Below are 288,358 nucleotides of genomic sequence, written 5' to 3' on the forward strand. Positions count from 1 at the left end.
TAATACAAGAGAACTGTTCAGTCAGACAGATATATGTTGTGAAACGAAATAGTTACAATTTCAAACATTTTCAAGTACTTTAGCCTAAATTCCAGCACTTTTCAAACCTGAAACACACTGAAACACAAAGCAACATTAAAATTGGTCAGGTAAATGTTCATTCCCCTGTTTTGAGGGGTGTTTCTACCACATATCGTTTCGGACAAAACACCTATCGTTTCGGCCCGCACGGACGTAGTTTGGGGGGGGACACTTTTTCAAAAACCGGTTTTGGTCCCCCCCAGTTTTTACAGTTAAAACCAAATATTTAAATAGCGACGAAGTCATGTCCCCCCACTTTTTAACGGTTAAAAAACAAATATCTAAATAGCGACGAATCTAGCACTAGGACCATGCAGAAAACGACCGCTCCGAGCTCCGCTCCGGTAACAACACCCCCCCCGCGCTCAACAATTTTCGTTCGCCACCCAGCAACACCTCCCCCCCCCGCTCAACGATTTTCGTTTTTGTGACCGTTTGTGTGTCCCCCACTTATGAAATCAAAATTATGTCCATGTTTCAAAGAACACTTGGGTCGCGCGAGGCACTATAGTCACTCGCGAAAGTAGACTATAGGGGAGATGCGGAAAGGCGTCGCTATTTCTACCCGAGAAATACTGAGATGAGGAGAGACGAGCCTTTCCCGAGATCCACCCTGGGCCAGCCACCTTCTGCCTAACCAGATATGATGAAGGATCAACCCACTGCCCTGACTAACCAGTGTGGATGAAGGATAAACCCACTGCCCTGGACCCTCTCACCACCACAAATTCTCCCCTGCTATGGCTGTATCTTCACAGCCCTGGACTACTATTACTGAATATCAAGAAGTCTAGGACTCCTAAAAACAAGAATTACATAGGGAACATGTATATAAATACACACAAAGATGAGAACTATTCATTATTCCCATCACTTCTTTGTTTACGTATCTCTAATCACTGTTGTCATGGTGACCGGCGTCGGCCAGAGGAGGTTGGGTTCCCCCCTGAGTCTTGGTTCCTCTCAAGGTTTCTTCCTCATGCTCTTAGGGAGTTTTTCCTTGCCACTGTCACCCTTGGCTTGATCACTGGGGGCTTGGACTCAAACACTTGTAAAGCTGCTTTGTAACAACAACTGCTGTAAAAAGGGCTATATAAATAAATTTTTTTAAATTAATTTTGTATTGATTCCAGGGGCAATACCAATAAACCATCAATCGATAAAACTGTCGATCGAACCTCTGTTCATGTTTTTTCCCTTGTGAGTTGTTTTCTGTTTCCATACCCTCGTTCAGCCCCTCGTCTCTTATCATTTTCTAACTGCACAGATGGGTAAAAAGCGGAGGACAAATTTCATTTGCGGTGAAAAATCACAATTGACAAAATATGGCACATTCACATTTCTTGTTTACTTTGTGTGTATTTAAACGCCTTTTCACATTCGTGTTTTGGCGGTCTATGTTTTATTAGCACTGTGATGGCCCCTCTTCTGTTTTTTCCCTACTACCATGTTAGTTGTTCTTTGTGTCAGAGTTCTATGTCTTTCTAGTAGTTTCTTTCGTCAGTTTTGCATTGTGGTATGTTTTTTCTATTTGCTGTCTGGTTTGGTTAGTGTTGTTTCTCAAGTCAGTGTTATTGTTGTGTGTTAAAGCAATGGTATTTTGCTGGTTCCTGTCGTATTGCCATGTGTTAAAGTATTGCTGGTTTATTTTCAACTAGCTGGTAGCTAGTTGGGAGTTTATGTATTATTTGCCATAAGAGAGCAGCATGCCCTGAACATGTCTTCTACGGACTCCTCATTTTTTGAGTTGTGACTGTTTTTGTGCTTTGAGCGCCTTGTGGCATTTTCTCAGTGCTTGTAATTCTCTTTGTTTGCTGGTGAGCTGTACTGCTTGTTTTGTTATGGACATTAAAAATGTGACAGCTCCCATCTCACCTCCTGCTGTTTCCATCGTGTCACAGTTATTGATGTGCTAGTCTGCTTTTCTAATCCCTCCTGTCTTCTAGATATTCCATGACTCCTGACTTTTGCTCGTGCTAGCGAGTGTGTCTATTATATTCCTCTCAAATTCAAGTACTGTTATTGATGTGTAGCATAGTCTGTAGATTTCACTCCCCTAGTTTCCTAGTTATTCTAATACTCTGTATCCTGTATCGTGTTGCATGTGAGCGTGTCAGTTATGGGATCAGTAAGCTTTCTTGAGATGTATACATTAAAAGGAGAATTTTAGTCAAATTGGTATTTAACTGATAGCCAGTTTGTGAGTTGACCTAAATCAACTGACTAGACTACAGTACACCCTAATAAAATAAGGTATATACTGCCACCCTGTGGTTCAGCACGAAATAACCCATAGGATCCTTGTTAACAAAATAGCTTCAGCCTGTCCTGCCTACACACTGTAAAATGTCTAGTTAAAATAGATACATTCAATGGCAATATTGTTCACTCAGATAAAAAAAGAAATCCTCATGTTAAAAGATGAAGGCAGAAAATGTATCAAACACACCTGTAGCCTGTCATACTGTAACGAGTGAGCCGTAATACCTAATATTAACACTTTACAGGTGTCCAAGCCCCCAGCGAACAGGCCAAGGGTAACAGTAGCAAGCAAAAACTTCCTAAGAGCATGAGGAGGAACCCTGAGAGGAACCTAGAAAAGGAAAAACTTCCTAAGAGCATGAGGAGGAACCCTGAGAGGAGCCGAGACTCAGGGAGGAACCATCCTCTTCTGGCCGGCGCCAATCACCAGATCTTTTAATAAAAAACATATTTTAATGAAGAAAATGAGCTGCACAGTCAATTTGATCCTCTAAGAAAACTTTTTGAATGTCCATGCTGCATACTCAGACAATAATGTTTGCCTGCAAACCCACTGGTGCAGTGAGTGTGTCTGAGTCCTCACTTAAAACCTTACTTCAGTTTCAGCTCTCCTGAAGTTAGCCTGCATGCTATTAGATACAGAGTTGGGTTCAACTAGCCATGCCTAATGCATTGATCTGTATGTGTTAACTAGGTATTGCCGAGTTCCCCATTTAGTACATGCAGCACACGGTATGCTAATTTCTTTTATACACATTTCCAGTTTCACATGTTATAATAATATTGTATTACATGTCACATATGTATATTATAGTCATGTTCATAAATGCATCAATGAGGGGTGTCATGGTGAACCAGTCCCATAGGTCAAGGGAGACACCCACCCACACACATACCCTCTCAATTATCCATTTATTCCTCTCTCTTCTCCCCATAAACCCACAGGTCCAGTCCACCTGCTGCTGTTATGACAGCACTACTGGAGCTGCTCTCCTGCCTCCTAGTGGTCAGAGACTGAACCTACATGTACAGCGCCTAGATGTTCAAACACTATCTGCACCTTGTGCTGTTTTTAAGCGCCTGCTGTGCCTTTTCTCTTTGTACCCATTTTTTACTGTGGTACGTAAAGATGTGCCACTGGCCCCATGTATCCTGCGCCCTCCTACAGTGGTTACAAGGAGGTTTTAGGTATTGTGACAGCATACCAAACCTGTGGTAATTTTTTTAATGAGCTGACGTGTCTTTTGCAATGTAGTACATGTTTCTTTATCTCCCAGGCAAAAGCAAGACTATCACAGGTGGGATAAAAGAAACATATAGCATCACTAATTACTATAATAAAAGACTGGCTTCAAAGAACTGAGTTTATGAATTCTCAGTCAATTAAATACATTTTTATATTATACAGCTTATTTAGGCTACTATTAAACCAAGAGTTAACTTCAATACATAGTTCTATTAATTTGTAGAAATGCATTTTCGGGCAGCATAAAGAATTAAACCTAGAGGAAACTATTTCTGATTTAGATCTAAGAAAAACAAAATATGTACTACAACATAAATATATATGTACCATTTTACGAGTATGTCAATTCATGTAACATCCCTCTTTCCCCATCCATCAGTATCAGTCTAACAACCAATAAAAATTCGCTATAGGCAGAACGGATGTTGGTGAGGATGAGACGGGATAAAGGAAAACACGGATTGTGCAGGGAAGGATTTGGCAGTGGGCGTGATAAAAATTCTGGAGCTTCAGCGACACCTTTGCTTACAAGAACCCGAACGAAATCACGGACATTCTGATCAGAGGACGACAAGAGGAGATCTCTCTCTTTTAACCTACGATTTTTCCTCATTTTTCCGCTTAGCTACAGCCAAAAGTACAGTCAATTAACTGATGTAGATCCACCTGTCAGAACTGGGGAAATTTTACGGTAATTTAAAATATGTTGCTTTAGAATAAACAGTGCAGTTCGACTTTTTAACGCCTTTCATAAATTTTCCTCTTGGAAAACAATAAATACACTTGAACCTTTTTGGGAACTCGACGACTGCAGTAAGGTGCAGCTTGAAGAATTTACGTCGTAGGATAAAATCTTCAGTGCCGTTCATTCAGCAGTTTTTCGATGGGGGAGTAGCACAGTGATACAACATCGTTTGAAATATCTGTCAAGTCCCTGCATAAATTGTAATTTAATTTGCCCTTCCTGTCGTCTAAATTTATTTTCACTATGAATTACCTGCGACGTCGACTATCGGACAGCAATTTTATGTCCAACTTGCCAAATGGCTACATGACTGACCTACAACGCCCAGATCCGCCGCAACAAAGCCCTGCCCCAGCAGTCTCGCCCGGATCTCAGGAGAGGCGGCAGCCGCCCAGTCAGTCTACCGGAGCTACCGGCTTCTTCTCCTCCATCTCCAACGCTGTCAAACAAACCACGGCTGCGGCCGCAGCCACGTTTAACGAGGCAACCGAGAGAGCGGGCGCAACAAACCTAAAAATCGTGCTAGTCATTGATGATCAACAGACAGACTGGTAAGATACATATTAAAACATTCATACCCTTGCCCTTCTTATATATTCTGATTTAACTTATAGATTTATTTTTGAGTGCTTTTTGAATCGTGTATGTGTGTAATGTACATGCATCTATTATGAAACGTCTACAGCCCCGACTACTCCATTCAATAGACAGCACATGGAAAAATACATTACAAATCCAAAAGATGCGTCCATACATTTATGATGCATTCATTAGAGCAGATGGAACACTGTTCAGGCCTAACTCGCATTACGGTCGACCCACTGCTAATGGAGATGCTAGTGTAGTAAAGATAAAAAGAATGTCCTGTACCTTCTGAATTGCTGCAGTGGCTTTTGAGTCACAAAATGGGCATTCGACATTATAAACTAAAAAATAAACGGAAAGACTTATATTGGTCCTCTTATAGACAAAACTGAACCAACCCCTTAATATAAGGCTGGATGTGCATGTTAATTAAATCAGATTGGTTTCTTAAGGCAGGAATTGATTTGGGAGACACGAGTTTCTGCAGCACAGAGTACTGAACATTTTTAATACACGACCATCCAGCTTTAAGGAGAGTGGGCGTGTCAAATGGTGGGTGTGTCAAAAGGTGGGCGTGTCAACAGGAGAGGATGGAAAAGTGTGGAACCGGCTACATAACCTCCTTCGTGTTTTTAAACGGTTAGCTGTAAGTAGAAAGTTGCTTTACCATATGATTAAATACAGGTTTAATTATGAAAAAAATATGAAATAAAATAAATAAACAATACATGTGAAAACTAGCTATATCAAATCAAGATGGAGCTTAAACAACTGACTATAATGGTTGTTTCTGCACCAGTATGTACAAAAACGTGAAAAAATGAAGTTGTTAAGGAATAATTTGTTAGGAAAATGTGGGCAGCAGAGATTGTCCATTTTAAACACTGCTAACAGGCCGCCCAATGGAGGATGGGTTCCCTTTTGAGTCTTGGTCCTCCCGAGGTTTCTTCCTAATCCCCACCATCATAGGGAGTTTTTCCTTGCCACTGTCGCCTTTGGCTTGCTTATGGGATCTGAACCCATAAGATTGTAGAGCTGTTTTGTGACAACATGTGTTGTAAAAAGCGCTATATAAATAAATTTGAATTTGAATTCAAATTCGTGGACAAAGTACACGAACCACCTACTTGAGTAAAAGTACAAATACCCAAGGTAAAACATTACTCCAGTACAAGTTGAAGTCCTCCCTTTAGACTTCTACTTGAGTAAAAGTACAAAAGTATTGGCCTTCAAATGTACTTAAGTATTGAAAGTAACGTCCCATCAGTTAAGCTGATGTTTTAATATCTGGTAATCTCTATACCATGACTTTTGCATAATCAACTAATTGATGTGGACAGGCTCGACTCTTTATACACAAACATTTTAATATTATTAATTCTATGATGATAGTGTTAGTTTTTTTGTTTATTAAAATGATAATAAGCAGAAAACTCAGAAGGCAGAAGAAAGATTTATTTGCAATTGCAAATCCAGATATCAATCTCCTTCTATTTGATGAATAAAATAAACATTACCTGTATTTTACTGCACCATCCAAATAGGATACAGAATAATTTAGTTATTGCAGAATACTATAGATAGTTTTAGCATATGCAAAAGCACAAACTTTAAGACAAAATATCAACTGCAGCTACCTGCTAACTGTTTTAGCACGACTGCTTCAGTTTCACCAAACGGAGTCAATCGTGTGTGCTCTCGAGAACTTATCTTAGTTTAATCATGGCAAGTGAGGTGTTAATCTTTTCAGCTTTGAATGAGTTATTGGCTAGAACAGCTATCAATCACTTCAAAGGTGTAATCTTGTCACTTTTGAGGTTACTTGATAGGCCCCCGTCCCTTACTACTTTACACTTGCCAGGCAGAGGTGTGAAAAAGCTGTCATTTAAAACCACCCCCCCCTCCAGACCAATAAAAACAACGGAATTCAAAAGTAAAGAAATGTAGCTTTGCAATTTGTTGGGATATTTTCTCCGGACCCAGATAGGCCCCAACACTGCCCTGATGAACTGATTGATTTTGACTGAGTGACCCAAGCAAAGTCTTAACACCAAAAGTTCTATTCAGATAAATTTATATAGAATAAAAGCGAGTACAAAATAGCCAAAGTATACGTGGTACAAACTCTCCAGTGCACTGGTGCTAGTTGCCTAGAACTCTACCTAACCCAAGTGGATCTCAGCAGCATCCAAGCAAAAAGCCTGCCGTTCTGGGCGATGTCCTCCCTTTCATGCTCTTTCTCCCTAAGTTTCAATCAATTCAAATAAAAAAAATCAAAATCGATAACTCCCCCACCTTTGCTGCTCTTCCTCGAAACCCCACCTGCTCCTCTGTAGTTGTCTGCCTGCTTATCTAAAAACTGCTTGCCTTTCATTTTGCACTGAATGGGCTCATTCTGTTCTTCTCAAGGCCACTGTGGCCTCTTCCCTTCTGCTCTTCCACAGTCTTCCAAGAAAACATTAAGTTTCGTTTCGCCTTTAAGTTCCCTTTTCCTACAAATTCGATAATGGAGTATTTCAAATGACGCTGCAATGTCGCTGATAGGTTGAGCGTCGTTCTCAGCAATAGAGAGGATTACGCTTTTTATAAGATGTTGTGAGCAAGCAAATAAAGGTATTTATTAACATTCCATACGCTGTTTGAAAGTGTGATACGGATGCTTTGATAGTAAGTGAATTTTAGGTGACAAAACATGGTCATTTTACTTCGTAGACTTTTTAAAAGGGCAATTTAAAGGGCGAGTCAAGTTGCATGTGAAAACCACATGTTGTAAACACGGTGTGTTCAGAACGGTATTTGCGTGCAGATGACAATCAGTATGCAGTTATACTAGTGCTAAAAAATCAGTGTGATGTGTTTGCGTTTTGAGAATTTTCGGCAATATTAGTTATTTTTTGTAGATAAACTTTTTGTGGTTTATGCTTTGCGATGGGACCACTAGAGGGCACTTCTGCACAAAAAGTTTTTAAGCAATGCTACTCTAAGAATAGTAAACACAAACAAGCACCTTCTACGCCAGTCAATGGCTCTTGACACCTAGCAATTTGCAATGGGCAAGACACCACTAGATCGGTTCCAAGCCCTCAAAGGCATATACTGGATGGCTGACCTATGTCACTCTCCATGTAGAGAGGACATTTATTATATTTGTCCATCCCACCTCCAACACATCGCATTAGGCCTGCTCTGGTTATGCTCCCACAATCCACATATTACCTGGTCCCAAAACAGCATTGTTGAGTGGGCCCCCTCATGCCTTCGAAACAGCTATATCCTTCCTATCCACCATTGTAGAGTGCCTAGAAATCTACAAACCTATTCCCATACCAAGACCTCACTGAGGTGTTTAGCCCCACCAAAGCTGCTCAGCTTCCTCCTCATCATGACTGGCACTGCACCATCAACCTAAGTGAGGGAGTGGTTCCACCTCAGTATAGAGTATATCCACTCTCCCAAGAAGAGAAGCAGGTAATGGAGCAATACAACAAGGATGCCCCTGCTTAGGGTTACATCTCCTTCCATTTCACTTGCCTCAGCTACATGACTTTAGGGTTTTAATTACCTTCTTGTGAAGTACCGCTATCCTCTTCCCTTGGTGCCATCTTCTGTGCTATGCAATGAGGTGACCTACAGTATTGGTTTGGTGAGAAGCACCCATGCATCATCGGCCTTCCCCATATCCACCCTTCATTTCAACCCTGGTGGCCTGGCCCCTTATCTCTCTGAGATATAATCTCCTCCTCTGGACCTGGGGGATGGCCCCATGAAAAGGGTGCATACACTGCTGGACTCATGACAGAGAGGTAGGCAGCTACAGTACTTGATGGACTGAGAGGGATATAACCCAGTGGAATCGAGCTAGGTGCCGTCTTCCCAGATTCCACCATGAGCACCCAGACAAGCTTACTTCTTGTTGGCCTGGGAGGCCCGTTCCAGGAGGCTGGCATGGGGGGGGGGGGGGGGGGGGGGGGGGGCTGTGTCACTTTGATGAAGCTTATTTACTTTCAGGTTTGGATTGCTGCTTGAATACTACATTTAGTTGAGCTGGCTATTTATTTTTTCACTAACTTTATTGTTTTGCTTGAGGATGAGGACACTAAAGACTCTTTCTATACTTTTTCTATACATCTCACGTCCACTTTATCACAATTACCTTTTATACTGGATTTTAAAATATGGACTGTAAAATATGTATTGAAATACCAGAGATGTATAGTAACAAAGTACTTCGCTACTGTACTTAAATACTAAAATGCTGTATCTGTACTTTACTGGAGTATTATTTTTTCTTCCACTTTTACTTCACTACATATTTTCCATTAGTTTAGTACTTTTACTCCGATACATTTTTTACGTGCTGTATAGTTACTCGTTACAATTATAAACATGTTAGCTGGCGCTGTCACCGGGTCAAGCGATCAGGCTGTCTTATGAGAAAACTGCGCATGCTCCGGTCACATCTCGTTTACTCTGCTGCTGCCTTCACTCAGCACTGGTGCAAATGACTGGTGACTGGCGCAAGGCTCCGCCCATGAGCGTTGGCCCCGCGCGCGGTCACGTAAGACCAGAAGAATATGTGTATTATATAATCTTGTTGACGTTTTAATGTACATATATTGGCACCATCCACACCTTCAAAATCGAGACCACCCTTGGCCCTACCTACAGTAGACACAATGTTTGCATTTGCCGGAAGGAAAGAAAATTCCTATACAATGTAGTGCCTACTCCTAAAGAGTCTGAACTATTGGCCTTCAAAAATTCACCTTCGAATTTGAAGAAACACATCAATATAAGTTACAAATATAACTCACAGAAGACACACCTGCTTGAGCTGTCAGTAAGCACTAGTTAGGTTAGATATCTTAGCTAACTAACCTAATTATGTTCATGACGTGCTGCAGTATTCACTTAACATTACCTGGCAAAGAAAAAGGCGTTGTCACGCCGAGTTGTGTTTTTAGCAACAGTAATCCGATCTTTTCATGCTCGGGCAGTAAACGCAGGGCAGTAAATGCTAGGCTCACCCTTGGAACCCGATGGTTGGATTTTACGTCCAAAATACACCTAGTTCTCAGCTAAATTAAGAATAACTTGTACTTCTGCATCTAACCAACGACGTAGCGGGACACAGGTTATGTGTTTTTTGTTTACGAAGTGTTAAGCCCAGTTTTTAAGTTGCTACTTGTGTTTACATACAGAACACTTGTATTTGTGGTCTTTGACATCTTTGATTTGTAAGTGATATATAAAAACAATTGATAATCAAACTTTGACTGCTTTTTAAAATTAATACAAAACACAATACTTGTACTTTTTACTTTCAGTACTTGAGTAATACATTTTTGAATAAACTACTTGCAATACTTAAGTACAAAAAATGCTGAATACTTCTGTACTTCCACTTAATTCAAGCTTTTAAAGAACACTTCAACTTCTACTAAAGTCACTTTTTTGATAGAGTTGTGACGTTGGGACAGATGCAGCAGAGGCTGAGGGTGATTGGCTTTATTTTCCATAGTAAAACTGAAAAACTCAGGCTACATGGCAGAATACACACGAATGGAAAATGGCAAGGAAAGCAGTAGAATAAACTGAAAAGAGAGCGAATGCAAAAGGTACGACACAGGTCTAGTTCTCCCACGGAGCAAGGCTGGGCAGCACGGTGAATGCGCAGCACTGAACGGCGCGACCTGTGGGAATAAATACACCCCAGCTGATTAGTGTCACCTGTCAGTATTCTGGTGATCAGGAAGGTGGGAGTGACTGTGACAGAGAGGGTGTGCTCTGTGTGGTTGTGGGCATGCGTGTGACTGAGGGAGTGTGTGTAGGCGCCCTCTGGTGGCCTCCCGGCCGACCTACCGTGACAGAGAGTACTTGTACCTTTACTCAAGTATGGGTCTCTAATACTTTATACATGTCTGTGAAATACACATCATATCATAAAGTCACACCAATAATCACAGGGATATTTCACAGCACATGGCTCCTCAGAACATTTTTAATCCAGTTATAAAAAAAAGCCATATTTGTGATTTGCCATGTCAATTGTGATTTTCACCCCAATCAAAATTTGTTCTCCACATTTACCCATCTGTGCAGTTAGAACACACCACACACACACACACACACACACACACACACACACACACACACACACACCAGTGATTACTAGGGGACTGTGGTGCACAAGTGCCCAGAGTGGTGAGCAGCCCTAGCTAGGGGAGCATTTGGGGTTAAGTGCCTTGATCAAGGGCACCTCAGTCATGGCCTCAGGCCTGGGAATTGAATGCACAACCCTCCGGTCACAAGAGCGGTTCTGTAACAAACAGACGTGCGTCTCATCCTAGTTTGACCTACAGAGCATTATGCGTTTCTGCTTCCTTAGAGGAACAAAAGGCTGTTGCTCATGCAATTTTACCATAACCATTTGGTCTTTTTTTTTTTATTGTTTAAAAAATTTTAAGTCAAGGGTCACCAACGTGGTGCACCATGTCGCCCGCGAGGACATCATGAGTCGTCCGCGGGCCTGTTTTAAAAATAGCTCACTATAGCGCTGCATCGTTTATGTTTTTGCTAGCGGTCTTCCCACTTGGCAATTGACACTCGCCATGGGGCTGACTATTTGGTGTGTGCTTGGGGAACATGTTTACATGTTGGATTTGAACAGATTTTTAAAATATAAATGTTATTACCTCACTATTCTCATGGTATGGTCCCTGACCCATGTGAGGTCTATTCTTGAAGATGTTTGTTTATGTGTGTGTGGCTGTTAATGTTTGGATGTTTGTCTTGTCTCCATAGTCATCTCACCTGTTCCTTGTTTAATTGCCCGTTATGTTCTCGTGTAGTAAGCTACATTCTGTGTTGTCCGGATTCCTGCAAAAATACCTCACGAATGTCACAACTATTATGCATACATATTTTCAATTAATTCATACATCAATGGTCAATCCACACAATATAAAATCTTGTGAGCTTTGAGCAGATTAATGTATAGTTGTAATCAAAATTATTCAACCCCCACTGCAGTAATGTTTTATCAAGTTTGACATAAATTTTTTTTTCAAAATCAGATCAAATAAGTACTTGTATAATAAACAAAAGCAACTTAAATTAATAAAAAGTTATTAAAGTAATTTTCTAGTTGTAACGTGGGGATTGAGTCAGCCTAAGGTTACTTATTACACTCTTTATTGTCCATACTCAAAACAAGGATGCAAGAAAGAAGTACGTGCTGCAATACAGCTCACACGCCGATACGGTCCAAACGATAAGGTGAAAGGGCGTACAGGTCCCAGTACACAGGTAGGTGAGAGGGCGTACAGTACACAGGTAGGTGAGAGGGTAGGTGAGAGGGCATACAGGTCCTAGTTCACAGGTAGGTGAGAGGGTAGGTGAGAGGGCGTACAGGTCCCAGTACACTGGTAGGTGAGGGGGCGTACAGGTCCCAGTACACAGGTAGGTGAGAGGGCGTACAGGTCCCAGTACACAAGTAGGTTAGAGGGCGGTCCTCCCCACCTAATGAAGGAATGTGCAGCACTGGACAGAGCAACCTGTGAGCTTAAAATATGCACAACATAACAGGACACAGGTGCTAGTAGTGAGGTGATGGGGACCTTGGGCGTGGTTTGGTTCCCGGGGGGCGTGTGTGTGTGTGTGTGTGTGTGTGTGGGTGTGTAAGTGGGTGCACGCGCCCTCTGGTGGTGGCCCGGCCTCCCCACTGTGACACTAGTATTCACCATATTTCGCCACGCCCACTTTCAAGTGTGTGTTTCTTCCACCTTTGTGTTAGAACTTCCGGTCAGCTATTTTTGCATTAGTGTACACTACTACATTTTAATGATTTTTTTCATAAAATAGGCATTCTTGTCTTCTTAAAATTACAAAATGAATGCAAGGAAAAGATGTGGCCACTGATTATAAAATAGTTACTTATCTGATAGCCTCACAAGCACCCGACGCGTTTGCTTCATCGGAGCTTCATAACCGAGCCATTTCTCGGGATACGGATGATCTGGTGTTGGTTTCCCCTCCACAAAATGATAAGAGCAGACGTATGGACGTTTGGGTGGATGTTTTAAATTTAGCGCCTTCAGCCTTAGACGCAGGTTCTCTTCTTTGGAAGGCGGTGGATACAAGTTATAAGGTGCCCCACAACACTCAGATCTTTTCGAGCTGTGTTCGTAACACTGTTGGTCAAGCCAAGTTTTCCTCTTCTTCCAATTATTGTGACACCCTCTAACTCAGGGGTCTCCAACACGTCGCTCGCGAGCTACCAGTAGCTCGCCACCCCTTTCCGAGTAGCTCGCCAAAGGGCCAATGAATTACATATAAATTTGTAAACCTAATTGGTCCCATCGAGAAATCTACTTAAATTTATGTCCAATCAAAATTCACAGTTGTCCCTCCCCTTCTAACACTAAATGATTATTCGCCAATTATACAACAGTTAGTTCACAATCCGACTGGTTGAGAAGTGTTCTAACCCTGCAGATATGTGTGATAACAGCACGGTATCACTCCGCGGACGCGTTGTCAAGTAACGGCATGTACATATATTCACGATAACACACTCCCTCTCGTGTTCTATTGCTCAATTAGCTGTCAATCAAAAAGTTAGGCTGCCGTCAATATTGAATAATCCAGGGGTCACCCACGTCATGAGTCGCCCGCGGGCTTGTTTTAAAAATAGCTCACTATATTGCCATGCACCAAAGCGCTGCATCGTTTATGTTTTTGCTACTATTATAGATTGTCCGCGGTTGCTAGCGGTCTTCCCGCTTAGCAACTGACACTCGCACACGCAACTTTCGTTCGCCAAACCCCCTACCCCCACCCCCCCCACCCCGGTAGCCCTCCGCAATAACTGGTATCCAAGAAGTAGCTCCCAGTTCCAAAAAGGTTGGAGACCCCTGCTCTAACTGAACATATTATGCTAGTCATTTTGTGTTTGTTGTCGTTTTGCTTGTAATCGGTATCAGCGTATCCGTAGCACCGGAAGTTCTAACACAAAGTCAACCAAGATGTCCCAGCCCATCGTTGTCATGGAAAATAGCGTGAATACCAACAAAAATGTATTTTATTGTGACTGGAAGTGGGTGTGCCACCACTGTTACAATGTTTTTTCTATGTTAAAACCAAAAAAAAATTCTAAACTTGTATCTGAAACAAATGTAGTTCAACACACATTAATTTACTTGTTTAACTATATATAATTCTTGCAAAGTATGTCTTAGAATATAATAAGCAAATTGTGTACCAGGGTTGCCAACTTTTGGCGTTCGCTTGGAGTGAGATTTTAACCTGGAGCCGGTGGCGAGTGTATTTTGTTGAGCGGGGGGGGGGGGTGGGGAACGTAAAATGGACACAGATTCAGTGTTATATCGCCGGTGGATGGCGCCAGAGCTGGCGAACTAGTAACGTATTGAATCATATATGTGGATCTGAGGTAAATAAACTGGATATTTTTTTTCGGCGTGAGATATCGGAAGTGTGGCGTGAGAGCGTGTGAAAACGGTCAAATGCGTGTGTCTCACGCTCAGTGCGTGAGAGTTTGCAACCCTGGTGTACATATATAGCAATTTCTATATATGTAAAGTTGGGATGATTGATTTGAAACAGAAATGCTCTACTTCTTTTCTATATTTTCTTTTCAATTTATCTCAAACATTGCTTATCAAATGAGACCTGTAATTATTCCAAACTTTATTTGTTTATTTTGTTTGAATATGCTATAGGTCCAACAACAATGGATAGCTTTTAATTACTGTTTAAACAATGACTGAGCAAAAAGATTCATAATCAGGAGTACCTCTGCTCTTTGTTCCCCATTAGGGCAAAGATCTTTAAAGGCAAGAAGGTTCATGGTGAATTTGACATCAAAGTGGAACAGGTGAGATATGGTTCCATTTCAGTTATGTGAATACATTTCAAAAACATGGTTTTGTATCTGAATTATCAGGACACTTGTCATCAGTTTACTGTGATTATTTTGCCAAACAATCAGTTATACATGAATATACCATGAATAAAAGTTCTTCTCCATTGCAGGTGAACATTAATCACATCAGAGTGACATCTTAGACAATTTAATAAAGAAGAATAAGGAAGATGTCTTAGATAATAGACAATTTTTCATTGTTTCTTTTCTTGTGTATTCTTACGGTAAAGCTTAAAGTGTTCTATTACATGATGAACTAGAAACCACTGTAGCATGCTAATCACATACACTGGGACATTGTCATCTTTCAACATTTTCATTTCAACAGTATTATTTTGTATATGCAGTGCAGATTGTTACAGTAAATAATACTGAGCAGCACATTACAAAAATGCCTGACAAGGGCTTTAATTCCACAATTCTAAGAAGTTAATTCAGTTTTTCATAATGAGATTTCATGTTGGCTAAACATCAATGGATGTAGTTATAATTACTTTGATCATATGCATTCAACATCCTGATCATATGCATTAATCTTATTAGTTACTGGTGTGGCTTTTTTTCAAGGCTGACTTCTCTGAGATCAATCTGGTAGCTCATGCCACTGGCAGCTACAGTGTGGACATTGAAGCTATACGTGGTGGCAGCAAGATCACAAAGTTAGTCATATCTGTTTGTAAAGCTGTTATCAAATTCAACTGAAGAATTTCAATGAACAAAACTAAGCCAAAAAATATTTTCAAAGGGCATATTTGTTTTACATATATTCATATATAAGCTTTACAGATAAACTTATTGAATTACTTAGTTTAAGAGTGTATAAAACAACAAAAACATATTTTGCTACATTATACAATAATGTGTTTTTCTTATATGCTTTACTACAAATTTGCACCATTAACACTGAGGCTTAGGTTTGTGAAGTTACATGTTAAGAAAAGACAAGATGTGGGCTTAGTATTAAGTAGTTACAGCTCACATTTGCTTTGTTGTACAGATGTTTCAAGCCAGATTTTGTACTGGTGCGGCAGCATGCTTTCAGTATGGCCAAGAATGGAGACCACAGGAACATCGTGATTGGTCTTCAGTATGCTGGCATCCCCAGTGTCAACTCTCTGCACTCTGTCTACAACTTTTGTGACAAGCCATGGGTGGTAAGTACAATATCAAGTTGTTTATTAGAGATCATTTGTTATTGAATTGTATTGCTCCTGTTTATTAAATTATATTGTTAGGAACAATTTGTTAACTATTTTAATTGTTTTTATAAAATACTTTGGATTTATCTAAAGTAGGAATATGTTTATTTTACGTGTGTGTGTGTGTGTTTTAGTTTGCTCAGATGTCCAGATTATACAAGCAAATGGGACCAGAGGAATTCCCACTGATTGAGCAGGTTTACTACCCAAACCACAGGGAAATGGTGAGCATGGTACCATCTGTCTCTGCCTCTTAGGACTCCCACCCTCACTGCCCAAGAGACATAGGCATGTTTGCAGGATCCAACACAACAGCCATCATTCATCGCCAGCAGCTCACCATTATGCATGAATGTGCAATCCTTACACAAGAAATCCAAATAAACATGCCTAACAAATACAAATATGTCATAAATCAGTGGCTCATTTGAAACCCATGTGCACTGTGCCGTTACAATCCGTCAATGTACTCTTCAATTAAAGTATGAATTTTTAAAATAAGAAACGCTTTCCTTGCAACAGCCTACCTATATCATTGATCTATCATTTCCAAAATCTCATGCAAGAAGATCACAAAACAAACAAAAAAATACATATACACAAGGACTGGAATGTATTAAACATATCTGTTACGGGCAGGGTGAGCAACTAAAAAGGAAGTGATCACGCTAAGTCTCAGGGAAAAAGGATGGTTTAATTGAAAGTGCGCAAACCAAAAACCCATGAAATAGTTCCAGATTAAGGAAATATTAACCAGCAGTCAACTGGTACAAAGACAAGACATATATAGACGAACAAACGACCCTCAGGTGAGACGGATCACGGGTCCCGCCCATCTGAGGGATGAACATCACATGACCAAAACAGGACAGCTGCCGCTGTAAACGGGGGCAACCGGCAGGGGGCCCCCCCAAAACGTGACCATAGCAGGATGTTGTCTTCAGCCTTGTAATGCCTAGGGTTATAGACCAGTTGTAGGTTCTAAGAGTAGTTATGTTTTTAAAGGTTTTAATTAAAGAAATTAGGTTTGCAAGAAATAGACCAAATAGAAACACAAATAAATGTAAATAAATTTTTACATTTGAATTCTCCTAATTTTTATACCTATTTATTGAATTTTATCTCCAATAATTATTTTCACTTATCTATATTTTCCAATTATTAGTTTAATTGTTATTTTAAGGGACTGTGTTATTTTAGTTTATTAAATAATTTTTTACTTATTAATCCCTAATTATTAATTTTGCCAATAGTCAATATACTATGTAACGTTGAGGGAGGCAGACACGACGAGGCGATTGCGTTGTGACACACACATACGTTTATTAACACACACACTTTCTGCACACACCACCAAGGGGTCCTCAGTGCCTTCCTCTAGGTCTGCCAAGCCCTCCACGCAGCTTGGAAGAACACTCACTCTCTCCTCTCTTCCTCATCTTCTCGAGCATGCACAGGGGAAGGTGCATGATGGCGTTTGCCCTTCTTCTTCCACTTCTTTGCACCAGAGACGTATCCTGGCATTTGGTGGCTCGTCTTTCTGTAACATTGAGGGGGCAGGCACAATGAGGCGAGTGCGTTGTGACACACACACTTTCTGTTAGCGTGAACACCACACATTAACTCACATAGTACACAGAATGTAACCTATAGCTTCAAAGACGAGCACAGGACGCTGCACATTAAATAGACGAACTACATAAACCCGAGTGATCATGAGACGAGCCACAGATGAGACAGATGAACACGCTCACATACAACCACACCCACAGAAAGGAAGGGTTCGGAGCTGTTTCGTGACATGCTAATTGTTGGTTAATGCAATTGTTCTATATTGGCTGTGTTTAAAGCACTTTAGATTTCTAATGTTAACAAATATTCTTGTTATATTTAAATGTAGAATACTATAATAGCTCAATCTCATCTTTGTGAATCACCCAAAATAAGTAAAAGAGAATGTACAAAAATATTACAAATCACATATGCAGCTTTCACTACACTTTACAACTCTCAATGCTTTGACACTAGCGCAAAACATTAACATGGCAGTCCTCCATGTAGGAAAAGAGAAAATTTTCTGTCCAGTGTTCGTACTGGTTCCGCCATACAGCATCTCCACAAATCAAAGTCCTTCCTATTATAGTGATCTGATCTCAGAACAGTTCTTACTCAAAGACTACACTGCACTCGCTGTTGATTCATTCGGTCAAGATTCTTTGAGAACTCATAGGTAGCTCGCCATCTTGGCCCTCATGTAGTGATGAATGTCCGTGTGTGTAGATAAGAAAGGGGGTAAACAAAAAACCTGACCTGTTTTAAAGTGTCATGTTATAAAGATCTCAAATTTACATATGGTCAATTAATTATAAACAAAACATTACGATTCAGATGTACAATCCACAAATGGCATTGTGCATATTTTTTTCACTTTTAAAATGGCAGCTCCATTACACAAAATATATCAAAATATATAAATTAAACCACATCCAAAATTAACTAATATGTTTGCAAATGACAAAATAAACTTCAATATATTTGTTTTAACTAAAGTAAAGCAACCTAATATGTTATTAGCCTGCACTTCTATGTGTACCTCAATACGCTCGCTATGAATTTATAGCTGTCTGATTTTATCGTTTGAAAAGTTTTTAAAACTTACCAATCTTTCTCATTCAGCTTTACAATCTGTCCTAAGGGAGTGAGTCTTTGCCCCAAGTCAATCTATAGAGTCTCACCTATGGTCATGAGCTCTTTGTAGTGACCGAAAGAACGAGAAATGAGTTTTCGGCTGAAATTAGTTTTCTACGCAGGGTGTCTAGGCTCAGCGTTAGAGATAAGGTGAGTAGTACAGTCATCCGGGAGAGGCTCGGTGTAGAGTCGCTGGTCCTCCACGTAGAGATGAGCCAGTTGAGGTGGTTCGGTCCAGATGCATGTCCAACTGGGAGGAGACCCGGGGAAGACCCAGGACATTATAGGAGATTATATTTCTTGGCTGTCCTGTGAATGTCTCAGTATCCCCCCAGAAGAGCTAGAAGAGGTGGCTGGGGAGAGGGAAACCTGGACCTCTTTGATTAGGCTACTGCCCCCACGACCCAGACTGGATAAGTGGATGAGAATGGATGGATGGATGAGCTTTAATTCAAGTGCCTTTATTTGGTGGGAAAAAATCACACATTAAGAAATAAATCTTTTGAATGAAATCAAGTGTGCTACAATTATTTGCACCCCTGGTGTTACTACTTTGTACAACCTCCTTTTGCCAACAAGACAGCACCTAATCTTCTCCTATAACCCTTCTCAAGATGGGAGAATACAGAAAGAGAGATATTTGATCATTCCTCTTACACAACCTCTCTAAATCATCCAGAGTCCTGGGTCTTCTCCTGTGCTCTCTCCTCTTCAGCTCAATCCACAGGGTTTCTATTGGGTTGAGGTTTGCAAACTGAGATGGCCATGAGAGGAGCTTGATTTTGTGCTTTGTGAACTATTTTTGAGTAGATTTGGCCACATGTTTAGGGTCATTATCTTGCTGAAAGACCCAGAGATGACCCATCTTCAACTTTCGGGCAGAGGCCACCAGATTCTGATTAAAAATGTCCTGATATTTCAAAGAGATCATGATCCCATGTGTCCTTACAAGGTTTCTGGGTCCTTTGGAGGAGAAACAGGCCCACAGCATAACCAATCCTCCCCCATACTTAAAAGTGGTGTTTTTCTGCATACTCATTCTTGGTGTTACACCAGTCCCACAAAAAATCCCAGTTAAAATCCCAGTACTGCATGGCAAACTCCACCCATTTGAGTATAACTCAGGAAAGCCTTTCTCTGTTCATGCCTCTCAAACAGCCTGTTTCCAAGAAATTGTTAAAAGTGCTGTTGGGATTTTTTTCTCCTGACCCAGATGGGTCCCAACACTGCCCCGATGAACCGATTGGTTTTGACTGAGTGACCCAAGCAAAGTTGCCAGGTCTCCTTACATCTGTCTAAGTATGTCATCGGGTCCTCATCTTCTTTATGTTTGACACCGGACAAAGCTGCCGTATCAAACGTGTCCTGATTCTGCGATCTCAGATGTCCCCACTAAACACCTCTTATTCTACCAAACGGGGTCTCATCGGCCATATGCCATGTCCCAGCCGCCTGTTCGGCTGTAGACAGCATATTCAAAACTCCCATAGCTTTAAACAACGTCCTTATATCTCCCAAACACAACATATCCCCAGCCATGTACTGTTCAAATTTAGACAGGAAATACTGAACGCCTTTCTTGGGATTGGGTAATTTATCTATCATAGTGTGCAAATCTCTGTGTGTCCACGGTGCGTATGTGTGTGCCTGGCTACTCTCTGGTACTGCTATCAGAGGATAATGACCACCAGTGGTCAACCTACCCTTAGCTTTGGACCGCGTAACCATACCATGCCTGTCATACTGTGCGGGCTCCCTCACCCATTGCTCCGAGTTAGACAGGGTTCGATATTCGTCATCCACGTTTTTTGCTCGTCTGTTCGCGGTACCCTTGTCACTCTCTATTTCCCATTCTAAATTTTCCCCCATCACGATCAATTTATCTCTGCAGTCAGACTCACCTCTATTCTCCCTCTCATCTCTTACAACATGCTTTTCTTGCTGACTTTCTCGCTCCTTCCTCAACTTAGCTTCTTCTTGCCTTATGGCTTTCTCCACATCACAGACCGCTCTCTCAGCTCCAACGTCTGTTCTAGCAGTGTGGGGCCACTCAGACCCATACTCTCAGCCAATCCTGTAAAACTGCTTTGTGACGTGTTGTGAAAAGCGCAATATAAATAAATTTGACTTTGACATTTGCCGTTCAATTCTATGCAATGCATTATTCAACTCTGTTTCTCGAGTTCCCTCGCACACGCATTCTTCAAGTCTCGCCAGTCTTCCCATCATTTCATCCATAGCCACATCTTTAACAACTTCCATTATCACTTGTCTTCCCTCTTCACATTCGTGCTCTCTCAATGATTCTGGACGCTCAGAAGCCGTGCCCATATCAGCGTCGCCCAAATCACTCACTTCTTCCACAGACAAAGGCGCCATCAGCGCTGCACTCAGATGGCGAGGAGCACTGGGATTGCACGTGTTTGAATGTTCTTACATATGACAGATACGTTTCTGCTTTTTCCAGTTGGTTTTTACGCTTCTGTTTTGTCAAAACTCCACTAGTTTCTAATTTTCTTTTCTCTTTATTGATTTGTGTAACCCAGTGCTTCTCTATGTTCCAAATCCACCTTATGCATGCCGCGATCGTCCGGGTCTGGCCACAACCTTTCGGATCGCATTTTCTCAAAACATCTTTTGACATCCACCACCAACCCTTAATATTATCCATGATTCAATTTCAATTTCAAACTACTTATAATTTATCCTTTATTAAAATTTGGGTTTGATTATTATATTGTCGACAGTTATTTCCGCAGATGCAAGTGCTTCTATATACCAACACACAAACAAAACACACGGGCGCGTCCTCTACAGTTCCCAGAACAGTATGCAACCTACCCCAAGAAAAGCAACAACGGGCGTATCCTCCAAAGTTCCCTGAACAACGGGCTACCTACCCCCATTATACTAAATTACTGCAGTTACAGGGCGTCCTCCTATCGACTTTATGAGTTGTAGGGCAATCCTCCTGTCTATATATCGAGTTTGTAACACGTATACAATTTTAATACTAAATTTACAGAGAGTATTTCGCCTCGGTCATTCAGTGACTGAACTTTAATTTAGCTTATGATATAGTAACATCAGCCAATAGGAGAGAATGGCTCCTTACCTTTTCATAGACCGCGCGGTTTTAATTCAGTCACCTCACGGACGAATTGACCTCCTCTTTCATCCTAATTATAGAATTTAACTCCAGTCAAAAACCATCCTCTGCTACCGATTTTTCTCCTGACCCAGATGGGCCCCAACACTGCCCTGATGAACCGATTGGTTTTGACTGAGTGACCCAAGCAAAGTCTTGACACCAAAAGTTCTTTTAGATCAATTTATATGAAATATAAATGAGTACAAAATAGCCAAAGTATACGTGGTACAAACTCTCCAGTGCACTGGTGCTAGTTGCCTAGAACTCTACCTAACCCAAGTGGATCTCAGCAGCGTCCAAGCAAAAAAAGCCCCGTGCTGGGCGATGTCCTCCCTTTCATACCCTTTCTCTCTAGGTTTCGGTAACTCCCCCACCCTCGCTGCTCTCCATCGAAACCCACCTGCTCCTCTCTAATTGTCTGCCTGCTTATCTAAAAACTGATTGCCTTCCATCTTGCACTGAGAGAGCTCATCCTGTTCTTCTCAAGGCCACTGTGTCCTCTTCCCTTCTGCTCTTCCACAGTCTTTCAGGCATCTTGTTTATTTCTCCCACATCCTACACTGCAAGTTGCTGCTTCTGTGTGCACTATGATACCAACTTTATGATAACACTTTATTGTCTCTAAGGGCGTACTCACACTAGGCACGGTTTGCTCGTTCCGTGCTGGGGCCCGGTTATCCCCCCTCCCCACTCCCCCTCTGGCCTGCACTACACTCGCTTCAGCAACCCGGCCCGAGCACGCTTACGTCATCACAACGCTGCTTTATTTGGAAAAAAAGCGCGCTCGCACAACACTATGGAGTTCACGATTCTCTTTTTATTGTATTTTTGGAGTCGTTTTGGGAGTGTAGAAACACGGTGCAAGCACAGATTTATCGATAATTTAACACAACGATTGTCTGCTAATCGCTTTGCCGCTATGACTGTTTAACGTGAGCATCGCATCACTGACGTCATGTTTGAGTTCCAGCGAAATGAACCAATCACACGAGGCACCAAGCGGGCCCGGGCACGGATAGCGCTCACACTAGAAGCGAACCGTGCCCGAGTCCACATGAATCGTGCCCTGGCCCACCTCTTCAAGCGGGCCCGAGCACAGTTAACTGATCCGGGCCCGGGCACGGTTGGAGCGCTCACACTAGCCAAACGAACCGTGCTTCGGCAGGCAACCGTGCCCGGCCCGGATCACAGAGCCTAGTGTGAGTACGCCCTAAGAGACTCCTACATGCTAAGCAGTTAATTAATAATAAAATGCTAGTAAAACATTAGGTTTTGCTTCATCTTTAAGTTTCTGTTTTTTCCTACAGTGCCAATAATTGTGGAACAGGTTATTTCATGGGAAATATTTATTTCTTAGTCAGAAGTCTTTTTTTCACTTGAGTTGAAGGTTGCCTTTTGTCTATATTTTTTCTACATTTGGGTGCCAATAATTATGGAGGGTGCTGTATATGTATGTGTAAGTATGTTTTCCCAATATATAGCTATTAAATTGTTACTGTATGCATGTCTTGTGGTCACAGTTAACAAGCACTTGCTTCCCTGTTGTGGTGAAGATGGGCCATGCTCACTCTGGCATGGGAAAGGTAAGAATCTAGCCTTTGTTTCCTTATTTGTTTCCTATGACACTTGTAGACAAATTCTTATTATAATAATAATTATTATTACTATTAGCAGTAGTAGAGACTTGTGACAGTACTGGCTAGATGGCTGTTAAATTGTATTTTCATCTCAAAATGTTTGTGTCATAGGTCAAAGTGGAAAACCAATATGATTTCCAAGATATTGCCAGCGTGGTGGCCTTGACTAAGACTTATGCTACTTCTGAGCCTTTCATTGATGCCAAGTATGATGTTCGTATCCAGAAAATCGGTGACAATTACAAAGCTTACATGTAAGTAACTATATAATATTATATGTGTAAAGTGCTTTATTTAATACTTTATTTATTAAAATATTTATTTAAATCAAAACTTGTTTATAACAATTACAAATGTTTCTACGCAAATATAATAATTATAATAGGAATACAATGCCATCAGTTTTACTCATACATGGCATAATATGACATGGAGAAAAGGAAAAATAAAATGAAAAGGAAAAATATTACTGACGCTGCCGAGTGAGCCAGACATAAACAAAGGCAGAGTGCACAATACAACTGTGAATAGTGTAGAGTGCACAATACAACTGTAAATAGTGAAGAGTGCACAATACAACTGTAAATAGTGCAGAGTGCACAATACAACTGTGAATAGTGCAGAGTGCACAATACAACTGTAAATAGTGAAGAGTGCACAATACAACTGTGAATAGTGAAGAGTGCACAATACAACTGTGAATAGTGAAGAGTGCACAATACAACTGTAAATAGTGCAGAGTGCACAATACAACTGTGAATAGTGCAGAGTGCACAATACAACTGTAAATAGTGCAGAGTGCACAATACAACTGTGAATAGTGAAGAGTGCACAATACAACTGTGAATAGTGCAGAGTGCACAATACAACTGTGAATAGTGAAGAGTGCACAATACAACTGTGAATAGTGCAGAGTGCACAGTACAACTGTAAATAGTGCAGAGTGCACAATACAACTGTGAATAGTGCAGAGTGCACAGAACAACTGTGAATAGTGCAGAGTGCACAATACAACTGTGAATAGTGCAGAGTGCACAATACAACTGTAAATAGTGCAGGCTACAGCACTTTAGCTCTTTAGACATTTAACATACAAGCAGTACACGTTTTCAAAACAACAACTGACAAACAATGACGGTGAGACACACACACACACACACACACACACACACACACACACACACACACACACACACACACGGAAGACAAGAAGCAACACCTGCAGTACATTACCAAAAGACGAGAGACGCAGATAACTAACACACACCACATGGGACATATGCAAAAGTACATAAATGGACATTTAAACTCCTAAACTCCTATCAAAGTAGTGGCATCCTCCACTTCTAATGATGTATGTACATAAGGTAGCCTATGAGCTGCATGATGTATGTATGTATGTATGTGTGTAAGTACAGTATGTAAGTGTGTGTGTGTGTGTGTATGTCTATGAGCTGCACGATGTAAGTGCAGGAATGAACATGGCAGCAACTCGATGCATGTGAACATGGACAAGACAATCTACTGCAATTTAAACCGGGTGTGAGGTGTAGCCCCGCCCTCTACCCCTGTGTGAGGTGTAGCCCCACCCTCTACCCCTGTGTGAGGTGTAGCCCCGCCCTCTACCCCTGTGTTGTGGGATGAACAGCACATGGAGCATGAAAACAAGGACATGACTGACAGGTGGGGGTGGGACGTAACACCTGGACAGTGTGCCAGCCACCTGTAGCTGCCAAAGCAGATGTCCGCTGCTTATCTCATTCTTTCAATGAGATGCATTGCAGCTATCCAAATGATTAATGTGATGTGATGTGTGCAGCACTAGTCCAAGGTAGTTAGTAGGCAAAATATAACAAACAATGTAAAAAAATAAAAATCTAAAACACAAGACAAGCTGACAGCCTACTGTCATACTGGTCACATTTGTAGGGAGAGGAAACAGGAGAGAGGAGGAAGCACCATTTGACAGGGATGGATTAGTTCAGATAAATGACATTGTCAAGTTGCACCATAACAGCTCCATATTGAGATTGGAGATGCTGGTGGTGCTAACCCAGGATCTGTCTGTGAGCAGCTGGAGCATCAACACAACTTACTATCTGCATAGGTTGGCAAAGTGAAGTGGAGTCGTGGGATAGATTAGATGGTTTAACATAAGTTGGGTCAAAATGAAAGCTAAGGTAATTCACAGGAATACAGGAATGACTTGGGTAAGAAAATACAAGACAATCAGAGAAACCAGGTGTAAGGTCAAGAGGTATTAATACAAAGGTAAATCAGAAGAATCAAGACAAGCTATGATGTACAGCAGTACAGGGTGGAGAATGATAAATATATCTTCAACAACTGGAAGAAAACAAAGAGAGAGATTCAACATAACTGAGCTGAAGGGGATTAGAGACATAGACTGAGCAAGCATGTGAAATTTACCAAAACAAGAGTAGGAGCTTCATCTGCTTTTCCACATCTCAGAATGACTGTTCTGCTCAAACTACATGAGCTTTCTCTACCTGAAGCTACATGACCTAGAGGAGAGACTGTTGCCAAAATCCCTGATGCTTAGAGAAATAGCCTAGACATTTAAGCACAATGCCCTCCTGTTTTCAGTGTTTAATCGCTTTTGGACTTGCATCAAGTAAGCATTTGTAAAGGAAATAGTAAGAAAGAAGTCATTTCTGCACCCAGGACCCAAAATGTTTCATCTAGCATCAATTTGTAAGTGTTACAGTCCTTAGTTTTATATGGCTCGAACGTCCAACATAAAAGGACGCAACATAAGTAAACCAAGACACAACGACAGTAGTTCTGCGTTAGTCCAACATTGTTATATTTTAAATTCACTCCAATCCCCATATAAGCAACTTGGGAGTACAACATTTGGATGGGCTTGTGCCCAAATAATAAACAAAACAATCTAGTCGTCCCACTAACTTCCCTAATAAGAAAGAAACAAAATAAACACAACTTCCCTAACTCCCTATACTCTCACAAAAACAGGAGAAAGGAAGATTCAAATAGGCACCCACACCAACAAAATACAAACTAAATAACAACGAAATAAGTAAATGAAGACTCATACAAACTCTGACCCAACTAGTTAAGACTAACAGCTCGTCGCATGTGCACACCACATGTATCAATATTAGTAGCCACTCGTAAGGAGCAATTAAACACCCATTTATCTCTAAGCGCCAAAACATTTAATAACTACTCCAATCGGATTTACCCGAAAATCTACTAACACAGATACAGCTCAAAACCCTACTGGGCAGCAGCTTGGAAAAGAGGACCACCATAACAGGAGCAGGAACTCTTTAAAAAGGGCATCTAATTTTGGAGGTAACCAATCTCGTCACCAAATCGGCACATGTCCTCCATCTCGTCTTCTTACACTGCCCTCTAGTGGACAGCCTGTAAACTGCTAGCACAAAAACAAAATGTCCAGGCACGTAAGTGAGTAACAAACATTTGTGATAGTGAGCTAGCCAGCTAATAAAATATGTTTGATTGAACAGGAGGACGTCTATCTCTGGAAACTGGAAGACAAACACAGGATCTGCCATGCTGGAACAGGTGGCCATGTCTGAAAGGTGAGACTCCCCTGCTAAAAGGCTGATCTCTCAAAACACTATATTTCATATTTCTAAAATGTTATATATATGTATATATTATATAATGTTTATATATATATATATATATATATATATATATATATATTGAATTGAGTTGAACAACTGGGAATGTTTTGATTTGGCATATTGGAACTATGTAGAGCTTTGATGTGCATTGTAATCTCATCTTCTAAGAAGTGCACACTATCTGGTTTGATGCATTCTTTACAAAGGGACCATATGTATTGGTTTTTTATGCCTATAGGTATCGTAAGTGGGTAGACTGGTGCTCTGATGTTTTTGGAGGCCTGGATATATGTGCTGTTGAAGCATTACATGGCAAAGATGGGAGAGATCACATCATTGAAGTAAGAGGCTGCACACAAGAAAACATATGTCTTTAGAAAGAGAGACAGTGTGTGTTGTATCTGTAAACATATGTCTTTAGAAAGAGAGACAGTGTGTGTTGTATCTGTAAACATATGTCTTTAGAAAGAGAGACAGTATGTGTTGTATCTGTAAACATTTTTCTAAGTTCTTGTATGTGCATGGTTGTGTGCCAGGTGGTGGGATGTTCTATGCCTTTGATTGGAGATCAACAGGAAGAGGATCGAACTCTGATTGCTGACCTGGTTGTGTCAAAAATTAACCAGACTGTCCCAAAAACTTCAGTTGCCTCTCCAGTCCCCTCTCAGGTTATAAGAGAATCACACATAATCCTTTTGCAACCTTCATTCTTGTAATGTTCGAACTGGGTGGGCGGGGTGCAAGTGCAGGAGCTTGATGGTTTTATTTGAGAAACTAAACAAACAACCAAACACAATACGAAAAACCAGGCATAGGGAAAACGTACACAAATACACTGAACAAACAGGAACTCAAACAAGAGTTCCATCACTGGGATGTATATGTATAACTGGCTTCAGTGGTTCATTGTTTTTCAGTGAACAAATGTATGTTTTGAATGTTAACCATTGTCTTGTCTCTCAGATTGTACTTAGTCTTTTAACACATCTGATACTTAGGCCCAGGTGTACTGGACTGCATGATTTTGCACACTCAGTTTGAACTTTGGAGGTAATGCAGTGGAGTAGCTTGTACGAATGAAGACTATAAGTGATGATTATAAGTTTTGTTTTGGAATTATGTGTTAAATCAGTCTTAGTTAGAATTTTCAGTGAATCCTCAGTCAGGTTATTAGTTTTTTTATATATTGCAGTTTAAAGAGAACATTCCCACTCTTAGTAATGTTTTCTAATAGCTAATAACTGATATGATCCCTTTCTCTCTCTTTGTTGTGCCTGTATCTGTGAGTTTTAGGCTTCAGCACAAAAAGCTGTTTCACCTCAAGCCAGCTCTCAATTCAAAGTTCCACAAGCCCACCAGCGTGTCCCTCCACAAGGTCAATAATTAGAATTATGCAGAGGTTGGACTAGAGTGCTGTGAATTGGCATTTTTAGCAATGAGTGGTGTCTCTGTAAGACAAAAACTACCCATAACTGTACATAAACAATGTGTTCTCATATGCATATGTCATAAAGTAGATGGTGAATATATGTTTAATCTTTTTTAATAAGATTATGTCAATTTTGTCAGGATGGATTTTGCCAGTTCGTATCAGTAAAGGTTCTCACTAATGTTCTTAGGTGGGCCACAGCTGGCAGCTGCTGGTTCCTCTGACCACCAAGGACCTCTTTCTCAGCAGCGTCCGTCTCCTCAGGGACAACCACCTTGCCAGTCCCAGACTGCATCCAGTCCTAATTCACAGAATTCTCCAGCCCAGCAGACCAAACAGCCCAACCCTGTCCAGCAACGACTACCAGGCCAGGGGCCTCCTGGCCAGCAGAAGGTCCCCACATCCCAAGGCTCTTCACTGCGTAGCTCTGGTGGTTCTCCTCAGAATCCCCAACAAGGACCCATTCAACAGCAGCAGTTGCAACAAAGGCCACAACCAGGTGGTCAGGGCCCCAAACCTGCAGGAAGTCAACCCCAGCAGAGGCCTCCACAGCCAAAGCAAGGCCAGCCAATGAGGCAGCCCACCCAGGGAGGCCCTCAGCAAGGCCAGCCAATGAGGCAGCCCACCCAGGGAGGCCCTCAGCAAGGCCAGCAGCAAAGAGGGATGCAGCAATGTAGTTCCAGACCCCCTACCACCCAGCAGCCACGACCACAAGGGGGACAGGGTGGACCTGGGGGGGCGCGGCCACCAGTGCAGCAAAAACCACAACCTCCACAAAAGCCCAGTCCTGATCACCCAGCCCTGAGCGGGTCCCCACAGCTCAAGTAAGAGTGCCTGTCTGTAGCTCTGCTCTGGGCCAACATTTAAATGCATGAATGCCATCTGAAGATGATGCTGAACACAGCCACCATATATTAAAAACATGGTAGAAGAATGCAGAGTAGTAACTTCATGGGAATATGCCAACAGCCTGCATGCGAAAATGTTTTTAGTCATGCACCAGATTTTTTTTAAGGAAGAGAATGCATTTATTTCTAAAATGCAACATTGCACTTTACACATTTCACTCTTATAGTTCTATATTTCACTCTCTTATAGTCGCTTATACTTCTAAAGTGAGCATCATTTAATATTCACCATTATTCCTCAATGAACCCCCTGAGAATTAAAACAAATGCAAACCACAGAAGCATTATCATTTTTGGTAGCTTTATTTAGATGGATTTGAAAAATAGGTATTTCCACTTGGGACAATGATTGAGGAATACTCTCAGTGAATAAATGATGACTAACAAAAACCATGCATGCTGTTACAATGGGATTTCATTACCCATAATGCAAACAATACACCACTGTACAATCATCTCCATGGGTTTGCTGCATGACTTTAATAGCCTCTTCCTTTCCTTTATTACCATTCTTCCTCTCTCTTTAGCAAATCCCAGTCTCTTACAAATACATTCAACATTCCAGAAACACCAGTGGCTCCACGCTCAACTCTTAGTCAGGATGAGGTGAAGGCTGAGACCATCCGCAACCTGAGAAAATCCTTCGCAAGCCTCTTCTCAGTGGAGTAGAGTCAACATAGATGTACACCGCCTCAACACGCAGTCACTCCCAGAACAGGCTGTGGAACAGAAAGACAATTATAAAGATGTTTAGGTTGGTATGTACAGTCATATATTTACACCTCATTTGCTTAAATACATCTGCACACTTGCATCAGAAGGTCCTCACATAAATGAGGATCTGAGACACATAGCTACATTCAGTACACACAAAGGACCAATGATATCACTGTCATGTATTTTTTGCATGGATCAGTCAGAAGTCCATATGCACTGTAACATTTTAGTACAAGTTGCTGTCTGTTAAAATTAAGCATTACAACATCCTATACAGAGAAACTTTGCAACAAGTTAAAATAATAATACACATCACCTGTGTCTCCCAGATTCCTTTGCAGTTTATCTTCTGACTATACAAACACAGGAACACAGCAATATCATTGATTATTCTGACATCATTTAAATGCTTTATAGTTTTAAAAGTACTCTATGCTGCCATATCATATTTTTGGCAAACTTAAAAGCTGAATTTCAGATCATGTTAAAAACTATACATCTCCAAGTACTTTAAGTACAGTAGGGGCATCATCTAATAGAAATACTATGTTAATGTGACCAAAAGATTCAGTGCTGAAAAAAAATGTTTGACACTTTCTATGTATGAGCAGTTTGGGTTCTCTGGTAAGCCATTGTAGCAATGTTAAACTAAATGCAGTGTTTAAGGTGTGTGGACAGGCTTTTGTCAAGTGTCAAACTAACTCTGCCGCTGTAAACACTACTAATGTTTTTGAAACTGCATGTTGAAGAAGATGTAGTCTCACACAGCAGCCCTTCCTGTCCTTGCGTTTGTACCCGTTAGTCTGCATAGATAAAGTAGGTGTAGTTAAGTGTTTAATTTTTGTGACCAAACTGTAGCTGCCTTCTCTTGTCCCTTGTCCTGAAATAAACAAATAGTAAAACATCAATTTAATCCCTAAAATGTGGTGAACATGCCTTAGAAAGACAAACTCACTCTTATTCAAACGCATACATCTCAGGGATGTCCTAGAGAGAAACACAATAATAAAGTGTCTATGATCTGGTCTTCCAATCCAATAGTTCAGATATCACTGACTGATGGCCTTGATGGAATTAAAGAGTACACGTCTACATATTTGGAGGTCATGAAGAACATTAATGCTTTGTCTAATTTCTTGCAACTACGTTTGTATGTAAACACTGTAATACTTGAGAAAACGTATGGTTTAAAGCTCAGGATGGTTGAAGCATCTACAATGTATGTCTCAACAGAACATTGCACAGTGTTACACAAACTTAACATATGTCATTCTGAGTGCCTGGACCTGTGTTTGAGATTAGACAGTGTCTTAAGTGCTCGTCTATCTTATGGGGCCATGGTCAAAGGATGCAACAGCCAAGGAACGCCACCATTCTTGTAATGTATGTTTTTACAGATTGAAACAACACCCTGCAAAATAAACTACAAGAGGATGTACTATCTATCCTGTCACTTTAACAGCATTACTCAATTTTCTCAGATAGCTCCCTTGATTCTGCAACTGAAACTCATGTGGTAGGCCAAGGCCACGTCTTCCGTAAGTGGACAGTGAACACCCCAGTGAGGTCACATCCCAGAACACACCCAGTCCCTTCTCTGCTTCCACCAGCCTGTTGTGTATCCATGATGATTCATTGTGCCAGTGGTGCATTAATTGCTTGTAAATGTTGTACCGTAATCTGTCATAACCAAATATGTGTTGTACAGATTGTGACAAATAATGCAAATGAGTTTTCTTTTTTTAATGTGTTTGTCAGGTTCTTGTTGAAGTCTGGTTAGAAAGACTTAGGTATGTGAAATCACTTTCCCTCTTTTAGTTTTGACAGCACTTTGTTTTTTAATGATTTGCATCACTCAAATTTTAGGCTCTTTTGCAGTTTGAATTATGTTCATGTAAATATGAAACTGAATTATTTGGATATTACATCAGTGTTTTAGATCAAATTCTAATAATATAGGTCTGTGTCCTATAAACAAAGATAAGTGAGCAAGTTTAAAGATGGCTTGGAAGGGCATATACTGATGCATTGTGTTCATCAGAATCACGTGATCAACTTGTGCCTCGTTATTTGTATAATATTTTAATGCTTGTGATCCAAAACATTTATGTGTCTTGATATTTGTTTGTCCATCAGCTAATAGAATTATTCATTTTAAAGTGCATATAACATATGGTGTTGTCTGTTATTAAAGTATATTTATTCAGAGTTGTTAAATTTTATGGGATGGTTTATGCTGTATTGACTGGAATTTCTGTGAAATATATTGTCTACTGATGCCTGCCAGTTAAAGTAAGATATATATGAAACAATTTAATAAAGAGATAAAGAGATTCTACTGAATCTATTTAAAATGGCAAATATAAACATTGTCTGCTAGGCCCACTCATGCAACTTTGATGTTATCAATGTAGCTTAATAAATGTGTGAAATGACTATGCTAACAAAGTGTGCAAATGTTCAATAAAGCAATTAAGCAATCAAGTGCTGAATTTACTTTGGTTGTGTACAAGGAAAAAAATAGAGTGTTTGGGCATCATACTGCAGTCTAGGGTGACAGCTTTAGTTTAAAAAGTTGTGGATTCCATGCATGTGCCATTAGCATCTTGAGTGCTGCTGATAAATCAACATGAGAAGCAAAGAAAGGTAATTCCTAGTAAAGGTCATTCCTAGTAAAGGTCATTCCTAGTAAAGGTAATTCCTAGTAAAGCAAACTGACAAGATGCAAACTATATCAATATGCTAGATATACACAATATTGCCAAAACTATTCGCTCACACATCCAAATTATTGGAATCAGGTGTTCCAATCACTTCCATGGCCATGGGTGTATAACATTGTATAAAAGCACCTAGGCATGCATACTGTTTTTACAAACATTTGTGAAAGAATGGGTCGCTCTCACGAGCTCAGTGAATTCCAGCATGGAACTGTGATAGGATGCCACCTGTGCAACAAATCCAGTCGTGAAATTTCCTTGCTCCTAAATATTCAACAGTCAGCTTTCAGCTGTATTATACGAAGAAGGAAGTGTTTGGGAACGACAGCAACTCAGTCACGAAGTGATAGACAGCTTAAACGGAGCGGGGTCAGCAGATGCTGAAGTGCATAGTGTGAAGAGGTCGCCAACTTTCTGCAGAGTCAATCACTACAGACATCCAAACTTCAACTGAACTGTGCAGAGAGCTTCAGAGAATGGGTTTCCATGGTCGAGCAGCTGCATCCAAGCCATACATCACAGTGCAATGCACAGCGTCAGATACAGTGGTGTAAAGCACGTTGCCACTGGACTCTAGAGCAGTGGAGGCGTGTTCTCTGGTGTGACGTATCGCATTTCTCCAACTGGCAATCTGATGGACAAGTCTGGGTTTGGCAGTTGCTATGAGAATGATACTTGTCTGACTGTATTGCGCCAAGTGTAAATTTTGGAGGAGGGGGTATTATGGTGTGGGGTTGTTTTTCAGGAGCTGGGATGGGCCCTTAGTTCCAGTGAAAGTAACTTGTGAATGCTTCAGCATTCCAAGACATTTTGGACAATTCCATGCTCCCAACTTTGCGGGAACAGTTTGGAGCTGGCCCCTCCATCTTTCAACATGCCTCTGATTATGAACTCTTTTACCAAAAATGAAACATACTCTGTCAGTACCATGAGTAGAGAACATAAAAAAAAAAAAAAAAATTATAACATTTACTTGCCTGTATCTCACCTTAAACCAGGCATTAGGTTACTTTGTGTTTCCTCCTGGTGCTGGTCCCAAGCCCAGATAGATGGTGAGGGTTGTGTCAGGAAGGGCATCCGGCATAAAACTTGTGCCAAAAGGAGCTACATTGTGTCTTTATGGATATGGAGGCATATGATAGGGTGCATATGATAGGGCTGCCACAAATGATGATTTTCATAGCTGACTAATCACCAATTGTAACGTATTGAACAGGCAGAGAGGGATCCAAATGCGGAAGAACGCCGCTTTTATTGAAATGAGACGCTGGTACAAAAACAGGCAGGTGAATCACGAGTACTAGGATCAGTAGTAACAGCGTTTTCTTAGCGTGGTCAGAACGGTCCAGGGTCATACCGGGGGAGCAGAAGTCAGGAGGTACAGAGGGACTAGGCAGGAGGCAAGGTCGGGGACGCAAGCGAGGGTCAGAACACAGGAGAGCAGAGAGGTAATAGAAAGGCTTGGTATGCGGCATGAGTCGGCAATACTTCGCGACTGAGATGTGCTGGTGAAGTGCTTAAGTAAGACTGAAGGGGGCGTGGTAATGAGGGGCAGGTGAGGCTGATTAAGGAAGATCAGGTGGCATTCCTGACACCAATTAATTTTTATGATTAGTCGACTAATCGGATCATATGTTAATTGAATATAAAACATACAGCTTATCGCACTAGAATGCAGCTGCTATTATATAACCATCATTAGATTTCAGCTATATGCTAACTAAAAATTTTAACAATTTATATCATAGTTCATTAAACCTTTAATGAAATATGCAGCTTGTTGCAACAAACAATTATTAAAATAAGGATAAGGCACCAGCTTAAACACAAAAATAAATACATTAAATTAGGTAGGTACCTGAAACTAAGGAATTATTCACAAAAATAAAAGTTTTGGTCTCACTGACGTTACAGAAAACACATGAATGCGTGCTAAGGCTAATGAAACAAATCACCATCGCTAATGTTAACTCTTACAGCTATCAAGATGAGTAAGTACTAAGTTAATGCTCTGTTTATGCGAATTTTAGCAGCTAACTAGCAATTTAGATAACCAAGATGACAGTCCCTCTTCATCAGTGTCACAATCAGCCTCAATATGCTTCAGGTGCTCGTACATCGTGGTTGTGCTGCCGTGGAAGGCAAGTTCTGCCTTGCAGATATTGTATTGTATGCGTTTCTCTTTCATTTTCTTAAAGTGATCCCACACTTTGAGTTCTGTAACCAGGTAGCCACGATACCAGAGCCTGTTTAACGTCCTGGGATGTCATTTCCACTACTGCGCATGTGTGTCAAGGACAGAAAGGATGATGCAGCAGTGGAAACTGCCGCAGCAGTTTGGGGAGAAAAACAAAGAAAAAAAGTAAAAAAAAACGAAACAAAAAAACCCCATGACGCATCGACTATTAAATTATTCGTTGACTATTTTAATAGTTGACACAATCGTGACTAGTCGACTAATCATGGCAGCCTTAGTGCCAAGAGAGGAGCTGTGAGACTGTATGAGGAAGTCAGGTGTGGCTGAAAGGTATGTGAGGGTGGTACAGGACAGGTATGAGGATAGTGAGACAGTGGTGAGGTGTGCAGTTGGAGTCAAAGTCAAATTTATTTATATAGCCCTTTTCACAACACATGTTACAAAGCAGCTTTACAATCGTATGGGTCCAGATCCCTAATGAGCAAGCCAAAGGTGACAGTAGCAAGGAAAAACTCCCTATGATGGTGGGGATTAGGAAGAAACCTCGGGAGGACCAAGACTCAAAGGGCAACCCATCCTCCATTGGGTGGCCCATTAGCACAAGTCCGTTGTGTGCAGAATGGTTCTACAGTTAGTTAAGGTCCTTGTTCCCCGGTCAAGTAGTCACAGTCCCTTCGGTGTAGATGGTGAGCCTCAGGTACGAGCTAGCATCAGCACGTCCTCTTGCGGAAATGGCACATCCAACCCCCAGGTGCTTGTACGTGCTTGCATGCAATCGTCTTGGGTAGAACCATGTAAAAAGATATAAAATACAGACTGAGTGTGTGGACATCAATTTAATCCATCATTGAATTAAAAGTACATACCTTACATGCCAGTGATTAGCATGTGGCTCTGGCAGGCTAATCTATAGCAGCATAACTAAAGGGTGGGGTTTGGAAGTGACCACAGTCATAAGGGCTCACTGAGACATTGCTTTCCAGTCAAGTCATTGTCACAACTGAGTGATGCCATGACACAGCTGGATGACAGCATCAACATCTCAGATTACCAGAAATCTCAACGTCTGGGGGCCCCTGAGCCCCACACCTTACAAGGGGAATATTAACTGAAGTCTAACTAAAGTCTAGATTGAAAGATTGGAACTGTGTCAGAATCTCGGCTTTGAACTGGAAGGCTAATCCATAATTGAGGGGCTTTAAAGGAGAAAGCTGTAGTCTTACATATTTTTGGAACTAGGAGAAGTCCAGCATTTTAGGAGCGCAAAAGGCGAGATGGGTTGTAGTAAGCAATGAGTTCACTCAGATATTGTGGGGCAAGATCATTTAACACCTTATAGGTTAACAGAAGAATTTTTAATTAAGTTAGATATTTAATCGGAAGCCAGTGTAATGCCGCGAGAGTGGGACCAATATGATCACATTTTCTAGCCTTAGTCAGGACTCTAGCTGCAGCATTTTGAACAATTTGTAGCTTCTTTATGGACTGTTTAGAGCAGGAGTGGCCAACTGCATGCGGCTCCCCAGCCAGTCCGCGGGCTCACCTGCACTATCGGGGCGGCACACTGCTACATTTTCGTGGTGCACGGTTTGTTTACAAGCCTAGCGAGCCACTAATACTTTAAAAACGCCCCCCCCCGCTCAACAAATTACACTCGCCACCTCCCCCCCCGCTCAACAATCTACACTCGCCCATTGTTACGACTCGTGTTCTTGCAGAATCCCCTGTAATATCCCATCATGCCTAAGAATCGCCGCAGTTCTCAGCGGGTAGTAAGACGAGGAAAGTCCAGAATCGCTTTTACTTTCTGAACAAGTGGACACACATGACCTTGGCTGACTTGCAGTCCTAAGTAAGTGACAGTTGCCCGTGCAACTGCGGGTCAGCGGCACTTGCCAGTACCCCTTCAGCAAGTCCAGCTTGGTTACAAAACGAGGCAAGGGGAAAGAATTGGTCACCGTTACTGCATTCAAACGCCTGTAATCCGTGCATAATCTAAAACTGCCGTCAGGCTTCGGAACCAGAAAACACCGAGAACTCCATGGGTTTTTGCTAGGGATAGCTAATCCGTGCTCAAGTAAATATGATACCTCATTTCGAAGAATTTCTCTTTTCTGGGCGTTCACCCTGTATGGATGTTGCTTGAGTGGGATCTCCCGCGTCACCTTGATCTCATGCGCTAGTTCTGCAGTACGTGTAGGCACATCACCAAAGACGGAAGGAAACTCCTTAATTACCGCGATTAATTCGGCTCTCTGTCCTTCTGTAAGAACATGCAACATAGACGGTTTACTCTGCTCCAGAGCTTGCAACAGCCGCGAATTAACAAGACGCTCAACCATATTGGTTGTCGATGTGTCTGTGTACAGTAACAACTCTTCGTGATCCCCTTCAACCGTAGCCACCACGGCTACCTCCTTCACCACCTCGGGTGTTCTGGGGATCACAACTGGTTCCGCTACCGCAACGTGAAACGGTTTAAGCATATTGACGTGACAAACGCGAAATCGCCATTTTCTATCGGGCATATCTATTAAATAGTCTGTTTTGCTCAACCGCTTCTTTATCCGATAGGGACCCATAAAACGGGAGGACAAGCTCGCCCCTTTAACAGGTAGTAACACTAGCACTTACATTCCTGCTGTAAATTCTCGCGACACAGCTTTCATGTCATACCGGGACTTCATTGCCACTTGCGACTTAACATGTCCGCTGCAAACGTACAGGCTTTATGCCACCTCTCACGGAACGTGCTGGCATAATCCAACACATTAATCAGTGCACTCGGCGTTGTCGATAACAAAGCATCACACAATAGTTTCAAGGGACCCCTAACGACGTGTCCGAACACCAATTGTGCCGGACTAAACCGTAATGACTCTTGTACTGCTTCTCTAGACGCGAAAAGCACGAACGGTACACCCTCATCCCAGTCCGCTATTCAGACAGTATGCTTTTAGCATGGTTTTCAGTGACTGGTGGAATCGCTCCAAAGCTCCCTGTGATTGAGGATGGTAAGGGCTGGATGTCCTATGCTGGACACCCAGATCCCGAATCACTTTCTGAAAAACTCTAGACATGAAGTCCCTTGATCAGTCTGTATAACCCGCGGAAGACCGAACGTGGTAAAAAACTTTGTGAAGGCTTTAAGCACAGTCACAGCTGTTATTCGTCTCAAGGGAATCGCTTCCGGGAATCGAGTTGTCATACACATCATCGTTAACAGATATTGATTGCCGGCCTTTGTTTTAGGCAAAGTACAAAAATATTGTATCGAAAGGCTCCCCCACAACAGGAATGGGGCGTAGAGGAGCAGGGGGAATCACCTGGTTCGGTTTTCCCACCTTCTGGTATGTTTCGCAACTAGAGCAATACTCCTTCACATCAGTTTTCAAACCAGACCAAAAGAAATTCTGAAGGACCCGACAATAAGTCTTCCGAATGCCCATATGACCGGATCAAGGAACATCGTGCGCTATCTGTAATACTAAACGCAGAAAAACCAGCGGAACAACAATCTGTACTATAGTCTCGTAATCAGTTCCCTGGGCCGTGCACTTACGCATTAACATGCCATCTTCCAGAAAATATTGAACGCCTCTTCGTCCCAACATTGAACACACTCGAACCGCGTCATAACACACTTGCTAACTTTTATCGGTTTTCTGTGCCTCAATCAGCTGTTCTCTTGTCACGTGTCACTCACCTGAAAATCCCATAGCCATATCAGTCAACTGTTTGGTTTTCGAAACATCCCCAATGTCCAGGTGCGCCATAAAAGAGTCCCCAAGAGCGATATCCCCCTCTTGTTGTTTCTTCCGCTCCTGTGACCGCGTAACGACACAAGCAGCAAACACGTCAGGGTGACTGACGGCGAGATCATCTTATTGGCAGAGACTGACTACATTGCCACCAGCCACGTCATTCCCAAGCATAACATCCACTCCTTTGAGAGGCAACTCCGATCGAACACCAACCTTAATTCTGCCTATAACCAAACCTGACCGTAAATACACACAATACAACAGTATCTGGACATACGACAAATCCAAGCCCTGACAAAGGGCATAAGATCCAGTAAATGTCTGGTCAGACAAAGGCAAAACACTTTCCCGTACCAATGACAAGGATGCTCCCGTATCATGCAAAATTACGACCTCGTTTGCAGATTGGTCTCCCTCTCCTACCGATAACGTGCCTGAAGACAAAAATGGTTTGTATCAGCCCCCACTCTGAGGTGCGTCTTCGGAGGTTGACAACACTCCCACAGATTTAACGTGTAATTTCTCTTGACGCTCATGTTTCCGCCTCAAAACCGGACAATCAGCCACCACATGGCCCTGTTTGTGACAATAATAACATTCAACATGAGCGGCAGGGCCTGCACTATTCCCCCGTTTATGCGGATCTGGTTTGGGCCTCTGCTCCACAGGTACAGGTCTCATGGTGGACCGAGGCACAAACAGAGGCCGATGTGTCAGTACAAACTCATTCGCCAACACAGCAGCATGATTTACGGTAGTGGCTTTACACTCATTTAAATGCACCACCACCGGTGCAGGAAGACAATCTTTAAACTCTTCCAACAACACGAGTTCGCGTAACGAATCTAAACTGCTCATGTGGCTGGCCACCAACCATTTCGCAAACAACTGAGCTTTCTTCCTAGCGAACTCCACATAAGTCTGGGAGTCCGATTTCCTACAAGACCTAAATCGTTGTCGATACGCCTCAGGGACTAGTTCGTAAGCTCGCAGAATGGCCATCTTAACCACATCGTAATCCATACTTTCCTGTAAGGATAAGGCGGAATACACTTCTTGAGCCTTCCCAACCAGCTTACTTTGCAACAAGAGCGTCCACAAACCCTTCGGCCAGCTAAGTTATGTAGCTATTCTTTCGAACAGAGAAAAATAGGTATCAACTTCTGCCTCATGAAACGATGGCACCAACGCACTGTTTTGTTACCTGAAAATCCGAAGTGTCTTGAGACGCAGAAACAGGCGGCTCTTGTCTCTGCTGAGCGCGTTCTTGTCACTCCATCTCTAATCGCGCCACCCTTACACGCACATGCGCATCCTCTCGAGAACCTGTTCCCGTGTACGGAAAAGCCGGGTCAAACCGTGGTAGCGTGGCTTTGCTACCCTGAGCCTCGTTACTCTCCAGTTTTTCCTCGCTTTTCACCAGAACCGGAGGTCCCGCCCCCCGTGACGCGCAAGCACTCCCTCTGTGGTGAGAAGAGGGAGTTCTTGTAATGATACGTGCAGCTGAATTCTGAACCAGCTGAAGTTTGTGAAGTGATTTATGTGGTAGACCAAAAAGAAGGGAATTACAGTAATTTATGCGGGATGTAACAAGGCTGTGGACCAGAATAGCAGTAGTGTGGGAGGAAAGAGAAGGCCTTAAACGATTGATATTTCTAAGGTGAAAGTAAGCAGATCTGGTAATATTGTTGATGTGTGACTGAAGTGATAAGGTACTATCCAGGATGACACCCAAACTCTTTATCTGAGCAGAGGGAAAGACAGAACAATTATCAATGGTGAGAGAAAAACTGTTAGCTTTGGATAGATTGGATTTAGTGCCAACAAGTAAAACCTCAGTTTTATCACCATTTAATTTGAGGAAGTTGAGAGAGAGCCATGTTTATATTTCAGCTAAACAATCTGTAAGGAAGGGCAGAGGAAGATTGGAAGTAGGCTTACTTGAGAGATAGAGCTGTCCCAGCTGGCACACGACCGACCTTCAACGTTGAAATGTGGTTGAAATATAGTTGAAATAGTGTCTGTTGTTGTTTCAACGTTGAAACAACGTTGGATCAACATTTAATGTTAAATGGTTGCGCAAACGTTGAACTATTAATGGTGAATCAACATAATATCTTCAACCTGCCTTTGTATTACCATTTCAAGTTCAAAAAACACAATACAATAAAAAAGTACAAACAAATCTTTGGCATTGGCTGAGGGTTTTGAAAGAGGTATTAATTATTATTATTATTATTATTATTATTAATATTAATAATAATATAATTTTTATTTGTTTATTAATTCGTCCAAAAACGTCATCAAAAACAGGCATGTATTAACCAAGAAGACAACATCAGGCAATGAAACAGTTTGAAATGTTTTGAGGCAGAAACAAAACTTCGCAATGACAAATCAACAAGTTTAAAAATAGAGTAGGGCAGGGCAGTCGTGGCCTGGTGGCTAGGGAACTGGTCTTGTGACCAGAGGGTCGTGGGTTCGATTCCCAGACTTGAGGCCATGACTGAGGTACCTGATTGTGTGGTGGTTCTCCGAGAAGAAATTTACAGAGAGAAAAAAAAATTTAATTGTAAAAATATAGTTGTTTTTTTCCTCTCTCCCATTTTGAGCATCATGAACGTGAGTTGTGTGGCTTATTCAAGGTTGAATGTATGATGTTGAAACAATGTTGGCATATCAACGTTGATTCACCTTTCAAAATCGACACAAAATCCAACGTTGATTTAACCATCACCTTCGACGTTGATTCAACGTTGAAATGCCTGCTGGGGTGTGTCATCCGCGTAACAGTGAAAGTTGATATGATATTTACGGAAGATGTTACCAAGGGGGAGAAGATAGATTATGAAAAGAAGGGGGCCTAGGACAGAACCCTGAGGCACACCAGAAATTACAGGAGAAGGTTGAGAAGTGAAGGTTTTGAGCTGAATAAACTGTGTGCAGTTTGACAGATATTATTTGAACCATTGTAACGGTGTGTCAGTTATGCCGATGGAAGACAGTCTATGAAGAAGAGTGGAGTGACAGACAGTATCGAAAGCAGCGCTCAGATCTAAAAGAATAAGAATAGAAATTGACCGGAATCAGCTGTGCAGAGGAGATCATTGGTGACTTTAACAAGTGCTGTTTCTGTGCTGTGAGAGGAATGGAAACCAGACAGAAATTTTTCATAAAGATCATTGTGTGACAGATATGAGTGAAGCTGAGCTGTTACAACTTTCTCAAGTAATTTTGAAATGGATGGGAGATTGGAGATAGGGCATAGGTTATTAAAATCGGTAGGATCAGCACCACGCTTTTTAAAAATTGGGTTAATAGCTGTAGTTTTCAAAGCCGCTGGTACAGTCCCAGTTGTGAGAGAAGAGTGAATGATTGCAGTAATAAGAGGAAGCAGGGAAGGAAGACAGGATTTTACCAGTTTAGTGGGAAGAGGCTCCAGTGAGCAGGTAGATGGCTTAGCCTTACTAATAAGATCATAGAGTTCTGAGGTAGGAGGAAGAGAGAAAGATGAAAAGGATGTAGAAGAAAGTAAGGAAAAATTAAAATAATTAGGGATAGTCAATGTAGTAGATGGAGATTCGAAAGACTTGTAAATCTTCTTAATTTTCTCATTGAAAAATGACATAAGAGAATTGCAGAAAAAAGTAGAACAGAGATACGATGGAAGAGAGTCCGGAGCTTGCACAGTTTTTTTTATAAAATGCATCTAGTGTCATTCAAATTATCTAGTGTCTCCATTCATAGAAATAATTAATCCAGTATAGAAGTCTGATTTAGCCTGTGATAGTGAGTCCTTATAGTGAAGCATATGGTCCTTATACATGTCCTTATGAACGGATAAACCAGTTTTGTGAAACAATTGCTCATATTGTCGTCCCTTGGTTTTCAAGAGACGAAGCTCAGGTGTAAACCATGGGGCTGAGCGTGAGAAGTGAACCATACGCGTTTTAAACGGGGCGAGAGATTCCAGAATGGCCTGAAGACCAGTGTTATATGATGACATTAGTTCATCAGGGAACATTTGTTGTTGGAAATCCAAGTGGTAGATTATACTGGAGGACAGAGAGACAGAATCAATATCCTTAATATTACGGAAGGTGATGAGACGGGGAAGCTTCGTGATGAAGAGAGACAAATTGACATTAAAGGAGATGAGAGAGTGGTCAGATATAGCTAGCTCTTCAACCGAATGGTCAAAAGGAGTGACACCAGAGCAGCAAACGAGGTCAAGAATGTGACCTTTACAGTGTGTGGGAACGTCAATAAATTGTTCCTGTTGCTCCCCAGACATGATATAAAGTCTTTGGTGAGGGGATTGTTAGTGCTGTCCATATGAATATTAAAATCGCCCATAACTATAATAGCAGGTGAGAGAGTGATCAGATGAGTTAGCAGCGCAGCGAATTCCTGAAGAAAGTCTTTGTTACCTTTAGGAGGACGGTAGATGTTCACAATGATGGTAGGTGTGGAACCAGCAAGTTGACAGACCAGGGACTCAAAGGAGGCGAAGACAGGCGCAGACACCGGAGAGATTTTTCGGTCCTCCTGGTGAAATATCGCAAAACCTCCTCCTCGGCCAGAGTCATGTGGTTTACAGATGTAAACATATCCAGCAGGAGCGGATTCATTAAGTTGCGTAAAGTCATTTTGTTGTTGCCATGTCTCAGTTAGACAGAGAATGCCATACTTACGGTCAACAAGGAGATCCTGGATAAGAAGTCATTTGCTCAATAACGAGCGAATGTTAAGCAGACCGATGTTTATGGTACTGTCCGCTCCAGCATAGATGCTAGCCAACCGGTCTGGGCACACTAGCACACTGTGGTCAACTACCCGACTCGGTCCACGGCGGGTTCGACGAGCAGTAGTTCCGATGGATCGCAGTGGAGCAGTTTTGTCCTCATATAGAGACCGGCGGGACCCTCGATGGATATATTTTCGACGGGGGATATAAATCAAATCTGCGTTGGAAAGCAGAGGCGCCGGTAGTGAGAGCAATGGAACAAACTGAGAGAATCGTAGCCGAACCAGTTCCGCAGCAGAATAGTGGATAATACCCATCACAGGTTGGTAAATTCTTGAACAGAATATCCAAAAAAGGACGAGCCAGAGCTGTAGACTGTATAGTTTCATGATGTCAGAATATGAATTCTGTTCCAATCCACATTTAATATATGTTGCCGAATTAAGCAATCGATATGTCTAACTCCACCAAATACAATAAAACTAACTAAAAGTGAAACTTTAAAAACTATTAGACTAGTAAACATTCAATTAATAAAAGTAACCGCCGGGCAGCGGCAGATAAACACGCCAGCGTTCACCGTTCACCCGAACACCCTTCACTCAGGTTCATCAAACTCATGAGTTAATTAAGCTATTAACTGAATCAGAGGAAGGACAAACAAACTGAAGTTAAACTGAAACAGAAAACTGACCATTTAAACCAATGTTAACCAACCCAACAGCTACGATGATTAACGTAAATGAAAATGGAGGAAAATGCCTTATAGAAGAAACTATTATCTGGAACATACTGGTGTGTCTTATATCTATGATAAAATTAGATTAGACTAGGTCTGAAATGTAAGCTAAGAACGGGCTAAAATGTATGTATTGCGCTTGGTCAGAGATGTTAGTCCTATAGTGAGCATAAATGATAATAGCAGCAATAACCAGACTGGCATCAAAGCGGCATGATGAATAAAGGCGTCTTACTCAGGGCGAGATTCTTCCAGGTTCGGATGGCTGTCCACTGCTGCCGGTAGAAATTTTGAAGTCCAAAATGAACCCATGCTTACTTTCCAAGGTTGTACCAAGCACTCACAGTGACCCAGCTGTTCTGTGAAGTTGAGTGACAATGTATGAGTGGGTCCGTTCTGGACCGCTGTACACTTGGTTGAGTAATCCAGGCCTTCGTGGACTTATACAGGTGTGTCTTTATGAATGGAGAAATTGGCACCATGATCTAGTGGTAGTGGACAAGTACAGGGACAGGGAGACAGAGAGGTAGAGAGAGTGACAGGAGGAGTAGGAGAGAAATTCTAACTGAGGAGCAGACACACAGATAAGGGAGTGAACTGAATGTCATGGTGTTCTGACTGAGGGTCACAGACTGTAAATCACAAATTCCCTTAAAGATATGTGTGAAGAGGAGGACTTGCACGAGCACCTTAAGGACTCTGAAGAACCAGATACTTCAAGAATCCCTATCCTCTTATGATTCACCTCAGAAGAAACCACCAATGGCGCCATTTCCAACCAAATTTTGATTGAGGTGAAAATCACAATTGACAAATATGGCACATAACAATAACAATAATATCCCAGGCCAAGCTCCACCTCACCCAAGTCTTCCTGCTACAATAAAAGTCTCACAAGCATGAGGAAAAATAATAGGATTGTAGCATATCTACACAAACCATAAGAGTGATGAACATCCCTGATATGAATATGTGTCTTGGCAAGTGTTGGTTTGTGTTGGTTGTTGGTTAATTGGTTGGTTAAAAGTGTAAGATTTAAAGAGCAATGTGTCCATTGTGGTTGATGAACCCTACAACTCTAAAGAAAAAGCTGTTTGCACATCTGGTTGTGCTGTTTTGATGGCCAAAAAAATTGCATGTTCAGCAGAAAGTTGTTACTGCTTTAGCTGCTCCACATCCTTTCTGCAGACTCATCATACTGGTGTCATATAGGCCTGTAGTGATTAAATCAGTAATGTTTGCTTTTTGGGGGGCTGGAATAATGGTAGTTGTTTTGAAGCATGTGGGAACAGTGCTACAATTCCAGTAATGTGTTGAAGATGCAGTGTTTTAGGGTGGATTAAGAAAGATTAAGTTACAGAGGATGACTAGCAGTGAAAGGCAGAAGACGTTTTTGCATTGAAATCTGCAGTAGAACTCATTCATGTCATTTGTGAGCTGGCAGTTGTTCAGGTGAAGGTTTTTTCTGAGTTTAAGATGAGTTTTTCTCATATTATATTTGTCTCTCTGAAAGGTGAAATTGATGCTCTGGTTATTAAACCAGACAGCTGGCTTTTTTCTGGTGGTTGGGGCAAGTGCTTCTGTGTATGACCTGCTTTCACTTTGTTCCAGTCAATAAATGACTCCCTTAGAATGTAGTATCAGTTAAATTTAGCATACAGTACATTATTAACATTGCAGTTTATTACTGTTGTTCAAATTCAGAGTACAATGCAGACATAAAACAAAGAATTGGCCACTGAAAAGTTTGATATTATACAGTTATTTGAAATTGATTGCTCATATGGAATCACCTAGGATCTTAATGACATTTTACATACAATTAGATGATTAATTGAACTAATCCACTTTAAATTAAATGATTATTTTAATTACATCATGACAGTACAATGTTGATCTTCTAAAAGTATTTGGCTTTTTCTAATGCCACAGAATTACCATGGAGACTACTCATAACTTTGAATTTGAGCTAGCCATAATATAACATAGCTAATCCATGTATCCTTGAGTATCTTGAAAGGCACCATATAAACTGAACATTCATTCATTCATTTGTGTATTCAATGATTTAATGACATAAGAATGCTCTCAGTTGTCTGAACAGCAGGCTTGCTGTTCTCACAGATCTTCAACAAAAGCCCCACACAATGGTGTTTTCCACAAGTTCCTGCAGCTGTGTTGTCTTGAAGAGTGTGTGACTGATAGGAATGGCACGAGAATCAATGTTGTATATGTTTATGATACACTAGTTACCAGTGAGGTTTGACAATGTCTGCTTCAAGAGCAGTGTAAAACAAAGAGACAATACAGCAAAAAAAGAGCTAAATCAGCTACAGTTTACTCAGTGCTATATGACTCTATGTTGAAAAAAACACACAATGCTAAATGGCTTGTGGAAAGTAAAAAAGGTCAAATATATATGTGCACTGAAGAAACAATAAACATGCTCAGACTTAAGAAATGCCTGACAATTAGTTTGTGTAAATTTGTCTTCCAAAATCTACATTCTGCTTTGACCTCAACGCTTTTCTGTTGATTAAGTATCAATGAGTATCAATGCTTCCATAGAGTGGAAATTACAGTGGAATGTCTTAGGAGTTTGGTTTGTGGCTAGAGGAGTTCCCCCTTTCCCGGATTGAGGTCCCAGAGCCCGGCCTGCCGGAGGACACACAGATGGAGAGCTTCAGCTCCTCCTTGGATAGCAAGGTGGAAGTTGAAGAGGTGCAGCTGAACTCCATGTCCTTCCCATTATTGGGCTTGTGTTTGTCCCTGTAACTGTGTCTGTCCCTGTCTTTGTGCTGTGTCTGTGTCCCCCTGTCCTCCCAGAGAGAGTGGTCTAGGGTGGTTTTGTGAGCAGTCCCTCTCCAGGACCATGTGCTCCTGGACTTACTCCGCTTGCTACAGTTTTCAACTCTTGCTCCACCCCTAGGTGCACACACTCAATCAATCAATCAAAGTTTATTTGTATAGCGCTTTTAAGAACTCAAGTAGTCGCAAAGCAGCTTTACAGGATTTACAAGGTTAACAATACTATGGGTCCAGAACCCTAATGAGCAAGCCAAGGGCGACAGTGGCGAGGAAAAACTCCCTATGATGGTGGGGAATAGGAAGAAACCTCGGGAGAACCAAGACTCAAAAGGGAACCCATCCTCCATTGGGCGGCCCGTTAACACACAAATACACAAGTCACACACAATTCACACAATCAGACTAGGTAAAAGGTAGAATTGAAAGTTCTGGGTTTTGATATTGTCACTGTTAATGTCTGTTGATGAACGGTCTGTTGATGTTAATGTCTTTCATTCCGTGACGGAACAGTGATGCTGGTATTGTAGGCTCCGACTGCAGTGTTACTCCCCAGGTGAACCCCGGTATCAGCACATCCACCAGCAGCCAGACCATCCCCCAGGTGCCTGCAGGTGCCTGTTTTCAATCGTCTTGGGTAGAGGCATGCAAGAAGATAGACAATACAGACTGAGTGGACATGAATTTAAACCACCATTGATTTAAATGTACATAGCTCACGTGCCAGTGATGAGCATGTGGCTCCGGCAGACTAATCTATAGCAGCATAACTAAAGGGAGGGATTCAGAGGTGACCACAGTCATGAGGGTCACTGAGACATTGCTTTCCAGTCAAGCCATAGTCACAAATAGAGTGATGCCAAGACACAGCTGGAGGACAGCATCAACATCTCAGATCACCAGAAATCTCAACGTCTGGGGGCCCCCGAGCCCCTACACCTTACAAGGGGAATGTTAGCTGAAGGCTTGATTAAAAAGGTGAGTCTTAAGTCTAGATTTAAAGATTGGAACTGTGTCAGAGTCTCGGATTGGAGCTGGAAGGCTATTCCATAATTGAGGGGCTTTAAAAAAGAAAGCTCTGCCTCCGGCTGTAGTTTTACTAATTTTTGGAACTAGGAGAAATCCAGCATTTTGGGAGCGCAAAGGGCGAGATGGGTTGTAGTAATCAATGAGTTCACTCAGATATTGTGGGGCAAGACCATTTAACGCCTTATAGGTTAACAGGAGAACTTTAAATTCAATGCGATATTTACTTGGCAGCCAGTGTAGTGCGGCGAGAGTGGGATTAATATGATCGAATTTCCTAGCCTTGGTTAGGACTCTAGCTGTGGCATTTTGTACAAGTTGTAGCTTCTTTATGGACTGTTTAGAGCATCCAATTAGAAGACTATTACAGTAGTCCAATCTCGACGAGACAAAAGCATGAACTAGCTTCTCTGCATCAGCTAATGAAAGTAAGTGTCTCAGCTTGGCAATATTACGTAAATGGAAAAAGGCAGCCTTAGTGACATTGCATACATGTGTGTCAAATGAAAGATCAGAATCAATAGTGACACCTAAACTTTTTGCAGTAGATTTTGGTGTTACTGAAAAACCATCTAGGGTAAGGGGAATATCAGCCCAATTGCTTCTAACAGCTTTAGGCCCAAGAATCAGTACCTCAGTCTTGTCAGAATTTAGTTTAAGAAAATTAGACGCCATCCAGTTTTTAATATCCTGGACGCAGTTCTCAATCTTGAGAGTTGTGGTGGTATCATCTGGATTAGAAGATATATACAACTGAGTATCATCTATGCTAACGCACTACTCTAACCTAAATAAACATTCACTGGGCATCCTACCTCACCCCTTCTTATATACATTTTTCTCTTTTGGATAAATCAAAAAATAATTTTGAAATGGAAATGACATAGGCCACAGTACTGCTATGAATCGCCTTAGTCCTTTACTCAGTGTGCAGACATTTTTAACGGTTTTTTGTTTTAAATATCCAACAAAGAAAATAAAGATAATTTTATTGTCTCATCTGTCTATTGGATTGTTTATTGTAGTAAATTAGTTTGGTCAGATATTTTAGTGCTTGTTTGTAGCTATGATAATTCTGCTAACTGCATATACATCTATTAACTTTGACAATGTTTATTCCATGTTTCCTTTTGGATGTTTGAAAATGCAACAGTTAGGATGATTAGAGTTTTATCGCTGATCAGTTTCTCTCTAAATATAGCTATATATACAAAGGAAAATTACTGTCCCTGCTGCTGTTCTGTATAGGCTCAAAGATCATCAGTAAGATTCAAGATGAATAGTGGGGAAACATGCCATGCAGGAATTTGAGCAAGAATCTGAGTATACAAAACCCTACTGCCCACATTTGCCAAACATAAAAATAAACCGATTATGCAACACTGCAAACCAGAATCTCCACTGCTCTTGGCGATAAGATCTCTTGCTGCATGTCTGACTATTGATGTATCTAATTGATGTAACCATTGATTATCTAACAGTTCTATATACAGTTGTGATCAAATTTATTCAACCCCCAATGCTGCGAAGGGTTTTATGGAATTCAGTGCACATTTGTAATTGTGTTCATAATGAAATCTTACAAGGACTTGTTAAAGAACTAAATGCAACTAAGATAGCATCAATTTTTTTTGTCATAAAGTATTAAATGGCCTTTTTGTGATTTCTTCATTGACACAATTATTCAACCCCTTTACGACTACCACTCCTAAGAACAGAGGTTCATTCCAGTGTTTTCCATCAGGTATTGAAAACATCTGTGGATGTCAACGAGCAGCAATCAAGCATGATAAGCACCAATTAGGCAGATTTAAAAGGACTGTGATACTCAGCTCCTTCTAGACATCTACTGGTGTGTTTCCAAGCATGGTGAAGGCAAGAGAATGGTCCCAGAAGACAAGAGAAGAGGTTATTGCTCTTCACAAGAATGGCAATGGATATAAAAAGATTGCGAAGTTGTTAAATATTCCAAGAGACACTATCGGAAGTATCATTCGCAAGTTCAAGTTAAAGGGCACAGTGGAAACGTTACCTGGTCGTGGCAGAAAGAAGATCCTGACCGCGACTGCTGTGCGCTACCTGAAGCGTAATGTGGAGAAAAATCCCCGCGTGACTGCTAAGGAACTGAAAAAAGACCTGTCAGATGTGGGCACTGAAGTTTCAGCTCAGACAATAAGGCGCGCACTGCATAACGAAGACCTCCATGCCAGAACGCCCAGACGCACCCCCTTGCTGACTCCAAAGAACAAGAAAAGTCGACTGCAGTATGCCAAAAGTCATGTGGACAAGCCACAAAGGTTTTGGAACAGTGTACTGTGGTCAGATGAAACTAAATTAGAACTGTTTGGGACAATGGACCAGCGCTATGTTTGGAGAAGGAAGAACCAGGCTTATGAACAAAAGAACACCTTGCCTACTGTGAAGCATGGCGGGGGGTCAATTATGCTTTGGGGCTGTTTTGCTTCTAATGGTACAGGAAAGCTTCAACGTGTGCAGGGTACCATGAATTCCCTTCAGTACCAGGAGATCTTGGAGGAAAATGTGATGGAGTCAGTCACAAACCTGCGGCTTGGGAGACGTTGGACCTTCCAACAGGACAATGATCCGAAGCACACATCCAAGTCCACTAGAGCATGGTTGAACATGAAAGGCTGGAACATTCTAGAGTGGCCATCGCAATCACCAGACTTAAATCCAATTGAGAACCTCTGGTGGGACCTAAAGAAGGCAGTTGCAGTGCGCAAGCCTAAGAATGTGACTGAACTGGAGGCTTTTGCCCATGAAGAATGGGCTAAGATACCCATAGGTCGCTGCAAGACACTTGTGTCAAGCTATGCTTCACGCTTGAAAGCTGTCATAACTGGAAAAGGATGTTGTACTAAGTACTAAAAAATAATGTCACTAGGGGGTTGAATAAAACTGATAATGATGTGAGCACAGTAAAGACATTTGTGGTTATTCCATCATAAATATTATGTTATGTTTGTCTAATTTATAAGTGCCTCTTTGATATAATTGTAAATAAGATGACTGAAATGATCAAAATCAATGTCAAACTGGCCAAAACACTTTATTTCAGTGGGGGTTGAATAAATTTGATCACAACTGTATACATGTATATATCCAGAGAACAACTATTTACGAATGCCCTTCAGAGGACTGCTCCCAGCAAGGGCTTTACTTCAGTTCAACACCCTTTTAAATGAAAAGGTAATTGTGGTCAAGATACAGGGAAATAAAATTATAAATGTTCCTTTTGTAGTATGTTTAACACATATAGCGCTTCCAGTGTGTGAATATATGTGTAGTACATCTTTCTTTTTCATACCATTATGTGCACTTTAAACATTTTTTAGACAAGTCACCTGATGGAAACTTAGCAGTATCAGCAGGCTGGTTCCCCTGTCTTCTCATTACATTGTACTCTTTTACTGAGGGAACAGCAAGCTGTCCAGGAGCAAAATGATGACACAGGCTGTTTTAAGGACGATATATATCCATCCACCAGAAATGAATGGATCATCCTGTGTATCTGCTTCATTACCTACCCAGCTCAAAAAGAAGTGACCCCAACAGACCCACTCGCTTAATCAGTGGCCTCACTGGTCGTGTAAAACATGGAAACCCCACATTAATCACAAACACTTGAATAGGAATAGAGTCAAATTATTCTGCTCATATACTGACAAAAGCCTTAAATAAAAGTAAGCTTAAGTATAAGCATAAATAGCTTTCTGGACTTCATTTGTGCACAATCTTGTGCACATTTGGCTTGTCCACATAAAATGTATATTTCTGTTGATTTATAGGACATTCAACAAAAAAAAATATATGTACATAAATCAAGTTTGTACAAATATGTAACACATGATAAAAAAAACAATGTTGTGTGTACCAGAGCAAAGCTCAATTATTACCGCTTAAAAATGTAATTGTTAAATATCTGTTAAACAAATGTTTAATATATTGCAGAAATATATGCATAACCTTCAGTACGTGGGTATTGAGGTGCATCAGTAGGTGGATATAGAGGTACATCAGTAGGTGTTAACTGGAGTGATCTTTCTGAATGAAGCTTCAGATCTACAATGAGGAGATTTGGAGCCACTACACTGATACAATTCCTCCCTGCTCAGACACCTGGATAGGTACTACTGCTGCATAGGTAACTCTTTGTTCCAATGGTCTTCAGATACAGCTACATCATTCATGTCAAAGCTGTACCTAAGCAGAACTTGGTGACTCTCTGGTAATGTGTGTTCTTCGCTCTCGTCTGGTGCCATGTGGGAATGGCTCTTGTCATGCTGCGTCATATCAGACCCATATGGGAGCAGCAGATGGCAGGTAGGCTCCGCCGAAGAGGAGCTAGCTGTGTTGCCATGCCAATAACAGCGATGGGTTTCATTAGTGCAGAAAAAGAGGACCAGAATAGAATAAAACATTATGAAATCAGATTAGATATACTGCTGTATTCTCATACCTATACATTTAATAATTTCAGTCATTATATTGTAGTTGGCTGATAAGCAAAAATCTGTATGTTCAATCAAGTATAGTGCCAAATCTATATAGGTATAGTGCCAAATCTATATAGGTATAGTGCCAAATCTATATAGGTATAGTGCCAAATCTGACTTTCAAAGAAAGCTCTTGCTATGTTCCCACTCTGCAGGTAAACTGTAGTCAGATAATAAGGCTAACAGCTATTATGGCCTTCAGGTGCTTTGCATACTGTCTGTGGTGCCACATTTACATTTACGGCATTTAGCAGAGGCTCTTATCCAGAGCCACTTACAAAAGTGCTATAAGTGCCAAATGCTTTGACTCACATCGCAGCCCTGAGCGTTGCTAAATTATCTCACTTGTGCTTTTTTATTGACACAGTCACATATTTGTATTGACAAACACTATCATCATAGCAGATTCAGTAACTAATTCTGGTCTAAGTCTGTCAGACAGAAGTTTTAAAAGGGTGACAAACATGTCATGTATAAAACATACAAAACAACACTGGTACTGTTACTCTGTAACTAACTGTGACTAAAAAAAATGCACCTTAACTAACCATTTAAATCTGGAAGTCAAAGCTGTGATCATGAGTAAAATTCTGTTCATAACAAAATTATCTACTTTTATACATTTTCAGCAAATGCATTTCATGGATCATGTCAGTGATTTAAACAGTTTTATTTTTTAAATAAAAATCATTAGACAATTAGAGACAAGAATATGGAGGTCAGGGACGAAAACAGCGAAGACGAGTTGAAATAACACATTTAAAATATAGCCGCAAGCGGCAATTGGCGGGTTCACACACCAATAGGCATTTTGGCCTCAATAGGCAAAAGGAAGCCCAAAAGGTCCTTTAGACCTAAAAGTGAAAAGAAGCTGTTTGGGTTTGGCCAGTGTGTGCTCTACAGATAGAGTGTGATGACATCTGCGTGTGTCAGAAAGGGAGACACAAAAATAGCACATCTGGCTAGGGCTGCATCTATGTGAACAGTAAAGGAAGGCCTGCACTTGTCTATACATGATTGGGCCTGTATATTACTGACAGAGAGAGATTGAGGGAGCCAGAGACTATGTTTTGTTATTTCACTCCTTGTACACCTAGCACGCCTAACATGACTGCCCGTGTATTCAATGTATGAATGTAGTCTGCAAAGCCTGGCATTACATGACTGACATGACTGGCATGACTGACATAACTGGCATGACTGTAATGATTTGATGATTTGACTGACATGACTGATAGGACTGATGACTGGACTGAAATGATTGGCATGACATGACTTACATGACTGGCAGAACATGACTTACATGACTGGCATCACTGACATGACTGATATAACTGACATGACTGGACTGGCATGTCTGATATGACTGACATCACTGGTATGACTGACATATACTATACATATACTATAGATATGCATACAAACTATACATACATTTAGGTAGAAGTGTGTGTGTGTGTGTGTGTGTGTGTGTGTGTGGTAGTATATGTATTCAAACTATGACAACATATACTAATACATACATACATAAGTATACATAGAAACTATACATACATATAGGTATAAAGGTGTGTGTGTCTGTGTGTTTGTGTGAGAGAGAGACAAAAAAGAAGCCAAATGTCAGTTTGTATGAGCATGTGTTAGTCACTGGGATATGGGTGGGTATGGCTAGGGAAGTGTCATTGTGAATGCTATAGGAAGGCCTGCTTGCGCCTGTATGTGTGTGTGCCTGGTTAATAGACACAGAGAGACCTAGGTAGCCAGAGCAATGTTTACTTAGGGCACAGAGATGGGAGGGGGAATGTGGGTGAGAGTGTGAGAGAGACTGAGTGTGTGAGTTTCAGCCTGCGTGCGTGTGAGAAGGAGAAGGTGACAGAGGGACTTTACATGCATTTTTATGCATTGTATATAATACTGCACTGTAGAGCCATACGATAACCGATTTAGATGAAACTTGACAAATTTGTTCAGGATGGGATTCTGAATGGGCTTGTGCATTTTGGTCAGAATTGGATAAAATATGAAAGAGCTTCAAGAATATGAATATTATATGTATCGATGCTGTCCGTTAAAAAAATATTTAGCAGGTATAAGTGTCCTAAAATCCAAAATCTTTGGATTGTTTTTTGATTTCACACTCTGTAGAGTATTATAAGACTTTGCTTGACATGATAGTATGAAAATCCTAGGAGGAGTATGAAAAGTGATGATTTCAAACTATTAATAACTGTAAATAAACTGTGCATTTTTTAATAGGACATGTAATGGGAAAGTTGTTCGCACTACTGCAAGGAATCAAAAGAGTCTAATTGCATGTTCCCAAGTGGAATTATGTAGGGGATATACTTGCTTTATTTGCAATAGCGCCCCCCAGTGGCCAATCGACACCCGGCTGGATTATGTCATAGAGGGTGTGCACTTGTCCACACCCAAGAGGTTTCGTGCAGATCGACCAATGGTAAGCCTGTCAAACGCGTGCCGATCACTGATTGGCCGATTACGTCAGCCATTTTGGAAGTATGGCATGTCTGCTTTAGGACCTGGTTCCCAGAGGCCCATAGATGATGTCTGCCAAGTTTCATGTGGATCGGCCAATCTGAGTGCATGGGGCAAATTTTTGCATGTTATAGCGCCCCCTAGCAGGTGAGGTATGGCAACCTCTGCGAGCTGCCCCAGACCCTCAGAGGGAAGCTGTCTGTGAAGTGTCATCTCATTGCATGCAAGTTTTCTGCAGTTAGAGCTTCATATGCGCAAAATTTACTATTGAGTTTACACCCTCTCATTTGATTGGCTTATACTGACTAGGTAGTGATGAAATTAGCATTTTTGCTGGATAGATTTTAAAGTTCAGACTCTTCTGAACGTTTTGATACCACATATGTGCATGTATGTGAAAAATCCAGGGACAAGTTTGGGCTCAAAGATGTGTGCGATTTTGCACATTATGCAAATTAACTCGAAATCTAAGTGGGCGGAGCTAAAGGGTCCTTGAGGCTTTTTTGTTTGGTTTGAGCCAAGGAATCCATCAGAAGTGGAATTTCGTTTCTATGACCTACGGTGTAGGAGATATGGACCAAAACACAAAATGCTGCGCTATAGCGCCACCATCAGGCCAATGTGGGTCATTGTCTGGGTTTCCCTCATTGCACCTCTGGTGCACCTGTCTGCCAAGTTTGGTGTTTCTGGGCCTTACGGTCTAGGCTGCAGTATGCGTTTTACAGCCTGAAAAATAATAATAATAAGAAAAACTCGAGCAATTACAATAGGGTTCCCACACTATGTGTGTGAACCCTAAAAATCACCAGGACGCCGCACCTTTGTGAATAAAATCTCCTGCGACACTAACGAATGTTCCAGTATTGTGGCATCGCAGATGTTCAGTCAGCGTGTGACACAAGGAGTGTGTCTCTCTTACACTCACACACGCGTGCGCGCGCAACACACTCACTCTCTCACAAACGCGCACACACACATAAAACCACGGCGCATTTATACCTCGTCGCACTCTTGAACAGCAGACAGTAAACGCACACTTTTCTTACCTCGGGCCTTCAAAACTCGAGGGCGAATAATAATACTTAACGAGTCTAATGCTACGCACCCTTATCCACCTTAACGCTATGGAAACTACATAACCGAAATAACGTAAACGCGTGCTTGAGGAGTTAAACCAGAAGACCACTTACATACTGAGAAAATGCTGCATGCCATGACATTATGGGTAAACACGGTAAGTCTAGCATTCGCATTACGGTTGCAGGCAGGAATCGTCATATTCGAATGAATGTTGCAGTGAAATAACGACCGACCTCGATTAGCTGTAATGATGTCATCTTTCTGGAAGGCGTAAGGCTTATTTACGAGTGATGCTGCACAGTGCGGGGGACGAAAATGTAACGAGAACAAAGTGTGCTTTTCTTTTTCAATTTTCTATAACGTTTTTTTTATATGTGTCGAGCTAGATATTCTGTAAAAAAATCTGCAGTGGTAAATTAAAAGAGGAATTTGTAATCTAAATAAATATGAACCGATCTAAAGGTTCTACACTGGCACTTGCTGTATTACAATTTGAACTGTGCTTTCCAAACTATGTAGTATGCGTAACGTAGACGTGTCAAGGGTTTCTGTGTAATTGTGTGCAGTATCCAGGCGACAGAGCAAGTGGTATGTCGTGGCTGTTGGGATAAGAATTCCCAAAACACGTTAACACAGGGAAAACTGTTAAAATAGAGTTATATAAATTCCAAGGAGCAACTGCAGTTTAGCGTGTATATGTACAACTACGGTTTTGACAAATGGGGCCCAGTTTAAGGTATTGCTACTAGTGACTAGAACGTTTTCTTAACACCTTAATTATTATTCAGTTGCAAGGTATTGCATGGTTAGATTATAAATTACACTTAAGAAGAAATACAGATACATTGGCATTGTGAGTTAAGAAGAAATACAGATACATTGGCATTGTGAGTTTTTAAAAGAGCAAATATCCATCATATACAGATTTCAGTTTAAAAACCAATGCAATTCACATTATTCATACCAGTGCTTTCACAAGCTTGAACTACCAGGCTTGAACTTTCCCAAATTATAAAGATAATGGACTTTAAAAACAATCACATTTTTAATGCAAAGTTTTGGCTCTATCCCTTGTTTTCAAGTGTCTCCTTGACCCTTGTGTCTCCTTGCAGGGTTGCCAACTCTCACGCATTGAGCGTGAGACACACGCATTTGACCGTCTTCACACGCTCTCACGCCACACATCCGATTTCTCACGCCGAAAAAAAAACTAATTTATTTACCTCTGATCCACATCTATGCATGGACGTAATTTTGATTTCAAAAGTGGGGGGGACATGGATTCGTCGCTATTTAAATATTTGGTTTTAACCGTAAAAACTGGGGGGGACTAACACTTAATTTGTGTCCATTTTACATCCCCCCGGTAACAACTTGCGTGGGGAATCAACAATAATGTTGTAACATTAGCTACCAGCTTACATTAGCATTAGCACAACATTAAATAATGATAATACAATATTTATTGAAATTTTATATCTTTATTAACAGGACTGTTGCCTTCAATGCTTATGCAGTGATTTGCAAAGCATTTTGAGAAATTTCTCATTGTAGTCCATTTGGAGTGTGGCTCTGAAAACCCTGTTTAGAAGATATGTAGCCCTACAATTTCACCCTAGAGCTCTAGAGTATCTCTGGGCATAATCATGCAATATGTGCAAGGGATAGGGCTAAGTGGTGGGGCAATTGGTGAAATGGATTAGACCCAAGAAATAGTTTATCTTCTCATAATAAAATCTTATAGATTCGAAATATTCTTGGCTTTGAAGTCATATTTGAAATAGACTAAGCTTCAAATGTAGAACATCGGAATTTGTCCGCGGTCCAAAGTTGTTGGGGTGGGGGGTCCGTATCCAGTTAATCAGGTCCGTTTTTGGTCCGTATCCAGTTAATCAGGAATGAGATTGGGTCCAGACAGGACTGCGTTCGGGTCCGGACCGCGGTCCGCCAGTTGAGTACCCCTGGTCTACATGTTCATCACTTGTCCATTTCTGATTATTACACTGCTGACCTGATAGTATTCAACCATTCAGGCACAGCAGCACTGCTGGTATGTGTTAATATCTTTGCTAAGTTGAGAATGTCTAGAAATTTCCAGCTAACATGGTCTTGCGTTTGAATGCTGACCAATGATGAAGGGCTAGTCTCAGCCTGGGACCCACATTTTCAGTTCAGCACCCAACAAATGCCTTTTTCATACTTCTCTATGATGTCAGGGCTGGATCAGATCCCCTTCTCTGCTTTCACTGTCGGTACGTTATGTTGCAAGGTGTCTCGCCACCTTCCCTTCTCTTTGTCTCCGTCACGCCCAGCTCCGCCCTCCTTCCCAGTCCTGTGTCGTCTGCCCTAGCCCCGCCCTGTTCCCTTGATTTCCCTTCGGTTTGTCACACCCCTGCCCAAATGTTTTCACCTGCGTCTCGTTTTCTCCTCCCTGTTCTGAGTATATATTCCCTTCAGTTTTACTCCCGTGTCGGTCCTTGTGTTTCCATGTGTTTCTTTCGCCCTGTGCTGGTTCCTCGTTCGGTTGTCTGCATACCTCGTTCGGTTGTTCCCTCTCTGGTTAGAGTTTTACGCCTGCATGTGTTTAGTCCATGTTCTGTCGTTGCTCCGTACTGCTATAGCGTCTTTAATGGTTCTGGTTGTTGTGTTTTATTTCTTGTGCTTGTTGGTTGTATGTTTGTTCAGTTATACTGCCCTGTATTACTTGTGTTTTGTGCCCGAGTGTCTCAGCCCCTTTTGATCACATAGTACGTCACATAGCCCCTTTTGATCACATAGTACCTCTTTCTATTGTGTTCACGTCATCTTTAGTATTGTCATAGTATGGTTATATTTAGTCTCGGTAGGTTTTAGTTAGTTAGTTTTCTGTCTAGTCTTTTGCTTGTTCTCCCCTGTCCTCTCACCTTCTTACTTATTGGCTTTTATTTATCTAGTGTTTTTTTTCCTTTGCTCAATAAATACCTCGAATACTTGCGTTTGCGTCACACCCGCCCCGTGATTCGTTAAAGTCTCTCTCTTGTTACCCTACTACTTATTCGAGTCCCTGTCTCCTGCGCCGTTCCCTGGCCCATCTCAAGCTTTCCTCCACCTGTTATATTTCCTATCCATTATACTTTTTTTATATTATACTTTTGTTTATTGCGGCGTTTGCCTGCTGCCAGTTACTTCCCCTGGTGTCCTTTGTTCAGTTTTCACGCATTGAGTTTTCCAAGTTTTTTGAGTTACCTTTATTATTTTCTCCTGTCTCTCTATGGTTGAGCTTTGCTCATCACATGTTGAGTTTTTCGGCGTTGTTTTGTTAGCTTTTCTCCCATGTTCTTATGGTCGAGTATTTCTTTGCACATTGTATATTCCGCATTATTTTGTGTTAGTGTTGTTACCTGTGTGTGCTCTCTCGCTGATGAGTAACACTGCCATATATTCTGTCAGTTCGAGCCGGCACTTGGGTCCACCTCTCTGTTTTTACATGCGGTGTCACCGCGTTACATATGATCGCCTTTTTCAACTCTATTGTTGAAACTCTTCTGCTTTTCTGCTATGTCTTTCTTGGGACCCATGTTTTTTGTCTAAAACAGTACAAAAACCAACAAAGATACAGCAAAAGCTTGGAGCACAGTATCAAAATGGTTAAAAACCCATTGAACAATAACGCCAACTAGCAGCATGTGTGTCACAATGACAGCTTCGGACCCCTCCTTGTGGGCGTGTCATTACGTTGTCTGCGTGTAGTTATGTCCATGTTTGTAGTTCCGTGGGTGTGGGTCGTTTGTGAGTGTGTTCGTTAGTCTCCCCTGTGCCTTGTCTCGTGATCACGGGGAATGTTATTCACCTATTTAATGTGCGTTCACGCAGTGTCTTGTGTTCGTCTTTGTCTGAAGATCATGTCTGTAAGTGTTACATGTGGAGTGTTTGGGCTATATGCGCCACACTTTATTCGTTGTTGAGCACAAATAAAGCATTGTATGTTGAGTTACCCGCAGTGTTGCGAATAACGCCGTTAAAAATAACGGCGTTAGGTAACGTCGTCATTTTGTCAGTAATGGGATAATATATTTAGTTACTTTTCCTGTCGTTACAACGCCGTTGACGTTACTGGTCATTAAAAGTGGTGCGTTACTATATATTGAGTAATCCGAGCGGACCGCTGCCCAGACTAGTGAGGAGTAACAGATCTCGATAGGTCACAGTTTAACTTAACAAGTCAGTAAGCGATTGGCTAAGGCAGTGTTATGATAGCCAATCAGAGCCAGTGTTTTTACACGCGCGCCGAAGCACGCGAGTGACACAACACAAACGGAGAAGAGGCCGAAATGGTGTCGGGTGCAAGCCGAAGAAAATTTAGCATTTTCAAAGCGATATAAACATTATTTAAGAAAATACTTGAAGTTCCTGAATGTCTACCTGACTGGGTATTTGATTTATTTAATTAAGAATAGAGGTTTTATTGTTAAGTTTACTTCTGTTGTAAACAAACCAGTTGTCTCAGGTTGAGAGAATTTAATTTAATTTCATAGATGTAAATGCACTTTATACCTATAGTGTAACTGTTTACTTTTGCTTTTTTTTTTTTTACAAAGATTTGGGATTTTAAAGGATTTTATCTTGCACTGGTCTGTGGATGTGCAATAAATATCAAAAGTTAAACAATTTTCTGATCTACTCATTTCAACTGACTGTGAAAACTGCTTTTTAAAAAAAAACTTAATTAATTGGCATATAACCTTTTTTTAATTGTAACGCAAATAGTTACTTTCCCTGGTAACGAGTTACTTTTATTATAGAGTAATTCAGTTACTAACTCAGTTACTTTTTTGAACAAGTAGTGAGTAACTATAACTAATTACTTTTTTAAAGTAACGTTCCCAACACTGGTTACCCGCTTGTCGTGCCCGCCTCCTCCCTCCGTAACAATGTGACCGAAGCATGAACTGTATTTTGTTTACAAAAGTCACATGAGTCGGGTCGGATTCTGAAGTTTTGTTTGAGCTCAGAGTCAAAATTTTCTCCGAATATGTCGAGTACTGAGGTGGTCAAGTTCCGGGGCTCTACTGTAATTGTAAGTGTAAGCTTTCCAGAGCCACAGGATATTTCAGATATAGGTGCTTCAAGAGCTCCCCATAATGGAAGAAAGCTGCATTGTGAGGGCAGCAGGTATAGCAGCATGTCCTTGTTTGGCTGAGCCATGGGCTCTTTGAGGAACTAATAATCATATTACTGAGGTACAATGGGGCCAAATCATTTAATGCAATTAAAAAACAATAAAATATTCTTAAAATAAGTTCTGAATCACACTGTTAATTAGTGTATCTATGGGCAGGTGTAATATGAGCAGACCAGAGATTAAGCTATAAGCTCTGTAATAAATGCATGGATGTGTTTTTCCATGTCAGCTAAAGTGCATGGTGAACTTGGGTGCTATATTGCTGTTTTGCAGATGTTATATGACTCTAGAAGCTAAGCTTACAGTCATGTAATGTAAAGTTATGCCCAGGTTTTGGGATACTGTTGAGCCTTTTATTCTTATTTATATGCAGTATAAATTTCACATGGATCATAAATCCACAGAGTGGAAATGCATTAACCCACTAACAGTCTGCCCAAGGAACATCCCATCAGACTCAAAAACCTACAAGAGAGCCAACTTTTGTCATCCCACAGAGATATACACTACCTAGACAATTTTGTGTTTTCCCTGAAATCTCATACTTTTATGTATCAAATGAGTTGCAAAATGAATAGAAATATAGTCCAGACATTGACAAGGTAGAAATAATGTTTTTTTTTTTATTTGAAATAATTTTCTACTTTAAACTTTGCTTTCGTCAAATAATGCTCCCTTGGCAGCAATTACAGCATTGCAGACCTTTGGCATTCTAACTGTTAATTTGCTGAGGTAATCTGGAGAAATTTCACCCCATGCTTCCAGAAGCCGCTCCCACAAGTTTGATTGGGTGAATGGGCACTTTTTTCGTACCATACGGTCAAGCTGCTCCCACAACAGCTCAATGGGGTTGAGATCTGGTGACTGCGCTGGCCACTCCATTACCGACCGATAAAACAACAGCTGCCTGCTTCTTCTCTAAATAGTTTGTGCATAATTTGGAGGTGTGCTTTGGGTCATTGTCCTGTTGCAGGATGAAATTGGCTCCAATCAAGTGCTGTCCACAGGGTATGGCATGGTGTTGCAAAATGGAGTGATAGCCTTCCTTATTCAAAATCTCTTTTACCTTGTCTCACTTTACCAATTCTCCTTCTACTCTGGTTAGAGCCTGTCTGTGCTCTCCTCTGAAGGTAGTACGCACCATTGAAGGAAATCTTCAGTTTCTTGGCAATGTCTCGCATGGAATAGACTTCATTTCTCAGAACAAGAATAGACTGTCGAGTTTCAATTGAAAGTTGTTTTTGTCTGGCCATTTTGTGAGTTTAATCGAACCAACAATTGTAATGCTCCAGATTCTCAACTAGCTCAAAGGAAGGTCAGTTTTATAGCTTCTCTAATCAGCAAAACTGTTTTCAGCTGAGCTAACCTACTTGCACAAGGGTTTTCAAGGGTTTTCTAAATATCCAATAGCCTCCTTACAGAGTTAGCAAACACAATGTACCATTAGAACACTGGAGTGATGGTTGTTGAAAATGGGTCTCCATACATCTATGTAGATATTGCATTAAAAACCAGATGTTTACAGCTAGAATAGTCATTTACCACATTTATAATGTAGAGTGTATTTTTGATGCATTTAATGTTAGCTAAATTGAAAAAAACTGCTTTTCTTTCAAAAATAAGAACATTTCTAAGTGACCCCAAACTTTTGAACGGTAGTGTATTCACTGATGTATAAAAACTACAGAATTCAAAAGTGTAAAACAAGCAGATGTACCTTTGTGGTAGGGGTGGGCGATATGGGAAAAAATAGTATCACGATTTTTTTCATAAAATCACGATTTCAATTTTTTATCACGATCTTGCATCCAAAAAAAAAAACAAAAAAAATTGGGGCTACAAAGCTTTCTTTTTAAACAGATTTAAATGAATGATATTGCAATTTTCCATGTGCAAACATTGTAAACAGAAAATGTAAACAACACACGTGACACTTCTTTATACTCCTAGCTGTCACTCCGGTTTCCCTGTTCCTCGTGTCTGTTGTTCCCTGCTCCTTGAGCCCGCCTTGTTGTGTGTTTCTATGGTTTCCCCACGTCTGCCACGCCCATGTCATTATTGTCTTCACCTGTTTCCATAGTTGCCAGGTTTGCGGTTTCACGCCAAATTGGGCTTGTTTGAAAATCCAGCCGCGGGTAAAAATTCTGGGGTCGCGGGGTGCGGTTCTTTGGGCTACTTTTGAGTTGGGCCACCACGGGGATTACAAGTCAACACAAAGAATTGATCGCGATATAATACTTAATTTGTCTCCATTTTAAACACCCCCCACCCCCCGTCAACTACTTTGGGCTTTGGGCCAGTTTAGGCTGCTGAAGGGCGGGTTTTACACTGAGTTTTGCGGGTTATTTTTGTAGGACCTGGCAACCCTGCCTGTTTCTAGTCTAGTTCAATGTATTTATAGTCCCTGTGTCTCCCATGTCGGTATCGGTTATTTTGTGCTACTTACCTGTTTCTCTTGCCTCGTTCGTGTTCTAGTGGATTTAACTGTTTCTGTTTCGTCTTTGTCGTAAGTACGTTCAGCCTAGTCTATGTTTCCCCTGCCTTGTTTTGTTCTTTGTGCCACCATGCCCGTTTATATTTCATGTTCGGACTGCCTACCTGTTATGACCCCTGCCTGGTATTACGACTCTGTCCATTCAATAAATCTCGCTCTTCTCAGCGTTTGTGTCCGCCTCCTTGCTTTGCGTAACGAAGTAGTTACAATTTCAACCATTTTCAAGTACTTTAGCCTAAATTCCAGCACTTTTCAAACCTGAAACACAAAGCAACTTTAAACTTCGTCAAGTAAATGTTCCTTCCCGTTTTTGAGGGATGTTTCTTTATACTACCACATATCGTTCGCGCGAGGTGTGGTGGAGTCGCGCGCTATGGTCACTTGTGAGACTGCTGCCTGCATTGTTTCACTTTCGGCATATTACTTGGGATTTCTATGTTTATGTTTCTATGTCTCAAGTGATTGAATAAATTTGTTGTACTGGCATCGGACGTTTTCACGTGTTCTTTGCACACTTTATATATCGCTGTAGTTTGGTCTTGGTTAGTGGAAGAAAATCTGAATCAATTTCAGATTACAGAGGTGGATTTCCTCTTCTTTACCAGCTCCTCAGTTTGGCTTTCAGTCGTCGTTGTCCACGCAGTTTTTAGTTTTTACAAACACAACATGGAGGCGTGGAAGACGCACAGTTCACTGTGATTGGTCAGTCATACGCCCTACGTCTGACGCATTGGTGGGAACCAGCATAAAAAAGTCATTGCGCTGATTGGCAAAGGCGATCTATACGATTTCTCTAATTTGGTAGATCGCCTGCGATTCTCCACTCGTTATCGCCATTCACGATTTTATATCGTCATATCGTGCACCCCTACTTTGTGGTTTTGCTGGCTCAGATGAAACCAGGTGTCTCCTTTTCCCTTGAGCCGAACAATGTGACTGGTTCTCTCCATCACCTGGACTCTCCACAACCCGGTCCACCTGGGCTCCGTCCACTTCCTCTTGATGACCCTCAACAAGACGCACTCGGATAGCCATAGGGCCTTGGTCACTCCTCACGTTTCCTGTCTCTCCACCTGTTCAGAGAAAGCTGAAACGACACTTTGTAACTCATTCAAATATGCTTTGTGTGGTAGTTGTGATGACCTCTGTTGTGGACCTGGGAAGCCTTGACTTGTCTGTAATTCAAAAGGGTGTAAAACCAGTCGTTGTGTTAATGGAGCTCCGGATGTGCATTAGCGCAATTAGTAGCGCATCTACCCAGTCCAATTTGGTCTGTTCACAGATCTTTACCAATTCGCCCTTGAGATTCAAGTTAATCCTTTCTACCTTTCCCTATGATTGAGGATGATCTACCATTCCAATACATGTTTCACTCCCAGCATGAGTTCCACCTCCTACAAGTATTTTGCCTTAAAATGTGTGCCGTTGTCTGATCTTACCTTCCTTGATAATCCATGATGTGGTATGTACTGATTAATCAACCATTTTACTACGGACACACTATCCTCCTTCCTAGTTGGCCAAGCCTCCGGATTGTCACCAAATCTTGGAGTCAAGTTAGTCAGGGCCACATAGAGATTAGGTACGGGTACTGTGGGTGTTACAAACACTTCATCGATGACTCTCAGATTATGAGCCATTCGGTACTTGCCCGTCCCTTTCTTTTCAACTGGAAAATGTGTATTCCACCATGACTTGTATTGTTTTAACACTCCTACACTGTACAATCCCTCAATGGTGCTCCTGATTCCTAGCTCGGCTTCAGGTTTTGTGGTATTGTGCCACCCAAATGGGATATTCTGTTCTAACTGTGAACTCAACAGGTTGGCACTAGACTCTACACAGCCTACACTGTTGGGCCCTCCTGACCCCAACAAATCTGGCACCCTCTCCAGCATGACAGCAGCATTCGGGTGGTCTGATGTCTCGGGTGGTCTCATGTGTTCTGGAGGTGTCCCTATGGTCTAACCTACACTTGTCTGCTGTGTTGCATAGGGTGGCATAAGTTTTAGAGCTCTCTGAGAACAAGACTCCTGGCAGCTGACATTCTCTGGCTCAATGATCCATTTCTCCACAAACAAAGCAACCCCATTGCCCTCCGTATCCTCCACCTGTCTGCCGTGGATCCCAGCTACCTCTGCCTTGCCCCACGACCCCCACATCCACTTCTGCTTCTGCCCCTATATCCGTACCCCCATGTGTTGTCAGTTCAACCCGGCAATTGAGGGTCTTCACTGGTTGGCTGATGAACTGGGACCTGAGGAGGTGCTGCTAGCATGGCTTTGGCGGCTCTCGTTTTCTCATTAGTGCTACTTCTAACTTGGGACAGTTGGGTATCGAGCAACTGTTTCTGCAGCTCTTCTAAACTTTCCTTTTTGCTTGTGAACTTCTCTTGTTCACAGGTCAGATGATTGATCAAATGCCTGTTCCAGGTAGTGGAGTCCACCACTTGCATGTCTGGGTTGTTTTTCATGGCAGCCTGTACACACTCATCGATCCCCTCTAGGACGGCCTTACGGTACCACTCCTGATGCACCCCCTGTCTGCCTGGATGGTGACCTGTTTGTCTTACCCAGTGCTTAATTTGTAAATCAAACGATGCCGGAACGCAAACAGCGGCATGAGACAAGGGGTCACTGAGGCCAACAATGTCACCGGATGGCACACAAAACGCAACGCTTAGACGCACAAATGTCAAAATAGCAAGCCAATTCATATATATAAATTACTTTAAAATGACTTACGTGTGTTTTATAAGTGTTTTAAGTGCAGAAGTGCATTTAAGTGCATTTTCAAGTACTTTAGCCTAAATTCCAGCAATTTACAAATCTGAAACACAAAGCAACATAAAAATTTGTCATGTAAATGTTCCTTCCCCTGTTTTTGAGGGGTGTTTCTTTATACTACTAACTAGCACACTAAATAATGTGATGCGGCAAGTATAAACGCCTCCTCTATTCGCGGAGGTTCGTGCGATGTGTGCGGATTCGCGCGCTATGGTCACTCGCGAAAGTATAACTAGCTTTATAGGGGAGACGCCTAAAGGCATTGCTAAAAAGGAGAGCTCTTATGTGATTTAGGAAGCCTGAATGTAGATCTTGTGTTTAAAAAAATGTATTTTATAGAATTATTTGTTCAATTAATTGGTTCAACGCAGACAGATTTCTTCATAACTTATAATTAGTAGGCTTGAAAGTTACCGGATCGAGGCAGACAGTTCCCGGAATGCACCCTTCAAAATGAAAGAGTTCCCGGATCCTGTTCCGGCAGGATTAAATTAAGCCCTGGTCTTACCCAATCCTCAATTTATTTGGACATGTAATCTCTGAGACTTTGGGTAGCATCCCACTTCAATTTGGGAATGGCGGCTCCATCATGTTCTATGTCCCTCAAGTCAGCCGCTATCGAACACCTGTCCAGCGGTTAGTTCATCTAGTTTGAAACTACCTTCGAAAACAAGTGGTAGTTTGTCCGTCAGGGCCTGTAAGTCTCCCAAAGAGAATGGCTTGTATCTCCTTTCCCCGTCTCTCCCTATTGCTAAAAGCGGCATGCTAAATTAATCTCCTCTGCAGTTGTCCTCCATTTTCCGCCTATGACTGCGCAGGGTCATCCCATCCATTACCACTTTGGGGGGCTGCTTCTATTTGTGTGCTGTTTCTCTGTTTGTTCTATTATGTTAATACTCTGTTCAGCCTTTCTTCCTCCTGGCGAGACTCTCTGTGCTCAGCCTCACTCACTTTGCTGGACCCCAGTTCTCCTTCTACCATAAACGTGACTTTACCTGTACCATATACGTGACTTTTGCCCTTGCCTTCCGAATTCCCTGTGAGATTCCCAAACGCAGTAGCACACTTCTTTTTACCTTTCTGCTTCTTAGTTGTGGACTCTATAGTAGTCCACTGCTCCCATGGCTGCTCTATCTTCAAATGGTTGATACTCAGCTGCTGCTTTACCCATTTTCAGCTGCCTATATTTCTTTTTTCCCTTCCACTTTCTAGTTCTGGGTGGCGAATGTGTCAGGGCTGGGTCCAGGACCATCCCTCCTGTCGCCACTAGGGGGAACCCATGAGCAAATACTCGTGGTAGTGTCAGGGCTGGGTCCAGAACCATCCCTCCTGTCGCCACTGGAGGGAAACCACGAGCTAATACTCGTGGGAGACGCAATCAGTGGTGAGGACCTGCAGCTGTGCCTTCCCCTATTTAATGGGCATGGTTGCAGTGCCTCACTGCTGAGTTGTTTGTTGCCTCTCGCTCTTGCAGCCAGCCTTATTCCTGAGCAGTTGTCTCTCTCTCTCTCTCTCTCTCTCTCTCTCTCTCTCTCTCTCTCTCTCTCTCTCTCTCTCTCTCTCTCTCTCTCTCTCTCTCCTGCGCCCTTACTGGCCTTTCTCAAGTTTTCCCCAAGCTGTTTTTTCTCTATTTTTTAGTTTTTGTTCTTTTGTTTTCAGCCAGCTCCCTTCCCTGGCTTACATTTATTTTGTTCGTTTGTGCTCCCTTTTTTATCACGACACGTTGAGTGGTTTTCCTCCATGTGCTTTTGTTTTCATTCCAGTCAGTTTCTCTGGCTTGTATTTTCTTTGTTCGTTCCCTTGTTACAGAGTTTTGTCTCCACCGTTTTTGTTGTTTTCACTTACCTGCTCTTACGTCAAGGGGGTTTTGTATTCTTTTCTGTTTTCGTTTTCTGAGTTATACTCAGTTTTCCTTTTCCGCGTTTCCCGCTTAGTGGCGGAGGTCTGTTTGTCGTGTTTTCTTTTGGGTTTTTGCCCCTGGGTTCATCTTGTACAAAAACCCCGCGAGTCCCCTGTTCCCTGAGACATCTTATATCGATATAGTCTATGTCACGTTAGTAACACGTGTTATGGGTTGCGTCCGAAACCACGTACTTCCATACGGAAGTCAGTGTTGTGCCAGCTTTCAGTTCATACATGCTCAAAGTGAACAGTTCAAGTTCAAAGTTCACAATTTTAATTCTCAACTAGTTCAGTTCATTTTACTTTTTTTGTGGGATATTCAAATAAATTCTTTTTTCACACTATTGTAACGATTTGGCTGTTGTGCAATCAAGGGGCGTACACAAATGCTAAGTAGAGTACAATCTCATTAGATTTTATTTTATGTCTTACATAGGGCTGTCGCGGTGAAAGAATTTCCCCTGCGGTTATTTATGGTGGCTCAACACCGCGATATGCGGTATGACGCGATATGCGTCATTTGTCGTCTAAAATCTTAATTTTAGAGCTATATAATTGTTTTATTGTTTTTATTGTAAATGGGTTCTTATTGTTTTTAAATTGCAAAGAAGACACAGTTTTAAGAGCAGTTAAATATGTGTTTATTGTCAAATAGAGAACACAGAAGTCAAATGAGATGCAGTAAGAACCCATGCTCTTTCGCTTTTGTAACCCACTACTGAGTATGTACACGTCAATGGTAGGCCAGGTTCAATAATATTAAAATAATACTAAAGAATAAGAGACACTAGGCTCTGGAGAGAGAGTGGAAAACAGTGCAATTAAAAGACACCACACGAGGGTATAAGTTTTTTTCCTTTCTTTAGTAATTATTTGAAAAGTTGGAAACATTTACAATTACCCAAATAAAAAATTGGACCCCTTTTTTAAAGAAAATTAACTGAAAATGAATTGTCCTTCAAAAATTGGGAAATAGTCCTTTAAATTCTCCAAATGGACAAAAGAGAGTTCCTTTCAGTTGTTGTAAAAAAAAAAAGAAAATAGTTCTTCTCAAATGGTTCAGTTGGTAAGTGTCGATTCAAGTCAATAAGTCAGTCAGTCAGTAATGTGACACAAGCAGGCCACAATCCTACCAGATATGCCATATGCAATGACAGAACCAGATCACGCTCGAATGGGTTGGTGGCTCGCCATCTATCGTAGTCCACAAATCCTCAGCGGAATCCAAATCCAGCTCAAAACTTGACCTGTGTAACCATACCCTTAGTTAAGCTACACATACAGGACAATGTTAAATTCTGATCAAATATCAACAGTTTAAACTTAAAATAGTTGTACAACATTAATATAAATCTTCTCAAAAGAAAAGCTATGCAACTGCATACACTTCGTTCATACTGAAAAGCATTGCATACTATTCAGTTAAATGACCATTTATCAAGTAAACAGGACGAATACTATAAAATAAACAACATTGTACACTGAAATCGCGGTAACCTTGCGATTATGCATAAACATTACAGAGTACAATGGTTATCGTGAGGACACGTTTAGCCTTCTCACGTTACACGTGCTAGGTGCGTGATCACAGCATGTGAAACAGTCAACTCATTCCTAGCTTTAAACTTAATCATTTCAACTAAAATATACCCTTCCACATTTAACACAACAAGTATTAACAAACAAAATACAATTCTTAGGTTTCACTGAAGTATTTAACAATGATAAACAAAATATGACTTGGATTACAACAGTAACGAAAAATAAACGAGCTGCCTTACCGAGACAATTCAACGAAGAAATACTTGACGAACGAAACTTCTGGTCTTCAAAACAGACAGCGTTTACAAAGCTGTTAGCCCAGTACTCCAAAAATGAACCCAAACGTCACAGTAACTTAAAAACACTCTTTAAATCTCTTCTAACTCCGAGGAAAAATTGAGTCTCCAACTCTCCAGCTCTCGCCAACGGCTCGATGGGAACCCGAAAGCCAGCGAAACAGCATGCCAAAACAAAAGCACCAATCGCAACTGCACTGCCACGAGCACCGCCACACCAAACACATGCAATTTTGTTCAACAATAACAACACATCATTCATGAATTGTTTAATCAGAATTATCACTATTTATTATCCCATTTTACTATTTATGCTTTTTATCTATTATTATTACTTTTATCTATTATTACTATTTATTGTACCTTTTTATTATGCATTTGTCAACTGGGTTACACTTTCTTAAAAGTGTAGGGTAAATATTTTAAACGAGATTTTAAACACAAAAAGAGAATTTAATAAATAAATCAATAAAACGAAATCTTTCCTTAACCAGAAGAATAACGTCTCAGCTTAAACCTGAGTTGTCATGTCCCTGTTGCGCGCTAAGAAAACCAACATATTCACCTTATGTGGTTTCAGTGAGGAGCGGAAAGGGCTAACAATATTCCCGGCAGTACTAAAAACTCGCTCTGATGGTATGCTTGTTGCACAAATGCACATGTACTTGCGGGCGAGTTTGGAGAGCAGAGGAAATCTAGCCTCATTGACGCGCCACCAGGCGAGTGGATCTGCGTGGATTTGACTTGAACCCGAAATGCTCCCAAACCGGCGAAGTCGCGTTTTGTTTTTTGACCAGAGCATCTGCCGTAGTTTCCATCTTTGAAAAAAGGAGACGGATTGTTGATCAGCCGCACCGGATGATAACAGGGGGTTGATGGGAAAATGACTTTAACTCTTGCACAGGCACTTTCCCCTCGCATGGGAAAAAACACAAATATTGCGGTTGTTGCGGTTAATTCCCGTATGTTGCGATTTTCTCGTCAATAGCGCGGTATTGCTATACTGCGGTTATCGCGACAGCCCTAGTCTTACATTTGCAGACGACACGCAAGTGAACCGCGAATGACGTGGCATGATGAATAGAGAACTAACACTTAATACACTAAAAGGCAGCGGAAATGACAAGGGCACAGAACTAGACCAAACACAAGAGTACAACTAATTGTTACATACACTGACATGAACAAACACACAGGAAGCAAGTAACGACCATACACAAACATGAAGTCTAACAGAACATACATGTATTGCCAGGCACGATACCACGTTGGAGAACACAGAGACCAAACATGAATTGAAAACCTAAAACACTACGAATCTGAAAATGGAACAGAGACTTTAACCATACACAAACACGAAGCTAATCAAAACCACGAATCACAGATAAGGCGTGAATATCGTGCACATCCAACTAGGAGCTAAAGAAACGACAATGATCCCTGAAGGTATAGTCTGGACATAGGCTATATATACACACACACACACTTGTAAAACTAAGATGAGCTAACATGGAACAGCTGAAACAGAGGGGCGTGGCAAGAACAAGTAAAACATAAAAACGATGAGAGACTAGAAGGGGGCGGAGCCAGACGTGACAACTACCGTTCATGACACATAATGTGAACTAATTCACGTTCAAGTTCTTTATTAAAAATGTGTTGCGTTCAGTTCAACGTTCACGAAAAAATGAGCGTGTTCAATGAACGCAATCTTTTGAACTTGTTCACACACAACACTGTGAATAGTGGATTTACTTGAGTTTCTTTTTTAACAACTTCCGCCCTGCCCCACCTCACTTCCTCGCACAATTCACCCCCTCCCCCCGACACACACACACACACACACAGCATGGAGACGGATAAAGACACGAAAGTTGCTAATGAAGAAGTACTGGTTAGTAAAACAAAAAACAATGTCTCAATTATTTGGAGATGGTTCAGGTTCAGAGTGTCAGAGTTGCAGTGGGAACATTGTAACCTGCTACAGGGCATCCTTGAAGCCTGACACTGTTGACAGGCTAATTTTCCTTGCACAAAATCTATAAGTAGTGTGGTTGAAATTCTGAAACCCTTAAATGGTAAGCACAATAAAAGTCAGAAGCAGTTGGGTAAGATAATAAAGTACAATGATTTATTTAACAAAGTATGGATTAATTAAGCAAGTATGGATTAGTTCCAGAGACCCCTGTTACAAACGCACTAGGCGTCAACTATAGTAGTTGGCCAGGCCTGTTGTTCTCATTATACCTTTAGTGTTATTTGAGATTTGTGCAAAAAATGTGCACTTTATTGGTTTCATTCATTCTGTTTACATGTTTTATTATAAATAATAATATAATAATAATAAATAAAAGTTCTTGTGTGACATTTGGGACGTAGATTTGACTTATTACTGCCTCTTTGTTATTACCTTTTTGGGAAGAAAAAATATTGAGATATATATCATATATATTGCCATTCAGCTAAAAAAATATCGAGATATAATTTTTGCTCCACATCGCCCAGAAAAATTCCCAGACTGCTTATAAATTTATCTCTTGGGAGAATACAAAGTTTTACATAATATAACATCGGCAATATTCTCCCCTTTAATTTAAGCCATATTTTATAAAAATCGGATAAGAAATAAGGGCGCTAGGACTGTTTTTGTGACAGATGGATGCACATCCCACATAGGAACTACACTGCATTGCTGACATGACTCAACGCATAGTAATGGCTCCGAGGGCGACGCATTGCTAGCTATAGCGGCAACAGGCGATGTCCAATTCAGTAATATAGATCAAATGGTCCAGCCTACCGTGACAATGCGTCAACATTAGTCTAGATCAGTGGTTCTCAAACTTTTTTCTATCATTCCCCACCTCAGAAGAAGGGGAAATTCCATGCCCCACCTGTCCCATATCACCCAAACAAAATGGGGTGGCGAACATAATTTATTGACGGAGGGGTAGCGATCGTGATTTGTTGACAGGGGGGACGGTGGGTGGAGAATGTAATTTGTTGACCGGGGGGGGGGGTACAAATTCATTAAAGGGCCGAATCTAGCCCTGGTTCATACTGTTCCGCAGACATTTTAAACATCTGGGGCTTATGCAAAACGAACAGGCATTAAAACGACACCTGCGCCCCACCTGCAATACCCATGCCCCACACTTTGAGAAACGCTGGTCTAGATGAACATAGGTTCTGTCAGTGTTTTTAAATGCAGACAAAAAAACATTTATGGCTTATATTACACCATTTTTATTTAGTTTGTATTTATATGTTTACTTTAAGCTATTGTAATTTCTTCACCACCATTACAATTGTGGAATATAAAGTACTATATAAATAAAAATATATCTTTTTTCATTATTATTACTGAACGCTCCTTTAAAGCGAGTGGGAAGCAGCAGAGCTGTTTCTCAGTCCTAAAGTTGGATGTGCTATTATAATTATAAATCATGGGAAACAGTAAAATGAGTTATAATATTCCTCATCAGCACCACCATGTTTGAACTTTTTAAGTAAGTCTTTAAGAAGCTGTTTAATTGCTGCATAGCCTGTTATAGCATGTTATAGCCTGGGATGATACAATGAAAAGTCTGTTCAAGCCAGTTTTTTTCTGGTTTCATTTTCTCCAGCTATGCAAACTGTACATTACAGTAACACCTTATAAAATAGGGTTTACATTTTTATTATTTAATGTTGTAGGCCTAAATGGACCAAATGTACTTAACATATGTTTGCATTTTTAGGTGGTATGATCTGAAGAATAAGAGTGGAAGAGTACTCTTAAAATGACACGGACTGATCCTCCTGACATAATTGTATCAACCCTGTATCAAGACATCACAATTGGCCCTAACTGCGGCCCTACAAAGTATTCTGTGTCCACTAAAGAATGTGATTCACAAATGGTTGGAACACTGAATCAAAACTTTGAAATCACCAATAAAAGACACTGTCGTAGCTTTGACTTCATCGAGTTACTGGACGACCCAAATACCTGTTCGTCCATGGATCATCCTTACACAACTGATCAGCAGACCGTGAATAAAGATGTAATGTGGAATGGCATTGGACAGCCAGGGCATCTTCGTTTTTCTTCCCCTGATCTATTCAATACAAGACTATCTCAGCAAATGACCAACACAGACAAAACCAGTGAGACAATAAGGACTACTGTTCAAGGCAAAACAAAAAGTGTCCCCAAAGTTAGAGCCACCCTTACCCCAGTACCCATTACTGTCTCACAGCTCTCAACAAATAGGGGGATATCTCCAGTGGATCCCCAGAAAAGACTTGATAGGTTACCCCAAACTCGAGAGACATCTTTTAATACAAATCGGGCTTTGGTTAATGAGGTGCACCCTATCAAACTGCAACCTCATACGCCACTGTATGTCTCAGATTTTGAGGGGAAAAATCAAGACAAAGCAACCAACACTCCTCATGTTAGATGTCGAGTGGATATCAAACCAGATGCTTCTGTTCTCCAACACACTACAAGAAAGATGCGGACTGCCAGTGGTGATGCTTCCTGGCAGCACAACTCCACTTCAAGCTTCAGGAGCCTGTCTGTGCCACGTCAAACATCCTCCAGGACATCCACTCCCAGTGAGTTCAACCTAAACTATAGACAAGCATACCAGCTTCCAAACTATATACCCAGCAGTTACTATCATCCTTCAGATATCTCCTTAAGTGGAGCTTCTCTCAGAGATGCAAGGGAGTACAGAACTCTTTCAAATCCAAACATTCCAACCAAATTTTTCTTTACAGAAGATCCCTGCAGATATCCAGGCCAACCAAGCAGAACATACTATCAAGATGACCAGTACAGTATTAACAGTGGTAACAGCCAAAACCCTTCCATTAGTGGTCAGCATGTGTATGATCCAAGATCTCGCTGGGTTCATACAATGCCTACACGCACATACTATACTGATCCTCAACAGGAATCCTTAGATGGATACTACAATAGACCATACCCACAATGTGAGCCAGAACCATATTTTATGCCTTCACAAGCACGTACATATTGTGGAGAAGGTGCAAGATCATATGGCTTCCCATCAGACCCTTCAAAAATTTTCTACACACAGACTTGTCGTTCCCCCACAGAACAAACCATTCCAATGAGAGCATACAACACAGAGGGACGAAAGCCACCAAGAATATCTCAAGCGTTTTCAGATGACTGGCACAGATCAAGCATAGCCACATACTCCAGCCAGTACCCATCCTTACAGGCAACTCCTCAAAGAGTCCCAACATTGATCCCTTGGTATCCTAATGAATTCACTGAACCTACACGATTAGGAGGAGATGTCAGAAACTTCTCAAAGTCCTGGGACAACATTCTAATCCCACAAACAGAGAAAGAACACGCTGTTTCACGAGGTAGAAGTTATGAGAACCTTTATCATCAGCGTGGAGGAGCTTTTCATGATAATAGACAAAAACCAGTAATTATTAACCTGTCAAGTTCACCAAGACGTTATGCTGCCTTATCTTTATCTGAAAACTCTCTGGATAAGTATGCAAGTGATGGAAAAATGGGTGTGGGACAGCATTGGTTTGTAACCCCAGAAATCACTATTACTGATAATGACATCCGTGCAGGTAACAGGAGAAATAAAGATGCAAGCTCAGTCACTTGGGATGTGGAAAATGGTAGGCGGGTTCAAAATGAGAACGCACATAATCTAGCAGGACCATCTGATCCACAAGAGAGGAAACTAAATAATTCTACCTTGAAACAGAGCCTTGAGCAACTAGATGAACTGTTAGCAGACCTGGTAATTGATTACATACCTCAAAACAGCAGGCAGTCCAATGAGGACTTGATAGACCAGCTCAAACAGTTAATTAATGATGATGAAATGAAGGGAGAACAAATTTTAGATCAAGAGGATTCTGGACTTTTAAACACTCAGACAGATTCCTCAAAGACAAGCCCAGATACCATTAAGGATCCAGATAGTGGTTGTGAGGGTTTTAATAGGACTGCTGAAGGTATGTCTTTGAACAACACTCCAAATGACGATGATGCTATGGTGTGTTCCAACAGCAGATGCCATCATAGGGAATCTCTGTTTAATGCCAGTTTGTACTTCAAATCCTGCCATAGTTGTCACACTTACTATTGCTCCAGAAACTGCAGATGGGAGGACTGGGACACCCACAAAAAGACCTGCATGAATAGTCGGATCAGTAGTGTTTGCAGGCATGTCTTAAAAAACTGCAGAGAGAACTCTGAAGTTCATAAAGCTTTCTCACGCATTGCTAAAGTGGGATTCCTGTCCCGAGGGAGAGGGGTGCTATTCATAGGGTTCCCAAACCCTGGTTCTGCAGATAATTTTCTCCAAGTTGGTCTTGAGAGTCTTCTGATGTCTCCGATATATCTGTCACTCAGAGAGTTGGACAACTTCAAAGATAACCTTGGAGAATACTGTAAGGAACTCCAGGATGCAGGCAAGCAGTATGATCCCAGTGAATGTTTCCTTCTGAATGTGTCTATAGCAATTGGCGAGCTAATGTCCAAGAGACCTTCACCTAAATTACAAGCACCAACAGTGCGCAAATATGCCAAGATATCACTGGCCTCCTCAAGCCCAGATAAAATGGTACTGAAGAAAGAAAGTGACATGGAGACGCTGATTCTTACCCCACCTCCTGGAACATCTGACATTAATAAAGAGGGACAGGAGGGTAGGAAAGCACGCGAGGTCTGTTTTATTAACATCCAAAAAGAACTCAGAACAAGGGGGGTTTTCCTTCGCCACGAGTTTCCACAAATATACAACCAGCTTTGTGAGTTTGTAGAGAACAACAAGAGGTTTACGCCAACAACAATTTATCCCATAGACAAGAGAACAGGGAAACAGTTCATGTGTATGATTATGGCAGCTTCTGAGCCAAGGACATTAGACTGGATTGGGGCACCACACCTGCTTGATGACATTATATAGGTCACACAGGTCTGTCCTGCCTCTGCAGTTGTATAGGTCTTCTATGAAGCATACTTTGCGTAAATCTATGTAATAGGAATATTTGTAGATATGTATTTTATTACAGTTATTAGTAGGGCTTTTGGTGTTTGCTGTTCTGCAACAACATTATGCTTACTAAAAAATGCTTCTGGGAGGAAATTTATGCAGATACTCTACAGCAGATATAGGAGCCCAGGTTTTGGTTGTTAGATGATTATTTTGGTGATTTGTTTAATAAATTACAGTAATTAAATATAATTTTGGCAAACTTTTTCAAATTAACAGTCTATAAATTTTAATAAATCTTAATAAAATTAATATGTACTTGCATGTATTATGCATGCAAAAAATATGTACAAACTTTGCAGAAAACAGTAAATTCAAAAGCAGAGCAATATTATATATATATATATATATATATATATATATATATATATATATATATATATATATATATGCTTTTTCATCTGGGATTGTAATTAAGATTTCAGTTTAGTTACTATGGAACACCTTACATTTAAATGTACAAGAAGCAGGCTACAGTGACAAATCTAATTATCTTTAAACTGAAAATGGAATAGATATTGTGCCACACCTCCAAGGCAGAAGAAAAGTTGCATGTAGTTTCAAGTAACATTAATTACCTAGCTTACTAGAAATGCAGTGATATGCTTCAAACATACTAACGATACAGCTACACTTTGTAGACAGCCTAAAATGGTAGTGCAGTGTTCTTTTAAGGTGAAGGTTGTTAACATTCATGGACAATTTTAAACAGGTGTAGGATAAAATCAATTATGTTTACAGTAAAAATTATTTTGATTTTGCTACAAATTTCTCCCACATCATAATGGAAAGGGTAGCAGGTATAGCATGTCATTTTTTAATTGTCACAATTGCTTTAAGATGTGGCACTGAATCTACTCCATATTGATTACCATATCATGTATGAGCATGCTAGTTATGTTGTCTTTATGGAGTACTACATGGCTGAGTCAAGTTAGAATGTTAAACACTAAACTGATAACTCCAACGCTACAGTAATGTGGTTAATATTTTAACTTTTGACAGTGTTACAAGAAACACAAAAGATTATTGTCAATTGTCAATTATTATGTCAATTATTACACACTACTGATAAGTTAACTTGTTATATGTATAAGTTAAATCAGAAATAAGTTAAAGCACAAGTTATATCTTTATTCCATTTCATAGACTATATTTAGGTGCATTTCACATTTCTGCTCTTGTCCACTTTTAAGGATGATAGTGTTGAAAAATGTTATCTTATTTAAAAATATTGTTTTTTATCCTAAATGAGAAATTATATAACTAATATATTTGAAACTGAATATTTTATTAAAGTTTATATAATTTTTGCGTGTGGTGATTTAACACATGAATACGTATGCAATGCTAATGCACATAAAGTCTTATGAGGTATACAGTACGTTTGAGGGAAATTATTGTTGTAATACAGTTTATTTACAAAAGCTACCATGCACTAAAAATCATGCATCATTTATTAAAATATACCTGCACATTAAATTCCATAAACTCAAATTTGCTGATAAAAATTTGTGCCTGTTATTTTCTTGTTCATTATTTATTTATACCTTTATTTATTTATGCTTGTTGCAAAAGTTACATATGTTAAATGTAGCTTTGTTTATGCACTATGGTCAGTATATTAAAGTCTTGAGCTGTTAATGAATTTCATTAAATAATAAATATAAAACACCTATATTCATTCTTCCCTTTGTTTCTGAACTGTTTTCTCTAAGGGATTCTCTATGTAACCCACTTAAATTTAGCATTTGTGCCAAAAGCTAATATAAAGCTTAAATCAGTGAAAACTGCTTCAGTATGCTTAGACTACATATTTGGTTATTTAAACATATTTTAATTCTAACCTAATTATCTACTCACCAATTTTTTCAGCTGAAGTGCTGTATGCAAATGTACTCATGTTGTTTATACCATCAACATGATCTGCATTGGTTAACCTGGTTTTGTAACAGCTTTTCCTTTGATATGCTAGAGGGACATAAAAGGGAGGACTGTGGGTGTGGGGTATAAAGGGAGAGGGTTGTGGGTGTGGGGTGTAAAGGGAGAGGGTTGCAGGTGTGGGGTGTAAAGGGAGAGGGTTGCGGGTGTGGGGTGTAAAGAGAGAGGGTTGCGGGTGTGGGGTGTAAAGGGAGAGGGTTGCGGGTGTGGGGTGTAAAGGGAGAGGGTTGCGGGTGTGGGGTGTAAAGGGAGAGGGTTGGGGGTGTGGGGTGTAAAGGGAGAGGGTTGCGGGTGTGGGGTGTAAAGGGAGAGGGTTGCGGGTGTGGGGTGTAAAGGGAGAGGGTTGCGGGTGTGGGGTGTAAAGGGAGAGGGATGCGGGTGTGGGGTGTAAAAGGAACAGGATCCCAACCCCCCCACCCCCCGCTGTTTGTGTTCCGGCAATGTTTGATTTACAAATTAAGCCCTGACTGTCAGGCAACCTGCACCGGTCTGTAATTCTGTTTCCATTACGTATTATCCAGTGTTACTTTAATTCAGAGTAGTTGTTATATTGTTTTATATCTTGTTGGTTGTTGAAAAAAATCTAGTTATTTGCATCCATTGGTTATAGCTATACTGGGCCAGATGAGCTCATTTTTTGTATCAGTTAAAAGGTAAATCAATCCTAACCCAAAGTATCCAATCTGCTGCACATGTTTATGATTAACCACTGACAAAGCAGGCTATTGTTTATAACAAGGAACTTCATAAAGTTGGTTTGCTATATTCTTTAACTGAGAAGTGAGTTCTATTAGTTTCTTACCAACTATAATTTGGAGTCAGATACTTTATTAAGTTTTTATGCATGTTAATCCTTCTTCTGCACCCGTTTTGTCCTTGATTGTAGGCAAGCAGGGAGGGTAGTTAAATATCATAACTAAAACCCCTGCAAAGGCATGTTTTTCCTGCATTGGTGCATGGAGGTTCTGTACCAGCAGGAATTTCAAAACAGAAGACAAAATCATGCAAAATCATGATGGAAATGAACGTGGATTCAGCACCTGTGTGTGTATGTGTATGCACTGTGTGTTTGGGCACACATGATTTAAAATGTATGAAATATTTTAAATAAACTATGGCACACACATATATGTTTTCCCTGAAATCTCATACTTTTATGTATCAAATGAGTTGCAAAATGAATAGAAATATAGGCCAGACATTGACAAGGTAGAAATAATGTTTTTTTTAATTTGAAATAATTTTCTACTTTAAACTTTGCTTTCGTCAAAGAATGCTCCCTTAGCAGCAATTACAGCATTGCAGACCTTTGGCATTCTAACTGTTAATTTGCTGAGGTAATCTGGAGAAATTTCACCCCATGCTTCCAGAAGCCGCTCCCACAAGTTTGCTTGGGTTAATGGGCACTTTTTTCGTACCATACGGTCAAGCTGCTCCCACAACAGCTCAATGGGGTTGAGATCTGGTGACTGCGCTGGCCACTCCATTACCGATAAAACACCAGCTGCCTGCTTCTTCTCTAAATAGTTTGTGCATAATTTGGAGGTGTGCTTTGGGTCATTGTCCTGTTGCAGGATGAAATTGGCTCCAATCAAACGCTGGCCACAGGGTATGGCATGGTGTTGCAAAATGGAGTGATAGCCTTCCTTATTCAAAATCCCTTTTACCTTGTACAAATCTCACACTTTACCAGCACCAAAGCAACCCCAGACCATCACATTACCTCCACCATGTTTGACAGATGGTGTCAGGCACTCTTCCAGCATCTTTTCAGTTGTTCTGCGTCTCACAAATGTTTGTCTGTGTGACCCCAAACTTTTGAACGGTAGTGTATATATATATATATATATATATATATATATATATATATATATATATATATATATACATTTCATTGTATTATTAGTATATTTATTATAAATAATATATAAAATACATACATTTATACATTAAATATATAAATATATACTGTATAAATATTTTGGGGGGAAGAATTATATATATAGGCCATAAATTTTAGCTATTTATATTTGTCTTAGAAGCAAATTTAAGCATAAACCATTAGCTAAAAATGCCTTTGATATTATGAAGTACATATATTGAGTCAGCTGTGTCCAAACCTTTGTAGTTTGTAGTGTATATATGCAAACGCAATCCCTCATTCCATCTCAAACACCCATGTATTGAGATCACACAAATCTGTCTGTACTTTTGAATTTATTATTTAAGCCTGCAGGTCCCTGTCTTTCCTGCTACACACTGCTACACCAGCAGCACTAAGAAGTCATTCCCTGCACGCTGCCTTTCTTAAGGTCAACTCTGCGCATCATTTATGCCTAACGGCTCCACTGCGCTCTTCTACCTCGCTGGCTGCCATGACAACTTTGTTGGTCTTCATGGAAAATAAAGACATTGAACAAAACTGCTCGCTTTCTGTGCCCTCGGTGACGAGGTCACAGATTATACCAATTAGTTTGATATAGCCAGGTGAAAGAGTCTATTTTCTGATGAGGCTATATTTACTTCATGACGTGGCGTTAGTGTTGAACATAAAACATCTGTAAAAAGATTGCCAAGTCCTTATCAGAGGCATTATGTATTCTGTGTGTATTGTGTATCAGAGGTCCAGTTGAACCTATACAAATTTATGTAAAATTTATTTAATGGAATATTATTTTTAAATGTTTGGAATAAACTTATTTTATTCATGAAAAGAATCTAATCTTATTTGAGTAATATTAAACCTACAGAATGTGTGAATACTGTCATGTTCCCCACAGCAACCCCTCTTGTTTTGATTTTATTTCCTATTCTTTGTGTGCTTTTATTTTGAAATACAATTTTATGTCTTCCTTCACACCCTTGTATCTTGTGTATTGGTTTCAACTGTCTTTAAATGCTCGTTTTTCCTGAGTATTTAAACCCTGGCTGAATCCAAAATGCCGTACTTAAGCAGTAGACACTAGATTTCAATGCAGTAAGTTCTGCTTAAGCGTTAAAGCAGTGTGTGCAGCAGTGTGCACTAGTCAATTTTCATAACCTCGACTACGTCCGCCATTTTACCTGTGACATGTGATATGACACATGACATCACACCACCACAGTAAAAGACCGCTATTCATTAAAAACGCCATTACACATTTTTATTCCTGTTTTATATTTTCACACCATTTACCTCATTTGGCCATGGATTTAGAATCAGCATCAAGACGTTGTCGAGGACAACAGTTACAATTAACCTCAATTTAGCCTTAATAATCCAAAAACTATATATTTATATTTAGAAGGGTTAGAATATTTCACTAGCATTACTGACAATGTGAGGTGAATCCACCAACGAACTTTGTTATATCAGCATGACAATTAGACAATCATAGAAAGCAAAAGTGTCTAAAGTTGACATAAGTGTTTCAGATATCACTATCATAGTTTTTATTTATATTTTGTGTTTAAACAGTGTGTCCGGGGGGTCTAAAAAGTATTAAAAGTTGATAAATCAATAATGGAAAAGTAGCTAATGTACAAGTTAGAGTGCTTAACATCTTAACTTTCTCTGAATTTGTGTCGATATTATGTAGTTGATACCATTTTATACAATATTGGCACTGTGGGTCTTGATTTCAAGTGGAAGATTTTACTGGGTTTTTTTTTAATCCTCTATCACGTTCTGTGGTGGCTACTTAATATGATCTGGGCCCGTATTTATAAAACGTCTTAGAATTACTCCTAAGAATGCAGCTACGAATTGACTTATGTCTAAAATAATTCTTAGTTAAAAGCTGAGACTAAAAGTTAGTTATCAAGCCTCTCAGTCTCACTTTAAGCGAAGTTGGCTGTGCCGCAAAGCTGATCCTGGACGACCGTTTCAAAACCCCCTGCAAGAACCAATCACTGGATCGGATTTCATGTTCAATAATATTTCCTGAGAAATGTCAAGATAAAATTCAGAAAATGTTGAAATACCTTCACATTTAACCTAATAATGTTGCAGTCATAATTCTTGTGAAATAACAGCGTATTTACATAGTTAATAAATAATCTTAATTAAAAAAATATTTCATATCTACCTTTAACTCCTATGTGATACGCACTGGTATGTATAATTTTCGCTTCCTTCTTTTGTTATTCATATATTTTCTCAGATTTATTTTGGATACTGCATTCTAACCGAATCACGCGGAGGACCACCGGGCAAGCTTCTTAGCGCATTTTGTGAGGTGGTCCAGCGTGAAATTCTAAAACATATCTCAAAGACAAAGTTTTTATCATTTATTTAGATTTGCACACAAAGACTGTGATGCTAATTGTCACTTCAAAATTATTGCATCCGTCAGTAATAAAGAAGCTGCTTGTGCTCCCGACCCTGCTGGCTTGAGCGCAGATTCTCCATCTGCCCCTCCCTCTCTGACAGCGCTTCCAAACACCTCCAGTCATGAATGGCCGGAGGAAGAGCATTATTGTGCATTATTGTGCGTCTGATTGACGTCTGGCAGAGGACTCACTCCCAAATGACATACAATAACTGACAAGGCAGAAGTCAAAGCTTAAAATTAAAGTATTAAAATCGCAGCATGAATATTACACTCTTGCACGAAAAAAATGAAAGGAAGAACAAAATAAAATTAAGTCCATGCTTATCTTAATGCCTAATTATTGTGTATATTTATACATAACATTGAAATGTGTACCTAAATGAAGGTTCGCACGCGTCTGTCTTCTCAGTGCCATCTCAGCCCCCTGGTGGCAACTCTTAACAACTTAAGAGTCCTCTGGAGCAGTCTTAACTTTTCGGGAGAGTAAGAGTGATTCTTATACTTGAGAGTTTTGATAACTGGCACTTACACTTAACTCTGTGAGTAGGAGCAAATCTAAGAATTTTTCAACATTTAATTCCAAAATTCCACTCTAAGAAGTTTGATAAATACGGGCCCTGAACACTTGTTAATTGGGCATTTTCTCCTGTACATCACTGGATCCTAGCATACGGCAGTAAGCAGTGCTTAATTTGTAAATCAAACGATGCCGGAACGCAAACCGCGGCATGAGACACGGGTCACTGAGGCCAACAATGTCAACGGATCGCACACAAAACGCAACGCTTAGGCGCACAAATGTTAAAATAACAATCCAATTCGTTTATATAAATTACTTTTAAATGATTTACGTGTGTTTTATAAGTGTTTTAAGTGCAGAATCGTTTCTTATCTTATTAGTTGTTTAGTAGCTATATAGCTTGGGCAGTGCACACATAGACATCAGGTGGTGCTAAAGCACCACCAACTCTGCCCTTTATCAACGAAAGTGCCCTTTTGAAACCTCGTTTTTTTTTTTTTTTTTTTTAATTATCATTTTACTGAGGTCGGTTTGAAATGATCTTTTGAAAACCTGAGCGATTAAAAACAATGCCCTGAAATGCGCCACCACCTCGCACACACCCGACCTCTCTCTTTAACACCAGATGCGCTGCAGCAGCAGTTCAGTTCAGCGTGTGGAAGGAAGCGTTTTCAGCACAGCACACACGGTCACTGATAGACTTCTTCCCCCGTCCCCACCAGCCAGGTCACATACACATCAAGTCAAATCGTACCGTTTGCCCTCTAAGCCCAACGTGAAATCATTTTCTTGTGTTGTAAAATGTCTCATACAGCACTAAACTACTAAGCATTTTTAGCCGACTGGTCACCTGTTAAACTAGTCGCACTAGCCCAAATCAATGATAGATAGTGAGGACGACCACATACAAATAATTAAGGTAGAGTTTGCAAATCTATGTGTTAAGCTGAACGTCTTCTGTTGTATAGGTTTTGTTAGGCAACATAAATTACATTCATTTGTGAAAGAAGAAACGGGAAGTTCCCCATTACCTGTGAAAAATGTCCATCTGCATTCATGTAATGACAACACTCAGTAGCCTATAACTCCTTCTCCTACTTTACGGTCTTTTACTGTCTTAATTGTAGGCCTATATTGATTTACTAATTGCAAAATATATGCAACAAGGCCTGCAGACAGTGGAGGGTAAACAGAAGTTACCTGAAGGACATGACTGTATATTGGATATTAATTATATCAGTTGGATGCGTGACTTTTTCTCCATTGAAAACTCACGTTTAGAGAATGTGACAAATAAAAGTCAAATTTCATTCAACATGTGCTTGTAATTTTTTTTTATAATGAAGTGTTCCACGTGCACTAAAAAGTGCCCTTCACCCCCAACACCCCCCCCCCCCCCCCCCCCCCGAGCACTTGCCCCCCCAAAATGTCTGTGCACGCCACTGAGCTTGGGACTCAACCACACTCGCACCTGCCCCAATAACATCTCCACTGCCGCTGCCTTCATTTGCTTCAAGTCTCGGAGTACCATCAGATGCTTTTTTTTTGTAAAAAAGGAAAGCAAGTTTGACTGTCTTTTCGACATATTGATCGCTGTTATTTTGACAAATTGGCGCCTTTGTCTGATATCTACGTAACACAAAATATTTCCCATCAACGATTTCTATTTTTTATTGTAAAATGTAATAAATAATTTTTTTTTTTTTATTAATGACCCACATAAACTGTAAAACTGATTTGCAATTGTTGTTTTATTATATTTTTGTGTATAATAATAAAAATGCCAATGGCATTTAATAAAAATGCCCATGACTTTGGACTAGAAGGGAGAGCTCTTATGTGATTTAGTATGCCTGAATGTGGATCTTGTGTTTTAAAAATGTATTTTATAGAATTATTTGTTCAATTAATTGGTTCAACGCAGACAGATTTCTTCTACTTCTTCTTTCAGATTTCTTATAATTAGTAGGCTTGAAAGTTACCGGGTCGAGGCAGACAGTTCCCGCACACTTTCAAAATGAACGAGTTCCCGGATCCTGTTTTGGCAGGATCCGGCTCAAATTAAGCCCTGGCAATAAGTTATATTAAAGTCAAGCGGAAAATAGCCGTCTTATCACTTTGCGTATAGTCCTATAAAATAATTATCACAAAGGTGAAAAGCACTTTCAGCCTGGTCATGTTAAGCAGTATAGGCTGAGAGCAGGTCACTTTGTAGAATTTGATAAAGCAAATTTAGAAAAAGCTGTGTATCTGTGTGTCTTTTTCTTAGAAAAAGAAGCGTCATGTGACGCCAAGCGAGCTTCCAATTGGCTGGTGACGAAATGTTGCTGAGACAAATTGCTCAGGCAAGCACACACGGTGGCTCTGTTCGAAATAGCCTACTACATACTACTGGCGTACTGATCGAGCCCCAAATCAGTATGTCGTATGCAGTATGTGACCAAAATGAAAATTTCCAGTACGCGAAACATACCCGGATGACCTACTACTTCCGCAAAATATTCCAGTACGCGAACAGAGCTATCTTTGTGGTGTAATGCATCCCATCATGCAACGCTATGTTCACGTGACTCCGTAGTATGCTTTGCTTTTGTCGTATACTGGAAACTGTACTGCATACTACTACGAGGACCAGTATGCAGTATCCAGTATGTAGTAGGCTATTTCGAACAGAGCCCCTGAGATTTCAGGCACGCTGTAACGCTTTGTGGTGTGGATATCAGTCTCCATTCCAATCCGGATAGAAGGGAGCTTTGCAACCGAGTTCAGGGGATGAGTCGTGGAGCACAGGGAGGAGGCCGGAAACAAACGCGGCAGTCGGGTAGACGGTGTGAAGCCTGGTTTATTTGACACAGTCTGAGCTCCAGCTCTACGGGACCATCCATACATGAATAAAGACCGTTACAAGCTCTCTTGCGTTACTCACAATGAAAAACAACATGATCAAGCAGGGCCAAGTAGTCTCTCGATGAGTCGCACCAAGGGAAAACTAAAACTAACTCTCTCTGCGCGCTGCGTACTGACGCAGACGCACTTGCTGTTCCTTAAAGAGACAGTGTACAGTTCTGACTGTTACAACGCGTGCCTGAAAATATCAAACACGTTAGATAAATGTCTCAGGCACGAGAGGCAGAAAATATTGTCTCAAGCATGCGCACACAGGGGACTGAGGCTGCTTGGCCGGGGAACAGGAGCATTGTTGCTGTGGAACCACCCTGCGACCAATGGAGGATGGGTTCTGTTTTGAGTCTTGATCAAACCCTTGATCCTCCCTTCCTAATCCCCACCCTATAGGGAGTTTTTCCTCGCCGATGTCACCTTTGGCTTGCTCCTCTGGACCCATATGATTGTAAAGCTGTGACAACGTGTGTTGTGAAAAGCGCTATATAAATAAATTTTACGTTGACGTCTTTGTAGAAGCATACTACCAGGAAACAAAACAGATTAAAAGTGTGGACAGCAAAATTTAACATCCGTGTGTGCATATATGAAAATAGCACACGTCTGTTATTAGCATGTGGCTCCAGCAGGTTTACAGCAACATAACTAATGGGAGGACACCTGAGGACTCACTGTGGCTTGAGTGGAAAGCAGTGTCATTGTCAACTACAGTGATCACAGCTCGTCTGGATGATTTAAGCGAGAGGCCGATACGCAGTCACCCAAAAGGCAGCAAAGGCAGGCGGCGTTTCTGGACAACGGAGGCCACAGTCACGCAGCACTGGCCACACTAAGTGCCACGATTATGTGGCAGCTGCCACAAGGTGCCATTTCTGGGTGGCACAGTGGTCACTTTCGTGCTGCTTACGTGCTATTTACACGCCAAACAGGGACCGCAGTCTTACAGGAAATTTAGCAGAAAGACGCGCTTGCCAATGACCTCTGATATGTTTTGTGATTTGCCAGATGCAGTTCGATTAGCTCTGCGTTTGTTTGCTCATCTTAAGTATCCCGGATGCATTCCTGACCCGAATTTCAACCTGAACCTGTATTTCAACCTCAACCTGAATTTTGACCCGAACCTGAATTTCGTCCTGAACCTGAATTTTACCTTGAATTATTGCATACCTGAATGAACTTTACAGACTGTTTTTTCAAGTAGTAATGAGGTAATAATCAGGTTCAGGTTCTGGTGACACTAAAAAAGCTCCATAACACACTGCTACATCTTCGTGGTTCGCGGTTTGTTTACAAGCCTAGAGAGCCGCTAACACTTTTAAAACTAACGTAGTGGAAAACGTGAGACTAGCGGCATGAAGAATCTGTGCTATTGTGATTGTGCTTTAAGTCTGGTTGGTGAGACACAGTCTTCTGTCACACGTTTTGGAATAAACCACATACGAGGTGCAGCAAAGGCACCGCAGACGACCAGTGTTGCGAATAACGCCGTTAAAAATAACGGCGTTAGGTAACGGCGTCATTTTGTCAGTAACGGGATAATATAATTAATTACTTTTCCTATCGTTACAACACCGTTGACGTTACTGGTCATTAAAAGTTACTATATATTGATATACTAACAGTAATGCGAGTGGACCACTGCCCAGGCTAGTGAGGAGTAACAGATCTCGATAGGTCACAGTTCTCGGTGTAACACCTGTTTAACTTAACAAGTCAGTAAGCGATTGGCTAAGGCAGCGTTATGGTAGCCAATCAGAGCCAGTGTTGTTACACGTGTGCCGAAGCACACCAGTGACACGATACAAACGGAGAAGAGGCAGAAATGGCAAGTCAGGAGCAAGCCGAAGAAAAATGTGCGTTTTCAAGGTGGCAATATAAACATTATTTAAGAAAATACTTTTTTTTTTTTTTTTTGGCCCACCTCCACCCCCCCATCTTTGGAGGACAACTTTGTTTTTATGTACAGATTAAATGGCAATTATAACAATTCTGTATAATATATAGTATAGTGATAACAATATATAATATAGTGATAACAATATGCAAAGTGATATTGGGGTTAGGTGGACCAAGAAAAGAGGGGGAGAGAAAGAATAAAAAGGGAAAAGACAAAGAGGCAGGAAAAGAAAGAAGAAGAGAAAAAATAAAAAAATTAATAATAATAATAAAAAATAAAAATAATAATGATAATAATAAAATAAAACACGCAACCAGCTCAAATGACCACTGCAAAGAAGAACAGAAAGTAAACCAAATTCATATAGTACAAATGAGTGTGATGTATGGGTGTGTGTGAGTGTGTGTGTTTATGTGCAACCTAAAAGTGCAACATAGGATAGATGTATGGAATGTACTTACCAGCCAGGGTGGATAGCTGCGACAACATTCCCCCAGAGGCCAGAGGCGGGCAGAAAAAGACCCGGGAATCCCACCCGCCCACGGCCCCCCAAGGAGCGGTGGAGTACCAGAGCCGCACTTCCCAGAAACCCTCACATGCCCGCCCCCACAGGCGGGAGAGAGAGACCCCGGACAGCGCCCCACCAGTCAAGGAGCGCAGATCCGGGGGAACCAGAGGGAACAGAGCCCCCCCCCCCCCCCCCCCCCAGGATGCCCCCCCCCACAGGCGGGAGAGAGAGACCCCGGACAGCGCCCCACCAGTCAAGGAGCGCAGATCCGGGGGAACCAGAGGGAACAGAGCCCCCCCCCCCCCCCCCCCCCAGGATGCCCCCCCGTCATGGGCCAGCGGCAAAGCCACGGCGCCACTTGCCCGGAATGCCACCCACCACCCGGCAGGGCCCACCTCCCGCCGAGGAGCACCCGGCCGCCCCGAACCACAACCGCCCAGGAGAGCGGGCCAACCGCCCCCCCCCGCCGGGGAGCCAAGCCGGACCCCGGAACCCCAAGGCGCCCCCCTTCTGGAGTGGTGCAGTGATCTCAGGGGAGCATCCGGGAGTGAACCGGGCAAAATAGAAAATACTTTAAGTTCTTGAATGTCTACCAGACTGGGTATTTGATTTATTTAATTAAGAATAGAGGTTTTATTGTTAAGTCAGGGCTCTCAAGTCTCACGCATTGAGCGTGTGACACACGCATTTGACCGTCTTCACACGCTCACACGCCACACTTCCGATTTCACACGGCGAGAAAAAAAAATCTAGTTTATTTACCTCCGATCCATATCTATGTCCACTGGCGATCGATCGCGATATTACAAACCCCCCCCCCCAACAACTTACGTTCGCCCCCCCGCTCAACGTTCGCCACCCCCCCCCGTCAACAACTCTCACACTCTGACATGAATCCAAAACTTGAGAGCCCTGTTAAGTTTACTTAAGTTGTCTCAGGTTGAGAGAATTTAATTTGATAGATGTAAATGCACTTTATATAGTGTAACTTTACTTTTGCTTTTTTTTAACAACAATTTGGGATTTTAAATTATTTTATCCTGCATTGGTCTGTGGATGTGCAATAAATATCAAAAGTTAAACACCTTTCTGATCTACTCATTTCAACTGACTATGAAAACTGCTTTTTCAAAAATCCTTATTCATTGGCATATAACCATTTTTAACTGTAATACAAATAGTTACTTTCCCTGGTAACAAGTTACTTTAATTATAGAATAATTCAGTTACTAACTCAGTTACTTTTTTGAACAAGTAGTGAGTAACTATAACTAATTACTTTTTTAAAGTAACGTTCCCAACACATGAGTGCTTATGCTCCTCAGGTAGGTGTGGAGGAGAAAAGAATTCTGGAGAGAGTTAGATGAAGTTGTTTTGCAGGTTCCTAAAGAAGAGAGAGTGGTTATTGGAGCAGATTTAAATGGACATGTTGGTGGAGGGAACAGTGGTGATGAGGAGGTGTTGGGTAGATATGGTGTTAATGAAAGGAATACGGAAGGACAAATGGTGGTAGATTTTGCTAAAAGGATAAAGATGGCTGTAGTTAACACTTACTTTAAGATAAAGGAAGAGCACAGGGTAACATAAGAGTGGTGGAAGATGCACACAGGTCGACTATATCCTCTGTAGGAGACGAAACCTGAAAGAGGTTAGTGATTGCAAGGTGTTACCCAGGGAGAGTGTAGCTAAACAGCATAGGATGGTGATATGTAGGATGGTTTTGGAGGTGAAGAAGAGGAAGAGAGTGAGAGTGGAACCTAAGATCAGGTGGTGGAAGTTAAAGGATGAGGACTGTGGTGTAAAATTCAGGGATGAGGTGAGGCAGGTACTGGGTAATGGTGGTGGTGTTCTGGATACATGGGATGAGACTTCAAATGCAGTGAGGGATGTGGCTAGGAAGGTACTTGACCTCAGGACAGAGGAAGATAGACAAGGAGTCGTGGTGGTGGAATGAGGAAGTTCAGGAAAGTTTGAGAGGAAAGCGGTTAGCTAAAAAGAATTGGGATTTTCAGCGAGATGAAGAAAGTAGACAGAGGTACAAGGAGATGTGTCGTAAGGCAGAGAGAGCAGTGGCAGAAGCTAAAGAGAAGGCATATAGCAAGCTGTATGAGAAGTTGGACACTAAGGAAGGGGAAAATGATATGTACAGATTGGCCAGACAGAGAAACCGTGATGGGCAGGATGTGCAGCAGGTTAGGATGATAAAGGATAAAGATGGAAATGTGTTGTCTGGTGAGGAGAGTGTCTTGGAAAGGTGGAAGGAGTATTTTGAGGAACTGTTGAATCAAGAGAATGAAAGGGAAAGAAGGTTAGAAGAGGTAGAGGTTGTGAATCAGGAAGTGCATCAGGTGAGCAAGGAGGAAGTAAGGGCTGCAATTCAGAGAATGAAGTGTGGTAAGGCAGTTGGACCAGATGATATTCCCGTGGAGGTATGGAAATATTTGGGAGAGACAGCAGTGGAGTTTTTGATTGGGTTATTTAACAGAATCTTGGAAGGTCAGAAGATGCCTGAGGAGTGGAGACGAAGCATAATGGTGCCAATTTTCAAGAATAAGGGCGATGTTCAGAGCTGTAGTAATTACAGGGGAATAAAGTTGATCAGTCACAGCCTGAAGATCTGGGAAAGAGTAGTGGAAGCTAGGCTTAGAGGAGAGGTAGAGATCTGTGAGTAGCAGTATTGTTTCATGCCAGCTAAGTGCACCACAGATACTATGTTTGCTTTGAAAGTGTTAATGGAGAAGTATAGGGAAGGACAGAAGGAGTTACATTGTGTGTTTGTTGACTTAGAGAAAGCTTATGATAGAGTACCGAGACAGGAGCTGTGGTATTGTATGAGGAAGTCAGGAGTAGCAGAAAAGTATGTGAGGGTGGTACAGGATATGTATGAGAACAGTGTGACAGTAGTGAGATGTGCGGTAGGAATGACAGACGGGTTTAAAGTGGGGGTACGACTACATCAGGGATCAGCCCTGAGTCCCTTCCTGTTCACAATTGTCATGGACAGACTGATGGACGAGGTTAGGCAGGAGTCCCCTTGGACTATGATGTTTGCTGATGACATTGTGATCTGTAGTGAGAGTAGGGAGCAGGTGGAGGTGAGCTTGGAAAGTGAGCAGGAGTAAAACAGAGTACACGTGTGTGAATGAGAGGGCAGACGGTGGACAGGTCCAGTTACAAGGAGTTGATTTGGTGAAGGTTGACGAGTTTACCTACTTAGGGTCGAGGATACAGAGTAATGGAGGAAGTGAAAGGGAGGTAAAGAAGAGAGTGCAGGCAGGGTGCTGTGGATGGCATAAAGCAGGGATGGGCAACTGGCGGCCCACGGTCCGCACACGGCCCTCATGCTCACTCAGTGCGGCCCGCAAATAGATCAATAATAATCTAATAATTAAAAGAAGAAAAAAACCAATATAGCAGGACTTTTTTGTTCTTGTCACGTAGGGCTACGCCCCCTCTCTTATTCTTCTTATATTCTCTTGTTCTTATTGAGAATAATTTGTAGTGTCTTTCATATCCAATTATTTGAAGTGCGTGGTCATGTGGCCCTTCAATGATAGTGCTGAAAAAATGTTGGCCCTCTTTATCATGGAAGTTGCCCATCCCTGGCATAAAGTGTCTGGGTGATCTGTGATAGAAGGGTGTTGGCTAGAATGAAAGGAAAGATCTATAGGACAGTAGTGAGACCTGCTATGTTGTCTGGACTGGAAACAGTGGCACTGACAAAGAGACAGGTGAGGGAGATGGAGGTGTCTGAGATGAAGATGTTGAGATTCTCATTTGGAGCGATGAGGAAGGATAGGATCAGAAATGAGTTTATTAGAGGATCAGCATATGTAGCATGTTTTGGAGATAAAGTTAGAGAAGCAAGATTGAGATGGTTTGGACATGTACAGAGGAGGGAGGAGAGGTATATTGGTAGGAGGGTCTTGAGGATGGAACTTCCAGGCAAGAGGAGGAGAGGTAGACCTATGAGGAGGTTTATGGATGCAGTGGTAGAGGATATGAGAGTGGCTGGAGTGTCAGTGGAGGACACTCAGGACAGGGCCAGATGGAGGAGTTTGATCCGCTGTGGCGACCCCTAAACGGGAATAGCCGAAAGAAGAAGAAGAAGTTTTGTTTTGGATGCTTACACTATTTTATATTCCACCCAGAAATTAAGATATTACACATAACACAAACTATCAGGGTTAAAAATATTAGCCCCCCACATCATAATAGTCAATTGTGTATCCTTTTTGCTGGGTTCCTGTTTGTTGTCTTGTTTACAACATGTCTCTCACACTTCATTGGACGAATCCTTGTCCATTCTTCTTTGGCAAATCTCTCAAGTTCCTCTAGATTTGATGATTGTCTGGCATGGACATTTTTCTTTAGGTCACACCACAGATTTTCTATTGGATTTAAGTCAGGGTTTTGTGCAGGCCATTCAATGATTCACTTTGGTCATCTGGAGATAGTTCTTCACCAAGAGGGATGTGTATTTAAGATCATCGTCATGTTGGAAAATGAAGTGACGTCTCAGACTCAGTTTTACAACTGACTGCTTAAAATTCTCTTTCAAAGTAGCCACATAAATATTTTTCTTTATTCATGATTCCATCCACCTTGACAAGATTTCCAGTTCCAAATGCACTGAAGCATCCACAGCATAATACTCCCACCACCATGCTTCTTTGGGTTGAATGCCTGTCCTTTTTTTCTCCAAACGTAAGCAGTGTCCCTGTGGCCAAAGAGCTCTAGTTTAGTCTCATCAGACCATCAGACACGCTTCTAGTATGAATAATCTTTCTCGAGGTCGTCCCGAGCATACTTAAGTCTGGCTTGAAGGTGCCTCTTCCTCATAAGTGGAGTATTTCTTGGTCTGCACCCTCGCAGGTCATTCCTGTGCAGAGCTCTAGTGATGGTCTTCTTAGAGACTATGATTCCTGATGTGGCCAAGTCATTTGCCAGTGCCTTTCTCGTTCTATCTCTGCCAGGCTTGTTCTGCACTGTGTTGCTATCTTCAAATCTCTGAATGATGCCTCTCACTCAGGTTCTTGACACTTGGAAACACTTAGATATCTTTGTTTATCCCTCTCCTGTAATTCTTTTTCTCAAGTCCAAGTTGATTTCCTTTCTTTTTGACATGTTGCTTCCTCAACTGCCAGCTCCATAATGAGGTTTTTATACCATGTTTTAACTTAAATTAGTTAATTAACTTAATTGAGTGCAATCATCTGTTTCCCCTGATCACCTTTATGCACATCACCTGTGAAGGTAAAGCACATCACCTGTGAAGGTAAAGCACATCACTGCACAAAAGTGGCTTGTGTGATGACTTAATAAATGGTCATTTCTTAAAGGGGGCTAATAATGATGTCCCAGGTCATTTTAGCTTATTCTTACATAATAATGTTTTGGTGCACAAATATGAATATTTTGGTCCTGTTCAGAAATGCTCTGTTAGAACTGCCTTGCTCTGCTAAAAAGGATCTTTCCAGAATCTTGAGGAAACTTCATAGAGGGGCAAATAATATTATTCTCAACTGCAGCAGAGCTTGTAGTGGGCGTGCACGCATGCATGAGCAACCTTGCCATGCCGTGGCCCACCTCCTCCAACCATGCCAAAGTCCTGAAGCATATCACGCCTTCTTATGTTTATATCGAAGTTTGTGTTTATGTTTTTTAATGTGCTGTTAGCTTAGTTTGAGTTCACTCTGGTATTTTCGTCAAACGCGCATGTGTGTGAGATGAAAACACCGCTTACCAGTCAGAACAAGATCATTTCAAAAAACAATTTGTGTCAAGTTTGCTCTCAAAATGGCAGGGAAAAATGCACAGCAAAACAAAAATATGAAGATGAACAGGGGACATTTTTAACAGAGTAGGCAGCCCTAGCCCGGCACCCGGGGAGCAGTTGGGGTTACGTGCCTTTCTCAAGGGCACCTCAGTCATGGCCTCAGGCCTGGGAATCGAACACATTACCCTCTGGTCACAAGACCAGTTCCCTAACCACCAGATCATGACTGCCCCCACTGTTTCTGTGTGACATTTACAATAAATCTGAGCAAAGGTCTGTGTGTGTGTGTGTGAGAGAGAGAGAGAGAGAGAGAGAGAGAGAGAGAGAGAGAGAGAGAGAGAGAGAGAGAGAGAGAGAGAGAGAGAGAGAGGGGGAGGGAGAGAGAGCGTGCCCATGTGTATGATGTGGCTCTTAGCTGTAACATAGTAAAAAAAGTGGCTCTTGGTCTCTGGCAGGTTGCCCACCTCTGCTCTAGCTTCTTATTTTCCAGTCCACCTTCTACCTTGTAAAATCTACCACTACAGCCTTTTTTATTGTTTTTCTATCACTACAATGTCCAGTTGGTTAGGCATTACCAGTTTATCAGATTGCATCTGGAAGTCCCACAGCATCTTTACTTGGTTGTTTTCCACCACCTTTAGGGGAGTGTCTCACTTTGTGTGGTTGATTTCAGTCTTTATCTTGTATTTAAAGCTTGTTTCTGTGCTGCTATGATTAGTGCCTCTGTACTGTCTTTCAGTCCAGCCTTTTCCAGCCAGTGGTAGTTCTGAGGTTCTCTCTAAGCACCATGTCACTTTGGGCAATCTTCCTGGTGTACACAAGTCCTCAACCCACAGCCTTATACTTTGTGTACAGCTTCAGAGTGCTGAATTTAGGATGACACCCTCTGTGCCTTCTGAGGAGATTCTCCCTTTTCTTGATGTTGGTGTCTTCAACCTCCTCCTTTGGCAAGGTACTTGTAGCTTTCCTCAACATCTACTATGCTGCCAGAAGGTAGTTCAGTCCCCTCTGTTCTGGCTGCCTTTCTTCTCCTAGCTTTATGTCATCCATGTAGAGGAGGTGGCTAATGGTTGCTCCATTCTGTAGTCAGCATCTGTAGACACTCTTGGTGATGATCTCACTAAGGGGGATCAGGCGTTTGCAGAACAGCATTGGGGACCAATGGAGGTTCTAGACCATCTGAAATGGACGAGGGGGTGCGGACTGGGACCAATAGTTTTGTTAGAGGGGTCGATTACTTTACTTACCTATGGTGCTGGCATTTAAGAAGCAAAAGTAAACGTTCAATATTAATCAACATTTTATAGAGTTTTCTCTTAGAAAAAGATTAATAACTGATCACCATTCAATGCTTTTACTTTTGTGTTATTTGCCTTACAATGTAATCAACTATCAAGGCACGTGTGATCCACAGCCCCCTAGTATTCACTAGTGTGTGTGTGTGTGTTCTGACTGCACAGATGGGTTAAAAGCGGAGGACAAATTTCGATTGGGGTGTAAAAATCACAATTGACAAAATATGGCACATTTCATTTCATTTCATTATAATAATGAATCAATTATCAATATTATTATTCTTGCAAACTACTACTTCTTGCTTGTTTATGCCACACAGACTGTGCATGAATTGTAAATCCCCCCTCTTTGTAAGTCATCTTCTTACAATTGCAGAATCCAGCTGCTGAGTCCAATACTGGTACTGAGTCCAGTACTGGTACTGAGTTTTTGGGGAGGACTGATGTGTCTGCATCAGAATTGCACAGAGTCTGAATTTTTAAATATTTAAGCCAAGGAAGGAAAGTGTACCGGTTTATTATTTTTAAAAAGTGTGTTATATCACCATTTATCTTCATTTTCATTTCTTCATCAAGGATGTTATGACAGGGGCACTGCACCCCCCCCCCCCCCCCCCACCCCCCACCACCACAGGTGGGAACAAAGCTTCTCCTTGGTAAATCTCATTCTTGATGGTGACTTGTGCTATTGGCTTGTAATCAATCCTGGCAGTGCACAGGTCTTACCCACAGTGATGTCTTTCATGTTGAGAGGTTATTGCTGTTAGTTAGATGGAACTGGCCATGTCAGGACTTTCTCTTCATACTTGAGACCCTTTATTGAACATCTGATCGGGTGATGGTTTCTGGATCTTGTTCAGGGAGGTTGCTGTGGTCTGTTCACAGGTTCAGTAACTACTGGGCATTTGTGTTCTGTGATGCATCCAAAACAAATGTCATCAAATAAGATGGCATGTTTTACTAAATTCTTAACAATTACATTGCGATGGTAATGGCCATACGTTGAACGTTGGCAGTATGTGTTTTATGTGACATGAGCGCCACTTGCCGGTTAATACAAATACTTTTTAGTGAACCGAGACACAGCGCTCTCATTCTCATTATTTGTTTTATTGTAACATGAGTGTAAATTAAATGGTCATAATTCAGCACAAATCGCTTAGATACTTGAAACGTGCGTGATTTTTCTTCATGAACTCCAGGAGCCAGTCAGTCAGGATCTATTTATGGAGCGGATACAATAGGGCGAAGACACTGGCGATGGAAGAGCTTCTTCAAGTTTGCTAGCGGTTCATTTCTCTTCGTAGGTCTGTAAACAGGTCTGGTGACATCTTGGAGCACGGAACAGGGGTTGTACCTTCTCATACATCCACAACGAGCACGACCCAGCCGACCACACACCACACACCGGCCCGTTTCTGGTAAGTGAATATTGCGGCGCTAGTTTTGTGTGCGGGTCTGGTGGTCCCTCACCCCGATATCTGTCCAGCGCTATTTGGCACATTTGCAGTCCGGTCTAGTGAGCAGTGTAAACATGGAGGGGTTAGCTAGCTAGCTATGTAGGTATGTTAATAACGTATAGGTTTATTTTCTTATGTGTTCCCTATTTGTTCGTTAAAGTACATTTAGATTCGTTATCTGGTACGAGCCGTCTGGCTAAATTAGCAATAGAGCTACCACAAACAGCTAGCTAACCTTCGATGTGTCTGTAACAGTCAGCCAGCTTGTTAACTCTAGTCGTTATTTGATTCCTAACACGAACATTGATGTGAGTTGTTGGTGGTTCTGACCGTGTAGTCGTTATAGTTTAATAATTATAGTTTTATAATAGTTTGATGGTTTAATCGCGCCCTAAACGAGGCGAGGCCGCGTCAGTGGCTAACGTTAGCCCTCTTCACTTCCGCACACACCTCGTCAGCTGCAGCTCGCTGGGCCTTTATTGTGCAGACCAGCCTTTATTAGTTTAGTATTTATTATCATTAGTTTATTAGTCTCTATCCACACACGCACTGATCACAATTATCGATCAACTAGAAGTTGAAACGGTGGATGTCAAGCGGCTCCCAGTTAACTGACCAGCTAGTCACCCAGCTAGCATGTTAGCGTTGAGCTTACGCCTCATTAGCGTTTATGTTCACAACAGCTTCAACACTTTTGTTTAGTACCTGTATTAGGTATAGTCTCCTGTACTAGCTTAGTACATGTACTAGGTTTACTCTCCTGTACTAGGTTAGTAATATAATTCGCCAAACTCGCTTTGCATTGAAAGTGGATGGAGAGGATGGGGCTAGTTAGCCAATTGCATTCTTTTATTTTTGCTTCTGGATCACATTGTTAAAGCGTCTGTCAAATATGTTTGTGTACGTGTACATGTTTAACAAAACTAACTACATGTGTAGATAATTGCCATTGTAAGCTATATTAGAAATACTGCAAATAAGCCTAATATAATTACGGTTACTGTTGGGTATGTGATCTAATCTAGGTTATTTAAACAGGAAGTGATGCGTCGCATTGAATTGACATCCAAAATATATCTAACGTTATAGATATATTATATATCTAACGTTGAGTCACAACAGGCTAACCGTAATACGTTTTTACAAGCCAGAAAATATAAGTACGGAATTGTTCGGTAAGATGGTTGATTTGTAGCCTCAGTGTGCGGAAGGACCAGATTTAGTATCTGAAGGACAGCAGGAGTGTGCAGAAACGTTCACGTCTTATGCTCACAATGACCGCCAAATCTTAGAGCCCCCCCCGTGTTTGTTTCTCCATTTTGTATTTATAGTCTTTTGTCATTTCCCACTCTTCTCATGCCTCCTGGTCTGATGTTTTAGAGACCACTAGTAATAGGCCATGATTTTGTATCACATGAGCAGAGACCAGTAGATGGATGGATGAGGATGGAAAGGTGAAGTAGACTTGGCTTCTGTCAGTCAGGAGAAGGGAAGTGTCATGGCGTGATGTGGCTGTGGTTTATGCATAGATGATCTTTCACATACACATGGGTGGAGGGGCAGTCTGCTTGTGTGATTTTTGTTATTGGTCTTTACTAGGGTGTCACGATTCTCTAAATCCTTGATTCGATTGTATATCCAATTTTAGGGTCACAATTCGATTCTCGATTTACAGCAGAGAGGCCTATGCCAGTTTTAGATTAGTCTGTGGTCAGTCATGGGTTTGATTAATCAAATTTACAATACCTTATTTCAAAAGGTGGGTTTGATATGTGATGCAAAGTGTTACAAGTGATTTGTAATACACCACATTAGGCACTAATGGTCAAAAAAAAATTAATTAAGATAAATGTAACAATCTTGTTCTCAGTGGAAAACAACAAAAACAATAATAATAACACAAATGAGGTCACAGAGGGTACCTGCTATCTTGTGGTTTTTTTGGTAGCAGCAATGTGCAACATAAAATAAATAAAAAAAATACAGGAACAGTCATGTACAAAATAATAGAACAAATAGAGCCTTAAATTAAACTCGATCCTACAAAATTTCTTTAAAAATGATTTCTTTAGTGTCTTCATACATGAAGGGTAACACTTTAGTTGTAAGATGCGACCTTATACTTTCGCGAGTGACCGTAGCGGCAGAGGCATTTATACTTGGCATGTCACATTCTTTGCAGTGGTCTCGGAAACGATATGTGGTAGTATAAAGAATAATAACCCCTCAATAACGGGAATGAGCATTTACCTGACCAATTTTAATGTTGCATTGTGTTCCAGGTTTGAAAAATGCTGGAATTTAGGCTAAAGTACTTGAAAATTCTTTAAATTGTAACTACTTCATTTCACAACAAATAGCTGTCTGACTGAACAGTTCTCTTGTATTACGTTAACAAATACGAGCCTCTTGTAATTCCAGGACGAAACATGAGAGAACGTGAAGATGTTAAGATTGGCCGTTTTGAAAATAAACAACCATTAAATAATGTGATGAAAAAGTGAATTATTTTGAATCATTACGAGTATATGTATAAATATTTAACTTAATTTTAACGTGGTAAACTTAGGTTTAACGTGATGGGAATTATTGGAATGGACCTTGAAAGTGACGTAGAAGTGCTTTAATTTCACCTTGTAAAGGTGTTTGAGCCCAGCAAACATGACTTGGTTCATTGCCCTGAAGTGCGGCGTGTGAAGTTACAAAATTCGAGAGGTGCATGGACCCTCGCGCCGCTCGCCATGCGTCAAGTATACACGAGGCTTTACTTTGCGTATTGTGGGTGCTTGCGTAGCTTAGAGGGAGGGATCGTCGATCCTCTTTTTGACTTCGAGGCTTGAGATTGTGACATAATTTCAAATTAATTTAAATATCAAAATCATGACACCCCTATTCATGACACCCCTAGTCTTTACTGATAGTATAACAGATTAGGTGAGAAGGAAAGATGTTCAAATAGATGTGTGGTAAATTCTATACTGTAGGAATAGTTTGCAACTTTCCTAAACAAGAAAACACAAATAATAGTGAAACAATTGTACACCACAGTACACCATGCTCTTATCACTAGACTGCCACTTCTGTGTACCAGTTAGCCTCTCTGTATTCACAGTAGTAGGGTGGATTTAACATTTTAGTTTTTTTGGAAAGTATTGACGTTCCAAAAGAGACTGAAGAACTGTAGTTGTAAAACTCAAATTTGTTGAAATGCTTGATCCTAGTAATGGTTCCCAAAATTCCTTATTAGTTGTGCACCAAAGCCTTGTAATTTGTTTTCCTTTCTTGAGTCATAATTGCTTAAATTGAAAATGCTAATATATTTTTTTAAAGGGGCACCTATATACATTTCTGAGCAGTCATGTGCCTTGATGTGGTTATTTTTTAACTTTTTCTGTAACAGACAGATTTTCTTTGCAAATTCTACTATATTTCAATGGTTATTGACTAAGCAACAATAGTTTGGCTAATAAATGAAACCCACAGAAATCAGTTTCTTTACAACGCTGGTTTTGATATGAATATACATTCATGAGAGATCATTTTTAATAATTCCTTGATTTTAATTTATTGCGCTGTAGCTGCTGAAGCTATTTAAGATCTATTTTTTGGATGTTTTGTGCATATTTCTAAAAGTACAGTACAGGACTGGGAGATTGTCAGCATGCCTCTTATCATTCTGACACATCTCTGGCAAAGCTTCATTTTAGTCTTTGAACTAGTACATAGTCAGTCTTGGATCTGACTATAACTGGACTATAAATTTTAGACATCCTGTGACACCTTTTTTCATCCAATAAAACCTGCAATAAAAAGTGACAGTGTTATATTACTGACAGTGTTACAGCTGCAGAATTTTCTCTTAAACTTACTTTTGATTAACTTAAGTTTTTCCTCCCTTAGCACAAATGCAGTTATTTGTCATACACTAAGTGCCTAAAGTGTTCAGGAAAAAATGTCAGGGTAACTTTTAACTTCAAACATTAAAAACATGTCAACAGAAAAAAGGTGTCAAACCTTTCCGTTCAAACCTCAACAAAAAACTAGTCTCTTGCTCTCAGCATAAATTAGGCCTATGTGGTACTCTATATGCACATTTTAAAATGGTGTAGTGCCTCTGAATATTAGAAAAGTATTTTGATGAGCCAAAGATTACACAAACTGTCATCAGTAGACTGATGACTATATTTTATATTGTACTAAACATTACAGTTTGATAACAGCATTGTTTACACTTGGATAGCATGTTATAGTGTGATAAAATGTTAGACATTAGGTAAAATCTGTTAAATATACAGTCATGGCCAAAAGTTTTAAGAATGACACAAATATTATATTTTCACATGATCTGCTGCCCTCTGGTTTTTATGCGTGTTTGTCAGATGTTTTTATCACATACAGAAATATAATTGCAATCATATTATGAGTAACAAAAGCTTTTATTGACAGTTAGAATGAGTTAATGCAGCAAGTCAATATTTGCAGTGTTGACCCTACTTTTTCAGGACCTCTGCAATTCTCCGTGGCATGTTCTCAATCAACTTCTGGACCAAATCCTGACTGATAGCAGTCCATTCTTGCACAATAAATGCTTGCATTTTGTCAGAATGTGTAGGTTTTTGTTTTTCCACCCATCTCTTGATGATTGACCCCAAGTTCTCAATGGGATTAAGATCTGGGGAGTTTCCAGGCCATGGACCCAAAATCTCTGTTTTGTTCCCTGAGCCATTTAGTTATCACCTTTGCTTTATGGCAAGGTGCTCCATCATGCTGGAAAAGGCATTGTTGATCACCAAACTTCTCCCAACCATCCAAAAGCAGTTGCTCTCTGAGGACATTCTGGTACCATTCTTTATTCATGGCTGTTTCTTTAGGCAAGACTGTGAGAGAGCCGATTCCCTTGGCTGAGAAGCAACCCCACACATGAATGGTTTCAGGATGCTTTACAGTTGGCATGAGACAAGACTGGTGGTAGCGCTCACCTTGTCTTCTCCGAACAAGCTGTTTTCCAGATGTCCCAAACAATCGGAAAATGACTTTACCCCAGTCCTCAGCAGTCCACTCCCTGTACCTTTTGCAGAATATCAGTCTGCCCCTGATGTTTTTTCTGGAGAGAAGTGGCTTCTTTGCTGCCCTCCTTGAGACCAGGCCTTGCTCCAAGAGTCTCCGCGAATTGTTCAGTCAGACAGATATTTGTTGTGAAACGAAGTAGTTACAATTTCAAGCCTTTTCAAATACTTTGGCCTAAATTCCAGCACTTTTCAAACCTGAAACACAAAGCAACAAAGCAACAAAGCAACGGCAAGATTAAACGCTTCCGCCGTTCGCGGAGGTTAACGAGGTGTGCGGAATCGCTCACTCGTGAAAGTATAAACCTAGATTGAATCTATTGTTGAAAACCTGCAAAATATTTGGAATTATTTTGGATTCATTACACAGTAAAAAACAAAACAAATTAACGTGCTGCTGTTCAGAGAGACACTACATTTCTGTATTTTAATCTTAATTTATTGTGGTTCACATCGATATCGGGATATCCAACAATGTTATCGCACATCGCAATTCTAGTCCATATCGTGCACCCCTAGTTTAAATTATTTAATATCTGATACACTGAGCCTGGGTCAGTGTCTGATCAACAACTGTTGTAAACGTCCGTTTTACTGCCAAGTTGGAATATAACCAGATACTGCAGAAAGAGAGGATTTATTTCTGACATGATCCTCACAATAGAGATTTCTATTTTAAAGCTTTCACACAGAGTCTGGTTTTAACATATGAAAAACAGGCACGTCAGAATTAGAAAATGAACGCATGTAAATTAATGGCGTCTTTCACATCCAGTAAAAGCAAGGACCTTAAAAAGCTAGAATTATACTTTCACTAGTGAACGTAGCGCGCGACTCCACACACCTCGCGCAAACCTAAAGTACTTGAAAATGCTTGAAACTGTAACTACTTCGTTTCACAAAAAATAAAAGATTGGGCATTTTGAAAATAAACCACCATTAAATAATGTGATAAAGCGAATTATTTCGAATCATTTATAGTATATGTATAAATATTTAACTTAATTAAGTTTAACGTGCTGGGAAATATTGAAATGGACCTTGAAAGTGACGTACAAGTGCTTTAATTCCACCTTATAAAGGTGTATAAACCCTACAATCACGATTTTGTTCATTGCGCTGAGGCGCGGCACGTGCAAAGTTACAAAATTCGAGAGCTGCACGACCTCGCGAATCACCAGCGCGTGAGCCTCTCGCGCACGGGCGTAGCCACCGCGATGACGTCATTTTCGCCGCTGATTTTAGTTTAGCCTTTTTTTTTTTTGTTAAAAAATTGTTAAGTCTGATGCACTTTCTGCCATTCTCACCGCTGTGTGCTGAGTAGCTGAACCGGAGCGGAGTTCTGTGCATTTTAATACCGTGGTATACCGTGAAACTGGTTACCACTGCAACCCTAGTGTAAATACTACTATCGGGACAGTGGTGACTTATTATACAGAGTTATTGCAGTAGGCAAGAATGATTTCTTGTATCTGTCTTTACTACAGCGGAGCTGTAGGAGCCTTTTACTGAAAACACTCCTCTGTTTGTCCAGTAGAGTGTGTAACGGGTGTGTTGTGTTGTCCATTATGTTGAGCAGTTTCTGTAGCATCCTTCTCTCTACAGCCATCTCTAGGGGCTCCAGAGTGGTGCCGAGGACAGAGCCAGCCTTCTTTAGTAGTTTGTTAATTTTCCTTAGGTCCCTGGCTCTGATTCCACTTCCCCAGCAGATGGCTGCAAATTAAAAAAATAAATTGCACTTTCCACAACAGACTTGTAGAATATGTGTAACATCTTGCTGCATACATTAAAGGACCGGCGCTTCCTCAGAAAATAGTTTACTATGTCCTTTTTTGTACACAGCTTCAGTGTGACATCTCCAGTCCAGTCTGTTGTCCAGGTGAACACCCAAGTACTTATAGGTCTCTACCACCTCCACCTCTTCTCCTGAAATGTATAGAGGGTCCTGTGCAGAGTTGGTCCTTCTGAAATCCACTACCATCTCTTTTGTCTTTGTGACATTCAGAAGGAGATGGTTTCTTCCACACCATTCCACAAATCCATCTACCAGTCCTCTCTGTACTCAGCCTCCTGTCCACCGCTGACACACCCCATTATCACAGAGTCATCTGAAAATTTCTGTAGATGACAGAGCTCGGTGTTGTATCGAAAATCTGAGGTATACAGGGTGAACAGAAAAGGTGAAAGTACAGACCCCTGTGGTGCTCCTGTACTGCTGACTACTCGCTCAGACTCACATCCTTTTAGCCTTACAAACTGGTCTGTTTGTCAGAAAATCAGTTATCCAGGAGGTTATAGAAGTGTCAACCTGCATATGATGGAGCTTCTCCTTCAGCATAGAAGGCTGGATTGTATTGAATGCACATCCGTACAGTGTTTTCAGATTTATCCAAGTGGGAGTGAGCTCGCTGTAGCAGGTAAATGATGGCATCATCTACGCCAATCTCAGGGCAGTAGGCGAATTGTAGTGGGTCCAGAGAGGTGTTCACCAGAGGTCTCAGGTAGGGCTGAACGATTTTGGAAAATAATCTAATTGCAATTTTTTATCTATAAATCGCGATTTTTTTCCCCATTGTTCCACTTCAGGAAACTCTGTTTCGGCATTTTTTATACAGCTCAGATACAGGGTTTGGGGGGGGTTGTAAACAGAGGTGGTCTTTGCATAGAGGCGTTGCTAGGCAATTGCCTTGGGCCCCACCCACTGTAGGGCCCCCTTGTCTAGCTAAAGCCAGGTTCACACTACACGACTTTTCTGTCATCAGGTTTTTGTGCCGTTCGCACTACACGACTGGTTGTGCTGTAATCGCAAGTCTTTCAGTGGTTGTGGCTTTCACACTACATGACTGATCGATGACGTGGGCTCACGAATTAAACGACTGGGGAATCGCCGACTCATCTGGCTGCCGTCCAAAAACACGAGAACACGAAAATGAAACACTCGCGAGAACCAGCAACACCACGAAGAAAATAAAAACAACGTACATGTACTCCACATTTTCGTTATTATTTTTTTTACCGTTTAACCACTCCATAGTCCCAAATTGCCAGAATTATTTCATCTCTCCGTTGCAGTGAACATAGATATAGTCAATCGCACTATTTCTCCAGTGCTGTCACAATAACTTAAACACAGTCTTGTAGTAAAGTATGAAGCTAGACGCTGCTGTTGACTCAGTCGCCGACTGGGCTAGATATGAAACATGCTAGGTATTAAACATGCTAGATATCTGCCGGTCGTCTGCGATGAGTTGGCAGCCACTCAGCGACGGCTCGGCGAGCGTCTTTCAGCAGTTCACACTACACGACTGAGCGAGCGCCGAATGATCCTCGATTTGTGTCCGACCACAGTTTCTGTCTGCGATCTACAAAAACAGTCGGCGACTGAAAAACCAGCCTAAAATCTTGTAGTGTGAACCTGAACTTATTTCTCGCATATTAATGTTGATGGGCCCCCTAGCTAAATTCGCCTTGAGCCTCCAAATTGCTAAGTCCGCCACTGGGTGTAAAATGGACTAAATTTAAGTATTATTATTATATCGTGATCGATCGATCGCCTGTGGTTGGCGCCAGAGCGAACTACTAATTTTTTAGTCTAAGACGCTCAATGCGTGAGAGTTGGCAGCCCTGCAGGTATAGCAACTTGGCTAAAATATGTGCGTGAGGGCGTTTGGTAGCGCATATCCAGTGTGTTTAACAAAGCCATGAAGCCGGGCTTGTTCACTATATTAACGGGCATCATGTCTTTCACTATGAACTCCGTTACTGCCCGAGTTATTTCAGCGTGCCGCTTCGAATTACATCCATAAGGAGTTACACTTTCAAACGGTTCGGTCAGTGAACCCTGTCTGCTGGACCGCGGTCAAGCTATCCGCGCTTTCGCGATTCATCCGTGCTTTAAATCTTATTGCGCCTATATGCGTGATTTTACGGTATTTCGCTGCTCACCGCATACTAAAGCTGTATAAGCGCAGAGAAACACTTTGGCGTATTTGAAGATGCAGCACTGGTCGTTGGCATTTTAGCCTTACAAATATCATATGAGGCTTTGTGGTGTTTTTTTAATGCTGAAGGTTTGTAGTGTTACCTCGCGTCGTAGCAACAGTAGCAAGGCATGTTTTGCAGGGTACCTGACGTTGAGCAGCATCTTTTTAAAAGCCAAAGTAATTTCACACAACTTATGTGCTGCCCCTCTTTGGTATTAGACTTTCAGTTGTGTCAGCTTCTGAAAGCCATTGTGCAACAAGTCAAAGTGCGCTGTGTTAACTTCACTTCTCCACCTCCCTGCCTCCTGCTCGGGTTTGCTCCGTTCGTCCTCGGCTCGGCTCGCTCCCAAGTCACGTGACCAGTTTAAATCGCAGCCTGTGCGATTAGACAATCGCGTTTTTAAAAATCGCGAAATTTTCGCAAATGCAATTAACCGTTCAGCCCTAGCCTGAGGTGAGCTAAGATCAGCCTCTCCAGAACCTTCATGATGTGTGAGGTTAGGGCAACTGGTCTGTCATTAAGAACAGATGGCGAACTTTTCTTAGGTACCGGAACAAGGCATGATGTTTTCCACAGCTTTGGAACCCTTTCCTGGTTTAGGCTGAGGTTAGAGGTGCTTTACAACCCCACAGAGTTGGTCCGCACAGGTCTTCAGGACCTTGGGGCTGATTCCGTCAGGTCCTGCTGCCTTGTTCTGATGCATATGCACTATTTACTGTAATTCATACTATTTTATTATTTATAACATTGCTTTATTGTTAGAATTTATATTTGTAATATATACTTTTTAAAATTTTTTAATATATATTTATACATTTTGGGATTTTTTTCATGTAAAAAGTTTTCCATTAATATCTTATAAAAACCTGTGAAAGAGTGAAGCCACAAAAGCTGAAGTGGCGAGGGATGACTGTATATACACACACACACACACACACACACACACACACACACACACACACGAGGAATCACTGTACTTCATGTGTTGTTGTACTGGCCTGATGTACATCAGCGTGCAGTGCAGTGGCCATTTTGAGCTGATTTTTAAACTATTTGTACTAATACACTTTAACACTAGTTATCTAAAGGTGTACATATAGCAAAATGATAATTCAGGATTCAAACTGAAGTAGACAGTTGGGCCAACATAATGATTCACCTCCAGGCTTATATTTCTGTAATTTTGGCTCCATGAGAGCCTCTAATACAGCAAAATCAAAACCATTTTTTGTTTTACTTTTTTTGAGATTTAAAGTGTGTAAATGTACACTGGTGATGTAAAATCCGTCATGCTCAGATTTTTCTGATTTAACAGGGTGTTGTTTGACAAAAGAAATAATATTGAGCATGTACATGGAAGTAGGCTTGTCCCTATCCGATATTTGGATCGGATCGGCCGCCGATATTTGCAAAATATTCGCAATTTGTATCGGTATCAGATCTGCAGGCACAAGAAAATGGCGATCCAGACTTCCGATCCAGTTTTTTTTTTTTTGAACGTCTGATTTGGGTCTTCCAGCGCAGCCATTTAGATATTCCATTCCAGTTTTTGCTGTTTTCGCCAGTGAGAGTAAAATCTGGTCCGCATTTTCCAGCACACCTTCAACACACGAGCATAGCGTCTCCCCAATTTAGCTCATTGGCATCTCCTAACCATTAAGACGGCCATGTAAATTTGAAGTCATCGGTAAAAATGTCAGTTGTGTGGGATTATTTTACCTTAAAGGATGACAAACACGACGAGGTAGAGTGCGACATATGCCCCAGTAAAGTCGAGCATGGTCGTAAATCTGTATGAACTTTTAATACAACCAATCTAATCAAGCATTTAGCGAAATACCACCATAAACAACATGAAGAGCTTCTAAAGAAAACCGAAGACTTCAATTCCATATTGAAATGCTCGTCTTTGTGAAAAAGAATCTCCCCATCATGCTCTGACTGCTGGCAGGGCAAACAGTTGGAATTGAAGGGAGTGTGTAGATGGGGATTAAGCAACAAAGTGCGGAGGAGCTTGGGGAGTATAAGGCATTTTGCTTTTAAATGGTTTACGATATTTGCACAGATTTTTTTTCTTAAGCTTTGGTTTACTCTTGTTCAATAGCACTGATGAGTACAGCACTCAAGAGTACTGATGCTGTTAATAGACTATTTTCTACTCAGGTTGTATGTTTTGCTTTTTAAATACAATTTACAATATTATTTGCACTTATGGCTTTTTAAGCCTTGGTTTGCTGATGCCATTTCTGTTTGTTATTTATCATATTGTCTATTTTGAGTTTATTAATTGCTAAAGAAATAGGTCAGTTTCTCCTTACCAACCATTGTGTATTATTCAAACACACCTAATTCAGCTGGCTACTTGTTATCAAGAGTAAAACGCTTTTCAACATGAGTTTGACAACAAAGTAAGTTGGCTAAATAACTTTAAACTTTAATACATGCTCGGATAGGCCGGTATTGGTATCGGCCGATATCTGTATCGGTTCGGAAGTGCAAATAAATATCGGTATCGGATCGGAAGTTCAAAAAGCTGGATCGGGACATCCCTACATGGAAGTACTGAAGAGCTCCACAGTTTTGTCCACTTGGTGTCCAAGGCCTCTCCAAAGTGCCACACCCTTATCCAAACGTGCCACACCCTTATCCAAACGTGCCACACCCTTATCCAAACGTGCCGCACCCTTATCCAAACGTGCCGCACCCTTATCCAAACGTGCCACACCCTTATCCAAGATGTTGGCCACTGTACATCAAGAGCATGCAACTTTTTTTACTAAAACAAAATAACATCTCACAAAGTTCATTACCTATAGCTTCATTATTAATTGGCCAAAAGATGATAGTTTCCAAGAGGCTAGCTAAGCTAACCATGCCAAGAGGCCAAACGATGCTGAGGAAAATACTACAGTACATACTGTATGTACTACAATACATAATACTGCTTATTCTAATATTTGGTATGCATTTTCTTATTCACAACTGTTTATACATACTCACAAATGCAACTGTGTCCTTCGTAGCTCTTCTTAGCCATTCTTATCCAACTTCCGGTTTATCGTTCTACCCAAACAACTTGACAATCTCCAGCTAAAGTAAACCTTTTCTTTTTCTATGATGTCCAAAAGTATATGTAGGGGTGGGTATCACCACTGATTTCCCGTTTCGATTCATAAGGTCCTGATTCAATTCGATTAGATTAGATCCGATTCAATATCAATTCTTGTAGGGACATTTCAGTTACAATAAAAAGTGTAGTTTGAATGTGAAATGTTGTAATGATACAAGGAACACTCAAACTTTATTAAAATGTATTAAGATATTAGTGTTTATACTGTGAACAACAGTTACATTCTTTTTTAATATCAATTAATGCACACTCTTCCACATAGCTCCTTTACCAGAAAAGGCATTGAAAGCGGTTTTGAACAACCTTTTAAAGTGCAAATAAAGTTTATTTTATTTTTTTTATTATTATTATTTTTTTTACATGTAACAAAAGCATTTATGAACATAGTTCTGAATATTGTAAGATTTATTCATGACTGCTTTCTGACATCTTGGAGATTGTCAAATTTTTCTGCAAGAAAAGGAGCTGATCAACATGTTGGAGTGAGACAGCTCCTTTGTGCAGTAACAGTATTGCCAGCTGTTGAGAGAACTTCACAGCTTTATACTTGACACGTCACGACCGGCGTGAGGGTCCGCACACCGAAAACGACGTAATCGCGGTGGCTCCGTGCGCTTCACAAGGTCGTGCACGTCTCGAATTTTGTAACTTCGCGCGCGCCCCGCTTCAGCGCAATGAACAAAATCATATTTGCAGGGTTCATACACCTTTATAAGGTGGAATTAAAGCACCTGTACGTCATTTTAAAGGTCCGTTTCAATATTTCCCAGCACCTTAAACTTAATAAAGTTACATATTTATACATATACTCGAAATAATTCGCTAACTTAAAAGGTGGAATTCAAGCACTTTGGTTATTTTTTTGGCACGGGGAGAACTTGTAGATAGTTTAATCACAAATGCCTTCTCTAGTGGAGTTTGTTTGGGTTCTGGCGTTTTTTTAATATCAGGATGGTGTCGCGTTAAATGATTTCTCAGATTTGTGGTATTCCCACAATATTTCACCTCCATGTTGCACAGTTTACACACGGCTGTGCTTTTATCCAACTCTTCCCTACCATCATGGTTTCTGAATCCAAAATGTAACCACACATCTGCCTTCAGGTTCTTGGGCATTTTTACTCTTACTGCAGCCATGCTTAACTGATCACCCCAGAGTATCGCGAGATAAAACGCGATACGTTAAAACGGTATGCATATGCGGAGAAAATTGGCTGATTCTAAAGATCGATCTCAGGTTTCATAAATCGATATCGAATCATTCAAATTTGAATCGAAAGATCGATTTTTTTTTAAACACACCCCTAAGTATATGCAATCGAAATATTCAGTAACAAAATAATCTACGACTCAGTTACGACTCAGATCTCAGTTTCGCCAAACTGAGTCAATTGTGTGTGCTCTGAGCTTATATTAGTTTAGCTTAGCTTACCTTAGGTTAGCATGGCTTGTTTCACTTCCGATATTCAAGATGATGTTGGGTAAAATGGCACTGCAATGTTGTCGAGAATTGTTTGTTGCTTGCAGCAAAGGAGAGGGTTACATGTTTTTATAAAGATGTTGTGTGCAAGCAAATAAAGGTATTTACCAACATTCCATATGCTGTTTGAAAGTGTGATATGGATGCTTTGATAGTAAGTGAATTTTAGGTGACAAAACATGGTCATCTTACTTCGTAGACTTTTTAAAAGGGCAATTTAAAGGGCGAGTCAAGTTGCATGTGAAAACCACATGTTGTAAACACAGTGTGTTCAGAATGGGATTTCTCACAAATAATTGCGTGTAGATGGCTGAAAATCGGTATGCAGGAAGGTATACTAGTTCTAAAAAATACAATCGGTGTGATTGCATTTTAAGAGTTTTCGGCAATATTGGTTATTTTTTGTGGATAAACTTTTTGTGGATTTTGCCCGGCGACGGGACCACTAGGCTTTTCAGAGCAAGATGTATCAAATGATTGGAAAGTCCTTGGTATGTCATCATTACAAATAATTAGCGTGTCATGGTACAGCCCCTGACCCCTCTCTCCAGGCATGTCTATAGGTTTGTATCTGTGTATTCTCACGAGTGTGTGTCATGGAGTGTGTTTGTCTGTGTCGTTTGTTATTCGTCACACTTGTCTCGTCTTGTTATCATTGTGTTGTACTTTGTGTCTTGTTGTCATCAGTGTATTTAAGTGTATATGTTTTCTACATTCTCCCAAGGTGGTCCAGTTTGTGGAGGAGGACCGGAGTCAAGTCCATTTTATTTAGATAGTGCTTTTTACAAATGCTGTCACAAAAAACAGCTTTACAAACGCTCCTCTCTCTATGATGACATCTGATCTCCTAAGTCCAGAGGCCACTCCTCAAAAATTAAGGACGCCAGAAGCCAAAGGGTGAAAGGCTGTCCACCCCACCCGGAAAAAGGGAAGGACTCTGCTTCTGAGGAGGAGGAGGAGGAATAATAGCCCGTGCCTGATTGGGGGCCCTGTAGAGCCAAGGCTAAGGCCCCAAGGGCAAAGGCCCTTTTTTTTTTTTACTTAAAAAAACGTTTTTTTGTCTCTTAGGTAGTTCTGGGCAAAAATGTTGATACATTTTTTTTTTGTGTTGATCAATCTCAGTAATTGGTCTAATGTGCTATACAATTCTGTAACACACAGCTCCTTCTAAAATGCATAGATCCTTCTACAAAAGCTAGAATTAATACAAACATACACAAAGTGCAAATTATTCAAATCCACAATACAGTGGACATAAAAAGTCTACATACCCACTAGGGGTGGCACGGATCACAAAATTCACGGTTCGGTGTGTATCACGGTTTGAGGTCTACGGTTTACGGTTTTGTACGGTTCTTGTTTTTTTTTCCTTTTTTTTTTATCTTAGCCCCATAATACACGCCGTTACACCAGTGGAATAGTCGCTGAAAAGATTTTACTACCATAGCACTACACTTCTATGACATTACACAGTGCTGCCTTTAGCAAAGCATTACATAATAATACATAATAATAATAATAATGCACAAACCTGGCCGGTCATATTGGAAGTGTTTCCACTAGCGTACGCAATGCGGGTTTTGCAATGCTTGCATATTGTAACAGTTCGATCCACGTTTTTATTGCCATTATCATCGTATGTGACGGGGAATCCGAAATGATCCCACACACCTGATTTAAACAACGCTGGGGCATCCTTCATCTCTGGCCTAGGCAGCCTGCCTTCTCCACTCCCACTTGCCACGTTTGTCCACGCCACCACAAACCTTCGCTTTCGCTTCTTTGGCACGAATGAGAACCACGTGGTGACATACGGGCATTTGGCTATAATGCGAATTTCGAACGTCTGGAGAAAAAAAAAAACGTGGATCCTATACGGTTTACACACGCCCCGCGCCGTGACAAGCGAACCGTACGGTTCGGTTCGTTCACAAAAACCGTGCCATGCCTAATACCCACTAGGCGTGGGTATCGCCACTGATTTCCCAGTTCGATTCCGATTCACAAGATCCCGATTCAATTTGATTTTCGATTCGATCCGATTCAATATCGATTCTTGTAGGGAAATTTCAGTTAAAATAAAAAGTAGTTTGAATGTGAAATGTAATGATACAAGGAACACTCACTTTATTAAAATCTATTAAGATATTAGTGTTTATACTGTGATATTAGTGTTTTTATATCAATTAATGCACACACTTCCACATAGCTCCTTTACTAGAAAAGGCATTGAAAGCAATTTTGAACAGCCCTTTAAAGTGCAAATTAAGTTTTTTTTTTTTTTTTTTTTTTTTTTACATGTAACACAAACATTTATGAACATAATTCTGAATATTGTAAACATTAAGGTCCAAAAACTAAGATTTATTCATGACTGCTTTCTGACATTTTGGAGATTTGTCAACATTTTCTGCAAGAAAATGAGCAGATCAACATGTTGAGGAGTGAGAAAGCTCCTTTGTGCAGTAACAAAATTGCCAGCTGTTGAGAAAACTTCACAGCTTTATACTTGACGCATCGCGACCGGCGTGAAGGTCCGAGCGCCGAAAACGACGCAATCGCGGTGGCTCTGCCCGTGCGCTGTCGCTTTGCGAGCTCGTGCACCTCTCGAATTTTGAAACTTTGTCATGTTTGCAGGGTTCATACACCTAAACAAGGTGGAATTAAAGCAAGTCATGCGAGATAAAACGGGAGATGTTAAAATGATACGCATATGCGGGGAAAATTTGCTAATTCTAAAGATCGATCTCGGGTTTAATAAATCGATATCGAATCATTTATTGAAGACTGCATTTTTCATAGTTGCAAATTCTGACATAAATACAGCAGAACCCTGGAACTCAACGCTAATTAATTCTGAAAGGAGCGTCAAGAAGTGATGCAGTCGAGTTTTGAATCAATTTTCCCCATAAGAAATAACTGAAAATGGATTAATCCATTCTCAACCATCAAGTTGTATTCCAATGCTAAGTCCGTCACACAAATGCCTTTTTCATATTTCTTTATGATTTTTTCCATTTTCTTCTTCTGCTTTTCTGCTGTGTCTTTCTTGGGACCCATGCTTTTTGTCTAAAGCAGTACAAAACCACAAAAAACAACAAAAATACAGCAAAAGCTTGGAGCACAGCCTCAAAATGGTTTAAAACCCTTTAAACAACAACGGCAACTAGCGGCATGTGACTGAAGCACGAACTGTATTTTGTCACAAGTCTGGTCGGATTCCGAAGTTTTGTTTGAGCTCCAAGAGGAAATTTTGCGTCGAACTCTGAATATGTCGTGTACCGAGGCAGTCGAGTTCTGGGTTCTGCTGTATTGCGAAGTCATTTAGGATAGTTAGACTGCATCGAAGTTGATGCTTTTTTCAGTTTTAGAGACATCACGGTGTCCATAGTAAATGAAACTTTGTAAATAAAGTAATATACAAAACTAAATTATACTAACAGAGTAAAAAGTGAGAATAAAATTAAGTTTGAGGGGGCTACCGAACACACGTCTACTGCATGTCACGTCAGAACCGGACACCGGCCAACTTAAATTTTGATGGCTCCCTAATAACTAGTTTGCAGGATCAAGCCTCTTTACAGCAAGCAGAGACCTCTCCAATTCTCTCATGTTTGAGCTTATGTAGTCATGTTGTGACTTTTGCTATCTTTGAACCCTCTGCCTTTTCTCATCCTTGTCATTTTTTAAATAAACTGAATTATCGCCATAGTTCCTTTCTTTTGACAATCCATGGCCATGGCAAATAGTCTTTCCAGCTAGTATTTTTGTTGGCTGTGTCTTGGTTACTATTTCATCACACTCTTTCTTCCACTCATTCATCCTCATTAGCTGCATTCTCCAACTCCTGTACCATTAACATGTTTAATATAATATACCTATAACAATGACAAAATTATGTGGTGCCAGATGTTTTTTCCAGAATAATTAATGGTAACTCATTAAATTTCCTCAGAACAGTAGCAAAAAACATTTCAGTTGAATGAACATACTGATGTCTTAAAAATGCTTCCTTAAATGTTGGTTTAAAAAGCATGTCTAGCAGTCTTTCAGTATTGACTGCTATAAATAAAATCAATAAATGAAATGTTTTTGCTTTCAGTTTACCTGTATGAAGATATTGGTTTTGACTTTCTTAAAGCAAATTAAACACCAGAAGTGTCTTTACTATAGTCCTTAACCTTCCTCTCCATAACCAATGGTTAATGTACAGAGTCACAAGTTTTTTCTGTCGCCAAGGAATGTAGGGATACTTAGCAAACACCATTACATTAAATTAAACAAATTTAATGTTTTTTTTAACTAGGGTTGTCCCGATCCGATATTTGGATCGGATCGGCCGCTGATATTGGCAAAAAATGCATATCGGTATCGGATCGGCAGGCACGAGAAAGTGCCGATCCAGACTCCCGATCCAGTTTTTTTTAAGTCCGATTCGGGTTTTCCAGCGCACCCATTTAGATAATCCATTCCAGTTTTTGCTGTGGTTTTGCCAGTGAGAGTAAAATCCGATCTGCATTTTCCAGCACACCTTCAGCACACGAGCATAGCGTCTGCCCCAATTTAGCTCCGTGGCATCTCGGACCGCCGTGTAAATTTGAAGTTATCAGTAAAAATGTCAGTTGTGTGGGATTATTTTACCTTAAAGGATGACAAAGACGAAGAGGTAGAGTGCAACATATGCCACAGTAAAGTCAAGCATGGTGGTAAAGCTGTAAGAACTTTTAATACCACCAATCTAATCAAGCATTTAGCAAAATACCACCATAAACAACACAACATTTACATTTACGGCATTTAGCAGACGCTCTTATCCAGAGCGACTTACAAAAGTGCTAAGTGTTTAGTCAGAATATGCATCTCTATCTAGTATAAACAGGTTTAAGTCCAAACTACACGAGCTCAAGCACTGCCATAAACAGTTGCCAGTGCTGATACCTAGAAAGAAGACAACAAAATATAAGATTAGACATAGAGCACTACCTAGCAAGACTGATACCTACAAGACTACATTAGCAAATGTTCCCAGAGATAAAGTGCAATTACGATTTATACCAATGCTTCAGTAGATTAGTGCTTATAAGTGCTTTACAAAGAGATGGGTGACATGACGAGTTTCTAAAGAAAACCGAAGACAAAAAGAAAGGTCCTACACAACTAACACTGGCAGAAACGTTTGAATTGAAGGGAGTGTATAGATGGGGATGGAGCAGCAAAGTGTGGAGTAGAAGGCATTTTGCTTTTAATTAGTTTACGATATGTGCACGGATTTTTTTTTTAAGCTTTGGTTTACACTTGTTCAAGAGCACTGATGGATGTTAATGTTAATAGACTATTTGTTAATAGACTATTTTCCACTCAGGTTGTGTGTTTTGCTTTTTTAATATAATTTACAATATTATTTGCACTTGTGGCTTTTTTGGTTTACTGATGCTATTTCTGTTTGTTATTTAATATTTTGTCTATTTTGAGTTTATTAATTGCTAAATAAACAGGTCAGTTTCTCCTTACCAACCATTGTGTATTATTCAAACACACCTAATTCAGCTGGCTACTTGTTATCAAGAGTAAAACGCTTTTCAACATGAGTTTGACAACAAAGTAAGTTGGCTAAATAACTTTAAACTTTAATACATGCTCGGATAGGCCGGTATCGGTATCGGCCGATATCCGTATCGGATCGGAAGTGCAAATAAATATCGGTATCGGATCGGAAGTTCAAAAATTCTTCTCTGGCCGATGCCGGTCACCATAACAACACATCCTAAACATCTTGATGGTTGGTAATAGTTGTCATAGAATATGCCATATTTTTGTCAATTGTGATTTTTCACCGCAATCGAAATGTCCTCTGCTTTTTACCCATCTGTGCAGTTAGAACACGTACACACACACACTAGTGATTATTAGGGGGCTGTGGATCACACGTGCCCAGAGCGGTAGGCAGCCCTAGCCCGGCGTCCGGGGAGCAGTTGTGGTTAGGTGCCTTGCTCAAGGGCACCTCAGTCATGGCCTCAGGTCTGGGAATCGAACCCACGACCCTCCGGTCACAAGACCAATTCCCTACCACCAGGCCATGACTGCCCCTGAAGAAGGGGAGAGGTCCAGGGCAGTGGGTTGATCCTTCATCACAGCTGGTTAGCAGGAGGTGGCTGGCCCAGAGTGGATCTCGGGAAAGTCTTGTCTCTCCTCGTCTCAGTATTTCTTGGGTAGGTGGGCAGCCATATGGAAAAAGAAAAGAGGGAAAATTAGCTCTGTATGGGATCATCTGTGGGACAGAGGAAATGTAAACATACAGCCAAGCTAAAAAGGCAGAATCAGAAGGTAACATAGACTTGGGAGCATTCTGAGACATTGGCATCCATCCACTACACCGTCAACAAACTTGAGTGACCACGTGCAGTGACAGGATGACTGCGCACAGTGACCCAGTTTATCTCAAAGCTTAATTAAAAAAGGCAATTTAAGGGGCCCGAAGAAAAATATATGTTAAAGTAAATGATAACTGTTATTATAAAATGTTCACACTTTTTAAAAGTTATTCAAACTTCAATGACAGATAAAATTTGCAGCATGTCTTTCACCCTAACCTTATATTTAGGGGTAGGCAAGCTTGTTGTCACTGCCCCACCAGCCTCCAAACTGACGCTGTTGCGTTGTGCATTGGCTTTTAGAAAACTACTTAAATGTTAAATTGAATATACCCCATTGAACACCTTGATCAAGTAATTTCTCTCTGGCCTTGTTCAGTTTCAATTGGATGATCACAGTTTAACTACAAAAGTAACTAGTTTTACATTTCTAGATCTGCAAGGTGCCTATAAATTGTTTGAATTTAGACAATTTTGTTTAACATGTATTATACCAGTGCTCTAGGGCTCAGTGCTCTAGTTCTTTGAATGAAGTGCCAGATTATTTCAGCAGAACCTGAAAATTGAGGAGCATGTGCCGATAATCCAGTGTTTTAGTTTGGATTACACCTTTTTCAGTTCAGCTGTGCAAGGCCATACAAACACAAAATGGCTTTTCTCAGGCTCTTGTCTGTGTTACCTGCTGTGGACCTGTGATATATGCTTCAGGTTTCTACTGGGGGAAGTGAAAAGGGGAAATTCCTCTAGTTCCTAATTTCTAGAAAGTGAGCCTTTCTCTGGGTGGCTAAAAAAGGTACTCCCAAGTTTCAGAAAGTCAAATAAGAAGGTTGTTATAAAATGCCTACTGCTCAGGGCCAGCATTCAGTCATAAGTGTGCAAATATTTGATGAGTTGAAGCTTTTATACTTAGTTTTTAACAAATATTTTTATTATGAAATGCCAGGGCATTAGTTATGGTTTGGTAAATATGAAGGCGTTATCATATGATCAGTATGTTAGGTTTTCTCTCCCATGCCTTAGTATTGTTGGGTCAAAAATACAAAGTACAAAGGTGAATGTTAAAATAAATATCTACTTTTGAAGGATACATAGAGATATTGAAACTGTTGTGAAGTACACAAGGTTTCCTGAGGAAAAAAATGTTGTGGATATATGTCCTTCATCAGATGATTCAAGCACTTTCTTGCACAGCTGATGATGGACCTCTGTCCTAAACTTTGTGTACTTCACTATCATTTTTAATCTCTATGCATCTTACTAAAGTACACTGTGTGTGTACACACCAGAAAATGTATACAATTTTCAGAACAAAATCACTTGTGTAGGCAAAATAATTTACTGTGACCTGCCTTGGGACTAAACAGATCTTGAACCCTTTGAGAAGACTGTCCTGATGTTTTCCGTAGTCATCTTCTGGTATATTACACCAGAAGTCTGTCAGCACAATACCATTGGCTTTGCAGGGTTCTGCTTGGTCTGCAAAGATATTCAGGTAAGTGTTACATGTGAGTAACATTTACGTGAAATGTGATGTCAGACCAAGCTTCCCTTTTTCTAGTGTTCCATGGTCCTGTTCTGATGTTCACATGCTCATCATAGACTTTCAAGAAGCTGTGATGAAGTGTTTTCTGATTCTATTCTATTGTGAATTTTTGCTGCAGTAGCTCGCTAGCCTTTTTTCCCCCACACACATTGAGCATCTGTTTCGGCTGATTCCCTTGACCTTCCTTAGACCAGCTTTAGTTGGTACTTGGCTTGCACAATATGAAGAAAATGTGTGATACTGTTGTTCAACTCAACAAGGATGTGACTTGCAGTAAATGAACAAACATTTAACTATACAATCCCTCTGTCTTTGTGTTAACAGGTATACTGCAATCATCACTGAATAAACTGGAAAGAAATAAATGATTACAAACACTTTTGTTGAGCAAACTGAACGTAAATACCCAACCAATTAAAAATAATATTACCTTTATTAATACAACATATCAATAAAACTTTAGCTAAGTTTTAGTATTCCTGTCTGTAAAATATTTTCTTCTGAACTCAGTCATGGGTGTAGAACCTGCAGGATAAAAAAGAGGAAGAGAGAGAGAGAGACACTGGCAAACCATACTTCCTGGCCATGGTCTTTCACTAGACATAGCCAAATGAAAACATGACCATAGTATTAAAAACATGTCCATACTACTGTTGTCATAATCGCGTGTACTATGTGCAACCTATTACCTACATAACTTCTGCATCATTTAACCACCAAATGCCAGTTAGTTAGAAAATGAAAATGACGTGTTGGTCTGCTTTTTCTCACAATATCCACTTTTTCATTGAATGACCGTCTTGAAAATGGTGTTAGCAATTCGCCAACAATATCCTGCGATTCCATTCTTTCCGCTTGGAAAAGCTCTCAAGGCACCAACCATGCAGATCTGACGCACAAGGACCAGCGAGAATACCCTGAGACCATTGGAGCATCCCCCCACCATTCTAATTCTAAATATGATTGGTTGATTAAACTTCCAATCCATAATAAAAGCTCTCTTAATGTAAAAGGCAAGGGTATGCGACAGATAAACAGAAGTTCCTGGGAGAGGTCCTTTCTCTGTTTTATCTAGAAACACCGGTGTGAAATATTCTGATTGGTTGATTTTTGATTTCAACACTTTTTTTCCCCAGCACAAGCATGAAAAGTGGATTTGAAAGCCGATTTAGATTTAATATACAAATTATTGGTGAAGTGTTATTAACATATATTACATATAATAGATAAAGCATCTTTTTCAAGATCAATGGACCTTCAGAGAAGGTCTTGAAGGCCCCGATGGTTCACCATTGGAGAGATATGCATGTTGTACATCATGTACTGCTCTATTTGGAAATTGATACTCACCAAGGTCCAAATTGCACTTGTGAACAAAATACTTTATTACTTCTCGAGACAGCCGGTGCCCTGTAGTTATTGTGTGGCCTGTGCTGTTAATTTTTGTAGTGGCAATTGCTACCAGACACAGATGGGTATCTTGGCCAGCTGAAGTGATCTGTTAAAAAATATTAAAGTTTAAAGGTTTCACGGTATACCACGGCATTAAAATGCACGGTTATCATACCGTGTGCGTTTGCTTATTACCGGTAAAAGGCAAGCCAGCGGAGAAACTCACCCACGCATGCACAACTCCGCTCCGGTTCATCTACTCAGCACACAGTGGTGAGAATGGCAGAAAGTGCATCAGACTTATTATTTTTTTTTTAAGGCTAAACTAAAATCAGTGGCTCTGCCCGTGCGCGAGGGCTTCGCGCGCTGTCGATTCGCAAGGTCATTCACCTCTCGAATTTCGTAACTTCGCACGCGCCGCGCCTCAGCGCAATGAACAAAATCATGTTTGCAGGGTTCATACACCTATACAAGGTGGAATTCAAGCACTTATACGTCCATTGCAATATTTCCCAGCACGTTAAACTTAATTAAGTTAAATATTTATACATGTACTCGAAATGATTCGAAATAATTCGCTTTTTTATCACATTATTTAATGGTTGTTTAATTTTCAAAACGCCCAATCCTAACGTCTTCATGTTCTCTCATGTTTCGTCCTGGAATTACAAGAGGCTTGTATTTGTTAACGTAATACAAGAGAACTGTTCAGTCAGACAGCTATTTGTTGTGAAATGAAGTAGTTACAATTTCAAGCATTTTCAAGTACTTTAGCCTAAATTCCAGCACTTTTCAAACCTGAAACACAATGCAACATTAAAATTGGTCAGGTAAATGTTCCTTCCCCTGTTTTTGAGGGGTGTTTCTTTATACTACCACATATCGTTTCGGACAACACTGCAAAGAACATGACGCGGCAAGTATAAACGCTTCCGCCGCTCGCGCGAGGTGTGCGGAGTCGCGCGCTACGGTCACTCGTGAAATTATAAACCTAGCTTTTTAAGGTCCTTGCTTTCACTGGATGTGAAAGACACCATTAATTTACATGCGTTCATTTTCAAATTCTGACGTGCCTGTTTTTCATATATTAAAACCAGACTCTGTGTGAAAGCCTTAAAATAGAAATCTCTATTGTGAGGATCATGTCAGAAATAAATCCTCTCTTTCTGCAGTATCTGGTTATATTCCAACTTGGCAGTAAAACGGACATTTACAACAGTTTTTGATCAGACACTGACCCAGGCTCAGTTTATCAGATATTAAATAATTTAAACTTTAATAATTGTACTGAAATCCATGATTTAGGTTTCTCTAATTTTGCAGTATTTATATAAACAGGTATACAGCTTTTTTTTTTAAGGAGACATTTTGTATACAATAGTTCCAGGTTTCTACAATAAATAGTTCATTGAACAAAAAAAATAAATTTTTGTTCTTTAAGGGTCAGTGTATCTTTTAATAATATATGTAACAAACCGTGATACCGCGGTATTTTCTGAGACTGTTATCATACCGTGAAAATCTCATACCGTTGCAACCCTATCTAGAACAGATGTTGATGACGCAGCAGCTTGTGCGTTTGCTTATACATGTACACCAACCATTATGAAGCATGAGTATTCATGTGGTGCACATCTAATACAGGGTCCCCAGGTTCAGTGAACATCTAATACAGGGTCTCCAGTTTTACTGAACATCTAATACAGGGTCTCCAGGTTCAGTGAACATCTAATTCAGGGTCTTCAGTAGGGCTGCCACAGAGGATTATTTTTATAGTCGACAGTTGGGGTAAGGTGCCTTGCTCAAGGGCACCACAGTCACGGCCTCAGTCCTGGGAATCGAACCCACGACCCTCTGGTCAGAAGACCAGTTCCCTAATCACAGGCACCTGTGTTTCTGTGCAAAAGTCATTATTTTATCATGTAATTGATTCATGATAAATTAACTATCTATTAGTAAATGTTTACTTTGTAGGTTTGTGTGTGAATGTACCATATAGAATAATACAGTATAGATGAATGGATACGTTTTAATCATACTTGACCTTTAAAAGAAATGTTTGTCTTCTGGTTTTGTCACTGAAAATTCACTTACTATCAAAGCATCAGTATCACACTTTCAAATAGTGTATGGAATGTTGGTAAATATTTTAATTTTTTGCTTGTCATCTTATGCAAACATACTTTCATTTGCTTTGTTGAAAACGGCAAACAATTGTCGAGCCATCAGCGACCACACAGCATAGTTGTACTTGATGGTGGGGCCTTTCAAGTAACTTTAAAAGAGACTGAAAACATGAACACTTCGTTTGCCTAATGTGTGAGGGAGGACAAATTCAAGTACTCTCAGAACACTTATTGATGATGTCATCACTCAAAAAAACATGGCTTCCATCAGCCAATTAGTTCCCATCAGCCGTTTCACGTTTGATATGATTTATTAAGATGTTTGTGGTGTGGGTTTGTTTCCACATTTAATCTGTCATTTTTGGTAGAAATGTTAATATACTGTCTGTGTCAACATTTTTGAACAGCTGACGCAATGACAGATTAGAGTTTAGTGTCTCAAGACAATCTTGCTAGCTACTTTTATGAACAACTTGTAACAATGATTATATCCATGTAGGAAAACCTATGTGGCCAGATTCTTATTGTTTGCTTAGTTTAGTAGTAGTCTGGCTCAAGGGTATCTTGAATTCTGACCTATGTGAACAGATGCAAAGCACTTTGTAAGTTGTTATCGATAAGAGTGTCTGCTAAATGTAAATGCTTCTGTTCAGTCTTGGTAATGACATTTGTCAATGTTTATGCTAACAAGTTAGCTAACTACATAATGTTAGCAAAACCTAAAAAGTTCAATTGTTATTTATGCATAACAAATTATCATAAACTACTGCTGTACTAAGGGTTACTATTGACTCCTGGACAAGAAGTTTCTTGTACAATTTTCATGCACATGCAGTGGACAAAATGTATGTGAAAGATGTATTCTTTCTTTTGGTGATGTTTATATTACTGGCCCATTCCAAATCAGACATAGCAGAGACATGACTACTACACAGACAGTAATCTGTGTCTTTTGGGGCTGTGTGTTTTTTGTTATGTTTGTTTTTATAGACCAAATAATAAAATTATTGATTGCAGTGTACAGTTAAAATGCACAAAAACTATAATAATTTTAATAATTCAACCCCACCCGTTTTTGAATCACTAGGTCAGAGCCTTTTTCGAAGACGATAGATATCTTCACAAAGGAAATTTAAATTGGATTATTACTCATATTGGATGTTGTTTGGATACTTTATCTAGTTATTAAAGTTTTAGAATAAGCATATGAAGCAGGTAAGCATTGCTTGATTTCTTTATACCTAGTTGGAATGCATCATCGGGGATGCATTCCATCAGTATAGCCTAATATCCAGAACAGTTTAAAAAAACAACTGGTTTAAGGCATAGGAACTCAGTAGTTTAGGTGTTAAATGAGTAATGGAGGCTTATCAGATATAATTGACCTGCTAATTGATGCAACACTAGATGCTGATTATGACAGCCAGATATATATAACCATACATTAAGTATACATAAAATATTAAGTTGTTTACCTGTATGCTTTTTCTTTCATCCTTTGATGAAATAAGATGAACACCCAGACAGTGCTTTAAGTATTTCATTGCTTGAGTTCCCATGTGTATCCCTAGTACAAACCTGAAATTAATTTTGAGATTAAAATACCTTTTCCAGTTTGTTTGCAACTTAGAGTTGATAAGTGTAGATAATTGTATAGCAAGTCCATGAAACATGGATTATATTTACTACTATTTTATAAACACAGGGTAAAGCTATTTTGTGTTTTGATCTAAGTGTCCAAACAGCTGTTGGGCAAATATTGGCATATTTAATTTGTGCTAAATTGAGGGAAAATAAGGTAACAAAGGATTTATGCATTTGCTGACTTATTTTGCAGTGAGGGCAATCATTTAGCAATGTGATGGCATCACTGACTAATTGATATGGCAGAAACTGTTTTGTTATCCTCAGTTTATTCCAATTGGCAAAGACCCAATCAGAAATCTGACCAAAAGTTGAAACATTAACAGGTTGCAGTATTTTTTCCAAATAAATTATTTCATTTAATCTCTCAGATTGTCCATTTCTGAGACCTCCATGTTATATTTTTCCTGTTTCCTGAATACACACAAAATAGACTACTGTATACTCTCATGTGAAATGGTTTTGGCCTGTCTGCTACATCCATTTTTATTAGCAATGACATTCTAGTATGATGAAAATATTAAATGTTTTCTCTTTCATCTTCTCTAGCAGTGCAACTCCCTCCCCTCCTGTGACTAAGCTGAAAGATGGTGAAGCCAGACATACACACTCTGGCCCACCACCTGAAGCAGGAGAGGTTGTATGTGGCTTCAGAGAAACAGCTTATCCAGCGGCTTAATGGTGAGGTGCTGAAGACAGCGGAGAGGCTGTATCGTGCTGCCTGGATTGCTAAACAGCAGAGGATTAACCTAGACCGTTTAATCCTAACCAGGTAACTCTAACTTAGCAAACTTGAAAATGCAATAATACCACAAATATTTGTGCTCCTGATTCTGTAACTTGATGAATTTGAGTGTTTTTACCACATTCAATACCTTATTGTAAGCAAAAAAAATGGCAGTCAGTGTCTCATAGAAAACATGCTCATAAGAGGTGAACTTAACCTAATTTTATTGTAGACAAAGAAAATGATGGCATTCAGTGCCTCATAGAAAATGTGCTTTACAGTACAGTACTCAAAATGTTTACTTTTACCTTTTACCACTTGTAAATGGTAATCTAAATTATAATATCAAATTTTAAATGAACTTGAAGTGTTTTTGGGGACATATTTATTTATTCATGTATTTATTGTGAATTTTCTTTTCAATCTTGTCTTGGCTCCTCTATGGCACCCATCATTCAAGTTTAGCATGTTACCACTTTCCTTTCTTTTGCAAATAAACTTCCCCCATTACTCCCCCCCCCCCCATGTATTACACGGTGTATTGCAGTCTATACATTATAAAGCATTCTTTGTCATTGTTTAAATTATTTGCAGACACTAAAATTCCACTTCTGTGGTTTTTCATAATACTTTGTTGATGTAATAACTAATTGCTGCAGGCCTTCCGTGATTTGAATTCTGTATTTCCTTCAGTGCGGAGGCCTCCCCGGCTGAGTGCTGCCAGCATGCTAAGGTGTTGGAGGACACGCAGTTTGTGGATGGCTATAAGACATTGGGTTTTCAGGAAAGTGTCTATGGGGAGTTCCTTGGGCGACTAAGGGAGAATCCACGCCTGGTGGCCTCCTGTCTGGTTGCTGGGGAGAAGCTTAACCAGGAACATACACAAGGAGTAATTTACACTGTTTTCACCTCACTCTATGGCAATTGTATCATGCAAGAAGATGAGAGTTACCTACTACAGGTTTGTACAGAGAGACCCTCATGTGGAAAATCCCACACTACTCTGATTTACATAGTGTTGATTGTGTTATATGGTTATTTGTTAGCATAATTGTCATTTCTTTTTTCCTAGGTCTTACGTTATCTAGTTGAATTTGAGCTTAAGGAGAGTGAGAACCCTCGCCGTCTGCTTCGCCGGGGCACGTGTGCATTTAGCATTCTTTTCAAACTCTTCTCGGAGGGCCTCTACTCTGCCAAGCTCTTTCTTACTGCCACCTTACATGAGCCCATTATGCAGCTCCTGGTGGAGGATGAAGACCACCTGGAGACTGACCCAGCCAAACTGATCGAGCGTTTTACACCAACCCAACAGGAACGCCTCTTTGGAGAAAAGGGTTCTGATTCTTATCGCCGGAAAGTGCAGGCAGCTGTGGAAGCCAATGAGGCCAAACTAGTAGCCCTGGTGAACTCCTTTATTGGCTACCTGAAACAGAATACTTACTGCTTCCCTCAGAGCCTGCGCTGGATTGTATCTCAGATGTATAAGACCCTGGCTCGGGTGGAGGGCCTGGAGGCAGGAGAGGTGAAGACCATGTGCACAGACCTGCTGCTCACCTGTTTTATCTGTCCAGCCATTGTCAACCCAGAACAATATGGAATAATTTCAGATGCTCCCATCAATGAAGTAGCTCGCTTCAATCTCATGCAGGTAAGGTCTGGCATGCTAATATATCACACACACACTTGTTTTCTACTGTCTTGGAGAATTTTTTCGTTCTCTTTGCACTTTTTCTCTGATAACTCCATGTAACAATTTTCAAAAAAAATTTTGTTCCCAGTTGTTAAGTGTGTTTTCCTGATTGTACCCTAAATGAATAGAAAATGTTATTATTCCCTGTAAACTTTGCTTTTGTGGTCAGCACAATGATATTTTGAAATTGATCTATTTTTAAGGATATTCGCCATATTTCAAGATACTTAAGAAGCTTCTGGAATTGTGAGAACTATCAAGAAGTTTCTAGAACTGTCCAGAATTATCTAGGACTTTCTGGGACAGTACAGAATTGCAGGTAGCTGTATAACTACAGTTATATAGGGTCACTATAGCCCTTCCTGAGAGACATGATCTAATTTATTGGGATTGCATAGTATGTGGGCAACAGCCATCACAGACAAGGGGAATTGACCTAGATAGACAGGTGTGAATTGATTCTCTATTCAGATTCTGATAACGACAGTATTCACACTTCACCCCACACCCATTACAGGAGGAGCTTAGGAAGGACCATTACTTTCAAATGTATATATTAGGGATGCAAATTATCGATTAATTCATTAATCGTTAGTTGATTGATCTTATCGATCGACTTTCGATTAATCGATAAGTGGCGTTTTTCACCTGAATTTCAGTGTTTCAATAGGGCCTTTAAAAATATCAGCTAAATAGTTAAAACACCTTGTTCAAAAAGTATATATTATATTATGATAATTATATTGTATTATATGATATATTGCTCAAGTAATTATGCATTAGGACATTTTTATGGTATAACAAAATACATTCTTTCATTTAAAAAAGGAATAAATTAAGGACTGGCTCCGTTCTTGCATTTGAAACATTAGACATTTTTAAAAAATGTTAAAAAAAAGAAGAAATTAAATAGAGAGCCAAACAGAATATTATTGAGCCTATGCTTGGACAATGTATCTAGCGTTGTAGTGAACACACGCTGTAACGCGACCAGAGAGTGCCCAAGTCTCCACAACATCATTGAGCTTGTCAGTTAAATTGTCAGCGGTGTGTCTGTCCGACATGTTCGTCGTAATCAGCACTGCAGATTTTAGCTGCCAGTTCTCGTCAGTGTAGTGGCACGTCACGGTAATGTAACTTTCTGTTGTTAGAGCCGTCCAACAATCTGTTGTAAGGGCTACAGCAGTAGCAGCAGCTAGTTTTGTTTTTAGCTCACTCTTCTTTTTTTTCGTAGCGAGCTTCAAAAACGCGCCTTCCCAGTGTAGCTGTGATTTTAGGTTGACCAGGTGCACTGGTGCCATGCAGGACAGCTGCATGCACAGTGTTCAAATGATAATTGAGTGAGCTAGTGGAACTGTTGTACTTCAATACCGCATTACACAGAGAACATTTGACTTATTTGCCTAAATTAACAATGTTGAAATGGTCCCACACCGCACGTCTTTTCGCCCGCTTCATTTTGTTTTCCACTCTGGTCTTTCGGACACGTGTTCACCTCTCGTTCTTACGCTCTGTTCAAGTTACTACAGGAGCGCTCTGTAATGATTAATCGTGATTAATACATTTTGATCGACTAACCTCTTGATCGACAATTAATCGAAAGTCGATTAATCATTTGCATCCCTAGTATATATTGTGTTACTCTGCTACTGCGTGATCAGTCTTGCTCTGCTGAATCCTCAGTACACTCTTGTACTTTGATACTGCATGGAATAAAGATTGACCATTTTTATTGAGTTTGGAGTAGGGTTGCAGCGGTAACCGGTTTCACGGTATACCACGGTATTAAAATGCACGGTTATCATACCGTGTGCATTTGCTTATTACCGGTAAAAAGCAAGCCAGCGGAGAAACTGACCCGCGAATGCGCAACTCCACTCCGGTTCAGCTACTCAGCACAGCGGTGAGAATGGCAGAAAGTGTATCAGACTTAACAAATTTTTTAACAAAAAAAAAAAGCTAAACTAATGTCAGCGGCGAAAATAACGTAATCGCGGTGGCTCCGCCCGTGCGCGAGGGTCTCACGCGCTGTCGATTAGCGAGGTCGTGCACCTCTCGAATTTTGTAACTTTGCGTGCGCCGCGCCTCAGCGCAATGAACAAAGTCATATTTGCAGGGTTCATACACCTTTATAAGGTGGAATTAAAGCACCTGTACGTCATTTTAAAGGTCCGTTTCAATATTTCCCAGCACCTTAAACTTAATAAAGTTACATATTTATACATATACTCGAAATAATTCGCTTTTTCATCACATTATTTAATGGTTGTTTATTTTCAAAACGCCCAATCTTAACGTCTTCACGTTCTCTCCACGTTTCGTCCTGGAATTACAAGAGGCTCGTATTTGTTAACGTAATACAAAAGAACTGTGCGGAGTCGCGCGCTACTAGTGAAAGTATAATTCTAGCTTTTTAAGGTCCTTGCTTTCACTGGATGTGAAAGACGCCATTAATTGACATGCGTTCATTTTCAAATTCTAACGTGCCTGTTTTTCATATGTTAAAACCAGACTCGGTGTGAAAGCCTTAAAATAGAAATCTCTATTGTGATGATATCAGAAATAAATCCTCTCTTTCTGCAGTATCTGGTTATATTCTAACTTGGCAGTACAACGGACGTTTACAACAGTTGTTGTTCAGACACTGACCCAGGCTGAGTTTGTCAGATATTAAATAATTTAAACTTAAATAATTGTACTGAAATCCATGATTTAGGTTTCTCTAATTTTGCAGTATTTATATAAACATGTTTACAGCTTATTTTTTTAAAGGAGACATTTTGTATACAATAGTTGCAGGTTTCTACAATAAATAGTTACTTGAACAAAAAAAAACTTGTTGTAATTTCTTTAAAGGTCAGTATCTTTTAATAATATACAAACTAACTGATACCGTGATAACCGTGATACCGCGGTATTTTCTGAGACGGTTATCATACCGTGAAAATCTCATACCATTGCAACCCTAGTTTGGAGAGACATCCTTTTTCCTTACAGTACACAGCAACTTAGTCAATTTAGATGGCATCAAGAGGTTGCATACATCCAGCAGACGCATTTTGCTATGAAGGCCTATGTGGCCATTTTATAAAGACAAGAGCGAAAAAGTACCCTGCTGGTGTCAAATGGTGTCATTCCTGATGGGCCTCCAAGGTGGTTTTACTAAGTATCCTTGCTTTATTTGCCTTTGGGACAGCCGGGATACTATAGCGCACTATCACAGGAGGGACTGGCATCAGCGGACAGAGTTCACAGTGGGGAAGAACAATGTAAAGTGGGAGCCACTGGTGGACCCACGCAAGGTGCTGATGCCACCACTACACATCAAGTTGGGGCTCATTAAACAATTTGTCAGGGTTCTAGATAAGGAATCGAGAGCTTTCAATTACCTCCAAGATCTTTTCCCTAAGCTGTCTGAAGCAAAGATCAAAGTGGGTGTCTTCGTCGGACCACAAATCAAGAAGATCATAGAGTGCAGTGAATTTCCCAAGAAGCTGAATTAAGCCTGGTTTGTACTTTTGCGAGCGACCGTAGCGCGCGACTCCGCCCACCTTGCGCGAGCGGTGTAGGCGTTTATACTTTCGCAAACGTCGTGAGCGTCGCTGCAGTGTTCTCCGAAACGATAGGTGGCGATAGGTGGCAGTGGAGAATAAAAAACCCCTGCAAAACCGGTGAAAGAACATTTTTACCTGACCAGAGACCGTATATATACACATCAGGCATCAAACGTAAATATGGCTTTGCAGTGTTGTCCGAAACGATACGTTAACAAATACGAGCCTCTTGTAATTCCAGGACGAAACATGAGAGAACGTGAAGACGTTAAGATTGAGCGTTTTGAAAATAAACAACCATAAACTAATGTGATAAAAAAAGCGAATTATTTCGATTCATTTCGAATATATGTATAAATATTTAACTTAATTAAGTTTAACGTGCTGGGAAATATTGAAATGGACCTTTAAAGTGACGTACAAGTGCTTTAATTCCACCTTGTATAGGTGTATGAACCCGGCAAACATGACTTTGTCCATCGCGCTGAAGCGCGGCGCGTGCGCGAAGTTACAAAATTCGAGGAGGCCCTCGCGCACGGGCGGAGCCACAGCGATTACGTCATTTTCGCCGCGCGGACCCTCGAGTATAAACCAGGCTTTAGGAAGGAGAGAGCGGCTTGGAACAGTTTTGTCGCAGTGGTTCGCAGCTTCCTAGGCAATCATAAAGATGAAAAGTATGTACTGGTTCAGACTCTGATAAAGAACTAAAGTATGTACTGGTTCAGACTCTGATAAAGAACTATGCTGCAATGGGCTGCAGGATGTCACTCAAAATCCAAATCCTTGATGCTCATCTTGATAAGTTCAAAGAGAACATGCAAGTTTATTCAAGGAGCAAGGCGAGCGCTTCCATCAGGACATTATGAACTTTGAACGCAGTTACCAAGGACAATATAACGAGAACATGATGGCCGACTATATTTGGGGATTGATTCTTGAAACTGATTTGCAGTATAGTCATAAATCTCGGAAAACCACACACTTCTGAACAGTTTTTGGTAATCTGTGTAAATTTGCAATGCCTATAGTGCTCTTAGTCTGACTGTATAAATGAGAAGATGCAAAATCGTCTGTTTCTATAATAAAAATTCATAATTTTCGTTGTCGTGGTCACAAAAGCAAAGTTTATGATAAATGTAAGCAATTTTTTATTTGTTTTAGACATAAGCAATTGGAATATAACATTAAAAAGCTGGGAACAAAACTTGTTACATAGTGTAATCAATGAGCTGAACAGTAATTGTGTTTGTTAGTATATGTCTACTTTTAATGAAATAATTCAACTTAATTTTTTGAGAAACAATACTAAGACATAAAAAACTTAATTAAGTATGAAGAATATGGAGTTCTTGGTAATTTTAAGACAAGTGCCAACTCCTCTTATATTCATTATTCAGACCGCTACTTACCTATTAGCATGATTTTCAACATAAAAGCTTTACTTGGCTGTTCTCCTTCACAGCTGACCTTTTTGTTTTTATGCTGAAGTATTATATGTTGCTGAAGATAAGGAACAATGTAGTTTCACCATATAAGCCATGTATTAGGTTTTTTAAATGTACAGTGAGGAAAATCAGTATTTGAACACCCTGCGACTTTGCTAGTTCTCCCACTTAGAAATCATGGAGGGTCTGAAATGTTCATCTTAGGTGCATGTCCACTGTAAGAGATAATCTAAAACAGAGATCAAACGTTTCCTGTTTTTCACCAGGTTTGCACACACTGCAGCAGGGATTTTGGCCCATTACTCCACACACATCTTCTCCAGATCAGCCAGCTTTGGGCTGTTTTGAGCTCCCTCCAAAGATTTTCTATAGGGTAGACTGGCTAGGCCACTCCAGAACCTTGATATGCTTCTTACGGAGCCACACCTTGGTTATTCTGGCTGTGTGCTTTGGGTCATTGTCATGTTGAAAGACCCAGCCACGACACATCTTCAATGGTCTAACTGAGAGAAGGAGGTTGTTCCCCAAAATCTCCCAATACATGGCCCCAGTCATCCTCTCCTTAATACAGTGCAGTCGTCCTGTCCCATGTGCAGAAAAACACCCCCAAAGCATGATGCTTCCACCCCCATGATTCACAGTAGGGATGGTACTCATCATTCTTTGTCTTCCAAACACGGCGAGTGGAATTAAGACCAATAAGTTCTATTTTGGTATCATCTGACCACAGAACTTTTCTCCCATGATTCCTCTGGATCATCCAAATTGTCATGTGCAAACTTAAGACGGGCCTGGACGTGTGCTGATTTAAGCAGGGGAACCTTCTGTGCCATAACTTTAAACTATGACGTCTTAGTGTATTACCCACAGTAACCTTGGAAACAGTGGTGCCAGCTCTCTTCAGGTCATTGACCAGCTCCTCCCGTGTAGTTCTGGGCTGGTTCCTCACCTTTCTTAGGATCATTGCTACACCACGAGGTGAGATCTTACATGGAGCCCCAGTCTGAGGGAGATGTACAGTCATGTTTAGCTTCTTCCATTTTCTAATAATTGCTCCAACAGTTGATCTTTTTTCACCAAGCTGTTTGGTAATTACCCCGTAGCTCTTTCCAGCCTTGTGGAGGTCTAGAACTTTGTCTCTGGTGTCTTTGGACAGCTCTTTGGTCTTAGCCATGTTAGTAGTTATTATGTTAATTATTATGTAGTTATTATTAGCCATGTCAGCTAACGATTTCAAACAGGTGCTTCTAATTTAGAATAATAAGTGGAGTGGAGGTGGACTTTTTAGAGGCGGACTAACAGGTCTTTGAGGACCAGAATTTCTGCTGATTGGCAGGTGTTCAAATACTTATTTGCAGCAGTAACACACAAAATGTTTTTTTTTTTTTATCATACATTGTGATTTCCGGATTTCTTTTTTTAGATAATAAACTTTCAGACCCCTCCATGATTTCTAAGTGGGAGAACTTGCAAAGTCGCAGAGTGTTCAAATACTCATGTTACTCACTGTGGCTTTCGAGTTTTGACTGGTGGTAGTGTATAGAAGGTAATTACCATATTTTCTCATCTATAGAGCGCACCTCAATATAAGTCCCACCTACAAAGTTTGTTTTTTTTTAATTTTCTTATGGAAAATGTTGTATAAGCCACACCGGGCTAAAAACCGCATGGTTCAAAGCGTGGGGGGAAAAAATGTAGCGGCTCATAGTCCGGAAAATACGGTATTTGGTTTCACTTTAGAAACTTCCTTTACAAAGGTCAAGTTGTGAGCTTTCCTTTTAAGCCTGATTTTAAAAGTTTGCATTAGAGGAGTTGAATTCTACGAGTTGAATCATTTCTGAATATATTTAGCTACCATTATTTGAAATGTTTAAAATGTTGCATGATGTTTCAGGTGGGGCAGTTATTACAGCAGTTAGCCATGGCTGATTCAGATGAAGGAGATCCCAGACGGAGAAGCAGCTTATCAAAATTTGATAAAGTAAGAATGAATTCCAGTAAGCCTCCATAACACTGTCTCTGAAGTGTGTGTGTGTGTGTGTGTGTGTGTGTGTGTGTGTGTGTGTGGATGTATTGTGGCATGGTGTAGGAAGGAGAAACAGGAAACCGATCCATTTTAACACAACAAGGTTCTTTATTTAAATTGCCTTAGCAACGTAATCACGCATGAAGCCGTAATCACGCAGAACAGATTCAATTCAATACATGAAACATGAGGGCAGGTCATTAGCACAGTAACATTACACACACACGGCAGGGAGTAAACACATAAATGTAAACTGATAAAGGGGGGACTTAACTAACAAGCAGACATAATTACACACATATCAATAACCACATGACATAACCAATACCGAACACATAACAATACCGGAGCCCCATGGGCTCATGGGAAAGTAGCACCGTCCCCCATTGGACCGATGCTACAGTGTGTGTGTGTGTGTGTGACATGTAGTAACATTGTTTCCACTAATATGTTTTATATCCTTTGCTGTGTATCCTAATGTACTTATGATTTTCTCCCCAGAGTTGTGTTGCAGCCTTTTTGGATGTTGTGATTGGTGGAAGAGCTGTTGAAACCCCTCCAATGTCATCAGTGAATCTTTTAGAAGGCCTCACACGAACTGTGGTTTATATCACACATAACCAGCTCCTGACTTTGGTAGGTTATAAAGTGGGTGGATGGGTGGATCAGTGGTTGGATGGATGGATGGAAAATATATAAAATACAGAATGCGTACTATTTTTAGTATACACTTTAAATATGTACAGTGTTTATACAATGTTGTGCCTTGTTTACATCATACAGTAAATCATAGGACAAAAACCCATGTCTGGCATGTATGCCTCTGTGCCCCATTGAGTGGCTGGGATGGGAGTTGTCTCTGATGATGATGCACGCTATACTTACCCAGCGCTGGTGATGAAGGTCTTCACTGGCAGGGAGAACTGCACCCATTGAATGATTGATTAATTATAGGGCTTGAAAAGCCCTATATTGTTTTCCGACATACTTCTGTTTATTCTTCTGCTTATTTTTCCACACATTTGTGCGTTTAATACAGCCTGAACCGCTTAACGTACAGACTCCATTCAAACTGCATTTCGAATCTCTCAGCGCTGTGACTTGTGCTGTGTTTTTGAGTCGATAGGATTTATAGATTTTAATGAATTTAAGTTTAACATTTTGAAACCCCCCATTAAAATGAATGGTGGAATGTTCAGAATTTCTAATTACCACTGCCAGTTAGAGTGTGAGCTGGCATGAAAAATGATCAAAAATCTCCTGGATAAACTGCTGTAAAATCGTTACACCTTCACCTAGAAGCTCCATTTAAATTTTAAATGGGAGACAAACTTGTCCTTTCTGGCACGCCGGGATATCTAATCATTTGATCAATTATTTTTAGAGTTATGAGCATTTGTTTGGCCCTAGGTACAGAAAACTGCTCCATTAGCTCCCATGTTAATTTCTCAAAATCAGAATTGGCTTTTTCACAATTTGCCTCTATGTTTAACTTGTCATAAATCGGACAATATTGAGTCAAACCACACACAATTACACCAAAATCATCAGGAAGGGGTCCTCTCTCATACAATCTCTTCGGTTAAGCGATAAGTTAAATATGTCCCGAACTATGACCGTTTGTTCGGAGGGTGCAAATCACATTAAACAAGGCTTCTCCACTCAGACAAGCAGAGATATAGTGACAGTTATTTTTGAATGCCTCTCCCCCTCCCCCCACACACACAGTCACACACATGTACACCACACAGACACACACATACATACATCTATGCACACATATAATGTATAGCAGGGGTCACCAACGTGTTGCCCGTGGGCACCATGTCGCCCGCAAGGACGTCATGAGTCGCCCGCGGGCTTGTTTTAAAAATAGCTCACTATAGCGCTGCATCGTTTGTTTTTGCTACTTTTATAGATTGTACGCGATTGCTAGCCAAGCTAATCAAAGGCCAAAGTAAACAGATAGGTTTTTAGTCGAGATTTAAACATTGAGACCGTGTCTGAGTCCCGAATAGAGGCAGGAAGATTATTCCACAATTGTGGAGCTTTAAAAGAAAAGGCTCTTCCACCTGCTGTGATCATTTTGATCCTAGGAACAGATAATAACCCTGCGTCCTGCGAGCGAAGTGAACGTGCTGGGTTATATTGTTCAATAAGTTCACTAAGATAGTCTGGAGCTAAGCCATGCAGCGTTTTATATGTTAATAAAAGTATTTTATAGTCAATACGGAATCTAATTGGCAGCCAGTTAGGCCTGTCGCGATAATATTACGATAATTTTTTTACCGCGATAATTTTTGCTGATGTCGATAATTGGCCATTGGGTTTTCGCGCACATTTGTTTACACGAGAGTAAACTGCAACTACGTTAGATTTCAGAAAGGCAATTGCTGCTCTCTCGCACCCTCCCCCCTTAAGGGAAGACGAATCTGTGATCAGAGAGCGACATCTACAGGTTAGGAAATGAGTGCAGTACACGGAGAGCACATGCGTCAATAACAGTGCCTCCACACACATATACGTGGAGACGTGTTCGCGAACGTATTCGAGGCTAATAGCACTCGAAATGATTCGAAACAATTCGCTTTTTATCACATTATTTAGTGGTTGTTTATTATAGTGACCGTCACCTACCTCCGCGAACGGTGGAAGCGTTTATACTTGCTTTTCTTTGCAGTGTTGTTCGAAACGATATGTGTTAGTATAAGACACACCCCTCAAAAACAGGGGAATGAACATTTACCTGACGAACTTTAATGTTGCTTTTGTGTTTCAGGTTTGAAAAGTGCTGGAATTTGTTCATTTCATAACAAATATCTGTCTGACTGAACAGTTTGTAATTCGAGGACGAAACATGAGAGAACGTGAAGACGTTAAGATTGGGCGTTTTGAAAATAAACATCCATTAAATAATGTGATAAAAAGCGAATTATTTCGAGTATATACATATATTCGATTAATTAAACTTAATTAAGTTAAATCTTTATATATATATTTTGTTCATTGCGCTGAGGCGCGGCACGCACGAAGTAACAAAATTTGAGATTATTAATGTGTGTATCGAACGAGAGATCTGGGTCTATTGTGACGCCTAAGTTCTTTACCTCTGTACTGGGGGTTATAGTAAAAGAATGTAGATTCAATGCTACATTACGTATCTTGTCTCTCGCAGCTGTAGACCCAACTATTATTAGTTCTGTTTTATCGGGATTTAGTGCTAGAAAGTTACACGCCATCCAATGTTTTATCTCTTCTACACATTTCTCGATTTTACTGTTTACGCCTAAATCATCGGGTTTTGCCGATAAATATAGCTGAGTGTCGTCTGCGTAGGAGTGGAAACTGATGTCGTGCTTATGCATAATCTCGCCTAAGGGTAAAATGTACAGTGTGAATAGAAGTGGTCCTAGGACTGTCCCTTGTGGGACACCATACTTAACCTGCATAGATTTAGAGGTTTTATTATTAACACTTACACATTGGAAGCGGTCGGTCAAATATGATCTAAACCAGGAGAGTGCAACTCCTTTAATAACTACCATGTTTTCTAGTCTATCCAGCAAAATGTTGTGGTCTACAGTATAAAAAGCTGCACTAAGATCTAACAGTATAAGGAACGAGACGAGCCCATTATTGGCCGATATTTGTAAATCATTCACTACCCTGAGTAAAGCTGTTTCAGTGCTGTGGTTTGGTCTAAATCCTGATTGGAACTTTTCATGGATACTATTTGATTGGAGATGGTGGTTTAACTGATTGAAAACTGCTTTTTCTAGAATTTTGGAGATAAATGGGAGATTAGAAATTGGTCTATAGTTGGCTAGAATCTGCGGATCGAGATTCTGTTTTTTAATCAAGGGTCTAATTATGGAACATTTTAATTGTTTGGGCACATATCCTAGGTTAAGGGAACTGTTAATCATATTAAGTAAGGGCCCTGCAATGGCTGGGAGTAGGTCTTTAAATAGACAGGTTGGAACTGGGTCGAATATACATGATGTAGGCTTAGACGAATTAATCAGTGTTGTTTTTGCGATATAGGATCAAAGCCATTTAGCTCAGTAATATTTTTGGATGCATAGTTACTAATAACTAAACTACTGGGGTTGGATTGGAGGTTAGGCTGCGATGTATTGTGAATCTGTAGTCGGATATTATCTATTTTATTATTTAAAAAGTTTAAAAATTCATCACTAGTGTGTGTAAGTGCTGTATTAGAACTAGTGTCGTTGATATTTCTTGTTAGTTTAGATACCGTCGCGAAGAGAAATCTAGGGTTATTTTTGTTGTTTTCTATTAGTGTCGACTCTAGCTTTTATTAGGGCATGTTTATATTTGACTACGCCGTCTTTCCATGTGATTCTAAACACTTCTAGTGAGGTGGATCTCCATTTGCACTCCGCTGCTCGAGCTGCCTGTTTCACTGTTTTTAAGCCCACACCACCTCCAGAAGGCTTAACAGTGAGGTATGGTGTCTCAGACCTATCCTCCAACAAGCACAGTTTTAAATCCACCCCAAAGCCTCTTCGTATATAAAACCAGTTAGCCGCTCTGGTGACAAGGTTAACACTTGCTTTCTTATAATAACATATGGGTTTCATGAACCGCGCACTACACAAAAAGCACACACTAATTTAATCTCTATCCACTGATTTAATCTCTTCAGGTACTTAGCCACTATGTTGCCACAATTCAGCGGATCACTTTCTCATAAAATCCATACCATCTTGCACAGCGACTGAGGCTGTCCGCAGCCCCATTGGCACCTTTAAAACTAGAACAGCGGGATGCATCAATTGACACACGTCACAACTTTTCATCATAACTATTTAATATGCGTTTGTAGGAAAAATCTGAAAAAAATTGACTTTTATTTATTTAGCATGCTTAGTTGAAAAACGAAGACAAAAGCTGATTTACAATAGTGTGTGCATGATGCAGTCTAGAGGTGTCTTCAACTAAGGATTTTCATAGTTGAATCTGATTCGTCAGATTTTCCCTTTAGTTGACTAATAGTTGAATCGGGTTTTTTTTTTATCTAGAGCACCTTAAACGGGATCCCCTTCTCATTCAGGAATTTTTTCCACTTCAAAGTAAAAACCTAAAACACTCAGATAAATGAATAAACATGGTAGGTTGGCTTTATTCAGCTGTTATTTATTTATTTACTTATTTATTTTTTTACGAAACGTTAAAGAACATTAACCAAAAAAAGTGACCATCAGTGCGCATATCGAACTGTCAGACAGGCACTGTGCAAAATGTCAAAAATATTTTAAATAAAATATGCCTTCCTGAAAATAGAAAAAAATGCCACACAACAGCAAAAAAATATATAAGTAAATGTTCAAGTAACTGGATTTAACAAGCAAACAACAACAAATAATGTTTATAGGCCTACTTGACGAGACGAGGCTACAAACCGCTGAAATGTTTTTTTTTTTTCAGCCTTACGCGTTTTAAATGGTATGCCATGTTGGTTGTTGTCGTGTGAAATGAAAGACGTTGATGACATAACTTGCACTTTACTTTGTTTGATTCATCTTTATCTTTTTCAAATACTCACACACTTTTGAAGTTTTTTTAGTAGCCATTATAATCTCGGCAGATGCTGACTATCCTGTAGCGTGTTCAGCTCTGCTCATTTGGATTGTGCAACTGCAGGGTGTGATTTATTAATGTGTAGTAAGGAAGATGCCTATTGGTAATGCACACGCATCATTTAAAAATATTTATTAATAATAATAATAATAATAATAATAATAATAATAATAATAATAATAATACATTTTATTTATATAGCGCTTTCCACAGTGCTCAAAGACGCTTTTAACAGAAATTAGGATGATTTTATTTGACAAAAGGCTATATATAATGAAAACAAAGACGTTTCATGTAACAACTAATGCTTAGCAGCATCCTTGGGCACCCCCATTCAGTTAGAATGGTACATTCGATTATGACGTTCATAGTCAACTAGGGGTAGAGTCAACTATAGTCGAATCAGCGACTATTGCAGGTCACCCCTACAGCAGTCGGTACCTAGAATTGATGCAGTTGAAGATTATAGCATGCAGATTGAAGACGTTGTAGCCTGCTTTGTGCTGTTTTGCAGGCTGACGTGACTGTGACTGCTCGCTTCATGTCTATAATAATAAGGCAGTTACTACTAGTCACAACGCATCTGCAGCGTGATAGCAAGTTGGCTGGTGAGCATGGATAAACTGGCCCAGAGTTCCTAGGCCTAGGGTATCCTTGACTGGGCAGAGTCCAGACTCCATGCTTCTCACGCAGCTGGATGTTAGCACTCTAAACACTGCTAGCACGCTAAGGTAAAAAGATGGGCGTAATATATCTGTAAACAATTTGCGCTGCTGCAGTGCGATAGTAGCGTGTAGCATCAGTGGAGTGTCAATTGACGCAAGCCGCTAGTTAGTGGTAGATCAAAACAGCCGCTATTCTAGTGTTAATGCTCAGCACTGCCGTTTGATATTCCACCAAACATTCCTCAGCAGATTCAGACGAGCCTCTCTGGTGACTAAGGTCACACCCAGCCTCTCTGGCACTGTTAATCCATGCTCAATGCCACCACTTCCATCTGGGCCTACCAATTTAGACACATTTATCCACCTAATCTGTGCTCTCTTCATCCACAGTCACTGTCTAGCCATTTCAAATACTCCAATAATTCTGTCACAGTACACTTTTTCTTACAGTCTCTAAAACTAAATTTCACAAGAATGTATGTGGCAGACCTAGGTACAAATCCCCTAGCACCTATTTCTACTGGTATTACGTATTTCTGCCACCCACAATCTCTCATTCAACTACCAAATCTGCACATTTCAGCTCCTTCATTTTGAATGCTTCTTATACCAGCTCCTTGAATAGAATTGTTATCTCTGTAAAATAAGCTCTGCTTACTTGGAATACAACACTGTCTGGCTTATATGGGACCTGCAGTTTTTGACTTGCATGCGCTACTAATTTCCAATCTTCAACCCATCTACCGATATTTACAACTTGTGCTCACTCTCCAGTACACTGCCCACTTTAGCCCTTCACCTGCTCTGTTCATGTCACTACTGGTAACAGTTAAGCAACATGTATCATCCCCAGTGTTAATTTCGTTAACGAATAATTTTTGTCATAGTTTTCGTCAACAAACCTTTTTTTAATGACGACAACGAGACGGGAACTAAATAAAAACTATATGAAGGGATAAAAACGATAACGAAATTAATGGACATTTTCGTCAAAATAATAAAAACGAGACGAAAATATTGGCCAGCGACGACATCCAATCAGATCTGATTTAGTTTTGAGAAAGGTATGGATAAGTTAAGAGGAGATCCAACCGTAATTACTTTAGCATACACGGAGAGGCGGGACAAACCGGGTAACCATCCAATCAGTACTAACGTCTTCACATAGCACAGAACCCGGTAAGACCATACGAGCCTATGAACTGTGGTCACTCATGAAATTCAACTCTAAGTTAACTCAACAATGTTAGCAAGGAGAAAGATAAGAGGCGATATATGGACACATTTCTCCTTTGACTTTGAGAAAAAGAAGACGGTGTGTAAACCATGTGGGACGATGATGTCGGGGAAAAATACGACAAATGAAACGACTGCGGGCCATGGCATTGCTGTTTTTACGGCACCCAGTTTTATATAGAATGTAATATGTATTGTTCATAACAAACTCCATATGTTTTCAGGTAGAGCGGGCCTACTGGTCATCAATGTTTTGTTATTGTTATGCTCAATAACTGTAAGTTCAGGTCAGTAAAGTTGTTTGGAAATTTGTTTTTGTATATATTGCACATACAAACAATAATATTCTGTAACTGGTTAATAAATGTTTCATTTTGTGCAAGTGTATATAATGACTATTTATATTTTAGTCAACTAAATTCTTTTGATAATTAGTCAACTAAATTCTAATGATAATTAGTCGACTAAAACTAGACTTAGACTAAAAACAAATCAATGACTAAATTATGACTAAAACTAAATGACATTTTAGTCAAAAGACTAAGACTAAAACTAAATCAAAAATTGCTGTCAAAATTAACACTGATCATCCCTGTGACAAACGAACCTTACATAAAATATGCTCCAGTGTGCAAACCCCTGCACATACTTTACAACTAGGATCTGCATTATCCAAGGTTTGAAGCGTTGGAAGGACGTCATAAGACGCTCCAAGCAAGCATTTAAAGTGACTCCCATCCTGTGCCCAGAAGTCTCAACAGGTGATCCTCTACTACTTTGAGATTTCTCATTGAAGCCTTGATTTCCCAGCCAAGCTGCTGATGTGCCCTGTGCTCCCTGTTCATGAAAACATTTGTGAAAGAACTTTTAATGAAGCTGTCATGTCATTAGGATCAGACGAAAAGCTATTTAGCAGATGTTGAAAGTGTTATTGTTCTGAAGCTTTAATTAAAGCAAGCAAATAGATTTTCCTTGTCTTTCTAAAGGTTTAAAGCAGGGGTGCACAACATCTTTAGACCACAGGCCGATTTCAAATGAGCACCTACACCAGAGGGCCACAACTTTCGTTTTAAGAGGACCCGTTTACCCACAAAAATGTGTAATACAGTTACATAACGTTTACAAAAACGTCTTGGTTAATGGGAGATGTTGCAGCGTCTTTCTTTCAACAACTGATTAATGTCAGGCTCCAGTGAGGTGGTCGCAAGTCTGAGCACCGCCTGCTGGTTCTCATCATTAGTCTTGACCGCAGGGGAGATTTATTCAGTTTCATGATGGAAAACATTTGTTCACATATGTGATATCAAACATGAGATATGTGAGATCCACTTCTGTGCATTTGCAAAGAGATTTGGAAACTGTTCTCTGTCCAGGGACTGATAAAACTCTAGGAGCGTCATCTCACTGTGCTTACTTTTCATTACAGCAGAGCCATTAAGTTAAATTATTTCAAGTTCTAAATCCCCAGGTACAGTTTCAGTATCTACAGAGAATGGATCAGCAAGTAGTTAGAATGTAGCCTGTTCATTTCTGAACTGCCCAAATCTTGCATCAAATGCCTGCTTTAATTCTTCTAGTACACAGGTGTGTCGACTCCAGTTGTAGTTCCTGTGAATAAAGGCCTCTTGGCATGCTGGAAAATGTAAGATTCCCTTTCTTTAACTGGGCTGCAAAAAGATTGTTTCCTTTCAAAGACACAAACAGCCTCAAACAAGTGTCAAATGAATCTGTCTTTTCCCTGCAGTTTTAAATTAAGATCATTTAAGTGTCCAGTTAGGTCCGTCAAAAAGGCTAGATCAGCAATACAGTTTGTTTTCCATGACTGAAGTGTATTTTCCTTTCTGCTGTAGGAACAGCTTGATTTTCATTTCGCAAAGCAAAAAATATTTTCAAAACATTGCCAAGACTCAGCCATCTTACCTCTGTGTGGTAGAGGACATCCCCATAGACTGCATTGATGTCCTCCAGAAAATACTGAAATTCTCTGTGATTTAATGATCTTTCAATTAACTGCAGATATAACAAAGTCCATTATCTCTTTAAACTGCAAATGTTTTCCACACAGTACCTCTTGGTGAATTATGCAGTGGTAGTGTAAGTTTTGCTGCCTGGTCTGGTCCTAGATATCTCTTAAGCTGTCCTATGAAACCATTTGTCTCACCAATTAAGAGGGAGCACCATCAGTTGTTATGGCTGACAGCTTGCTCCATGGTAAATTCAGGTCCTCCACTGATCTTTTGAATGCATAAAAAATAGGGATGCACCGAAATGAAAATTCTTAGCCGAAACCGAAAATGAGGAAACCAAGGCCGAAAACCGAAACACCGAAATACATTATGCCAATTATTAGTAACATTGGATTTATGGCTAACCTCACTAAAATCAAGGCATTGCTATTCAAAGAATAAATCAACTACAAAATTTGATTTGAAAATATTTATTTTGCACTGACATTAAGTAATGCATATTATAAAGTAAAATTAGTGGTGGGCCTAACGGTGATACCGCTGACAACGGCCGACCACTAATTTAATTAAACTCGCTTGCAGACCGTTTTTATCTGAGAGGATATATATATGTATTTTATACGAGTTAAATTTAATTATAACTGACTGACCTGAAAGATAAATATAAATTATCTCATAAAAACGTGACGTGAGTTGCAACAACATTAAACAGCTCAGGTAAACACACTTCTGAGAAATGTCGTCTGCTTGGCAAAACATAATGGGGCTCAATGTGCTCTATTAGCCTACGAAATCCCTACGACAGAGAACGGCTGATCATCTAAGGCAACGAGTTCCATAATTTTTGGTGTAATGTCCTTTTGCCTTGGCGCCATCACTGGAAAACGTTTTTGCTAGCTTTATCCACATAAGCGCGTGCAGGTGGCGATTTTTGCTTGCGTCATCACAGCACATTGTTTCGGCCGTGTTGTTTCGGTGATGAAAGTATTTCGGCCGAAAACCGAAAATGCAAATTTAAGCCATTTCGGCCGAAAATTTTCGGTGGCCGAATTTAGAGGACATCCCCATAGACTGCATTGATGTCCTCCAGAAAATACTGAAATTCTCTGTGATTTAATGATCTTTCAATTAACTGCAGATATAACAAAGTCCATTATCTCTTTAAACTGCAAATGTTTTCCACACAGTACCTCTTGGTGAATTATGCAGTGGTAGTGTAAGTTTCGCTGCCTGGTCTGGTCCTAGATATCTCTTCAGCTGTCCTATGAAACCATTTGTCTCACCAATTAAGAGGGAGCACCATCAGTTGTTATGGCTGACAGCTTGCTCCATGGTAAATTCAGGTCCTCCACTGATCTTTTGAATGCATAAAAAATAGGGATGCACCGAAATGAAAATTCTTAGCCGAAACCGAAAATGAGGAAACCAAGGCCGAAAACCGAAACACCGAAATACATTATGCCAATTATTAGTAACATTGGATTTATGGCTAACCTCACTAAAATCAAGGCATTGCTATTCAAAGAATAAATCAACTACAAAATTTGATTTGAAAATATTTATTTTGCACTGACATTAAGTAATGCATATTATAAAGTAAAATTAGTGGTGGGCCTAACGGCGATACCGCTGACAACGGCCGACCACTAATTTAATTAAACTCGCTTGCAGACCGTTTTTATCTGAGAGGATATATATATGTATTTTATACGAGTTAAATTTAATTATAACTGACTGACCTGAAAGATAAATATAAATTATCTCATAAAAACGTGACGTGAGTTGCAACAACATTAAACAGCTCAGGTAAACACACTTCTGAGAAATGTCGTCTGCTTGGCAAAACATAACGGGGCTCAATGTGCTCTATTAGCCTACGAAATCCCTACGACAGAGAACGGCTGATCATCTAAGGCAACGAGTTCCATAATTTTTGGTGTAATGTCCTTTTGCCTTGGCGCCATCACTGGAAAACGTTTTTGCTAGCTTTATCCACATAAGCGCGTGCAGGTGGCGATTTTTGCTTGCGTCATCACAGCACATTGTTTCGGCCGTGTTGTTTCGGTGATGAAAGTATTTCGGCCGAAAACCGAAAATGCAAATTTAAGCCATTTCGGCCGAAAATTTTCGGTGGCCGAATTTTCGGTGCATCCCTAATAAAAAATTTCAAATCTAGTTATTCTACCACAAAATGGCACTACTGCTGCAAGTTCTTGAATGACTTGAAATAATGAGAGCTGCACTGTATCGGTATTGTCTGTGCTCTCGTCCAAAGCAGCAGAAAAATATGTAATGTTGATAATTCTGCTTTCTAACTGACAGTATGAATTATTGGACATATTGACAATGCGTCGGTGAATGGTTGTTATTGAAAGATGGTGTTTTTCGGTGATCATTGGTCTCTGTGCACAGTACATCACAGACGTCCAACATACAGTCTTAACAAATTTGCCATCGACAAAGGGGCGAGTAGATTTTGCTACAAGTTTAGCAATCCTGTAGCTTGCAATGGTACATGCTTCAGATTCCTTTTGCCTCAATATTTTGCTGTCTATTCTCACCTAGGAGATTGCGGAGTTTTGGGTGTTTTATTTCATAATGCCTCCGTGGATACTCTTTTGCCATTGCTACACATTCTGAACACTCCAGACATGAGAAAACGCCTTGGCTTGATTCATAAAAAAATACAGGCATACAGGGACATTCAGGGTTAAATTTCCTATGCTCAAGATCCACTTTTCTTTTTTTACTCGTACTTGATTTGGACAAAGACATTGTAAATTTTATTTAGCTACCGCTAGCACCGGTCTTAGGGAGATGATAGAAATGGTTCCAACTGTACAATTCATTAGCTATATAGGTTAAAAACTAGGGACAGTAAGGAAGCGGTAAGCAGTACGGTGGGTGCACATAGCCAAACAGGATTGGGGAACATGCTAGCAATGTTAAAGGTAATTAATGACAACATTGTAGCATAGAATAAAACAGATATCAGCGATATGTAAAGTAAAAAAAGTAAAATTCATTTATATAGCACTTTTCACAGGCACAAGCCACAAAGTGCTTTACAACAGAAAATAAAATAAAATAAATAACACAAACACACACTATAAAACAGAAATAAAATACAGTGCACAAGGTCAACGGCTGCAACCTCCACCACTAATTAAACGCCTGCGTAAAAAGGAAAGTCTTTAGCTGTTTTTTTAAAAGTATCCACAGTCTCAGCTGATCTTAAATGTGGAGGAAGTGTGTTCCACAGTTTTGGAGCAACCACCTTAAATGCTCGGTCTCCACGAGTCTTTAGACATGAGCGTGGCACAGACAGTAAACTCAGGTTGTTTGCCCTGAGTGATCGCGATGAAGTGTAGGGGTGGAGCAGGTCAGCGACATACACAGGAGCTGTGTTGTGGAGCTGTATGTTAAAGTTAAAATCTTGAACTGGATCCTGAATTCTACAGGAAGCCAGTGTAAGGATTTTAAAATGGGTGTTATGTGAGACCGTCTGCTTGACTTGGTCAGTAACCTCGCTGCAGCGTTTTGAATAATCTGTAAACGTCCACGAGCTGATACACTGAGAGATGAAAACAAGGCATTACAGTAGTCTATGTGAGATGAAATAAATGCATGGATCAGCATCTCTAGATCTGCTGTTGAAACCATAGATCTCAGTTTACTGATATTTCTCAATTGGAAGAAACAAGATCTTGACAGCTGTTTAACATGAGAATCAAATGCTAAAGACTGATCGAAAATAACTCCCAGATTTCGGAGGCTAGAGTGGACAGCAGAGGAAAGAAGCCCAAGATTTTGCTTAATCGTTTGACTAAGTCTTTCGGGAGCAATGATCAATACCTCAGTCTTGTTGTCATTTAGCTGTAGGAAGTTATTTGAGGTCCATTCTCTGATTGATTGAAGACAATCTAATAGCCTAGACCAGGGGTCTCCAACCTTTTTGGAACTGGGAGCTACTTCTTGGATACCAGTTATTGTGGAGGGCTACCGGGGGGGGGTTGGCGGCGAACGAAAGTTGCGTGTGCGAGTGTCAATTGCTAAGCGGGAAGACCGCTAGCAACCGCGGACAATCTATAATAGTAGCAAAAACATAAACGATGCAGCGCTTTGGTGCATGGCGCTAAAGTGAGCTATTTTTAAAACAAGCCCGCGGGCGACTCATGACGTGGGTGATCCCTGATTTATTCAATATTGACGGCAGCCTAACTTTTTGATTGACAGCTAATTGAGCAATAGAACACGAGAGGGAGTTTGTTATCGTGAATATATGTACATGCCATTACTTGACAACGCATCCGCGGAGTGATACAGAGAACGAGAATACCGTGCTGTTATCACACATATCTGCAGGGTTAGAACACTTCTCAACCAGTCGGATTGTGAACTAACTGTTGTATAATTGACGAATAATCATTTAGTGTTAGAAGGGGAGGGACAACTGTGAATTTTGATTGGACATAAATTTAAGTAGATTTCTCGATGGGACCAATTAGGTTTACAAATTTATATGTAATTCATTGGCCCTTTGGCAAGCTACTCGAAAAGGGGTGGAGCGACGTGTTGGAGACCCCTGGCCTAGACAAACCTGAACCTATAAAGCTGAATATCATCAGCAAATAAATGATAGGAAATATTAAAACTACTTAAAATCTGCCCCAAAGGTAACATGTACAAAGAAAACAACAAAGGCCCTAAAACTGAACCCTGTGGAACCCCACAGGTTAATGGGGTTGCCTCAGACGTGTAATCTCCCATCGTAACTGAGAAACTTCTCCCAGTGAGATAAGAAATAAATCAATCAAGTGCTGTTCCAGATATGCCCACCCAGTCACGTACCTATTTATCAGTATTTCATGATCAATGGTATCAAACGCAGAACTGAGATCCAGCAGCACCAACACAGAGCAGTCACCGACATCAGCAGACATTAAAAGATCATTTGAGACCCTCAGGAGAGCAGTCTCTGTAGAATGCCTCTTCCGAAACCCAGATTGTAAAGAGTCGTAGCAATTGTGATTTTCTAAAACTGTAATCACCTAAAACTGGTGGTTTGCCACCACCTTCTCTAAAATTTTGGATAAGAAAGGAAGCTTAGATATAGGCCTATAGTTCTTAAGCACAGCCAGGTCTAAATTTGATTTCTTTAAAAGAGGCTGAACAGTGGCGTGTTGACAAGATGGAACAAGATGGAAAGCAACCTGTTAACAGTGAGGAATTTACAATGGCCAATGTAGCAGGGCCAACGGTAGGTAAGACCTTCAACAATAATGAAGAGGGTATCACATCCACGGAGCTACTTGATGGCTTTAGCCTCACAATTACATCCAGCAGATCATCTAAGCTGATAGGCTGAAAGGAATCCAAAACAGTAAGAGAAAGTGGGCAGCTAGAAGAGGAAACACCTGCCACTGGCTTAATGCTGGACCTAATGTCCATGACCTCCACAAAAAACACATGAAACTTATTACAGTCATTGACTGAAAGACATGGCAGTGCTACAGGAGGAGGAGCTACAATATTGTTTATGGTATTAAATAAAATCTTTTGGTTTCTTTTGGAGAGTAAAATTTGATTCGCAAAAAAGGAGGACCTAGCATCCTTTACTAGATCATTAAAAGAGATGCGAAGCTCCTTTAGGCACAGACGATGTACTTCCAAACCCGTAGCTTTCCAAAGTCTCTCAGATCTACGACACTTCTGTCTTAAAGGAACTTCATCAGTCATCCATGGAGTTTTGTTAATGATAGGCCTAGACCTAGTCTTTAGAGGAGCCACCTTGTCCAGTAACAGGGAACACTCTTCATTAAAAGACTGCATTAAAGACTCGACGTTGTTACATTTGGGATTAAAATCACAGCAGAAGTTAGTCGAAAACTGGTTTACTGATTCTTGACTGATGGTACGAGTGAGCGTCGTTCTTTTTGGACACCAAGGGTCAGTATTTCCAGAGAGATTAAAGAAAATACATTTGTGATCACTAATCAAAAGATCTTCACAACACACGTGATCAACGTGTAAACCCAAAGAAAACACAAGGTCTAAAGTATGCCCAACTGTATGAGTGGCACCAGTAATAAACTTTAAAATTGAAGGATTCAACAATATTAAGAAATTCCATAGCAGCACTATCCAGGTTATTATCAATATGTAAGTTAAAATCACCCAGCAATAAAACGTTGTCCATCTTGATAATAGATGTCAGAAAATCAGTAAATTCACATAAGAACTGGCCTGGTGAGATATGGTGAGAGCCACACTCACTCAAGTCAGTTGGCAAGCGTTGCAGAATTACAGCAGCTGAGGAGACACAACCAGTTGGGAGTGGATTCAGATAGGCAGTTTACAACAGCATGCAGAGCAGTGTAGTCGCAATGAAGGTGTGCTGCTAACCCATGTTCAGATGGAATATAAAGACGGTCGCCACACACAATAGTGTAGCCAAGTCCAGCCAGCATACAGAGTGATGCATCCAGCTCTGTTAGAGCAGAGTAAAACCGCCACGAAGTTAAACAACAGGCATGGAAGAGCAGGAATAGTAGTGTGGTAACAAAAACTTACTACAGTTCAACGCAGACACGACGGAACAAAAAACAGGCCAGATAATCACACAAAAGAGACAGGGAGAAGCGGCCATCACACACCGACGCCAGCGATACTCTCACCCGGAACTGAGGCACACAGAGACATGATACTGGTCGCATACCAGTATCACAGCGATTCAATGTTAGCTAATACCCTGATTTCCTTTGGAATATCATGACGTTTAGATTAGATTAGATTCAGTAATTCCAATCAAAAGGTAAAACTTGTATATTATGTTCTTTCATTACATAGACTGATATACACTATATTGCCAAAAGTATTTGCTTACCTTCCTTGACTCACATATGAGCTTAAGTGACATCCCATTCCTAATCCATAGGGTTCAATATGACGTTGGTCCACCCTTTGCAGCTAGAACAGCTTCAGCTCTTCTGGGAAGGCTTTAAGAGTGTTTTTATGGGGATTTCTGACTATTTTTCCAGGAGCACATCTGTAAAGTCAAATACTGATGTTTGATGAGAAGGCCTGGCTCTCACTCTCTGCTCTAATTCATCCCAAAGGTGTTCTATTGGGTTTCAGGTCAAGACAGTCAAGTTCATCCACACCAGACTCTGCCATCCATGTCTTCATGGACGTTGCTTTGTGCACTGGTGCAGTCATATTGGAAGCGGAAGGGGCTAGCTCCAAACTCCCACAAAGTTGGGAGCATGGAATTGTCCAAAATGTTGTGGTATGCTGAAGCATTCAGAGTTCCTTTCACTGGAACTAAGGAGCCAAGCCCAGCTCTTGAAAAACAACCTCACACCATAATCCCCCCTCCACCAAACTTTACACTTGGCACAATACAGTCAGACAATTACTGTCTCCTGGCAACTGCCAAACCCAGACTCGTCCATTAGATTTCCACATGGAGAAGTGTGATTTGTCACTCCAGAGAACGCACCTCCACTCTTCTAGAGTCCAGTGGCAGTGTACTTTACACCACTGCATCCAACGCTTTGCATTGCACTTGATGTATGGCTTGGATGCAGCTGCTCGACCATGGAAACTCATTCTATGAAGCTCTCTGCACACTGTTCTTGAGCTAATCTGAAGGTCACATGAAGTTTGGATTTCTGTAGTGATTGACTCAACAGAAAGTTGGAGACATCTTTGCACTATGTACTTCAGCATCCGTCAGTTTACGTGGCCGAGTTACTGTCATTCCCAAACACTTCCATTTTCTTATAATACAGCTGACAGTTGACTGTGGAATATATAGAAGTGAGGATATTTCACGACTGAATATGTTGCACAGGTAGCATCCTATCACAGTTCAACGCTGGAATTCAATGAGCTCCTGAGAGTGACCCATTCTTTCACAAATGTTTGTAAAAACAATATGGCTGCCTAGGTTTTTATATTATTTAAGGATTTTTTAAAATGCTGGCCAACTGAAAAGTATGAACATGAGAAGTACGAGCATTTACAACATTCTGTACTTAGTTGGGGTTCCTTTTGCCCGTAGTCTATAGACATTCTTATAGATAGACTAGAGAAGTGGGTTGGTCTCTCAGGAACTAAAATGGTCCTAAAATGGTTCAGTTCTTATCTGCAACACAGCAATTATTTTGTTGCAATTGAAAATAAGATTTCTGAAAGAGTGCCAGTGAGTTGTGGTGTTCCACAAGGTTGGGCCACTCCTATTTAATTTATACATGCTTCTACTTGGACAGATCCAGGGGTGGAAAGTAACGAATTACATTTACTCACATTTGTAACGCTGGGGATGCAGGCGGGATGAGGCGGGTGCGTCCTGTCAATAGGCACGTTTATTAAACATATAACAGTGGCGCGAATAGCGCACTGCAACATATAATACTGAGAGACACACAAACGTAGCATCAAGCTTCAAACAAAGACGAGCACGGGACACTGCGCGAACACACATTAAATAGACAAACTACATAAGCCCCAAGTGATGACAAGACGAGCCACAGGTGAGACTAGTTAACACGCTCACAACCTCACCCACGAACACACATACACGGGCAACCAGACGCAGACGACATAAACACACGCCCACAAGGAGGGTCCCGGAGCTGTTCCGTAACAACATTACTGTAATTGAGTACTTTTTATGAGTAATTTGTCATTTTCTGAGTAGTTTTTGAAATGTCATTTTTACTTTTACTCGAGTAAATTTTGACCCAAGTAGTTTTACTTCACTACATTTGAACCCCCTCACGTTACTGAGTAGAAAAATATTGATGGTGAAAAATTAAATACAGGCAGAAATGGAAACTTCTGAGTCCCAGAACTGAAAGTCAATTGCATTGTCAGGGCTGGCTCGGCTGCCTCTCCTCCTAACAACACTAGAGGCACCCAAGTCAGTCCTACACTCTCCAGGCGCAATCAGCAGTGATCCGTTTTAGCTGTCTTCTTAAGGAAGCATAGTGAAATGGATCACTGCTCAATCATTTTGACTCGCCTTCACGTCCTCAGCCCTTTCTCTGTGATCTCTGGTTGCGTTTCTTTTGTTTAGGTGTCTCGCCATCTTATGCTCTCTTTTGCTCTCTCTTATCTCTCATGCTTTTCTACTACTTATTCGAGTAACTATCACCTGCGCTGCTTACTAGCCTACCTCAAGTTTTCCCCCTGCTTTATGTCTTCCTATCCATTCTTTGTTTATTTTGGGAAGTCTTTTTGTTTCGTCGCAGCGTTCTGCCTGCTGCCAGTTACTTCCCCTGGCGTCCTAAGTGTCTTTTTCTCACGTTGAGTTTTCTCCGCGTGTTTTCTGTTGCATTTTTCTCCCGTGTGTTTCGAGTTTATTTTCTACGTGTTGAGTTTATTCCGCGTCTTGTGTGGTTTTGCTGCTTATGTGTGTGGGGACTTGTGTGTGTGGACGCACGCACACATTTTGCTCTTTGCGTTTTGTCAGCACTTGGGTCTACTACTCTCTTGGTTTTGACGGCGTGTGTATTGTTGGTACACCCGACGTTACATGCGTGGCCTTGACTTGCGCGCGCCCTTTTCATTGTCTCATAATCGGGTCATTATCCGGTGCACTTTTTACCAAAAGGATGAGATTGTTCTATCTTTAAATCTTCTATCTATCAGGATCTGTGGGATCCTGTGGCATTTTATTGGGAGTAGTGGAATCCTGATGCATTTTAGTTTGATTTGTGGTATATTGTGGGCATTTAATTTTGTGTGCATTTTGTTTTTTGAATAATTTGTAATTTAAATTTCTTTATTCTTATCATAGTGTTGTCCGTTGGACAATAGGACTGAGAATTGTTTGCACTTTATGGTACAGGTTGTAATTGTCCTTGTGCTGTGAGGAAGTATGTTCCTGAGCCCAGCTGATTTTTTGCAAGTGTGGATGTGCACTTAAATACGCATTGAAATCGATTAAAACAAATTGTGCTGAATTTGATTCATGACTCATCCTTATTTGCATTAAATAACTGAAAGTAACTAAGTAACTTTTACTCAAATTACATTTTAAATGAAGTAATTTTGTACTTTTACTCGAGTAAATTTTGAGATGGGTAATTTTACTTTTACTCTGAGTAGAATTTAGGCAAAGTAAAGATACTTTTACTCAATTACAATTTTTCAGTACTCTTTCCACCTCTAGACAGATCATACTAGACTCTGGGCTGTTGTTCCATAGCTACGCAGATGACACTCAGATCTACTTAGCACTTTCACCAGACAACTACAGTCCCTGTAACACTCTGCAATTGCCTTGATCACATAATTAACTGGATGGGTCAAAACTTTCTACAGTTGAACAAAGATAAAACAGAGATTATTATATTTGGTAATAGCAATGAAAGTCACAGACTAGCTGCCTACTTAGACTCAAAAGCTCTACACTCTAAAGCAGGGCTATTCAACTATATTTTTCTGCAGGCCAGATTTGGCAGAGAGCTCTGACCTGTGGGCCAGACAATTTTCAGTCATAGTGGATGTAAAATTGAAGCAAACACTACAACATTTAATTTTTCTCCATTTTATTAATCAGGAGATCATCTTCAACACCAGTCACATCGCTAACATCGCTTGTAGTTTGTAATAAGTGATTGTATTTTTGTTTGACGAGCACCAGAACCCGGTGGATATTCATTGTCAAAGTGAGAGTGGGTGGTAGTAAAGTGCCTCCGCACGTTGTACTCCTTTATCACCACACAACTCGTAACAGAGCAGGCACATAGGGTTGAGTTTGGGGTATGTGTGCATATTTATCTGTCCAGTCGTTATTATATTGTCTGTTTTTGGTATCAATCTTACGTCTCTTCTTTGACAGCACCATGCTTCTCAAGTGAGTCTGTTTTGGAAACCATGGAAAAGTGTCGCACAGAGACACAGCGTGCCGTAAAGTGCCACAGTATAGTAAAATGTTGTAAATAAAATGTTATTTATTTTTACGGCTGTTTATCAAATATTTATTATTATTTATGGGAAGATGGGCCGCAGGCTGGTACAAATTCATTAAAGGGCCGGTTCTGGCCCGCGGGCCGCCAGTTGAATAGCCCTGCTCTAAAGAGTAACCTAGGCGTATTAAGAGATTCTGGTCTCTGTTTCAGAAGTCACAAGAAATCAGTAATTAATACAGCAATTTATCATCTTAAAAATATCAATAAGATCATAGATTTCTTGACAAAAGCAGATCTTGAGAAACTCATTCATGCTTTTGTCTCGAGCAGGATTGATTACTGTATTGACCTTCTAATAGGACCCCAAAAAAGACAATCAAACAGCTACAGTTGATTCAAATTGCAGTTGCTAGGAGCAAAAGAAGTGATCACATCACCCCCATTCTTAAATTCCTACATTGGCTATCGGATACAGGATAGACTTCAAGGTGTTATTACTGGTCTATAAATTACTTAGTGGTGTAGGACCAGTGTATCTATCTGACATGCTGCAGAACTATGAAAATCTTGGGTCACTAGGAACTAATCAGTTAGTCCTGCCAAAGGTAAGAACTAAGCAAGGAGAGGCAGCATTTAGATATTATGCTGTTTCTAAATGGAACCAGCTGTCGGAAGATACAAGAAGAGCTCCAACGTTAAACGTTTTTAAGTCCAAGATATTTGAACTGGCTTTTTGTTAGTTTAGGTACCGTAAGCATAGCCTATTTTATTTATCTTTTACTTATAGATTGATTCAACTTTATTGTCATTGCCATTGTCACAAGTACACAGCAACGAAATTAAATTATTATTCTTGTTTTCTTATTTACTTTTTCTCAATTTCGTTTTTTTTGCTTTTTTTATTGCTTTTTATTATTATCTTTAATTATTTTATCTTTTAATCATTTTATCTTTTATCTTTATATTGTAATAATTTAAATTTATTTTTTTATGTATTATATTTTGTGGTCAATGACCTTCCCAAGGTGATAGACCTCGGGTCATAATAAGCTACTTCTTTTCTTGTGTAAAGCACTTTGAATTGGCAGTGTGTATGAAAGATGCTGTATAAATTAGGGATGCCCCGATCCAGCTTTTTGAACTTCCGATACCGGCCTGTCTGAGCATGTATTAAAGTTTTAAGTTATTTAGCCAACTTACTTTGTTGTCAAACTCGTGTTGAAAAGCGTTTTACTCTTGATAACAGCCAGCTAAATTAGGTATGTTTGAATAATGTGCAGAAAGGAGAAACTGATCTGTTTATTTAGCAATTAATAAACTCAAAATAGACAATAGCCTTTTTCATATTGAACGAGTTATCCCTTAAAATGACATGGACCTTCTTTTTGACAATCTTCCAAGCACATAGCATATGTTCCATGGAGTCTGTGATGGCATTCGCTGTGTGCAAGCCTCTAAACTTGCGCGCATGTGAAACAGCACACTTTTGGGTGAAGTCCGGCCCAATCCAGTGTGCAGTTAAACTTAGTAAAGATAAAGAGATGGTGATCACAGCTCCATATATCCGTTGTGAAACTAAGAGCATTTGCACTCTCTACTTGTTTGGCAATGTAATCTCTAACATCTTTGTGAATCTGGGGGATAGTTTTCTCAAGGATGTCATGACGGCTGGGCAAATTATAACGTGGTTCCAGGTGTTCGATGGTGCATGTAAATCACATTTTACTCACAAGAGATATTGGCTCGTCATCAAGAATTATTTCCTTGGCAATGACTCTTGTTATTCCCTGGGCTTTAGCACTGTTCAGTGGCAGTTTGTCAAGCTTCACAAACATTTCTGCCAGTGTTAGTTGTGTAGGACCTTTCTTTTTGTCTTCTTTAGAAACTCTTCATGTTGTTTATGGCAGTATTTCGCTAAATGCTTGATTAAATTGGTTGTATTAAAAGTTCTTACAGCTTCACCTCCATGCTTGAATTTACTGTGGCATATGTTGCACTCTACCTCCTCGTCTTTGTCGTTCTTTAAGGTAAAATAATCCCACACAACTGACATTTTTACCGATAACTTCAAATTTACATGGCCGTTGAAATGGTTAGGAGATGCCACTGAGCTAAATTTGGGAGACGCTATGCTCTGTGTGCTGAATGGGTGCTGGAAAATGCGGACCTGATTTTACTCTCACTGGCGAAAACACAGCAAAAACTGTAATGGATTATCTAAATGGGTGCTTTAGATCAGACTTAAAAAAAAAAACCTGGATCTGGAGTCTGGATCGGCATTTTCTCATGCCTGCTGATCCGATACCGATGTGCATTTTTTGCAATGGCATGGAGTCAATCAGTCTGTGGAACTGCTCAGGTGTTCTGAGAGCCCAGGTTGCTCTGATAGTGGCCTTCAGCTCTTGTTGCATCTTGTTGCTCTGCATTGTTGGGTCTGGCGTATTACATCTTCCTCTTCACAATACCCCATATTTCCTACGGGGTTAAGGTCACGTCCTGGTAGATTGTTGTGTTAATCTTGGAACTCAGAAAACACCAGGTGTCTTCAATATTGAACCTCATAATAATATTATAATTTTCTGAGATACTGAAGTTGGAGTTTTTGTTAGTTGTCAGTTATAATCATCAAATGAAAACAAATAAACACTTGAAATATATCAGAGTTTGTGTAATGAATGAGTATACAATACAAGTTTAACTTTTTGAATGGAATTACTGAAATAAATAAACTTTTTCATTTTATTCTTATTTTATGACCTGTATATGTTACAAATGGTTCAGTTTTATTTTGTCACCTATAAAAAAAATTCTGTTTTAAATAAAGGAATGAACATGTGAATGAATTGGAACTGCCCACTTTGTACTGGGAGAAATTCTACCTTAGTACCTCAAGACACTGAAATGTTATTCATATTTATTGTGCTCACAAGACTGTATGCCCACAAGACCATGATTAACTAAAGATAAGGTTTCCCTAAATGGTTCCTCTCAGTCTTTAAAAAGTGAATCTGGTACAAGTACAGTATGGTAAATGTTTGAGTTCTTACAAAAATTGTAAAATTATGTAATAAATAAAATTACATAATTACAAAAATTACAATAAAATTAAAATGGTTTCTTTTATATTTTTCAAACTGAGTTTTTTTCTTCTTCTTCTTCAGATGGACTTTGTGCGAAGTGTGACTGCCGGTGACCAACTAAGAGAGGAGGACCACCTAGCACTGGAGACACTGCTAGCCAATGTACCTCAGTCCCGCACGGTCAAAAGCAACAGCTTGGAGCTGACACCTTCCAACACACCCCAGCTTTCCCCAGCTACTACACCAGCCAACAAGAAAAACAGGCTACCCATAGGTACTTGCAGTCTGCTTGTTTAGCTCCTGTATTTACACTTCTGGAACTCGACGCTAATTCGTTCTCAACCATCAAGTTGAGATTCCAATGTTAAGTCCATCACATGAATGCCTTTTTCATACTTCTCTATGATCGCTCTTTTCAACTCTATTGTTGTTCTTACCGTTCTGCTTTTCTGCATTTCTGCTGTCTTATGGGACCCATGTTTTTACAAAAACCACAAAAAACAACAAAAATACAGCAAAAGCTTGGAGCATAGCCTCAAAATGGCTAATAACCCATTGAGCAACGCCAACTAACACCATCTAGCAGTATGTGACTGAAGCACAAACTGTATTTTGGTTACAAAAGTCACATGAGTCAGGTCGGATTCCGAAGTTTTGTTCGAGCTCAGAGAGTCCAGAATTTCTCCAAATTTTCCATCGAACTCCGAATATGTCGAGTGCTGAGGCAGTAGAGTTCTGGGGTTCTACTGTATTTTATATATATATATATATGTGTGTGTGTGTGTGTGTGTGTATATGTATGTATGTATGTATGTGTGTGTGTGTGTATATATATATATATATATATATATATATATATATGTATATATATATATATATATATATATATATGTGTAGGGGTTTCACCTACTGATCCTTTAAAGTAGATATAATTTGTTCTACCTTAATTATTAATCAGTCTCATTTATTTAGAATCAGTCTCATATTCTAATTATACCAAAACCGCAAGTTTAGTTATCAACTAAAGGTAATTAATGGTTTGGTATCTGAAGGATTTAACTATGAATTCTTTGGAGGTTTTGGCATCAATCACTTTTGAATGACATCAACACAGACAATTTGGTGAAAATAAATTATACATTTATTTAAAACCAACTATTCTAAAACAAACAGCATCAACAAGGATCAGTGTATTTACAGTGAAGACTCCGCATCTAGTGTGTGTGTGTGTGTAAAAGGGGAGGGGTCAATGTGTGCGCACTTGTGTGCGTGTGAGGAGGCGTGAGTTGTAGTCTCAGTTCTCCTATAGAGAACAAAGAAACTAAAATGGCGCCGACTTTAATCAGTAGTGCAGCGCAGCTGTATGTTAATGAGCTCAGCTGGTTTATTCCAACGTGGTCAGAACAAAGAGTAATGGCGCTGGCTTAATAACTAAAAATTAATGTGGTGTGTCTGAGAATGGGGAAGACTACAAGTTGTCCATTAATCAGATAAATAAAAGATGGTGGCATGCACAGCAAAGATAACTTTGTATATACAAATCTTGATGAAGACTATGAAAATAAAGTTAAACACATTCAGAATGTATTAACAGAAAACTTGGTTAACTCTACAGTTCAAGTAACTTTGCCCTTTGATAAACTATGCCCAGCGGTAAGAGTCTCACGTGTTGAGGGTTTTGAGTGGTGTCGTCGTCCTCCCCGAATTAGGAGGGAATTTCCACCACAGGCTCCTCGTTGATAAACAGCGATGTCGTCCAGGTGTGCTGGGAATCGTCCTTCTGAGGTCCAGGAATGAGAGTCTCGTTCACAGTTTAACAGCAGGGAGTTGATCGCCTTTGTTTCAGTCCGTGTGGCCGCGTTAGCAAGCTTGATTGAAGTAGTTCGGTGAATCTGTTGTCGCGGTAACGTTGATCGGTTGCTGGTTAGATTACACCGTAACTCGGGCTCGTTAATTAAGTAGTACGACTTTCAGCTGTTAGTCGTAGCAAAGTTCGCGTGCTCTCAAACAAAACCGGAAGGGGAGAAATGGCGGAGCCTCTCTTTAATAGGTCTAACCTCGGTGTCAGTCAAACCAGAGAGAGAGTGATGAATGGCTGTTCTGGGTATTTAAACACCTGGACTGTAGACACACCCTTACTTCCGTCAAAGCAAGCTTGTTCAATGTGTTGCCAGTGGTACTGCCACCTGCTGGTTTAGCATGGTACCTACATATATGTATATATATATATATATATTAGTGGTGGGACTTTAACACATTCATTTCGATTAATTACAGGGAAAATAACGAACAAAAAAAATTAACGCATTTTAAAGCATTTAACGCATGAGACACTTTTGCACCGTGGAATGTTTCTCAGTGCACGAGTTCCAGGCAGACAGATTATATGGACGCACAATAAGATGAGCATGATGGAGATGACTGAACGCTGGTGGATGGGAAATTTAAATAAAAGAAACTTCCAGATGGAAGTACAAACACAAATAGTGTTATTTGCACTTTATGTATGAAGGAGTTCGCTTATCACAGGAGCACTTCCACCCTTCGTTACCACCTCAACGCAAAACACGTTGGGGCTAACGCGCAGGTCAGTAATGATAACTTAGCTGCTAAATGTATTCCTAGTACGAGCAAACAGTGTCGCCAGTCAACACTCGACCACATGTCGAGGTTCAAATTAAGAAACAAAATGGCAAATTGACCAATTCAGTGGCGAGATGGATTGCTGTGGACTGTAGACCGCTCTCTGTGGTCGAAGGCTTAAGTAAGACACAGCGAGTTTAAACCCATCCGCCATTTGCGGAGGTTTGCGCGAGGTGGGCGGAGTCGTACGCTACGGTCACTCGCGAAAGTATAATCCAGGTTTTACAAGAAGCGCTGCAAATTGTCAGCTGATGCAAGTTACTGCCGTCCAGAAAGACAATGTCGAAGAAAATCCAGCAGCTGTATGATGAGGAAAGGGAAGTAAAACAGGTTATTGTGAAGAGCGCCACAAATGTGGCTCTGACTGGGGATCACTGGACCTCTGTTAGCAACAAGAATTATCTTGGTGTGACAGCTCATATTATAGATGATGAATGAAAGATCCAGTCATTTGCTTTGAGCATGCAGAAGACCACTTCTAGGCACTATGGAGATGCCTGTGTAGAGGACTTCATGGCTGTGGCAGAGGCCTGGGAAATTAAAGAAAAAGTCTACCATCTTAAATGTCTACCATCTTAAAAAAACATCTTCTGAATTACTTCAGTTCTTCTTATTCTTCCAATATCCTGAGCAAAGCTACCAAAATAAAAAAATTTTGGTCAGAATTTCCAGTGTTCTGAAAACTGTTTGCTCTGTTTTCTGCACTCATCTATTGGTCTATGTAGTAGACTGGTGGAAAAATAAACAAAATGTTGAAGTTTATGATTATGTTCATTTATTCATTCATCATTCAAACTTAAGTTAATATTTCTCATGTTAAATACTGAAATGCGATTAAAATGCGATTAATTTAGATTAATTAATTAAAGATTTTTAAAATCGCATTCCACTCCTAATATATATACACAGTTGTGCTCAAAAGTTCACATACCCCAGCAGAAGTTTTGCTTTCTTGGCCTTTTCTCAGAGAATATTAATGATAACACACAAACCTATTTTCCACTCATGGTTAGTGGTTGGGTGAAGCCATTTATTGTCCAACCACTGTGTTTTCTCTTTTTTAATTATAATGACAACCAAAAACATCCAAATGACCCTGATCAAAAGTTTACATACCCCAGTTCTTAATACCGTGTATTGCCCCCTCTAACATCAATGACAGCTTGAAGTCTTTTGTGGGAGTTGTGGATGAGGCTCTTTATTTTCTCAGATGTCAAAGCTGCCCATTCTTCTTGGCAAAAAGCCTCCTGTTCCTGTAAATTCCTGGGCTGTCTTGTATGAACTGCATGCTTGAGATCTCCCCAGAGTGACTCAATGATGTTGAGGTCAGGAGACTGAGATGGCCACTCCAGAACCTTCACTTTGTTCTGCTGTAGCCAATGACACGTCGACTTGGCCTTGTGTTTTGGATCGTTGTCATGTTGGAACATCCAAGTGCGTCCCATCTGCAGCTTTCAGGCTGATGAGTGCAAATTTGCTTCCAGTATTTGCTGATAACATGCTGCATTCATCTTTCCTTCAACTGTGACCAAGTTTCCTGTGCCTTTGTAGCTCACACATCTCCAAAACATCAGCGATCCACCTCCATACTTTACAGTAGGAATGGTGTTCCTTTCATCATAAGCCTTGTTGACACTTCTCCAAATGTAACGTTTATGGACGTGGCCAAAAAGTTCAATTTTGGTCTCATCACTCCAAATTACATTGTTCCAGAAGCTTTCTTCTGGCCACTCGACCATGCAGCCCATTTTTCGTCAGGTGCCTCCTTACTGTGCATCTTGAAACAGTCACACCACTAGTTTTCAGAGAGTCCTGGATTTCAGCTGATGTTATTTGTGGGTTTTACTTTGCATCCCGAACAATTTTCCTGGCAGTTGTGGCCGAAATATTTTTTGGTCTACCTGACCGTGGTTTGGTTTTTACAGAGCCCCTGGTTTTCCATTTGTTTATCACAGTTTGAACACTGCTGACTGGCATTATCAATTCCTTGGATATCTTTTTGTATCCCTTTCCTATTTTATACAGTTCAACTACCTTTTCCCGTAGATCCATTGACAATTCTTTTGCTTTCCCCATGACTTACAATCCAGAAACTTCAGTGGCTGGATGAAAGATGCAAGAGTCTGTCTGGATCCCAGAAACTCACTCAGCTTTTATGCACACACACTGATTACAAGCAAACAGGTCACAGGTGAGGATATTACCTTTAGTAGCCATTCAAACCCATTTGTGTCACCTTCTGTGCATGTTATCAGGCCAAAATCACCAGGGTATGTAAATTTTGATCTGGGTCATGTATGTATGTATGTATGTATGTATGTATGTATATATAATATATATATATATATATATATATATATATATATATATATATATATATATATATATATATATATATATATATATATATATGTATATATATATACAGTATATAATATATATAATGATATTCCAGGCTTCTTATCCTAACCTTGTTGCTTGTTAGCTGTTGTTGGCTGTAATTACTCACTCCATGTGTAGTTTCGCCCTGGTTCAAGGTGTGAATTAAGGTGAGGATGTAGCACTAACTAAAACAGATATTAGGACAATTAGGACAACTTCGCAGTAGCGATATGCAGCAGCTTCTGACCTCAGTCAGTGATTCTACACTCTTTGCTTTATCTAATTTCCTCCAAAGACACTGAATGTGTGTGTGTGTGTGTGTGTGTGTGTGTGTGTGTGTGTGTGTGTATTATGTACATACAATATCAATTTATTTATTTTAATAAATAGGCCTACAGTGTTGCATCTTTTGTACATTTGCAAGTTGCAGTTATATATAAAATTATGCATGTGCATATTTCTGAAGAGAAACCGAAATGTACTCGGTGTACTGTGGTTAAAATGTCAAAGGGGAAAAAATTGCATTATAATACACAAGGTTTCCAGAAAAAGCAGAATCATTTGGATCGAGATCATTCAGCTGTGGAAGCTAAGTGCTTCACTTTGTGGGTGGGTGTGTTTTTCTGTGTGTGTAGAAACTGCAACGACACATTTTCAGTGTTTTATAGTCAGTTAATAATCTTCGAGGACATGATGACCTACTACTGATAAATAATCTTCCAGACATAATTATTGAATAGAGAAATGTATATCTTACATTGCTACGGACGGAATATGGGGGAATTTTGTTTTTGGGCTTTTATTGATGAGAAAAAGGACATAGAAGCGAGTCGTTATTAAGTTTATGCTCCTTTATATTGTTTCCATTCCTAGTTAGACTCTTATTTGCAAGTCTGACATATGGTATTTCTCTTTTTCACCTACCAACCCTTATGTCCCTTCCCTCTTTTCTCCCTATTTTTTCCCTATTTGCTGCAAATGAACATAAGGACAACAGTTAGCTGCCATAACGTGTTGGGATTCCTCTGCTCATATTCCTTTAATAACTCCATTTGGTGGGTAGCGATGTTGCTCAGCTTTGTATGAACTACCACCGAGTTCGCAACCTGTGTGCTTGATTCCATATCCCACACTACATATTGTTGTTAGCCAGCCTTCATCATGCAGACAGTACATTATTGTCTTCACTTACTGCTGCTTCTAGCTGTTTGGTCTAGATTTCCCTCTCTGAAAAGTGTGCCTTAAAAGTGAAGGCGTGGTGATAAAAAGAAAAAAAACACATCCTGCAAGAATCCTGTTACTGTGTATTATACAGATGAATGGAAGGTTTTCAATTTCTTTACTATTGGATGCTCATATGAACTGAAATGTGGGTTCTTTTTGAGATGCTTCCATGTTTGGTACTTTTCAGATTTGTATGTCTTATTCTGAAGGACCTTTTTTGTAGGATTTGCATGTTCTGTAGCCACGAAGCCATTTAGCAAACAGCTGAAGCCTACACTTTATTAGTTCTGGTACATTTATAGGGGTGTAACAGTACATGTATTTGTCTTTTAATCAACATGTTACAGATGTTGTGGTTTGGTGCATGCAGTCAAACTGAGAATACTCGGTAGCCAATATTCAGTTTGCTGAATGTAAGGTGGAATCAATTTCACAAGCACACATTTCCCCCGAAAACCTTAAGCTGTAAACTGTCATCAGCATGCTAAGCTCACTTCAATCTCAATAACATCTGACTGAGTCAGTCACACACTTTACAAGTGCAAATGTAAGAAGCTTGAACACCTGCATTTTATCTTTCTGATCAGATCTGTAGAGAAACATTTGATTTGTAACCTACCACAGAGAGAGTAGTGGATGAGGACAGTTTGTAACCTACCACAGAGAGTAGTGGATGAGGACAGTTTGATTTGTAACCTACCACAGAGAGAGTAGTGGATGAGGACAGTTTGTAACCTACCACAGAGAGTAGTGGATGAGGACAGTTTGATTTGTAACCTACCACAGAGAGTAGTGGATGAGGACAGTTTGTAACCTACCACAGAGAGTAGTGGATGAGGACAGTTTGTAACCTACCACAGAGAGTAGTGGATGTGGACAGTTTGTCAGCAATGCAAGGTACATAGAAACACATCAGCATGCTAAACATTCAGTGGAATCACCCAGATGTGCCAAACATTTAAATTTTACATTGATTCATTTTGCAAATGGATTCATCCAGAGAGATGTAGTTTATCATGTTATAGAGGTAGACAAAGTTTTGTTTGTCTTGTCCAAGGATTCTTATTTTTATAGTGTGGTATAATTAATTGCCCCAGTATCTGCCGGAGGGTAATTGTCAGAGTTCCAGAACCTAGACGTTTACATTTCATCAGGTTGTATCTTCATCAGGTTGTATCTTCATCAGGTTGAAATTCTGGCCTTATGCATGTGGAGGTCTTGTTGCTTTTTTTTCTGCATTGTACCGAACTCTCACTGAACCTTGATGTCCAAACTTGTGTAAACTGAACTTTGACTGTACCTTTACACCCTTATACATTCATTTAGCTAGCACAATACATTGTTTATTTGCCTAAGTTTTGTGCTTGTAATAATTAAGTGCATGTTGCCATCAGACAACTAACTTTTAGGTATATATTTTGCCAAAAATGAATGGGTTGTTTCTCATAATTGACTGTACACAGTTTGACAGCCTACTGAATGGCCCTGATTTTGTAAAAATGTTTATAAGTGTTCTGGTATTGCCATTCTCTTGTTTTAATAGTACCTCTATAACTGAGAAGAACACACACACACTCATTCATTTGCTGGCACTTACTGTTGCTAATTCCATATTTTCAGTATGGCATCATCATCTGTTAATACGTTCGTTGCCTATTCCTGTGCTTTGCATTTTTAATACATAAGTTCAGAGCTAAAAGGTTACATTGACCAATTGAGAAATAAAAGGTTTTCATTACTCTATATTAAAATAAGTCAAGAACACACATGTAACAGTAAATTATATTTTGACATTTAGAAATGCTTTTGATATTAACCAGAAGCTGTGTTTAATACACTCTTAGTTTTAATACATAATAATTCTCTTAATCTATGATTAAAGGTCAGTACATTTAGAGAGGTTTAATACACTCTTAATCTATGATATGATATTATGTGACAGTTACACTCGAGTGGCTGCCAGTTACAGCAGCTCCGTCGTCTTCGCATGCTTTTTCTAGTTTTTAACTTATTTACTAGTTTTTAGTTTTTACCGCTATGGCCAACACATGTTTTTTCTGCTGCTTTTGGGATTACTGCTGTTTGCTCTCACTTCGGGCGAGCTCGCGCATAATCACGGATCCATTGTTTACATCAGAGAACAGCTGTTAGCATTTAGCAACACCGCTGCTATCCCGGAGAAGTTTTCTGAGATTCCACGGGAACTAAGGAGACGGAGACGGGGAAATGTGCTGGAGCTGAGCGTCACGCCAGAAACAGACACTACAAACCTGTTCTTCCAACGGTCATCATGGGTAATGTAAGATCTTTACCAAATAAAATGGACGAACTATCAGCATTGACCTGGCACCAGCGTGAATACCGTGAGTGTAGCCGGATGCTATTTACAGACACTTGGTTAACCGAGCTAACACCAGATGCAAACGTTTCGGCGAGCAGACAGGACTAAAGACAGCGGTAAGAGGAAAAGAGGGGGACTAGCTCTGTTTATTAATGATAAATGGTGTAACCCAGTACACATCGCTATTAGAGATCAGATCTGCAGTATGGATATTGAGCTGTTGGCAGTTGGCATGAAGCCATATTATTTACAGCGGGAATTCTCGCAAGTTATAGCAATAACCGTGCACACCCCCCGCCCCCCGCCGACATGTGACGTCATCCACTCAATCACAAGCAGACTGCAGACACAGCACCCATAGGCTCTCATCCTGATCTCTGGAGATTCTTATCATGCTTCTCTGTCCTCCACGCTCCCAAATTTCAAACAATATGTAAACTGCCATACGAGAGACAATAAAACACTGGACTTGTTCTATGCAAACATCACTTCACCTTTCCCCTCCTTGGGCAAGTCAGATCACAACCTGGTTTACCTTGTGCCTGTTTACAAACCTGTTGTCTACAACCACCAAGTTTACAGGATGTTAGAAGCTGGTCTAACAAGGCTTATGATGCTTTGAAAGACTGCTTTGACACAACAGATTGAAACAGTAGTGAGTTCCAGTCCTCTGGAAGACATCATGCGTAGTGTCCAAGGACTGCACATCCCACTGATCTAAATGGATATAGACCAGTGGCACTGACCTCTCACCTGATGAAGGCTATGGAGCGACTTGTTTTGGACTATCTTCGCCAACTGGTTAAACCAGTGATGGATCAGCCAGGCATTGGGGTGGATGATGCAATTATCTACATTCTTCAAAGATCCCTCTCTCATCTCGACAGGGCAGGAAGCACTGTGAGGATTATGTTTTTTTGACCTTTCTAGTACATTCAACACTATCAGGCTCACTATACTGAGGAATAAGATGGAGATTGCAGGGGTGGATTATCAACTAACCACATGAACAGTGGACTACCTAACAAACAGACCACAATTTGTGCGGCTTAAAGACTGCGTTTCTGACGCAATCCTCTGTAGCACCGGGGCCCCACAAGGGACAGTCCTGGCTCCATTTCTATTCACCCACTATACTGCTGACTTCTCCTACAACACAGCAACCTGTCACCTTCATAAATTCTCAGATGACTCGGGTGTTGTTGGCTATATCCGTGATGGGGTATAGGGAACTCACCAAGAACTTTGTAGACTGGTGTGGACAATACCACCTTGTTATCAACACCAGCAAAACAAAAGAGCTGGTGGTGGACTTTCGTAGGTCCAAATTGCATCCACCAAAACCAGTGAGCATCTAGGGTTGGAATATAGAGATTCGGTAGAAGCAGTGGGGGAAAGGAGGATGAGGACCAAGCTGTCATCCTTAATGGAGAACAGTGATCACCCACTGCATGAAACTGTGGCTGAACTGGGCAGCTCCTTTATCAATAGGCTTCTTCTTCTTAAAATCTAGATGCCAGTTTGACCTTTTGATCTCTGTGTGCAAGTCCTTAATGAATTGCATACAGTAGCTAACAGAATAAATGATTTTCCTAGATATAGCATCCGTTTGATTGGTAGCAATAAGCTATATAGAAGCAGTCTGCTGATTTGAAGCCTGAACACTTTTTTACTGATTGTTTATTATATGGACGTGTTCTTACTAAACTACCAGAACATGAGAGGAAATGGTTGAAATCCTCTGAGAATCCTCTATCATTCTAAATTTAAAGTTTTAACCTTAAAATAAATTTTTTTTAACCAGACTTGTGGCCTGCTACTCACATGGGTGCCAGTACAATCACCTCACAGTAGGCACCACAATTTTACAAGCTCTTCACAGGAATCATTAGATAGGCACCTCCTTTCGCTGCAGAACTAAGCATGTGACACCTCTAGAAGGCAAAAGATGCAAAAAACCTCTTTATATGTAATCTCACATTGGAAGCAAATAATTATTTCATAGCTACCCTTACAGCTACTCAAACCAAATTCCACAAACAAAGATGCGGCATACTTGGCTACAAAGCGCTTAGCACCTATTTTTTAACAACTTAAAATGATATAACAGAAATGATATAACACTGCTCACAAATCAAAATTGGTTCATCAGTCCTAGCTGCATTTGCTCTTATATTGGCGGGCCGCCCAAAGGAGGATGGGTTCCCTTTTGAGTCTTGGACCTCCCGAGGTTTCTTCCTAAACCCACCATCATAGGGAGTTTTTCCTCGCCACTGTCGCCCCTGGCTTGTTCATTAGGGATCTAGACCCATACGATTGTAAAGCTGCTTTTTGCAATGTGTTGTAAAAAGTGCTATAAAAATATGACTTTGACTTACAGGTAATTCAATAGTTTAGACCCACATCTGATACATTTTAGATGGCACCCTGCAATCATTCCTCTCAAAATTTGCTGCTTAACTATCTCCTTAGTTAACTTGCTAAGCTACATTTACAAGGGTTGGACAATTAAATGGAAACAAATGTCACTTTTGTGTGGAAGGTTTCGTGGCTAAATTGGACCCATTGGTAATGTCAGCATACCACCAAGAAGGACAAACCACATCCAACAGGATTAACTGAGGTCGCAAGAGGAAGCTGTCTGAAAGGCATGTTCTGTTGCTAACCTGGATTGTATCCAAAAAACATAAAACCACGGCTGCCCAAATCACAGCAGAATTAAATGTGCATCTCAACTCCATCAGGAACTCCACAGGGTCAATATACACGGCCGGGCTGCTATAGCCAAATTGAAAAAATTTGATCTAGCATAACTGACATGGGTTTTGAATCTCCTCCACCATCCCCATGCATTAGTGTGTTTAAAGAGTTTGAGACTGTTACTTTATCGGAACTATCAGATTTGGTGCAAAAAACTAAGCCAACAACCTCCTCACTTGATGTGATGCCCCCAAAATTGCTTGGGGAGACATTTGGTATTGTGGGACCACTTGTCCTGGATATCATTAATGTCTCTCTAATTACTGGCACGGTTCCAGTAAGCTTCAAACATGCTGTAGTTACACCACTGCTAAAAAAGCCTAATCTTGATGCTGCAGTGGTTAGTAACTACAGGCCTATTTCTAAATTACCATTCTTAGCTAAGCTGCTTGAAAAAATTGTATATTCTCAGCTTTTACCATTTTTAAGTAAATGTGGTATTTTTGAGATTTGTCAATCTGGTTTTAAGGCAAAGCACAGCACTGAATCTGCTCTTTTAAAGGTCACCAATGACCTACTAGTCACCGTTGATCAAGGTAATTGTGCCATCCTCATTTTATTGGATCTTAGCTCAGCTTTTGATATTGTTGATCATGGCATACTAATTGGTCATCTAGAGAAGTGGGCAGGGTTGCAAGGAGAGGCCCTGAATTGGTTCAGGTCCTATCTCAAGAATAGAACCTTTTCAGTGAATTTTAGTAATAGCTCATCTTCCTCTGCGAATGTCTCATGTGGTGTTCCACAAGGATCTATATTAGGGCCCCTCCTCTTTTCTCTATATTTGTTACCATTAGGTCATATCATCAGGAAGCACAATGTTAGCTTTCACCTTTATGCTGATGATATACAGCTTTATATTCCAATTAGACCAAATGATAATCGCTCCTTGGCTTCTCTTTGCAACTGTCTGGAAGACATTAAGAAATGGATGTCAGTTAATTTTCTTCATCTGAATGAAGGCAAGTCTGAGGTCATTATTTTTGGTGGTGGTCATGATGCTGATAGTGTCTCAGGCAGCCTTGGTCGTTTGTCTACATCAGTGAAGAAGAGTGTGAGAAATCTTGGTGTTATCTTTGATTCAGACCTCAGATTTGATAAGCAAATTAATTCTGTGGTAAGGTCCAGCTTTTACCAGCTCAGAAATATAGCTAAAATGAAGCCATTTCTTAGTTTTGCTGATCTGGAAAAAGTTATTCATGCTTTTATTTCCTCAAGAATCGACTACTGTAATTCGTTGTATATTGGGATCAACCAGTCTCTACTGCAGCGTTTACAGTTAGTCCAAAATGCAGCAGCAAGATTGCTGACCAACACCAAGAAGAGAGACCATATCACACCGGTCCTCGCCTCGTTACACTGGCTGCCTGTTCAGTACAGGATACAGTTTAAAGTGCTTTTATTTGTTTTTAAAGCACTAAATGGTCAAGCTCCGGCTTATCTCAGTGATCTGCTGTCGTTTACTGCCTCTAAGCGATCGCTGAGATCTGCCTCACAGAACTTGTTAGCTGTTCCTAGGGCTCGTCTTAAGCTTAAGGGAGATAGTGCGTTTGCAGTTTATGCTCCGAGGCTTTGGAATACTCTTCCCCTAAATATCCGCCTCGCACCTTCAGCTGCTGTTTTTAAATCTCAGCTAAAAACCTATTTTTATGAACTGGCATTTGAGTAGTGAGAGGTGATTTTATTTGATTTTATTTGATTTGATTTTATTTCATTTATTCTGATTTTAATCTCATTTTATTTCATGTATTTCAGTTCTTGTTCTTGATCCTTTTATATTGTCTTTTTTTTTCTCTCGTTACTTTTATGTACAGCACTTTGGTCAACGAAAGTTGTTTTAAAAGTGCTCTATAAATAAAGATTACTTACTTACTTACTTTGGTCACTCGTGCCAATGCCAAACGTCTGTTTCAATGGTGCAAGGACAGCAAATCTTGGATTGTGTACAATGTAAAACATGTATTGTTCTCTGATGAGTCCACCATTACTGTTTACCGCACGTCCGGGAGAGTTACGGTGTGGAGAAGCCACCCAGACTGTTGCCCAGTGTGAAGCATGAGGATGGATCAGCAGTGTTGGGAACGTTACTTTAAAAAAGTAATTAGTTATAGTTACTCACTACTTGTTCAAAAAAGTAACTGAGTTAGTAACTGAATTACTCTATAATAAAAGTATTATAGAAAAGTAGGGAAAGTAAGTATTTGGATTACAGTAAAAAATGCCAATGAATAAGGATTTTTTGAAAAAGCAGTTTTCACAGTCAGTTGAAATGAGTAGATCAGAAAGGTGTTTAAGTTTTGACATTTATTGCACATCAACAGACCAGTGCAGGATAAAATCCTTTAAAATCCCAAATCTTTGGAAAAAAAAAAAAGCAAAAGTAAACAGTTACACTATATAAAGTGCATTTACATCTATCAAATTAAATTAAATTCTCTCAACCTGAGACAACTGGTTTCTTCTCAACAGAAGTAAACTTAACAATAAAACCTCTATTCTTAATTAAATAAATCAAATACCCAGTCTGGTAGACATTCAGGAACTTCAAGTATTTTCTTAAATAGTGTTTATATCGCGACCTTGAAAATGTTAATTTTTCTTCGGCTTGCTCCTGACTAGTCATTTCTGCCTCTTCTCCGTGCTTCGGCACGCGTGTAAAAACACTGGCTCTGATTGGCTACCATAACACTGCCTTGGCCAATCGCTTACTGACTTGTTAAATTAAACAGGTGTTACACCGAGAACTGTGACCTATTGAGATCTGTTAGTCCTCACTAGCCTGGGCAGCGGTCCGCTCGCATTACTGTTAGTATATCAATATATAGTAACGCACCGCTTTTAATGACCAGTAATGTCAACGGCGTTGTAACGACAGGAAAAAGTAATTAATTATATTATCCCGTTACTGACAAAATGACGCCGTTACCTAACGCCGTTATTTTTAACGGCGTTATTCGCAACACTGTGGATCAGTGATGGTTTGGGCTGCCAGATCATGGCATTCCCTTGGCCCAAAACTTGGGCATCATGAAGGACCCCACCCACCCAGCACACTCACTTTTTGTCCCACTCCCCTCAGGCAGGAGGCTGCGGAGCATTAAGTGCAGAACTTCCCGTCTGAGAAACAGCTTCATCCCAGAAGCTGTTAGACTCATAAACTCTAAATGAGAACCATCACTCAGTTGCTCTCTCTGACAATATGCACACAGTCACTGTACACAAGACACTTTACACATAGTCACTTTGTCACTTACACACTACATAGGATTTATTTATTACAGATTTATCTTTATTCTACTTTATTATTTTTTACTCAATTTTATTGTATTTATTCTATTAACAATAGAATGGGGTAAAAACTGGGACCTTGGGTTCTCAATTTCGTTCCACCTCATGTACCACATGTGATGTGAATGACAATAAAGTCTCCTTGAATCCTAGAATCCTTGAATCATGGATAATAATATTGATGGCTTTCTCTGTACTTAAAAAAAGATTGAGAAATCTGTTGACTTGACAAAATTATAATGGAAACCTTAGGGCAGTCATTGATCTGTTTCTTAATAACTACCTTAACAACTAGCTTAGACTATGTGTTTCTGAAGTGAATGGGTGTATTAATTTTGTAAGTACAGGAAAACGTATTAAAGTTATTGTCTTTGGTAAACAAACAAATGCAATAGATACAGTTGATACAGTACAAATACAGAAGCATTATTCAGCTATCTTTGTCATTTTTGGCCTGAAATGAGTCACCACCACAATTTCAGAGTTTGATTCTGAATTTGAATCAGCTTCAAGATTCAGATTCATTTCACTTTTGCCCTCTTCATCAGACACCTCACATTCTTCTCACTCCAAACCCATCTAATCAGTATTGCAAAGTCGAGTACTTTGTTTTGTCGCTATATTTAGCGACTTTTCAGACCCTCTAGCAACTTTTTTTAAAAAGCGACTAGTGACATATCTAGCGACTTTTTGTGGTTTTATTGGAGACTTTTGGAGACTCTGAGAACACGTGCTCTTCAGATACTTCAGAAACTGTCCATTGCAAATTAACTGCGCATGCCAAAAGCTGCCGTTAACCGACCCCACCTGGTATTTACAGTACGGGATGTAAATACAAATGCGTCTTCAGTACAAATGTGTCTTTTCAGAAAAGAAATCACTGCATTTAACTCAGTTAGTCACTCACTTCGTTCACCAAGTAGCTTGTTGCTCACCTCGTCCACAGTGTGTGCCTCTTCGTGAAAAGCTAAACATCAAGCCCGGGTAAAGGAGGAGGATTGAACGTGGAATAGCAGTTCCTGCTAACTGCTACTCTTATGCTAACATTTAACCCGCAAAAAAACTGATTTATGTAATTTACGTAAAAATGATTTATACAAGTGGCTGCCTATTTCAAAGGCAACAGAAGTTGTTCATTTGTTGTGAGTTTATTTAGTTCTAACATATTTAGGCTGTTTTTTTACTCACTTTTGTCTCTCTGACAACATTATTCCTTTACAGCGTCAAAAACATGTATTAAGCAAAGTTAGGCGATGGCATCATTTTGTGACTTCTAGTGACTTTCAGGACAGCCAATAGCTCCTTTCCTTACTGAGGAGTTTGGGCTGTATAGCAGTCTCCGTGCCATTTTAATAATGCACTATGCAACCACACTGTGCGACGCTTCTAGTAAGATGTCACAGTGGTCAAATACCAGAGCTTGGCGCTTCTAGTGTTAAATGGTTTGCAAATAATAAACTGCCAGCTTTTCTAATATGTAGATCAAAGTATCTGTATGAAGACATTTTAAAGTGAATGCTTTTTACAATATTAGCTAAGTTTTGAATTGTATTGTAAAATGCTGTTTTGTATTTTCTGAATTATTTTTCACTTGGTTTACAAGCAGTCCACTGTTACATATGCTAATGTCCCTGGCTGCAGTAACCACTTTATCACAAAGCTGCCTTAAACCCAAACTCATATGCTCCTTTTCCACAGCAGGCTCGCGCAGCCGCTCCCGCTCCAACATTGCTCAAGACGGCGAGCCTGATGTTAGCTCCCAGGACTCCCAACAGGAGGTCACACCTGAGGAGGTGCTCGTCATCTCTTTAGGAACTTCCCTACAGACTGTGCCTGGAATGATGTCAGAGAATGAGGTAACAATGATGTAACCATTATGACCTCTGAGCATCCCATTTCCACTGGAAGCCTTTTTTTTCCTCCCTCCGGATGACATTTTGAACATTGAATCTTGTAGGAGTGCTCCATACATTATGTGGAGTTTTATTTACTTGCTTCCATTTCTTCTCTTATTTTCTCTGCAGGTTAACTGATAATTGGCAGGGTAAACGTTTGTATTCTCATTGACTAATTATGGAGGCATAGTAACTCTTATGTAGTATAAAGAAAACCCATACATTGTAATTCAGTGCCCCCTGTCCTGATCACTTTAAAAGTCCAAGGATATAGATGTGGCAACCTTTTAGAGTTATTACCCTAATGTGCTTTAAAGGTTTTCCCTATTATTCTTTTCCAAGGCTAAAACAAAAGGACTAGAAGGCCCAAAAACACCAATCTAAACATATTCAAAATGTATTCAAATTCAGCTTAAACCATAGATCCACCTATTATATATTTACACGAAGAAGAATAAACAGCCTTTATTGTCCCACAGGGGAATTTTAGGTGACAGCAGCCAGATGATAAACAGATTAGAAAAAGAAAAACAGGACAATAATAACAATATTAATAATATAGACTGTCCAGAACTATACCAGTTTTGGGTTCACTTGAAAATATACATGATGTGCCAGTGTATTGAACCCTAAAACAGGACAGGCTGTATACAACATACTATACATTATCATACAATATGTGAATGCTAGTCAATTCAATATGTGAATTGAAATTTTGTTGTGAGCAGTGATGGTTATAGAGCCTCATGGCTACAGGGAGGAAGCATCTGCAGTAACATTCCTTTGTGCATTTAGGATGTAGCAGTCTGTCACTGAAGGAACTCTCTAGTTCAGTAACGATATGTGTTTCAGTAATATGTGTTTGATACACTGCCAGTTTTGCTAGTTTTCCCACCTACAAAGAGATCTGCAAATTTTTATTGTATGCACCTTCCCAACCATGAAGCATGGGGGTTGAAACATACTTTGATGTATGTATGAGCACACAGCCAGGGCAACTAAGGAGTTGCTCTGTAAGAAGCATTTCAAGGTCCTGGAGTGGCCTAGCCAGTCTGTAGACCTGAACCCAACAGTAAATCTTTGGAGGGAGCTGAAAAATCTCCTCTACAGTATGTGCAAACTTGGTCAAGAACTACAGGAAACATCTGACCTCTTGAAGAAATGTTTCTGTAGCTTTCTGTTGGTTATGTTTTTCTGTTGTATCAAATCCCTGTTTCATGCATCTTTTCCCACTATGCACTTTAGCATCCACTGACCCTGCTCCATCAGTTTACTGACTGATCCACTCCATCAGTTTACTGACTGACCCTGCTCCATCAGTTTACTGACTGACCCCGCTCCATCAGTTTACTGACTGACCCTGCTCCATCAGTTTACTGACTGATCCACTCCATCAGTTTACTGACTTACCCTGCTCCATCAGTTTACTGACTGATCCACTCCATCAGTTTACTGACTTACCCTGCTCCATCAGTTTACTGACTGATCCACTCCATCAGTTTACTGACTGACCCCGCTCCATCAGTTTACTGACTGACCTCTGCTCCATCAGTTTACTGACCCTGCTCCATCATTTTACTGACCCAGCTCCATCATTTTACTGACCCCGCTCCATCATTTTACTGACCCCACTCCATCAGATTACTGACTAACCCTGCTACATCAGTTTACTGACCCCGCTCCATCAGTTTACTGACTGATCCGCTCCATCAGTTTCCTGACTGACCCCGCTCCATCGGATTACTGACTGACCCTGCTCCATCGGATTACTGACCCTGCTCCATCGGATTACTGACTGATCCGCTCCATCAGTTTACTGACCCCGCTCCATCAGTTTACTGACTGATCCGCTCCATCAGTTTCCTGACTGACCCCGCTCCATCGGATTACTGACTGACCCTGCTCCATCGGATTACTGACCCTGCTCCATCGGTTTACTGACTGATCCGCTCCATCAGTTTCCTGACTGACCCTGCTCCATCAGTTTCCTGACTGACCCTGCTCCATCGGATTACTGACCCCGCTCCATCAGTTTACTGACCTCGCGCCATCAGTTTACTGACTGATCCACTCCATCAGTTTACTGACTGATCCACTCCATCAGTTTACTGACCCCGCTCCATCAGTTTACTGACCCCGCTCCATCAGTTTACTGACCCCGCTCCATCAGTTTACTGACCCCACTCCATCAGTTTCCTGACTAACCCTGCTCCATCAGTTTCCTGACTGACCCTGCTCCATCGGATTACTGACCCCGCTCCATCGGATTACTGACCCCGCTCCATCGGATTACTGACCCCACTCCATCAGTTTACTGACCCCGCTCCATCAGTTTCCTGACTAACCCCGCTCCAACAGTTTACTGACTGATCCGCTCCATCAGTTTACTGACTGACCCTGCTCATCAGTTTACTGACTGACCCTGCTCATCAGTTTACTGACTGACCCTGCTCCATCAGTTTACTGACTGACCCTGCTCCATCAGTTTACTGACTGACCCTGCTCTTTAGTTTCCAGACTGACCTCGCTCCATCAGTTTACTGACTGATCCACTCCATCAGTTTACTGACTGACCCTGCTCCATCAGTTTACTGACTGACCCTGCTCCATCAGTTTACTGACTGACCCCGCTCCATCAGTTTACTGACTGACCCTGCTCTTTAGTTTCCAGACTGACCTCGCTCCATCAGTTTACTGACCCTGCTCCATCAGATTACTGACTGATCCTTTCCATCAGTTTACTGACTGATCCGCTCCATCAGTTTACTGACTGATCCACTCTATCAGTTTACTGACTGATCCGCTCTATCAGTTTACTGACTGATCTGCTCCATCAGTTTATGTGGCTTACCACCTTCTGGTTGAGTTGCTGTTGTTCCCAAACACTTCAATTTTCTTATAAAACAGCTGACAGTTTACTGTGGAGCGAGGAAATTTCATGACTGGATTTGTTGCACAGGTGGCATCCTATCACAGTTCCACACAGGAATTCACTGAGCTCCTGAGAGCAAAGAGCAAATGTTTGTAAAACATGTCTAGGTGCTTAATGTTATACCCCTGTGGCCATGGAAGTGATTGGAACACCTGATTCTGATCATTTGGATGGGTGAGCGAATACTTTTGGGAACATTGGTAAAGCCAATTAGGTAAAAGTCTCGAGCAATAAATTAAGCAGACCATTCAAATGAGACATCCTTGGGTAAAGATTTGAGCCACACTGATTTAAAAGGGAGAGCAACAAACCAAACCACTGCCAAGGTGTAAAGCACACAAATACTTTGCAACAAAGATGAGAGCAAATAAGACATCCAGCGATATGAGAAAGAAGGTGGTGACAGCCCACCAGTCTGGGGGAAAGCTACAAGAACATCTCCAAAAGATTCCAACTCCATGCATACACTGAAAGACAAATCATTACAAATGGGGGGTACTCATCGTCCCTGCAACTCAGATGTGGTCCAAGTCAAATTTATTTATATAGCGCTTTTTACAACACGTTGTCACAAAGCAGCTTTACAATCATATGGGTCCAGATCCCTAATGAGCAAGCCAAAGGCGACAGTGGCGAGGAAAAACTCCCTATGATGGTGGGGATTAGGAAGAAACCTCGGGAGGACCAAGACTCAAAAGGGAACCCATCCTCCATTGAGCGGCCCGTTAGCACAAGTCCGTATTTATGGACAAAAGGTGGTTCTACAGTTATAGTTAAGGTTCTTATTCCACGGCCAAGTAGTCACAGTCCCATCAGTGCAGATGGTGAGCCTCAGGTAGCATCAGCATGTCCTTTTGCAGAAATGGCACATCCAACCCTGGCATTAGTACATCCACCGGCAAGCCAGACCATCTCCCAGGTGCTTGTAGGTGCAATCGTCTTGGGTAGAAGCATGCAAAAAAAATAGACAATACAGCCTCAGTGTGTGGACATCAATTTAAACCACCATTGATTTAAATCAGGGATGGGCAACTGGCGGCCCACGGGCCGCACACGGCCCTCGTCCTCACTCAGTGCGGCCCGCAAATAGATCAATAATAATTTAATAATTAAAAGAAAAAAAACGATAGAGCAGGACTTTTTTGTTCTTGTCACGTAGGGCTACGCCCCCCTCTCCCGTGTCAGTGTTGTTCCTTGCCCGGTTATCCCGCCCTGCGTGTCTGTTGATCTGGTTTCCCTCTGTCTGCCATGCATGTGTCGTCATTGTGTTCAGTTGTGTCTAGTTTAGTCCTGTGTACTTGTATCTCTGTGTTTCGCCCATTGTCGGTTATTTGTGGTTTGTTCGGTTTTGTGGATTATCTGTCATCGCTGTTCTGGTATTTTCCGTCTCCGTTGTGTTTCTCCGTTGTGAATGGCTCTCCTGTTACAACTCCTGCCTGTCCTGTTGACCACTTGGACGGCTCTCCCGTTTTGACCCGTGTACAAACGACTTCGCCTATGGAATTCCCCTTATTAAATCTCGCTATTCTCAGTGTTTGTGTCCGCCTCCTCGCTCCGCAGCGCGCTACGCTTTACAGTTCTTTGATATGAAGGAGTTCAAATTCCTTTTTGCACGTTTTTATTAAGCAAATGTTTTGTATTTGTTGCTTGTTAATGACATGTTAATGCATTTATATGCAGAAAATAGATGTTGGTGCAATAAACATACAGATCTGAATTCATTTAAAATGTGTTCTTATTGAAAATAATTTGTAGTGTCTTTCATATCCAATTATTTGAAGTGCGTGGTCATGTGGCCCTTCAATAATAGTGCTGAAAAAATGTTGGCCCCCTTTGTCATGGAAGTTGCCCATCCCTGATTTAAATGTACATAGCTCATGTGTCAGTGATTAGCATGTGGCCCCGTCAGGCTAATCTATAACAGCATAACTATAGGGAGGGGTTCAGAGGTGACCACAGTCAGAGATCAGTTGCATGGGAGATCAGAAGTGGATATCCACAAAAATAGTAATTCAAGTAAAGGTCAACGCACACATCTCCGGAGAGTTGCAGACCTTTCTGGTAGCATCGGGGATAAATGTACATGTGTCTACAATGGGACATTATGTTCATGGGAGAGATGCTAGAAGGAAGCCTCTGCTCTCAAGATGGAACAAAGTAGCCCATTTAAACTTTGCCAGAAACACAGATGAGTCTAGAATTGTATTATTAAATCAAATATATTTGTATAGCGCTTTTCACAACACATGTTGTCACAAAGCGCTTTACAGGATTAACAAGGTTGACAATACTATGGGTCCAAATCCCTAATGAGCAAGCCAAAGGCGACAGTGGCAAGGAAAAACTCCCTAGATGGTGGGGAATAGGAAGAAACCTTGGGAGGATCAAGACTCAAAAGGGAACCCATCCTCCATTGGGCGGCCCGTTAACACACAAATTACACAAAAACTAATTATACAGATGAATACACAAGTTACAAACAAATCACACAATCAGGCTAAGTATAAGGTAACTAGAATGAAAGTTCTGGGTGTTGATATTGTCACTGTAAATGTCTTATGATGAACGCCAGGTTTTCATTCCGTGTCTGAGCGATGATACTGGTATTGTAGGCTCCAACTGCAGTGTTACTCCCCAGGTGAACCTCGGAGAAGAAAGATATGTGATGTGGTAAATATGTAACAGATTAATCAAAGGCCAAAGTAAACAGATGAGTCTTTAGTCGAGTTTTAAACATTGAGACTGTGTCTGAGTCCCAAATAAAGGCAGGACGATTATTCCACACATTATATAATTAATATAATTCCATTATATAGGTTTTACAGTAAAACCTATATCTGTGTCATATATTGTGGCTACTCCACCTCCACGCCCTGTGATACGGGGCTGATGAACATAACTGTATCCAGGAGGAGCTGCTTCAATAAAACTTACATATTCGTTTACTCTAGTCCAGGGGTCGGCAACCCAAAATGTTGAAAGAGCCATATTGGACCAAAAAAACAAAAAACAAATATGTTTGGAGCCGCAAAAAATTAAAAGCCTTATATAGGCCTTATAGTGAAGGCAACACATGAAATAATTGAGGTGTTAAATAATAATAATAAGGTGAAATAAATGTTTCTGACCATGGCACAATTTCTGATGAACTATTATTTGTATGACACTGTATTCTTTGAAGCTATACTGATATGGTTATACTGTGGCAGTGGCTTTTGTGCTGGTACGAATTCCAAGTGCAAGATTGTTCATTGTTTAAACATTTTAACGGTGGGCATACCCTCAACTAATAGCAAGACAGCAGAGGACCTTTGGCCAGAAATTTACCAGTGGTGACTTTGGCGATGATTAACACAAATTATGCTCAGCAAAAAAAAGGGGGTTGTAGTCTTTACATCAGAAAGGTGATAACTGTTCATGCCGTACAATATTAATCTATATAAAAAATTGCAATTCCAGTTAATTTTATACTGCTATCTGTTGTAGGTGTTGAATTTGCAGCTGTCAGATGGAGCTCAAGGAGATGCTCCAACAGATGAGACCAAACTGCATGGGAAACCTGACAAAACTTTGCGCTTCTCTCTCTGCAGCGACAATCTGGAGGGCATCTCTGAGGGTGTGTTCCAAAAATGATCAGCAGAGGGCTCTCTTTCACTCTTTACTCTTAACGAATCATGCTCAGGGTAGAAAAACCTAAATTATCTTTTTTATAGGAATGTTTTATTAGGTAATTATTAACTTATTTATTCCATCAGAAAAGCAACCCCTAATAAAATTGCACCTCACTTTACATTTGGATGCTTGTAAAACTATGAATAAATGTATTGTGAGTAGATCCGGCAGTAGTGCAATGTATGTATCCGGCAGTAGGGTGCAGCTAGCGGGAGACATGTTCTAGAAATGTTCTTGTCTGTGCAGGGCCCTCTAACCGCTCCAACTCTGTCTCTTCTCTGGACTTGGAAGGGGAGTCTGTGTCCGAGCTCGGCCCAGGACCATCCAGCAGCAACGGTGTTGAGGCCCTGCAGCTGCTGGAGCATGAACAAGGTGTGTGTAGGAGGTTTGTGATGAACAAGGTGTGTGTAGGAGGTTGGTGATGAACAAGGTGTGTGTAGGAGGTTGGTGATGAACAAGGTGTGTGTAGGAGGTTGGTGATGAACAAGGTGTGTGTAGGAGGTTTGTGATGAACAAGGTGTGTGTAGGAGGTTTGTGATGAACAAGGTGTGTGTAGGAGAGGGAGGTTTGTGATAAACAAGGTGTGTGTAGGAGGTTTGTGATTACTCTTTCATTCAAAGTGCAATGTGATCTGTGGCAGCTGAACTACCAGCTGTTAGTTATTACACTATCATAGATTATAGTATAAATTATGGCAGATATTTGTTCTTCAGAGTATTTTTTTATCCTAAACTGTGTATATCTCAGCAAATTTTATATCACACTACATTCTTGCATGTTTAGCTACCACGCAGGATAATCTGGATGATAAACTACGCAAGTTTGAGATTCGGGACATGATGGGGCTGACAGACGATCGGGATATTTCAGAAACAGTTAGTGAGACATGGAGCACTGATGTCATCGGCAGTGACTTTGACCCTAATATGGATGAAGACAGACTTCAGGAGATAGCAGGTGAGACTGTTTACCTTCTTTTAATTGCTATTCCTTAAAAGTCTTAAGTTCTTCAGTGAGAAGAAAAAAATCTGAATAGAACTTGTAAATCAGGAGTGGGAGTATGGAAATAATTATGGAATCTCTGATGTTTGAGTAACTTAAGGCCTTTGGTAACCAAACCTTTTTGAATTTGTTTAAAAGGGTGGGGGGATAATGAGTAAACACTGTTTATTCCAGGTATTGTGAAATGATCCTGATATTGGAATAAGTATTGGGTTATGTTTACTGAGGTGTTTTGGAGCTGTCACTAAAGTTCTGTGTGTAGCTGAAACTGATAATCACTATTCGCTATAATATCGCTATAAAATTTTAATTAAATGAATGCTACTTTTGTTGTGATTGAAGACTTAGAAGTTATTGTGAATTGCAATGAGAAGTTACAAAAGGGCAAAAGTTAGGCCAAAAAAAAACTGAACATACTGTTATCACTAAACAGACTGTGTAGCTATTTTATTGCCATCTTATGGTTAAAATCTTGAATTTCATTGGTGTGGAGAGAATTGGACTCATTAAATCATGAATTGTTGCCTACATTTTCGATGATAAATATATTCTTGCAGGTTTAAGACCTGTATTCATTTAAAACCTTTTGCTTTCTGCCACACTAACATACTATGTTATGTCATCATTCCATCATTTTGTTTTTGCTTTCTTTTTATACCTCTCCTTGTGATTTCTTATTCCTCCTCTCCTTCTCTCCTTTACCTCTCCTCCACGCCCTACCTATGTCTCCTTCTCTCCTTTACCTCTCCTCCACGCCCTACCTATGTCTCCTTCTCTCCTTTACCTCTCCTCCACGCCCTACCTATGTCTCCTTCTCTCCTTTACCCCTCCTCCACGCCCTACCTATGTCTCCCTCTCTCCTTTACCCCTCCTCCACACCCTACCTGTCTCCTTCTCTCTTTTACCCCTCCTCCACACCCTACCTGTCTCCTTCTCTCCTTTACCCCTCCTCCACACCCTACCTGTCTCCTTCTCTCCTTTACCCCTCCTCCACACCCTACCTGTCTCCTTCTCTCCTTTACCTCTCCTCCACACCCTACCTATGTCTCCTTCTCTCCTTTACCTCTCCTCCACGCCCTACCTATGTCTCCTTCTCTCCTTTACCTCTCCTCCACACCCTACCTATGTCTCCTTCTCTCCTTTACCTCTCCTCCACACCCTACCTATGTCTCCTTCTCTCCTTTACCTCTCCTCCACACCCTACCTATGTCTCCTTCTCTCCTTTACCCCTCCTCCACACCCTACCTATGTCTCCTTCTCTCCTTTACCTCTCCTCCACGCCCTACCTATGTCTCCTTCTCTCCTTTACCTCTCCTCCACGCCCTACCTATGTCTCCTTCTCTCCTTTACCCCTCCTCCACGCCCTACCTATGTCTCCTTCTCTCCTTTACCCCTCCTCCACAACCTACCTATGTCTCCTTCTCTCCTTTACCTCTCCTCCACACCCTACCTATGTCTCCTTCTCTCCTTTACCTCTCCTCCACACCCTACCTATGTCTCCTTCTCTCCTTTACCTCTCCTCCACACCCTACCTATGTCTCCTTCTCTCCTTTACCTCTCCTCCACACCCTACCTATGTCTCCTTCTCTCCTTTACCTCTCCTCCACGCCCTACCTGTCTCCTTCTCTCCTTTACCTCTCCTCCACACCCTACCTATGTCTCCTTCTCTCCTTTACCTCTCCTCCACACCCTACCTATGTCTCCTTCTCTCCTTTACCCCTCCTCCACACCCTACCTGTCTCCTTCTCTCCTTTACCTCTCCTCCACACCCTACCTATGTCTCCTTCTCTCCTTTACCTCTCCTCCACACCCTACCTATGTCTCCTTCTCTCCTTTACCCCTCCTCCACACCCTACCTATGTCTCCTTCTCTCCTTTACCTCTCCTCCACACCCTACCTATGTCTCCTTCTCTCCTTTACCCCTCCTCCACACCCTACCTATGTCTCCTTCTCTCCTTTACCTCTCCTCCACACCCTACCTATGTCTCCTTCTCTCCTTTACCCCTCCTCCACACCCTACCTATGTCTCCTTCTCTCCTTTACCTCTCCTCCACGCCCTACCTATGTCTCCTTCTCTCCTTTACCTCTCCTCCACGCCCTACCTATGTCTCCTTCTCTCCTTTACCTCTCCTCCACACCCTACCTATGTCTCCTTCTCTCCTTTACCCCTCCTCCACACCCTACCTATGTCTCCTTCTCTCCTTTACCTCTCCTCCACACCCTACCTATGTCTCCTTCTCTCCTTTACCTCTCCTCCACATCCTACCTATGTCTCCTTCTCTCCTTTACCTCTCCTCCACACCCTACCTATGTCTCCTTCTCTCCTTTACCTCTCCTCCACATCCTACCTATGTCTCCTTCTCTCCTTTACCTCTCCTCCACACCCTACCTATGTCTCCTTCTCTCCTTTACCTCTCCTCCACACCCTACCTATGTCTCCTTCTCTCCTTTACCTCTCCTCCACACCCTACCTATGTCTCCTTCTCTCCTTTACCTCTCCTCCACGCCCTACCTATGTCTCCTTCTCTCCTTTACCTCTCCTCCACATCCTACCTATGTCTCCTTCTCTCCTTTACCTCTCCTCCACGCCCTACCTGTCTCCTTCTCTCCTTTACCTCTCCTCCACACCCTACCTATGTCTCCTTCTCTCCTTTACCCCTCCTCCACACCCTACCTACAGTTGTGATCAAATTTATTCAACCCCCACTGAAATAAAGTGTTTTGGCCAGTTTGACATTGATTTTGATCATTTCAGTCATCTTATTTACAATTATATCAAAGAGGCACTTATAAATTAGACAAACATAACATAATATTTATGATGGAATAACCACAAATGTCTTTACTGTGCTCACATCATTATCAGTTTTATTCAACCCCCTAGTGACATTATTTTTTAGTACTTAGTACAACATCCTTTTCCAGTTATGACAACTTTCAAGCGTGAAGCATAGCTTGACACAAGTGTCTTGCAGCGACCTATGGGTATCTTAGCCCATTCTTCATGGGCAAAAGCCTCCAGTTCAGTCACATTCTTAGGCTTGCGCACTGCAACTGCCTTCTTTAGGTCCCACCAGAGGTTCTCAATTGGATTTAAGTCTGGTGATTGCGATGGCCACTCTAGAATGTTCCAGCCTTTCATGTTCAACCATGCTCTAGTGGACTTGGATGTGTGCTTCGGATCATTGTCCTGTTGGAAGGTCCAACGTCTCCCAAGCCGCAGGTTTGTGACTGACTCCATCACATTTTCCTCTAAGATCTCCTGGTACTGAAGGGAATTCATGGTACCCTGCACACGTTGAAGCTTTCCTGTACCATTAGAAGCAAAACAGCCCCAAAGCATAATTGACCCCCCGCCATGCTTCACAGTAGGCAAGGTGTTCTTTTGTTCATAAGCCTGGTTCTTCCTTCTCCAAACATAGTGCTGGTCCATTGTCCCAAACAGTTCTAATTTAGTTTCATCTGACCACAGTACACTGTTCCAAAACATTTGTGGCTTGTCCACATGACTTTTGGCATACTGCAGTCGACTTTTCTTGTTCTTTGGAGTCAGCAAGGGGGTGCGTCTGGGCGTTCTGGCATGGAGGTCTTCGTTATGCAGTGCGCGCCTTATTGTCTGAGCTGAAACTTCAGTGCCCACATCTGACAGGTCTTTTTTCAGTTCCTTAGCAGTCACGCGGGGATTTTTCTCCACATTACGCTTCAGGTAGCGCACAGCAGTCGCGGTCAGGATCTTCTTTCTGCCACGACCAGGTAACGTTTCCACTGTGCCCTTTAACTTGAACTTGCGAATGATACTTCCGATAGTGTCTCTTGGAATATTTAACAACTTCGCAATCTTTTTATATCCATTGCCATTCTTGTGAAGAGCAATAACCTCTTCTCTTGTCTTCTGGGACCATTCTCTTGCCTTCACCATGCTTGGAAACACACCAGTAGATGTCTAGAAGGAGCTGAGTATCACAGTCCTTTTAAATCTGCCTAATTGGTGCTTATCATGCTTGATTGCTACTCGTTGACATCCACAGATGTTTTCAATACCTGATGGAAAACACTGGAATGAACCTCTGTTCTTAGGAGTGGTAGTCGTAAAGGGGTTGAATAATTGTGTCAATGAAGAAATCACAAAAAGGCCATTTAATACTTTATGACAAAAAAAATTGATGCTATCTTAGTTGCATTTAGTTCTTTAACAAGTCCTTGTAAGATTTCATTATGAACACAATTACAAATGTGCACTGAATTCCATAAAACCCTTCGCAGCATTGGGGGTTGAATAAATTTGATCACAACTGTATGTCTCCTTCTCTCCTTTACCTCTCCTCCACACCCTACCTATGTCTCCTTCTCTCCTTTACCTCTTCTCCACACCCTACCTATGTCTCCTTCTCTCCTTTACCTCTCCTCCACGCCCTACCTATGTCTCCTTCTCTCCTTTACCTCTCCTCCACGCCCTACCTATGTCTCCTTCTCTCCTTTACCTCTCCTCCACATCCTACCTATATCTCCTTCTCTCCTTTACCTCTCCTCCACGCCCTACCTATGTCTCCTTCTCTCCTTTACCTCTCCTCCACATCCTACCTATATCTCCTTCTCTCCTTTACCTCTCCTCCACATCCTACCTATGTCTCCTTCTCTCCTTTACCTCTCCTCCACACCCTACCTATGTCTCCTTCTCTCCTTTACCTCTCCTCCACGCCCTACCTATGTCTCCTTCTCTCCTTTACCCCTCCTCCACGCCCTACCTATGTCTCCTTCTCTCCTTTACCTCTCCTCCACACCCTACCTATGTCTCCTTCTCTCCTTTACCCCTCCTCCACACCCTACCTATGTCTCCTTCTCTCCTTTACCTCTCCTCCACATCCTACCTATGTCTCCTTCTCTCCTTTACCTCTCCTCCACACCCTACCTATGTCTCCTTCTCTCCTTTACCTCTCCTCCACGCCCTACCTGTCTCCTTCTCTCCTCCACACCCTACCTGTCTCCTTCTCTCCTTTACCTCTCCTCCACATCCTACCTATGTCTCCTTCTCTCCTTTACCTCTCCTCCACACCCTACCTATGTCTCCTTCTCTCCTTTACCTCTCCTCCACGCCCTACCTGTCTCCTTCTCTCCTCCACACCCTACCTATGTCTCCTTCTCTCCTTTACCTCTCCTCCACACCCTACCTATGTCTCCTTCTCTCCTTTACCTCTCCTCCACGCCCTACCTATGTCTCCTTCTCTCCTTTACCTCTCCTCCACATCCTACCTATGTCTCCTTCTCTCCTTTACCTCTCCTCCACATCCTACCTATGTCTCCTTCTCTCCTTTACCTCTCCTCCACACCCTACCTATGTCTCCTTCTCTCCTTTACCTCTCCTCCACACCCTACCTATGTCTCCTTCTCTCCTTTACCTCTCCTCCACACCCTACCTATGTCTCCTTCTCTCCTTTACCTCTCCTCCACGCCCTACCTATGTCTCCTTCTCTCCTTTACCCCTCCTCCACACCCTACCTATGTCTCCTTCTCTCTTTTACCTCTCCTCCACGCCCTACCTATGTCTCCTTCTCTCCTTTACCTCTCCTCCACACCCTACCTATGTCTCCTTCTCTCCTTTACCTCTCCTCCACACCCTACCTATGTCTCCTTCTGTCACTTCTTTCCCTGCAGTCTTATTGACCTTGGTTCCTTCTCATTTGCATCCTCCATTTTTCATGCCTCAGAATATGGCATCGGGGGACTTTTCCATCATTAAGTGAATTTACAGCGATTTCCTTATGTGTTTTCTCTGAGGGATTGGGTTATGAGATACACATTAAATATCCATTAATACCTCATTATCCCACTGATAAGATTACTATGATAATGAGGCAGAAATTCTAATTGTTGCACTACTGCGAATGCCACTCATTTAATCATTCACCTGAAAGATGAGCAGCCCAGCTCCTGCCTTACTCACTGTAAACACGGCCAGCGGGGGAAAGCTCTCCTCCTACCCCTGAAAACCTGCCCTCCCCCACACCCAACCCCTGCAGGCCACACACTCACGCTCTCTCTCTCTCTCTCTCTCTCTCTCTCTCTCTCTCTCTCTCTCTCTCTCTCTCTCTCTCTCTGTGTGTGTATGTGTGCAATGACCTGCGGAGAGGTACTGCTGTCAGCAGGGGGAGCACTCATGATTTCTGCCTCCATAAGGCCATCATGCATGTTCACTCCCACCCCACACTCCTCTTTTATCCTTTTGCCTTGTTAGGCTGTGGCACCCATTGTGAAGATAGTGGAAAGAAGGCGGTGTGTGTGGTGTGTGTGTGTGTGGTGTGTGTGTGGTGTGTGTGTGGTGTGTGTGTGTGTGTGTGGTGTGTGTGTGTGTGTGGTGTGTGTGTGTGTGTGTGTGTGTGTGTGTGTGTGTGGTGTGTGTGGTGTGTGTGTGTGTGTGGTGTGTGTGTGTGTGTGTGTGTGTGTGTGTGTGTGTGTGTGTGTGTGTGTGTGTGGTGTGTGTGCAGCACTGGTTGAAGGGTAATGAGGTTATGAGTAATGCACTGCTCATTCCACCCCTCAAAGTCATGACCTAGGGGTGTGTGTGTGTGTGGGTGTGTTACATGAGCTCATGAGGCAGGATGCACAGTTAACCTTTGATCACCTAAATTGACTTCTGCCTTTACCTGCTGGTTTGAATCTTGTATGGTTTTGATGCCATACATTGTCTACAGAAAGTCAGAAATTGCCTTCTATTGCCCTGGAAGAAGCTTATTTACAGTACATTTTTCTGAATAGGAAGAAAAAAGAAGGTAAAGTATCTCTGGGGAAGAGAGACACAAAAGAGCCTTCTGAGTAGGGGTGTGCGATATGACGATAATAGATCGTGAAGGATTATAATGTGTCCATGATTCGCCATCACAGAAAAATCGCTGGATCGTTAAGAAAATTCCATCCGCTACAGCAGTACTGTGCTCAGCCAAAGCCCACTAGTTTCCTTTCACGGAAATCACAGAAAACCAGAGCATCTTTGATTACACCAGGGCAGTCATGGCCTGGTGGTTAGGGAACTGGTCTTGTGACCGGAGGGTGGTGGGTTCGGTTCCCAGACCTGAAGCCATGACTGAGGTGCCCCTGAGCAAGGCCCTTAACCCTCAATTGCTCACTTGTATAAAAATGAGATTAAAATGTAAGTCGCTCTGGATAAGGGCGTCTGCCAAATGCCCTTACGTACCCGCCCCCTTTTCACAAGCGAGCAGAACACCACGAACAAACACACAGCTGAAGAGATGGTCACAAAAACGTCGACATCGGTAATATGGAATTGGTTTGGATTTACCCAAGCTGACGTGACAAACAACGGTTCTCTGCAAAGTTTGCACAGAGGTTGTTCTTACGTCGGATGGTAACACGACAAACCTTTTCAACCATTTAAAAAGGTGACATCCAAAACAATACGTGGAAAGTCAAGTAGCCAAAAGAGTAAATACACCGCAGCTAGCAGAGGCTAACGCTACAGACCCAAAGAAATAATGCTAACACAGGCATTTGAAAGAGGCACTCCATATGAGAAAACAAGTAGACGATGGAGAGAGGTAACTGAAGCTGTAACATTTTACTTGGCAAAGGACATGGTTCCTTTCAAAACAGTGGAAAACTTCATTAAAGTTATTGGCCCGCGATATGAGTTACCCAGCTGCAAATACTTCTCCAAAATGGCTGTGCCTCGGATGTACTCAGAATGTCGTGCCAAGATAGAAAACAAAGTTTGAAACGTCAGTTTTTTTGCAACAACAAGTGATCTTTGGTCCAGCCGCACTTCAGAACTGTATTCAAGTCTGATGGTTCATTTCACTGATAATTGGAAACTCTCTGTAGTAAAACTAAAGAATAAACTAAAATAATGAGGTGGTTTATAATACCCGTTGTATTAAAGGAACCTCAAATTAAATACAATTAAAATTAATTTTCACAAAGTAAATAGAGGGAGAGAACTGTTGAGGCTCATCTACAATAATTTATATAATATTAAAATGTTTTGTTTACGTTGTATTAAATGATCGATTTACAACCATATTTTCAAATGAAATAGTACAATGTAAAAATATTGCTAGATAATTGATCTCCATTCTGTGCACTTCCTGCGCTTCTTGATCCTAATTGCAAGATTTAATATATTTGATCTCATAGTCATACTTTATTTTTATGCTCATTTATTTTATTAAGCACTTGTGCACGGTACCTGAGCATTTTTGTATTTGACATTCTATTGTTATTCTTATATTACTCAATATCACAGTTTCTTTCAGGATTAAATAAGTCACTTTTTAAATAAGTGATGTCTTAGCTGTTTACAATAGATTACAAAAGATTTTTACATTAAGCACTTTACCAGTTATTTGTTTACCTTTTTTAACCAGTGTTAAAATTGCACACATTAAAATCTGTTCAAAAAGTTGGTTTAGCCAAAATTGTTTATACTTTTAGTGCTTTTATTAAAAAAATTGGAGATTAGTTTCATTGTACAAAGAAAACCCCTGTCACCCTTGGCTTGCTCACTGGGGGCTAGGACTCAGCACTTGTAAAGCTACTTTGTGACAACAACTGTTGTAAAAAGCACTATATAAATAAAATTTGATTGAAATCGTGATAAAATTTTAATCGTGATCCTGAAAAAACAAAATCGTGATATGATATTTTTGCCATATCGCCCACCCCTACTTCTGAGATAATAATTGGTGGAAGTACCTTTAGCTTGAAATATAGCTTTGACTGTTTGGATACACGTCTGCCAACTTCACTCACTAAGGGTCCATACAGAATTGTTCAGGTGAATCAAACTGCATGGCCATTAGTATGTTCCACTCCTCTATCCGAAAATGTAATTTCTTTTAATTGTGTTCTCTGGACCATTCCCATGTTGTAACGTAAACTATTGTCCCATTTACAACGTCCCATCCATTTTCACTACAAGTGCTATAGTCCCAGCTGAAGAGAGAGAACCTTACATCAGGATCCTGTCACTACCATCTTTACTGTTACACCACTCTTCTTGGGAGGATAAGGTATATTGGGGTTTGCATTCTGGACAAATTTGGATTTTGATATTTTCAACTGGACTCTTATTCTCTAAGGCATTTTTTACATGCATTAGTCTCTGAGTTAGGGGGTGGGCAATATGAGGAAAAAATTGCATCATGATGTTTTTTTGCATAAAATCATGATTTTGATTTTTTATCACAATCTTTCATCCAAAAAAAATAAAAATTTGGGGGCTACAAAGCTTTCTTTCTAAGCAGATTTTAATGAATGATATTGCAGTTTTCCATGTGTAAACAAAAAATATATAAGCACAGATGATAAAGTGCACTATTGCACTAAATATACAATTTCCCAGCCTGTTAAACTTAATAAAGTTAAATATTTATACATATAGTCCAAATTATTCAAAATAATTCACTTTCACATTATTTAATGGTTGTTTAATTTTCAAAACGCCCAATTTTAACGTCTTCACATTCTCTCATGTTTCGTCCTGGAATTACAAGAGGCTCATATTTGTTAACTATTACAGTTTTTATTGGTTGTTTTGACGGTGCCGTCGACTCAAATTCACATTTTTCAAAACAGTTAACACAGAGACCTAAACAGTGACACAGTGTTCAAAATTACACATTTTGTTTGCAAAAGGCCAAACCTGTGTCAAAACCTTTAAAATATGCAACAAAAGCAAATTTAGCCTTCAAACATCTCACATTTGACACAAGTGTATAAACACCTCCAATCAATCATTACACATTGGGCAACAAAATCAGATATGCTTTGATGCAAATTTTATTAATTAAATGCTTATTTTTTTTTAGACTGTGGCTGACAAATGAAATATTCCAACAGAGAAATACATGGAAATAAAAATAAAATCCATTACTGTGTAAGAAATTATGAAAAAACACAGAATTTTACAGTAAACAACGAAAAAATATAGTAGGTCTATACTATAAGAGTATAAGCGATAGCCACAAGTGATAGTCTTCTGTCTCTTCTAGTCTCCTCTTTCTTGAAGCCTGGGCCACAAGGCCTCATCCACATCGCATTCAATATTCTCTCGTGCAATGCACCGAGGGAAAAATCATCTAGCATGCCTTGATCCATCCTTGACATGCCTCTGCATCTATATCTTGGGCAGCAGCAGTCATTGCATTGAGCAAGGCCATCTGTCCATAGGGTCGGTGATCATATACCTTCCATCTCCATGCACTAAAGAATTCCTCTATGGGATTTAAAAACGGAGAGTATGGAGGAAGAAATTGTACCATCATCCGACAGTGCACTGCAAACCACTCATTCACAATACGAGAGTGGTGGAACGCCACATTGTCCCAGATAATCACGAACCGTGGCATGCCAGGCCTCAACAGGCCTCGCTCCTGAGGTGGGATCAGGATGTCATAAAGGGCATTCAGGAATGCTATGAGACGCTCAGTGTTGTATGGGCCAATGGTAGGAATATGGCACAGGACGCCATCATTGGAGATGGCAGCACACATAGTTATATTGGCACCCCTCTGCCCTGGAACAGTAATAGTGGCCCTATTCCCAAATGTGGTTCCTTCCTCGTCTCCTTACTTTACAAAGATTGAAGCCGGCTTCGTCGACATAAATGAAGATATGATGTGCCCCCTCAGCTTCAAGCTCCATTATTCGCTAGGCAAAATTACAAAGGCAAAATTACAATTATGTCAAAGTGACTCCAGTTCACTCTACAGTAACTGCACGATATAACAAGGCATACGAGTATAGTACTGTTGTGTTTCCTTACCTCCACATACTGGCATCTGGCCTCCTTCACAGCTTCAGAGTTCCTCTGAAAAGGAACTCTATAGAGCTGTTTCATGGCCATATGATTCCTTCTGAGGACGCGGTCAATTGTGGCCTCACTCACAGTATGGATGTTCCTAAATACTCCTTGATCAGCAATCACTGCTGCCTTGATTTCACGCAGCCTAATGGCATTATTTGCCAGAACCATGTTGACAACGGCTGCCTCCTGTTCAGCATTAAAAATTTTCCCTCTACCACCACCGACTGGTAGTCTTTCGATTCTATAAAGAATACATGAAATGTGGACAAAATTACACGAAGTAATGTATATCACTGCAGATACTGTATTTCTGTATATACTGTATAGCAACATTACCTGTTCTCCTGTTGAAAAACTCTAACAATGGATGCAACAGTGTTTCTGTTGAGAACAGGTTGGACTCTCTGTCCAGCTTCTCTCAATGAAAGGCCATGATTTACAACATGATCAATCACAGTTGCCCGAATTTCATCTGTAACTTGAGCCCTTCCAGCTATACCTCTACCTCGCACACGGACTCCTCTTCCTCTGACCACTCTACCTCTTACTCTCACTCTTCCTCTCATCTGCATTAGACCTCCTCGATCCATGCTTGCAAAGAACAACACAGGCCTGCAGACTGATTGCAAATTTAAATATTCTGTGAAGAAGTGTCAACCAGGTGCTTTCAGTGATGTCATAATGATCAGGGAGTGTCTAAGAGCTTGGAGCTTATGGTTTCTGTTCTGTAACCAAAGTTAAACTCCTGAAGTTTGGACTTCTTGAATGACATCTGCGTTAACTGTTTTGCAAAAGGGTGTGAAAACTGTGTTAATCCAATGAGAATGGGTTAACACATTTGCAAGAGGTGTCTTCTGCTCTGCTGAGATGGTGATGAGGAAGACTGAGAGGTTCCCAGTTTCTTCAAACAGGTCAAAGCAATCAATAAAAACTGTAAGTCAGACAGCTATTTGTTGTGAAATGAAGTAGTTGCAATTTCAAGCATTTTCAAGTACTTGGCCTAAATTCCAGTACTTTTCAAACCTGAAACACAAAGCAACATTAAAATTTGTCAGGTAAATATTCCTTCCCCTGTTTTTGAGGGGTGTTTCTTTATACTACCACATATCGTTTGGGACAACACTGCAAAGAATGTGACACGGCAAGTATAAATGCTTCCGCTGTTCGCGGGGGTTGGCGCAGGTTGGCGCGAGGTGTGCGGAGTCGCGCACTATGGTCACTCGCAAAAGTATAAACCACCAAGGCCACAGCTTGTGAGGGTGCTGCCCCCGCTGCCCGCATTGTTTCACTTTCGGCATATTCCTTGGGATGCCTACGTCTCAAGTGATTGAATACATTTGTTGTAGTGGCATCGGACGTTTTCACATGTTCTTTGCATACCCAAAATATCGCTGAAGTTTGGTCTTGGTCAGTGGAAGAAAATCCGAACCAATTCCAGATTACAGAGGTGGATTTCCTTTTCTTTACCAGCTCCTCAGTTTGGCTTTCAGCCGTCGTTGTCCACTTTTAGTTTTTACAAACACATCATGGAGGCGTGGAAGACGCACAGTTCGCTGTGATTGGTCAGTCATACGCCCTACGTCTGCCGCATCGGCGGGAACCAGCATTAAAAAAAGTCCTTGCGCTGATTGGCAAAGGCGATCTATACGATTTCTCAAATTTGGTAGATCGCCTGCGATTCTCTACTCGTCCTCGCCATTCACGATTTTATATCGTCAGATCGTACACCCCTACTCTGAGTGGATTTTTTTTCTTCCCACCCATTCATAACAGAGAGATCTGAAGGGACTTTACGTTGTCCCATAACACACTACACAAGGGTTTTGTTTTTGTGGACACAGCGCAAGTGTAGAAATTAGACACAAGACTGTTGTAGGAACGTAGCAGAAATTACATGCACATTACATTTTTGGCATTTAGAAGATACACTTATTCAGAACAAAAGTGCTTTGACATATTCTTAGAATGTATTTAATCAGTACAGTAGGTTAGAGTTCAAGCGACCATGGAACTAGAATACTGAAATACTGAAATAATTTTTTTTTTTTCATGACCAGCAACAAAGTCACTAATTTGGCACAGAATGTACAATGGTTGAGTCAGATATGCTGTTGCAATATCCAGTGAAATTAAGTCTCATTTCATTTAACTCTCATTTCCTTTAAAAGTCAAGCATGAGCTGACAACATGGAGCAGTGTGCATGACTGTGGCGAGAAATCCACATTCAATGAGGAAACATGCATACTTGTAAAGGAAGTCCTGAGTGACCATGCCAAAATATAGGGAACTTGAAGATTATATATATATATGTTGTTGTTATTAGTCCACTGTGATGAGAATAAAATATATCCTTGCATAAATTAGCTATTTAGGTTGTACACAATTTTATTAAATGAATTTATGCTACACATACTATCTAATTCACAATTGTCACAATTGTTTTTTCATACAAAAAACGCAATAAATTGCATGAAAGTTGCAATTGGAAGATATATTTTAGTGTGGTGGTAATCTGGTGAAAATCCAGGTGGGAGAAATTGGATATGTGCTTGATGTGAGGAAAATGCCACCTTGTACTTATGTTTTCAATAAAAAACAGTCTAGGGTTTTAAGCCAAATTGGGTTAAAAAGTTGCAACATGAGATTTTAAATGTCATACCTCCTGATGTGCTAAAATGAGCTAACATTTATATCACAGTATGATGTCATATAACAATATATAAAAAAACAATACAATTATTATTATCATAAGGGGTGCAACAACTAATCAATTCACTTGACGACAAGGAATGATCAGATTTGTGGCCACAGAGCTGTATGGGAAGGGGGGTAGTAACCATGGGTACTAGGACAAAACTAAAATATTATAGAAATGAGGAAGAGCTTCATGGTTGCCAATACTGTGTTTGTAAACACTACAGCGTGAGTGTGGTCTTTGTTCAAGCCAAAACTTTGATCTTTATTTGTTCTTTGAATGAGCAGCAGTGCTATAAGTTTACAATCTTAAACATTGCATCATTGTTATGGAGACGTTTATGGCAGGAGAATATGTTGCTACCGAGTGCACAAGTTTCTAAATGGCAAAACATTATACAACTCCTGTCTGTGTGCATACAATGTGGGTTGCATTCAAATTAATTGATTAAATGATTTATGGGTTTGCAATTTTATTTGGAAAAAAAGGAAAGGCCTAATAATGCACACTTCCATTTATCATGAACTGTGCGTATACAGAGACCACACACACACACACACACACACAGATTTAAAGTTGCATTTCAGTATCATGAATAAAGAACCAAAACATCGTTTTGGTTTGAATGTAGGTTGTATTTAATGTATTGTTTCAATGAAGTGTTTTAGGAATGTTTTGCCTGTTGTTTGATATCAAATGCAGTATGAAGTGTGCACAGGATAGAAAAGAATGCATTTTCTATCCTGAAATTATTATTATGTACTTTTATAGCTACACAGTTAAACAGGGACAGTAGCCCTGTCTATAACTATAGTAACTATAGTTTGAAGAAATTACCATTTCTTGCCAATACCAATATCTTGCTAAGTGATAGATGTGATTCAGATACATTTTATGTTGGGAGTAACTTAACTCCTTCCAACAATGAGAGACCTCTGTAATGGAGGCTGATCTCTCAGGCTATAAATATTAGGATACAGATCGAAGCTCAAGATTAGTGATTAGTAGACAACCACCGGTCCCCTATTGTATTGTATTGACTACACTGAGGCCAAGTATGGTGAATAATTTATTTTATAGTTACTCATTCCATTTGAGGATGCAATTGATGAAGGTTTTGAAAGGAATCCATGTCATCGTCATGTCCAGAATGATAAATTAGACACAGGGGAGGCCAGCACAGATCTGCAGTGTTGGGGATGTATGGTTGCATTGTGGGTAAAATCCACAAGCATGAAGGACCTGGAGGTGTCATGTCCTCCAGGGCACAATACAAAGGGAGATTAACCTGATGACTCCTGTAAGGAGCGTGGAAGTTGTTGGTTGTTAATGGTTTTTAGGATTATTACGAGCCCAGGACTATAATGGTTTGATCTGGATCAGGTGTGCCCAATATGTCGATCGTGATCTACTGGTCAATCACAAAGGTGAGGGTAGATCGCATGACATTAAAAAGTAGGAAATGAATGACAGGCTATCATCCATCTGCACTGACAGTTGTCTTTTGATTGACATACAGGGTAGCCAATCTGACGTCTGAACTTCTGACCACCTATGCATGCGCGTTAAACTGCGCTAACTTGTTCAGTTACCTTGCTGTGTAGCTAGAATCCAATTTATTTAAACTAAATACAACAAAGTGTATAAAAATGAGTGCCGTAGCTGGTCAGAGTAAGAAGCCTAAAACCTACCACTTCATACAGAATGGGAGGAGGATTTCTTTCACTATGTCATATTCACTATATTTCACTATGTCATATTCTAAGTGCGTTTGCCTCATCTGTCAGTGTGCCGTTGCTATTCCAAACAAGGGAAACTCCACTGCTGTCTCTCCCAAACATTTCCATGCCTCCACTGGAATATCATCAGGTCCAACTGCCTTACCACACTTCATTCTCCGAATTGCAGCCCTTACTTCCTCCTTGCTCACCTGAGGCACTTCCTGATTCACAACCTCTACCTTTTCTAACCTTCTTTCCCTTTCATTCTCTTGATTCATCAGTTCCTCAAAATACTCCTTCCACCTTCACAAGACACTCTCCTCACCAGACAACACATTTCCATCTTTATCCTTTATCATCCTAACCTGCTGCACTTGGTCATCTTTTTCAGCTCGCAAGCTGAAAAGGTGAGGGCACCCCTGATCTAGATTATATGATGTCTTATCTTGTGTATAATTGTGGTAAGTTGGATAAGTACGGGAGCATAAAAGGCCCAGACAGGCCTGGTACAGGTCCTGCCACATACAGCAGCACTCTCAATGCCACCCTGGAATCATCTCATGTACGAGAGGTAAAATAGGTGCCTATGAAGAGCTTGTGAGGTAATATGTTCTTGGAAAATATTATGAAGTGAGTGGACACATATGTTGGACATTTTATCCTTCACAATGAAGTATTATACAGACAGGTGTAGTTTTCCAGACAAATGCCCAAAAAGCAATTTTACATCTGTAATGTTTATGATCTGAGTCGTATGAATCCTCACTGAATAGGCCGACAACTATAATTACTTCACCGTCAAATGTTTTGGGTTGAGTACCACTGCATCTAGTCCAGCACTATATGAAGAAAATATGCGAGGTGCAGTAACAATGTTTCAACTCTGTGATGATTGATACATGAACAAATGTTTGTGTACATATTGGCTGTACATTTCAAAAACGGCTGTAACTCTTGAAATATTGAACTTGGAACAGAAATACTTTGGATTTTTCCATGAAATATATCTGCCTACGAATGGGGAAAGTTTGAAGGGATTCTGAGATGGTCAATCTAAATTTTGGTTGATTTGACATGGAATGACCCCATAGAGTGTTCTTTAGCTCCAAGCTGTGGAGTCCTCAAAACTGCTGCAGCTGATCTAATCAAAATCACCATGATTGATGGCGGGAGGGAACTATTAAGTGGATGACTTTATTTATTTATCTATTTATTTATATTTATTTATTTATTTATATTTTTATATGATTTAATTTTTTTCATTTTGGATAGATTGTTATCTCTGTTAATATTTCAAAGTATAAAAGGATCAAGAATTTAATTTGTGTCAGTCAACAAAAGATAAAACTTTTTGAAGTGGTATTGAATTGTGTATACATGCTAATGAAAGCTGTTTGTCCTCAGGGGCTCCGGTGGAGAGTCTGTTGGGCACCCTCTTGTGTTTGCCAGGGACTGGCTGTGTTCTTTTAGACCCCTACGGTTCTACACTTTCTGAGACCACCAGTGAGGCATGGAGTGTGGAGGTCCTACCCAGTGATTCAGGCGAGTATCACTCTGAAAGCAAAACTTTATTGCTGATATGCAGAAACTATAGTATCACCTGAGCAATGGCCACAATAGTGCATATGGTTACATTAGTCATTTTATCTGGAAAACTGTTCGAGTTTAGAAATCAGCCAGCATAAAATTTCAGTAGTTTAGCATAATTATAAAAGTGTGTACAAGTTTCCCATTGTCATGTAGGGTGTTATTTGGTGTTAATTTGTCAAATGTGTTATTTTGTCAAAATTGTCAGTTATTTATATTGCGCTTTTTACAACACATGTTGTCACAAAGCAGTTTTACAAGCACATGGGTCCAGATTCCTAATGGGCAAGCCAGGGGTGACGGTTACGAGGAAAAACTCCTCCATTGGGCGGCCCAGCTAGTACACATCCATATTTATCTAGGCCGAACAGTCACAGTCCCTCCAATGTAGATGTTGAGCCTCAGGTAGGAGTCGGCATCGTTGCGTCCGCTTTCATTATTGGCGCATCCATCCACGGCATTGTGCATCGGCACATCCACTGGCAAGCCAGTCCATCTTCTGTGTGCTTTTATCAAGGTACCCGCGGGTCCTTAAAAAGTCTTAAAATGTCTTAAATTTAGTTTTACATATTCAAGGTCTAAAAATGTCTTAAAATGTCTGGAATTTTAGGAGGGGAGGCTAGGGCTGCCACAAACGATTATTTTAATAGTCGACTAATCACCGATTAATTTTTACGATTAGTCGACTAGTCGGATTGTACATTAATTGAATATAAAACATACACTAGAATGCAACTGCTATTATATAACCATCATTAGATTTCAGCTATAACTAAAAATAAAAACAATTAAGATAATAGTTCATTAAACCTTTAATGAAATATGCAGCTTGTTGCAACAAACAATTATTAAAATAAGGATAAGGCACTGCCTTAAAAAACACAAAAATAAATAGGCCTACATTAATAAAGATTTTTTTTTTAGGTTTTTCTTTCTTTCATTAGTCTCTGGCATCAAACTTCGCTACATTTAAATCAAATTAGGTAGGGACCTGAAACTAAGGAGTTATTCACAAAAATAAAGTTTTGGTCTCACTGACGTTACAGAAAATACACGAATGCTAAGGCTAATGAAACAAATCGCCATCACTAATGTTAACTTTTACAGTTACCACGATAAGCAGGGTTGCCAACTCTCACGCATTGAGAGTGAGACACACGCATTTGACCGTCTTCACACGCTCACACACCCGATTTCTCACGCCGAAAAAAAATCTAGTTTATTTACCTCTGATCCACATCTATGATTCAATGAGTTACTAGTTCGCTCTGGCGACAACCACTTGCAATCGATCGCGATATAATACTTAATTTGTGTCCATTTTACCCCCCCCCCCCCCCCCCCCCCCCAAAGATCAAATCTCACTCCAAGTGATCTTGAAAAGTTGGCAACCCTGCGATAAGTAAGTACTAAGTTAACGCTCTGTTTATGGTAACTTTAGCAGCTAACTAGCAATTTAGATTACATAGATGACGGTCCCTCTTCATCATTGTTGTCACAAGTAGCCACAACATGCTTCAGGTGCTCGTACATCATTGTGCTGCCGTGGAAGGCAAGTTCTGCCTTGCAGATATTGCACGCGTTTCGGAACCCGACTACGGAAAATGATCCCGCACTTTTGAGTTCCGTAGCCGGGTAGCCACGATACCAGAACCTCTCTGTATAACGTCCTGGGATGTCGTCAACTGTCTAACCCGGTTTCCACTATTGCGCATGTGCGTCAAGGACAGAAACGCAGATGCAGCAGTGGAACCTGTCGCAGCAGTTTGGAGAGGAAAAAAACGACGCATCGACTAATAAATTAGTCGTCGACTATTTTAGTAGTCGACATAGTCGTGACTAGTCGACTAATCATGGCAGCCCTAGGGGAGGCATTAAATAAGTGTGTTGCTCAGTTTTCCTGTTTTATTTTACCGATTTATATCCCACAATAATTATCATTTCCGCAACGGCCGTATACTCCGCCTAATGGCAGTAGTACGTCACCTAACAGGTGGAAACAGCAGACGATGCTTTAGCTGCACAAGCTGCTTTTCTTATTTGAGGGCTACGGCGGGAACAACAATACAAGGATACAGACTATGGGTAAATGTCCATTCAGTGAAGTGGCTGGAGGATGAAAAATATTGTGGCTGGCTAAAACCTTCCAGTGATTCGTATGAGGCGTGATGTGAACTTGCCGAAAAACATTCAAACTTGGTACAATGGGCTGTAAAGCGCTGGATTCTCATATGAAATCTGAAAAACACAAGCGATAAGATAGCACGATATGATCGCGACCCTGCACGAACGGTGGAAGCGTTTATACTTTCCGCGTGCAGTGTTCTCCGTAACGATATGTGTTAGTATAAAGCAGGTATCACCAAATGGCGGACCGCGGTCCGGATCCGGACCCGAACGCCGTCCTGTCCGGACCCAATCACATTCCTGATTAACTGGATACGGACCCAAATGCCAAAAAATTTTTAACGGGAGACTATATTTTAAACCGGAGAATTTATTTTCAGACGAGTGTTACGTTCACCACCCATTTGAGTGTTACGTTCACGCCCCCCCCCCGCTCAACAACTTTCGTTTGCCACCCCCCCCCCCCGCCTTTCGTTTGCAATCCCACCCACCCCCCGCCCCGCTCAACAACTTTCGTTCGCCGCCACCCCCCCCGCTCAACAACTTTCGTTCGCCACCGCGGACCCAAGGTCTGAGCTATCTGCCAAAAATGGACCGCGGAAAGATTTAATTGATTACCCCTGGTATAAAGAAACACCCCTCAAAAACAGGGGAATTAACATTACCTGATGAATTTTAATGTTGCTTTGTGTTTCAGGTTTGAAAAGTGCTGGAATTTAGGCAAAAATTGTAACTACTTCAACAAATATCTGTCTGACTGAACAGTTCTCTTGTATTACGTTAACAAATACGAGCCTCTTGTAATTCCAGGATGAAACACGAGAGAACGTGAAGACGTTAAGATTGGGCGTTTTGAAAATAAACCACCATTAAATAATGATAAAAAAGCGAATTATTTCGAATCATTTCGAGTATATGTATAAATATTTAACTTATTTAAGTTTATCGTGCTGGGAAATATTGAACTGGACCTTGAAAGTGTCGTACAAGTGCTTTAATTCCACCTTATAAAGGTGTATGAACCCTGCAAACATGACTGTTCTTATTGCGCTGAGGCGCGGTACGCGCGAAGTTACAAAATTCGAGAGGTGCACGACCTCGCGAACAGTGATGTCAGTAACGCGTTACTTAGCAACGCGTTACTCTAATCTTACCACTTTTTTCGGTAACGAGTAATATAACGCGCTACTATTTCCAGTCCGGTAATCAGATTAAAGTTACTTATCCAAATAACTGTGCGTTACTATTTATATTTTCCCTAGTAAAATATATATTTTTGCTTTCTTCTTGGCTCAGTTCTACTTTTGCGTCTGACCGTAGCGCTCGACTCCGCACGCTGCGCGCGACCCTGTGAGAGCGCGAGCACGTTTTACAAGTCATTTTTTGCAGTGTCCTCCCGTAACGATATGTGGTAGTATAAAGAAACACCCTTCAAAAACAGGGGAAGGGACATTTACCCGATGAATTTTAATGTTGCTTTGTGTTCCACGTTTGAAAAGTGCTGGAATTTTGACTAACGTCGCTTACTTTAAAATGCTTGAAATTGTAATGGTATTTCGTTTCACAAGCTGTCTGACTGAACTGGGGTGGGTTTCCCGAAACGTTCGTAGCTTCATACGAGGTTACGAAGTACTTGGCGCTACGAACGTTTTGGGAAACCCACCCCAGTTCGCTTGCATTACGTTTACAAATTAATTTACAAATAATACCGCGCAGCTACACAAACGTAATGTCAGGAGATACTGTAGCGACTCCTACTCCTCACGGCGAGTCTTGCCCTTTAAGTGACACTGGGGGGCGGAGCCTGCGCGCGCCAGGGTTGCGTTATCAATAAAGTTTCCCTCCTCAGGATTTTTGGATTAAGCTGTTTCTGCCTCGGTTACCGAACCTGCTTCAATACATTGTTACTGTTAAAAATGCACTTCCAATAAAGTGAGTATTGGAAAAATTTATTTTGCTGCTGAATGTAACTACTAAAGTAACTTGTAATCTAACGTAGTTACTTTTAAAATCAAGTAATATGTAACGTAACTAAGTTACTTTTAAAAGGAGTAATCAGTAATCAGTAATCGGATTACTTTCTCAAGGTAACTTAGCCATCACTGCTCGCGAATCAATCAATCAAATTTTATTTATACAGCGCTTTTTACAACAGTTGTTGTCACAAAGCAGCTTTACAAGTGCCGAGTCCTAGCCCCCAGTGAGCAAGCCAAGGGCGACAGTGGCAAGGAAAAATTTAAGATAAAAAAATGACGCGTCATATTATTTGCAGTGTTGTCCGCTCTCTGTGGTCGAAGATAAAGACTTACAATAAGCACTGCACATTGCGTCAACTGATGTAAGTTACGAACTACCATCCAGAAAGACAATGTCGAAGAAAATCCAGCAGCTGTATGATGAGGAAAGGGAAGTAAAACAGGTTATTGTGAAGAGCGCCACAAATGTGTGTCTGACTGGGGATCACTGGACCTCTGTTAGCAATTAGAATTATCTTGGTGTGACAGCTCATATTATAGATGATGAATGGAAGATCCAGTCATTTGCTTTGAGCATGCAGAAGATCACTTCTAGGCACTATGGAGATGCCTGTGCAGAGGACTTCATGGCTGTGGCAGAAGCCTGGGAAATTAAAGAAAATTCTACCATCTAAAATTGTATTTAAAAACATCTAATTTACTTCAGTTCTTATTATTCTTCCAATATCCTGAGCAAAACTCCCAAAATTTAACATTATTGGTCAGAAATAATTAATTAATTTCCAGTGTTCTGAAAACTTTTTGCTCTGTTTTCTGCACTCATTTATTGGTCTGTGTTGTAGACTGGTGGAAAAATAAACAAGATGTTAAAGTTTATGCTTATGTTCATTGATTCATTCATCATTCAAACTTAAATTAATATTTCTCATGTTAAATACTGAAATGCGAATAAAATGCGATTAATTTTGATTAATTAATAACAAAGCTTCTAATTAATTCGATTAATTTTCTTAAGCAGTCAGGCTCCTGGGTAGTCAGGTCCATGAGCTTATCTACAGCAGCATAACTAGTGGGAGGGGCCTGGAATTGACCACAGTCATGAGGGCTAACCGAGCCTTTGCTTTCCACTCAAATCTTTATCACAACGCATGACATGGCTGGATGTAATCTCAGATTACCAGAAGACTCAAAGACTGAGCTTCACACTTTCATGTGTAGTATATTAACTCGGGCAGTTATGGTGGTAGGGAACTGGTCTTGTGACCAGAGGGTCGTGGGTTCGTTTCCCAGATCTGAGGCCATGACTAAGGTGCCCTTGAGCAAGGCACCTAACCCCAACTGCTCCTGGGGTGCTGGTCTGCCCACCGCTCTGGGCACGTGTGCACCACAGCCCCCTAGTAATCACTAGTGTGTGTGTGTGTGTTCTAATTGCACAGATGGGTAAAAAGCGGCGGACAAATTTCGATTGTAGTGAAAAATCACAATTGACAAAAATATGGCACATTTACATTTTTTACATTTTTAACTGAAAGCTTGATTAAATAAGTTAAGATTAGATTTAAAGTTCCATAACTGAGGGGCTTTAAGGAGAAGACTGCTTCTGGGTGTAGTCCTGCATTTCCTGCATTTTGAGAGCAGCAGGCGAGATGGCTTATAGTATGCAATGACTTCACTCACATATTGTTATGGGAAGTCCATTTAATGCCATATAGGTCAATAGAATAATTTTAAAATTAATTCTGATATTTAACTGAAGCCAGTGTAACGCAGAGAGAGTAGCACTAATATGATAGAATTTTCTAGCCCTAGTTAGAACTATAACTGCAGCATTCTATATATGTTGGAATTTCTTTAAGGACCTTTTAGACCAGGGATGGGCAACTTCCATGATAAAGAGGGCCAACATTTTTTCAGCACTATTATTGGAGGGCCACATGACCACGCACTTCAAATAATTGGATATGAAAGATACTACAAATTATTCTCAATAAGAACACATTTTAAATTAATTCAGATCTGTATGTTTATTGCACCAAGATACATCTATTTTCTGCATATAAATGCATTAACATGTCCTTAATAAGCAACAAAGACAAAACATTTGCTTAATAAAAAAGTGCAAAAAGGAATTTGAACTCCTTCATATCAAAGAACTGTAATGCGTAGCGCGCTGCGGAGCGAGGAGGCGGACACAAATGCTGAGAAGAGCGAGATTTAATAAGGGGAATTCCATAGGCGAAGTCGTTTGTACGGGCAGGAGTAGTAACAGGAGTGCCATTCACAACGGAGAAACACAACGGAGACGGAAAATACCAGAACAGCGATGACAATCGATAATCCACAAAACCGAACAAACCACAAATAACCGACAACGGGCGAAACACAGAGATACAAATACACCGGACTAAACTAGACACAACTGAACACAATAACGACATGGGCATGGCAGACAGAGGGAAACCAGGACAACAGACACGCAGGGCGGGATAACCGGGCAAGGAACAACACCGACACGGGAGAGGGGGGCGTAGCCCTACGTGACGAGAACAAAAAAGTCCTGCTCTATCGGTTTTTTTTTTTCTTTTCATTATTAAATTAATTCTTTATGTATTTGCGGGCCGCACTGAGTGAGGACACGGCCCGCGGGCCGCCAGTTGCCCATCCCCGTTTCAGAGCATTCAATTAAAAGACCATTACAGTAGTCCGATCTTGATGAGTCAAAAGTGTGGACCAGTTTCTCTGCATCTGATATTGAAAGTAAATGTCTCAGCTTGGCAATATTTTGTTAATGGGAAAAAGCAGCCTTAGAGAAGCACCTAAGGTTTTTGCAGTTGCTTCTTGTAACACTTCAGTTTATTGCACTTTAGAAGAAGAATAATAATATGGGGCCCAGTACAGATCTGTGTGGGAGATGATGTGTAAATTCTGCGTCACAACAAACAGGGTGTATCTGTAAGGGAGAGTGTCAGTGAAACAAATACAAGCACACAATTTATGTGGAATCACTGATCACACTTATAAACATTTGAGGGACAAACCAACACAAGTGAGGAAAATATGACATTGACCCACCCTTACTGAGTTCATGATTTCCAACACAGTTACCATATTTTACTTTTGAGCATTCTGAACATTCATTATTTACTAGTACAAATTGTACTAGTAACGATCTGTCAGGTAGGACCTGAACCAGGAGAGTGCTTGACCCCTTATGCCAATGAGTGTCTCCAGCCTATTATGGAGAATATTATGATCAATGGTGTCAAAAGCAGCACTAATGTCCAACAGTATTAGAAATCATTTACTACTTTAGTATGTGCAGATTCAGTGCTGTTATGAATATTCTCTTCAGTCACAATTTGAGATGTCACTGTAATGATTCACATTATAATTCAATGATATCTTCAATTCTTGTATTATAACATTATAAGTGTATGTATGTAGTCTACAGTTTATTTAGAAAATTATTAGGCAGTTGGTGTAAGATTTATTATTACATGCACAATCATAAACAGACATTCCCAATAAAATGAGAGCAAGTTTGTTTAATTCAATTTTTTATTATTATTTTATTCTTCATTTATGTACTTAATATTAATTTATTATTTTAAAGAAGCATTCAGTTTACTGTCCTTTAGAATAATGCATAAATGGCCTCACTGTCTAGGTGGGTTGAATGGTCCCAAAAATGATATCCCCATACCTCAACATAGCACATCCCTCATGTGTGCGGGACTCGTAATGTTTACCAATGTTGTGTATAATGTTTGATAGAAACTGCAGATTTAAAGCAGGAGGAGCGTTTGCAGGAGTTGGAGAGCTGCTCAGGGGTCGGCAGCACTTCAGATGACACTGAAGTCAGAGAGGTCAGCTCCCGACCCAGCACCCCAGGGCTAAGTGTGGTCTCAGGTACACACACACACACACACACACACACACACACACACACACTCACACACATACACACACACACATATACACACTCACTGTTCCCTCATTCAGTCTTCTCCTTCCCAATAGCTTCATCAGCAAGGACAATATCAAATGGAATAAAAATGGAAAAAAAACTCACACACACAAACACTTCATGGCAGCTTCCAGACTTTTGTGTCACACTTTAGAGTTACGTTCCAGTTCTACCTTTTCAGTTCTTTCTTTTGGGACTCTCTAGCTCTGACATATTAATGAAAATGAAGACAAATGGTCTCGTGAAGTAGCACTCACATGTTGCGCTTGTGTAGCTTTCCCCAAGGACCTGGCAGATGGATCACCTTTTCTTTCTTCTCTTGTTCATTCTTGCCATTTTTGTCCCTCAAGGTTTTTCAGGTTCCCTTGTCCCTTGTACCCTCTTTTCGTGCTCAAGGGACTGATCGTGTGATTTTGTTTCCCTGAGGAGAGATGTACTATTACACATGAGTACCACTCTATCATGTCATGAGCTCTGACTCACCCACTCATGACTTTGACTAGGAGAAAGAGCCTTTCATTCATGTATGTGCTCTAGAGCAGCAAAAAACAAAACAAAATTGATTCTTTTTTATGTGTGTTAATGGACATGCATTAACTAAATTAAATTTGGCTTGTAGCTAAGGATCACTTTTGCACTTTTATTAAAATAATGTAAACACGACTGTCGTAAAGCTTACGAACATATGGATTGTAGCTCAATATTTCAGTGAGATAACATTTTATTCTAGTGACTTTTGTTGTCATAGGCCGAATAAGCTGTATTTTAAGCTAGTGTTTATAATGGCAATGATTATAATAGCCTGACATTAAATAGATTTTTGAAGCAGATTGCTAACTATGCCTAAAACATAAATGGGCATAGTTAGCAAGGATAGTTTGGGCTAGACTATTCTAATGACCAGCATTATTGGTGCTTCAGTAATTTTAAGGGTTAACGTCATTTAGACGTGTCATAAACGCTGCATGACACATTTTTTTACCATTTTTTACCAGCAAGTTTAATTTCCATGCTGCTGCCGAATATTTTTTGTCAACAATTCTTTTTAATGTCTATGTATTGTATTGTTTATTTATGGACATTATTATTATTGTTATAATGCATACACAACAATGAAGCCTGTTTTATTTAACATTTTTAATTTAACTTTGTGTGCATGTTTTTATACAATTACACAGTACCATGAGAATCTTTTTTTTTTTACAATTTACTGGTACAACATGTGTACAACATGTATAATGCATTAACTATAGTGACAGAACAGGTCAAAACAAGATGCATATTGTATGAAACAAGTTTCAGATGAAAATGCATCCTAATTAAATACATCATGCTAATTGGTGGATGCTAGATTCCCTTCATTACAAGCTTCAATAGCATGTTTTGGTTGAAATGTTCCAAGTCACTGATGGATCATAAAATCACACAAAGGCAGCACATTTTGTCTGAACTGGGTATTACATGTGTGGACAGACAGCACTTGGTAACCAAGTTTATTTAATCCAGAGGTGAGGTATGATTCAGTGTATGTCAGCAGTGCAGTGTCTTTACCTCGTATGTAAATGCACTCCACATTGCCATTCATGAAAAATCACGTTTGTTAAGTGTTTTTGTTGCTTATGCAGGTATCAGTGCAACATCTGAAGACATTCCAAACAAAACTGAAGACCTGCGCTCAGAATGCAGCTCAGACTTCGGGGGCAAAGACTCTGTGGCGAGTCCTGATGGAGAGGAGTCTACACATGGTGTGTATACATGCATGCTCACTCACTCAGGCTGCACAATATATATTTGTCTAAATCACAAGTTTTTGATGGTATGTTGTGAACATTCAGACCAATCCAGAAATGTATCAGATATCAAAATATACCAAATATCAAAAGATATCAAAGTGTTTTGATGACCATGGCATTCACTTAACAAGCTACTTGTCAGAATAGTGTAAGGTGTATCTAGGGTTCACCAGTATTTAACACGCAGAATAGTGTAAGGTGCATCTAGGGTTCACCAGTATTTAACACGCAGAATAGTGTAAGGTGCATCTAGGGTTCACCAGTATTTAACACGCAGAATAGTGTGAGGTGCATCTAGGGTTCTCCAGTATTTAACACGCAGAATAGTGTGAGGTGCATCTAGGGTTCACCAGTATTTAACACGCAGAATAGTGTAAGGTGCATCTAGGGTTCACCAGTATTTAACACGCAGAATAGTGTAAGGTGCATCTAGGGTTCACCAGTATTTAACACGCAGAATAGTGTAAGGTGCATCTAGGGTTCACCAGTATTTAACACGCAGAATAGTGTAAGGTGCATCTAGGGTTCACCAGTATTCAGTGGTGGACGAAGTACAGCAATTATGTACTTGAGTAAAAGTACAGTTACATTGCATTGAATATTACTCAAGTAAAAGTAAAAGTATTCACCTCAATTTTTTACTTGAGTAGAAGTACAAAAGTATCTGCCTTCAAAAATACTTAAGTATTAAAAGTAAAAGTAAAAACTTTTTTTTCTTAGCGTCATATCAAAACCCCTAGGCCTACTCGATCAACAAGTGAACAACGAAACAGTGCCTTACATTTGCCTAGCAAACACAAAATACTCAAAACTATATTATATTTAAGTAAGACCAAGTGCTTTTGAAGCAACAACACAAAAAGCATTCATTCAAATTTCATTATTTTATTTTTCATTCATTTCGCTTGTCATAAAACTAATAACAAATAACAAACACCATCACAACTGATGAAAATCAATAAAAACACAACTGATAAATCATTCACTATAAACATTACATTTGATGAAGCATTACCTAAGTTTTGAAGAGGCGATACAGTATATGAAGAGGTTATACGTTGTCCACCACATGGCGGGAAAGGGAAGCTTAGCACATAGAACTAGAACTGTGTGCAGCCCAACCAACTGAACTCATAATATTAAACTTGGCCAAATAATTAATAATTATTATTATACCACAGTTAGTTCCGACCCTACAATGTGATGAGAGGCGATCTAGGCGTGCCAATATTACACGTTATAGCACTGTAACCGAAGCTCTCCATGTATTACTCCGCCACATACAGGTAACCTAGCAACGCAGCAGCGTTTACAGGCCAAACAGCGCAACTACAAACAAGCAGCAACATTATCAAAATGAATTACAGGGAGTTCGTTAAATCTATTGGCTTCGAAAGCATTTGTTTCGATCTGAAACTGGAGGATGAAGCTATAAATGACCAGCCTGATTCCTCCAATGAGCCAAGGTTTGTCAAGCCGTAAAATACCGTAAAACAAACGTCCTGGGCTCTTAATGTATTTAAATCCTGGTTAAAGAGCAACGACATTGCAGTCGATTTTAGTATTATCAACAAAAATGAAATGAATCAGCTTTTACGACGTTTTTATGGATCCGTCAGAAACGTGAAGGGAGACTTATATAGCATCAGCAGCTTCGTTGGTTTAAGAGCTGGACTGAACAGATACCTGAACGAACCTCCAATCAGCAGTGGATGGACAATAATTGTTGTACTTTATTTTTAATAAATACAACTTAATCAACAGTTGTTTTTGTGTATATTTACCTCTATAATATTTATTGGGTAAGGCTGTTCCAGTGTTGTATAAGTTTAGCAGCGAGCCATTGAATGGAACTATTTTAACTGGCGGAGTGTTTTTAACCAAACAGGTCGTATTTTCTCGTCCTCTTTAACTCAAAATCTTACACTCGTGCTATAACGGGTAATATTGGCACTGTGCTGATCTACGGCACTCGGCCTACGACCGCAGCGCCAATATTACACGTTATAGCACGAACCTCGAGTGTATTATTGCGTAAATAATTAATATAATAATAATAATTTAAATAATTTTGCTTCGTTTCGCTCATATTTGCTTGCCTTCGCCTCCCTCATAGGAATGAATTGCGAAGTTCGCTTCGCTTGGCCAAATTCGCGTGTGTGTGTGTGTCCCCGGCTTTAACGTTTGATGTGGGAGTCTCCTGTGTTAAACTGGTGCTTAGCATCTCCACAGATTGCAATTTGGGTACTAGCACATTGCTTTGAATAAAAGCATCTGTTAAAAGTTGTGTATTTCAATGTGATATAATTAACCAGGGTATATAAACCATAAACCACCCTGTTGGTAGTACTCATCTAATGGCGAACTTACCTCGATGTGTTTTTTCAAGTTTGACGGCGAGTTCATAAATGATGACTGTGATGTGTTCTTCAGAATGCAGAGGAGACACTTGAAGGAATACGAATCATTTTTCTTTTCGAGGAATTAAAACAATTCGGCTAAATAAGTCCAGGGGTGTTGGGGAAAGCCATCTGTTGCAGCCGTGTCAGATCCTCAGCCAATTAGCGTACAAATCTTAATCTCTTACTGAGCGCTGATTGGTTATAGTCTTTTATTAAGCGTTGATTTAAAAATAGAAAAGGAACGAGATGTTTCTGTAAATGTAACGAAGTGAAAAGTAAAAAGTTTCGCTTTGAAATGTAGTGAAGTAAAAGTATAAAGTCTTACCAAATAAAAGTACTTGAGTAAAGTACAGATACATGGAAATGTTACTTAAGTACAGTAACGAATTACATTTACTTCGTTACTGTCCACCACTGCCAGTATTTAACACGCAGAATTTAGTTTTTTTTTCCCGAATGTGAAAGGATTGTTTTTACTTGCACCTTGGGTCCTAAGACCTCGTTTATCAGTAATTATGGATTTCATAATTTTTTTAAAAACACAAATGCCACATTTCATGGCATTTATTAACCCCCCTGAGGTCTATAGGCCTTTTCTCTGTTTAAGCATATTTTCAGAAATTGGTCTCTAAACTTTGCATCGTAACCATATATAAGCATATCATATAATGATCACAACAAACCCAGCCCTCATCCTAATAAGGTATCATCCTAATAAAGCCAAAATATTTCCATTCATCTTTACTATATTATTCTATACTATACAGTCATGGCCAAAAGTTTTGAGAATTATACAAATATAACTTTTTACAAAGTCTACTGCAGTTTTTATAATGGCTATTTGCATATACTCCAGAATGTTATAAAGAGTGATCAGCTTAACAGCAATTAATTGCAAAGTCCATATTTGCCTAGAAAATGAACTTTATCCCCCAAAACACATTTCAACTTCATTGCATCCCTGCCTTAAAAGGACCAGCTAACATCATTTCAGTGATTGCTCCATTTACACAGGTGTGGGTGTTGATGAGGACAGGGTTGGAGATCAATCTGTCATGATTAAGTAAGAATGACACCACTGGACACTTTAAAAGGAGGCTGGTGCTTGGCATCATTGTTTCTCTTCTGTTAACCATGGTTATAAAGAAACACGTGCAGTCGTCATTGCACTGCACAAAAATGGCCTAACAGAGAAGAGTATCGCAGCTAGAAAGATTGGACCTCAGTCAACAATCTATCGCATCATCAAGAACTTCAAGGAGAGAGGTTCCATTGTTGCCAAAAAAGCTCCAGGGCGCCCAAGAAAGACCAGCAAGCACCAGGACCATCTCTTAAAAGTGTTTCAGCTGTGGGATCGGGCTACCAGCAGTGCAGAGCTTGCTCAGGAATGGCAGCAAGCAGGTGTGAGGCGGAGACTCTTGGAGCAAGGCCTGGTCTCAAGGAGGGCAGCAAAGAAGCCACTTCTCTCCAGAAAAAACATCAGGGGCAGACTGATATTCTGCAAAAGGTACAGGGAGTGGACTGCTGAGGACTGGGGTAAAGTCATTTTCTGATTGTTTGGGACATCTGGAAAACAGCTTGTTTGGAGAAGACGAGGTGAGCGCTACCACCAGTCTTGTCTCATGCCAACTGTAAAGCATCCTGAAACCATTCATGTGTGGGGTTGCTTCTCAGCCAAGAGAATCGGCTCTCTCACAGTCTTGCCTAAAAACACAGCCATGAATAAAGAATGGTACCAGAATGTCCTCCGAGAGCAACTTCTCCCAACCATCCAAGAGCCGTTTGGTGATCAACAATGCCTTTTCCAGCATGATGGAGCACCTTGCCATAAAGCAAAGGTGATAACGAAATGGCTCTGGAAACAAAACAGACCTGGAAACTCCCCAGATCTTAATCCCAATGAGAACTTGGGGTCAGTCATCAAGAGACGGGTGGACAAACAAAAACCTACACATTCTGACAAAATGCAAGCATTTATTGTGCAAGAATGGACTGCTATCAGTCAGGATTTGGTCCAGAAGTTGATTGAGAACATGCCACGGAGAATTGCAGAGGTCCTGAAGAAGAAAGGTCAACGCTGAAAATATTGACTTGCTGCATTAACTCAAATTCTAAATTCTAACTGTCAATAAAAGCTTTTGTTAGTCATAATATGATTGCAATTATATTTCTGTATGTGATAAAAACATCTGACAAACACGCATAAAAACCAGAGGGCAGCAGATCATGTGAAAATATAATATTTGTGTCATTCTTAAAACTTTTGGCCATGACTGTACTTTCACACTCGGAAACCTACTAATTTTTAGTGAAACATTTACTAATGGACAGTTAATTTAGCCAAAAGTCAAAAACAAAAGTCATGTCATATTTTATCACGTATCAATAAAATTTTGAGGAATTTTGTCTAACTAGCTAGCTTTTTCTAACTAGCTAGCTAGCAAGTAGCACATGTTGTGCCTAAATGTGAACCTAGCTGTATAAACCCACTATTATAGTGAGAGATATTATAAAAGGACATTCATTTAGCCATGAATCTTTTATTTTTGTATTCATCTTCATCAAAGGAATCAAACCATCATCAAATCATCATAAGCCTGAGCCTCTTGTCTTTGCCACATCTTCTTTGCTATTTGCCTAGCCTCCCAGTACTCCTCCACTGTCGACTTCTACATTCAAGCTTGTGATCCTGTCCAATATTCTCTTCACAACTGAAACACTTTTCACAAATATTTCCTTTAATTTTACTTTAATGTTATCTATTTTCACCATTTTAAAACAGTTTGAATACACCTCCAATGTTCCTGACCTTGCTTCCTTTCCATCTGGTTTCCTGCACACATGAAATATCCATTTTCCTTCTCTCCATCATACCTGCCAGATTTCTGCCTTTACCAGACATTGTTCCTACACCGAGTCCCTACTCTAACCTCCACACTACTGCCTTTCTTTCTCTCATGTTGTTTCCAAACACACCTTCCTCCTCTTCTCCTTGATGGTCCTCAACCAACAATAGCCCAATTTCCTCCGGTGCCCTATTTATCAATTAGGGATGGTAAACAGGAAGTTCTAATAAAATAGGTAAAAAAGATATGGGCAACAACCATTTTGAATAAACTGAATAAAGTCTTGTGTGTTGAGACAACAGATGGTACAATAGTAATGAGACGTACACCAGCACTGTAGAATGCGTTTGGAAGATGAATAGTCATCCGGTCTGGAAGGGATCCAGGGGTTCTGTGGTGTGGGGTTAACACATTTCTGTTTTTTCTCCACCCCTTCCTGCACCTCTCCAGGAATGCAAGCTCTGTCCTGTGCACCTGCTCAAGCTGACACACTGTTGGCCATGTTTGATCCACTCTCCTCTGGTGAAGGTAACGTGAAACGCAAACCTGCTCTGCTGTGGGTGATAGTAGAATTGGTTCTGTGTTGTAGTGAAATGAGCACCACAACCTTGTACCAGGTACAAAGAGCACAGCATGAGTGAAGGGAAAGCAAACATGGAAAGTTTCTCTGCTTCCCACCCAAGACCAATTCTGGAATCAAAGTAAAAGGTTCAGGAGTTAGTAGCAGCCTCAGGAATATTTACAGTTTTTGAGTTGCCCTGCATTATCTAATGTATACTTGTAAATTGCATTAAAATGTGTCTTTTGTTCCACTGTTACCTTGGACATGCTAAATGAAATATGTATTGGATGAGTTACACATTTAGAAAAAGACTGGATGTGTGCGTGTGTGTGTGTGTGTTGATTTGTGTGTGTGCGTGCATGCGTGTGTTGGACAAGGTGAAGGGGTGACAGGTTGCTAGACCTCCCTGCAGGTGTTTTGGCGCAGTCGCCTGTCTCCACTGAGATGGCTCTGGCCTGCCATTGGAAAGCACTCTGTAGAAATGTTGTACCCTTGAAACAGGTGGCCTACTTTCACCTGGGCTCTGTCTTTCTGACAGCTCTCTCAAACCCTAGCTCTCCCTTCATACATGTGTGTATTTGTTGTTTCTTTTGCCTGAGTACTGTGATTTATGCATGTATGTAAGAAAATGGATGAATGGAGATGAGGGATCAAATGGGATAGTACATGAATTAACAGTAAATACATTCCCATAAATACAAAGTGAAATGAGCTGACTTTATTACTATTGACTTTAATCTAATGAATATTGGTAAAATGGACAGATCTGAAGTAAGATGCACTATTTAAAAAATTCTTTTCACTGTTTCTCATTCACAGGCTCATGCACCAGCACTATTGTTCGACCCAAAGTGCACTATGCCAGACCCCCTCACCCTCCCCCAGACCCGCCTATCCCAGAGGCTTGTGCAACAGGGCCTTCTGATCCACGCCCGTCACTCTTCACCCCACACTGCCTAACCCAGGCTGAGCTAGAGCACACCAAGCAGAGACATTCATACCCTGAGCGTCTGGTCAGGAGCCGCAGTACAGACGTGGTGTCTGCGGGACGTAGACCCAACAGTGATCCAGGATTGAACCGCAGGACCATGGTAGAGGAGAGGGATCAGACAGGGGTCTTCTCCACAACTTCCCCCAGCAAGGACTCCCTGAAAGTAGAGGTGTGCACACACGATTCAAGATATTTTCTTTTTATGTCCAGGCTTTAATTAGATGTTTTTTTTTTTTTCAGATATGTTGAACTTTTCTATCAATTTTCTTATCATCCTAAAAAAATCATATTTTGTCTCATATACACATACAATATATATTATATATGCATATACACAATATGTATTTTAGCCTTGTAGAAGCTAACCAAATGAAATCAAATGAAGTTATGAGAGTGAGATTTACCATGTAGATGTAGATCTGTAACTAACGTATTACATGAAAGATAATGTCATTGCATGTGATTGTATTTGTGTTCAGTCTGAAGAACGGAAGGACAGTGATGATGAGAAGTCTGATAGGAACAGACCCTGGTGGAAGAAACGTTTCGTTCCAGCCATTCCTAAAGGTGACATTTACTAACAGCCCTAAGAGATTGGGTGGAGACATACATTTATATAAATAAAACTTGCCATGTTTAAATGTGTGAATTAGATTAGTTTTTGTGACAGTGTCAGTTTTTCAAAACAATTTCCCTTTAAGTAGTCTTTATCCCATTATTGTGACTGAAATGGTTCAGTTTTGCAGTTTTCCCCCATGTTCAGTTGATTCTAGGCACACCTGAGTACATGGAGTCTCTCTGTTTTTGGGTAGCGGACCTCCCAACTGGCTAATGGTTTCTTGGCCTCATTCGTGATTAGTGCTTAGCATGGCTGAGGCAAAGAGTGTGTGTCTTTTGAAACCCGATGTATCTGCTGCTCTTTGTGTTCCTCACACAGTGCTCTATTGGACTGCAGAGAGTGAGATCCCAGGTAAACCAGAGTCTCGTATATGAGCTAGTGCTGTAAAGCAGAGGCTGAGTTTGTTCATGTACAGTAGTCCCACAGTAGTCTCTTGTAGACTCCTAGTTGTCCCGCTGCGTGATGGTTAGAGCTGTAATGCCTCAGTGAAGCTTCACATCTTCATCCATGCTGATTTTTTATTTGCTTTTTGGAGGAAAGATGGAGAGACACGATCCTTCCTTTTGTTCAGGGTACTTTATATCAAATTGGTATCCGCTGCAACATTTTGAATCCACAAAATACGAGAAAATGCTTTTTAGCAAGCATGTATTTGTTGTGAATGTGTCTTGCTGTTTTTCCACAGCTATGTTGCTTCTCCATTTTTAACAGTAGTTTAGTTTTTGTGGACTGTATGTTGGACTCTTTAATGTCTTGAATGACTGACCGACAACTCAAAACAGCAAATACAAACAATGAACCTAATTGGTCAAATTTATTTATTTTTTTGATCATTTACCATCCTGGTGAATAGTGTTAAGGTAAATAAGTGTGGTGTTAGTGTAGGTGAGTTGGGATGTGAGATGACTGCTTGTGTTCCTTCTGCAGCCCCAATCGCAGCATTCCGAAAACGGGACAAGCATGAGAAGGATGAACTAGCAGCAGAGAGGGTCCATAAAGGTGTGTTCCTGCCCATATGTGCTTTATCTATCTTTATTACTCTCAAACTGTAATTCTGATGTATAGACATTTACACAGGTACTAAAAGTATTAAGAGGCCTGTAGACATCCAAAAAATATTTTCTTCTGTACAACACAGCACCTCAAATTTCTTCTACATAGCATGAAACTATTGATGCATTATGGAGCATTTTAGGGCATTTTTGTAAATGGGGCCAATGTAGCAATACACAAAAATTATTTACATTTATTAGTTGGTCAGATAGGTTTTTCTGGTGTGTGACCATATACCAACACAAACATGACTTCTAGATACATTGCCAAAACATGATTAGGCAGAAAAAGTTAGTGTACAACAATCTCATTGCTAACACTGTTAAGTGATAAAATCAAATACAGTTTAACAGTATTGGTAAAGGTTGCCTATAATTCCTGTTTAAGAAACTCAAATGGAGATTAGTTGTGCATGAAATTAGTTCAGATCTAGGAAATAAAATACTAAACCCCAGGAACATAAACTTTAATGGTTCAAAGCACTGAGTGAACTGAGGGTTTTGCTTTTTATGGTGATCTCCCTGTTTCTAATAACATCTAGTAAATTGTGTGCAGTGCAGCTTGCCCACAGATGACCAAACACTGTAGTATGGGCGAGTTTTCCTTTGGTTATATGAGCCCTGAAATATTTCATCATAAGCAGCTCCTACTGTTTAGATCACTGTGTTCATGCCCTGTTCCCAGGCTGTTCATTCCCTGTTACTATTGTGTCCATGCTCTCATGTATATAAATCATCTTTTTAAGAACATTTTAAGTTGCCAATAATTAAATACAAATTGTTGCAACATGATGCACATAGTTGTTTTCATTAGTTAGAATAAAACATGAGAATTAATTAAAACAGCTTAATACTTGCGTACTGAGTAATAAGGTAAGAAAGAATAAAAGCAACATGAATAATTATTTGTAAAATACCATGAGGGCATCCATCATCTGTTGGTGTAGTTCTTCTTCGTCCCTGTTAGAACAGATAACTACTCAGCATGTATGAACAATTCTACTAAATAAATATAAACTACTAAATATGAACTACTCAGCATGTATGAACAATTCTACTAAATAAATATAAACTACTAAATATGAACTACTCAGCATGTATGAACAATTCTTCCCTGTTAGAACAGATAACTACTCAGCATGTATGAACAATTCTACTAAATAAATATAAACTACTAAATATGAACTACTCAGCATGTATGAACAATTCTTCCCTGTTAGAACAGATAACTACTCAGCATTTATGAACAATTCACTGGCACATTCCATAATGGCTTTGATAATATAGATCAGTATATTTCATGTTGTCTTCTACATTTTCTGTTTCAAAAAATCATAAAGAATTATTCATAATTTGACTGATTCATCATAGGTGAAGTTCCACTGAGTGCAAATTTTCGTCTTATCTTTTGTGCTTTTCATCAAGAGTATAAATAATCTGCTGTCAAGATGCATACTTTCAATTGTAAGGCCAAGTGATTTACACTGAAGGATACGGGCACACACCCTTTTCCCACAGCCATAGTTTTGATAGTTTAGCTGAGCTTTGCCCCCTTTTACCTCTGATTTCAAATTCGCTAAAGTACTTGCATAGTTTCTGTTCTAATCCGCAAGGGCCCATTGCAGCATTGTGTTGGGGTAGACTTCCTCAGAATGTCTTTGGGTAAAATTATTGCTTTTTAGCAATATCTAGATAACTTTGTGATGGTGCCTTCTTGATGGTGTCTTCTTGAGGTTTTCAGATTAGCTCAGATCACTGTTTCATGTGTGTCAGTCTTTTTGAATGTCTCCGCTGACTTGATTAGACCTTCATCTTCTGCCATTTCAGTGAATGATCTCACAAGCCCTAATGTCTGAAGAACAGCTGGAAAATTAAGGTGTTTCACAACTTACTTAATGCTGTATATAGTGGTCTCACTGTACAAAGTTAACAAAAATCTCCAAATTACCCAGAGCTTCTGTCATAAATGCTCAAATCTGGAAGGGCCATTGCTATGGGATGAGACACAAATCTTTTATGGGAGAGTGCAAGTAAGTTTAAATCAAGCTTTTCACATGCGACAGATTTGGCTTTCAGACGGTGTTGTGACTCCACAGCAGAATCCGACTCCCCTCGTTTATCTGCATAAAGACGCTATAGATTCAACATGTTGATTTGAAAAAAATTCTCCATCGTGCTTGCTGCTTGCATGTGCTAAATGACAATGAGCACTTTCTTCTTTGATTTACAACTTTGTCCTACCACCTGATTAACTTTCTGCTCCGCCCCCTGACGGGTGAAGAGAAATCTACAAAAAAGCCGCACCTCATTATCTGTAAAATACGGTACATATCAGTGCTCCAGACAGGTGCCAGTAACTTTTTCTAGGCTCCCCATTTAGGGAGGCAAGTATGTTGTGACGGGGGCACTGGCCTGTAAGTAACGCATTCAATGAGCTTTGGACAACTCACTAGTTCATGTGTGAACAGTCAAGTAGTGCTGGAGCCCAGGTTTATTTTGGTCAACCAGCAAATAAACGGACTAAGTGGAATACCACCAGCGCGAGTACGAGTCAGTGATTCACCTCTCCTCTGTGTGCTTCGTGTTTCACTCGTCTGTTAACTGTCCAAGTTCACTTCTATCCGGGACAGAGTGGATATTTAAGATTGAACTAACTCTGAAGAGCATTACAAGCATATAATTAAACTGAATAGATCTGTCTTTATGGATTGGTCAAATTGTCACCGATACCCGATCAAGAATTTTGTCCAATATCGGGACCTATGCAGATATTAATATCAGATCGGTGCATCCCTACTATTAACCATTATATCTTAATCTGTCTGAGTGCCACAACAGGTCCAACATGTATTTTGTTAGAACTGATCTATCCCTTCTTACATTAATTTTTTTAAAGAACACTTTTCAGTTGCATTAAGTGAAGCATCACCACCTACATCTACGTCACCACCTACATCTACATTGCTGTGTTGTGCATTGATGTACCTGTAAACACAGATTCAATGAAACATGGTCATGAAATTATGGAAATTGAGGTTCTAATGCTCTAACACAGGAGAGGCCAATCTGCGAGACATCTCTCTTGGTCTCTGACAGGTGTCTGACAGGTCTCTGACAGGTGTCTGACAGGTCTCTCTTGGTCTCTGACAGGTCTCTCTTGGTCTCTGACAGGTCTCTCTTGGTCTCTGACAGGTCTCTGACAGGTTCGCCACCCCTGCTATAGCAGTTCAACCATTTTGGTCCATACAAATTGCAGCAAGAGCAAGTTGACAAACATAATTCAGAACCAGAACACCTTTTTCTTTTTTCTCTCTCTTCTATTGAATCCAGTATGTCACTGTGGCCAAATACCTTTTTCCTGAAGGTGTGTATGGCTGATAAAGAGATCATAAATAATAAAAGCACAATACGTATCTACACAGCAACAAAGTCAGAAGAGTTCCTTGTTACAATTGTGAACAGTACAACTTTCAAACCTGCGGTGCAGGCAGGCATGTCCATTGGGGAAACTTGACTACATCGCAAGAGTTATGATTCAAAACAGCAGCAAAACAGTGAAGAGCAGGAAGTTCTTAATCACTGATTAGGGCAGATCGTAGCCACGTCACTGCTGTGTTATTAAAAGTTAGTTAGGGGTTTTTAGGTTTAGCACAGGTTTAGAAATACTAATCTTATCGCTTATGTTTCCTTTGTCTACCATTTCCGTTTACTTGGTAGTTCTTCTTTGTTTTATCCATTGTCTTTATTTAATAAATTGAACAAAAACCTGCAATTCACACTCGCCCCCTTGAATCGTTGCACTTGTATTCAACAGATAATCTAGCTGTATTACCTTCCCTCTTGTTTGCTCCACTTGGAAGGTTACCATCCTTTCCTGTTTTTCAGTCACCATTGATCAATTATCTGAAGTCTCGGTGCATTTTCAGTTGAACAACTCAGTTTTTTCTAAAATTCGCTTTAAAGGAACTTGTAATGCAATTCCTAATGCGTTATATCAAAAAAAAAGGGGGGGGGGGTCCTCAGGTACTGAAGCTGGCTCTTGGGAAAAATTTCCTAACTATTTATAAAAAAAAAAAAAAAAGTTATTGTTGGCCAACAGTTGGTTGTGTTGGTCCATGAAAACAAAATGTCAGAAAGAATACCTAAACATCCAACTTAAAATACAGTAATTTAACATACTAAGTGTTTTCTTGAGCTTTGATAATGTTTGCAACTAAGATGGGTGAACTTTGGTGGTTGCCATTATTTCATTCCCAACACAAGGACAGAGGAACATACAGCCGATAGTGTGAATCCACTATCTTCTCATCTGAGTTAGTTCTTTCTTGAGTGAGTAAAACTCGGTTGTGAGACATTGTGTGAAAAATATGATCATTGTGAAGGCAGACTGTCCAGACCACATCAAATATCAATCAATCAATCAATCAAATTTTATTTATATAGCGCTTTTTACAACAGTTGTTGTCACAAAGCAGCTTTACAAGTGCCGAGTCCTAGCCCCCAGTGAGCAAGCCAAGGGCGACAGTGGCAAGGAAAAACTCCCTAGTTTTGCATGAGGAAGAAACCTTGAGAGGAACCAAGACTCAGGGGGGGAACCCATCCTCCTCTGGCCGACACCGGTCACCATGACAACAACAACAATTTAGCACTTTGAGGTTTCCTTGAAATGTAAAGTGCACTATAAATAATATGGATTATTATTATTATTATTATTAACAATTTAGACAGAAAGAAATAAAGAAAAGGAAATAGATGTAATAATGTCCATCATGGTGTAGGCTCATCCGGTCAGGCAGTAGGTGGCTGGCACTGGATGGATCGCTTGTCTCTCCTCATCTCGTTTTTCCTCGAGCAGGCGGGCAGCCATGTGGAGAAAATAAAACAGGGAAAATTAGCTCTGTATGAGGACATATACAGGACAGATGAAATTAAACACATTTCTGGAGTGTGGCAGCAACTCCGGCATTAAGTTAAACTATTACAGTCTAGCTAAAAAGGCAGAACCAGAAGGTAACATAGGCTTGGGGGCATTCTGAGACAATGGCATCCATCCACTGCACTGTCAACAAACTTGAGTGACCACGAGCAGTGACAGGACGACAGCACCAGCGCCCCAGTCTACCATAAAACCCTTCATCTATGAACCCCTGGATCTGTACCTTTATCTAAGGGGGGATGTTAATTATCAAACGCTAAACCAAATAGGTGGGTTTTCAACCTAGACTTAAAGATTGTGACTGTGTCAGAGTCCTGGACGCATTTTGGGAGGTTGTTCCAAAGCTGGGGGGCCTTATAAGAAAAGGCTCTTCCCCCTGCTGTTACCTTATTAATTTGTGGAACTAATAAAAGACCAGCACCCTGTGATCTTAGTGGACGTGGGGGTTCATAGTAGGAAATAAGTTCCTGGAGGTATTCAGGGGCAAGCCCGTGTAGTGCTTTATATGTTAATAATAGAATTTTAAAATCAATACGAAATTTAACTGGGAGCCAATGCAGGGCTGATAAGACTGGTCTAATATGCTGAAATTTTCTAGTTCTGGTCAGAACTCTGGCTGCGGCATTTTGAACTATTTGAAGTTTATTTAGATTCCTATTTGAACATCCTGACAGTAGTGAATTGCAGTAGTCTAATGTAGAGCTAACAAAGGCGTGCACCAATTTTTCTGCATCATCCTGTGATAATGCATTTCTTAATTTGGCAATGTTGCGGAGATGTAGAAAAGCTATCCTAGTAGTATTATCTATGTATTTATCAAATGATAGGTCGGAGTCGAGTATGACGCCTAGGTTTTTGGCTACTGTGCCAGGTGTAATGGGATAGTCTGCAAGATTAAGCATTAAATTTGAAATTTTTTGTCTTGCGGCCTTAGGGCCCACAAGGAGAACTTCTGTTTTGTCCTCATTTAGTTGGAGGAAGTTTAGAGACATCCAGCATTTAATATCTCTTACACAGGCCTCAATTTTTCCTAAACTGAGTTTGTCATCAGGTTTGGCTGATATGTAAAGTTGAGTGTCTTCTGCATAGCAGTGAAAATTGACACCATGTTTGGTTATAACTGTGCCCAATGGTAGCATATATAATGTAAATAATAGTGGTCCTAAGATGGAGCCTTGCGGGACCCCATATTTAACTATTGTACGTTTGGATGGAATAATATTGAGCTCTACAAACTGATAGCGATTTGTTAAGTAAGAATAAAACCATGAAAGGGCTGTGCCAGAGACTCCAACCCAGCGTTCTAACCTTTTTCTAGCACGATCCTATGATCAATTGTGTCGAATGCTGCACTAAGATCAAGAAGCACTAACAGTGATACATAGCCTTGATCTGAAGCAAGGAGGAGATCATTTGTTACTTTAACTAATGCTGTTTCAGTACTGTGATGGAGCCTAAAACCAGATTGGAACTTTTCAAATATGTGATTCCTATGCAGATTTAAAGGGTTTTATATTTTGTCTAATATTCTCTATTTTATTATCAAAGAAATCTATAAATACATTACTAGTGAGGTTTACTGGAATCTGAGGTTCAGCGCCTGCTTGATTTTTAGTAAGTTTAGAAATAGTATTAAAAAGAAATCTAGGATTGTTTTTATTTTTCTCTATCAGTGAGGCTAAGTATGCTGAGCGTGCTTTAGTGAGTGCCCGTTTGTATTCAATAATGCTATCCTTCCAGGCACAGTGGAATACTTCCAATTTAGTAGATCGCCATTTCCGCTCTAATTTACGTGCTATTTGTTTTAAGTTTCTAGTTTGGTCAGTGTACCACGGGGCAAGCTTTTTGGATCTAGCGTTTTTATATTTTAATGGAGCTACTATATCTAGAGCTGATCTGCAGGTATTCTCTAAGCAGTCGGTTAGACTATCTAACTCTTCTGGATCGGATGGCGAGTGGGCTAAATCAGTTAAGTCAGGGAGGGTTTCAATAAACTGTGTTGCTGTTGATGAAATTATCGAGCGCTTTATTTATGTTAAGATGAATCTCACATTGGACTAAATAGTGATCGGAGATTGCTACGGTTTGCGGAAGTATATTTATATTATCTACGTCGATACCCAGCGTTAAGATTAGATCTAGGGTATGATTTCGATAATGTGTAGGTCCTACTACGTTTTGTTTAATGCCGACAGAGTTCAATACAGAGGTAAAAGCCCTTGTCAGTGGATCCTCCGCATTATCAAAGTGTATGTTAAAGTCTACTACTATTATTATTTTGTCACTACATACTGCTAAATTTGCTGCAAAATCGGTGAAATCGTTTAAGAAATCTGAGTAAGGCCCTGGTGGTCTGTATACATTAGTTAGGGAAAATGTACTTTTATTTTCAGATGGACTAATTACATTAATAGACTGCATCTCAAATGAGTTTGAGATATCGAAGTACTTCTGATGAATTTCTAAACAATCACGATATATTATACATATTCCTCCTCCTCTGCCTGACAACCTAGGTCTATGTATATAACTATATCCCACAGGAGTGGCTTCGTTTAGAGTTAAATAATCACCAGATTGAATCCACGTTTCAGTTAGACATAGAATATCAATTTTCTGGTCTGTTATAAGTTCATTCATAAAAACTGCTTTCGAGTTGAGCGATCGAATATTAATTAATCAAATTTTTAGATCGGTCATATAGGTTGTAATAATTTGATGTGAAGTCTGAATATTAGTTAAAAACTTAGGACGGACTATTTTCTTATGATTTAGTTTAACCCGGGGCACAAACACAATCTCAATCCTATGGGATCTTGGTGACGCCTCTAAGCAGCTCGCAGACAGGTTTAACCCGTTAGTCTGCGGCCTGGTCGCGACTCTGGTTAGTCAGCAGCTCCTAGTGCTACTCTGCCGACTAGCTAACAGGCTATGGGCTATGCTGCAAGATAACAGGGCAGCGCCATCCCGGGTGGGGTGGACACCGTCCCTGCCTAAAAGACCAGGCTTGCCCTCGAACTCTTTCCAATTATTAATAAAGCCCACTTGATTTTCGGAGCACCACTTGGACATCCAGCGGTTTAGCGACGTGAGCCTGCTGTATTGCTCATCACCGCGCCGCATTGGGATTGGGATAAAACTATATTGCCACAGTCAAATATTGAAGTGATGAGTTGAACATCGATAATGCAACATTAGTGTTGACTATTAACATCACATTAGTGTTGACTGTTAACATCACTTTTGTCAAATAAAATCATCCTAATTTCTGTTAATAAATATTTTTAAATGATACCCTTGAGTCAGACTGCTACTAAACTACAGGAGTCAATGTCATTACCAAGTGTTTGGCAAGTTAGATGTTTGCCAAGAAGCACAAGTAGCAAGTAGGCCTATAAACATTTCTTGTTATTTGCTTTTTAAACCCCGTTACTTGAACCTTTTATTATTCTAATTTTAAGATATTTGAACACATACCTAGCATTTAGATATATGGGCATACCCAAGTGGTGATACTCAGAGAAAATCTTATCATTCAGATATACATTTTTATGATTTGTTTATTACTGAATTTTCACTTGAACATATGTAATGTTGACTTAAATGTGACTGTCATTATTAGCAATAGAATTGTTGTTAATTGTATTGTTTTATTGTTCTGGTGTGTGTGTGCGCGTGTGTGTTATAGGCATATCAGATGAACCTTCATTACCTAGGCAGAATTCTCAGACTCAAGCAGCAGAGGACATACTGGACAAATACAGAAACATTAAGAGAACCAGCCCAAGTGACGGAGCAGCGTCGGCCGCTGCATATGATGGACCAGGTGAAATATGCACAAACATATGATTATATAACATAAGAATATACATGAGCCAGAGCTTTCAGTATGCATGTCAAATACTACAAGCATTAGAAATCATGCCAGCATTTTTGTGCCACTCTTCAAAGTTTGAGGACATTTCCTTCAGCATGTGCGTGTGTGTGATGTGTGAACATGTAGAGGCAAGTAGAGAGGCTGAAGACTCTCCTAGAGAAGAAGGCTTGCAGAACATATCTACAGATGACCTGCCCGACTCTGCCAGTCAAACAGCACAGCCTCAAGACAGCAAGTTCTCCTTCAGGTCTCAGTAGTACATGGGCACACTCACACAGATCAGATATACTCTGGTGATCAGAAATTATCAAGCTAATCACACTGCTTTATGTATGCTGTACACTAGGCTGTCCCATCTAAAAACTGCTGTTTCTGGACTCTTTCAAAGATTTGGTCTAGTGATGTAGCTAATGGAATTTTCTTTGTTTCTTTCTTTTCTGGTGTTGATTTTCGACAACCTGCAGTGATGCTAAAAAGAAATTACGGCTGGCTCTGTGCTCTGCAGATTCTGTCGTTTTTCCTATTATGCCACCTGCAACTACCAGGAATGGCCTACCTGACCACACAGACCCTGAGGGTATACATAATACAGACGCACACACACCAATTATCAGATATTTATAATTTGACTCACGTCACAATGCAGTCTTGTGCACACATCTGTCGACATTTATACATGCCATCACATTTTTGTTCCTCTGAAAAAAACAGTTGATGTTTTACACTCCAACTCAAAAACTGTGTCTGTATAATAACCGGGAGTCATGTTTTTAAGAATCTGAGTTGTTTTTGTTTGTTTTTTTATAATGTATTTTTATGTAAAAACGGTGTATCTTACAATGTTTTTATAAAGATATTTTACCAGGCTAAATTATTTTATAATAAAAAAAACAATATACAACTAGTCTGATTACCAATTAATGACATTACCAATGCAAATTACACATTTAATTACAAATAAGTGCAAGCCTGAAGTCCACTGAAAGATCTCACACCTTTGCTTCATCTCCTCTTCTGTCTCTCAGACAATGAGATCGTGTGCTTCCTGAAGGTGCAGCTGGCGGAGGCCATTAACCTGCAGGATAAGAACCAGATGGCTCAGATCCAGGAGACCATGCGCTGCGTCAGCCGCCTCGACCCCCGCACCTGCAGAAAGCTCCTCACCGCCATTGCCGAGGATTACAGGTACACACACACACAACCTGCTAATAGCCTTAACCAAGGATGTACCATAGCATTAGACATATGATTGCATTTGCAGGCATGTAGCTATGTTTGTTTTTATTTTCATTGTATTGGTGTTCAGGTGTGTTGAGTAATGCAGTGTGTGTCTGGTAGGAAGCGGGCTCCGTACATTGCCTACCTGACCCGCTGTCGTCAGGGGCTACAGACATCTCAAGCTCATTTGGAGAGACTGCTTCAGAGGGTACTTAGAGATAAAGAAGTGGCCAACCGCTACTTCACCACGGTGTGTGTCCGACTGCTTCTGGAACACATGGAGTCCAAGATGCAGGACTTCATCAGAGGTGCGCATTTGGGTGCAGGTGTACACGTGTATGTGGGTACTTAACTCTGTTTACCAGTTCATAAAAAAACTAACTTGAATAATCCTATAGTTTTGATATTATTATTCTTTCAGGTAGAGGATATGTACTTGTCCACATTAATCAAGTTCAGTATCTTGTATGATGGCTTCTATTAGCATCTTGATTATTATCTTTAAATCTACTCAGTATCAATAGATCCCACTGTTGGTCTTTGTGGTACTTTGGCAGCATTTCAAGGCTGCACAGCAGCGGATGACAAGACCGCAGCCGTGGAGGATTTCCTGCGCTCCCTCTACGGCACCATGGCGCACGACGCCATCTGGCAGTACGCCAGTGAGGAACAGCTCCAGGATGCCCAGATGGCCATTGAGCGCAGCGTCATGAACCGCATCTTCAAACTTGCCTTCTACCCCAACCAGGATGGAGACATTCTCAGAGACCAGTGAGGGAACATAACGGCTGTCTTCCTGTCTTTTTGCTTACATCTCTAACTTCCATATGCCTGTCATTAAAAGAAAGGATTTGAAATTTTCTTTTTTTTTTCTTTGTGTTTATCACCTCTTGTCTTCAGGGTGTTGCAAGAGCACATTAATCGCCTGGCCAAAGTAGTGACTGCTAACCACAAGGCCCTGCAAATCCCAGAGGTAACAGCCTTTAGAAACCTCATGTTTTTGCTCATAAGAAGTCGGACAGCACTTCAGACCATAGATGGCAACAGCTGCAAATTTGTGTAATAGGTAGTGGATGCTAAATATTGGATCTAAAGTGAGCGTCCCTTTGAATGAGTGCAGGTGTATCTGAAGGAGGCTCCGTGGCCCTCGGCGCAGGCAGAGATCAGGACCATCAGTGCATACAAGACCCCGCGGGACAAAGTTCAATGTATCCTCCGCATGTGCTCCACCATTATGAATCTGCTCAGCCTGGCCAACGAGGATGCCGTACCTGGAGCCGACGACTTTGTACCTGTGCTTGTGTTTGTCCTCATCAGGGTAAGAGAAACTATACACGTGACTTTTGTCAAACTTTTATTATTGTAATCGAAGTACATACTTAGTCTTGAACTGTACTGTTCTTGAATAATCTTAAAATTACCTGCCTCGAGGCACTGTGTAAAAACCTGCCACACAGTCTTTTGCTAGTGTTTTTTCCCATGAATATTACATGATAGGGAAAATTTGTAGGTCATGTCTCCAAACTGCCTATGTGCATATTTGTATACAGGATATTTTAGACATATGGCCGGTCTCACACACACACACACACACACACACACACACACACACACACACACATAAGTGTGTACAGTCCCTTCAGCACCTGACACTAATAATCTGGCTCCTATCTTGGCCTCCTATAATGTGGCAATGTTGACAAGGTATTAAGTATGACTGAATTGCAGCCTAAAGTATTATTAAATATTTCTGAGCTAACATGAAGATCTACAGCAGAAACAAACCTTTACCACCTGCTCCCAGCTTCCAATCAAGAGTCTAGTGCAAATCAAGAGTCTGTTTATTGATTTGCTCAGGTACGGGTCCACTGTGTCTCCAAGGTCTTTGGATGGTGCATGTTTGAATAGTTTGCATGTGTATATATGTATGGATGTCAGACTAGAAGTGTGTCATGTGTGGTTCTCCAATGTGAACTCCTCTCCCTCACCCCCACCCCCCAGGCAAACCCGCCCTGCCTTCTGTCCACCATTCAGTACATCAATAATTTCTATGCCAACCGCCTGAGCGGGGAGGAGTGTTATTGGTGGATGCAGTTCACGGCCGCAGTGGAATTCATTAAAACCATCGATGATCGCAAGTGAGGCAGAACGGCCACCTGTATGGGCAGCGAGGAAAAGACGAGGCGTCCCCACCAACGTCCCCTCCTCCACCCCTCCTTCACCCAGCCCATACAGCACCACGCTGGTTCACTTCGCCTAATCAAACTTGTATAGCTGTAAATAGAGCCAGAGATATGTTTAACAAAAAATAAATACATAAAATAGAAAGTATGTACAATTATGTGGGGTAAAATGTACGTTTTACTATGGATACTCCTTACACTGACCTTAAAACTGATTTTGGACTACATCTCTTATTAGTATGATTGGTGCTGGGGCTTACAATGAGGGTTTTTATGGTCAGGAGGTAGCTTGGTTATTTAAAAATCTCAATAAACAGAAAAAGGGACCAGGCTTCCTTGTGGTGATCATTTAATCAAGTTATTGTACGGAAGCTTAGAAAAGAACGAAAGATGTACACCTTCATGTGTTATTTTTCAGTCTTTCCTCATTTAAAATCCACTATTATAATACGTTTATAGATATAACCAAAGCATCATCACTAAGGTTTTGTTTTCAAATTAGTTCTGCTACTGCAGCACTTACGATTGCTATTCTCATTACAAGGGCATCTGGCACATGAGTGGAAGCTGGAGTTGACCTTGTTCTTTTAGGGTGTCTTTAAACTTGTTCTTATGGAAAATTTGGATAAATTGGCCCACATATTAAAATAAATGAATAAATAAATAAATGTGTATTTATTACTTTCTGCCTGTATTTGATCTTTTGTTTTTTTCTCCTTTGTTTAGCACAGGTGTGTGTGTTGATTGTTTTTTAATTAAATTCATATACTGTGGAGAAAAAAAAATGCATTTTGAGGCAAAAAAGTTTTGACACAGACTGAACACTGAAACTCACTGAGCTTTTGTTAACAGTTGGTCAGTATATATTCAGTGCCTTGCAAATTTTAGTTTTGTATTGTATTTTATAGTTTTAGTCGTAATCTCCATATTCAGACATGTTTTTCTGCCCTAGTGGAATAAGTTTTATCTTTAGCAAATATGCTGTGAGTACAGTTTATAATGGCATGTATAACAAAACTGACCCAAATCATCTTTTTTTTCTGGATAGTTCTCCAGTGTGTGTGCATCATTATGGCATAATAATGATGATAAAAAAATAATTTGGCTCATTGTTCAGATAGGAACACTGATGATGAATAACAGCATATAAAGAGGTTCCTCGTTTGTACTTTTAAAGAGAAACTATGTATTCAGACTTGAATCAAACTAAATGTCTGTCATGGTGAAAAACACTATCCCTTTAGGGCCAATAGTTCTGTCATGATGTGAGCGCATTTGCAAATAATGTTCAATTTTAGATGTTTGTATTAAGTTGTCCAGTCAGTGTTTGCATGTGTGATTAAAATTAGAATGCTTACCAATGGGAAAACACCAAAGGTGTAGTGCTGACCTTTGTTCAAAATATATACATTAGACAGTCTACCTCCTCATTCTATTAAAAGGGATTATAAATTGTAATGCCTTCTGTTTTTCTATCTTTATGCCTGTATTTTTCATCTTTTTCCTTCTGATTTGAATGGTTCAAAAAAAATGTACTCTTTGCTAATTGCCACTTACTATTGTGATGCAGTTATCCCCCGTACTCTTTATAAGCCATAATACACAACACGAGTAAAAGCTCATTTTTGCAGCGTAGTTTTAGACATTACTAACATCTCGCTTCAATATAATTGCATTACTTGGTGTTTTTGCCCCTCAGATGCTTCAATCGTGATGCCCATAAATACTGACTAATTTATTTTCCTATACCTTAATGGATAAAGAGTAGAAAGGCCTGAATTGTGGAGCACTATACCAGAACTTCAGTACTTTGGTATTGGTAGGAAATCTGTGTACTAGATTAGTAAAATACAGCAAAGTGAATAAAAAAGACGTAGACAAGAATATTTTGTTTAATCAAAAGTGTGTGGTATGTATGAGCTACAGTATACACTTTGATTTTATATAGTATAAGTATCTTCTCTATTTAATATACTTTAAAAACAAATGCAGGGTTTCTTTTTTTATTTATAATTTTTTAGTCCCCCCATCGTTTGTGTGTGTGTGTGTGTGTGTGTGTGTGTGTGTGTGTGTGTGTGTGTGTGTGTGTGTGTGTGTGTGTGTGTGTGTATATATATCAAAATTACTGCAAATGCAACATTTTCTACAGTCTATCATCATGGTCAAACAGCAAGATCTGTTTACATGAGTTCCTTATGATTGTATGGAAACCATCATTAATTGTTGGTTGGCTATATTCTGTTACAATGGATTTGAATACTGTGATTTTTCTTTTCGTATGCTGCAGATCAAGACCTACTGAGCAGTACTGAAGTTACTCTACGTTACAATACACCAGTATGTCCTAACAATGTTAATAGTCTGAAAGAATGAGATGAAAGTGTAATAAGAGTGTTTCCTAGACTGACATTTTGGAAAAACTGGTTATGCTTTTTCATTGGTATTGTTTGCAGTTTTGTGGATGCTGAGTGATACAGTATATGCGACAAGCTTTGGCATTTTACTCGATATGTATTTAAAAGCTTTATGAGCATCGCCATACATACCTGTCCATTACTCTTATGAATACATACCTGTCCATTACTCTTATGAATATGCTAATCATGCAAATGATCAAGTAGCAGTTTACATATGTGAGCTTGCACATTAGGCACATGGGAAGATCAACTGTCTCTTTTGTGATTTAATATATAATTCTGTATATAATTCTTTTAAAACTATTAAAATCATTTTCTTTCTTTATCTTGCAATGGTCCAATAATTGTTTTTTTATTTCAGTTTTTGAGAAAAATGCTAAAACAGACAAACCTTTACCAAACACCACATATGTTTTTGCTAATAACGAATACTGATAACACCACTAAAATTCAAGCTTTCTTAGAGTCCTTTGTACCTTTTCCAGACTTTCAGGTCCTTGTCCTCTCAGTGCAGTGTCCAGTAAATGTATTCATTTTGTGTTCAAGTCTGACGTAACAAGACTGGCCTCATCTCAGATCCACGAATAGCGAAGCCCCCACTTACCAAACATTTAATTACCACTGACAAGTGTATGGCGGATTTGTAATTGGAGATTTTCTCAGTGTAATAGCTTCCATCTTTCCCACTCTTAGCACTCCACTGCTCTAATTGTCTTTCTAACAGGAAGAAAGTACACAGCAGGATGCTTTTGCCTTTCCTGATGATATCTACAATTGTTCATTTAAATTTAAATTTGACTAGGAAAAGTTAATTAGTTGTATTAATAAACCAAAAAGACTTGCTGGTTGTGCGATGGATTTTGTTTGGGTGAGATTGGGTTGATATTCTACCCGCTGTGGCAGAAACTGCCTCATTGAAGTCCAAATTTGATAAAAGCTAAAGAAAAAAGTCTTTAATCACACAACATGAAATTATTAATCCTCTTCCAGTCTCATTTATAATACCCAATAACACCTAATGGTCATGTCAATGTTCTGTTTGAGAGTTGAGATTCTGCTGGGTTAGGAAATGAATATGCAGAAGAGTTTGGAATGGCCTTTATCTGACGCAACTGTGTTACATATTGATGTCAGATTGTTGCATGAGGATCTGAATAGCCTGGGGCCAAGCCCATATGGCACTGGAATCATAGATCATCCTTGCAGAGAGGTTTGTGCATGAATACACATACACCACATTCTAAAGTATTTGCCCCCTCCCTTGCTAAATACTGGTAGTAAGTTAATCCCTTAAAATTCGACAGTTTGGAAGAGTTGTGCTTGGAAGAAGTGTTTAGATTTAGATACAAAGACTGGTGAACTCTAGTGAAGACGTGTTTATATTTAGATACAAAGACTGGTGAACTAGTGAAGAAGTGTTTATATTTAGATACAAAGACTGGTGAACTCTAGTGAAGAAGTGTTTATATTTAGATACAAAGACTGGTGAACTCTAGTGAAGAAGTGTTTATATTTAGATACAAAGACTGGTGAACTCTAGTGAAGACGTGTTTATATTTAGATACAAAGACTGGTGAACTCTAGTGAAGAAGTGTTTATATTTAGATACAAAGACTGGTGAACTCTAGTGAAGAAGTGTTTATATTTAGATACAAAGACTGGTGAACTCTAGTGAAGAAGTGTTTATATTTAGATACAAAGACTGGTGAACTCTAGTGAAGAAGTGTTTATATTTAGATACAAAGACTGGTGAACTCTAGTGAAGAAGTGTTTATATTTAGATACAAAGACTGGTGAACTCTAGTAAAGAAGTTGTGAACTACATGATCAGCAATATTGGTCATTCTACATCCACAAAGGTAAGGCAAAAAGCTTTTATAAGTGTGTCCAATCTTGCTACCAGTTCTGGACAACAATGTAAAGGCTATGGTGTGAAAATAGATCAACCTTATTCTTGTTTAACGTAGCGGTAATATCACAAGAGAAGTGCTCGGCGTTTGTTTTGCATTCGTGAGATTTTGTCCAAAGTGTACTACCCCAAAGAACCAGCAGATGGCAGGAACACCATATGTGACAAAACAGGCTGTGTGGTTTTGTCTGACGACTGGTGGCACTTGTAGCCTCAAACATTTTACTTTTTTAAATGGAATACTGAGGAAAACACTTGCTACATTCAAGTTAGCTTTGAAAATTAGAAAGGTTATACTGTAAATAGACAAACCTTTTATCCCCTAAGACAATAAAAAAAAGCTTTGAATTGAATTCTCAACAAGTGGTCAACTTATGTGGGTCAACAAACAACAAATCATAGGAAAACAAGCAATAATATTCATAATAGCAGAATAATCCAATAGAAAGAGCTCCTGCTAACCGCAAATGTGGCTGATACTTTCCTTCAGCTGACATAAATGTGTGTAATAATTCTGTAATTCAGGATTCCTGTGAATGTTCTTATGATAGTGTTAATACATTATAAGGTTTCCATGTCCCTGGAATAAAACAATGAATCAAATATGAAACAAAAATTTGACAAAAGAAATATCACACTTGGAACGTTGTGTTTGCAACCATAATCTAAAACTATAATATAACTTAAAGGGGACATGGTGCCTTGATGTTAAACAAGAGATGGACTTCACCAATATGCAAATCAAAAAGCTACTGAAGAAAGCTGGTAGCTAGTTGTAATTGATATCATTTAATTAACTTATTTCTAACAAGACACACTTATTTCAATCAATTACAGCTCCTAGCTACAGTACATTTTACTTTACTATATATTTTTTATCTATACATTGTTATTATTATTATTATTATTAATTTTATTTTGTACAGTGTCCTTGGGTTTCATGAAATGCGCTTTATAAATGATTTTTTTATTATTATTATTATTATTATTATTATTATTATTATTATTATTATTATTATTATTATTATTATTATATTGTAATCTTCCTATAATTTGCATCACAAACTAGCCATCATGGGTGTGGTAGTGGGGGGAAAAGTGGACCTGACTACCCAGGGTAGGGAGAGGGGCCCATTTTGCTCATGTGCCTCGTTTACTGGCATTTATAGGGGCCCACTGACATTGAGAGTGTACAGGGCCCAGAATTTGCTGCAACGATCCTGCTAGCCATACAGGGAGATGCTAATGAAGGCCTCAGGACCTCATTGTGTAACATCTGTAAAAACTTATATGCCTCACTGTCTCTTCTGACAACTTTGAGAAGTCTCTACAGAAACAAACAAAGACAAAAACAAAGCACTGCTATGAGGACTGGGTGGGAAATCCTCGCACAGATGAGAAAACATCTAAAATGTCATATCAATTAAATGTGTGTGTGTGTGTGGGGGGGGGGGGGATTAATTGAAGAAACCTTCAAGTGCACATATTAAAGCTAAATGAAATTGCCCTGAGGCTGCTGTAGGACATGCAGATCGGCACTCAGGAGGCTGCACAGTCTTAGTGCTACTGGTGAACAGAGCCATATATAATAAAACATCGGTCTGCTCACACACATCAGGAAAACAGCTATGAGACATGAAGAACTACTCAGTTTTTTTTACTTGCCAAGCAGATGACTGTAGACAGGTAGACTAACTAAGCAATAATAATGAAAAATGCAAAATCAGCAACAATGTGCTAAAATTGAGGAAGTAAAAGAAACACGCTAAAATTGTGGTTGCTGTATTTCTGATAACAAGTGACCTAACCGGAGGAGAAGCCCTATACAAAGGTAGATATCACATTGGTGAACATATTTCCCCCAAAGTCCGCTGACCCTCAGTCATCTGTTATCATTGCTAGTGCCTACAGAATGAGAGTGGCCTGCATGACTGATGCCTGTGGTGCTGATTCCTGTCAGCTCTTAAATTAGAGATCAGGTCTGAGCCATATCATTGAGTCTCCTAAATTTTATCACTAAAAGAAACAAGCAAAAAACAACCCAACACAGCACACCACAACATTATTGTACTAATGTGACCTGCCTCAGCTATACTGTCTATTCCTAGATCAACAGGTGACATATTGACAGAAGTTACAAACAAATCTATGTTGCTGGCCTCTGAGAGCCTGATCCACAAGACAGTCTTAACAACTTTCCCAATGGAAAATGATGCTGCCCTGTTAAGTGATGTGCACAAAAGAAATTATGTCTTCATCTTAAAAAGGTTTAGTCTACATTATACCCCCCCCCCCCCCCCCCACAGTTCTGGGATACAGCACAACTGGAATGCATTTTTCTAGTTGTAAAAAAAAAAAAACAAACAAAAATGACAACATAACTAGTATCATAAACATTTTATTTTTATTATGAGTATTTCAGTATTCTCAGGTCTTTAAATAAACCATGTATGCAATGCCACAGCTCTGATGCTTCTGTAAAAGTGTACAATGTTCAGAATCTGCTCTCTGTCCTCCTCTCCTCTGAATGAGGTGTCGCTCTAGGTTAGAGAGGTGGCAGTGAACAGACATTGCAACCCATGGCTACTTGAATACATGAGTGTGTGGGAAGACACAGGCAGAGCAGGAGACACAGACCATTCCCTGCTTAAAGTATCAGAAATTCGGAGAGAGAAATGGAAGACCAAAGAGATTTAACGTCCCCTGTACTGGATTTTTGACTAGTGATGTATAGTGACAGAGCAACAGCTGGAAAAAAATTATATTAATGTCTGGCTAAAAAAGGAACATTTGTTTAGAATCATGTCCATATTCAGTTATGTAAACATGTTTCACTGAATGAGTGACAACCATAAGCTATTATCAATTTTGCACTGCTATGAAATACAAAGGGAGTTGAACCTAACAAAATATATGTCATCATACAACGCCATGTGGAAGTTCTAACTCTTCTTCTTTGTTCGATGTCCTAGTTCCTTCCTTTATTGTTTCCCCCTCTTTCTCCATTTCACAGTCTTCCCTGGTTTCCTAAAGAATGCCCTGCAGGTATTTAACACTGGCCTGACTTTTCTGCTGTGCAGTGCCATTTTGCATGGCTCTGGTGTCAGAGAGCATCTCCTGCCTTGTGTATCAGCCTAGGAGACTAACACAGGTGAGGATGCTGTAACACAGGTGATGATGCTGTAACACAGGTGAGGATGCTGTAACACAGGTGATGATGCTGTAACACAGGTGAGGATGCTGTAATACAGGTGAGGATGCTCTAACACAGGTGAGGATGCTCTAACACAGGTGATGATGCTGTAACACAGGTGATGATGCTGTAACACAGGTGAGGATACTTTAACACAGGTGAGGATGCTCTAACACAGGTGAGGATGCTGTAACACAGGTGAGGAGGCTGTAACACAGGTGAGGATGCTCTAACACAGGTGATGATGCTGTAACACAGGTGAGGATGCTGTAACACAGGTGAGGATGCTGTAACACAGGTGAGGATGCTGTAACACAGGTGAGGATGCTCTAACACAGGTGAGGATGCTGTAACACAGGTGAGGATTCTGTAACACAGGTGATGATGCTGTAACACAGGTGAGGATGCTCTAACACAGGTGAGGATGCTGTAATACAGGTGAGGATGCTCTAACACAGGTGATGATGCTGTAACACAGGTGATGATGCTGTAACACAGGTGAGGATGCTCTAACACAGGTGAGGATGCTGTAATACAGGTGAGGATGCTCTAACACAGGTGAGGATGCTGTAATACAGGTGAGGATGCTCTAACACAGGTGAGGATGCTGTAATACAGGTGAGGATGCTCTAACACAGGTGAGGATGCTGTAATACAGGTGAGGATGCTGTAACACAGGTGATGATGCTGTAACACAGGTGAGGATGCTCTAACACAGGTGAGGATGCTGTAATACAGGTGAGGATGCTCTAACACAGGTGATGATGCTGTAACACAGGTGAGGATGCTGTAACACAGGTGATGATGCTGTAACACAGGTGAGGATGCTCTAACACAGGTGATGATGCTGTAACACAGGTGAGGATGCTCTAACACAGGTGATGATGCTGTAACACAGGTGATGATGCTGTAACACAGGTGAGGATGCTGTAACACAGGTGAGGATGCTGTAACACAGGTGAGGATGCTCTAACACAGGTGAGGATGCTCTAACACAGGTGAGGATGCTGTACTATTGCTGCTGTCACCTTTACACTTTCTTTTATATGCAATAACCAAACAGAATAGTAAAACAGAATATTAAAAACAGAATAGCATTGCATGGTAAATTGTTAGATAAGGAAATCCAGGGACTTTCTGCTGTGGATTTTGCGTGTTGTATGATGCTCTTATTTTGGTGATGGACAGTTCATCTCCAAATATCTACACATATAAATCTGGTTAAGCATATAGCAGATTGCCTGTCATTTCACTGCACTAAGAATAATAATAATACACTATGGGTATCAACCTGCTTAGTCAAGAGGCCATTTAAATTGAATGAATATAAAAAATACCATTGGACACTAGCCCAATGAGGTAATTCAATTGTGCTCCTAAAATGGGAAATCTAACATGAACTAGCTCACAACTCATACAAATCTGATTAAAAAAGACATTAATAGAGCTGCCTAATGGAAAAAATGCCAATTAAGCATTGATTGCCCCAAAATGAATGTGCATGGCGTATAGGAGATGTGTGTGGGTATGTGTATTTGTGTGTGTGTGCATGTGTTAGGATTTTCTGAAACAAGTGTGTGTGACCCAAACCTAAAGACAAGAAGTCAAGAAACAAGCTCTGCAAGTAGACACTCTGTCTCTGTCTGTTTCTGTCTTTCTCTGTCTCTGTCTCTCTCTCTGTCTCTCTCTGTCTCTGTCTCTCACTGTCTCTGTCTCTCTCTCTGTCTGTCTCTGTCTCTCTGTCGTCTCTCTTTGTTTCTGTCTCTCTATGTCTCTGTGCACACACATACAGAGATACATACATATGCATACTTTCCCATAGCTGCACCATTTATCCATGAAATGAACAAGGTTTTCAGAAAAAATAATAATTACATTAAAAATTCCCCCAAAATCCACCCTCCAATCTGACCCTCTACCCTGCTGTCAGCCAACATTAAGAGGGGCATACCTAGAGAGAGAAAGAGAGAAATCTAAAGGAAAAGACAAGACACCTTCTCATCCCTCCTGAAGGCAGTAACTATATCCCTCCATTGTAACAAGGTGCAGCCTAAACTGATAAATTGCACATTAAATGATGGCTACACCACTTTATTTCCTCTCACTCCCCCTCACTCCCCTCACTCCCACACTCCCACATGCTCCCCCTCGCTCCCACACACTCCCACATGCTCCCACACACTCCCACACTCCCACATGCTCCCCCTCGCTCCCCCACACTCCCACACTCCCACATGCTCCCCCTCGCTCCCCCACACTCCCACACTCCCACATGCTCCCCCTCACTCCCCTCACTCCCCACACTCCCACATGCTCCCCCTCACTCCCCTCACTCCCCACACTCCCACATGCTCCCCCTCACTCCCCTCACTCCCCACACTCCCACATGCTCCCCCTCACTCCCCTCACTCCCCACACTCCCACATGCTCCCCCTCACTCCCCTCACTCCCCACACTCCCACATGCTCCCCCTCACTCCCCTCACTCCCCACACTCCCACATGCCCCCCCTCACTCCCCTCACTCCCACATGCTCCCCCTCACTCCCCTCACTCCCCACACTCCCCCTCACTCCCCTCACTCCCCACACTCCCACACACTCCCCCTCACTCCCCACACTCCCACACACTCCCACACACTCCCCCTCACTCCCACATGCTCCCCCTCACTCCCCCTCACTCCCACACACTCCCACATGCTCCCCCTCACTCCCCCTCACTCCCACACACTCCCACATGCTCCCCCTCACTCCCCCTCACTCCCACACACTCCCACATGCTCCCCCTCACTCCCCCTCGCTCCCCCTCACTCCCACACACTCCCACATGCTCCCCCTCACTCCCCCTCGCTCCCCCTCACTCCCACACACTCCCACATGCTCCCCCTTACTCCCCCTCGCTCCCACATGCTCCCCCTCACTCCCCCTCACTCCCCCTCACTCCCACACACTCCCACATGCTCCCCCTCACTCCCCCTCGCTCCCCCTCACTCCCACACACTCCCACATGCTCCCCCTTACTCCCCCTCGCTCCCACATGCTCCCCCTCACTCCCCCTCACTCCCCCTCACTCCCACACACTCCCACATGCTCCCCCTCACTCCCCCTCACTCCCCACACTCCCACATGCTCCCCCTCACTCCCCCTCGCTCCCACATGCTCCCCCTCACTCCCCCTCACTCCCACACACTCCCACATGCTCCCCCTCACTCCCCCTCACTCCCCACACTCCCACATGCTCCCCCTCACTCCCCCTCACTCCCCACACTCCCACACACTCCCCCACAATCCCACACACTCCCCCTCACTCCCCACACTCCCACACACTCCCCCTCACTCCCACATGCTCCCCCTCACTCCCCTCACTCCCACATGCTCCCCCTCACTCCCCACACTCCCACATGCTCCCCCTCACTCCCCTCACTCCCCACACTCCCACACACTCCCCCTTGCTCCCACACACTCCTCCACACTCTCACACACTCCCACACACTCCCACACACTCCTCCATGCTCCCACATGTTCCCTCTCACTCACACACACTCTCACACACTCCCCCACGTTCCCTCATGCTCCCAGACGCTCCCCTTAATTTCACACGTCTCTGCTGTGCGCTGCCTCCTTGGTCTGTCAATTCCGCCTAATGGCGAGAGGCACTAAAACACCAGGGCCTGACAGCCAGATCAAGAGTGATGAACATCTTTCACCAGTCGGGACAAGCCTCTCCCTAACTCCTCACTCTCCTGGATGGCTGGGGCCACTAATGCACAAATCAGCTGTGTTCCTCATGGCACCAAATATCGCCAGCACTAGGATTTTTTTAAAACAAAACCTGCTGCTTCTTAATATTATAATTTGGAAGCTAGTATAAAATGATACCTCAAATGAACAGGAGCAAGGCTTACCTCAGAATTCTTACACTGCAATGCCTGATATATCTTAAATACATATTAAATAAATGTATATTTTCTTAAAGACTAACACAAAAAACATCCACAAAAATACTCAATTATATAAACCTCTTCAGCTAAAACAGGGGAAAAGATAAATCTCAGATGCTGACCATTTAACTTGGTCCTCATATCCATTTAGTCAAAAATGACACCTAAGCTCACAGACAGGAGAAATACAAATCTTATTTTTTACAAAGGCCCTTCAACCCTAACCCCCAGGAAGTAGGAAGAAAAAGAGAGAAATGTATAGGCCCATTATCAACTAAAACAGCTCATAGATAGTGTCTTCCACCAGTAGTTTTGTATTGTATATTCTAATTCCACTGCCTAAATGAGAGAAATAAGCATTCCCATGTAAATTTATTCACAGTTTAGAAGAGAGTCTAAGGGGGGCATGAGGATCTGCCACATAATGCATAATTTCTGTGCCGAGACCCTCATTTCTGTATCAGGCCCCTGCTGTAGTGGCCAGTCATTAAATGCTAAAATAATAGCAACCTCGCAGCTTCCCCAGTCTAATTGCCTTCTTCTCAACCACTGCCTTCTCAAGACAGTAATGATGCAGTGGGGCTGTAGTGTGTGTCTGCCTTTTAATAAGATTGTATTTCTAACTACAAAGGACAAAGTTGCATGGACTTGATGAGTACAGAGTGACACCCCCCCCCCCCCCCCCCACACCCACACACACACACACACACACATTGTTTGCATGTTTGAAGCTTCTGAGTCTTGGAATTTGCTTATGTATTTCAATTATAAAAGTATTCAAGGGAGGATGTGAAATTTCTCTGTATCTTTGTTAAACTGGAGGTAGGGCAGAAATCAAAATATATAACATTTTAATATAAATTTGTGTCAACCATCCACTGTATGATTTGGGCAGGCAAATGGTGAAAATTACATTTCTAGAATGTGGCCTTTTAATAAATTCAGTATTTTATTAATTGCCATGGTTTCATGGTATCTTATTGTGCTTTCCAAAGCAAAATCAATATATTTTAGTGTTTTTCTAGGCTGGGACAGAACTTTCATACCTCTGTCATTACTCACTAGAGGAAACTCTGAGATCTCTCTCACACACACACACACACACACACACACACACACACACACACACACACACACACACACACACACACACACACACACACACACACACACACACACTCTGTCTCTTTCCACATGTCCATCACTGACTTCATCTGTCATTCTCTCTCATCTTTCTCTATATTCTGGTCAAAATCTTATTGTATTTGGGTATGCTGATATTAAATATTATTATTATTATTATTATTATTATTATTATTAGTATTATTATTAGTAGTATTATTATTAGTATTATTATTACAGTTTCTACCCTTTGTCTCTTGGTTCCTCTCAAGGTTTCTTACTCATGCTCTAGGGAATTTGTTCTCATCACCTTTGGTTCACTTGGGCTTGTACGTGGACTTGGACATCTCTAAATATGTTTTGTGATGGCCATTGTAAAAGCGCTATATAAATCAATATGACTTTGACTTTATAGACTTAACAGACAGCAACAGTGCACTCTGGTTACCAACCAACACTTTTGATATAGCATTTCAGTAGACAGCGTGTCATCACTGTGATAGGTTATAAATATTGATTAATATCTGACTGAAGGTCCATGTTGAAGTTTAGCAACAAGGATGTGAGAGTGACTTTTTCTGTAGAACATAAACGTTTTGCATGTTTTTTTGTGTTCAGACCATTTATGAAGGAAGTAATAGCTCCCAAGTAAACACTTAAATTTTGCCCTCACAGTCTGGCTCAGGGGAATCTCTCCACAAAGCTCATACGGCTTTATCAGGCCAATGAAGGGAACCTCAAGTGGCTTAGCCTGCATTGACTACGTTATGTACCTTCTCATCTCTCTCTCTCTCTCATTGAGATATTTAGCCTCTGCTCATCTACTCATGTTCTTAAAAGCTGAAATTAATGACAGGAGCTCAGCAGCTCATTTATAATTGCTTCATTATATGCTGGTGTTCTCCTGACAATAATGCTGTTTGTGGTGTATTTCTAATTATGTGAATTTTTTGTACTCGTTATCATGGACTTCAGGTTTCCCCTAATTGCTCTGAAAATAATGACTGTCTGGTCTCCTCTCACTGCGTGCATCTCTCTCATCTGGATTGAATCACAAACAGGTTTGTACTGCAGCCTTTCATCCAGAAGGACACGTCTGTCCTTGTATCAGAACTTGTTTACACTTGGCTGCAGGTTTCACCTGCAGATCCTTAGGACTCATGGTTTCCCACCAAACCCCCAAACCATGGCAACACTAACAAGACAAGCTCAGAAAAATTAGTTTACCTTTGTGTCTTTGTTTTTCTACCTGTAATTATGTCTGGATTTTATGAATTCTTAATTGGTAATACACCTGTCTTTGTGAGATGGGATATGCTCTTTAGAATTAAATCGGGTTTTTGAACCCACTGTCAACACATTTATATATATTTTGTTCTAAACATAGGGATAATTAAATGTAAAAATAAACAAAAATACTGAAATCATAATTACATGCAACAAGGCCTCTGAGAGGGTGTTCCTACCACCCAGAGAGTAAGAGAAATGACGTGATGATGCATCCCTGTAGATAATCTGCTCTGCTGATGATGATAGCATTGCTACGAATCACAAAACCCTTTGGAAAGAAGTTTAATTCAACCATAGGAGACTAAAAGCTCCACTTAATACCCACTGGGCTCTGCTGCTCCTTTCTACCCTGACACAGCCTTGGATATGGATAATGACATTAGAATAATTAAAGAATATTATGAGCCAAGCGTATCTTGTTGTTTGGAGTGGCACATAATGGTTTCTGCCACTACCATTTCGAGATGGAAAAATCCATTCACATGTGAAACAATAACAAACCACCAGGAATTGCAATGTCATTTCTATACCTCTATTGAAAGCTGAGGATGGGGGAGGGGTGAAAATGCTAAAGCCACTCTCTCACTCTCTCACTCGCTCTGTTTCTCTTTCTTTCTTTCTTTCTTTTTTTTTGATAGTGCTGTTGCAGCATCTAGCCCCTCTACAGCCAGAGCCCTCTGAGGCTTTAATTAGTTGCTAAGAGAAAAGCAGCTGCTGGCGGGAGCTGCTTGGACCACACTGATCTGAGTTCAGCTCTGAACTTTGCTAATTATCAGGTAGTCTGTAATTTTCCTCCCATGTGGCCTCTGACAAAGGCCTGCAGGAAGAGAGTGAACAATTAGACAAAAATAATGCATGGATGGGGAGTTTAAAAAAAGTACATGGATAGATTTCATTTTTCAGCTGGGTTTGCTTGACTACCCATGAAGCACTTATTGTTCTCAAGTCATGGCTACTCTGAACAAGTGCCAGAGGTGAGGCAGTTCTGAAAGGATTCAGAAGGCATTAAAGATCAAATGTGTGGGCTTTTGATGAAACTCCAGTCCCACCTACAACTTTCAGTTCTATAATGCAACACACAGACCTGTACTGATAATATGTAGTATTTCCAGACTGTGCCCTACCTCCACTGTTGAATATACGTTAAATTATTAAAACTGGTGGCAAATCCAAGCAGATTCAAACTGGATCCAAAACATATTTGCAGGATCCTGATCTGGTACCTGTCAGCCCTTCTTCCCAATTCCATGGCAACCCTGTATAAGGAAGAACCCACTGGGCACGAAAGAGCAAAATACAAAACCCCACACATTTGAATAATACCCTTATTATGGCAATTCTCTCTATTCCATTTAACCCACCACTATTTACATTATACCTTCTCCAATATTTCCTCCGGGTTTTGTGAAAGTAATGCAAAATAAATCTGGTCCACTTGTCAAGTTACTGAAAGTATAGGAATAAAACACAATTTTATACTGTAAATGTAAAAGCCTATTTATTTATGCTAGTGGACGTTAGATAGAGAGGATGTATGGAGAGTTGATTGAATCATAGGAATTAAATTATTACCATGAAAAGAAAAACTGGAGGGCCAGTGCAGTCAGAATGAGGCTGTGGACATTAAAGACCATTAAACAGGATGAAGCTCTATTCTGGTGCGTAAATGGACATGCTTGTGTCACTTACTGACAGTGTCTATGAGCTTGGATTCCTGAATGGCCTTTAAAGTTCACTGTGTTTAAATCACATGTCATTTCAAGGGGGCCCTTAACATTATAAATGAAAAAAATGTGTGATAGTTAGACTGGAGTACTGGAGACAGATATGAAACTGATAAGAGTGAACAAAAGAAGTGTGGTTCAGTTTAATGAGTTCAACTCTCTCTCTCTCTCTCCCTCACACACACACACACACACACACACACACACACACACACACACACACACACACACACACACACACACTCCGTAATCTAGCTTAGTGTAATTTGCCCAAGACACTTCACAATCAGAAAGCAAATTCCCCTTCCCTACAGTCTATAGAAAGAAATAACCAAGTTTATCTTCTATTAAACATTAATTACCTGCCCAATTCGTCTCTCTCTTCTTCTTTGCCTCAGTGTTGGGACTATCAAGGGGACAGCTTTAATATGCATGCCAGAAAGCAATGCAAAAAGACTCAACTACACCATGCTGTCTTTAATTGTCCCTTGGAGACTGCTAGAATTGGTATCTAAGTGGAGTAGCAGCTTATTCTTGGTCTCTCTCCTTCTTTACTTCCACTGCCTCTCTTGGGTAGCTCTGCTACTGGTTGTGGTAGAAAGGAAGTGGGGGTGTAATTTGTTTTAAGACCCATGTGTTCCCTTCCATGTTTATGCTACGCTAGCCTTTCGTGTCCGTGCTGTCTCATGCGGTTCCTCAGCAGCAGACTTTGACTTTATTAACCCTCTTAAGCATCATAGACCGATGGGAGGTCAGACATTGAGTCTTGAAAATCTATTGTGACTCATCAGCAAAAATGAAAAACTAAGTAAGCACAATGTTTCCTCATCCCTATGCCATTGCTGCAATGTTGGTGCTATTTGTCTAATGTACACAAGGTGAAGTTGAGTGGCGAGGACATTTGTTTTTAGGTTTTTCTGTTTTTCTGTCTGGGGTTTATAGGCATAATGAATGTAGTGGTGATATGAAATATAATCCCATTACCCTCATGAAATTACAAAGAATTACAAAGAGTTCACCAATCATGCACCATGTTTCCATCTGCAGTGATGTCCTGTTAATGTGGCGGTGCCTGGCAGAAGCCAACAGGAAGTGAGAGCACTGTAACGGCTCTATGGCCACAAAGCACCTCTGTAATAAGAAGAAGGCAAGAACGAAGTTCTCATAATGCTAGCAGTAGTCGATGAGCACCGGTTCTGTACTTCAGCTTAGCATGTTGTCACATGTGAAATGAGACAGTGGGGAATTTACAGGACTGACCACAGGAGTTCGTTTCATGACTCAAATCAGTATCTTAAAAGTATTCCACAATGCCACAAAATGTATTTTAAACTCAAATTCATAATATTGTAATTTTGTTTTGTTTGTTTAATTATTTAAATGAACATATTTAAACTACAGTAAAGAATGCAGAAGTCAGCAGATTAACATGAAATCTGATTTTATGTTAATCTGACAAATTCTGCATTCTTTACTGTAGTTTAAATATGTTAATTTAAATAATTAAGTACTGAAGAAGAGAAACTGAGGCAAGGGAGAGGCAGGAAGCCAGTACGAGAGCAGTTGTAGAAGCAACTCTGTTTAATTATTAGCTTTAGCTTGATAGCGCTAAACAAACGTGAAACAAACAAGTTGAAGATCAAAGATGAGCAACGAGCACATCAACACACATTAAATATATTTACATAAACAAGACACGAATGCAACGTATAACACAAATGCAGTAGCGAACCATGACCATTAAACCTGGGCCTGCTAACATCCTCCCCCCCCCCCGAAAAAAAATTGTTTCCTCTCATAATGAACTGCAATAAAGAAAAAACTGAGACATCAGTACAGCTTTAGAAATGCAATAAAAAATAACATCTGTACTAGATAACTTCTTAAGCAAAATAAGGTTCCACAGCTCGGTGTTCCTCGGAAGCGGAATATGTAAACAACGCGCACAAAGAATGAATTGAAACTAGCTAGCGGTGGTATGCTAACACTAGCTAGCGTCGCCACAGAGGGCAGAAATTATCATACAGTTAAGCCCGTCCACTAAGAGGGAAGATATGATTGGTCAATTTTACTGTCATTTGAACCTAGTATTGCGCTGAATTATAAGTGCCAGGCCCTCTGTAAACGAACAGCGGGAAAACCAATCACCAACATTCTGTGGAGGCATCACAGTCCTGATAGGGGGGGAGACAGGCTCACAGGCTTCCAATTAACCCCTCACAGTCTAACACAGATTGAATAGACACGGGTGAATAATATATTTGCTAAAATTTTTGTAATTGTGTAGATTGTCGATTGTCAAACTGTAAGTACATAAAATAAAATTGGATAATTATATAATTAAAAATATATATTATGTTTTAAGAATATTTTAGGCCCTCTGAGAGGGCGTAGAAGGCCCTGACGGTTCCCCACTGCACAAATGAGACAACAGACAGGAGAGATGAATCACACAGATGAACACACACAGAAACAATCATCTATGGATGAACATAGACACACCCAGAGAGATGTGTCAGGGGCTGTACCGTGACAGACGCCCCCACCAAGTGCAGCTCATCCTGCAGTTACCAGTTTGGCCACAGCCCTGCAATGAAGGACGGGCTAGAGCACAAAACCACCAGCACCAGGAAACTCCAGAATATCAGCCCTCCTCATAGGGAGAGTCTGCCAACAGCACAAACTAAGCCAGGGATGTCAAACTCAATTGCATTGTGGGCCAAAGCTTAAAGCACACTTTAGGTCGTGGGCCGAACTTCTTCTTTAACTCTTCTTATCTCTGTAGCTTCTGGTCAGCGTTCAGGTTTTTCAACTTGTCCTGATGGTTTTCTCTAAGTGCCATCTTAGATTAAATACCTTAATTACAGCCACATTAGCTCCACAAACAAGACACACAGGTTTTCCAGAAATGTCAATAAACATATGGTGGTAAAGTATACAGAGTCAGGGAAATTGCTCATTTTAACCATTTATTAAACCCACCACGATACCAGCTCTTTTAAACAGAACAACAGTATCAGGAGAGAAAGAAAACTGCTTTACAGTGGAAACACACCAATTCCTTAAATCCAGCCAGCAATCACCATAACGGTAACCAAGTTGGAACCTGGGAGCATTCTGGGCAACATGAATGCTCCGCCCCTTAATTACCAACTGTAGCAGTATGAACACGATGCCACAATATACTCAGCCTCCCATTGGTTTTCAAAGGCTCTGTTTTCAGAATCAACATTTCTTTTCGCCATTGTTAAGGGGCATTGATGTTACAATAGTGTAGCAGACAGTAACAGACATTTGACTTGAATTATGTGGAAATATTCCCAGTATCATGAATGCATCATTTGGCAAGGCAGCTGTTGTCGCCGGGCCATTAATATCAATAATAATAGATCAATGTAAAATGATCTCGCAGGCCATATATAATTGTATTACGAGCCGGATATGGCCCGTGGGCCTTGAGTTTGACACCTATGAACTAGATCAACCTCTCTGGGAACATAGAGGAGAATAGGGATGGTACAAACACTGGGACAGGCATGATCACAGACACACACAGGGACATTCATCACAACAGGCAAAAATGGAAACAGAGGGCTAGGGAGGAACAGGAAGTCCTGTGCTCATTGGAGGCCACACCCCCTGAGGGTAGCTGTAAGCTGGAGAGTGCACACCAGCCTTGGGCACTGCCATGGCATGTTCACCGGCCTTGGCCAGTGGCAGGACTGGGCTTCCTCCTTCATCCTCCCTGCTGGATGAGATGCCCTGTGAGAACCTGTAGAAATGGAGTTCATCTCCACCTCCTCAACCTCCATCTTCTTGTCCAAGCTGAAGGTGATGCTCTTCTATCTCAGTGTCCTTTAGTGGATCAGCCTCTGGGACCTCCATAACAGTCACCTGGTCTGAAGAAGGTCTGGGCCTCCCTATCTAAATAATCCGCTGTCTACCCAGGTAGTCCACTGTCTCCAGCGAGCACTCAGCACTCTCTTTCTCCAAGTATTCCTCCTCCAAGTCCAGGGGTGTGTGCACCCCTTGATTGGTGATGCCTGCCATGATCACGGCTGGTTCTGGTGTGAATCGGGGGGAGCTCTGAGGCAGAGGCTGGCTAGCTTTCTCTCCGGCCACTTGGTCAGACAGCCTCTCATCCTCCTCTGCCCAAGAACAATTCTGAACAGTTCCTCAAATATGCACAGAACTTGGAATATGTAGTCCAATTTTCTCCTCCCGAGGCACTGGCATCAGCACTAACACGTACAGTGAGGCGCAACAGCATCTGTCCTTTTCTCTTCATGCTTTTCTTTGGGCGTCCTGTTTAGGCTCGTCTTTGTGTAACATGAGGTGAGGGAGAGGCAGGAAGTCAAGACGAGAGCAGTTGCAGAAACAACTCTATTTAGACCTCAGTCTAAATAATCATTGGTTAGTTGAGATAGTCAGCATGTAAAGCAAGGATCTTTATGGAATTTTCAAACGTGTGCTTTTGTTCACGTCCCACTTTTCCTAATAATTCAAATAAAGAGAAACATATTGGACATTATACAACATATTATTTTACCAGTGGTATCAGCACGTGTGTATTAGGTATCTCAGAATACCTGCAGGAAAGACATTTTAGGATGTAATCATGTGTTTACTGCCATGCAGTGTGTACAAAAACAAAGAACATAACTCTATCAGCTACATCAGACTGCATTATCTATGTTATGTGATATGGGGTGTACGTGCATATATAAACAAATTTTTAAACAAACTAATTTTTGTTCTGCTGGGATGGCGCCCATTCTCATTTTTATGACTCTACATCACTACATCACTCCACATAAATCCCTCCTACAACAGCAAGCAACCTGACAGCAACACAAGGGATATTTCCCTTTGTATAAACTGAGCCAGCGGTTTTGAGGAAGAAAAAAAGATAGAGAGAGTTATGTTTTTTTGTTACCCACTCATCAGTAGTTAAGCTTTAATCATCTTTCATGCTCTCTCCCTCACTGTATGTGTTGTTTTATCTGCCCTATTTGGAGAACAGGTAAGACAGTGGGCGCACATACATTGCGCTTCACGTAGGTATACATGGTTTGTATAGAAATATATTTTTTTGTATTTGTAATTTTCTTTACTTGGGCTTTGTCCTTCATTCCCCATTTAGGGCGGCTCCCTCTTTGTATGTAGATTTTTGTGTTATTATTTGTCCTGTCTGTTTATTATAGTGAAGGTTTATATATGTAAATAAATCTGTACATTGATGGCTGCGTCTCGTTTCTGTAACACGAGGTATGAACATGCTGACATACAACCTGCGGAAATACATAAACAGGCATAACCAGACGTAGACAACATGAACACACGCCCAAAAGGAGAGGTCCGGTCCATGTACGGCCAAATTAACAAATGTTACGTACTGGCCTGGCTGCCATGAGCTAAAGGCTGGTATGTAACATATGGGGTCTTGTCTGGGATTTTTTATCCAGCTTATATGTAGAGTTTGCTTTGAAATGACTCTCTAGTATGCAAAATGGCTGCATTTGATCTTGCGCCGTTTGTAGATGCTCTTATCTCCTTGTTATTGTGACTCACTATGAACTGTGGATTCTAGGAGGTTGCTAAAAAAAGACATTAGGGAAGCTGTGAGAAGAGGGTTGGTGGAAGCAGGTGTGTTGCTTGAGCACATGCCTGAATTGGCATCAGACGTTGAGGCTGCTAGGATTAATGCTACCTTACCCTCAGTGTTGGGTAAGTTACTTTAAAAAAGTAATTCGTTACAGTTACAAGTTACCTTGTTTAAAATGTAATTGTAGTGTAACTTTTCTGATTACTTTTGAAAAGTAATGTAACTAATTATTTTTGGATTACGTTTTGATTACTTTAAGGTTTAAATGAGTATTGACCCATGATCAACATTTAATTTTTGAGAACTGACAGTGTGAAACTTAAGAGTACTAAGCTGAGAGGGAATTGCTGACAGGCAATCACAGGAGGTCCACAAGAAGAGATGCCTGCACCAGGCATTTAAGATTCTCAGACTATTGTCATCAGGCCATACTCTTTTCTGCTCCTCCCCCAGGCTCTACCATTTTCACAGTTTGCAGACTAACACAAGCAGATTCAGAAACCACTTCTTTCCCACAGCGGTCACCTTATTGAACTCTTCCCAAAGACCATTCTTTCCTTCCCCTCTATCCATACCTTACCATCCACACAACATCTGTACAGTGTTCCTCTGTATAGCCCTATCTACAGTGGTATAGGATAATCTGTATATTATCTGTATGATTCCATCTGTATTTATCACATTTATTTATACCATATATTTTTCTTTGCCCTGTGCATTGTACTGCCATAACTACATTACACACACATGCATTTCCCTAGGTAATTTATCTACTCTGCACATATCTATTAACCATCTTTACTTACACTAGCTGTAAATAATGCATTTTATCTCTAAATACTGCATTCTATACAATCTGCACGTGTTGCACTTGATTAGATACCAAACTCTATAGCCAGAGGGAGAAGCTTCGTTTAGGGCCATATAATTGTCTGGCCAGGTCCAGGTTCCCAGCCTCCCAAGAAGGGTGAATGCGTTTTCCCTGGAATAACTCTTCATGTTGTGTGGTGTTAAAGTGTGTACGCGTGAACGGGAACGTTGATCAGTGTGCATTGCTTGTTTGTGTTACATGTTGAGTGTTTTGTGTGTGACGTTGGTGCCGCTCATCACTGTCGCCTTGCTCCCCTTTCGTCTTGTGTTTTATGTGGGGGAGCGACTGCAAACCTGAGCGGCGCGGTTTTTTTTGTTTGTCTAGTCTTTGCGTGTTCGTGGTGTCCTAGCGTGCTTGTGAAATGTTGTTGCATGTAATTCCACGCATGCTCCTCCCCTTAAATGTGTGTTTGGGGGAGGACCGGCTGTGGTCCCATGCCACGGAGCCCCCGACGAGCGGCTCCAGCCGCAACAGATCGGCCAGACGGGGGGCAGCCACGACGCCGGGGAGCAGGGAAGTTGGGATGAGCAGCGTAGAATTCAGCGATGAGAGTAGGATCCAACACATCCCGCACCCGCTCTTCGGAACCATAGCCCTCCCGCTCTATGAGATATTGAAGCCCACCTCGATGGGATTCCAGGATGTCGTGAATGAGGTAAGCAGGGCGACCGTTGAGTTCCAGTGGCTCAGGTGGCTTGGTAAGTGACGCGGCAGCAGACACGGGACTGTAAAACACAGGCTTAAGCAGTGAGACATGAAAAGTGGGATGAATGCGATACTGAGGAAGGAGCTGCAATTTATAGGTTATGAGATTAACACGACTCAAAACCTTGAAGGTCCCGATGTACTTAGGGCTAAGCTTCTTGTTGGTCTGTCGCAGATTCAGACCTGATGGGACGTCTGATGGGGTATTATCCCAGGGAAAAAGGCCGGTTGATAGCAATATACACATTGGAAGGGGGTCATTTTGGTGGAAGAATGCATGAGCAAATTATGGGCATATTCAGCCCAGGGTAAATATCTACTCCAGTCGGTTTGAGAGACACAGTACTGTCTTAGAAATCTCCCTATTTCCTGAGTCACCCGTTCTACCTCTCCATTAGACTGAGGGTGATACCCGGAGGTAAGGCTGACTGCGACCCCGAGTAGTTTACAGAACTGCCTCCACAGCTGTGAGGTGAAATGGACTCCACGATCGGAGACAATATCTTCGGGTAGTCTGAAGACGCCCAAAATGAAAGTAAAAACGGCTTGGGCTATTTTCATGGCTGTGGACAGCCCCAGAAAGGGAATCAAGTGACACATCTTCGAGAATCTATCGGTATTCCCATCAGACTTGGGCAGATCAGTAATAAAGTCCATAGCTATATGTGACCAGGGGAGGTGTGGAATTGTAAGTGGTAATAGTTTTCCTGTAGGGAGCGTTCGGGGGGTGTGGCTCTTTGCACATATGCTACATGCTAAAATATAGTCCCTCACATCGTCTTTTAGGGACGCCCACCAATATCACCATGACAGGAGATGTACTGTGCGTGTAATTTCAGGGTGACCAGTACCTGCGGTATTGTGTGTGAGTTGTAGGAAGCGTCCTCTTAGCGACACAGGAACGTACTGCTTTCCTTCGGGGCAGTCATCAGGACTAGGATAATTTCGCAGAGCATCCTCCATTTCACCTTGCAGGTTCCAACGAACCGCAGCTAGGAAACAGGTGCGAGGCAGTACATACTCCGGTACTCTGTCAGTGGGGTCCTTTTCATGAATGCTTGGGAGGGCATCAGCTTTTGTGTTCTTCGAACCAGGCCGGTAGGAAACGGAGAAACGAAATCGGGAGAAGAACAACGCCCATCTGGCCTGACGGGGATTCAGACGCTTGGCCTCTTTCAAGTATTCTAGATTCTTATGGTCTGTGTAAACAACAAAGGGATGTTCAGCCCCCTCTAACCAGTGTCTCCACTGTTTCAGAGCGAGTTTTATTGCTAGATGTTCACGGTTACCCAGAGCCGGCCCTGACCAATGTGATGCCCTAGACGAGATTTTGGTTGGTGCCCCCTGCATCATCAATCATTGGGTTGATTGTGTCACTATTAAAGAAACAAATAAAAAGCAAATGGCTTAAATATTACCATATAACAAGCAATAAATATAAAGGTGTTGCACAAAAAATATTTTAAAACTATTTTACATAACGTAGTGCAGAGAACAACTTTTAAATATTAATAATAAATTTAAAATAAAAATAAAAAAACAACAACTACCACCAGTGCAAATCAGGGCAATTTGCCTACTGTAACATTATTATTTCAAAAGTGCATCATTTTAATACTTATTTTAAAACTTGCTGAGCTAAGCTATTCATAGCACCTACTAGGATTGGGCAGTATGATGACAGTATTGTAAAATTGTGGCAATATATTAACCACGTGACATGATGCAACGTGCCAAATCTGTACTTTGAAAAATGGGGCATTTAAGACATTTTGCGCATCCATTAAAACGATCTGTGGGCGGGGTCAGCAGTTGGCGCTCACTGATTGCTATCGAGATATCGAGTGACGGTTTTCACTAAGATCATACAGAGGGGAAAAAGCCACAATGAAGATGATGAGTGTTTGTTGTGAGTCAAGCGAGTAGTGATGTGTCGTTCGCGAACGATCCGGTTCTAAGAGCCGGCTCTTTGAAGTGAACGATTGGAACCGGCTCCGCAATGGGAGCCGTTTTAGGATCCTATTTGGGAGCCGCCTTTTCCTTCAGTATTGCGCTTGTGCTCTGCAAGTGCCACAGTTTTTTTCCAACATCGTTTTTATTTGTCCTTCGGTGCCTCGCTGTCTCTCCCTCTCCCTCCTCTGCTTCTGCCAGTGGTAGAGAGCGGAGAGTTTATTTCCTCAGCGTGAGGGTCCGTGCGCCGAAAATGACGCAATCGCGGTGGCTCCGCCCCTGCGTGAGGACCCCCGTGCGAAGCGAGGTCGTGCACATCTTCAGCGCAATGAACAAAGTTATGTATGCCGTGTTCATACACCTTTACAAGGTGGAATTCAAGCACTTGTACGTCACTTTTCAATATTGAAAAAGGCCATTTTCAATATTTCCCAGCACCTTAAACTTAAATATTTATACATATACTCGAAATAATTCGCTTTTTTATCACATCGATTCAGTCAGACATCTATTTGTTGTGAAACAAAATACAGTTACATTTTCAAATACTTTAGCCTACTTTAGCACTTTTCAAACCTGAAACACAATGCAACATTAATTTTCGTCATGTAAATGTTCCTTCCCCTGTTTTGAGGGGTGTTTCTTTACACTACCACATATCGTTTCGGACAACACTGCAAAGAATGTCTCCACTGCCCGCATGTCAAACGTGTGCTCCACACATCTGACCAATCACACATCTTTCAGTTAATAATGTGGTGGGGAAACACTGAAGAAAAAAAAGTCTCCACTTTTTTTGTGGAAACGGCAGGCAATTGGCCAAGCTGTATTGCGTTCTATTTTGTGATAATTTAATAATTGGTTATAATAAAAGTTTTATTTATAAAGCATTGTTATGCAGCATTTTTACTCATCACAAGTGAAGTGCTTAACAATGTCAATAATGAAACAAAATGTTAAAAAATTAAGGTTTAAGCTATTAATTAATAATGTAAAAAATATATATGGGGAGCCGTTTGGGAGCCGAAAGAGCCGGCTCTCCACAGTAAGAAGAGCCATTAGAGCCGCATCTCAAAATAGAGCCGAAAATCCCATCACTACAAGCGAGCTGGTTTCAAAGAAAAACACAACAGCTACAGATTGGCAACATTTTGGATTTGTTTAAAATAAAAATGAGAGACCATTGAAGCACACCCCCCTTAATTCAATAATATGTTTGGTTGATAAAACTTCCAATCTATAATAAAAGCTCTCTGTGACGGGCAGAGGTGAGCAGCTAAAAGGAAGCGATCACGCTAAGTCTCAGGGAAAAAGGATGGTTTAATAGAAAGTGTGCAAACCTAAAACCCGTGCAATATCTCCAAATTAAGGATATAATGACCAGCGGTCAACTGGTACAAAGACAAGACATATATAGGCAAACAAACGACCCTCAGGTGAGACGGATCACGGGCTCCGCCCACCTGAGGGACGCACATGACGTCACCAGACAACAACAACAACAGCCGCTGTGGACGGAGGCGGCTGGTAGGGGGCCGCCTCACCGTGACAGACCCCCCCACCAAGCCGCACTCCCCTCCACTGGGTGTGTGGCACACAGCGGCTGCACACAAAACATGAAGGGGCAGGAAGGCAGAGACAGGCAGGAACACACCTCCTGCCGTCCAGGAGCTGGAACATAAAACACAAAACATTAGGCAGCTCACCTCCCCGGGCGGGACCCTGGACCGACCGGGCCGTTAACAACACAAAACCACGCCCCGGTCGGTCACAGGGCCCTCACGCCCTAACCGGCGTTTATCCAGAGAGCCCCAAGGGTGTGCGGACGAGGAGCTACGACTCCTTTGTCGTCCTTAGTGTGTGTGTGTGGGTGCAGGTTACCTCCCCGAGGTGTGGCTACTTCTCATCCTGGACCTACCTCCTCCCAGAGCTGACCCCGGCCCTTGGCTAGGGGTCACCCCAGCCTCCTGGGGAGCCAACCCCTCCCGGGGCCCCTCATCGCACGGTGGACTCCTCCACCCAACCCAGGAGCGCCAGAGACCGAGGCCCAGAGCACCCCCGACGCGGGCTAGGGAGCAGCCCCAAGGGCCTCCTGGTCACCCCGGGCAGGAGGGAGGATCTCCATCTCCAGCAGGAGCTTCTCAGACCGGAGCCCCATGGTCCCCAAACATCCGGGGGCCCCATCCCTCTAGGGAGGGGCTCTTCCTGACCAGGCTCCGGTCACCCCACAACACAAGGGGGCTCCTGCCAGGTGGAGACCCCCACAAGGTCCAGGAACACCACAACACCGCCAAGGGGAAGCACCTGCACAGAAACACACACACACACACACCCAAACACACACCAACATAAAACACAAACGTGCCTCAGACGCCCTCCGTGCCATACCCAGTGGCACGGGACCACAGCCAGTCCCCCCCCCAAACACACATTTAAGGGGAGGAGCATGCGTGGAATTACATGTAACAGTTGACAACACGCTAGGACAAAACACACACGCAAATACTAGACAAACAAAAAACGGTGTACAAACAGACAGACGGAACCCATCACATGCGCGCTCTGCTTACACAAACACACAGTGACGCGCGCCGCTCAGAGCCGCAGTCGCTCCCCACATTAAACACACGACACACGGGGAGCGAGGCGACAGTGACGAGCGGCAACCGCGTCACACATAAAACATTCAACATAGAACATAACGAGCACGCACACTGGTCCACACATCCGTCGACATGTACACACATTCATAACACACACGAGAGTCTACCCAGGCAGACACCCTGGTCCTCGCCATGCTACACACACACAAGCGCACGGCGGAACTCTCGCAACATACAACGGACACGAAGAGCTGTCTCAGGGCAGACTGCCCTGGTCCTCGCCGTGCTACACACACACACACAAAACACAAAAGCACGGCGGAGCTCTTCAAACAAAACACCACGCAGACAAACACTTACCACCAGACATGACCACGAACGAAGGAGAAAGAAAAAGAGACTCGGCGGCTTCCGAAGGGTGGCTGGTCATTCTGTGACGGGCAGGGGTGAGCAACTAAAAGGAAGCGATCACGCCAAGTCTCAGGGAAAAAGTATGGTTTAATAGAAAGTGTGCAAACCTAAAACCCGTGCAATATCTCCAAATTAAGGATATAATGACCAGCGGTCAACTGGTACAAAGACAAGACATATATAGGCAAACAAACGACCCTCAGGTGAGACGGATCACGGGCTCCGCCCACCTGAGGGACGCACATGACGTCACCAGACAACAACAACAACAGCCGCTGTGGACGGAGGCGGCCGGTAGGGGGCCGCCTCACCGTGGCACTCTCAATGTAAAAGGCAAGGGTATGCGACAGAAAAACAGAAGGTCCTGGGGGAGATCCTTTCTGTTTTACCTAGAAACAACGGTGTAAATTATTCTGATAGGCTGATTTTTTTTTTCCGGCATAAGCACGAAAAGTGGATATGAAAACTGATTTATAGGAAAAATACAAATTATTGGTGAAGCGTTATTAACATATATTACATATAATCAGTAGCGAATCGTGACCATTAAACCTGGGCCCGCTCCCATCCCCCCCCCCCCCACTGCATTAATTAAAAATTAATTAAAAAACAAATGAAAAATCCAGACGACAGTACAGCTTTAAAAACGCAATAAACAATAACATCTGTACTAGATAACTTCTTAAGCAAAATAAGGTTCCAACAAAATAAGGTTCACAGCTCCGTGTTCCTCGGGAGCGGAATATGTAAACAACGCGCACAAGGGCATCAAAGGAATGAATTGAAACTAGCTAGCAGTGGTACGCTAATGACAGCTAGCGTCGCCACAGCGGGCGGAAATTATCATACAGTTACGCCCGCCCATTAAGACGGAAGATATGATTGGTCAATTTTGCTGTCATTTGAAATTGGTATTGCGCTGAATTATAACTGCCAGGCCCTCTGTAAACGAACAGTGGGCATCACAGTCCTGATAGGGGGAGACACAGGCTCACAGGCTTCCACTTAACCTCTAACCTTCCAACACAGATTGAATAGACATGGGTGAACAATTTATTTGCTTATATATTTGTAATTGTTTAGATGTCGATTGTCAAATTGTAAGTAGATAAAATAAAACTGGATAAATTATATTATACTGTATATATTTATGTTTTAAGAATATTTTAGGCCCTCTGAGAGGGCGTAGAGTACCCTGACGGTTTCCCACTGCATATAATAGATAAAGCATCCTTTTTAAGATCAATTAACCTTCAGAGAAGGCGTTGAAGTCCCTGACGGTTCGCCAATGGTATAGTGTTAACTCACCACATATTACCAATATAATACCTGTTTTTGGCCGCATTTCTTCCTCCACTTTTCTCCTTTACCCTTGGCACCAGAGGACTTCTCCCTTTTTGACGTCTTTATGAGGAGATGTCACTTACTCTGTGGTGTTTTTCCCCCACAGAGAAACAGTAACGAGGTGCGCGGGGGAGGGCGGGTTGGCGCGTGGGTGATATGCATCGTGTGTTATTATAATAATTATTAATTTGACTAATATTATTAAACAATGAAATTATGATTATGTGGACTTTGCTTGTTTTCACATTTATTAATTGTTCATCAAAAACGCATGCAGGCAAGCACCCCCCTGGACAGATGGCACCCCTAGCATTTGCCTATGTCGCCTAATGGATGAGCCGGCCCTGCGGTTACCGACATCATAATTTTGCTCTGCCGGTTGCAATTTCTTGGAGTAAAATGCACAGGGGACCAAATTAGGGGGGTTTCCTTGGCACTGCGAGAGAATTGCCCCCACACCTACCTCCGAGGCATCGACCTCAACAACGAAAGGGACTTGGGGATCAGGGAAATGTAGAATGGGTGCTGAGGTGAACGCCCCCTTGAGCAACAAAAATTCCTGATCAGCTCCAGGTGTCCAGTTCAGCCGCAGATGCTGCCCACCCCGAAGGAGGTTAGTAAGCGGAGTGGCCAGTGAACCAAAACCCCTAATAAAGCGGCGATAAAAGTTGGCAAACCCCAGGAAATGCTGTAGTTCCTTTCTCGTCCGGGGCACGGGCCATTGTGTGACGGCCAACGCTTTGTCCAGGTTCATGGATATCTGCCCAGGGGATAAAGGGCAACCAAGGAAGATCACGGAAGTCCGATGAAACTCACATTTCTCAGCTTTGGCATAGAGGCGGTGCTGCCGCAGACGGGCCAGTACTGCATTGACGTGAAGAAGTTCATGGACCACGTATGCGGGCTGTCCGACAATGTCCAGAGCTGAAGTGAAAACATGAAACGTAGGGTGGATGCGGTACTGTGGAGGAAGTTGTAATTTGTAAGTCATGGCATTGACTCTGCTAAGTACCTTAAATGGTAAAATATACTTCTCGCTGAGCTTCTAACTGGTCAGGTGCAAATTCAATTTACCAGTCCTTAGCCACACTCTCTGGCCTGGGTGGTAGATGGGTAGATGCAGATGATACGCGTTTCATTGTTGTGTGTGTAGGCCCTGCCTCAGGTGAACATGAGCTAGTTCCCAGGTACGAGCACTTTGTCAAAACCTCTTGTCCAGGGCTGGTCTGTCAGAGAAATACTCCAGATGCTTGTGATTGGTGTATACTATGTCTCCACTGTTCCAGAGTGAGTTTTACTGCCAGAGGCTCTAGATTATCATAATTCTGCTCCAAAGGTAATAATTTCTTAGAATAGTAGGCACAGGGAAATAACTTAGGTGGGTTTCCCTGCCGTTGGGAAAGAATAGCAACCACTCCCACCTCCGAGGCATCTACTTCGATGATGAAAGGGAGTTGAGGGTCGGGGAGATGTAGTATGGGAGCTGATGTAAACGCAGCCTTGAGCCGAGAGAAGGCCTGCCCCACCTCAGCAGTCCATTCAAAGCGCTGCCGGCTACCATCCCTTAGGAGGTTACTGAGAGAGGCTGCTAATTCCCCAAAACCTCTAATAAAACGCTGGTAAAAAATTAGCGAAGCCCAAGAAGCGTTGCAGGGCTTTCATAGACTGGAGAACTGGCCAGTTTGGGACACTTTGTGCGAATTCATAGAGGCTTGCCCCAGGGAAAGCGTGCAACCTAGAAATGTGACAGTGGTATGATGAAACTCACACTTCTCTGTGTAAGCGGTTCAAAACCTGCTGTGACGTGTCTTACATGGTCTGCAACTGAAGGGGAAAAGATCAGAATATCATCAATATAGATGAACACAAACTTGTCAATGTTTCATAAAAAAGTTAGTGCATGTATGCCTGAAAAACCAGGCTGTTTGCTAACCCGTACGGCATCAATAAATACTCATAATCACCTCGTGCTGGAGTGAATTTCGTCTTCCTCTCATCGCCCTCTCGAATATGAACCAGATATTATGCGCTTCTCAAGTCCAGTTTGGTGAAAATCTTCGGCCCCATCAGGCATTCCTGGGAAGAGATGAAGGGAAGAGGATAGGCATACTTGGACGTGACTGCGTTCAAAGTGCGATAATTGATACAGAGTTGCAGTCCCCCTTCCCCCCTTTCTTCTCTACAAAAAAGAGCCCTGCAGCCACAGGCGATTGGGAGGGACGAATAAAGTGCTTCCTTCACATAAGACTCCATAGCCGAGTCCTCGGGACAGGACAGCAGATAAGACTTCGTTTTCCTTGGAAGAGGAGCCCCAGACAGGAGGTCTATAGCACAATTTCAGGATCTGTGAGGCGGCAGATGACTGGCAATTTTCTTGTTAAAGACGTCAATGATACTTCGGTAGTGTACAGGGATGTCGTCTGAGAGGTGGGAGTCGGGCTCTCTATCAAGGAGGATCTAAGCGGTAGGTTTCTCTCTCTTTCCAGGAAATTACCCCATCATAAGTGGAGATTAGGGCTGCACGATGAATCGTATTTTTATCGTTATCGCGATGTGAAGTTTCACGATAAACACATCGAAAGAGCCACGATAACTCCTTGAATAACAGCAAACTCAAATTGCATTATCCTCGTCCAGCAATAGAGGAAGCTATTCGCGCTGCAGACTATGATCACGTGACGTAAGTAGGCAAGAGGCAGAGTGAGGTGAACACACTCATCAGACATGCGATTTGGTTTAAGCCTGGTTTACACTTGACGCAGCGCGAGGGTCCGCAATGCGAAAATAACGTAATCACGGTGGCTTCGCCCGTGCGTGGTCTCGCGCGCTGTCGATTCACGAGGTCGTGCACCTCTCGAATTTTGTAAGTTCGCGCGCTCCGCGTCTCAGCGCAATGAGAACAGTCATGTTTGCCGGGTTCATACACCTATACAAGGTGGAATTAAAGCACTTGTACGTCACTTTCAAGGTCCATTTCAATAATTCCCAGCTCGTTAAACTTAATTGAATTAAATATTTATACATATACTCTAAATGATTCGAAATAATTCGCTTTTTTATCACATTATTTAATGGTTGTTTATTTTTATTTCTTTCATGTTTCGTCCTGGAATTACAAGAGGCTCGTATTTGTTAATGTAATTACAAGAGAACTGTTCAGTCAGACAGATATTTGTTGTGAAACGAAGTAGTTACAATTTCAAGTACTTTAGCCTAAATTCCAGCACTTTTCAAACCTGATACACAAAGCAACATTAAAATTGGTCAGGTAAATGTTCATTCCCCTGTATTTGAGGGGTGTTTTTTCTATACTACTAGGCCTACATATTGTTTCGGACAACACTGCAAAGAATGTGACACGGCAAGATTAAACGCTTCCGTCGTTCGCGGACGTTTACGCGAGGTGTGCGGAGTCGCACTACGGTCACTCGTGAAAGTATAAACCTAGATTGAATCTATTGTTGAATAAACCTGCAAAATATTTGGAATTATTCTGGATTCATTACACAGTAAAAAAAAAACTAATTAACGTGCTGCTGTTCAGAGAGACACTACATCTCTGTATTTTAATCTTAATTTATCGTGGTTCACATCGATATCGGGATATCCAACAATGTTATCGCACATCGTAATTCTAGTCCATATCGTGCACCCCTAGTGGAGATCCAGGGGAGTATTACAAGATCGTGGGGTGTGGATATGAGCATGAACTGCAGGGTTGCCAACTCTCACGCATTGAGCGTGAGACACACGCATTTGACCGTATTCACGCCACACTTCCGATATCTCACGCCGAATAAAAAATCCAGTTTATTTACCTCTGATCCACATATATGATTCAATGAGTTATTAGTTCGTTCTGGCGCCAACCACCGGTGATCGATAGATCGCGATATAATACTTAATTTGTGTCCATTTTACGTTCGCCACCCCCCGGCTCAACAAGTTACGTTCGCCACCTCCTCGCCACCTCCTCCAGGTTAAAATCTCACTCCAAGCGAACGTCAAAAGTTGGCAACCCTGGAACTGTCACACCTCACAGTGAAGTAGCCCTACCTTAAGTGTAATGGCTGTTATCTGGAGCTTTACTATGCCTTCACCAATGGGTTGGCCGTTAAGAGAGTTTTCTCGCAAGGGTGGATTTACAGGTAAGGTGGGAATATGTAAGTGACGGGCTAGCTCCAGATCTAGAAAGTCTGCTGCTCCCGAGTCTATAACATTGATTGCTACCTATTATAGATAGAGTGGGTTTGCTTACTCTATTCCGAGTACAGTCCTCCTCTCCAGAGTGAGACGATCTGGTAGGGCAGCAATCGTGGAAGTGACCCTCCTCACCGCAGTACAGGCACAACCCGTCACGGAGCCATCTGGTTCTCTCCTGGGGAGTCAGTGGTGCTCTGCCCAGCTGCATATGTTCTGGTGACTCTCGCAGTTTCTCTGGGGAATGATGGGGAAGACGTACTGAGGCAGTAGTTGTAGGATCTCTCCAGGAACTAAGACAGTGAGTGAGCAGTAGTTTATCCACACTGACAGCAGTTTGTATGAATTCTGACAATGACAAGGTCTCACTCCGACAGGCGTGAGCTCTTAGACCTTGGACCTTGGCAGAAAATGGTCTTCAGGACCATCTCACTCCAACCGCTATCCACGGCTAGGGTGCGGAACTCCCTGGCATAATCTGCCATGCTGCGTCGCCCCTAATGAATTTCACAGAGGGTTCCCACGTCCCGACCGGCAGCTGGGTGATCGAACACTGCTTTAAACAGCGCGGAGAATTGGGCCTTGGACTCGAGAGAGGGATCTTTACTGTCCCATAAGCAGTGGTGAACAGTAACAAAGTAAATGTAATTTGTTACTGTACTAAAGTAAATGTTTTTTTTACTTTACTAAAGTATTTCTCTTTTTTGTAACTTTTGGTATGCCTGAATGTGTATGTGTGTGTGTGTGCATACAATACATTGCAGTCTTGAAAGTGAGTGAACAAATTGCTGGATGAGTGCAGAAAGAGAAAAGGAGAGGGAAAGGGGAAAATGTGATATGTAAACTGTCACGGTACGGCGGCCCCCTACTGGTCGCCCCCGTCTACAGCAGCAGCTTGTCCTGTGGGTGTGGCGTTGTGTTCGTCCCTCAGGTGGGCGGAGCCCGCGATCCGTCTCACCTGAGGGTCGTTTGTTCGTCTATATATGTCTTGTCTTTGTACCAGTTGACTGCTGGTTATTATATCCTTAATTCGGATCAGTTCACGGGTTTTGGTTTGCGCACTTTACATATTAAACCATCCTATTTCCCTGAGACTTGGCGTGATCGCTTCCATTTATTTTCGCTCACCCTGCCCGTCACAGAATAACCAGCCACCTTCGGAAGCCGCCAGTCTCCTTTGCTTTCTCCTTCGTTCGTGGTCATGTCTCGTGGTAAGTGTTTGTCTGCGTGGTGTTTTGTTTGTTGTTGAAGAGCCCCGCCGTGCTGAAACGTTGTGTGTGTGTGCAGCACGGTGGTGACCAGGGCAGTCGACCCCGGTCGGGCTCTTCGTGTTGTGTGGTCACATGTGTGTGTGTGTGAGTGAACGGATGTATGGAACGTTGTGCGTCGCTCGCTGGTGTTAATTGTTGAATGTGTTGTGTGTGACGCTGTCGCCGCTCGTCACGGTCGCCTCGCTCCCCCGTGTGTCTAGTGTTTTATGTGGGGAGCGACTGCGAACTTGAGCGGCGCGTCACCACTGTTTGTGTAGAGCGCGCATGTGTGAGTCCTGTCCGTTTGCCGTTTTGCACCGTGCTTTTGTCTAGTCTTTGTGTGTTTTGTCCTAGCGTGCTTGTGAACTGTTGTGTGTAATTCCACACATGCTCCTCCCCCTTGAGTGTGTGTGTGTGGGGGTGGACCAGTGATGGTCCCGTGCCACGGGGAGTGGCACGGAGGGCGTCGCTCCTAAGGGAGGCCCTGACCAGGAACGTGGGGGGTTCTCCTGAGCAGGTGGAACTCCCCTGCTAAGACGGAGACCCCTCCCCCATTGTAAGGGGGATCAGGGCAGTGCGCGTCTGTGTTTTGTGTTGGTGTGTGTGGGTGTGTGTGTGCTTTTTGTGTTTTATGTGCAGGTGCTTCTCCCTGGCGGTGGATCGTGGCAGTCCTGGACCTTGTGGGGGTCTCCAGCTGGCAGGAGCCCCCTTATGTTGTGGGGTGACCAGAGCCCGGTCGGAAAGAGCCCCTCCCTAGAGGGCTGGGGCCCCCGGATGTTTGGGGACGATAGGGCTCTGGTCCGAAGAGCTCCTGCTGAAGATGGAGATCCTCACTCCTGCTCGGGGTGACCAGGAGGCCCTTGGGGGCTGTTCCCCAGCCCGCGATAAGGGTGCTCTGGGCCTCGGTCTCTGGCGCTCCTGGGTTTGGTGGAGGAGTCCACCTCGTAAAGTCAGGCTCCGGCTGGGGCTGACTCCCCAGGAGGCTGGGGTGGCCCCTAGCAGAAGGCAGGGGCCAGCTCCGGGAGGAGGTAGGTCCAGGAGGTGACTTGGCCACGCCCCAGGGAGGTAACCTGCACACATACACCCCAGACGGACATGGAGCCGTGGCCCGCCGTCCTCGCACCTGTGGGGCTATGCGGCTTAAGGCCGGTTAGGGCGTGAGGGCCCTGTGACCGACCGGGGCGTGGTTTTGTCTTGTGGACGGCCCAGTCGGTCCAGGGTCCCGCCCAGGTAGGTGAGCTAACCTGTGTTTGTTTTGTGTTTCAGCTCCGGGACTACAGGGGGTGTGTCCCTTGTCCCTGCCTGCCTGCCCCTTTGTTTTGTGTGCTGCTGCTGTAGGCCGCACAGCTGGTGGAGGGGAGTGCGGCTTGGAGGGGGGATCTGTCACGGTACGGCGGCCCCCTACTGGTCGCCCCCGTCTACAGCAGCAGCTTGTCCTGTGGGTGTGGCGTTGTGTTCGTCCCTCAGGTGGGCGGAGCCCGCGATCCGTCTCACCTGAGGGTCGTTTGTTCGTCTATATATGTCTTGTCTTTGTACCAGTTGACTGCTGGTTATTATATCCTTAATTCGGATCAGTTCACGGGTTTTGGTTTGCGCACTTTACATATTAAACCATCCTATTTCCCTGAGACTTGGCGTGATCGCTTCCATTTATTTTCGCTCACCCTGCCCGTCACATAAACTGAAAGTGCATATACACCAAAAAAGGATAAACAATTAAGACTTAAGAAGGAAAACATTTCAATTTTACGGTACTATGCTAATTAGACTGGCATTATTTTATCTTAGACATGTCTTATTGTACAGGCAAAAAGTGATATATCAAAGAATTTGGATAAAGGCGTCAATGTTGATACAGATCACCTGATTAGAACAGCTATGGTGTGACGCTTGTGTCGCGGTACAGTTGACCGTTAACGTAGAGTTTGTCCACTGAGATTACAGCCCGGAAGCCTCCTTGAATGAAACTCTTGCGGATGGCAAACAAGACCTTGCGTCGCTCCAGGATCTCCTTGGGGAACTGGTCATTGATACTAAAGTCCGTTCCTTTCAGCTCCCAGCTGTGGCTCTTTATGTTTGTAGTGTTGAAACTTGGACACGCCCCCAGGCCGTGAACACGGTGACAACCGATGTTTTTAACGCTGTCCTCTGGGATTTTCAGGCGAGTTTTATGAATGACTTAACTGTAATCTCGGGTCTTCGTCTGCCTTCTTCGGAATACCTGAAAATACTAAATCGTCTCTCATGCTGCAGGACTAGACATCGATGACTGTTTCTTAAATTTTAGTATTTTCTTCTGAGAGCCGGGTCATTCCCTCGGTGAATGATTTCACAGACTCTCTAAGAACCGTGTTTTCTGCAGCAAGTGCTTCTACCTGTTGCTGGCTGAACTTCACTGATTCCCATAAGGCCTGAATCTCTTGGTGGAGAATTTCCACTAGAGCCAGGCATGCGTCAAACCTGGATAGTTTGTTGTTAATGGACTCCAAAATGCTCACCATTCTGCAGGTATGTGGGGAGGCTGCTCCTGGGGAAGCTTCGGGGCAGCTCCTCTTGGTGGATGGTCTTATCAAGTTTGCTCATAATAACTCTGTCAAAGCAATCGTCTATATAGGTGAATATACTGTCCAGATCCTCTACTTCAAAGTCAAATTTATTTATATAGCGCTTTTCACAACACATGTTGTCACAAAGCAGCTTTACAATTGTATGGGTCCAGATCCCTAACACTTCAGGCTTCATGTGTTCAACAAAGTAATGTCAAAACAAAATAAGTGCAAAGCACGTGCACCTATTAGCGTTGAGTTCAACGGTGCTGCAAGCGCACCAATCAGTGTACAGTTAAACGGTAATGGAAGTACACCAATCAGCGTACAGTTCAACGATAATGCAAGCTCACCAGTCAATGTACAGGTAAATGGTAACGCAAGCACACCAATCAACGTACAGGTAAATGGTAACGCAAGCACACCAATCAACGTACAGTTAAACGGTAATGCAACAGCATACAAGTCTGAAAGAAAATATACCTACTTAAAATGGATGAATTTACTGACTGTGACGCGCCACAAAATCCATGAACTTCAATGAAGTAGTCGAGGAAAAAAGACTCATTCTTTTTTTAAGTCATTCTTTTCTGCCTGCCTCAGTAATTTATCTTAAAGAGAAATCTAACAATATCTTGCAGCAAACCTTTTCTTTGTGTATGTTAAAATAAGTCTGACTTTACCATTGTATCAATGGTAAGTTAGCTAGCTAGCTAAGTAGGCTATTGCTAGTAATCAACCAAAAACTGCCCTAGCAACGCACTCGGCATGTAGCTAGCTTAGCAAGGACTTCTACTTGTATGTTTCACCTTGGGTATCTGTACTTTTTTTTAAGTACGTGGTTTGTGTACTTCGTCCACCACTGCCCATAAGGCAGTTCCCCAAGTACCTGCCTCTCTTGTGAGGAGTGACAGAATGGAATGGATTTTCTGCTTCTCTGTCTGGAACTGGCTGGGTGGTAGAAGAACATAGTGCACTGCATAAGAAAGTTCTTGCAGCGTTCTGGAGAACCGTCATAAAATTCAGGCACAGCCACGGGAACACAAACGAGCGAGGCAGTTGCAGCAGCGGCATCTCTCTGGTGTTGTGCTGCCTCGGTTCGCTGCCGGACACGATACTGGCTTCCTATTGGGCAAGGAGTGCTGGATCCATGATTAAAGGTGAAGTTTTCTGTAACGGAGTAACCAGAGTAATTATTAGGACAGAGGGACTGAGTGCTATTCCTACCAATAACACAACTAACAAAAGTAACAAGGCAAACAGGAAACCAGACTATACAAAGTACTAACACGAACTTGACTAACCTTAGACATAAAGTCAAAACCGATTTGACAAGCAACCTATCATTAGACTGAACACTAGAACAGAGCTACGAAAATAACTCTACATAAAGCCTTAGACAAACAGACACGAGAAATCATGAACAAAACAAAAACGTACAAGGACATAAAACATAACTGAAAGACTTACACACCTTAAACAATGATCTCCAAATACAACAGACGGCTAAATGTACTCGCATAAAATAACTGTAACTTTCACAACTTGTAAATACAACCACATGCACACTCGCCCAACACCAACAATATCCCACAAACAAAGACTGAACACCAACGATTTAAATACCAGAATTACGAAGGAGACACAGGTGAAAGGGGAGCGCATGACAAACTAACAAGCGATACATGAATGACAAGGGGGCGGGGCTAGTCATGACACAAATGTTAAGATTAGAAATCCATCAAGGTGTTTGCGGGTGTTTATATCTGAATAAGATTAGATGCACCATTCATGCTAGTGCCATTTCGTAAAAAACACTGCACTCAAAGTGCACTATTATTTGGGTCTCAGTTTTGTAGCACCACATGCAAATTCAAAGCCCCTGACACCAACATTACACACAGTACACCCCTCCTATATCCCCACAGCACAGCACTCCCTCATCTATTCTGGGCACACTTAGCAGTTTATCATGCGCATGGGAGCAGATTGTAAAGGAAAAATACTTTGCTTTCCCCTCGGCCCCATGGAAAACAGTGCTGTCATGTGGCCGTCCACGCTCATCTCCTCGCTCGGCTTGGCCCACCGCTTTTATTCAATGTGACAGCCCTGAAGCTGGGGAGCCTCTGGTACCTCCACTCCAGGTCCGCTCGCGCCTTTCTGCAGCGCCACATTAATTCTAATAAAACACCACTTTAGTGGGGCACACAGAAGACCTGCTGCTGGTGTTGGTGGGGCTGTGGGGGTAGGAGAGGTGGTATAAATACTCACTTTAATGAAGGGAAGGGGTGGGCACAGGTGGCATGGTTGGGCAGGTGCCACCTTATGCCCCTGGGCTCTTGGGTGACACCACTGGCTCTGTCTACCCGCTCCAGGGGGCTGAGGTGGTGGAGATTGCATTTTAATTACCAGCCACTTCTCCTGTGTCCTTTAGGGGGGTCATTGTGTGCTTGAGTATATGGTGAAGGAGAGAGAGGGAGTGAGAGAGAGGGAGTGAGAGCTTTGAAGCTTTGCAGATATGAGAGTTTCTCTTGGTGTTCTGGAACATCTGTGATATTTGTCTTCTGGATTGATATATTACAGTGTAGATATTTAAAAACATATCTCTATATAAAAATCTCTGTAGTATTTGAAGTGAAAATTAACAGTTAAATAAATCAATTGTTTATGTAGAAGGATTGGTTTAAGACTAGGTAAATGATTTACATACTTGGTAAAGGTTTGAAGCTAGCTTAAAAATTTCACTTGTGAAAAGTGCAAGTTGTCCAAACATTCTTTCTACCAAGATGTAAGTGAAGTGAGCTTCTTGAGTTATCTTCAAACTGTGAGAGAACCAGACATATTTACTGCCTTTACTCCTCGGTCTCTGAATCATGTGCATGTCCAACACATTTCCATGGGGGAAAGGAGAAACATACTGCTTCATGGACTCACTCATGTGTTAAACCACCCTGGAGGCTCATTCGTTAAACATCACTTAAATCCGAAGTGAGGTGCACACCTGGTTTTCCCTTTCTGTCTCTCTTTCCCTCTCTCTCTTTCACTCTCTCTCTCTCTCTGGGTAGGCAATCCCTCTCTTTCGAAGCGCTAACTCAAAACTCCTGACATTTTAAATGTTTCTTTTCTGGGATTCAGGTTGCGAGCTAAGGCGGTGACCTCGCTGTGAGATGCTTTATGGCTTTGACCTGGGAGTCCCCTCAGCAAGCATGGTTTCCTGTGCAGGAAGCTGATGAAGGAAAGAAGAGGGAGGAGAGAATAGGTGCAGGGTGTCTGGAAGGACAGGTGAACCTGAACCCCCCCATACCCCACACCTCACTCTGGGGAAGGGCACATCAGCATGCCAGCACAGATGTTGTTGCATTGTCTGGATCTCTAGCCCAATGGGGAGCAAGTTCTCATTAGCTATTGTCTTCCCCTCTCCGTGGACCCCTGTGATAAATGCAGCAGTCGTCTCCAGACTGCCATGCTGAAGAAATGTGCCTGCGACACAACAGTAGCCTGTATTACTCTTATACACAAAGGGCGTGTCTTCCTCCAGAAGGGCAGCTCTTCTCACCCCACAATTTTTCTCTCCAAATTTTACAGATTTCTTTTCTTTTCACTGTATGCTAGCACAACATGTCTAGATTAAAAGGTCCTAAGTGAAAACATCCTAACTCACTTCAGTCTCTGTCAAGAAGGAGATGAGCTTCTCGTTGTCTTTTGGAAAATGTTTTGTACAGATTAATTCTGGTAAGCTATTGGTATATTAATTCTGGTAAGCTATTGGTTTATTAATTCTGGTAAGCTATTGGTATATTGGTTGCAGCAAATAAATTTTTCATAGTCTTTCCAACTAAACCCTGTTTTAAAGCCAGATTTTGGGTGGACTGGCCATTTATTTGAAAAGAAAAAAAAACAAACATACAACCTGCCGTGGGACTAGCAGTAAGACGCCTCCCTTACCACATTAGATTTAGAGAGAGATGCCATGGCATTGTTGTCATTGTCTCCCTTCCTCCGTACCGGCCGTCTACCACGCCCCCTACTAACCCCTCCCACCCCCTCCCCTTGCTTCTCCTTCTAACCAAGTCGGGCCTGTGAACACATTGCAGTGCCCGAGGGCAGCAGTGTGGACAACCTGTGCTCGCCTCACATGAGTGACCAGCGAGCGGTCCAGGACGCCACACGCTCAGCCAAACAGGTGGACGGCGGGGAGGTGTGGGCTGAGGGGACAGAGTGCTCCCTGCATCAAGGCTCTATTGCTTTTGCAGTAGACCCGCTGCTTGGATCTGAGCCAGCATGCTTTTACGTGTCGGGCAAGTTCACTATGAAAATGTTAAGTGTAGACGGGGAGGTGAGTGGAAGTAAAAGCAGGATTATATTCCTCTGTTCAAACAAGCTACTGGTTTCAGTATCATTGGGCAGTAGATACACAGCACAATTCATGATACAATTGCTGACTGAAGTGCTTTCTTTCAGACTTGATGATGTAACAAATACTCTATCCCCCTGTAATACCCTAAATATTAAACATAAATTCCCCAATCTTGAAAAAGTACATAGCTAAAAGGTTATACTACCATTAGAGGTGGCCCAGGTCATAATGCATGGGGAATAGCGAGCTTAATTCTACTTTACACATTGGAATAAAGAAATGACACAGACTCCCCTAGGAGCGACTGAGCCATTGAACATAAATCTCCAGCAGTCTGGCGACTGAAGCCTGGCCCTGAGGTTACGATAAGAGACCATGCTGCTGGTTATTAAGTGAAAGTTTCCAATCGATAGCCAGAGAAGCGTAATCAGGGAGACTTTAATTGCACTTGGGGACAACATCCATTCAGGTTATTGCTTGCAGCTGTCCAGGGTGGCTTCATTTTCACTTCCTGCACACTTCATCTGCCCTCTCATCTCTCCGCCCTGTCCCATGGAGAAGGGCAGAGAAGCAGTCTTGCTTGGCTGTAACCTTTGGTCCCCCTAACCTAGCTACTTTGAGGTCACGAAATTCAGGTACATTTTTATTTATGTGCACTACACTGTGCCTTGTAATTTATGTATTATTCTTATTTGATATCAGTGTGTAAATATGCTGATATCCAGTACCATAAGAAAAGGAAGAAAAAAAGAAAACAAGCAGGAAATTGTGCACCATACGGGACAGACTGTGAGAATTAAAGAGTTTTTGGAGAAAGCTGGATTTGGCGCTGTCTGTGTTATCAATGCCACAGGCTATTAATTTACAGCACCATGTGCTGCCTGATCACACAAACAAAAAAAAAAACACAGGGCCACTTACTGATGGTCTTGGTCAATTTATGCCCCCATAAGACACTGACTATGGATGGTTGGTGTTACATCAAACCTGCTGGATGTCAGTAAATTGGAACATATGTTACTTATACTAAACCATCATGATAATTCTTCCTTGTAGTATGACTCATAAAGTATCAATTTATGAGCATAGATTTGAGATGATGATGACATAGATAATTGTTAATGGAAGGTTAATAGGAGATTCAAAAGCTAAAATCCAAAGCCTTTGATCTTCTATCCAAGAAGTCTTTATACAGTACAAAAATGAGTATTTTATGAACTGTGGGGTGTTCCTCTTTCATTACGTTTTATAGCTTGGGGCATAAAAATATATGGAATATTTTCATGGATAATAAAATCTTGGGTCCAAGCATCAAAGTCAGAAACTAGAGAGAGAGAACATGAAAGAAAGGAAACAGAGACAGACAGCAACAGAGAGAGAGATAGCTTGTTTTCAGACAAGGTAAAGGTAAGAAGCTTGAGTTGAAACTGTTTTCAAATGCCCTTCTGGCTTTTATATCTCTTCAGAGTGATACTCCATTCTAAAGCTCCTCTACCTGTCTCTTCTACCTGTCTCCTCTTATTGTCTCCTCTACCTGTCTCCTTTCCCTTTCTCCTCTCCCTGACTCCTCTACCTGTCTCCTTTCCCTGTCTCATCTACCTGTCTCCTCTACCTGTTTCTTCTACCTGTCTCCTCTCATTGTCTCCTCTACCTGTCTCCTTTCCCTGTCTCCTCTCCCTGTCACATCTACCTGTCTCTTGTACCTGTCTCCTCTACCTGTCTCCTTTCCCTGTCTCTTGTACCTGTCTCCTCTACCTGTCTCCTCTCATTGTCTCCTCTACCTGTCTCCTCTACCTGTCTCATTTACCTGTCTCTCTCCAGAGTCATGGCCTGAACAGTTGGTGACGGGTCAGCCAAGCTATTCCCAGTGATGCATCCTCCTAAATAGGCCACATCAGAGAAAACATGACTTTTCACTATTTTAATAAATGGAGTCCAACTGCTTTTATTATTAATGGCATCCCGGTTCAATTTTCAGATTCCGTTTGTGCAAGACTATGTGAGTAATTTATATTCACGCACACGTGTAAGGCTGTGGGCTTTTCTGCTGTCAGATGTGTGTAGCCAGATAAAATTTTAATGTTTACCAGGGCATTTCTGACCTCTACAATCCCCACAGTTATTCACAAAATAAACACAGCAGAGAGGATCAATTAATCAATACATAGTGTTGGTTCATTGCTTAAATGTGAGACACATTCCTTTGCCTGAATAAAAAAACACCAAAAAATGCAAGAGAGAGAGAGTCAGAAATAAGCATACAGTGTTCTTGAATATGGAGTGTAATACCCTGTAATAAGCGTTGGTGTACCCAGACTCTGAATATTTGCATCTGGCATACAAAAAAGTGATTCCACCATTATCACCAGAAGGTGATGACAGAGGTTATATATGATATATATATATGATAGTGGTTATATATGATATATATATATATATATATATATGATAGTGGTTATATATGATATATATATATATATATATATATATATATATATATATATGATAGTGGTTATATATGATATATATATATATATATATATATGATAGTGGTTATATATGATATATATATATGACAGTGGTTATATATGCCCTAATTTCATGGTCTTCTATGACCCCTTCACAAAGAGAGGACCTGGATTAATAATCTGAAGTACATTTGTTGTTATTCTGCATTACACAATGCTAAAATTGGACAGTTCTGATTAGTCAGAGACACGAATCATGGTTCCTTTATAATGCTCTCAGGACTATATGTGATTTGCTGGATTAACACCATTAAAATCAGAATTCAGATTTGTACACATGCCAGGCAAATTAGTTTGTTGGAAATGTTATTAACATATTCTGAACATTATCTTGTTCATATAATTTGTATGAATTTCAAAAGCCTGAACTCTGCAGTGGCTCTCATTTCTCATGCTCAGTGGAGACACGCGTAATCCACGATGGCTGATCTATGAGTGTCTGAATATTGCATGACCTACAATGCAAAGACAATGTGAGCGGAGGGTCTGATGGGGAGGAGGACGGATGGAGGGATGAGGAGAGGAGACGAGCGCCTCAGCTGTGGGAGCTGAAGCTGAGGGGGAGGAGGAGGAGGAGGAACAGATGGTCATGGCCCCCGTCCCTTCAGAACAGACGGGGGCCGCAAGATGGCAAGAGAATCATCTGTATGAGCTGGGCTGGGCTGGGCTGGGCTGGGCTGAGCTGATCTGAGCTGGGCTGATCTGAGCTGGGCTGATCTGAGCTGGGCTGGGCTGATCTGAGCTGGGCTGATCTGAGTTGGGCTGGGCTGGGCTGGGCTGGGCTGGGGGGTAGGTGAGGCAGAATGTGACATACCCAGAAGCTCAGAGTGCAAGTTAATCATAAGTGTTGGGATACAGAATAAATCATCAGAATGGCATCAGAATTGAGCGTTACTTGAACCTTTCCTTATATTTTTTTGCTGTTGTGTGTCTATTTTTTTATATTTTCAGGCAGGCATATTTTATTTAAAATATTTTTGACATTTTGCAGAGTGCCTGTCTGACAGTTCGATATGCACAATGCGCATTGACGGTGTTCTCTAACGTTTCATAAAAAATAAGTAATTAAATAAATAAAAGCTGAATAAAGCCAACCTACCGTGTTTATTCATTTATCTGAGTGTTTTAGGTTTTTACTTTGTAGAGGAAAAAAGTCCTGAATGAGAACGGGATCCCGTTTAAGGTGCTCTAAATAACATAAAAATAAACCCGATTCGACTATTAGTCGACTAAAGGGAAAAGCTGACGAATCAGATTCGACTATGAAAATCCTTAGTTGAATACACCCCTACTACAGTATATTCAAACACCAACACATGGTGTTCCAGTCTTAAACACTACAGATTACCAGCACATAGTGTTTCAGTAGTCTTAAATATTAATCGGCAGCACACAATGCCTGACAAATGTAAACAATTCCTTTATAACTACTAAACTATGCACATCAATTCACTACACTGTAAAAAATTGTCCTGTAAAATAACAGTAAAGACTTGGCAGCTGGGTTGCCATTATGTTACTGTAAAATTAACATTTTTTTACTGTCGTTAAAATTTACAGTTTTGTACTGTTAATGAGAAATACAGTTAAGGACTGTTCTTTTAATTACTTTCCTGTAAAAAAACGGTAAACAACTGCAGTTGATTTCCCATTATGTTACTGTAAAATTAACATTTTTTTACTGTTGCTAAAATTTAGTTTTGTACTGTTATTGAAAAAATACAGCATTCACAGTTTTTATTTATTTATTCTTTAAAGACTACTTTTGCAATACTTTACACTCAAAACATACAACCTGCCAACATTTATTAAAAATACATTATCAGTGTTCACAAAATCTACAAACTACAACAGAATGTGCTTTGTGAATTTAGAACAGCAGCATGTAATTGCAATGTGAAAAAAACACAGCTTCTTAATGCACTTTGCCTTTTATTTTAACATAAATTTAATTCTCTACATTCAAATAGTGCCTTCTTTGTATAAAAAAACAAACAAACAAAAAAAACAACACAACCCTTTGTGCAATAAAAGAACAAGGCATTCAGACTTGGAAATATTGACATGAAACTAGTCACAACATAACAGTTCCGATAATGAAACAAGAGGAACAAACCAGACAAAGACAAACATGAATTCTGACGTGAATAACAGCAATGAAGTCAATCAATCAATCAAATTTTATTTATATAGCGCTTTTTACAACAGTTGTTGTCACAAAGCAGCTTTACAAGTGCCGAGTCCTAGCCCCCAGTGAGCAAGCCAAAGGCGACAGTGGCAAGGAAAAACTCCCTAGTTTTTTTGCATGAGGAAGAAACCTTGAGAGGAACCAAGACTCAGGGGGGGAACCCATCCTCCTCTGGCCGACACCGGTCACCATGACAACAACAACAATTTAGACAGAAAGAAGAGAAAGAAAATGAAAAATATGTAATAATGTCCATCATGATGTATGCATCCGGTTAGGCAGGAGGTGGCTGGCCCAGGATGGATCGCTGGTCTCCTCATCTCATTATTCCTCAAGCAGGTGGGCAGCCATGTGGAGAAATGAAACAGGGAAAATTAGCTCTGTATGAGGACATATACAGGACAGGTAAAATTATAAACATTTCCGGAGTGTGGCAGCAACTCCGGCATTTAGTTAAATTATTACAGCCTAGCTAAAAAGGCAGAACCAGAAGGTAACATAGGCTTGGGGGCATTCTGAGACAATGGTATCCATCCACTGCACTGTCAACAAACTTGAGTGACCACGAGCAGTGACAGGACGACAGCACCAGCGCCCCAGTCTACCATAAAACCCTTCGTCTATGAACCCCTGGATCTGTACTTTTATCTAAGGGGGGATATTAATTATCAAACGCTAAACTAAATAAGTGGGTTTTCAACCTAGACTTAAAGATTGTGACTGTGTCGGAGTCCCGGACGCATTTAGGAAGATTATTCCAAAGCTGGGGGGCCTTACAAGAAAAGGCTCTTCCCCCTGCTGTTACCTTATTAATTTTTGGAACGAATAAAAGACCAGCACCCTTTGATCTTAGTGGGCGTGGGGGTTCGTAATAGGAAATAAGTTCCTGAAGGTACTCAGAAGCAAGCCCGTGCAATGCTTTATAAGTTAATAAAAGAATTTTATTACGGAATTTAACTGGGAGCCAATGCAGGGCTGATAGGACTGGACTGATATGCTGAAATTTTCTAGTTCTGGTCAGAACCCTGGCTGCGGCATTTTGAACTATTTGAAGTTTATTTAGATTCCTATTTGAACATCCTGACAGTAGTGCATTGCAGTAGTCTAATCTAGAGCTAACAAAGGCGTGCACCAATTTTTCCGCATCATCCTGTGATAATGCATTTCTTAATTTAGCAATGTTACGGAGATGTAGAAAAGCTATCCTAGTAGTATTATCTATGTATTTATTTAATGATAGGTCAGAGTCGAGTATGACGCCTAGGTTTTTGGCTACTGTGCCAGGTGTAATGGGGTAGTGTGACGGGCAGGTGTGAGCAACAAAAAGGAAGCGATCACGCCAAGTCTCAGGGAAAAAGGATGGTTTAATATAAAGTGTGCAAGCCTAAAACCCGTGCAATAGATCCAAATTAAGGATATAATGACCAGCAGTCAACTGGTACGACGACAAGACATATATAGACAGACAAACGACCATCAGGTGGGAACGGATCACGGGCTCCGCCCACCTGAGGGGCGTACATGACGTCACAAAACAACAACAACACAGCCGCTGTGGACGGAGGCGACCGGTAGGGGGCCGCCTCACCGTGACAGACCCCCCCCACCAAGCCGCACTCCCCTCCACTGGGTGTGTGGCACACAGCGGCTGCACAACAACACGAAGGGGCAGGAAGGCAAGGACAGGCAGGGACACCTCCTGCAGTCCACGAGCTGAAACACAAAACACATAACGTTAGTCAGCTCACCTCCCTGGGCGGGACCCTGGACCGACTGGGCCGTTAACAACACATAACCACGCCCCGGTCGGTCACAGGGCCCTCACGCCCTAACCGGCCCTTGGCCGGTGAGCCCCACAGGTGTGAGGACGAGGAGCTATGGCTCCTATGTCGTCCTTAGCGTATGTGTGTGTGCAGGTTACCTCCCCGAGGCGTGGCTTCTTCACCTCCTGGACCTACCTCCTCCCAGAGCTGACCCCTGCCTTCTGCTAGGGGTCACCCCAGCCTCCTGGGGGAGCCAACCCCTCCCGGGGTCCCTCATCACAAGGTGGACTCCTCCACCCAACCCAGGAGCGCCAGAGACCGAGGCCCAGAGCACCCCCGACGCGGGCTAGGGAGCAGCCCCAAGGGCCTCCTGGTCACCCCGGGCAGGAGGGAGGATCTCCTCCCTCAGCAGGAGCTTTTCAGACCGGAGCCCCATGGTCCCCAAACATCCGGGGGCCCCAGCCCTCTAGGGAGGGGCTCTTCATGACCGGGCTCCGGTCACCCCACAACACAAGGGGGCTCCTGCCAGGTGGAGACCCCCACAAGGTCCAGGAACACCACGACACCGCCAGGGGGAAGCACCTGCACAGAAACAGCGCACACACACACACACACCCCAACACCAACATAGAACACAAACGCGCCCTACCCTATTCAGGGCCTCCCTCGGGAGAGACGCCCTCCGTGCCACACCCCATGGCACGGGACCACAGCCGGTCCCCCCCCAAACACACATTTAAGGGGAGGAGCATGCGTGGAATTACATGTAACAGTTGACAACACGCTAGGACAAAACACACACGCAAATACTAGACAAACAAAACTGTGCACAAACAACGAACGGAACGGGATCCATACGTGCACGCTCGGTAGACACTGACGCGCCGCTCAGGTTCGCAGTCGCTCCCCCACATTAAACACAAGACGACGGGGGAGCGAGGCGACAGTGATGAGCGGTACCCGCGTCACACATGAAACATTCAACACAAACACAAACGAGCGACGCACACTGACCAACGTTACCATTCATACGTACACAGACACCACACAAGACGAAGAGCATACCCAGGGAGACTGCCCTGGTCCTCGCCGTGCCACACACAACACAAAAGCACGGCGGAACTCTTCACAAAACACCACGCAGACAAACACCACGAGACATGACCACGAACGAAGGAGAAAGAAAAAGAGACTCGGCGGCTTCCGAAAGGTGGCTGGTCATTCTGTCACGGGCAGGTGTGAGCAACAAAAAGGAAGCGATCACGCCAAGTCTCAGGGAAAAAGGATGGTTTAATATAAAGTGTGCAAGCCTAAAACCCGTGCAATAGATCCAAATTAAGGATATAATGACCAGCGGTCAACTGGTACGACGACAAGACATATATAGACAGACAAACGACCATCAGGTGGGAACGGATCACGGGCTCCGCCCACCTGAGGGGCGTACACGACGTCACAAAACAACAACACAGCCGCTGTGGACGGAGGCGACCGGTAGGGGGCCGCCTCACCGTGACAGGTAGCCTGCGAGATTAAGCATTAGATCTGGAATTTTCTGTTTTGAGGCCTTAGGGCCCAGAAGGAGAACTTCTGTTTTGTCCTCATTAAGTTGGAGGAAGTTTAGAGACATCCAGCATTTAATATCTCTTACACAGGCCTCAATTTTTCTTAAACTGAGTTTGTCATCAGGTTTGGCTGATATGTAAAGTTGAGTGTCATCTGCATAGCAGTGAAAATTGACACCATGTTTGTTTATAACTGTGCCCAATGGTAGCATATATAATGTAAATAATAGTGGTCCTAGAATGGAGCCTTGCGGGACCCCATATTTAACTTTTGTACGTTTGGATGGAATATTATTGAGCTCTACAAACTGATAGCGATTTGTTAAGTAAGAATGAAACCATGAAAGGGCTGTGCCAGAGACTCCAACCCAACCTAACCTTTCTAGCAAGATCCTATGATCAATTGTGTCGAAAGCTGCACTAAGATCAAGAAGCACTAACAGCGATACATAACCTTGATCTGAAGCAAGGAGGAGGTCATTTGTTACTTTAACTAATGCTGTTTCAGTACTGTGATGGGGCCTAAAACCAGATTGGAACTTTTCAAATATGTGATGCCTATGCAGATATAGGCATAATTGCTGGGCAACAGCTTTTTCTATGATCTTAGATATAAATTGTGACGCTCGGTAGAGAGGCACGACGAACGTCGAACTGTGCAATGAAGAACGTTTATTGCTGAACACAAACACGAAGCTCCGTGCGGAGTGCGAACAGAAAAATCCACCTTTCACACAGGCACGAAACTTTAGACAAAGACGAGCACAAGACACCGCGCTAACGCACATTAAATAGGTGAATAACACAGACCCACGTGACCTCGAGACAAGGCACAGGTGTAACAAACGAACACGCTCACAAACAACCCACGCCCACGGAAGTATAAACATGGACATAACGACACGCAGACAACGTAACGGCACGCCCACAGGGAAGGGTCCGGAGCTGTGACCGTGACAGAACCCTCCGCCAGGGGCTCGCTACTCCCGGAGCGTCCCGCGCAAAGTTTCTAGTTTGGTCAGTGTACCACGGAGCGAGTTTTTTTAGATCTAGTCTTTTTATATTTGAGTGGAGCTACTATATCTAGAGCTGATCTGCAGGTATTCTCTATGCAGTTGGTTTGACTGTCTAACTCTCCTGGATAGGATGGCGAGTGGGCTAGAGCAGTTAAATCAGGGAGGGCTTCAATAAACTGTGTTGCTGTTAATGAATTTATCGAGCGCTTTATACACTGCCGAGGAGACGGGCGGGTATTTATGTTAAGATGAATCTCAAATTTGACTAAATAGTGATCAGAGATAGCTACGGTTTGCGGGAGTATATTTATATTTTCTACGTCAACACCCAACGTTAAGATTAAATCTAGGGTATGATTTTGATAGTGTGTGGGTCCTACAACGTTTTGTGTAATGCCAACAGAGTTCAATATAGAAGTAAAAGTCCCAGTCCCAGTGAAAGTCCATCAGTCTTCTCAGCAGAGTGGATACATGTGGGTTGACTGTTGTCATCTTTTTGCTGGTGGCTTTGCCAGTTTTTTTGTACAAGACTGCCCCGTCCAGCCTTGGTGCCTCGCTCAGGGTTTATACCAATGAAGCGCCTGAAAAATAATAGTGTCTCTTCAGACAGTGTAAAACTCAAGTTGTGTAACTCACTTACATTAACAACACAACAAAAAGCAGAAAATGTTTTGTTCACAATAGCATACCATTAAAAAGATAAGAAACACATGTTTTAGTGAAAATACCTAACCTTTGGATGAATTCAAGAGTGCATGAGGCCTCTTCTTGGTATTCGAGATTGAAGATGTAGAAGGTAGAAAATACGGCAGCAAAGCCCTGTCAAGAAGGTGGGTTGGGTTCCTTCACATATTACATGGCCCTCTAGGCTGACCATCCAGCGCTGAATACAGCGTTCTGCTGTTCCACCTGAATCATGACAAAAATACTGAGTTACAGTAAAGGAAATCATCTTCAGCACTCAATTTCTGAACTACAATTTTAAATCTGGAATACCACCCAATAATCCACCCAATTGTCACGTTGAGGTCCCAGACCCCTCCCTTTGGGCGTGTGTTTATGTCGTCTGCGTCTGCTCGTCTGCGTCTGTGTATCTCAGTGGGTGCGTCTGCGTCTGTGTATCTCCGTGGGTGCATCTGCGTCTGTGTATCTCCGTTTTGTCTCACCTGTGGCTCGTCTCGTCATCACGCGGGGTTTATGTGGTTTGTCTACTTAATGTGCGTTCGTGTCACAAATTCACTAATAAAGTATGTGTGCCCACACATGTAGGAATCATCTGTGAAAATTTAGCTAGCTACTGAATCATTCTTCAACACACTCACATATTCAGTAGGCTGATAAAAACAAACTGAAAACTTTGCTAATATACTTTACACCATTTTCCGAATATAATAAAACTGCTACTCACCAAATAACTTGCCTAGATGGGGATGGATGCAGAGAGACACAGATCCATGTTCCCATGTGTAGCTTGGTTTAAACAATGCAATTTCCCACAATGCAAAAAATACAACATCATACTGTAATTTAGATGGTTTGGTTGAATGAGTAGCGGTAAAGTGCTGTATTTTAGAAAAACAGTATAGTCCTGTTAAAAGAACAGTAAATTACCAATTTTCTGTTTGTATTAACAGTAGAATGCGGTTTTCAAAAATAACAGGTTAATACTGTTGGAATTCTGCTGTAAATTAGCAGCAATTTTTTACAGTGTAACTCTGTGGTTATAATTTGCATAATAATATAGTGCATAGGTATGACAGCATTTAGATACAAATCCAAATTAAAATCTAAAGATTAAATGAATGACTGGTTAGGTTGCTCAAAACTTGGCATTTTATTATCATATGTTAATTTAACATCATTATAAAACAGCAACCATTAACATAAATTCTCCAAACAGAAATGGCCTAATATTGAAAAAAAAAACGTATTATAAATTAGCTTGTAATGTTGCTAATGTCTGATCCATTTTTTAAAGTCCCACTGATAAAAAAAGAGCAGTCAGTGAAACTACTAATTGAGGTCTAATTAGTATGTTAATGTATGCACAGTGTCTGTGATGAGAAAGAAGAAAAAGGAAAAAGAGGGCTAAGAATAGAGTGATGAGGAAAAGAGGTTTTAGGTGACTTTTTGTTTTCCTTTCAGCTCTGTCTTTCTGTTCGTGTCTATTTTTCCCTCTCTCACTCTGTCTGCAGTTTTCCTGTCTTTGCCATGGGGAACACTTGATACACCTTTGCTTTCACGTTCAATCAGCATTTTTGCTTCCTCAACAGTTAATATTTTAATGCGCACTAATGTAAATCAAGCCGAAGGCTCCAAGCGCATGGAGAGTTCTCAATTCCCAAATGGAGACTTTTTATATTCTTGGGCTTCTGCAAGTTAGCCACAATCAATGACACCATCTAAGTGCTTACTCTCTCTCTCTGTCTATTTCTTTCCCTCTCTAATTCTCCCTCTGTCTGCTGTGCTCTATTGCAAAGGGCATAAGATCAGAGTGCAAGAATCATGCATCTTTGGGAATAAAAATTAATAAAAGCACTGGATGTCAAAGTGTGCAGGAAAAATGGTTTCCACTAATGGATTTTGAACTGAAAACAGCTTTTATACACTCAATCTCTTGGTTCAGGGGCCAGTGGTTCATTTTTTTTTCACTAAGTCAAACTAAGTCATGAATTTGCCTATTTGATGTCATCGAAAGTAAACATTTACAGGGTCTGCAAAAGGACTTTCATTAATTTCAAACAGCTACTGTCTAACACAAAATTATGTATTTTAAAAAAGAACTGTCACCACCAGACAGGATAGCAGACACTCACAGATGTTGGACAGGATTTATTAAAGAGAGGCTTACAAACAACAGGGTCGAGATACAATCCAGAACGAAAATGTAATATAGGATCGGAACACCACACTGTAAAAAGATTACTTTGAAATGTACAGTAACTTGCTGGCAGCAATTAGCTAGTAAGTTGCTGTAATCAATTTCACAGTATGCATACTGTACATTTATGCATATGCACAATATACATTTATGCACTGAATCACAGTTAGGGTTGCCACCTAGGTCTGACAAAAAACAAGGACACTGTCATACTGAGGGAGTATGTTGAGGGGGGGGGGGGGGGGTGGTGAACGTAAGTTGTTGAGCGCGGGGTGGCGAACGTAAACGTAACGTAAAACGTTACCGGAGGAGGTTTAAAATGGACACAGCGAGAAAAGTGTGCAGAAACAGTTTGAATCGTGGTTTGAACTAACCTAGTTTTTTTGCCGGGACCGAATATTAAAAAGACGAAAAACCGGGACAGCCTGGGAAAACCAGGACAGGCACATGAAAACCGGGACAGTCCCGGGAAAACCGGGACAGGTGGCAACACTAATCACAGTACTTACAGTAATTTTTATCACAGTAATAGGGTGCTGTATTTTCTATTACAGTAAACTACTGTAAGAGCTTTACAGCTTAAAATTACTGTATTCATTTTAATATAGTAAATTAATTACTGTAAAAAGGATTATATACTGTAAAATGAAGACGACATTGTTGTCCCACAATTTATTAAACTTGACGCGTGTAACGTTTAACTCCGCCCCTTTGTGCGTATCTTGCCTTGTTCCCTCCCTCTGTTCCCTTTCGTCGATTTTGTTTCGATTCGTCACGCCCCTTTTGTTTATTCCTGCCCAATGTTATCCTTGTCAGCTGTTTGGAATTATTTGGTTTGATTAGTTTGTATATAGTCTGGTTGAGTTCATGTGTTCCCGGTGGGTCTATGTTTGTAGGTCGGTATACGTTGTCAATGTTCTTTGTCGCGGTCTCCTGCCTCCGTGTCATTCTAGGGTTTCTGTGATCAGTCTTGTACTGAGGTGTCACGGTCTGTTGAGGTTCGGGTTAGTTCTGTCGTCTTTGATTCGTTTAGGTTGTTTGTGAGTTTCTTACGTTGTTATATGTAACCATCCTTTTGATCTGTTTGAAATGTGTCTTCGTCTTGCTTGTACTTTTTTGTTGTTTCTGCTGTGTGTATGTACTTAGTTAAGTATTGCAATGTTTTTCGTATGTCTTGGTTGTTAGTTCTGTTAGACTTTGTGATTTGGTTGTTTTTTGTATGTGTGATTATGGCACCGATCTCGTAACGTCCGTGTTGGAAAGGTCGAGGTTATAGGATTTAGGTCCGCCTCTGATTTGAATAAATGTGGTTCTCTGCAGCAATTGTGTCTGCTGTCTGATTCTAGATCGTTACATATAGACCCACCATTAGAGGACGCAGCTGGAGAACTAAAAATGTCTCAGGATGACTCCCTGTTGAATTCAGTTAAGCCTCATTGTTTGTTGCTGTTAGATTCCTTGCAATCGTGTTTAGATTTGGATGTTTGATTGTGGTGATTGCCCGTAGTGTGTTTACTGTTTTTTGATTCATTGCCTGTTACTCATGTTTCCAAAAATTTTTCAGCACTATTATTGGAGGGCCACATGACCACGCACTTCAAATAATTGGATATGAAAGACACTACAAATTATACTCAATAAGAACACATTTTAAATGAATTCAGATCTGTATGTGTATTGCACCAACATACATCTATTTTCTGCATATAAATGCATTAACATGTCCTTAATAAGCAACAAAGACAAAACATTTGCTTAATAAAAAAGTGCAAAAAGGAATTTGAACTCCTTCATATCAAAGAACCGTAGCGCGCAGCGAAGCGAGGAGGCGGACACAAACGCTGAGATATCTAATACCATCTAAAATGGTATTAAAAAACATCTTCTGATTTACTTCAGTTCTTCCAATATCCTGAGCAAAACTCCCAAAATTAAACAACATTTTTGGTCAAATTTTCCAGTGTTCTGAACTGTTTTCTGCAATCATCTATTGGTCTGTGTAGTAGACTGGTGGAAAAATAAACAAGATGTTGAAGTTTATGATTATGTTCATTGATTCATTCATCATTCAAACTTAAATTAATATTTCTCATGTTAAATACTGAAATGCGATTAATTTCGATTAATTATTTACAAAGCTTCCGATTCATTCAATTAATTTTTTTAATCGCATCCCACCCCTAATATATATATATATATATATTAGTGCTGTCAAAATTAACGCGTTGTGACGATTAATTAAAAATATTTAACGCGTAAAAAAAAAAAATAACGCAGTTAACGCAGCTGGGTTTTTTTCCTGTGCGCCTGACCTATGACATGGTATGCCGCCGCCAATTTTGGGTAAACATGGAGAAGGACACGGCTGGAGTTTTGGGCGGAAAATTTTACTTCAAAAAGTAACTTCACTGACAAACAATGGAATCTACAGTCGTTTGCATTAACTGTAAGTAAAACTGAAACGCTAAACTATGCAGAGATATGCGCTGATCATTTTTTGGATATCGCAAAAGAATGGAATATCACGGGAAAGTTGACCACACTCGGCACTGACAGTGCTCGTAATATGGTTGCCGCCGCAAGGCTACTTCCATTTGAACACCTGCCGTGCACGGCCCATGCTCTGCAAAGAACGGTCACGGTTTCACTTTGCGACAGCGGATTCGAAAGTGTTCTGGCTAAATGCCGCAAGATTGTTGGACATTTTAAGCATAGTCCATCAAACGCAAATGAATTAAGACAGCAGCAAGCTTCACTTGGACAGAAGCAAGAGTCACTCGTTCAGGATGTTGCGACAAGATGGAATTCTACGCTAGAGATGGTGAAGCGAATCCAGCAAAACAGTTCTTCGCTGACCACAAAACTGGCTCTGCACAGCAGCAGTGTTGCCATGTTGAGCGAACAGGAGCTTGCCAAACTGCAAAAGCTAGAGGAACTACTTGAACCTTGCAGGTAACTTAATATCTGTCAACCCCTGCAACCACAGTGCCTTGTGAGAGGTTGTTTTCAGTCTCAGGTCACATCATCCAAAAGAAAAGAGCTGCTTTGTCCCCTGACAATGTAAACAAACTGGTCTGTCTCAGTAACTGGCTAAATGTAAAGGAGGAATAAGCTGAGTCATTATACCATATTGGTGAAACAAACAATGTGAACTCTTTGAAAAATGTTTTTTTATATCTTTGTTAGATTTTGCATTGATATTGTTGAAATTCAAATGACAATTCAGTAAAGTTCACAAGAGACAATCTGTGTTCAAAGTTAAAGATGCAATTAAACAAAGCATTTGAATATAATTACAGTGTTGGTTTTATTTTACAGAAAACTCTGTGATTAGTTAATTTTTTTTAATCGAATGACAGCCTTAATATATATATATATATATAAACACTTTGATTACCTTGTCACCAAGTGTGATTTTTGGCATCTGAAACCGGGAGCTCACACTAGCATGGGCAGATATTCATGTTAGGTTTCAGTTGCATTTATTTAGAGTTTAGATTAAAAGTGGTCCTGCATCACTATTTTAGCATTTTAATATGTACATGATTGTTAATATATAAATTACTGGCAATATAAAGGCCTAACAATGTACAATTCTCCAAGGCTGTTACTAGAATTCATTAATTCTAGGTTGTTATGTAGGCTGTTTAAGGTGATTTATTCCCATAAAGCCATGATTTATATACTAATACATGCTAATGTGAAAAAGTGCACTCATATCCAATCTTACACTTTCATATAAATGGTTAAAATAAGATTGTGTGTGTGTGTGTGTGTGTGTGTGTGTGTGTGTGTGTGTGTGTTGACTGCTGTCAGACGTTGGGGTAACTTTAAGTGTGGAAGCATCCTTGCCAGATGTTCCTGCAGAATGGTAGTGAAGAAACAGATGTCCACTCAGACCATGCACTCTTTCTTACGTTCTCCTCTTTTCGAATGCAAAATATCCCTCAAGCTTTTCAGCAGTCACAGATCTACAGTTACATATTTACAGTTACAGATCTCCACTATGGAGACATAACACCTTACTAATCAACATTGATCAGTAAAGGCAGTTTCTATTATTCTATTCTTGATATGCAATTCATACGATGTGATGCTAAAACACCATAGTATGTTATTTACATGTACTGCACATTCCCTTAAACAGAGCATCTTACATTACTGGGAAGTTATAAACAAAGTTATCTGCATGTCTTTTCTGAGATTCAAACCCACAACAGACTACATTGATTACAGTTGTGATGGAGTTCACTGTGGGAAAACACTACTATAAAAATCAACTGACTTTCAGGGGTCAAATAATAAAACCTGGTGTTATAAGGCTGAGTTGTCTTTTGTGGCCAATGATACTTAAATGTTTTCAGATGGTTGACCAAGTCCACTAAATCCAGCTAATAGCTGCTAGTCTAATGTAAGTGAAGCTCATGCTTGTGTGTTCAGGGGCAGTTTCTATAGCAACCTGTGCAAACTGGGGATGAGATAAGGGGCCAGAGACAGGGCCCCAGGGGAGTCGTTAAGCATCTGTCTCCTGCTTGCACCTTCCAACCCACTACAACCCCCCCCCCCCCCCCCCCCCCCCCATCTTCTGCCAGGGATGAGCCACTCCAGACGCAGCGTTTAGCTAACGTGCTTTATACCACCCTATGCACCACTGCAATCAACAACCTGATTCTACTGATCTACTGACTATCTTAGCTGAAGAACAATGTCTGTAGTCCAGAAGATGTAGATTTCTTTATAACTAAACACTGACAATGTCTGCAAGGTTCAGTCAAATACAAGTCAGGATACCATTCTACATTTTAACTGGTGTTCTTATTGGAGTCTGCATTAACTGATCGGCATTGTATCAGTATTAACTGATCAGCTGTAGTATTGTAACTGTATTAACAACTGATCAACACTAATATTGTATCTGTATAATCTCTGCCTTTACCATAGCTCATGCCTCAAGCTCTACTGCTTATAACGTCCAGGCTCAATGATGTAGTGCAACTACAATGTGAGTTTCTCTGGGCTGAAGATGGCAGTGAAGCAGCCTCTCATCTCCATGGTTCATCCCAAGCTCTGATTAGGCATTTGCAGGTAGCTGTGTGGAGCACTCTCGCTCCACTAGACCTCAGTGCACATTCTCCTCTCAATATGTTCCAATTAAGATGCTCCCTTTCTCTGGCACTCTGGCTTTTTCAAAGAGAGCAGAGATAAGGCTAAAATGTGCGTGTATTCACTCATTGCATGATTCCATTTAACGCAATGACAAGCAACAAAAGATCAAGTGCAAAGAGCAGTGGTAAAAATAGACCAGTTGAAATGGATGATGATGACCATTCAAAGGCCCTGCTATCTTCCAGTGGTGTCATACAGGGCTGTGTAGCATGTAGAAAGTAGTTTTTCATTAACTCTGACAAGCCTTTTTATGTGTGTCCTCATTAAAGAGGGTATGGATTCATTACCAAGCCTGTCATACTGATGAAGACCAACCAGGCATTGTTCTTCATGTCTTTTGGATTACATCTGGTATTAATGAAAAATTTCAATTTTGTGCAAAAGATTAAGCTAAATTTATTATGTTTGCCTAGTGCTTTTATTGACTTTCATTGTTCAAATGTAGATCCAATCTGTTTCACTGTCTTTTGGTATTATCATATAGCATTACTGTCCATA

General features: G+C 41.0%; 3 protein-coding genes across 10 annotated transcripts; all 3 read left to right on the plus strand.

The window, feature by feature from the left end:
* Positions 1-4,038: 4,038 nt before the first annotated feature.
* syn1 (synapsin I) lies at positions 4,039-32,707 on the plus strand. 3 transcript variants are annotated; one of them, XM_077002963.1, is made up of 14 exons: positions 4,039-4,280; positions 4,610-4,885; positions 14,757-14,814; positions 15,430-15,521; positions 15,860-16,016; positions 16,196-16,285; positions 23,421-23,483; positions 23,649-23,791; positions 27,053-27,127; positions 27,414-27,516; positions 27,712-27,843; positions 28,469-28,550; positions 28,795-29,428; positions 30,040-32,707. In XM_077002963.1, exons 2-14 carry the CDS (start codon positions 4,617-4,619, stop codon positions 30,179-30,181), a joined length of 2,040 nt encoding a protein of 679 aa, XP_076859078.1. In that variant the 5' UTR covers positions 4,039-4,280; positions 4,610-4,616; the 3' UTR covers positions 30,182-32,707. The 3 variants fall into 3 exon arrangements, with proteins under 3 accessions (XP_076859078.1, XP_076859077.1, XP_076859079.1); XM_077002962.1 differs by having other exon boundaries at positions 4,039-4,885; XM_077002964.1 differs by having other exon boundaries at positions 4,039-4,885; positions 30,078-32,707.
* Positions 32,708-56,144: 23,437 nt separating this feature from the next.
* unm_hu7912 (un-named hu7912) lies at positions 56,145-77,865 on the plus strand. 2 transcript variants are annotated; one of them, XM_077002966.1, is made up of 3 exons: positions 56,145-56,474; positions 74,242-75,103; positions 75,269-77,865. In XM_077002966.1, exons 2-3 carry the CDS (start codon positions 74,284-74,286, stop codon positions 77,458-77,460), a joined length of 3,012 nt encoding a protein of 1,003 aa, XP_076859081.1. In that variant the 5' UTR covers positions 56,145-56,474; positions 74,242-74,283; the 3' UTR covers positions 77,461-77,865. The 2 variants fall into 2 exon arrangements, with proteins under 2 accessions (XP_076859081.1, XP_076859080.1); XM_077002965.1 differs by having other exon boundaries at positions 56,146-56,474; positions 74,242-77,865.
* Positions 77,866-97,754: 19,889 nt separating this feature from the next.
* gapvd1 (GTPase activating protein and VPS9 domains 1) lies at positions 97,755-232,060 on the plus strand. 5 transcript variants are annotated; one of them, XM_077002967.1, is made up of 28 exons: positions 97,755-98,122; positions 125,447-125,669; positions 126,318-126,585; positions 126,697-127,272; positions 134,208-134,294; positions 134,841-134,975; positions 157,895-158,087; positions 174,147-174,304; positions 180,762-180,891; positions 181,194-181,319; positions 181,731-181,904; positions 198,587-198,724; positions 206,647-206,781; positions 208,465-208,584; positions 214,331-214,408; positions 215,262-215,602; positions 215,913-216,000; positions 216,371-216,403; positions 216,980-217,051; positions 225,729-225,866; positions 226,044-226,164; positions 226,382-226,494; positions 226,943-227,102; positions 227,256-227,443; positions 227,693-227,906; positions 228,036-228,108; positions 228,256-228,453; positions 229,137-232,060. In XM_077002967.1, exons 2-28 carry the CDS (start codon positions 125,485-125,487, stop codon positions 229,275-229,277), a joined length of 4,383 nt encoding a protein of 1,460 aa, XP_076859082.1. In that variant the 5' UTR covers positions 97,755-98,122; positions 125,447-125,484; the 3' UTR covers positions 229,278-232,060. The 5 variants fall into 5 exon arrangements, with proteins under 5 accessions (XP_076859082.1, XP_076859084.1, XP_076859083.1 ...); XM_077002969.1 differs by having other exon boundaries at positions 174,150-174,304; XM_077002968.1 differs by having other exon boundaries at positions 125,450-125,669.
* Positions 232,061-288,358: the final 56,298 nt, after the last annotated feature.

This window comes from Brachyhypopomus gauderio, chromosome 4 (genome assembly GCF_052324685.1).
Source record: "Brachyhypopomus gauderio isolate BG-103 chromosome 4, BGAUD_0.2, whole genome shotgun sequence".
NCBI lineage: Eukaryota > Metazoa > Chordata > Actinopteri > Gymnotiformes > Hypopomidae > Brachyhypopomus > Brachyhypopomus gauderio.

Excerpts from the sequence above, each read along its gene's own strand:
- gapvd1 (XM_077002967.1), top strand. The coding sequence starts at position 125,485 with ATGGTGAAGCCAGACATACACACTCTGGCCCACCACCTGAAGCAGGAG. Across the intron at positions 198,725-206,646 it reads GGTCCTACCCAGTGATTCAG|AAACTGCAGATTTAAAGCAG; the intron begins GCGAGTATCACT and ends AATGTTTGATAG. Across the intron at positions 227,103-227,255 it reads GCCATTGCCGAGGATTACAG|GAAGCGGGCTCCGTACATTG; the intron begins GTACACACACAC and ends TGTGTCTGGTAG.
- unm_hu7912 (XM_077002965.1), top strand. The coding sequence starts at position 74,284 with ATGACACGGACTGATCCTCCTGACATAATTGTATCAACCCTGTATCAA.
- syn1 (XM_077002962.1), top strand. The coding sequence starts at position 4,578 with ATGAATTACCTGCGACGTCGACTATCGGACAGCAATTTTATGTCCAAC. Across the intron at positions 15,522-15,859 it reads GGTGGCAGCAAGATCACAAA|ATGTTTCAAGCCAGATTTTG; the intron begins GTTAGTCATATC and ends TTTGTTGTACAG. Across the intron at positions 29,429-30,039 it reads AGCGGGTCCCCACAGCTCAA|CAAATCCCAGTCTCTTACAA; the intron begins GTAAGAGTGCCT and ends CTCTCTCTTTAG.